The 254704-nt window shown below is 39.6% G+C and overlaps 4 protein-coding genes and 1 pseudogene across 19 annotated transcripts; all 5 read left to right on the top strand.

Annotated features, from left to right (window-relative positions):
• The first annotated feature begins 14243 nt into the window (after positions 1–14243).
• Positions 14244–108053, top strand: LOC102920438 (calcium-activated chloride channel regulator 1-like). The gene is given in 19 exon segments (XM_076575337.1): positions 14244–14420; positions 19589–19756; positions 29552–29614; positions 93502–94022; positions 96282–96422; positions 97028–97175; positions 97515–97623; positions 99197–99374; positions 100934–100957; positions 100959–101162; positions 102296–102529; positions 102838–103015; positions 104031–104127; positions 104514–104745; positions 105465–105735; positions 106270–106441; positions 106975–107119; positions 107555–107669; positions 107854–108053. Coding segments are annotated over 16 exon segments (2562 nt in total). The 5' UTR covers positions 14244–14420; positions 19589–19756; positions 29552–29614; positions 93502–93863; the 3' UTR covers positions 108009–108053.
• Positions 30027–45896, top strand: LOC102921052 (calcium-activated chloride channel regulator 3A-1-like). Of its 3 annotated transcripts, XM_076575097.1 has the most exons (15): positions 30027–30935; positions 31200–31307; positions 33250–33390; positions 33578–33725; positions 34068–34176; positions 35680–35857; positions 37410–37637; positions 39419–39652; positions 39961–40138; positions 41157–41257; positions 41644–41871; positions 42232–42502; positions 43035–43202; positions 43715–43948; positions 45427–45896. In XM_076575097.1, exons 2-15 carry the CDS (start codon positions 31215–31217, stop codon positions 45738–45740), a joined length of 2625 nt encoding a protein of 874 aa, XP_076431212.1. In that variant the 5' UTR covers positions 30027–30935; positions 31200–31214; the 3' UTR covers positions 45741–45896. The 3 variants fall into 3 exon arrangements, with proteins under 3 accessions (XP_076431212.1, XP_015858811.1, XP_076431213.1); XM_016003325.3 differs by lacking the exon at positions 30027–30935 and having other exon boundaries at positions 30961–31307; XM_076575098.1 differs by lacking the exons at positions 30027–30935; positions 31200–31307 and adding an exon at positions 31402–32869.
• Positions 108054–122608: 14555 nt separating the features above from the next.
• On the top strand, positions 122609–154546 carry LOC102927349 (calcium-activated chloride channel regulator 3A-1-like). The gene is made up of 14 exons (XM_076575099.1): positions 122609–122794; positions 124054–124194; positions 125971–126118; positions 126456–126564; positions 128823–129000; positions 133718–133945; positions 135319–135543; positions 137774–137951; positions 138820–138920; positions 140340–140564; positions 141082–141352; positions 152131–152298; positions 152786–153022; positions 154175–154546. Exons 1-14 carry the CDS (start codon positions 122636–122638, stop codon positions 154513–154515), a joined length of 2709 nt encoding a protein of 902 aa, XP_076431214.1. The 5' UTR covers positions 122609–122635; the 3' UTR covers positions 154516–154546.
• Positions 154547–168883: 14337 nt separating this feature from the next.
• Positions 168884–250273, top strand: Sh3glb1 (SH3 domain containing GRB2 like, endophilin B1). Of its 14 annotated transcripts, none has more exons than XR_013052405.1 (15): positions 168886–169148; positions 176666–176807; positions 179106–179234; positions 182056–182189; positions 183745–183837; positions 187015–187101; positions 189000–189023; positions 194182–194271; positions 194712–194812; positions 199708–199936; positions 200310–200379; positions 218003–218171; positions 219173–219312; positions 226881–226966; positions 250015–250273. XR_013052405.1 is itself a non-coding variant. In XM_076575092.1 (13 exons), the coding sequence occupies exons 1-12, from the start codon at positions 169077–169079 to the stop codon at positions 218125–218127; spliced, it is 1296 nt and encodes a 431-aa protein (XP_076431207.1). In that variant the 5' UTR covers positions 168886–169076; the 3' UTR covers positions 218128–218171; positions 250015–250273. The 14 variants fall into 14 exon arrangements, 4 of the variants coding, with proteins under 4 accessions (XP_076431209.1, XP_076431207.1, XP_076431210.1 ...); XR_013052406.1 differs by lacking the exon at positions 226881–226966 and adding an exon at positions 222084–222337; XR_013052409.1 differs by lacking the exon at positions 200310–200379 and having other exon boundaries at positions 168884–169148.
• Positions 250274–251189: 916 nt separating this feature from the next.
• Positions 251190–252581, top strand: LOC102928151 (small ribosomal subunit protein eS26 pseudogene; annotated as a pseudogene).
• Positions 252582–254704: the final 2123 nt, after the last annotated feature.

Genomic DNA, 254704 nt, shown 5'->3' with positions numbered 1-254704 from the left:
TTACATTGGTGGATGATCTTTTACTTCTCCTCATCAAGGGGTTTTTCCTTTTTCAATCGAATTTTTATTAATTTGTTGGTATCCATAGCTTTTCTTCTCCTGCAGAAACAAAGGCAAAACCCCTTCCCCAACATAAAACATATCCAGGTTTTCATTCTGAGGTCAGCACATCCTTGAAATAAACTGGTTGGTTTAGCTCAGGAGTTTTGTCTGTCATCCAATGTCTCTCAGCAGCTGTTGTTCCTTTCTCATCAGCATTGAGAAAATTCAAGGTTAATAAAGCACTATGCAATCTATTTCTAGGAGTCATTGTTACCTGTTGCTGTTTATTTAGCATATCCTTTAAAGTTCAATTGGATCTTTCTATGATTGCTTGGCCTGTAGGATTGTGTGGTATACCTGTAACATGCTTTATATTGTAATAAGCAAAAAATTGTCTCATTTTATTGGAGACATATGCTGGGGCATTGTCTGTCTTAATTTGTACAGGTATTCCCATGATGGCCATAACTTCTAAGAGGTGTGAAATCACAGAATCAGCCTTTTCAGAACTCATAGGAGTTGCCCATTGAAATCCTGAATAAGTGTCAATGGTATGATGTACATACTTTAATTTTCCAAATTCTGCAAAATGAAACACATCCATCTGCCAAATTTCATTTCTTTGTATACATTTTGGATTGCTCCCTGCAGGTAATGGCATTTGGTTATAGATGGAACAAGTAGGACATTTTTTCACAATATCCTTAGCTTGTTGCCAAGTGATAGAGAAATCCTTCTTCAAACCTTTGCTATTTACATGGTATTTCTTATGAAATTCTGAGGCTTCTAGCACATTACCTATTAGTAACTGATCAATCTCATCATTACCTTGTGCTAGAGGTCCTGGCAAACCTGTATGGGATCTGATATGTTATATATATATATATGTATATGTATGATGTTCCCTTTTTCTGATGATTTCCTGCAATTGTATGAATAATGAAGTTAATTCTGTATTATCAGGAATAAATTCAACAGTTTCAATATGTAAAACAGCTCTCTCTGCATATTAAGAGTCAGTGACTATATTGAGGGGTTCTGTGAAGTCCATCAGTACCATAAGAATGGCATGCAGTTCTGTCTTTTGTACAGAGCTGTATGGACTTTGTATCACTTTACTTAAGTCTCCTCATTTATAACCCGCTTTCCCTGATTTATTTGCACATAGAATGTGAGGACTACAGGAACCTCCCCAAAATTAGTCTTGAGGAAAGGTTTTTGTTTTTGTCTTTTAGGAGAATGAAAGCTAAGGAATCTGAAGAACACTGGACAAATGAAACAACTGAAGAAAAAGGACAAATCATCTGTCCCAGGAAAAAGTGTAAAATGGCCCATCATCTACAAAATTTTATAAGTCTTCCTAAATGCTTGTTTCTGCTTTTCTCTAAAGAAATTTAACACTATTGGTCTTCTTGTAGTCCCAGTTCAATTAAAATTTAAAGCTGACTTTGGAATTGGAGAATGGCTCTCTCCTTCTTTAAACTCAAGCATGTTGTTAAAAGGAAAATGCAAACTCCCTGTATCATGCCAGAAGAGCGAGCCATCTTCTGATATGGAACAGGAGAAAAACCAAATTAATTAAGGGACTATTCTATTACTAATCTCAATTCTTTGATTCTATTCTGATTCTTTAAACTTTTCTTAAAGTATGAATTTTATATCAAAATTTACAAGATTTATATATATATATATGTATATATGCATATATATATTTTAAACTTTGCTAAGATATGAATGGTCATATAGAGTACTAACTAATTCTAAAAAAAAGGCTTCAATTACCTGCCTATACATCTTTTTGTGTTTGAGACTCTTATCTGTTTTCTGCAAGAAATCATGGCCAGGCCTAACATCAACTGAAGTCTCCAGGAAGAAGATGGGGTCCCACAACAACAATAATTCCACATGGACAATAATAATACTACTAAGCTGACAAACATCATCTGCATATCAGCTTTGGACTATAAACTGCTCAGAGCAATTTTGAGATGGCTACATGAGATGATCGAGTTTCAAAGACTACTTGAATAAGAACTTGTGATAAACCCTGAACTTTGGCATTATGCTCAAACTGGACAATGAAGGATATAGCTACCTTTCTTAGAATTTGACAATTAACCCAAAATTTTTCTTTTCAGAATAAAGATACCTTCATCCATATCCCAGTTGGAAGAAATTTTAAATATACGACACCCACATTCCCAAAGAGGTGGTGTGGGGCAGGTGGTTCTTGGGTCTTTTAATGGGTTTGGGGTCTGGGATAATTTTTGTTGTTTAGGAAGGTTGGTTACAAGTTGTTGTTATGGGTTAGGAAAAGGTCTAAGCAAAGGAGATTAGAATTAAGGTTCTTGCTTATAAAAAAAGACAATTACTAGTTTAAATACTTTACATTGGATTGGATTTTTTATATTGTATACAAATTATATATATATTGATATTGTTAGAAAATGCCATAAATATATTTCTCATCTTGTTCATAATATTGTACTTATATCATTCATTTAACAATGTAATGCAATTTGTTGATCCTTGAATGTTATTATTAACAACTATTAGGATAAAAAGAAATGAAAGTTAGTAGTTAGACATTACAATAAAACCTGTAGTCATATTAGGTGTGTTTTCAAGATCAAACAGATATATTTTAGATAGACAGGTCATCTTCAAATCCTTCAGAGATCTACAGAATATGGCATTTAAAATGTTTTAATAACTTAGAAATTTTTTTTCTTTTTTGTTATGACTATGAGACATGTCAGCTCCTGGCAGTACCAATCTACTTCAGAGAAAATATGGGCATTGAAGAAACTGCATATGGAGTTAACTTTCATTGTGGCAAAAGTTAGCCACAGGACAACAAATTATCCTCGAATCAACTGCTGACAAACAGGACAAACGGCATGAAACAAAGGACTACTGATTCTTGCCCAAACAAGTGTGGTTGTGGCTTTAACAAAATACATCCTCTGAGGCCAGGACAAAATGGCACCATCCCTGAAGTGGCCTTTGCAATCTGGAAAAGGTACAGTGCCCTTTTCTTTGTAGGCAGCTGAACAGGCAGTGGGCCAATGGAACAGCAGCTGAAACAGTTATTCTTGAAGAGTAACTAAGCTCACACCTCCCAATAATATACTGGCATTTAATAGAGGGATGTGGAGAAGAACAGGATGCCGAGATGAAGCAACACACACAGCCAAGAAGAATGGACAGTTGAATTTAAAAAAAAAAAAAATCAACAATTTCAAGAATTTAAAATCCTGAATCATGACAGGACACTAGTGGAATTCAGGTGTTTCTGGTACGTGGACTGCTCTCACCAAATGTGAGGTCGAACTGTTGACCTTGTGTACATCCTACTTCACAAATGAGTCTGTCAGATACACTAAGTCTATAGGCTGAAGATGATGCCCCAACAATTCAGAGAAACCTCGGTGACTGTCCAGGCATCTGGCTGTTTCTGTCAACTCACATTTTTTTTGGAAGCTGCTTGCATGCACTTACTGTTTTTATTTTTTTTAGGTAATATTATTTCCTTCTTGGGTCTCTGAGGGAGTTGAAGATTAGTTAGTTATAGCTGAAGATTAGATAATTATAGTTATAGTTTTCATTGTTTAGAATTTCAGAAAAGAAACTCACTCAAGAGGTGCAAGTGTATAAATTTGAAAGACATTATAAGATAGTTCTCTTAGTAATGTAAGTTAGGATAGAAAGTGAATCATGTACATTTTGGACTTACCAAAATAGGATAGACAATGGAATTATTTTCTCTGAGTTTGACAAATGCAAATGGACTAGACATTGTTTAGGTATTTATTGCTTATATATATTGTATATAGTTATTGTACTTATTGTATATAGTTTTTCTTATATTAGTTTACAACTTTTTTCCTTTTTTCTTTTTATTAAAATAGAAAAAGGGAAATATGGTAATATTTTATTTGTACTGAAATGTGATTTTATTTGTATGTTAATAAATAAACTTGCCTGGGGGTCAGAGCTAATAGCAAGGCATAGCAGAAGCTGGGCAGTAGTTTCCACACACCTTTAATCCTGATCACATGACAGGCAGATCTCTGTGTGTTCAAGGACACAGCCAGCATGGACAAACACCTTTAATTTCAATACCAACCATAGAAGACCTGGAGGTCTGTACAGACAGGCAGTGACAAGAGGACATGTGGTTGGGTTTACAACCAATGAGAAGGCAGGACAGAAAGTCAGTAAAAAGACAGACACACAGGAAGTCGTCTCTTTCTGAGGGGAAGGAAAACAGCTGCAGCAAAGGGTAAGAAAGGTTTGCTGTTGCTTTTGTTTGTTTGTTTGTTTGTTTGTTTGTTTGTTTGTTTGTTTGTTTTAGTATCATCTCTTAGTTACTGCTCTGACCTCTTGGGCTTTTAACTCTTTTTTGGCTGTGTGTTTCTTATTTAATAAGACTGTTACATCTACAAAACTAGACGAAGAAGAGAAATGATGGTTCTAGAATTTTTTGACAGTATGATCTTTATTATTGTCCATTTTGATTTCAGATGCAGTTGAAATGGCATAGGAAGATTTTTCTGCCTTACATTTATCAAAAACAAGTAACTAGGTACTGAAAGAATCCTACTTGGACTTAAGTTTTTAAGTCAAACTTGCCTATGAAGACCCCACCCTACAACCTAACAGTTAAACAGAATACAAATTATTTTTGCTTTGTACAAAGTCTATCATAGCATTCCACACTCTTGATTCTCCTACTGATAACTACTGTTTATAACACAAAGAAATAAACACTCAAAATAATTTTATGATGAGTTCCTTCCCAGTCATCCTTTTGAAAAACAGCATATGTTTGTTTGTTTTGTTTCAAAATTAAAGCCCTGTGGTGGTAATCTAATTGTACTGAATTATTATTTTGATTGTATGTTAATAAATAAAGTTGTCTGGGAGTCAGAGCTATTAGAGCCATAGCAAGAGTGTGGCGGTGGTGGCACACGCCTTTAATCCCATAAGATCTCTGTGTGTTCAGGGATACAGTCAGCATTGGAGACATATGCCTTTAAGACCTAAGGGGCTGTACATTCAGACAGTGACGAGGCAGTCATGTGTTTGGGTTTACAACCAATGAGAAGGCAGAACAACATACTATAAAAAAACGAACCGACAGGAAGTGGGTCTCTTTTCGCGAAGCTGGGACAGCAGGAGGAAGGGTGAGATTTTAGCTCTGAGCTCTGACTTCTCGGCTCTCTCTTTTACATTGTTTCTGTGTTTCTTATTTAATAAGACAGTTGGTTACATCTACATCTGGCGCCCAACGTGACAAGAATCCATTAAAAACTGCTTGGCTTGGCGGCAGGTCCGCTTTCCCGCAAGGGCGGCAGGCGGCCCGCGGCGGGGGCGGCGGCGGCACGCGGCGGCCGGCAGCGATCGACTTCTTAGTCCGAGCAGTGGCTTCTTAGCCTGGGTCTAGTTCTGCTTGACCTCAGGCTGGACTATCGGTGAGCTGCTTGCTTAAATCCTGCTTGCTTAAAGCCGGTGCTACAAACAACTCAGACCTGCCCTGCCGAACAGGGCCCTGCCTGTAAAGCCAACGCACGTGGTCGGAGCTTAGGGAAGTCAGACCCAAGCCTTGACTCGGCACAAGAGGGAACACATGGCTGCATTTAAACTTTAGCCAGCTACGCTTTCTTGTTCTCTCTCTCTCTCTCTCTCTCTCTCTCTCTCTCTCTCTCTCTCTCTTTCTCTTTGGATTTACACCTGGGACACTAGGTGGCTGCTTTGAAAATCCCCTCGAATTTCTACTGTTCTACGCAGATTTGGTAAGTCATAATATATCAGATATTTTAAAGGAAACTATCTAAAAGAGAATTTTTTTCCACATTAAAAAACAAATGGGTTTTATGTGTACATTGGAAGAAAATTGGTTTTTGTTCGAAATTTTAGGCAGTCTGGCAATGGAACAACTATATAATATTAGTATTGGTGGAATTATGCACCTTATCACTATAATAATCCACATTTTAATATTTAAAAAGATAGTCAATTTAAGTGCCAGGATAACAGCTTTAGAAGAACTTGTTAAACCTGTAAAAATTCAGACAGAAGAAATTAACAGTGAAGTTGTTTCAAGTCGGGATCATAAGGTTGCAGAAAGAAAGCCTGTTTTCACACAGTCACCCTTAATTTATCCTGTAACCGTACAGCAGATGCCTGATCAAATGGCTACACAAAATACTTGGGCTCCAATTGAAATGTTGGATTTAAAAAGGTTTAAGGAGGCAATAGTATCTTATGGCATGCATTCCCCATATGTAAAGCAAATGTTAAACACTTGGTCAACATATAATAGGATAGTACCACAGGACTGGCGGGACCTTGCACAAGGTGTTCTGGAACCCAGCCAGAGACTTCAATTTCTGACTTGGTTTAAGGAGGAGGCTAAAAACATAGAAAAACAATGGAGGGATAAAGGAATACAAGTTTGCCAGGATCAGCTTATGGGCGAAGGCCAATATGCTTCAGCACAAACACAATGTTTATATGATGTCCAAACCCTAATTTTATGTCGAACAGCAGCCTTGAATGCATGGGACAGAGTTGAGGAACCAGGAAAAAAATCTGAGTCATTTACAAAGGTGATGCAAGGCCCAAAAGAGTCTTTTACAGATTTTTTACAAAGACTGGCTTCAGCAGTAAAGAGAATGGTCTCGGATTCAGAAGCTAGTAAGGCAATAATTGAATCTTTGGCCTTTGAGAATGCGAATGCAGCATGCAAAAGAATAATCAGGCCATTAATGGCAAGATCTGCACCTATGGAAGATTGGATTAGAGAAACAATTAATGTTGAAGCTGATGAGCATGATGATACATGGGTAGGAGAAGTAATTTCAAAAGGTTTGAGGAGTGTTAGATGTTTTGGATGTGGAAAGCAAGGACATTTGAAAAGGGACTGTAGACAGGTCATTCCCAGAAACAATGTTTCTTCAAGGAACAATGGCAACAGAATGCCCCTTCCTTCTGGAGTATGCAGAAGGTGTGGTAAGGGAAAACACTGGACCAACGAATGTAGATCAACAAAGGACAGACAGGGTAATCCTTTGCCTCAGTCTTCGGGAAACTCCCAGAGGGGCCTCAGGCAGGCCCCCAGTGCAAATCCAGTTCAAACCTTTCCTGCAGCCATAGAGGAAATGCCTGCTCTGGAGAGCGATTAAATAACCAAATGCCTATTGGAATAAATCATGCTGGTCAGGATGATGAAACAGAGAGAATAGAAAATTCAGGAGAAAACATAAAGAAAATTTTTTGGCAAACTTCTATTAATGAACAAAGACCAAAATTAACAATAAAAATAAATGGTGTTTTGTTGTCTGGTCTGGTAGACACAGGTGTGGACGTTACCATAATTGCACCAGAATTTTGGCATCCAACTTGGCCTCTTCAGGAGGTAAACGTTCAACTGTTAGGAATTGGGACATTATCTCAGGTGAAACAGAGTGCAAGATGGCTCGAATGTATAGGTCCAGAAGGACAGAGAGGAAAATTAAAACCATATGTGGCTAACATAACGATGAACCTGTGGGGTCGAGACTTGTTGCAACAATGGAATACTCAGATTAACATCCCTCCAATCTCAGAAACAAATCATAAACTAGCACATGTTACTGAGAGAAATATTAGAAGATATTGTTCTAATGAGTGGTCACCAGCCATCCATATTATACAAGAACAGGGCACAATAACTGATGATCTTCCAAAGACACCAACAGCTCTACCTTTAAAATGGTTAACAGACAAGCCTGTATGGGTCCAGCAATGGCCTTTAACAACAGAGAAACTCCAGGCTTTAGAAGAGCTGGTAGAAGAACAGTTAAATGCTCAGCATATTGAAGAATCAACCAGCCCTTGGAATTCTCCTGTATTTGTTATTAAAAAGAAATCTGGTAAATGGAGAATGGTAACAGACCTTAGGGCAATTAACAAAGTAATTCAGCCAATGGGTTCTCTACAATCTGGGATGCCTTTGCCTACTCTGTTACCAAAAGGATGGCCTCTCATAGTTATTGATTTAAAAGACTGTTTCTTTTCAATACCCTTACAAGAAAAAGACAGAGAAAGATTTGCTTTTACAGTGCCTACTTATAATAATTCTCAACCGGTTAAAAGATTTCAATGGAGGGTCCTCCCACAGGGAATGTTGAATAGCCCAACTCTGTGCCAATATTTTGTACAGCAACCATTGGAAGTGATACGTAAAAAATTTCCTAAATCTATAATTTATCATTATATGGATGATATTTTACTAGCTGACTCAAATGCAGATACTTTAGAAATAATATTTGAAGAAGTAAAGAAAATTTTGCCTTGCTGGGGATTACAAATTGCTCCTGAAAAGATACAAAGAGGAGATTCTATTAATTATTTAGGATATAAAATAGAGCTACAAAAAATTAGACCCCAAAAGGTGCAAATTCGGAGAGATAGACTACAGACTCTTAATGACTTTCAAAGATTATTTGGAGATATTTCTCATCTACGAACTATTGTTGGGGTAAAAAATGATGAACTGACTAATTTGTTCAAAACCTTAGAAGGTGACAAGGACTTAAATAGTCCAAGAGAATTATCACCTGAAGCTGAGAAAGAATTAGCCTTGGTAGAAAAGAAAGTGCATGAAGGACACGTGAATCGTATTGATCCAAAGCTGCATTGCATTTTGGTTATTTTACCTTCTAGGCGTTCTCCTACTGGAATATTAATGCAGAGGGAAGATATTATATTGGAATGGATATTTTTACCAAATAAACCAAATAAAAAATTAAAAACTTATGTGGAAAAAATCTCTGACTTGATTTACAAAGGAAAACTGAGACTTCGTCAATTAGCAGGCATAGACCCAGCAGAAATTGTCGTACCATTAACTAAGGAGGACATTGAAAAATTATGGACAGAAAGTGAACCTTGGCAAAGAGCTTGCAGTAATTTTTGGGAGAAATTAACAGAAAATATCCCAAAAGCAATAGAATTGATCTTATAAAGAGAGCTGATTGGATCTTGCCTCGAATTGTATGGCAAAAACCCATATCTGGAGTTCGTACATTTTATACAGATGCCAACAAAGAAGGAAAGGCAGGTTACAAATCAGAAAATTTAAGTAAAGTGGTTCAAAGTCCGTATAATTCAGTTCAAAAATCAGAATTGTATGCTATTCTGTTGGTATTAATGGATTTTTCAGAACCTCTCAACATAGTAACTGACTCTCAGTATGCTGAAAGAGTGGTGTTACATATTGAGACTGCAGAATTTATCCCTGATGCTTCAGAATTAACTTCACTATTTATTCAATTACAAGATACAATCAGGAAAAGGAATCATCCTTTATATATAACTCACATTCGATCCCATACTGGTCTGCCAGGCCCTCTAGCACAAGGCAATGATGAGATTGATAAATTATTGATAGGAAATGTGCTGGAGGCCTCAGAATTTCATAAAAAACATCACGTCAATAGTAAAGGTTTAAAAAAGGATTTTTCCATAACCTGGCAACAAGCCAAAGAAATAGTAAAGAAATGTCCTACTTGTTCCTTCTACAATCAGACGCCATTACCAGCAGGATGTAACCCAAAGGGTACTCAGAGAAATGAGATCTGGCAGATGGACGTGTTTCACTTTGCAGAATTTGGAAAATTGAAATATGTACACCACACTATCGATACTTATTCAGGATTTCAATGGGCAACTGCTTTGAGTTCTGAAAAAGCTGATTCTATAATCACTCATTTGCTAGAAGTTATGGCCATCATGGGTATACCTGCACAAATCAAAACTGACAATGCTCCATCATATGTCTCTGTTAAAATGAAACAGTTTTTTGCTTATTACAATATAAAGCATATTACAGGCATACCACATAATCCTACAGGTCAAGCAGTTATAGAAAGATCAAACAGAACTCTAAAGGATATGCTAAATAAACAGAAATGGGTAACAAAAACCCCCAGAAATAGACTGCATAATGCTCTTCTAACTTTGAATTTTCTGAATGCCAATGAGAAAGGAACAACAGCTGCAGAGAGACATTGGATAATAGAAAAAACTACAGAATTAAATCAGCCTATATACTTTAAGGATGTGCTGACCTCAGAATGGAAACCAGGGTATGTATTACATTGGGGACGAGGTTTTGCTTTTGTTTCTACAGGAGAAGATAAGCTGTGGGTACCGTCAAAATTGATAAAGGTTCGATTTGAACAAGAGAGACCTCTTAATTGAGGAGGTGATAGTTCAATAACCAGCATGAACATCCAATTTAAACTAACTTGTATCAATAACACATGCCTTTTCATTTAATCAGATAATAACTTGTCAAAAGGAAACATCCCCAAAATTAGTCTTGGGGAAAGGTTTTTGTTTTTGTCTTTTAAGAGAATGAAGGTTAAGGAATCTGAAGAACACTGGACAAATGAGACAACTGAAGAAAAGGGACAAATCATCTATCCCAAGAAACAGAGTGAAACGGTGTATGGGTATATATTATCTAAAAAATTTTATGTCTTCCTAAATGTTTGTTTCTGCTTTTCTCTAAAGATTTAACACTATTGGTTTTCTAATAGTCCCAGTTCAATTAAAATTTAAAGCTGACTTTGGAGTTGGAGAATGGCTCTCTCCTTCTTTAAACTCAAGCATGTTGTTAAAAGGAAAATGCAAACTCCCTGTATCATGCCAGAATAAGAGCCATCTTCTGCTATGGTACAGGACAAAAGCAAAATTAATTAAGGGACTATTCTATTACTAATCTCAACTCTTTGATTCTATTCTGATTCTTTAAACTTTTCTCAAAGTATAAATTTTATATCAAAATTTACAAGATTAATATATATATACATTTTAAACTTTGTTAAGATATGTATGGTCACATAGAGTACTAACTAATTCTAGAAAAAAGGCTAGCTGCATATATATGTTTTTGTGTTCGAGTCTCTTATCAGTTTTCTGCAGGAAATCATGGCCAGGCCTAACATCAACTGAAGTCTCCAGAAAGAAGATGGGGCCCCACAACAACAACAATTCCACTTGGACAATAATAATATCATTAAGCTGACAAACATCATCCATAGATCAGCTTTGAACTACAAGGTGCTCAGAGCAATTTTGAGATGACTAGCTGAGATGATCCAGTCTCAAAGACTACTTGAATAAGGACTTGAGATAAACCCTGAACTTTGGCATTATACACAGACTGGATAATGAAGGATATAGTTACCTCTCCTAGAATTTGACAATTAACCTAAAATTTTTCTTTCAGGATAAAGAAAACTTCGCCCATACCCAGCAGGAAGCAATTTTAAGAATACGACGCCCACATTCCCAAAGAGGTGGTGTGGGGCGGGTGGTTTTTTGGTCTTTTTAATGGGTTTTGGGTCTGGGATAATTTTCAGTGTTTAGGGGGGTTGGTTACAAGTTATTGTCAAGGGTTAGGAAAAAGGCTAAGCAAAGGAGATTAGATTTAAGGTTCTTGTTTAAAAAAAAAAGAAAAAGAAAAAGAAAAAGAAAGAAAGAAAAGAAAAAGACAATTACTAATTTTAAATACTTTACATTGGATTGGATTGTTTTATATTGTATACAAATTTGAAATTGATATTGTTAGAAAATGCTATATGTATATTTCTAATTGTATTTATACCATTCATTTAACAATGTAATGCAAATTTCTGATCCTTAAATGTTATTATTATCAACTATTAGGATATAAAGAAATGAAAGTTAGTAGTTAGACATTACAATAGAACTTGTAGTCATATTAGATATGTTTTAAAAATTGAGCAGAGATGTTTTAGACAGGTCATCTTCAAACCCTTCAGAGATCTACAGAATATGGCATTTACAATGTTTTAATAACTTAGAAAATTTTTCTTTTTTGAGACATGTCGGCTCCTGGCAGTACCAATCTACTTTAGAGAAAATATGGGCATTGAAGAAACTGCATATGGAGTCAACTTTCATTCTGGCAAAAGTTAGCCACTGGACAACAAAGTATCCTCGAATCAACAGGACAAAATGGACAGACAGATCACGAAACAAGGGACTACTGATTCTTGCCAAAACAAGTGTGGTTATGGCTTTATCAAAAGGCATCTTCTGAGGCCAGGACAATATGGCCCCATCCCTGAAGTGGCCTTCGCATCCAGAAAAGGTACGGTACCCTTTTCTTCGAAGGCAGCTTAACAGGCAGAGGGCCGATGGATTCTGTTGTACAATGGAACAGCAGCTGAAAGCTCATGCCTCTCAAAAGTAGACTGGCATTTAATAGAGGGATGTGGAGAAGAAGGGGATGCTGAGATGAAGCCATATATACACAGCCAAGAAGAATGGACAGCTGAATTTAAAAACTGTCAACAATTTCCAGAATTTAAAATCCTGAATCATGACAGGACACTAGTGGAATTCAGGTGTTTCTGGTACGTGGACTGCTCTCACCCAATGTGAGGTTGAACTGTTGACCTTGTGTACATCCTACTTCACAAATGAGTCTGTCAGATACACTAAGCCTATAGGCTGAAGATGATGCCCCAACACTGCGGAGAAACCTCAGGTGACTGCCCAGGCAGCTGGCTGTTTCTGTCAACTCACAAAAATTTTTTGGAAGTTGCTTGCATGCACTTCCTGTTTTTATTTTTGTTAGCTAATATTATTCCCTTCTTGGGTCTCTGAGGGAGTTGAAGATTAGTTAGTTATGGTTGAAGATTAGTTAGTTATAGTTGAAAATTAATTAGGATAGAAAGTGCATTAGATACATCTTGGATTTACCAAAATAGGATAGATAATGGAATTATTTTCTCTGATTTGTCAAATACCTGTTTAGGTATTTATTACTTGTATATATTGTATATAGTTATTGTACTTTTGTATATAGTTTTTCTTTTGTTAGTTATAACCTTTTGCTTTTTTTCTTTTTATTAAAATAGAAAAGGGGAAATGTGGTGGTAATCTAATTGTACTGAATTATTATTTTGATTGTATGTTAATAAATAAAGTTGTCTGGGAGTCAGAGCTATTAGAGCCATAGCAAGAGTGTGGCGGTGGTGGCACACGCCTTTAATCCCATAAGATCTCTGTGTGTTCAGGGATACAGTCAGCATTGGAGACATATGCCTTTAAGACCTAAGGGGCTGTACATTCAGACAGTGACGAGGCAGTCATGTGTTTGGGTTTACAACCAATGAGAAGGCAGAACAACATACTATAAAAAAACGAACCGACAGGAAGTGGGTCTCTTTTCGCGAAGCTGGGACAGCAGGAGGAAGGGTGAGATTTTAGCTCTGAGCTCTGACTTCTCGGCTCTCTCTTTTACATTGTTTCTGTGTTTCTTATTTAATAAGACGGTTGGTTACATCTACAAAGCCCAAAGTTGTCCTTTTCTGAAAATGTAACCTAGGGTGACTTAGCTTCTCCCGGCTTCCATTTTGTAAAAATGACCCACTGGAAGTGCTTTTGTGATTCCTCTCATCAAGTGGCACACCAACTCCAGTAGATTCTGTGTGACAAGTTCCACAGATTGAGGTGAGAACTTCAAAAGGAGGCCTCCTGGAACCAGTTGTGGACCTTTTGGTTGGAGCAAACTATTAAGTGGTAGTTCTCATGGCAATCTATCTGTTTTATCTCTTTCTGTTTTCTTTCCATATTTACATATTTACAAGATGTTCCTGATATCTTAGGCTGAGATTTTAAGCAAGAAATATTAATAAGAAACCATCCTATGACGTGAAATCACTAGCCATGACTCTATGTCCAAAAAGATCAGTGCTTTACTTCATAAATTATTTACAAAATTATAAAATAGTACAACGATTAAAAAAACCTTTCCCATCAATAAAATTTTATATGACTCTACATGTGTCATCAAAAGTGGGCTTAGATATATAATAAAAAAGCCTTAAGCCAAAAAATTAATAATCTAAATTTACACCTTGAAGATTTAAAAATAAACTAGGTACTAGTTATTAAACAATAACTAACAATAAAAATTTATTAACCTGTTCCTGGAAATGTGCCATCTGCCTTGGATGATTTTATGCACTAACTTGTTCTTGAAAACATACTTTTGGCCTTGGATTATTTCATGCTTTACTCTGCCAAATGACAATGATGTTATCTGTCCTATCCATGATTGCTTCACTAAACACATCTTTTAAGAATTTTAATACTTGTTTCACTATGTATAAAAATCCTTGCTTGAAGACTGCATAATTCACTCAGATTCAAACTGCCTCTGTGTTTGTTTCTGTTTTCACTGCCAAAGCCTTACCCACCTAGCCTTTGAGGACCTTCATCCCAGGGACCGCCACATCTGACCAGGGTGGTCTGTGGCAGTTGGTGCCCAGAGTGGGGCTCAAAGGCAGGTAAGATTTTTTTCTCCTTTTCTCTTTTTTTCCTAAAAAACACTTTTTTGGGTAAGGATGTGATCTCATGAGCATGCTACAGACTCTTTGATAGAAAGGCATTGAGTTAAGATGACAAAAAGGTAAAAAACATGGGACATTCACAGTCCAAAAACAGGCTTATTTCTGGCAGTATTAAGTCATATGCAAGAGGTGTTAAAACCTCAAAGAAGAGTTTGGCAACATTTTATGATTTTGTATTGAATGTCAGACCATGGTTCGCAGAGGAAGGAAGCCTGTCTTTAAAAAATTGGAAAAAGATGGGAAAAGAGATGAGGAGATTTTATGAAAACTATGGCCCTAAACAGGTCCCAGTTCAGGTATTTTCCTTATTGGTACAAAATAGACACCTCCTTTCAAAAAACCAGAAATTGATTTTTTTGCTGAGGAAGCACCCTCAGAGGATGAAGTGATTGATCTGATGACAGAGACTAAATTATATGATATTTCCTCATCTACTATTAATCTCCTCAAGGCACAGCCAGGGGATGATTGGTTGAATGATGAGGAACAACAAGAATAATATGATAAAGCAAAAAAATATGATTTTGATAAGGGAAGAGATTATTTTCATGATAAGAGTCCTCATAAGGCAGAAATAGATGATATTTTTACCACAGCTATAGCCCCTCCTACTTTTAAAACAAAATCAGTCAAGCTTTAAAAAATGCCAACTAATAGGGGATTTCTGGGGACCATTAAAAAAAGCCAGACAAAAAGGAGATTTGGAGTTTTGTTTCCCAGGAATCATTTTTCAAGGAAAGACATCCCAATGGGAACCTCTTTCCTTAAAAACTCTGAAAGAGCTACAGTATTCTGTTAAGAACCTTGGGCCAAGCGCTCCATATACCTTACAAATTGTGGAAATGTTGGGTAACATGTGGTTAATTCCTTATGATTGGCATCAGACTACAAAGTTGACTCTTAACCCAGGAGAGTTTATAGTATGGAGGACAGAATATGAGGACAGAGCAAGGGAAGTGATTCAAAATTCAGCTTCCAAGAAAAAGGCAGATAAACCTATTATGTCAATGCTCTTAGGTAGAGGAGGCTCTGCCTCCCCCCAGGAACAAGTTGATTTAAAATGAAAAATACTAAAAAAAGTTTCCAAGATAGCAGTAGCTGCTTGGGAAAGGCTCCCTCCTGTTGATGGTAAGACAACTGTATTAGCAAAAATCAAATAAAAACAAGATGCACCATATAATGATTTTATTGCTAGATTGGAAGAAGCATTGGGCAGGATGCCTCCTCCCTCTGAGTCCTTGGACATGTTATTAAAACAACTTGCATGGGGAAATTCCAATACTCTCTGCCAGGAACTAATTACACCAATAATGAAAATGGGGTGTTCAAGACTACATCAGAGCATGTGTAGATGCCTCACCAGCAATGGTCCAGGGTATGGCCTGTGCCACAGCAATGCAAGAGCGACATTTTCACCCCTATGTTCAAATTTAAAAGGAACAAGAAACCAAAAAATTTCATGCTTTTCTTGCCGACAGCAAGGACATATGAGCCGTGACTGTAAAAAAAGAAGAGCAGACTTCAAAAAGTAAAAATAAGAAAAACCAAACTCCAAGGCTATGTCCTCAATATAGGAAGATAAAACATTGGAAAAATGAATGTAAATCAAAATTTCATAAGGATGGAACCACTCTAAAAATTGAAGAGACAAAAAATGGGCAGAGGGGCATGCCCTCTGGCCCAAAATTTTTTTTTAAGGGCAAAAAAAAGGCAAACCAAGGAAGGTAAAACTGAACTTAATCCTCTGGCCCCTGAGTTTAACATCTTAAGTTTACCTAGAGCTACCAGAAAGTACAGGATTAGATCTTGCAGTAGACAAAGATTATTTACTCTCTCTTTATGGGGGAGTCTAAGTGATAGATACAAGATTTAAAGGGTCATTATCGTTGGCACCTTTGGTCTTATATTAGGGAAAAGTTAAAATTATAAGAAAAATTTTGAAGTACTTCCTGGAGTAATTGATTCAAACTTACAGGGAGAAGTAAAAATTATGAATAGGCCATTAAAAGAAACAATAAACTACATAAAAACCAACAGGTAGCTCAAATAATACTACTCCATTATATACAGCCTCTCAATCTGATATTAAAACAGACTAGAGGAGAAAAAGGATTTGGTTCCACCGAAGTGGTAGCCTGGACTCAAAAAATTACTAAGCAGAGAACCTTGAAAGCTATAAAAGTAAAAAGAAAAATATTCAGGGCTTATTAGACACAGGAGCAGATAGGTCTTGCATTGCCAGGAAAGACTGGCCTGGGACATGGCCTGTAGTTCCCACCACCTCTACTGTTAGGGGGTTGGGGTTAGCGTCTAATGGAGCTCAAAGTTCAAAATCCTGACATGGGAATGTGAGGACAAAGAGGGTACATTTCAACCCTACATTATTTCCTCTTTGCCATTCTCTTTATGGGGAAGAGAGATCCTTGGAAAAATGAAAGTAAAATTGACCACAGATGAAAAATGGAATGATCAGCATTTTTTATAGGGGCTGCTGATGAATTATATACAGACAAAATATGGATTAATGATGAGCCTATCTGGGTGAATCAGTGGCCCCTAACTCAGAAAAAGATACAGGCCTTAAAACACCTAGTAAACGAACAAACTACAATTCAGACATTAAAAATCCAATAGTCCATGGAATACTCCTGTATTTGTTATTAAGAAACAAAATGGAGACTTTTTCAAGATCTTAGGGCTGTCGATAGAACAATATGTGACATGGGAGCTCTACAGCCAGGACTTCCTTCCCCAGCAGCTGTCCCAGAGAATTATTACGTTATAGTTATTGATTTAAAGAATTGTTTTCTCACCATAAAACTACAACCCAAAGACACACAAAGATTTGCCTTCAGCATTCCCTCTATTAAATTTCAAAGGCCATTTCAAAGGTACCAATGGAAGGTCCTCCCCCAAAAACATTAAAAAATAGTCCTACTTTGTGTCAAAAATTTGTAGATCAAGCCTTAAGATCCATTAGGACTAAATATAAAAGGCTTGTCATATTATATTATATGGATGACATTCTTATAACAAAAACAAAACAAAAGGTTTAACTAAATTGATTTTAAAAAATCTAATTAAGGTATTAACCCAGTATGGATTAATCATAACTCCTGACAAAATTCAACATAACAAGCCAATAATTTTTTAATTCATAATAAATATATTATATCTCAAAAATTACAACTTAGAACTGATAAATTAAAGACACTTAATGATTTTCAAAAACTATTTGGAAATATTAATTGCATTAAATTTTATTTAAAAATTACCAGAGGATAATTACAACATTTATTTGATATTCTTAAAGGACTTCCTGTTCCCAAATATAAAAGACAACTTAAAAAAGAGGCCTTAAAACAATTAAAATTGATAAAACCAAAGATGCAAGATACAAAAATAAAACAAATAAATTATCTAAAATCATGGTCCCTTATTATACTTAAAACATCATACACCCCTACTACATGTCTGTGGCAAAAAGGTAAACTAAAATGGATATATCTCCCTCATACTCAAGTAAAAATGATATCTTCTTATCCTTTCCTGTGAGGTCAATTAATTCTTAAAGGGAGGATAAGATCCAAAAAATTATTGACAAAGAATACAAAAAATTATCATTCTCTACAATAAGGAACAATTGGAGTATTTACTCCAAACTAAAGATGATTGGGGAATTACATTAGCTTATTGCATGGGACAAATAAAATATCATGTATCTCAACACCCTTTATTAAAGTTTGTGGAAGAAACAAGGATAATCTTTAATTGTATAGTAACATTGGAACCCATTTCCGATGCCCTCTTGGTATTTACAGATGGGTCATCCAATTTAAAGTCAGCCGTTTATATGAAAAGTTAGACCCATAATTATTAAAAAGACAAAACAAATTTCTGCACAACAGGTAGAAATTATCAAAGTTATTGCTGTCCTTAAATGTATACCTAAAAAGTTTAACATTTATACAGATTCAAAATATGTACTTCATTTATTTCCTGATATAGAGACAGCTCTTATATCTGGATATTCAAAAATAATGTCACTTTTGTTTCAATTGCAAAATACAATTCAATCAAAAAAAATTTATAGGACATATTAGAGGACATACTGGCATGCCAGGTCCATTGGCTTTAGGAAATACTATGACAAATTTATTAACAAAGGAATATTTGATTGCTACTGTAATTAAACAAGCATTAAAAAGTCATGCTTTACATCATCAGAATGCATTGGCTTTGAGAAGGATGTTCAATTTGATGTGAGAACAGGCTAGACAAATTGTAAAGGATCGTAAACATTGTCCTGATGTATATCATCCATTAAAAATGAAAGTTAATCCAAAAGGACTTAAGGCTCAAGTTTGTGACAGATGGACATAACTCATATCCCAGAATTTGAAAAATTGACCTGTGTGCTTGTTACTGTAGATAATAACTACTCTCATGCAGTCATAGTCACTACATGAACCAGTGAAGCTGTAAAAGATGTCATACAACAACTTATTATATGCTTCTCCTTGTTAGAAATACCAAAAAGAACTAAAACTGATAATGCTCCAACTTATACTTCTCAAGCTTTTGCAAAGTTTTGCATTCAATGAAGTATAAAACATCCAACAGAGATTCCATATAACCCCCAAGGTCAAGCTATCATAAAAGGACTCATCAAAATCTTAAGGTACAACTTCAAAGATTAAAATCTAGAGGTCACTACTATTCACCTCATCAGTTGTTAAGTCCTGCTTTACTTAGCATTAATCACCTTAACACAGATGATAAAGGTTTTACTCCTATGCAAAAACATTGGGCTCCATTACAACAGACTATAACCCCTCCAGTGATGTGGAAGGATCTTTTAACAGGCACCTGAAGAGGGCCAGATGTGTTAATCACCTTGGAAAGAGGACAAACATGTGTTTTTCCACAGAATACAGAAAACCCAATCTGGATCCCAGACAGACTTGTTTGACCCTTCCACCAAAAAAACCCCATCTAGACACACACACACACACACACACACACACACACACACACACACACACACACACACAATCAAAAAATAAATAACAAAAAATGAAGACATTGATCTCTCTCCTCCACAGGCCTCTTCGCCTCCCCCTGTGCTGTCACCTACCACAAGGACGGATCCACCCTCTTGGGGACAACTAGAAAAACTCACTCAAAAAACACAACAAAAGGTCTCTAACACCGGGAAAGCACCATCAACAGAAAATATGTTCCTCACTGTGCTTGCAGTGGTTGCTCTGCAGGTATATTATGCCTTTCCAACCTCGTTTGGGGCCTCTGTTCCCCATCCTCCACTTCTTCATCCCATGGGTTGGGGAGATAAGATATATATCAAAATCATAAATAATATACCAAAATGTTAGGAGGACATCCTGCTTTTTCCTTTCATATGACCTCCTCTATAATTAAATATATGTCAGATACAGCCCCAATATTTGTTACTTCAAAGGAAATACTGCCCATGGGTTGCCTTCCCATTAGTTATAAAACTTTTCTTTCCAATGCTCCAGATAGAACAGTTACAAATAAACTGCCTACCCATCATAGAAGGTTGATATGGGAGCTTTCAATAATGATTTGGGGATATTATAATTATAATAAAACTTTTATATGGACAAAAACATCATGCCTCTAGAAGATTATATACAAGAATATGGGGACAAAGATGAAGTATGAGATACTTTGCTTAATGATGTTAATCCAAAATGGCTTAAATGTGGATTTGGTTATCGGGCTTCAGTACATTATCCATAAAAAACACTCAAAAAAATTATGACTACTCTATAGCCACACCATTTCATAATTATAGAAAGTTTTTTTTAATTTATTTATTAAATTTAATTTTACATATCAGCCACAGATTCCCTTGTTCTCCCCTCTCCTACCCCACTCCACCCCCACCCCCACTCCCCACCTTCCCCCCAGACCAACTCCCATCCCCATCTCCTCCAGGGCAAAGACTCCCCCGAGGATTGAGTTCAACCTGGTAGATTCCGTCCAGGCAGGTCCAGTCCCCTCCTCCCAGGCTGACCCAAGTGTCCCTGTATAAGCCCCAGGTTCCAAACTGCCAGTTCATGCACCGAGGACAGGACCCGTTCCCACTGTCTGGATGCCTCCTTGATTAGCAGATCAAGCTAATCAACTGTCTTATTTATCCAGAGGGCCTGATCCTGTTGGGTGCTCCTCAGCTATTGGTTCATAGTTCGTGTGCTTCCTTTCGTTTGTATATTTGTCCCTGTGCATTTTCCAACCTTGGTCTCAACAATTCTCGCTCATACAAACCCTCCTCTTTCTCACCAATTGGACTCCTGAAGCTCCACCTGGGGCCTGACCGTGGATCTCTGCATCCGGTTCCCTCAGTCATTGGATGGGGTTTCTAGCATGACAATTAGGATGTCTGGCCATGTGGCCTTCGAATACTTCAGAGATCTATTCAGAGGGCCTGATCCAGTTGGGAGCCCCTCAGCCTTTGGTTCATAGTTCATGTGTTTCCATTCATTTGGCTGTTTGTCCCTGTGCTTTATCCAACCTTGGTTTCAACAATTCTCACTCATATAAACCCTCCTCTTTCTTGCTAATTGAACTCTGGGAGCTCCACCCGGGGCCTAGCCGTGGACCTCTGCATCCAGATTCCTCAGTCCTTAGATGGGGTTTCTGGCATGACTATTAGGGTGTTTGGCCATCCCATCACCAGAGTAGGTCAGTTCCAGCTGTCTCTCAACCATTGCCAGCCATCAATTTGGGGGTATCTTTGTGGATTTCTGTGGGCCTCTCTAGTACTTTGTTTCTTCCTTTTCTCATGTGGTCTTCATTTACCATGGTCTCCTATTCCTTTTTCTCCCTCTCTGTTCTTGATCCAGCTGGGATATCCCACTCCAACAGGCTCTCTTTCCCTCGACCCTCGCCCTTCATTACTCCCACTCATGTCCAGGTTATTCATGTAGATCTCAGCCATTTCTCCGTCATTGGGCGATCCTTGTGTCTTTCTTGGGGTCCTGTTCTTCAGGTAGCCTCCCTGGTGATGTGAGTAGCAGTCCAGTCATCCTTGTTCCACCTCTAGTATTCTCCTATGAGTGAGTACATACCACATTTGTCTTTCTGAGTCTGGGTTACCTCACTCAGGATGATATTTTTCTAAATCCATCCATTTGCCTGCAAACCTCATGATGTCATTGTTTTTCTCTGCTGAGTAGTATGCCATTGTGTATATGTGCCATAATTTATTTATCCATTCTTCAGTTGAAGGGCATCTAGGTTGTTTCCAGGTTTTGGCTATTACAAACAATGCTGATATGAACATAGCTGAGCAAGTGTCTTTGTGGTATGATTGAGCATTTCTTGGGTACATGCCCAAGAGTGGTATAGCTGGATCTTGGGGGAGATTGATTCCCAATTTTCTAAGAAAGCGCCATATTGATTTTCAAAGTGGTTGTACAAGCTTGCATTCCCACGAGCAGTAGAGGAGAGTTCCCCTAGTTACACATCCTCTCCATCATAAAGTATCTTCAGTGTTTTTTATCTCAGCCATTCTGACAGGCATAAGGTGGTATCTCAGAGTTGTTTTGATTTGCATTTCCCTGATGATTAGGGATGTTGAGCAATTCCCTTAAATGTCTTTCAGCCATTTTGGGTTTCCTCTGTTGAGAATTCTCTGTTTAGTTCTATAGCCCATTTCTCAATTGGACTGTTGGTCGTTTTGATGTCTAATTTCTTGAGTTCCTTATATATTCTGGATATCAGTCCTCTGTCAGATGTGGGGTTGGTGAAGATATTTTCCCATTCTGTAGGCTGTCGCTTTGCCTTGTTGACCATATCCTTTGCTCTACAAAAGCGTCTCAGTTTCTAGAGGTCCCATTGATTGATTGTTTGTCTCAGTGTCTGTGCTACTGGTGTTATATTTAGGAAGTGATCTCCTATGCCAATGCGTTCAAGACTACTTCCTACTTTCTCTTCTAGCAGGTTCAGAGTAGCTGGATTTATGTTGAGGTCTTTGATCCACTTGGACTTAAGTTTTGTGCACGGTGACAGATATGAATCTATTTGCAGCCTTCTACACGTTGATATCCAGTTATGCCAGCACCATTTGTTGAAGATGCTTTCTTTTTTCCATTGTACACTTTTGGCTTCTTTGTCAAAAACTATATGTCTATAGGTGTGTGGGTTAATGTCAGGGTCTTCAATTCGATTCCATTGGTCCACATGTCGGTTTTTATGCCAATACCAACCTGTTCTTATTACTGTAGCTCTATAGTAGAGCTTGAAGTCAGGGATTGTGATGCCTCCAGAAGTTGTTTTATTGTACAGGTTCTTTTAGCTATCCTGGGTTTTTTGTTTTTCCATATAAAGTTGAGTATTATTCTTTCCAGGTCTGTGAAGAATTGTGTTGGTATTTTGATGGGGATTGCATTGAATCTGTAAATTGCTTTTGGTAAGATTGCCATTTTTACTATGTTAACCCTGCCTATCCATGAACATGGGAGATCTTTGCATTTTCTGACACCTTCTTCAATTTCTTTTTTCAGGGACTTAAAGTTCTTGTCATATAGGTCCTTCACTTGCTTGGTTAGTGTTACCCCAAGGTATTTTATGTCATTTGTGGCTATTGTAAAGGGTGATGTATCTCTAATTGCCTTCTTAGCTTCTTTGTCCATTGTATATAGGAGGGCTACTGATTTTTTTGAGTTGATCTTGTATCCTGCTATGTTGCTTAAGGTGTTTATAAGATTTATCAATTCCTGGGTGGAATCTTTGGGGTCACTCAAGTATACTATCATGTCATCTGCAAATGGGGAAAGCTTGACTTCTTCCTTTCCAATTTGTATCCCCTTAATCTCCTTATGTTGTCTTATTGCTCTGGCTAGAACTTCAAGTACTATATTGAATAAGTATGGGGAGAGCGGACAGCCTTGCCTCATTCCTGATTTTAGTGGAATTGCTTTGAGTTTCTCTCCATTTAATTTGGTGTTGGCTGTTGGCTTGCTGTAAATTGCCTTTATTATGTTTAGGTATGTTCCCTGTATTCCTGATTACTCCAAGATTTTTATCATGAAGGGGTGTTGGATTTTGTCAAATGCCTTTTCTGCATCTAGTGAGATGATCATGTGGTTTTTTTCTATGAGTTTGTTTATATGGTGTATTACATTGACGGACTTTTATATGTTGAACCACCCTTGCATCCCTGGGATGAAGCCTACTTAATCATGGTGGATAATTGTTTTGATGTGTTCTTGGAGTCGGTTTGCCAGTATTTTATTAAGTATTTTTGCATCAATGTTCATGAGGGAGATCTGTCTGTAGTTCTCTTTCTTTTTTGTATCCTCGTTTGGTTTAGGAATCAGGGTAATTGTAGCCTCATAGAAGGAGTTTGGTAATGTTCCTTCTGTTTCTATTGTGTGGAACAATTTAGAGAGTATTGGTATTAACTCTTCTTTGAAGATCTGGTAGAGTTCTGTGCTGAAACCATCTGGTCCTGGGTTTTTTGTTTGTTTGATTGTTTTTTGTTTTATTTATTTTTTGTTTGTTTGGGTTTTTTGTTTATTGTTTTTTTTTTTTGGTTGGGAGACTTTTAATGATTGTTTCTATTTCCTTAGGTGTTATTGGACTATTTAAATAGTTTATCTGGTCTTGATTTAAATTAGATATGTGGTACCTATCCAAAAAATTACCCATTTCTTTTAGATTTTCCAGTTTTGTCTAGTAGAGGTTTTTGAAGTATAACCTGATGATTCTCTGGATTTCCTGAATGTCTGTTGTTATGTCCCCCTTTTCATTTCTGATTTTGTTGATTTGGATTCTCTCTCTGTGTCTTTTGGTTAGTTTGGATAAGGGCTTGTCTATCTTGTTGATTTTCTCAAAGAACCAACTCTTTGTTTCATTAATTTTTTTGTATTGTTCTCTTTGTTTCTATTTTATTAATTTCACCTCTCACTTTGATAATTTCCTGGCATCTATTCTTCCTGGGAGACTTTGCTTCTTCTTGTTCTAGAGCTTTCAGGTGTGCTGTTAAGTCACTAGTGTGAATTTTCTCCAACTTCTTTATGTGGGCATCTAGTGCTATGAATTTCCCTCTTAGCACTGCTTTCATAGTTTCCCATAAGTTTGGGTATGTGGTGTCTTCATTTTCATTGATCTCTAGGAAGTCTTTAATTTCTTTATTTCTTCCTTAACCCATTGGTGATTCAGTTGAGCATTATTCAGTTTCCATGAGATTGTAGGTTTTCTGTAGTTTTTGTTGTTGTTGAAATCTAACTTTAAACCATGGTGGTCTGATAGAGCACAGGAGGTTATTACAATTGTTTTGTATCTGCTGAGATTTGCTTTGTGGCCAAGTATGTGGTCAATTTTAGAGAAAGTTCCATGGGGTGCTGAGAAGAAGGTATATTCTTTTTTGTTAGGATCGAATGTTCTGTAGATATCTATTAGGTCCATTTGGGTCATGACATCAGTTAAGTCCTTTATTTCTCTGTTAAGTTTCGATTTGGGAGATCTGTCCAGTGGTGAAAGTGGGGTGTTGAGATCTCCCACTATTAATGTGTGGGGTTTTATATGTGGTTTAAGCTTTAGTAATGGTTCTTTTACATATGTGGGTACCCTTGTGTTTGGGGCATAAATGTTTAGAATTGAAACTTGATCTTGGTGGATCTTTCCTGTAATGAGTATGTAATACCCTTCTTGATCTCTTTTGATTGATTTTAGTTTGAAGTCTATTTTGCTGGATATCAGGATGGCTATACCCGCTTGTTTCTTAAGACTGTCTGATTGGAAAGTCTTTTCCCAGCCTTTTATTCTTAGGTAGTGTCTGTCTTTGAATTTGAGATGTGTTTCTTGTATGCAGCAGAAAGATGGGTCCTGCTTTCGTATCCATTCTGTTAGCCTGTGTCTTTTTATAGGTAAATTAAGTCCATTGATATTAAGGGATATTAATGACCATTGATTGTTCATCCCTGTTATTTTTTGGTGGTAGTATGTGTGTACTTCTCTTCTTTGGGGTTTACTGCTATGGCTTTATCTATTGCCTGTGTTTTAGAGGGTCTATCTGACTTCCTTAGGTTGGAATTTTCCTTCTAGTGCTTTCTGTAGGGCTGGGTCTGTGGATAAGTATTGTTTAAATCTGGCTTTGTCTTGGAAAGTCATGTTCATTCCGTCTATGATGATTGAAAGTTTTGCTGGGTATATTAGGCTGGGCTGAAATCCATGGTCTCTTAGTGTCTGCATTACATCTGTGCAGGTCCTTCTGGCTTTCAAAGTCTCCATTGAGAAATTGGGTGTTATCCTGATGGGTTTGCCTTTATAAGTCACTTGGCCTTTTTCCTTTGCTGCTCTTAATATTTTTTCTTTATTCAGTATGTTTAGTTGTTTGATTATTATGTGTCAAGGGGACTTTTATGGGGGGTCTAGTCTGTTTGGTGTTCTATAGGCTTCTTGTATCTTCATAGGCATTTCCTTCTTTAAGTTGGGAAAGTTTTCTTCTATGGTTTTGTTGAATATATTTTCTGTGCCTTTGAGTTGGTATTCTTCTCCTTCTTCTATCCCTATTATTCGTAGCTTTGGTCTTTTCATGGTGTCCCAAATTTCTTGGACATTTTGGTTCATGGCTTTGTTGGCTTTAGTGTTTTCTTTGACTGGTGAATCTATTTCTTCTACTGTATCTTGAACACCAGAGATCCTCTCTTCCATCTCTTGCATTCAGTTGGTTATACTTGCATCTGAAGTTCCCGATCGTTCACTCAGATTTTCTATTTCCAGCATTCCCTCTGTTTGTGTCTTCTTCATTTTTTCTATTTCCCTTTTCAGGTCTTGGACTGTTTCTTTTATTTGTTTCATTGCTTTTTCATTATTTTCTTTCAGTGCTTTATTGTTTTCTTCCAGAACTTTATTGTTTTCTTCCAGGACTTTATTGTTTTCTTCTAATATGTGTGCACTTTCCTCTAGTAGTTATAGTGTTCTTCCCATTTTTTTGTCTTTTCCTCTACACAAGCATCTACCTTCTTCATGATGTTACTCATAAGGCTGTTTTCTTCTGCTTTTTCCAATTTTTGATGTTCAGGTCTAGATGTTAGATGCGGGCTAGGTTCTGGTGATGCTGTATTGCTCTTCATTTTGTTGTATGTACTTCTGCCTTGATGTCTGTCCATCTCCTTGTGGTTCGTTCTTGGTCTTATCAGAGCACTTTGTTCAGACAGAGCTGACAGATTCAGGAAGTTTCACTCTCTTGTCCAGATGGGAGCTCACTTGTCCAAATGGGAACTTGGGGGCAGGATGGGCCCTCTTGTCCAGAAGGGAAGACCGGGGCAGGATGGGAGCTCTCTCTGGTTCAGAAGGGAAGTCCGGGGCCGGATGGGACCTCTCTCTCTCTCTCTGGTCCAGAAGGGAAGTTCGGGGCAGGATGGGAGCTCTTGTCCAGAAGTGAAGTCCGGGGCAGGATGGGAGCCCTCTCTGGTCCAGAAGAGAAGTCCATGGCAGGATGGGAGCTGGTGGCCGGGCTCTAAGTCTCAGGAACTAAACAGTTACTACAATATTGTGGATATAAGCCTGATACATTTACAAATGAGCCTATTAATAGATGATTCACTCCAGGATGGGTAGAACCTATTTATGTTAGTCATTCTCCTTCATATACTTCTAATGTTTTTTCCAGGATTATTTAAACTTTTGTTGCAACTAACATTGTTTTTTGAAAAAGCCTAGGAAATCTAAAAGTACTCCTTTGACAATTAGATCTTCTTTAGGCTACCCTTATGATATACTTGCTGGACAGCCTTCAGATTTAAAAATTGCTAAAATAAAACAATCTTATCAGGTCAATTGTTCTAAATGTATTTTAACTAACTGTGTTGATCCTATGTTAATTAACAACTATTCGGTTATTTTACTACTACAAAGACATTCTTATGTTATGCTTCCTGTAAATCTAAAAGTTGATGCCTGATTTGACAGTACAGCCTTACAAATCCTAAAAAGAGTTAATAAATTAATTAAACCAAAGTGCTTTGTTACAGCTTTAGTTTTAGGCATTAATGTTTTTAATAGACCCCCTTACTTCACTTACAGTCTCAACAGTCACCTTGGTTTCAAACATCAAAACTACACATTTTGTTAATGATTTAAATAAAAATGTCTTTAATACTTTCAAGACAACAAATAATAAATAAAAAACTAAAATTAAAACTTGATGCTTTAAAGGATGTAGTTTTAACACTAGGACAAGAGGTAAAATTATTAAAATTTAACTTTCTACCAAATGCCATGCCAGCTTTTGTTACATATATGTAATGCCATCACCTTATAATGAGAAAAAATAATTAAAATCTTACTAAAAATCATTTAGTAAAAATTAAAAAAACAATATTACTCATGATATGGCTCAGTTACAAAACCAAATTTCCCCTATGAGTAAAACACATGTTAAATCTACTAATTTCAAGAATTTGGCTCAGTCTGTTACTCTGGTTTACAGTCATTAAACCCACTTAAATGGTTACATTAGATTATTGTTGTTGTATTAGTATCAGGAATAATTCTTCTTCTTCTTCTTCTTCTTCTTCTTCTTCTTCTTCTTCTTCTTCTTCTTCTTCTTCTTCTTTTTCTTCTTCTTCTTCTTCTTCTTCTTCTTCTTCTTCTTCTTCTTCTTCTTCTTCTTCTTCTTCTTCCTCTTCTTCTTTTCCTTATTTTCCAGTCATAGTCCAAAGAGTCTTTTCTTCCATCTCTACAGCCAAAACAGATATCTATGAACTTCAATTAAAAAATTAAAAAAACAAAATGAGATGCCACACCAACTCCAGTAGAGTCTGTGTTCACAAGTTCCACAGATTGAGGTGAGAACTTTAAAAGAAGGAGGCCTCCTGGAACCGGTTGTAGAACTCTTGGCTGGAACAAACTATTAAGCAGTAGTTCTCATGGCAATCTATCTGTTTTATCTCTATTTTCTTTTCATATTTACAAGATGGTTCCTGATAGCCTAGGCTGAGATTTCAGGCAAAAAATATGGATAAGAAACCATCCTTTGAGGTGAAGACAGTAGCCATGACCTTATGTCCAAAGAGATCAGTGCTTTACCTCATAAATCATTTACAAAATCATAAAATAGTACAATGATTAAAAAAACCTTTCCCATCAATAAAATTTCATATGACTCTACATATGTCATCAAAAAATGGGCTTAGATATACAATAAAAAGCCTTTAACCAAAAAATTAATAATCTAAATTAACACTTTGAAGATTTAAAAAAATAGGTACTAGTTATTAAACAATAACTAACAATAAAAATTTATTAACCTGTTCCTGGAAATGTGCCATCTGCCTTGGATGATATTATGCACTAACTTGTTCTTGAAAACATACTTTTGGCCATGGATTATTTCATGCTTTACTCTGCCAAATGACAATGATGTTATCTGTCCTAACCATGATTGCTTCACTAAACACATCTTTTAAAAATTTTAATATTTGTTTCACTATGTATAAAAATCCATAATTAAAAACTATATAATACACTCAGATTAAAATTGCCTCTGTGTTAGTGTCTGTCATTGCCAAATCCTTACCCACCTAGCTTTTGAGGACCTTCGTCCCAGGGACTATCATATCCAACTGGGGTGTTCTGTGACAATCATGAGAAGCCATTCCAAACTGGCTTCTTCGAGTTAAGTGGCATCTTTCATTCTGTCTTGTGTTTGAATCCTCTATTAGTCCAAATAATCCATTTACCAGACTTTGAGTTATCAAAGGCAATGCCGGAGTTTTCGCATGTCTATACTTGAAGACAGAGCACTGAGTAAGGAACATGAAGCACGAATTTCTTCCCATGAACTTAGAAGAATAAGGAAAATCAAGGAATAAACAATAATTTATTGAAGTCTATTATGCACCAGAATAGTATGACACAGTCTTTTCTTTATTATTTTATTTGTTTGCTTGCTTGCAACAGGGTCTTACTGTATAAGGCAGAAGTGCCAGCCACTAAATCAAGCTTCACACGTTGTTTCATTCAACCCGTACAACTTTCCCTTCACAGGTATCACTGTTCTTATTTTACAGGTCTCAAAATTGAGGCTGAGAAGCTAAAACAAATGTCTTACCTCCAAGCTAATTTATAATCAAGTAAGGAAAAATATTATGTATGTCAAAATAGCAAAAGCAAGGCCAGTAGTACACAATAATAACAGTTCAAGCAAGTTCAAAGAAAAGAAAATGATTTCTTTAGGAGGATTTTGTAGATGGTACTATAAAATCTTGGTTGGACTAGCAATGATAAGATAATGCTAATCATTAAAGATAAATACACTCCAAGGAGCTACAGGGTTTTTGTTTGTTTGTTTGTTTGTTTGGTTTTGGTTTTGGGGGGGGGGTTGTTTTTGTTTTTGTTTTTGTTTTTTTGGTTTTTCGAGACAGGGTTTCTCTGTAGCTTTGGAGCCTGTCCTGTACTAGCTCTGTAGACCAGGCTGGCCTCAAACTCACAGAGATCCCCTTGCCTCTGCCTCCCAAGTGCTGGGATTAAAGGCATGTGCCACCACACCACGGCCCGGCAGAACTACAGTTTTTACTCTGGCACCCACAGTTCTTTCTCTAGTCTTAGGACAGCTTCTTCATTCCCCATCCCATTTAAACCCTACAAGACAATATTCACACTTTTACAAAATTTACTCATAAATACAGAGAAGCTGATTAGCAAAATAGCCTATAATGTGTAATGTATGCTATTTATTGAGGCTTCTTAGGATTCAGGACACATGCATGAAAATTTTCTATAGCTTAATATATTTAGCATTTCCAACATCTCATAATAATTCAGATATTTCAGAAAAGACAAAGCTTTTCTTTTTTTCAAAAAGAGTCATGCAACCCTAACATAGAAATATGTGACTATTAAGTGACCAGAACAAGGAGTCAGGCTCACATTGATCTGACTCTGGAACCAACTCATAATGACATTGTACAATTAATCAGGCTACGAGGCTCTTTATTCAATCAAATAAAAAGAAAGAAAGAATTCTTAGGTGAAGCATATTAAGTTCTCAAGTTACAAACGGATGTGGAACATTCAATACCATTTGAAAGCTGAAACAAACAGGTAGCTATCATGGAGGTAATAAAAGAAAACCTCCATTTGATCCACAGCCATTTTTGAAGCATTGTGCTTACAGCATTCCCATCTCAAGGACGAATATAAAGTCATAAATCTCTGCCACTCCCACTTAAGTCCTCTTGTTGTTTGCTTTCTAATACAAGCCTTTCCATCTGCTCTTTCCTGGTGCTTTCTTCTCAGTTGCTGGCCTCTCCCTGTAAACACACCGAAGTCTACAGACTTAGACCTCAGGTGCTGCCTGACAATGGTGCTGGTGATGGTGATGCTCATGGCAATGATGAATACCCACAACCATGAGGATAACTACACAAACAACCCAAAAGATGGCTCACTTCAGTAAATACCTGTTGCCTTATCTGTCTTAGAAAGTATAATGAATGTGTTTACCATAATTCCCACTGACATTGAGCAGCTAAATCTGTAGAATGAATGCAATAAGGAAGGTCATCAAGAAATATGAGTATTTCACTATACAGGATCCAAATTCCTGAGTGAAGCAGACACATAAAAACCCTCCTTTCGTAGCTTCCTTACTTAGCATGTCCAAACATGGTGCCAGGTCTGAAGGTCTTTCTGTTCCTCAGCCTGAATCTCTTGCAGGAGGTGAAAAGCTCCATGGTTTCTCTGAGCAACAATGGATATGAGGGTGTGGTCATTGCAATTAACCCCAGTGTGCCAGAAGATGAAAGACTCATCCAAAGCATAAAGGTAAGAAAGGATTTATTATCAGCGTATTTGCATGTCAATAATTCTTTTTACCTAGGCATTTAAACAAACACACAACACACACACACACACACACACACACACACACACACACACACACAAGGTTATACCCTTCCAAAAATCTCTTTGACTGTATTCATCATGACTGCAGTATTATTACAGTCAAGATGAGTATCTGCTTAGTTTTCTATTTTTATTATATATTAACATCAGTGTCCAAGCTCTTAATAAATTATTAGCTAGCTAAGGTAATAGACTTTAGAGCAAGGGGAGAAATGTTCTTATATTTTATCTTAATGGTGTTGCTTTTACAAAATCTATACAGCAAATGTACACTTAAACTCTAGCAGTTTATTGTCTGACACTTTTCTCCAGTTGCTCCCACATGCACATCTTCAGAAAACCTAAATTCCTTACCTATCTTGCCTTAAAGAAAACAAACCTGACACATTTTTGAAGTTGATTTGATTCTAATTTTACTTATAATAAAAGGTTTTTAGAACACAGCACATGTGCTCTATTCTTAGATCCTCTCAGTATTACTAAGATGTGGTCCAGGCGATTCTAACACTTATGTAAATGAGAAATTAAGTGATTTATAGTCATAAAATAAATGACAGAACTGAAACCAGCCAGCCTTTCATAGTTGTAATATTACCACTTGGTAAAACTTTGTCTTTTATTATACTTGATGATAAGGAGAAATTTTTACTATACTTATTTTTTGTTATCTCTTCTCTATGTATAGTGTGTTCATTAATGACAAAGTCAACATCAAGTATAACAATATGCCAAACTATAAATTCTCTAAAATTTATTCTGTAAAATATTCTGTAAAAAAAAAATCTGTAAAATATAAGATTCAGACTGAAAAATCTTATCCGTGCAAGACATTCTGTGCACAATACATTAATTCCCAGGACATTAGGGATAAAACATATAAAGAATAAATCCAAACACTCAACTTTCCACCATTCTCTTGAGTACTAACCCAGGCCACCTTTGGCCATTTGCCCGGGTGTCTTCTCTTCCTTCTTCTCTGGTATGCACTTGCTCCTTGGGTGGCCAGCCACCTTGCTTCTTCTACTCTCTCCTCATCTCAGGCTAAGTGTAGAGAAGTATGACCCTCAGCCTCTTTGGCATTTGTGGTAGCTTTCTAGTGCAGAAAAGCAAAAACCGTCTTCAGTTGCTCTCTGCTGCTGCTGATGCATTGGATTCATTGCTGGTCCTTATAACAGTATTTACCATCTGCATCTGGATCAGCCCCACCTTCTAATAACAGGACAGAGATCTCAGCTTGTTTGTCAAAGCTGCACAGAAGAGGGAGTGCAGCCATTATTGATTGACAGCATTCACTTTTTCACCTTTTTCCAGAACTTTTATAATCTGATCCAGGCTAACAGGAGCAGCAATATGAGGAGAACAACCAGCTTTCTATTCTCATTCCGATTCTCATTCACTGACACTCCAAGTTGAAGCAAGAATTCAGCCATTTCTGCATGTGCAGCTGAGAATGCCCAGTGCACTGCAGATCTGCTGTCCTAGTCAGCTCTAGGATATTGACCATGATCCTCTTTTCCAGCCCCTCCCTTCTGCTGTAGGCTGGGTTCTGACTGATAAGTTAGATGCTTAACCCTCCTTAATTTTCCAAGCATCTCCCACAGACTTCCAATCCTAATTACTTTTATAACTGATCCAGCATCTTTGCTCCTATTGCCAACCTTTACTGCTGACCTCAAGAGGTTACAGGTAAAAGCACACATGAATTTGGGCACGTGTAAAGAAACTTACACATTTAGAAGACTTTGTAAAATTATACTGTTTGAGGGAAGGGGACTTTGATTCAATTCTATTTTGTGTACATACTTTAATGCTAATTTTGTTGTGTGACATTTTTACCACAATGCACTTTAAATTTCATCAGGAAATGGTAACTCAAGCCTCTACTTACCTGTTTGAAGCCACCAAAAGAAGATTTTATTTCAGGAATGTAAGCATTTTAGTCCCAATGACCTGGAAGTCAAAATCTGAGTACTTAACACCAAAACGAGAATCATATGACAAAGTAGGTGTCACATCCCTTTCTTAAATCTTCCTGTGCCTTTTACAGATGAATACATACATTTTGGTAAATGCTAATTGTGCTGGGAGTAAAACTAGTAATACAGCTTTTATGGGTGTAAAAGAGATGATCCTTGTTTGTAAAATCTCACTTCTTGTAATCTGACTGGGTTTGTTCTTCTGCATTTTAGGCAGAAGTCATAGTTGCTGATCCTTATCTGAAATATGGAAATAATCCCTACACACTTAAATATGGACAATGTGGAGACAGAGGACAGTACATACATTTTACTCCAAACTTCCTACTGACTGATAATTTACGAATGTATGAACCCCGAGGTACAAATATATATATATTGTACTTCTTATATCCACTGAGGAAAAGGCAAATGACAACTATTAATGTGGATTTCTAAAATGTAGAGAAAAGTAAATATTAAGTAATACCTTCATTTAGAAATATGTTGATTATAATCAACCTGTTGTATATATAAAGTTGATAATTAAATGAGCCATTTGTTGATTTCATTTCCATTTTATCTTTTTTGGGCTAATGAAAAATATTGATTTCTAGAGGTCTCCAGCTCAGGTTAGCAGATGAGCAAGAAATTCAAAGTAGAAGGAAAATCATCCTTAAATTATTTCAACTACAGCTTTATAGATGACAATCTTCTCTCTCAGGCAGAGTCTTTGTCCATGAGTGGGCCCATCTCTGGTGGGGAGTATTTGATGAGTATAACAGAGACCGGCCCTTCTACATGTCTGAAAAGAACACTATTGAAGCAACAAGGTATCACAGTGTGACCTAATCTGACTCTAAAACTTCCTCTTTACGGCTCTTCAGCATTTTCTATTTGGTAGTACGAGTACAATTCTAGGGTTAGATTTACTCAAACCCTATGTATGAACTGGTAAGATGTTTAACTTGACTTTTAAATTAAAAGTAGCAAACACTTAGAATATTGAGGAAGTCTTGAGAACAATAGGAACCAGTGTCTGGAGAAAATAATTCTATGAGAGAATATCAGTTAGATCAGGGAGGATGCTAGAGAACCCTCTACTCCCATCCCCTTGTGATGTGTGGTGTGTCAAGCTGCCTTGAGTCTTGCACACAGGTGCTGTTTTGGGCTCCTCTCAGCAAGGCCTCCTATCCCAACTATCAACCCCACAAAACTATCCCTTGCCTAGACAATGCCTATTCAACCTTTATCTATTTCTCCTCTTGGTCTCTCTGTTCCTCCCATTGGAGTTTAGATGCCCTGAAGAGTTTCCAGAGAGCATGTGTGTGCCTCCTCAGACTTCTGCTAACCAGGCTTAGCCATCCAGGAGATTTGTTTTCTCCTAATAGAGTTGAAGATCCTAGAGACTATGGGTTTTGTTTTGTTTTGTTTTTGTATTTCTCTAACAAGATCAAAACTAAGCAAAGGATTATCAAATGATAAGTATTTAAAACATTAAACAAATGAATGCATTTCCCTATCATCAGTTATGAAAAGATATATATTAGTGAAAACAATGTCCCTGCACTATTCCCAGAAACTTTGAGTCTCATCATGTATAAAATAACCTTCTTGGACAACCCTAGAGCCATCTTTCTTGAAAGACATCACAACCACTATTATCCTTGCAACACAAACAAACTGTGACATGAACTAATGTCATGAAGTATGAATAGGAAGAAATTATACACATAAAGAAGGTTTTAGAATCCTTTTCATATTCTCTGACAGGGATCTGGCAACTATCTTTGTCGTGAAGCCCAACAGTTTGATGCCTGTGTCCTTTCAGTTCTTCCATTAGCAGCTTAATGGCTATAAAAATGTAAACTACAAATTACTATACCGAATTTAAAACCATATAATTTATACATAGAAATTTAAGATTTTAAACATATTTTGACTTCCTCTCCTAACTGAAAAAAAATCCTCTGTAACTCTTAGCTAATTTAATCTTTATAATATCCATATAAGTTTGAAATTACTATCTTATCCCACAACCACAGAGGAAATATTTTTATTGATTATATTACTAAAACCAAGGGTGTGGACAGGTAATCACTGCGCCTACTTTTGTCAAAATGAAATGCTTGTGCATGACCAGAGTTGTCACTGAGAAAAAGACTTCAGAACATTGGTCTTTATTGCTGACTTGCCTAGGTTCAATTTAAAAACAGAATGTGTGGCTTCAAAACAGGGGCTGATGGTGTACCTTTGTGGTAGAGGGCTTGCCTAGCATGTACAGGCCATGGGTTCAAGAGCTTGCACCACAAAATAATCCAATTCTTTTATCATAGATGTTCCACTCATGTTTCTGGCAGAATCATGGTCATGGAATGTCAGGGAAGCAGCTGCAAATCAAGGAAATGCTGGCGAGATTCAAAGACAGGACTGTATGAGCCCAAATGTACATTTATCCCAAACAAAGCCCAAGCTGCCAGGGACTCCATAATGTTCATGCAAAGTCTTGATTCTGTAAGTATTTTCCATTTACTCAAGAAAGAATCCTTGCAAAGTATTAAGTGATGAAGCTATAAGTCTATGATAGTAAGCATCCCCACAACGAGAAAGAAAAGCACTCATTCAGCCCATGTCAAGGGTGTCTGGATAGTATCCTACCCCTTCTTATTAAGCTGTTCATTATCTTCAAATGTAGCTCTGTACCCTTCTTAGTGAGTCACATAACTTCTTAAATCCTTCTCTCACTGATGTCTATTGGACCTGTGTGCAGAATAACAACCTTACTTTAATGTTTCTCCCAAGTGTTTATTCATATCACTCCCAAAGTAATCTACAATGGAGTTTTCAGCTGACATGTAGATTTTCCACTTTCTGCTCACTAAAGCTTAACAAACCATTATAAAATGATAATATTTGGGATATATACATGGCCCTGCCTCCATAAAATAGAGAGATATAAGAACAAAAGTTCACAGAGATAATGGTTTAAATACATAGTTTGATGGGTATCAACAAATGTATTAGTCAATAAACTTGACATAGAAACCCACCCTGTCCTTCTTAAGATGTAGCTGAGAGAACACTACTAAATATCACACTTAGTTCCCTTATTTTAAAAATGAAATTTAAATATTTGTTTCCCATTGTTATTGTTATGTTTATAAAGTCTAATATAAATAAGTTTAAGCTCAGTGCTTGATTCAAGGTAGGTACAAAACAAGCCTTAAATTTTTATCTTAAAATGGATATTTTCAAAATATCTAGTCATCTCTTTCCCTAGGTAAGTCCAATCTTTTTAATTTTTAATTTTTACTTGACAGATAATAAATTTATGGGATACAACGTGATATTTCAATAGACCGACAGAATGTCAAATGATGAAATAGGACTAAATAGCATATTCATTACCTTAAAGATTTATGCTCTTTCTTGTGGTAATAACATTCAAAATCCTCTCCGGCAGAGGATTTTCGGGGTTTATAGTAATAAAAACATCTACTGGAAGAATTATTAAATGCCATTCATCGCTACAAGAAATGTCTACATCTCTTATACTTTTATTATTTTTCAAGGGTATTGCTTATATGTGTCATTCTTCAGCACTAATAACAAGCTCCATGGCTAGAAGAACTGTCCTCAAGTTTCTGGGCCAACAATGGAGATATGGAGCATTGACAATAAAGGACTGCCATCTCTCCTATTCCACTTTTAGGGGACAGAAATTACCAGAAGCCATAACACTCTTCCTGTAAATATAATTCAGAATGGGAGATCCTCAAAAGTTTAGATGAGGAAACAAGAAGGTGACTTAATCACATGACCAACCTCCATTCTTCATTGATGATCTAACTTTAAAATCTCCAAAAAGTGTTAGCTGTGTGTATTGATAGTATGACTCACTTGCACTAGAGGTATGTAAAAATGTATGTCCAAACACCTGATTATAAAGTTATTCTCATCAGGAGACAAATCCTGTTCAGGATGCACAAGGTAGCTAACTTTATATTTGGAAAAGAAGGTGATCCCTTACAAGTTTTTACAATATTGTGTTTGAATTTTTTTTCAGGTGAATGAATTTTGCACAGAAAAAACCCACAATAGAGAAGCCCCAAACCTACAAAACAAAATGTGCAATTACAGAAGCACATGGGATGTAATCAAGAAGTCTGCTGATTTTCAGAATTCCTCTCCCATGATAGGAACAGAAGCCCTGCCCAGACCTGCATTTTCACTGCTGAAGTTCAAACAGCGGATAGTCTGCTTGGTGCTAGATAAATCTGGAAGCATGAAATTTGTAAGACACTTTTTGCTGACACTCTCAAGTTAAGTATTAAAGTTAAATACAGAAATATAACTTAATTTTATCTTAGTTGTAATAAACTAACACACATATGTTTATGCCAATGAAACAAGATAAAAAAGGATGGTTAGAAGGAGGTTATAAGATTATGGATAACTTTATCTCATAACTTTTAATTCTAACTAAAAAAAGTTTAATTGCACACACACAGAAAAATAAAGTCAGGTGAAATTGCAACCTACCAAGATCTCTTCTCAAAAAAGAGTAAGGAAAGGAAAAAATGGAAACTATCCATGATTCCACCATTGAACATATCACTTCATACATTCCTTATTCTCAATGTCTACATTTTTCTTCAAAAATGCAATTATATTTTGTGTGTATTATAATCTGATCTTTTACATAATATGCCTTAAAAACTCCCCATGTGAAAAAGGATTCTGTGAAAGATTTTCATAATTATGTCATGTTTACTGAAGCAGTAAGTTCAGGGCTTACATGGGTCTACACCAGGTCCTCTGCATATATAGTATAGTTATTCACTTAGTATTTTTATGGGACTCCTGACTGTGAGAATAAGTGGGTCTCTGACTCTTATGCATGCTCTTGGGACTCTTTCCCATATGTTGGGTTGTCCTGTCCAATAACAATATGACAGTTTTGCTTCATCCTGTTATATTTTATTTTGTCATGTTTGTTGTCTTTTAGAAGCCTTTCTTTTCTAATGAGAGACAAAAAGGGAGTAGATCCAGAGATAAGGAGGAACTGGGAGGAGTAGAGGGAGGAAACACTATATCAGTATATATTGTATGGGGAAATAATTTATTTTCAATAAGAAAATGGAATAAAAGAATTATGTCATATTTAATAATTATGTTATATGATCATGCCCCTGTAGTTGACAATCTTTGATGATTTTCTACTTGGTATTTATTAAAATATATATTTTAAAAAATATTTCAATCAGGTAAATTATTTAATAGATTGTTACATAAAAAGGTAAGAGTTTTACAAATATAATATCTAGTGGTTTTAAGGTTTATTTATTTATTTTTATTTATTTATTTATTTATTTATTTTTTTTTGGTTTTTCGAGACAGGGTTTCTCTGTGTAGCTTTGCGCCTTTCCTGGAACTCACTTGGTAGCCCAGGCTGGCCTCGAACTCACAGAGATCCGCCTACCTCTGTCTCCCGAGTGCTGGGATTAAAGGCATGCGCCACCACTGCCTGGCTTAAGGTTTATTTTTATGTGTATAAGTGTATTGTCTGTATGTGTGTATGTGAACCACTTGTGTCTCGTGCCTGAAAAGCCAAAAGAGGCCATCAGATCCTCTGAAAGTGGAGGTACAGTGTGAGCCATATCTGGGTTCTGACAACTGAACCCAGATTCTCTGCAAGAGCAGAAAGAACTCTTTTTTGTTTTTTGTTTCACTTTTGTTTTTGTTCAGTTATTCTTTTGTTTTTACATCCCAACCAAAGTTTCTCCTCCACCCTCGCCTACCCCCTCCCCAATCCATTCTTCCTCCTCTGTTTCTCTTCAGATAGAGGTGGGAAGTCTTAACCCCTGAGCTAATTATCAAACCTCCAAACTGATTTTATTTCATAGATTTCATTTTTTAATGACATGAAGAAGCTAAAGTTTAAAATACAGCAAAGAATTATTACCAAGATCTATGGTCTTTGGTGATTCTTGTCTTTTACCAATCTCACAAGGTTTCAAGAGACTCCTGGGTTCTTCATATGTCTATATATACTATATACACATTTCTTTACAGGGAAACCCTATCTCTCGTCTCACCCGAATGAACCAAGCAGCAGAGCTGTTCTTAATTCAAATTATTGAAAAGGGATCCTTGGTTGGCCTGGTCACATTTGATAGCACTGCTACAATCCGAAACCTTCTAGCAAGAATGACCAGTGAGAAGTCCTACCTAGAGATCAGTGCAAACCTGCCTCGACAAGTCGGGAATGGAACTTCAATTTGCAATGGACTCAGAAGCGGATTCCAGGTTAAAAAAGAAAATTAATTACTGTCACTTGCCATTGACCACTTTTAACTTTTAGCGAGGGTGGTGAGCTCCTGAGCTCCTCATATATGATATTCTAACCTGATAAAAACAAGTCATCTGCAAGAAGAGAAAAGTAGCCTTCCTGCTCTCTGCAGCCCCTCTGTGTCCTGCTAGAAGACTAGGCAAATCCAGACTCCGGCTCGGGCAGAAGCCCAAGGTCTCCTCCAACTGAAAGACAGTTTATTCTTGCTTTTCATTTATTCAGAAATCATTTTTCTGTGATTAGTAACGTGGCTTTTCCCATTCAGGCAATTACCTCCAGTAACCAGAGGACTTCCGGCTCTGAGATCATATTGCTGACAGATGGGGAAGATGACCAGATAAGTTCATGCTTTGAGGAAGTCAAAAGCAGTGGTGCCGTCATCCACACCATCGCTCTGGGGCCTTCCGCTGCTAGAGAACTGGAGACCTTGTCCGACATGACAGGTACAACTTCGGAAGTGTTTGGACAATCGTCTGTAGTCTGTCCTGCCGCACATGTTCTTCTCCATATGCTGAAAACTGCTCAAAAATTCCCTGTCTCGAAATTCATCTTCTCTTGTTCCCACTCGGGTTCTTTTCTCCCCGCCCCTCACTCCTCTGTATGTGAACTTCTCAGGTTCTTCCTTATTGATTGTCACCGTTCATTCTGCTCCCCATTTCAACCAATACCGCTAATCAGAACCTTGTTTCTCTATGGTTTCTCAACTGCGTCCAAAACTATTTCTCAGTTTAAAGACACATTCAATCCCACAGAAAATGTTTGGACATCCCAATTTTATGGAAGGGCAAATGGACACCTAGAGGCTGTAAATGCTTTGCCTGAAAGGCCTGACTACCCGTTCAGGGCTCATTCCATCTTGGAGTGTTTCTGTCAGGTCCCAGTGCATCCTAAGCCTTGTGTGGCTACTGCAGTTATCACCCAGATGGACTTCCTGACACTTACTAGTTCCATAAGTATTAATGAACACCATATTTTAAGCAATCATTTCTCCTCTGTAACCTATTCTTTCTCAGCTTCTTACATGTAAGTAATCTCCCTCTTCCTTTGTTTCCATTGTCTATTTTCATCAATCTTTACTTTGTCCTAAACGGTCAATATTTAATTATCATTGATGTGGTTTTGATCCAACTAGAAAATAAGCCATTAGCTTCTAAGAACTGGTTTAAATTTCATTTCTGTAGTATTGTATTGCATTCAGGCTTTGCTAAGATAGCATGCACTTCTATTTAGTGGCTGATTATCAATCAAAAACAATTTTAATTCCTTAATTTCCCTTTGTTCTTATCACACTTCCTTTGAGCAAGGTTTTAGTAATTGTAGAATTCTGCGTGGGACACTACAACACTGAGGATCTTGCAAAGTAATGTTTTGTGGAGTGTAACTAAACATCTGAAATAGAGGGTTAAATAGATCAATGACAGCACAAGTAACTAGGCTTTCCCATTGAAAACTCCCCTTCAGGAGGGCTTCGCTTTTATGCCAATCACGATGTGAATGGCCTCATGGATGCTTTCAGCGGGATTTCATCTAGAAGTGGCAGCATCTCTCAGCAGGCTGTGCAGGTCAGCAAAAACCTTTGTCTTCTCACTGTTGTAATAAACTCCTATTATCCTAATTACTAACTAGTCTTCTCTAACAAATAACTCTTCCTTAAAAAACGGTTCTGTTGTATAGAGGAAGCACTTCCTTACTGAATTGGTTCCCATGGCTTACACATGCCTCATCTCCTCCAGTCCTTTATTCTTTATAATATTATTTTTACTCTTTATAATTTTTGTAAATTTAATTTTAATAATTTAATTTTTTCCTTACCTATTATTTTACTGAAAAAAATTTTAGCTATTTTAACTGAAATATTTTTTAAATCCAAAATCGAACTGCTAAATCTTAAAATTCAATAATAATAACATAGGGGGTTTTGTATGTTTGTTTTTTATTTCTGTAACAGTTGGAGAGCAAAGCCTTGAATATTAAAGGGAAGGAATTGATATACGGTACAGTACTGGTGGATAGTACCATTGGCAATGACACATTCTTTGTTATCACCTGGACAATACAAAAGCCAGAAATTATTCTTCAAGATCCAAAAGGAAAAAAATACACAACTTCAGATTTCCGAGGTGATGATAAGCTAAATATTTTCTCTGTTCGACTTCGAATACCAGGCATCGCAGAGGTAATCTATTCTTTGGTTTTCATTAATTATCAGTTTGTATTAGAAAATAAAGCCCCTTCTGTGTTCTCAATGCTAAAACAGTAACAGATAAGTCATCTTAAAAATAATCTTAATAGAACACATAGGGATTCATACCCATGTTATTAGTTTATGAAATCAGATATTAAAATCATTACTTAGGCTGAGGCAGTGTCTGAGTGGTGTACTAGCTTAACTTGCATGAGGCCCTGGCTGCGTCATCATCATCAAACTAGTAATCATTATTCTTCTTTTTACATTTCTAGGTAATTATATATCCTAAGCACAGAATAAGAAAACACTATCAAAGCAACTAATATATGTTTGTTTGTTTGTTTTCAGACAGGAACTTGGACCTACAGCCTCTTTAATAAGGCTGGCAAATCTCAGTTGCTAACAGTGACGGTGACCACTCGAGCAAGAAGTCCTACCACTCCCCCAGTAATTGTAACTGCTCACATGAGTCAAAACACAGCACAGTACACTAAACCAATGATTGTGTATGCACGAGTCAGCCAAGGGTTTCTGCCTGTTCTGGGAGCCAATGTCACAGCCACTATAGAAGCTGAAGATGGACATCAAGTCACACTGGAGCTCTGGGACAACAGGGCAGGTAATGGGAACCCGCGTTGACACCACAGCATTTAAATTCTCTCTCTGGACTCTATCTCAATGCTTCCTCTGTAGGCTTAAAAACTGTATTTCAAAGTGAATGGAATCTAGTTGTAATGTGTCAAACCTCTGCACAGATGTAAACACCATCATCATCTTCAGAGCTGGTGAGCAGTTTTACTTGAACCATGGAAGGAAGTTGAGTACAGTTCTTCTCCATCTCCATTGTCAGTTTTAATGTACTTCATTTTCTCTATATTCTCTTATCTTGGTAAGTTTCTTATACGAAATAAGAACAGCTATTACTAAACAAATGTGCACCACAAAAGGAGTGAACACCTACTGTGAATTACTCCAACACTACAGGGTCATCATGTGACCAAGACAAGCTTTGAAGCAAAACGTGTGACTCTAGGATTCATGTACTTGAAACTGTGCTATCTTATCTATGAAATCACTCACATCACCTGCGCTCACAGTCACAACTGTCATTTTTCTAACTAGATGACTAATTCTTACATTCCATTGCCAAGGTGCTGATACACTCAAAAATGATGGCGTCTACTCAAGATACTTTGCAGAGTACCATGGAAATGGGAGATACAGCTTAAAAGTCAGGGTCAAGGCAAGAAAAACCGCCACTAAAGTAAATTTAAAACAACCAAACAAGGCTCTATATGTACCTGGCTATGTTGAAAATGGTAAGTAACATCCAAACAGAAATATGTGTGGTTTTAGGTCTAATGAATACAACAAACATCAAAAACCATAATAGACTACTGAAAATCCAGGCATGTAATTCCTTTTAATCATCTGAATGTTTCAAAGTCAAACTCAGGTCAGTGGATTTGTAGACCATATTTCTGCATATTTTGTTAATACCCCTTCAAGTCATCATTCCATTTACATCGATAAAGCTCACTCAGCATCTTTATGATGCAGGCTCTGTGCTTGGTGCTAGAGCTGCAAATATGGAAGAAACAACTTGTGTCCCCAAAAAAATTTACAGGTGAATGTTAGATATAGTTTAACTAAAATTTAACATCCCCTTTTTCATTTCAAAATGATGTTAAAGAAGATTTTTTTTCACTAAACGTTGTACTTTTCAATATCTGCTGCTAATCAACATTAGCACTGAGTAGCTTCAGGATCAACCTACAAGAACAGACATGAAAACATAGAAAGTTACTTTTTTTTTTTTGCGGGGGTGTAGATGAAATTATATGGAATCCACCTGAACCTGAGTATCCAGACAACACAGACACTAGTGTGGCAGGCAGAGTAAACACTGGAGGGTCCTTCACTGTGTCTGGAACACATCCTGGTGGTGACGATACTCCTCCTGGGTTCCCACCCAGTAAAGTGACAGATCTGGAAGCCCAGTTTGAGGGAGATCATCTTCACCTTACGTGGACTGCCCCTGGCAACGTCATTGACAAAGGAAAAGGTAATTTGGATGTTGGGTTTTAAAATGTTCTAAAAGAAAGCCCATTATCTTCATTTGCTAAAACTTCTCCAAAGTCTTCTTTATGGGTAATATTTATGAAGTGGCTATAATAGCCCATTATTCACCTACTTTCAAATATAAAAACTTAAACCCAAAAAGATACAAGTTGAATCAAATTATCCATGTTTTAATAATTTAAAATTCTAATGCAGTTTTTTCAGATTTTTATCAAATTGTTGCTTTCAGTTTGAACTATTTTTAAATTACATGAGAAGAAGTAACACCATTCTGTTGGGTTCTATTAGTGTAAACAAGGGCAATTTTCTAAGCATTTCTGTCTTTGCTCAATTTTGTTCAATTATTGTTCAGTTTTGAACATTATAAGGTTCTCTGGAACAAGGTCTACTCTTAGAAATCAATTAAGTACGAAATACACATAGGTAAAGAGATAACTCGGGATAGATGATAGATGATAGATAGATACATCAACCTAAATAAAAAACAATGTTTGTGTGAAGAATGGTTGAATGGATAAGACTTATCAGTGGAGAAACTAAATGTTAAACATAATTAAGGGATAAAAAAATCAAAGTTACTTACCACATATTTTAAGCATATCCTACAATATCTAAAAACATAAAAAAGTATTTATGCCAAATAAGAGCTACAAATAATTTATTCTCACAATTCAGAAGCTAGTTTATGTCACTTTCTCTGTTAGACTTCCAAAGTCAGTGTGAAATTCAGTACTCATGTAGGCATCTGCCTTTCCTTTCCAGCAGCTAACATTCCAGTCACATGTTCATTAAATACTTACTAAATTGTTCTAAACACTTTTCATTCGTTATCATTTACAAATCTCTCTTCAGAATATCAGCAGTCAAAAACTTTCTGTTGAATTAATCAAATGACTAAGTCTCTGTTTTACACTTTTAAAAATGGAGGCGAGAAGGATGACAGGTGTAAACTCAAGATGCGGTCGAGGCCGCACTAGGTCCCGAGCACATTAGTGTAATTAGTGCTCATCCGGCTTCTGTGCCTTTGACTCAGCCTCATCTCTTCTCTGGTCTCTCACTGAGTGCCCCATCCCCACCCCATTACTCCTTCTTTCAACTTCATAAAAAGTCACAGAAGATACTCACGGTCTTTACTGCACATGAACATTATGTGTTCCTTGTTTTAACTTAAAACTGAGTTCAGCTCTTTCTACGTCCTTCTAAAAAGAAACCTGGACTCTGGGTGGCGGGCTGGTATTACCGATACTGAATTATCTTTTCTGTGATTTTTGTAACTGGACATTTTTGAAATAACTGTTCATATACTTGTCTTTAAAATCGGTGAGATGAGATAACCAGATACAAAGTGTACCTGGGCTCTCCATCACTAAAGCTCAGCATGCAAGTCTGGTAACTCCTACACAGGCGCAGTGCAGTGCAGAGAACCGTCCTCATAACTCTTTACGCCTGTCTCTTTTCCAGTGCATAGATACGTCATCAGAATGAGTAAGCATTCTTTGGATATAGAAGAAGATTTTAACAAGGCTACTTTAGTGAATACTCATTTTCTGATTCCTAAAGAGGCTGGCTCAAGAGAAAATTTTAAATTCAAACCAGAAAATATTGAAAATGGTGCCAAACTCTACATTGGGATTCAGGCCTTCAATGAAGCCAACCTCAGATCAGAGGTCTCCAACATTGCCGAGGCTATCAAGTCTATTCCTGGTTTGGGTACCAAAATCCCCACACCCAGTTTGACAATTTTTCTATTTGTTGCAACTTTATTCAGATTTTAAACTGGAAATTGTAGCAGAACTAAAATTCTATCATATTTAGAATTAATTTACTATCCTATTGTCTACTAAACAATCTCTGTAACATAAAAGTGAATGTTCAGTGTTGTAAATTTTGTATTTGAGTCGATTAAAACCAACTAAGTTGCTCTATATAAATCAGAGTATTTTCTTAAAATCTAACTTTGAAGAGTACGAGTTAAATTGAATAACTTATTTTCCAAATGTTAATATAGCAAAAGCTATTAAACTAAATATAACATGGAATTTTATAGAAATACATGCACAAAGAAACAATGTAAAACTCAGAAAGAGAAAATGATGTCTGTTTGAAACATATCCTGTGTCATATATCATTTTCAGATAGACTGAAGGCTCAGGTATAATGACATAAGCCTTTAATGCCACCCTTCTGGAAGCTGAGGCAGGCAGGTCTCTGCTGAGTTCCAGAACAGTCAAGACTACTTAGTGAGACCCTGCCTTGAAGAAGAAAATTAAACCAAAGCTGAATGGCCTGACATAAAACTCAAGACTGCCCTGTGAGCAGCTGTAACCTACCATATGACATACTCTCTCCCTTAGGCTTCAGTTTTCACCCCAAAGCCTTCTTCCTGGCTTTCTTCCCCTTGAGAAATTGCTCTATGACTCTGGGTTTCCTGGTGCTATGCTACAACTCTCTACAGAACTTTTATCACTCTACTTTGTATTTTGAATATTATTTTATTCCAATTTTACCCATGAAATATGGTGATATTTTATTTGTACTAAAATGTGATTTGTATGTTAATAAATAAAGTTGCCCAGGGTTAGAGATATTAGCAAAGCATAGCAGAAACTGGGCAGTTGGTGGTGCATGCCTTTAATCCCAGCACTTGGTAGGCAGAGCTAGGTAGATCTCTGTGTGTTCAAGGATACATCTAGCATTGGAGACACACGCCTTTAATCTCAATACCAACCATAGAAGACCTAGAGGTCTGTACAGACAGGCAGTGACTAGGAGGTCATGTGGTTGGGTTTACAACCAATGAGAAGGCAGAACAGAAACACTATAAAAAGACAGACACACAGGAAGTAGGTCTCTTTCGGAGAGGTAGGACCACCAGGACAGTGAAGGGTAAAGTTTTTAGCTCTTAGCTATTGCTCTGATCTCTTGGCTTTCATCTCTGTATTGGCTCTGTGTTACTTATTTAATAAGATGGTTGGTTACATCTACAAATGGTGCCCAACGTGGAGAGAATCCATTAAAAACCGCTTGGCTTGGCTTGGCTTGGCATCAGGTCCGGTATCCCGTGTGGGTGGCCCAGCTCCCTAGTTCAGGGCCAGTTTGGCTTGATCTCAGGCAGGACTGACTGTAGCCCCAAGTGGTTAGCTGCAGCTGGAATACTTGCTTAAAGCCGGTGCTACAAACAACTCAGGCCTGCCCTGCCGAACAGGGCCCCTGCCTGTAAAGCCAATACACGTGGTCGGAGCTTAATGAAGTCGGAGCCCAGGCTTGACTTGGCTTAAGCAGGAACATGTGGCTGGATTTAACCTTTTAGCCAAACCTTGTGGCTACTCTTTCTTTCTTTCTTTTTTTCTTTCTTTCTCTCTCTCTCTCTCTCTCTCTCTCTCTCTCTCTCTCTCTCTCTCTCTCTCTCCCTCTCTCTCCCCCCCCTCTGGATTCACACCTTGGACACTAGGTGGCTGTTTTGAAATTCCCTCAGATTTCTACTGATCTACAGAGACTTGGAAAGTCAATTAAAATATCAGATATTTTTAAAGGAAACTATTTAAAAGAGAATTTTATTCCACATTAAAAAAATGGGTTTTATGTATATATTGGAACATAATTGGGCTTTGTTTGAAATTTTAGCCAGTCTGACAATGGAACAACTATATGAGAAGATTAATATTGATCGAATTATGCACTTTATTACTTTTCTTATCCTCATTTTACTATTTAAAAAGATAGTGAATTTAAGTGCCAGGATAAAAGTTTTAGAAAAACCTGTTAAAATGTATTATAGAGAAATTCAAATTCATACAGAAGAAATTTAACAGTGAAATTGTTTCAAGATTGGATCATAAGGTTAGAGAAAAAAAGCCTGTTTTCACACAGTCACCCTTAACTTATGCAGTAACTGTACAACAGTTACCTGATCAAGTGAACACACAAAATATTTGGGCTCCAATTGAAATGTTAGATTTACAAAGATTTAAGGAGGCAATAGTATCTTATGGCATGCATTCCCCATATGCAAAGCAAATGTTAAACACTGTTCAACTTATAATAGGATTATACCACAGGACTGATGGGAGCTGGCACAGGCTGTTCTGGAAACCAAAGGCTCCAGTGGCAAATGTGGTTCAAGGAGGAGGCTAAAAACATAGAAAAACAATGGAGGGATAAAGGAATACAAGTCTTCTAGGATCAGCTTGTTGGAGAAGGCCGATATGCTGCAGTACAAACACAATGTTTATATGATATCCAAACCTTAATTCTATGTCAAATGGCAGCCTTGAATGCATGGGACAGAGTTCAGGAACCAGGAAAGAAAACTGAATCACTTACAAAGGGTATACAGGGCCCAAAAGAATCTTTCACAGATTTTTTTACAAAGACTGGCTTCAGCAGTAAAGAGCATGGTTATGACTATGAGATACGTTGGCTCCTGGCAGTACCAGTCTACTTCAGAGAAAACATGGGCATTGAGGAAACTGCATATGGAGTTAACTTTCCTTGTGGCAAAAGTTAGCCACTGGACAACAAAGTATCCTCGAATCAACAGGACAAAATGGACAGACAGAACACAAAACAAAGGACTACTGATTCTTGCCAAAACAAGTATGGATATGGCTTTATCAAAAGGCATCGTCTGAGGCCAGGACAATATGGCACCATCCCTGAAGTGGCCTTCGCAATCTGGAAAAGGTACAGTGCCCTTTTCTTTGAAGGCAGCTGAACAGGCAGTGGGCCAATGGCTTCTGATGTGCAGTGGAACAGCAACTGAAACAGTTATTCTTGAAGTAACTAAGCTCACACCTCTTAATAATAGAGTGGCATTTAGTAGAAGGATATGGAGAACAGGATGCTGAGATGAAGCCACACACACACATAGCCAAGAAGAATGGACAGCTGAATTTAAAAAAAAATCAACAATTTCCAGAATTTAAAATCCTGAATCATGACAGAACACTAGTGAAATTCAGGTGTTTCTGGTACATGGACTGCTCTCACCCAATGTGAGGTTGAACTGTTGACCTTCTGTACATCCTACTTCACAAATGAGTCTGTCAGATATGCTAAGCCTATAGGCTGAAGATGATGCCCCAACACTGCAGAGAAACCTCGGTGACTATCCAAGCAGCTGGCTGTTTCTTTCAACTCACAATTTTTTGGAAGTTGCTTGCATGTACTTCCTGTGTTTGTTTTTGTTAGGTAATATTATTTCCTTCTTGGGTCTCTGAGGGAGTTGAAGATTAGTTAGTTATAGTTGAAGATTAGTTAGGATGGAAAATGAATTAGGTACATTTTGGACTTACAAAAATAGGATAGATAATGGAATTATTTTCTTTGAATTTGTCAAATACAAATAGACTAGACATTTTTTAGGTATTTATTACTTGTATATATGGTATATAGTTATTGTACTTTTGTATATAGTTTTTCTTATATCAGTTACAACATTTTTCCTTTTTTCTTTTTATTAAAATAGAAAAGGGGAAATATGGTGATATTTTATTTGTACTAAAATGTGATTTGTATGTTAATAAATAAAGTTGCCCAGGGTTAGAGATATTAGCAAACCATAGCAGAAACTGGTGCACGCATCTAATCCTAGCACTTGGTAGGCAGAGCTAGGTAGATCTCTGTGTGTTCAAGGATACATCCAGCATTGGAGACACATGCCTTTAATCTCAATACCAACCATAGAAGACCTGGAGGTCTGTACAGACAGGCAGTGACTAGGAGGTCATGTGGTTAGGTTTACAACCAATGAGAAGGCAGAACAGAAACACTATAAAAAGACAGACACACAGGAAGTACGTCTCTTTCAGAGAGATAGGACCACAGCGACAGTGAAGGGTAGGGTTTTTAGCTCTTAGCTATTGCTCTGATCTCTTGGCTTTCATCTCTGTATTGGCTCTGTGTTACTTATTTAATAAGACGGTTGGTTACATCTACAAATGGTGCCCAACGTGGAGAGAATCCATTAAAAACCGCTTGGCTTGGCTTGGCTTGGCATCAGGTCCGGTATCCCGTGTGGGTGGCCCAGCTCCCTAGTTCAGGGCCAGTTTGGCTTGATCTCAGGCAGGACTGACTGTAGCCCCAAGTGGTTAGCTGCAGCTGGAATACTTGCTTAAAGCCGGTGCTACAAACAACTCAGGCCTGCCCTGCCGAACAGGGCCCCTGCCTGTAAAGCCAATACACGTGGTCGGAGCTTAATGAAGTCGGAGCCCAGGCTTGACTTGGCTTAAGCAGGAACATGTGGCTGGATTTAACCTTTTAGCCAAACCTTGTGGCTACTCTTTCTTTCTTTCTTTTTTTCTTTCTCTCTCTCTCTCTCTCTCTCTCTCTCTCTCTCTCTCTCTCTCTCTCTCTCCCCCCCCCTCTGGATTCACACCTTGGACACTAGGTGGCTGTTTTGAAATTCCCTCAGATTTCTACTGATCTACAGAGACTTGGAAAGTCAATTAAAATATCAGATATTTTTAAAGGAAACTATTTAAAAGAGAATTTTATTCCACATTAAAAAAATGGGTTTTATGTATATATTGGAACATAATTGGGCTTTGTTTGAAATTTTAGCCAGTCTGACAATGGAACAACTATATGAGAAGATTAATATTGATCGAATTATGCACTTTATTACTTTTCTTATCCTCATTTTACTATTTAAAAAGATAGTGAATTTAAGTGCCAGGATAAAAGTTTTAGAAAAACCTGTTAAAATGTATTATAGAGAAATTCAAATTCATACAGAAGAAATTTAACAGTGAAATTGTTTCAAGATTGGATCATAAGGTTAGAGAAAAAAAGCCTGTTTTCACACAGTCACCCTTAACTTATGCAGTAACTGTACAACAGTTACCTGATCAAGTGAACACACAAAATATTTGGGCTCCAATTGAAATGTTAGATTTACAAAGATTTAAGGAGGCAATAGTATCTTATGGCATGCATTCCCCATATGCAAAGCAAATGTTAAACACTGTTCAACTTATAATAGGATTATACCACAGGACTGATGGGAGCTGGCACAGGCTGTTCTGGAAACCAAAGGCTCCAGTGGCAAATGTGGTTCAAGGAGGAGGCTAAAAACATAGAAAAACAATGGAGGGATAAAGGAATACAAGTCTTCTAGGATCAGCTTGTTGGAGAAGGCCGATATGCTGCAGTACAAACACAATGTTTATATGATATCCAAACCTTAATTCTATGTCAAATGGCAGCCTTGAATGCATGGGACAGAGTTCAGGAACCAGGAAAGAAAACTGAATCACTTACAAAGGGTATACAGGGCCCAAAAGAATCTTTCACAGATTTTTTTACAAAGACTGGCTTCAGCAGTAAAGAGCATGGTTATGACTATGAGATACGTTGGCTCCTGGCAGTACCAGTCTACTTCAGAGAAAACATGGGCATTGAGGAAACTGCATATGGAGTTAACTTTCCTTGTGGCAAAAGTTAGCCACTGGACAACAAAGTATCCTCGAATCAACAGGACAAAATGGACAGACAGAACACAAAACAAAGGACTACTGATTCTTGCCAAAACAAGTATGGATATGGCTTTATCAAAAGGCATCGTCTGAGGCCAGGACAATATGGCACCATCCCTGAAGTGGCCTTCGCAATCTGGAAAAGGTACAGTGCCCTTTTCTTTGAAGGCAGCTGAACAGGCAGTGGGCCAATGGCTTCTGATGTGCAGTGGAACAGCAACTGAAACAGTTATTCTTGAAGTAACTAAGCTCACACCTCTTAATAATAGAGTGGCATTTAGTAGAAGGATATGGAGAACAGGATGCTGAGATGAAGCCACACACACACATAGCCAAGAAGAATGGACAGCTGAATTTAAAAAAAAAATCAACAATTTCCAGAATTTAAAATCCTGAATCATGACAGAACACTAGTGAAATTCAGGTGTTTCTGGTACATGGACTGCTCTCACCCAATGTGAGGTTGAACTGTTGACCTTCTGTACATCCTACTTCACAAATGAGTCTGTCAGATATGCTAAGCCTATAGGCTGAAGATGATGCCCCAACACTGCAGAGAAACCTCGGTGACTATCCAAGCAGCTGGCTGTTTCTTTCAACTCACAATTTTTTGGAAGTTGCTTGCATGTACTTCCTGTGTTTGTTTTTGTTAGGTAATATTATTTCCTTCTTGGGTCTCTGAGGGAGTTGAAGATTAGTTAGTTATAGTTGAAGATTAGTTAGGATGGAAAATGAATTAGGTACATTTTGGACTTACAAAAATAGGATAGATAATGGAATTATTTTCTTTGAATTTGTCAAATACAAATAGACTAGACATTTTTTAGGTATTTATTACTTGTATATATGGTATATAGTTATTGTACTTTTGTATATAGTTTTTCTTATATCAGTTACAACATTTTTCCTTTTTTCTTTTTATTAAAATAGAAAAGGGGAAATATGGTGATATTTTATTTGTACTAAAATGTGATTTGTATGTTAATAAATAAAGTTGCCCAGGGTTAGAGATATTAGCAAACCATAGCAGAAACTGGTGCACGCATCTAATCCTAGCACTTGGTAGGCAGAGCTAGGTAGATCTCTGTGTGTTCAAGGATACATCCAGCATTGGAGACACATGCCTTTAATCTCAATACCAACCATAGAAGACCTGGAGGTCTGTACAGACAGGCAGTGACTAGGAGGTCATGTGGTTAGGTTTACAACCAATGAGAAGGCAGAACAGAAACACTATAAAAAGACAGACACACAGGAAGTAGGTCTCTTTCAGAGAGATAGGACCACAGCGACAGTGAAGGGTAGGGTTTTTAGCTCTTAGCTATTGCTCTGACCTCTTGGCTTTCATCTCTGTATTGGCTCTGTGTTTCTTATTTAATAAGACAGTTGGTTACATATACAATGAAACAAGTCTTCATGTGCTATAGAGGCAATGTCCACATTGACTGTTCTCTACTCGTACAGAGCATTGGGAAGGGGCACAGAATGCAGAGAAGCAAGCTCATCTTCTTCTGTGTAGGTAAAAAGAACCAAGATTTACTGGTGTTTAAGGGACACATACTGTCACACATGCTCTTTGTATTTCTTTTTCTTTTCATTCATTCATTTAGCTATTAATTTTTATGTTGGTTTTAGCTTTTTTAAGATGATCTCACTACACACATAACCCCTCAATGCAGGCCACCAAATGCTTCATGCATTTTTTATTTAACTTTTGCAACATTCCTTTTAGAAAGATAGTGTTCTCCTCATTTTACAGCTAAAGAAATAGAGAATGCAAAAGGTTAAAGATGTGGGCGCAGGGAAGGGGACTTTCTTGCCAGTAATAGCGTGTGTGAGCTATTCAGGTGATATGTTTGTCCAAATCAGCCCAAGACAAACAGGTGAGGTACAACAGTGCCTCAACTAGACTGCAAGAGAAACCACTCCTAATGAAGATGTTATGGGAAGATCTTACAGATGAGGCTTCACCAAGCCCGGACTGGCAAGCGTGGGCCACTCCCAATGACTGAAGATAGGAACATGCAGAAAAGCTGTGGTTTCGATGCAGTAGCTGGTTCTTCCCATATTCTCAGGCAGGCTCAGGGACTTTCCACTCCCTGAGTAAATATTGGAAGACTCAATTTACAGTTTTACAAAATAAAGCCATGAAAACAAGTTTTAATTAGCAAATGTTTTGTGCCAACATTCATACTTAACAATAGCATATGATATTTAATAATAATGTATAATGCTTCCTAAGGTTTTTTAAGTGTCAAAGTCCTGCTTGAAGTGTTTTTCCTAGGTTATCTGATTTAGTACTTCCATTATTCCACAACAATTCTTTCACAGAGAAAATGAGTGTCTCCATTCGAGCCGAAATGGGTTGCACTATCTCTGCATTTTTAAATTTTCTTTTTATTAATTTTAATTATATGCATGTGTTTATGTCTGTGTGGGGTGTGTGCATATAAGTCTGGTGCCAAAGGAGGCCAGAGGCATTGGATTCCCTGGAGCTAGGGTTACAAATGGATAGAAGTGTCTGACATGTATGCTGGGATCTGAACCCAGGTCCTTAGCAAGAGCAGTATGTGCTCTTAACTGCTGAGCCATCACTCTAGTCTATTTTCCCTGCATTTGTGTTCTTCATGGGTTCTCAAGACATTTGATGGGGGAAGATAATCTTCACTCAGTTCTACTGATGGAAATGCTAACCTCTTCCAGAGGCAGCCTCACATACATCCCCAAGAACAGCATTCCAACAGTTACCTGGGCATCCCTTAGCCCAGGTTAAATGTCACTTAAAATTACCTGTTACAAAAGAAGGCTTCAATTAAACAAACAAAAAAAAACAGCAAGCAGGCTTCACAAAGAACCAAAAAGGGACCCAAAAAATTTTAGTACAAAAGGTATTCATTAAAATGAGACTAAATTCTCAATGAGTGGATTTGATTATGGGCTGGAAAATTCTTATAATTCATTTTCACTTGGCCCTTTGGAAGATGGACCTGCTGGGCATAGTGGTGCTCACCAGTAATCCAGCACTTGGGAAATGGAGGAGGGAAGATCAGGAGTTCAAAGATATCCCAAGCTACATAGCAAGTTAGAGGTCAACCTGGGCTACAGGAAAGATTGCCTCAAAAACCGATTTTATATATGAGTTTCTTTTTCTTTATATATAAATATATTTTTAATTAAATGTACTCCTTGCTCCCTCTCAACATCATAGCTTTTTTCCTTTGTTATTAATGTATATATACAAAAACCTAGATATATAATATAATCTGCTTGACCATTAGGTGTTACTTATATGTATATGATTTCAGGGATGACCACTTGATAGTGGGTGGATAGCCCTAGGAAACTCATCTTTTTTCTTTCTGTTGTTCCTGGCTCTAAGATACAGGGTTTACCCCATCTGTAACCCAACAGTATATGGCACCAAACCCAGCTTCACATGCTATTCCATTTAATCTTCACAGCATTCTTTTGAGAAGACCTCCGTGTTCTTGTTCTAAGTAGAGAAACTGAGTCTGGGGGAGAAGTTAAACAATCTCTTGCTAACAAGAGAATCGAAAATCTAATAAGAAAATACATTATGTTCGTGGTGACGCTGAGTCAATCAACAGAGACAGAATACAATAGCAAGCTCTTCTTTCCTCTACCATCGTGTTCCCTACACTTCACTCGGTTTCTTGCCATGTCTGCTCACAAGACTTTCAGACAAAGCAATTCCCAGCCAAGAAACAAAAGCAAAATCGTTCTATTCCTCAATGGATTCAGATGAAAACTGGTAACAAAATCAGGTATGACTCCAAGAGAAGACACTGGAAAATGAAGCTGGGTCTGTAAGAATTCACACAATGGCAATACTGAGGGTTTATACCGGATCATGGTCATTAATCAATCCTCCCTGATGGAGGTGACCATTTTTAGCCTGGAGACTTGGTCATATTTCAACTGGTGGTGTGGTTTTTCCAATAATGAAATGCAGAACCTTTCAAAAAAATTACAAAGACTTAGGGAAGCTGAAAAAACACTAAAATGCTCCAGATAACATGGAAGTTTTTACAGGAAAGGCTGTAGCAAGCCTGGGCTGGCAAAGTGGGATATTGTCAATAGTTGGAGATAGGAACATGCCAAAAAGCCATGGCTTCCCTCCCAGTACTAGTTTTTCTAGTAGTCTTTGGCAGGTTCAGGGACTCATCATCCCCACTTAAGCACTGGGAGACTTACAGTTGTACTAAATACACTCATGCAAACAGAACTTAACTCACAAAATTATGTAGCAGCTCCACACTGTCTATTGTTTTAGAAACTACAATAAATGTATTCACCACAATACCCATGTCACTTAACAACTAAGTCTTTAGATTGGATAAGGAAGGTCACCAAGAGATATCACCATTTCTCTCTACCAAATACATGCAAATATTCTGGTCTTGATCCCAATCCCTGAGTGAGGCAGACACATAAAAACCCTCCTTTCGTAGCTTCCCCACTTAGCAAACATGGTACCAGGTCTGAAGGTCCTTCTGTTCCTCAGCCTGCATCACTTGCAGGAGGTGAAAAGCTCAAAGGTCCATCTGAACAACAATGGATATGAGGGTGTGGTCATTGCAATTAACTCGAGTGTGCAAGAAGATGAAAGACTCATCCAAAGCATAAAGGTAAAAAGGGTTTTGTTATCTGCATATCTACATGTCAATAATTCTTTTTACCTAGGTATTTAAACACAGAGAGAGAGTTATATGCTCCCAAATTGGTTTGATTGCATATATCATGTCTGCAGTATTATCTACAAGTGAAGATGAGTATATGCTTAGCTTTATATTTTTATTATACATTAAAACTACTGTTCAAGCTATAATAAATTATTAACTAGCTAAGGTAATGGACTTTAGAGCAAGTGAAGAAATGTTCTCATATTTTATCTTAATGATATTGCTTTTACAAAATCTATACAGCAAATGTACACTTAAACTCTAGCAGTTTATTGTCTGACATATTTCACCAGTTGTTCGCACATGCTCAACTTTGGAAAATCTAAAATTCTTATCTTACCTTAAAGAAAACCTTAGACATGTTTGAAGTTGATTTATTTCTAATTGCATTTGTATAATAAAACCATTTATGTAGTATGTACTTTGTTCTTAGATCCTCTCAAAATCTCCATATGGTTAGGATCACAGGGTTTTATTCCTCTATAAATGGATTGGTTTTCAGATCATAGCAAGTAGCAAACTGAAAAAAAAAATCAGTCTTATTTGTCTTTATTATTAGCACTTGGGCAATGCTAGAATGACTCAGTAAGAGATGTGTGTGTGTGTGTGTGTGTGTGTGTGTGTGTGTATGTGTGTGTGTGTGTGTGTGTGTGTGTGTGTGTGTGTGTGTGTGTGTGTGGAAATGTATACATATATGTAACAATGACATTTAAAGATGAGATCATGAATTTGATAAGGCAAGTGGAGGTTACTGGAGGAGTTGGAGGAGGTATTAAGGAGGGGAGTTATGTAGATTCATATTTGTATATGAAGCTTTCAAAAACTATGTTTTTATAGTCTGGTCTTTTATGTATACCTCTACTTAGTGATTACTGCAAATGAAACAAAAACAATTCTAATTAACATCAAATACGAAGGTTACCAGACCTTAATCTCCCAGTTTGTTTAAACAACCCAATTAAAAGAAAACTGCTTAAATAAACTTGTCTTCAGACTTCTGATCATAATCACTTTCATACTTCACCCAGAGACTTCATACCCATCACCACCGTAACTGCCAACTGGAGGGGTGGGCAAGTGGCAATCAGAGTTTACTTTGGGCATATGGAAGTGAGTTGATAGATTGGAGAGATTCAGTAAATGTATCCCATTTCTTCAGTTACCCTGTGCAAACACGTTTGAGGGAGAGGAGCCCTCGTTTTGTTCCTTCTGGTTTGGGTACTGATGTTCATGCTCATTTTGTTTGGAATTTCATACAACAATGCACTTTTCATTTCATCAGGAAATGGTAACTGAAGCCTCTACTTACTGTTTGAAGCCAGCAAAGGAAGATTTTATTTCAGGGAAGTAAGCTTTTTAGTCCCGATGACCTGGAAGTCAAAATCTGAGTACTTAACACCAAAACGAGAATCATATGACAAAGTAAGTATCACATCCAGCCCCTAAATTGTTTCTTGTGCCTTTTCCAAGTTAAAAATTGATAATTATTAATTGAGTAATAAGCAATATAACTTTTCTTTTGCTGTTTGTGTATGTGTGCATACATGTGTGTGAACTATGTTTGTGTATATGTATATATACACCTCTGTGTGTGTGTGTGTAGTGTGTATGATGTTTGTGTGCATATGTGTGTGTAGGTGTAGTGCGTGTGTGTAGTGTGTGTGTGTGTGTGTGTGTGTGTGTGTGTGTGTGTGTGTGTTGTGGTGATATATTGTGTACCCTAATCAACTTGCCTGAGGATCAGAGAACAGAGCCAGCCACTAGATTAGACATAGAGGTCAGGCAGTGGTGGCACACACCCTTAATCCCAGTACTGGGAAGCACACATGCCTTAAATCCCAGGAAGTGACATGGATGGGCAGAGAAAGGTAGGTAAGGCATGAGGAGATAAGAAAAAGGCAGTTCAGCTGAGATTCAGTGAGGACTCAGAGGCTTTCAGTCTGAGAAAACAAGATTGGCTGAAGGTTGGCAAGGTGAGTTTGGCTGTGGCTTGAATTGTTTCTCTGATCTCTCAGCTTTCACCCTGATATCTGGCACTGGGTTTTTTATTACAAGACCATCTAAAATTCTAACCATGGTACGGAGGGTATGTGTGTATGTGTACATGTTCAGGTAGGAGTCAGCGGTCAATATTTGGTGTCTTCCTCTATTTGCTTTGATCTTTAATTTTTTGGAGATAGGGTGTGTTACTGAATCTGAAAGTCATCAATTTTGCTAGACTGACTGGAGAACAATCTCTAGTGGTCTGCCTATCTCTACCACCTCACTACTGAGGTTACAGACATGGGTTACCATACCCAGCTTTTTTTTAAATTTTATAATTTAATTTAATTTTACATATCACCGACAGATTCCCCTGTCCTCCCTCCTCTTGCCCCTCTCCCTGCCGCCCTCCCCCACAGATTCCCCATTCCCATCTCCTCAAGGGCAAGGACTCCCCTGGAGTTTCAGCTCAGCCTGGTAGATTCAGCTGAGTCAGGTCCAGTCCCCTCCTCCCTTCACCCAGGCTGAGCAAAGTGTCCTAGCACAGGCCCCAGGCTCCAAAAAGCCAGCTCATGCACTAAGGACAGGTCCCAGTCCCACTGCCTGGGGGCCTCCAAACTGACCTACTCTGGTGATCGGATGGCCAAACACCCTAACTGTCATGGTAGAACTCTCATCCAATGACTGATGGAAGCAGATGCAGAGATCCATGGCCAGGCCCCAGGTGGAGCTCCGGGAGTCCAATTGGAGAGAAAGAGGGATTGTATGAGTGAGAGATGTTGAGAGCATGATTGGAAAAAGCACGGGGACAAATAGCCAAACTAGTGGAAACACATGAACTATGAACATACCCAGCTTTTAAGTGGGTGTTGGGACTGAACTCTGTTCCTTGTTCATAAACAGAAAGCACTTTAACCCACTGATGTAGCTGAAGTTTTGCTGTATCCCCACCTGCAGTAAGGACAAAACGTTCCCACTAATGTGCCCCAAGTAAACACACAGAGGCTTCTATTAATTAAAACTGCTCAGCCATTAGCTCAGGCTAACTATTGACTAGCTCTTTCACTTAAACTCAGCCTGTCTCTGTTCATCTATATGTCACCACGTGTTACTTGGCTTTACCTGTGTGCCATTACATGCTGCTCCTGGATGGTGGGCTGGCGTCTCCTGACTCAACCTTCCTCTTCCCAGAATTCTCTCTGCTTATTCCACCTATACTTCCTGCCTGGCTACTGGCCAATCACCATTTTATTTATCAACCAATCAGAGCAACACATATTCACAGCATACACAACATCCTATGGCTCAGTTGGTAGAGCATGAGACTCTTAATCTCAGGGTTGTGGGTTCAAGTCCCATGTTGGGTGATAATTGTAGATGAATTTTTAAACGGTCTTATAAAATAAAAAACACACAGCCAAATATAGGTGTAAAAGCCTTAGAGATCAAGGCAATAGTGATAGCCATCAACCTTCCTCTTCCCAGCTCTGCATCTTCCAAAAAAGTGAGCTACTTTCTGTCTACTCATGCCTTTATTGCCTTGCAGTTCTGCCCTCTCATTGGCTCTGGGCCCAGCTACCTCACTTCCTTGTCACTGCCTGTCTGTACAGACCTCCAGGTCTCTATGGTTGGTACTGGGATTAAAGGTGTATGTCACCATGCTTGGCTGTTCCCTAGTGTATCCTTGAACACCAGAGACCCTGCCTACCAAGTGATCAGATCAAGGGAATGTGCTATCCCTGCCTGACTTGTGTTAATGGCTTGCTATTTCCTCTGATCTCCAGGAAAACTCTATTTATTAACATTAAAATAAAATATCACCACACACTGAGCCCTCTACTCAGCCCCAACTTTTATCAGTTTAGATGAAACAGTTCTTTTTTGTAAAATCTCTTGTATCTAATGCCCTTGTAATCTGATTGGGTTTGTTCTTCTGCATTTTAGGCAGATGTCATAGTTGCTGATCCTGATCTGAAATATGGAGATGATCCCTACACACTTCAATATAGACAATGTGGAGACAGAGGACAGTACATACATTTTACTCCAAGCTTCCTACTGACTGAAAATTTGCCGATTTATGGACTCTATGGTAATAATATGTATTTTATAATTCTTATTTCCAATGGAGAAAAGCAAACCATCACTATTAATGTGGATTTCTAAGAGTTTAAGAAAAGTAAACATTAAGTAATACTTTTGTTTAATAATAAGGTAGTTAGATTCCACATATTTGTGCATCCAAACTTATAAGTAATGGGCCACTTGTTGTAACTAGCATATTTGAATTTTTTGAGCTACTAAAAAGTATAAATTTCTAGAATTTGTAACAATTTCAATTTTGCAAATGGAAAAAATGACAGAAAATAAAAGGAAACTGTGTTCAAATATTGTAACTACATCTTTATAGATGACAATTTTCTTTCAGGCAGAGTCTTTGTTCATGAGTGGGCCCATCTCCGGTGGGGAGTATTTGATGAGTATAACACAGATCGGCGTTTCTACATGTCTGGAAAGAACACTCTCGAAACAACAAGGTATCACAGTGTGAACTAAACGGATTCCACATCTTCTTGCCTATGGCTTCAGCTCTCTGTACTGGGCAGCCCAAGTGGGCAGGTGTTCAGACAGCTCACCACAATATTCAGGTGCACGATTATGTGTTAATACAAATCCAACTAATCCTTGTGTGCCCATCTTGGGATGGAGATAGACAGGTACTGGGACCTATTTCAATACTCACTGGAATTTTAAAAACATTATTTATTGGTAGCAGAAAAATGTACTAGGTAAACCCACAGACATCAACAAATCGCCACTCAAGCCTATATACATTTCAGTATCATTTTATGCTTTCATTTCTTCACATGTGTTTTACATTAATTCTGCATAGAGAGAAGACATGTGACATCTGTTTCTTCCTCTTCCTCTGCCTTCTCTTATGGCCCACATCTATCTCCACTCTATGCATCCTTTGAGTTTCAAAAATACTAGGGTCCAACTGCTTGAGTTTCAAACTTTTGGGGGGCCACCTGCTTCATTGAAACCAATTAAGGTGCTATAAGCGCTTTGTGACATATATATATATATATATATATATATATATATATATATATATATATATTACTTCTAAATTAGTGAAAACTCATATTTCTCATGGGGATGAGTAAGTTGATTTTTTTTTTTAAGAAATGGAATTCTGGGGTAAACGTAACCAAACTCTATGTATAAACTTGTAAAGTGTTTAAGCCTTTAAACTGAAAGTAACAAACAGAATGTTGAAAAAGTACTGAGAAAAATGGAAACGGATGTCAGGAGGCAGTCAGTCTTTGGAAGAACGTGTGTCAGATGAAGTGGCGTTCTAGAAGACACTTCCTCCTCTCCTCTTGGTGGTGTGAGGTCTGTGGAGCTGCCTGGAGCCAGCACACAGGCTGGGCTGGTCTCAGTGCTCTCTCTGACTCCCACGTTCCCAACACAAAACTATCTCAGGATCTTTCTGCTCCTCTCATTGGAGGTTTGATGGAGAATGCTGGGAAAAGCTCCCAGGCAGCATGTGTGGGCCTCTCTCACACTTCTACCAGCCAGCCCTGATTGTGCAGGAGAAGTTTTTCTCTCAATAGACTTTAAGATCCTTGAGGACTGTGTCCTTTTTTCAGTCTCCTAGTACTGAGCCTGGTACAAAGTCAAAACTAAACAAAGAATTGTCAAGTAATAAATGCTTTATAAACTAAGGAATAATCAGTGAGTCTCCTTATAACCAATCATGAAAAGGGGTGTGTTACTGAGATCCTATAGCATACCAGAAACCCAATGCCACCTTATGTAAGTTCAGCCTTCGGGCTAGCCCTAAAGCTAACTCTCCTGGATGATATTATTTGCCATTGCCATTATCCTTGAAATAAAACTAATCTATGGAAGTGAACTAATACCACAAAGTTTAAAATGGGAAGAAATTCTTCCTATAAATGGAAGCTCTCTAGAATCCCTTTGTCCTGTTCTGCTGCCTCTTGCCACACCCTGCTAGGGACTTGACAATTACCTTTCTCATGGAGTCCAAATGGTTTGAACTCATTACTTGTGCTTCCTCCTTCAGTGCAGCTCAAGATGTAAAGTGAAGAATACAATAAAATCAGAGTTTTAACCATAAATTTGACTCACCTCACTCCACCAACAAACAGTTCTTCTGTAAATCTTAGTTCATTTAATCTTCACAGTATCTCTTTTTTAACTCGATGTAACCAAGACAATAGATTTATTGATCATATTCGTAAGCAATGACTGCTTAAGGAATGTGAACCAAAAGTGCCACTCTCAGCAGGGAATCTGGCTCAGATTAGGAAGCACTTGCTTTACAAGCATGAGAAACTAAGAATGACCCCAGAACTCACACAAAAATGCTGGCATGGTGATGCATGTCTATAATCCCAGCACTGGGGAGGGAGAAAAAGGAAGATCCTGGGGCTTGCTGGCCAGTCAATCTAGCCTGACTGGTGAATTCCAGGCCAAGGAGAAACTCTGTCTCAAAGGAGGTGAATGGAATGACTGAGAATACACAAACATTAAAAAATAACAATAAAGGCTGAAAAATGCTGACTCCATTGAAATCCATGGTAAGGATGGGTTAAGCCCTATATCTACTCTTGTCAAAATGGAGTTGGTGGTATGTGATGTCCAATAACAGTTGCCACTGACAGATTTTAGGGTGTTGATTTGACCAGGTTTGACCTTTAGGACTGAAATTGGAGGCATTAAAAAAAGGTGGGGGCTGAGGCATTAGCGATGTGGCAGAGGGCTGGGCTGGCATGTACAAGTCCCGAGTGCAACACAGAGAACCACCACAGTGATCTAATCCTTCTGTCCTAGATGCTCCACCGGCATTGATGGCATAAATGTGGTCAGTGTCACAGAGGGGCAGCTGCGTGACAAGGCGATGCCGATGTGACTCAAGGACAGGGCTGTATGAACTCAAGTGTGCATTAATCCTAAACAAACGTCAGACTGCCCTGGACTCCATAATGTTCATGCAAAATCTCAATTCTGTAAGTGCTTCCTATTTATTTTCTGGGCAGGGGGTGGGAGGTGGGGGGGGTGAGGAAGAATCCTTGGAGGGAAATTAACTATGGAAACTGGATTTCTCTTGATGGTATGTGTATAAACAGAGTGAAAGGAAATTACTCTTAGGTTTGATTCAAGGCCATTTTCTCCAGGCCATGTCATGATGTGTCTGTGAATTTTCCTGCTCTTTCTACTAACCTGTGTCTGGGGTTCATATGTAACAGGGTGCCCTTCACAATGGAACCACATGATACAATCATAGAGTACCTCTTCATTTGTCTGTTGATCTTGAGTCTAGAGTAACAACCGTGTTTTTACTTCTTCCCTGGATGTTATTCATGTTACTCTTCTAATCTAAAATGGAGCTTTCCATTGTTTGTAATAGCCAAAACCTGGAAACAACCTAGATGCCCTTCAACTGAAGAATGGATAAATAAATTGTGGCACATATACACAATGGAATACTACTCAGCAGAGAAAAACAATGACATCATGAGGTTTGCAGGCAAATGGATGGATCTAGAAAAAAAATCATCCTGAGTGAGGTAACCCAGACTCAGAAGGACAAATATGGTATGTACTCACTCATAGGAGGATGCTAGATGTGGAACAAGGATGACTGGACTGCTACTCACATCACCAGTGAGGCTACCTGGAAAACAGGACCCCAAGAAAGACACGGAGAAATGGATGAGATCTACATGAACAGCCTGGACATGAGTGGGAGCAATGAAGGGCGAGGGTCAAGGGAAAGAGAGCAGGAGATCCCAGCTGGATCAAGAAAAGAGAGGGAGAACAAGGAATAGGAGACTATGGTAAATGAAGACCACATGAGAAAAGGAAGAAACAAAGAGCTAAAGAGGCCCACAGAAATCCACAAAGATACCCCCACAAAAGACTGCTGGCAATGGTCGAGAGACAGCTGGAACTGACCTACTCTGGTGATAAGATGGACAAACACCCTAATAGTTGTGCCAGAAACCCCATCCAAGGACTGAGAAATCTGGATGCAGACATCCAAGGCTAGGCCCCTGGTGGAGCACTGTGAGTCTAATTAGTGAGAAAGAGGAGGGTTTATATGAGCGAGAATTGTTGAAACCAAGGTTGGATAAAGCACAGGGACAAATAACCAAATGAATGGAAACACATGAACTATGAACCAAAGGCTGAGGGGCCCCCAACTGGATCAGGTCCTCTGAATAGGTGAGACAGTCGATTGGCTTGATCTGTTTGGGAGGCATCTAGGCAGTGGTACCAGGTCCTGGGCTCATTGCATGAGTTGGCTGTTTGAAACCTGGGACTTATGCAGGGACGCTTGGCTCAATCTGGGAGGAGAGGACTGGACCTGCCTGGACTGAGTCTATCAGGTCGATCCCAGTCCTGGTGGAGACCTTGATCTAGAGGAGGTAAGAATGGGTGTGGGCTGGGGGAAAGGAAAGGGGGCAGGAAGGGAGAGAACAAGGGAATCTGTGGCTATTATGTAGAACTGAATAGTATTGTAAAATAAAATAAAATAAAATTTTAAAAATAAATAAATAAATAAAATGGAGCTTTCTACATTCTAAGATTTCCATTTTCTTCTCACTAAAGCTTGCCAAACAATTATAAAACATTGATATTATAAAATATGTACAGTATTGTCTCCACAGAATAGATATAATAACAAAAAGTTCACTGAGCTACTGTTTGACCAAAAATATCTTTAAACATATACACTGATGAGTAATAGGAGGTGTTTGAGAGTTAGATGGTCTCAGTACAGAAACCCATTCTTCATTTTCAAGCTGTAATTAAGGGAAAATTGATAAATCAGAAATTTATTTCGCTCATGTATGTGGCTAAATTTTTCTGGTTCTGTTCAACTCCTGCCACTTTGGTCCAAATAAACACACAGACACTTATATTATTTAAACAGTTTGGCCTAGTGGCACAGGCTTCTTACTATCTAGATCTTACACTTAAATTAACCCATAATTCTTATTTATGTTTTGCCATATGGCTTGGTAACTTTTCCCAGTTCTGCTTTCACATCTTGTTTCTCATGGTGTAGGCAGCTGGCAGTGTCTTCTTACTGAGCCTTCCACTTCCCAGAATTCTCTTCTCTGCTTGTCCCACCTATCCTATACTTCCTGTCTGGCTACTGGCCAATCAGCGCTTTATTTATCAATCAATCAGAGCGGCACATCCACAGCATCCCTAGTACTTCCCATTTCTTTTTTTCAAAAGGGAAGTTTTTAACTTTAACATAGTAAATTACATATAACAAAACAATTAGCAAGCAAGAATTACAGTTAAGATATCTAGTCTATTTATAATATCTAGTTTATTTGTATTTGGCAAAATTAAAGATGATATCCTATCTATTATATATTTGTGAGTCTAAGGTTTTATATATATCTTATCTTTTATCATAACTAAGGAAATTATAACTATCTAGTCTTCAACTACATCAAAGACCTCAGAAGGATATAATATTACCTGAAAAACAGGAGAAGAATGGAAGCAACTTTCAGGAGTCTTTCAAGAATAGACAGACAGCTGGCAGTCCAGACAGTAACCCAAGTTCCTCTGTAAAGTTGGGGCATGTATCTTCAGCCCACAGGCCTAGAGTCTCTCAGCCACTTTTCTCTGTGTCCTGTAGAATGTCTGGCAGTTTCCTCTGCAAAGCAGGAGCCTGAAGGACCATTTCGCCTTGCAAAGTTCAGTGGTCACATTCCTATGGGTCCTACATGTCCAGTCCATCAAGCAGTCCAGGCAAGAACAGTTTCTTGCCCAAATGGCTTTTTTGCCCAGAAGAAGATAAACTCCATATAGAGTGTCTTCGATGCCCATCCTCCTCTCTGAAGTAAACTGCTGCTGCCAGGAGCAGACATGTCTCACTGTCCAGAAAGTCTAAATTTTTAAAACATTTTAAATGCCATATTCTGTAGGTCTTTGAAGTGTTTTTAAGATTACCACCTAATATACATTTATCTAGGTATACATAAATGTAACATGACTATGAGTTTGACTATCTATAGAAGACTAATTATTAATCTGTATTCTTTAATTATCCATTACAATCTAAATGGGTTACATAAACATAATACCTCAAATGAGAGTAGAACTATATATACAGTATAACAAAATTAAATTTAAACTTGTGTCAATAAACTAAAATCTATAGTAATGTAAAACATTTCTAAACAAGTTGTTGCTCTTTAAACATAGGTTTATTAATCTACCCTTTTAGCCTATCATTATCTATAATATCCCCTTTTCTTCTTTAGAAAGAGATTGCAATTATAATCAACCTGCCTTAAATAAAAATATTGGTTTTTCTCTGTCCCATACCAGAGGGCTCTTTTGATATGGAACATGTAGCTAGAGTTTTCCTGCCTTGCCCACAGTCAGGACAAATCTTTGTCACCCGCCAGTCTCACAGCTGCTCAGACCCAACCAAGTAAACACAGAGACTTATTTTGCTTACAAACTGTATGGCCGTGGCAGGCTTCTTACTAACTGTTCTTATAGCTTAAATTAATCTATTTCCACAAATCTATACCCTGCCACGCGGTTCGTGGCTTACCGGTACTTTACATCTTCCTTGTCCTGGCGGCGGCTCCAGGCAGTCACTCCTTCTGCTTTCCTGTTCTTTTATTTCTCCTCTATGTTAGTCCTACCTATACTTCCTGCCTAGACACGGCCAACCAGGTTTTATTTATTGACCAATCAGAGCAACTTGACATGCAGACCATCCCCCAGCACAGCCAAATGAAGATCATCTCAGACACCTGCACTCAGGCCCTTGGTCATAATCATCCTCTATGTGGACCTGCTGGGTAAAGCCATGAGGAACCCAAGAACAGAATCCCACAGGACATACAGAACATCCCATAGCAGGGACAGAAGAATCTCTCAACCTTTTATTTTAGCAGTATGCTTGGGTTTAGAGAAGGAGTGAGCCAATTCCATTTCCAAAGCCAGCTTGGTATATTTGCAAATTTGGGCATAGCTTCTCATACTACTTCCTGCTGGGTGAGGGTGCTGTATTCTTATAGGGACATAAAGAAAATTTTAGGATTTTGGAGTAGTCCATGAGGTTGTATTGTCTGAGTCAGTTGCCTTGAAAGCATTCTGGATGTTAGATCACCTGGGCCATGGTGTCATCGGAGATCTTTCAGGAGGTCTTAGCTGGTCAAACCTGATGTATCTTAATATGGAACAAATCCATAGCCTCTGGCTTTCTGTGGAAACAAAAGCAGAACCTCCTTTCCAAAGCAACATATCCTTAGATCCAAATTCTGAAGTTAAGATATCTTTAAAATATACATATTGGTTTAACTCATCTGCCTTTACAATCATATGTCTCTCTGCAGTTAAAAATATCAAAGACAACACAATCCAGATTCTCCGTGTAATATCCATCTTTATGTGGCTTATTTCTTATATTACTTTTACTTTTTTTAAAGACTTCATATTTTTAAAACTATCTATTTCTTTATATAATTGCATATAACTGTATATATTTCTTTTTCTCTCTCTTCCAACCCTACATACATTTTTACGCACGTTGTAAACCATTTAGGTTTATCCCATCTGAATCTGTCTTATTGTGAATCTATTGCTTTAAACTGTAGCATTAATGTGGCTTCTGGCTCCACCCACTTCAACTTCCCAACATGGTAGAACTATGTTTACCTGCCAGCTCTGGGTTGGGAGCCATGTGTACCATCAACTCTCAGAAGCAGTGGTCCATGCTTCTATCAAAGCAGTGTATAGTCCAGAAACCATATATATACTAGTAAAAGCTAAATCTGTCACACAGTGCTCTATGCGGCTTGGAGATGCCTCATTCCTGATGTGGCGCAGGTCAAGGGTACAAGCCAGGAACTTGCCATCAAGTAGCTCAAGCCCACAGGCTGCGGCTAACTTGAGAGAGACACCTAGGAAGCTGTTTTTAGCTCTGTTTTAGAATCTTTTTTCTCAGGTTTTAGGTGGAAAATCTTGCCCCACATTCTGGCATCATTTCTAGCTAAAGTTTTACTGGTTCTGTTCAGCTCCTGCGGCCCTGCGGCTGGCTGCTTGGACTCAAATAAACACAGAGATGCTTATATTATTTAATGGTTTGGCTTAATGGTCTTCTTGCTATCTTTATCTTACACTTAAATTAACTCATAATTCTTATTTATGTTTATCCACATGGCTTGGTACCTTTTCCCAGTTCTGCCTCCACATCTTACTTCTCATGGTGACGGCGCCTGGCAGCAGGTTCCTACTCAGCCTTCCACATCCCAGAATTCTCTTCTCTGCTTGTCCTGCATATCCTATACTTTCTGCCTGGCTACTGGACAATCAGCTTTTTATTTATCAATCAATCAGAGCAACACATTCACAACATCCCCAGCACATGTATTTTTAAGATATATTTTTAATTGTATCTGTGTGTGTGTGTGTGTGTGTGTGTGTGTGTGTGTGTGTGTGTATGTGTGTGTGTGGTGTCTCTGTGTGTATGTTCACATGGTGTGTGTGATTGCTGGAGCTTACAGAGGCCATGGTCATCCAGTGGCCTGGTACTGGAGTTACAGATGGCTAGTTGTGAGCCACCACAAGGGTGCTGAGAACTGAACCCAAGTCCTCTGCAAGCACAGTACGTGCTCTATATGCTGAGCTATCTCTTCAGCCCCTTGTTCTCTCATCTTTAATTGGAAACTAAAATATACAATCTGCATTGCTATTGTTGTTGGTTTATAAGGGCTAATATAGACAACACACTAACAGTGCTTGACACAAAGTAGACACAAAATAAACAGATTTTAAAATATAAAATGTATAATATAGTTGGAAAATAACTACATAGCTCTTTCTCAGGATTAGCCCATCTTTCTCTTTCCTAGTTTTTAACTGATAAAAAAATAACTCATTTCAATAGACATATAATAAATGTTTAGGATAAAGTATGACATCTCAATAGATGTATACAGTGTGTAATAATCATCTAGAACTAATTGTCACATTTATCACCTCAAACATAGACGTTTGGGATGCAAATGTTCAATATCCTCACATCTATTTTTTTTTGAAACTCAGAATTATACTAACTGCAATCACCCACTGTGTACACTGTCACCCTTAGAACACTAGAACTCATTCCTGTTCTCTAAGTGAAATTTCATACCTATTAACCAACCACTTTCATCTCCCTTTCCACCCCACTGCACAGCGGCAGTGAACTCATGTTGGATTCTATTTCTATTAGATCAATGTAGTAGAATATTTTAAGGTGTATGTATGTATTTGTTTACATTGCATTTGTTTAACTCTGTGACTCTGAGTTACTGTGCCTGTGTAAAACACCTGATGGTCTAATAAAGATCTGGCCAATGTGAGGCATGAGAAAAGATAGATGGGGCTGGCAGGCAGAAAAAATATACAGAAAGAGAAAAATCTGGGAGTAGAGGAATGGAGATTGAGCAGCCAGAGAGAAGGAGGAGGATTCCAGGGCCAGCCACCCAGCTACACAGCAAGCCACGGAATAAGACTAAGATTTACAGAATTTAGAGAAAAGGAAAATCCCCGAGGTAAAAGGTGGTTGGAATAATTTAAGTTAAGGAAAGCTGGCTAGAAACTAAGCCAAGCTAAGGCTGGGCATTCATAATTAAGAATAAGCCTCCACGTGTGATTTACTTGGGAGCTGGGTGTTGGGCTGCCCCCAAAAAGGAGTAAAAAACAACCAACAACAGGTCAACTTTTCTTAGACTCAACCTATGAGTAAAATATTTGACTTCCTATGCCTAGCTTATGTCAATCAACACAATGCTCCCAAAGATCATGAATGGTGGGACAAATAATAGTACTTCATTTTATGATATAATATTCTATTGTAGATATATATTATATATAACATTTTATTATTCTAGTCATCCATTGATGGACACTTATATTGACTATATTTCTATATTTTGATTAGCACAGCCAACATACACATATAACTACATAGGAGTAACACACTGATTTCCTTAAACTGATTCCTATATGTATCCAGTTGTGAGATTTCTGAGTCTTCTAGTATTTCTATTTTACTGTTTGGAGGAACTTCTATAGTTTGCCCTAGAACTGGCTGAATTGATTCATATGCCTCACCAGCAATGCAAGCAGATCTTTCCACTACTCTCTTCCACAATTATTTTTTTGTCTCTTTTATTATAACCATCTAACAAAAAGGGAGATGGTATCTCACTGTGGCAATAATTTTTACTTCTTGAAAATAGTGTTGAAATTTTTTCACATATCTATCATTCATTTGTATATCTTCTCTTCAGAATGTCTATTCATATCATCTGCTGGCTTTCAGCCAGATTATTTGTGGACTTTGCTGCTCAGCTATTCCCTCAGATAACATAAATTCTGCATATTAATCTCTTGTTAGATGGCTAGTTCACATATGTTTTCTACTACCAGGAAGACCATGTATTTACTGTTATTTATTTGCTGTTAAAAGTTTCTCTATGAGTAAAAACACATTTTAAAACATGAAACTTATGAAAGTATACAAAACAACTAATAAAAATATTTTATCTCCAAATTGCATGATCAGTTAATTAAAAGAAGCAAATTACTAGCAACAAAATATTTATAAGGCAAAGATTTATAAAGATCTATAGGTTCTAGTGAAATTGAAAATTCTTATGGAGCTTAGAAAATGATGAAAATCCAAGTAGATACATACAGACTTGAAATGGTCCCAGATGAGGAAACAGTGGGGTCCAGAGTTGCTTCTTGCCAACACCTTGCCAAAAGCTGCACTCAAGGGTGGCCTGTCACAATGCTAGTCACTAGCACCATTTTGGGAATGGGTAATGGCTAAGGTAATGGGTAAGGGCTGGGTAATGGCTAAGCTTCTCTAGCTTGGCCCCTTTCCCAAGAGGATACTGGAAGGGGAAGTAGCGTGATGGGTGAGAACAAGGCAGACTGGAATCTAATGGCCTTTCAGCTCTCAAAAGGTTGGGCTTAGCTCAAATGTCAACAAAGTGGAAACCAAATGCAGAGTCTGCCAACTACCACAGAGATAATGAGAGACTGGGAAGCAAGACTCCATCAAAAGATTGAAGGAACTGGAGTGATTTATCCTGAGGAAGGGAAGGTTAAATAGTACACATTGGGAAGTTATGACTCAGAGGGAAGATGTAATTCTGCTGCTTGCTAAGCACTTACACATGAGCCCAGCTCTTCACACACTCAATTGCCTTCTTATCTTAACAGTAACCCTATGAAGAGACAGTTTGCCATGAGGAAACCAAGCTTCTCAAAATCCAACCATTTCTCCAAACCAAATGGTCAGTGTAGATGGAGCTGGCAGTCTCTTCAATGTCGGTCTGATTTCCTTGGTCCCTCCTCAGCAGTAGCTACTCTGGAAGGAGACCTGCTTATGAATCTGGTCTGAGCTGAAAGTTTGGATGTTGAGAAGATGTGAGTGTGATACACACATCTCAGGGCCCTTGTTACCTTGTGTCTGCTGATGACCATACGCATTTCAATTTATCTCAGCCTTTCTCCCTATCACATGCCACAGTGTTGACAGCCCACAGAAGAACTCTCAACTCAAACCTTTGAGTGACTTCAAGGCAAAATGTGAGTTCACACACATCACACACACACACACACACACACACACACACACACACACACACACTTACTTCCTTGGAGCTTTTGGGCTGAGGTCATATATTTCAACAAAACAACCAATGTTTTCCAGTAAACCTGTGCAAGAATCTGACTTGGCCAATATCTACTGGAGAGTTAGACAAGAAAAGGGAAGTAAAGAAAAGAAAATCAAAAAGCCACAACTGTAAAGATGATCCAGGCACAGAACATTACTTGTAACTCAGTGCACTGACTTTGGGCTGTTGGTGGCACCATTACAGGATGGTGTTCGTTTATATCTGACATTCTTTTAAACATTTTTAAAGGTATCATTTATTTTATGTGTGTGGGTGTTTTGCCTGTATGTATGTATGTCTACCATGTGTTTACCTGTGGAGGTCAAAAGATGTCATCATTGTGGGTCACCATGCAGGTGCTGATATCTGGCTCAGAACTTCTGCAAGAGCAGCAAGTATTCTTGATCATTGAGCCATCTCTCCGGCCCCAGGTCTGACATTCATAAAAACAGAGAAGGCAGAGTAGGATCTGGGGTCAGATGGCCTAGCTCCTACCTCACTTTTGAAGATTTTGCTACCAAATCATCTTAGTTCAGATAATGCTCCAACTAAGTTCCATATTTCCTGACTACCACAAGCCTGTCCCACCTGACTCCATAGTGTTAGAGTTCACATTTTGTGGAAAATGTTAAGGATCACTCCCACTTTCTCCAGGCCAAGCACACAAGCTCTGCTTTCAATGCCCAGTGACACTTTTCCACCTCCATGCTTTACCTTTTCTTTACTGTCTGGCCTCCAGGGCACTTTTCCTTGGACATGTCTGTGATTCTGGAGATGCAGGGAATCAGGAAGACTCTGGAAACAGGACTGTCACTCAGGGTTTGTTCTGGGTTCAAGGCTATGACTTTCTGTCTAGATTATTCCCTCTAGTCCTCGGGCTCAGAAAAGTGGCAGCAGTTGAATACAGAAACCATTTCCAGAAACGAACTCTGTGTTTGTTCAAGCAGAGCTTGCATGAGGGGAACACTTAAATCCTTGCCACATAACCACATTGCACTTCGGAAATACTTACTCCATTGGCTTGAGCTGAAGAAAGGTTTCTGGCAGCAGAGCACACTTGAGTCCTTCCTAAAGCTGGTGTATGTATATCCTGAAGGTTCCTCCATGCTTGTCCTTCCCAGTTCTTGGTGGGCAGCCATACGGAAAGGGATGGAGCTATCAGGAGCCATGGCTTCTGGGACCTTGATTAATTCTTCCAACCATCTAGATGTGCAGCCAGCTTCTGGGGAATGATGAACGTGAAATGCAGAAGATTAAGAAAGATGTGTGAAACTGCTTTTCAGGCATTGCCTGGGAAAGGCAGACTGGCAAAAGCTGCTCAGGAACTCTAGCTGGAAAGTCCTGCAGTGGACACAAGAGGGAGGAGGGAATCAGGAGACTGGAGACCAGGAAGGAGGTGAGACAAGAAAAGGTGACCAAGAGCCGAGCAAACATCCGGGCTGGCTTTCCTTGTATTTTCCCAGGTTCTGCCCTGCTCACCAGTCTCTGCTCCTAGGCTGCTGGTCAGTAGTCAGAGAATGGGACATATCATTTAGGAAAGCCTGAATGAGCTACTGTCCCACAAGAGGCCATCATGTTCTTCCTGAAACATCCTTACTGTGAGTTAGAACTGCCTGGGACCACAGCTGTTGGCTGGACCTCAATTCACAAAGACCAGAAGCAGTTTGCTCACTCCAGGTCACATTGAAACCCTACTGCCCTAAGAGGTTTATATAAGATTTTCTTTCTATAAATCACATTTTCAGGGTAATATTGTTTCTCTCAACTCACAAACATCTTTCTATAGATCATAATCACCATCTTCCCCTTGGTAAACCACTTCATCCAAGGATGCAATAATGAATATGTTTAGTTGGTTGCATCTGTGGGTTTTACAATAGACTTGGGAATGTGTTATCATATTAACATGTGTCTAATTTGGCAACCTGGGTTCAAATCTTGGTCAGGCTCATTCTTATGCATGGCTTCTGAGGCTCACTGTTATATAAAATCTTTGTGGGTTTGTTGTTGTTGTTTGTTTAGGGTTTTTGTGAAGATTAAGTGTGTAGTACACAAAAAACAGCAGTGTCCGTGTTAATTCTTTTTTTTTTTTTTTAGGATTTATTTATTATGTACACAGTGTTCTGCCTGCATGCCAGAAGAGGGTGTCAGATCTCATTACAGATGGTTGTGAGCTACCATGTGGTTGCTGGGAATTGAACTCAGCAACTCTGCAAGTACAGCCAGTGCTCTTAACCTCTGTGCCATCTCTCCAGGCCCACCGGTGTTAATTCTTACAAATACAAATGTTAATATGGATGTGCCTTTTTATTTGCTCTGCTTAAGATCTTCACATTTTATTTCTTTAGCACGAAGAACTAGATTCCCATCCACTTGACTAAGTGTTAGCCTGGTTTGCTTTGGACATGCCATTCATTTGGTGAACAATAAGTCATGGGAGACTATGGTGTGCCTAGAGTTGTTCCAAGTAAAAAGATGGTACCATAAAAGCTCTGTGCTCTAGAATATTCCTCCAGACAACTGTGCCCACTTGGGTGGCTCTCTGACCACTCTACCCAATAGCATTTTCTTCTAATGAAAAGATACTTTGCATACTCCATACTTAGGTCACACTACACAAAAGCTTTTAGACACTGCACTATCCAAGGTATTGAAGAGAGCAGCTTTAAGAAAACTAAGCTTTAGATAACTAAGAAAACTAAAGTAGTTTAAACAAAACAGAAGCCCATCATCACTCTTTCTAGTGGAAGACTATGGGCCTATGTTCTACAAGATACCAGAACTACTAGTCATATGGGTCTCTTTTCAAGCTATTCTCTAGATTTTTCTGATCGATATAATAATGTAACAAATAGTACAGGACATAGTTTGGATCCTTTTCTTGATGGAAGAGTATTACACACAAAGCTTTTACTGTTCTAGTATTACTCATTGTAAGTCGCTTGCTTGTAGGATACTCATGAAAAAAATGACAATTAGATTTATCTACAATGCCTCAAATCAAAACCCCTCTGGATACCCTGCTATTAAAAAATAAAAAGGGGGAGTTGTCGGACCAGGGTCTAAGAATGGAACAGTGTGAGGAGAATCCTGAGTCTTGTAAAGAAACTCCAAAAACCCAGATGAGAATCTTGTGACCTCACTTTCTTCAAAACATGAAATTGTTCTTGGAATGTGTTTTCACACCCTCCCAAGTGTAGTGGATAGAAGTGACTTACTTTGGATTGTTCATTATAACCAGCTGTTGTTATTTGTTCATACGCCTCTATGGAAAAACATGTTTTGCCATGTGGGATTTGTCTGCCACATGCAGCTTGTTCTTGTGATTGGACACCTCATTCATGTGACTCCTCTTCACCCTCAGAGTAGAAATTGCCTAATGCTCTGAATACAGTTGGCTACCGTGTGAGACTTTAGTCTGCCCCATTTATTGCCTTCATTTGTGTAGGTCCCATTGCCTCCAGAGCAGTAGCAGAAGTCCAAGCTATTGAGTAGTTTGAAGCTGTAGTGAGATCATGACATCCAGTTACATGGTCTAGAGACCAAGGGTCTTTCCATTTTCTTGCTTCCTATCTGTAGACTCTAGCCTTCATCTACTGGTTTAAACTGACTTTCACAGGTGCATCCACTCGCAAAGGCAGCAAAGGGCAAGAAACATCGTTTTAAGGACATAACTTGAGAATTGCCCACATGTGCCTTCCATCCCCATACCACAAACTGAAACTTAGTCATGTGGCTGTTTTCAGCTGAAAGGGAAGCTGAGAAATACAGCCACACGACCAGCTGAGAATCCTCTGGAAGAGCACTGTACACTCTTAACTGCTGAGCAGTCTCTCCAGCCTCCAATTTTACTCTGGACCCAGAGACCAAAAGTTTAACAAGACATTAGCAAACAGAATCTAAAGGTCTGATAAATGAATGATATGCCTAATCAACAAGTTCATAGACCTGTAAGAATGGTTTACTACTCAAAAATGTATGCAAACAGTACAAGACTTGAGAAACCTCCTTTTAAGTGGTTGGCAGTGTATTGCTGTTGCCCTTGGTGCCTCTCAAATGTTTAATGTGGTCCCTATTGCTGAAGACACCATACACTTAGGACATAGGACCGAGAGGATCTGAGCTGGATCTGACCTGAAAACTCCCTTGCTGTGCTCTAGCTTTTATAGTTCCAGAAAGTACTATGCAAGCTTCTGGGAAGAGGGACAATAGTTCTACCCATCCGTGACACCTATGAACCACAACGATGACTGCCATGACAAGATGGCCATAAGGTACAATAAGTGCTGTTCATGTGCTGGTGATCTTAGGAGAGAATCTACTACTGTCACTTTACTAGACAAGCATAATTCCTACATCCCTGTTCTTATCCTTATACCTCATATACAATCGTAACTACCACCTTACATCAAAGATGTTCCCCTTTAAAGCAAAATGGGACAATAATAACAATGACAACATACTCACCCACACACAGAGAGCTGGACACAATGCAGAGATCAATAGACTGTAGGGACCGTAGCCCCAATGAACACAGCTGAAGCATAGCTCTTGCATCTACGGCTCAGGGAATATCATGAAATAGGGGGCAGAAATACAGTTGGATCCCGAATAGCAGAAAGTTTGTTGTGATAATGTCTTTCCTGGAAACAACTGCACAAACAAGACCTGAACAGTGACAATATTAATACACATGCTAACTAGGAAGACAGCAAATTTCAAAGGGTCCCACCTTTAGATGAAGAATTGAGGGCAACTAATGACTGATGAAAGAAGAAAAATTAACCTCTCCCCAGGATAAACCACTGTCTAAGTGGTTACTCAATACAAAAATAGTCATTCCTGAACCATATATACACAAACAAAAGAGGACTCAGTATGTATGTATGTATGTATGTATGTATGTATTTATGTATGTATGTATGTATAAAATTATAGATTAAATTCAAAAGAGTCTTATTAAATAAGAAACAAAAAGCCAAATACAAAGGTAATAGCCAAAGAGAACAGAACAGCCACTAGATATAGAGGCCAGAAAATGGTGGCACACACACCTTTAATCCTAGCATTCTAAAAGCTGAGATACATCCGATCTCTGTGAGTTCAAAGCCACACTGGAAACAGCCAGGCATAGTGACACATGCCTTTAATCCCAGGAAGTGATGGCAGGAAGCAGAAAGATATATAAGACATAAGGACCAGGAACTAGAGCCTGGTTAAGCTTTTAGGCTTTTGAGCAGTACTTCAGCTGAGATCCATTCAGGTGAGGACTCAGAAGCTTCCAGTTCGAGGATACAGGATCAGCTGAGAAGTTGATGAGGTGAGGTCAACTGTGGCTTGTGTTCTGTCTCTCTGATCTTCCAGCATTCATCCCAATACCTGGCCCTGGGTTTGTTTTTATTAATAAGACCTTTTCAGATTCATGTTACATAAAATTTATTTCTATAACAATATATATAAAACAATAACAGAAAAGTCAAAGAAAAAGAGACTATCAATTTGAGAGTAGGCAGAGGTCACGGGAGGAGTTTGTGGGAAAGGATGACAAGGGAGCTGGAGGGAACAAAAAGAAAAGAGGAAGTGATGTAATTCTATTTTATTTAAATACATATGTATGCAATTCATCACAGAATAGATTAAAAGTCAAAAACTTATTATCATCTCTACAATATGTATAAGAACTTTTGATAAAACATATCATTCATTCATTATAAATAATTACAGTAGAAGGGAAATTTCTTACTTTGTAAGAGGGTATTTATAAGAAAACCCACTGTGAACATCACACTTATAAAGGAAAAGCTAAAAGTGTGTCTGCTAAGGCTGACAAGTGTATGCATACCCACTGCTACCACTACTACACAGTAATAGAAAAGTGTTAGATAAGGTTATATCAGTGGATGGAAAACTGTTTCAACAGTCATTGCCTGTCCTTCTCCAAAGTGGACCTATGAAATGGTACTAATGCCCTCACACTAAGATGCCCGTGCTTTTTTTTTTTTTTCTTTTTAGGACTTTAATCCCCAAACCTGCTGTGTCTGTTATAATAAGTCAGACCTCTGAGATGACACCCCACGTTTAATTCTGAATGCTATTGACCATCTCCTACCATTGCTTCAGCCATTCTGTGAAGGGCCAAGTCTCATTCATAGGCGCAGACATTAAACTTTCTTCCATAGGAATTTCCTGGTGGTTCCAGTGCCAGAGATGGCTTTGGGATTTGCCTCACTGTAATTGACTGTTTTTACTTAAGAATTCAGAAAATTGGAACGGTGTCAATTTCTATATGTATATATTTTGGCTTTCAGCTCTCTCACAGGAGACTGGAAAAGGAGGGTCAACTGGAAACGTCAGAAGCAGGAAGTGTGACTTTTGAACAGTTCAGTCAGGCAAGTCTAACCGAAACCAAAGTAATACATGTACCAGGTTACAAAAAAAGATGCATGTGCCATCACACAATAGCAGATGCAGAATAAGGCATAAGCGAAGTGACTGCATATTGTAACATGATTAGAGTTCACTGTACAGGGTGTTGTTTCACACACGTAACTTCTGTGTATGAAAAAATACATTTGGGAATTTCTTCAAATCATTGATATGAAAAGGAAATGGCCAAATAGATGTGTTTTATTTCCTGCAGATAAATTTTAGCTTAATTAAAATTGTACAACCTCAACCATGATTAATGCATACCAGTGACAAGAAGTTTCAACACTTGATAAAAGTTGTGCATTTCTACAAATAATTGTGAGCTAAATTTACAAGTGGCCAGATATTGTAGTACATAATAAAAATGCAGCTGTTTGAATGAAGAGAGAAAGAAGAAAGGAAAAACAAGTAGGGTCAGGGAGCTGATTGACTGAGTTCCAAATACACTAGTAGTTTCATCCAATTTAATCTAGAGAATTGTAAATGCAGGAGAAATTGAAGGGAACCCACCCAGACCTGAGACAACCGAGGCTACTCATCCAGTCCTGGAGAATTTCAGAAGGACAACATCTGGAGATACATTTGTGGTATCCAATATTCCATCTTATCCATTGCCTGACCAGTACCCACCAAGTCAAATCACAGACCTTCATGCCACACTTGACGGGGAAGACATCAGTCTAACATGGACAGCACCGGGAGAAGATTTAGATGTGGGAAAAGGTAAGAACAAAGAATCGTGTGGGTTTGACTTAAATGAGAGATGTCCAATGTGAGTCAATAGTGATGGCTCAGTCAGAAGAGGGTGATTTTTAACTGAGAACTCAGCCCAGTAGGAATGTTACGATCTGATATTTTATAATTTATCAAAAAGGTCTTGCTTTGCATGCAAAGAGAGTAACATTTGGCAGTGTTTAAAAGTCAGAACTCAATTTTTATTGAAAAATGAATAAAACTTTTGATATGAGCATACTTTGCATGTTAAACATTTTTGAGGATAACTAGAAAGAAATTTAATACGGTATGTTGCAGCAACTAACCCACACATAACATATTTCTTAGTTCAACAGTATATCATAAGAATAAGTGAAAATATCATTGACCTAAGAGACAATTTTGATGGGGCTCATCAAGTTAATACAACTAACCTGTTACCAAATGAAGCCAACTCCAAGGAAACCTTTGCCTTTAAACCAGAAAACATCTCAGAAGAAAATGCAACCCACATCTTCATTGCCATTCAAAGTGTCAACAAAAGCAATTTGACATCGAAACTGTCCAACATCGCACAAGTAGCATTATTCTCGCCTCAAGCAGAGCCTGATGACAGTCCTGGTAGTCCTGAGGGTCCTGGCAGTCCTGGTGGAAGTCCACATTCTGGCATTAGCATTTCCACTATTGTGCTGTCTGTGGTGGGCTCTATTGTACTTGTTTGTATTATTTTAAGTGCCACTATTTGTATCTTAAAGGACAGAAGAAGGTTCACATCAAGAGCTGTGACAACATTTTGAAAAGCAACATAAATAAAAGAATATTTCTGAGTTTTTAAGTACATCCCATGTGATCATGAACTCAAAAATAATTTCGAGGGTTTAAAAGAATGCTTTAAGAATACCCATTCATGAAAACTACCAATATTAATGTTTATAATTAAATTCATAACATAAATAGTAATAAAAAGTATTTTTATATTGATCTAGTTCTGTATTCTTTCCTGATGCCAAAGTTTTCTGAAATGATACTTCAAATATCCTCATGAAACTAAAAGTGTCTATTTAAGTAGCCAAGATACAGCATAAAAGAACCAATCAACAGAAATGAATTTATTTAGAGAAAAGAAATGAATGTGGTCTCAGTGTTATCAATATAAGTTAAAGGCATTATAGTAATTCAAAATCTCCAACTGTACACTATCATAGTGAAGGTCATACTTACTGTAATTCATGGATATGGAAGAAGCTATTTTAATATTTTACTTTTATTTATTTTGTGTGTGCATTATGTATGTATGCATGTGTGTGTATGTGTGCATGTATGCATGTATTATGTTAGGGCACTAAGTGTGCCACTGTGTGCACGTGGATATCAGGGGACAATTTATGGGCATGGTTTCTCTCCTTCTGTTGTGTGAGTCCTAGTCATCAAACTCACGTAGTCATACTTGGCAGCATGTGTCTTTACTCTCAGCAATCTCACTGGGTCTATGATGATATTATTTTTTTAAATCAGATTCACCTGTTTATATTTCAATTTAATGTAAGCACCTCTTTTCTCTGAAAGCCCACCTACCTAGGCACTTTTTCCTTCATCTTAAGAAAGAATGGTGGAAACTATAGTCTCCTGAATTTTTTCCAGAAAAAAGAAAACAAAATGTGTTAAAGGCTTGTTTTAATCTGTCACTCAGAGGCACAGCCTAGGAGGCTCAAGCACATTGATGACTAAGATCAGTTAAGGAGATAAAGAAAGTAGGTTGAGAAGAGTAGATCACATTGCAGGGAGTATTTACAATCCTCTGATGAGACCAAGTTAATACAAATTCAGTTTACTTCACATAACAACAAATGCTGGTGAGGCTGTAAAGAAAGAAGATCCTTAGCAGTGCTAAGAGGAAAATTCATAGCTCTAAATGCACACATAAAGAAGATGGAGCAATCCCATACCAATTAATTAACAGCACAACTGAAAGCTCTAGAACAAAAAGAAACAAACTCACCCAGGAGAAATAGACGCCAGGAAATACTCAAATTGAGGGCTGAAATCAATGAAATAGATAACAAGAGAACAATACAAAAAAAATCAATGAAACAAAGAGTTGGTTCTTTGAAAAAATCAACAAGATAGACAAACCCATAGCCAAATTAACCAAAAGGCAAAGAGAGAGCACCCAAATTAACAAAATAAGAAATGAAAAGGGAGACAGAACAACAGACAACAAGGAAATCCAGAGAATCATCAGATAATACTTCAAAAACCTGTACTCCACAAAAATGGAAAACCAGGAAGAAATGGACAATTTTCTGGATAAATACCACATACCAAAATTAAATCAAGACCAGATAAACCATTTAAATAGACCAATAACCCCTAAAGAAATAGAAACAGTCATCAAAAGTCTCCCAACCAAAAAAAGCCCAGGACCAGATGGTTTCAGTGCGGAATTCTACCAGACTTTCAAAAAAGAACTAATACCAATACTCTTCAAAGTGTTCCACACAATTAAAACAGAAGGAACACTACCAAACTCTTATTATGAGGCTACAATTACCCTGATACCCAAACCACACAAAGATGCAACAAAGAAAGAGAACTACAGACCAATCTCCCTCATGAACATTGATGCAAAAATACTCAACTAAATATTGGCAAACCGAATCCAAGAATACATCAAAACAATCATCCATCACGACCAAGTAGGATTCATCCCAGGGATGCAAGGATGGTTCAAGATATGAAAATCAGTCAATGTAATACACCATATAAAGAAACTGAAAGAAAGAAAACCACATGATCATCTCCTTAGATGCTGAAAAAGCCTTTGACAAAATCCAACACCCCTTCATGATAAAGGTCTTAGAAAGATCAGGAATACAAGGAACATTTCTAAACACAATAAAGGCAATTTATAGCAAGCCAACAGCAAACATCAAATTAAATGGAGAGAAACTCAAAGCGATACCACTAAATTCAGGAACAAGACAAGGCTGTCCACTCTCCCCATATTTATTCAATATAGTACTAGAAGTTCTAGCTAGAGCAATAAAACAACAAAAGGAGATCAAAGGGATACAAATTGGCAAGGAAGAAGTCAAACTTTCACTATTTGCAGATGATATGATAGTATACATAAGTGACCCCAAACACTCTACCAGGCAACTCCTACAGCTGATCAACTCCTTCAGTAAAGTGGCAGGATACAAGATCAACTCAAAAAAAATCAGTAGCCCTCCTATACACAAATGATAAAAGGACTGAGAAAGAAGTCAGAGAAACATCACCCTTTACAATAGCCACAAATAATATAAAATACCTTGGGATAACACTAACTGAACAAGTGAAGGACCTTTTTGATAAGAACTTTAAATCTCTAAAGAAAGAAATTGAAGAAGAAATCAGAAAATGGAAGGATCTGCCATGCTCATGGATAGGTAGGATTAACATAGTAAAAATGGTAATCTTACCAAAAGCAATCTACAGATTCAATGCAATCCCCATCAAAATACCAACACAATTCTTCAAAGACTTGGAAAGAAAAATACTCAACTTCATATGGAAAAACAAAAGACCCAGGATAGCTAAAAGAATCCTATATGATAAAGCAAACTTTGGAGGCATCACCATCCCTGACCTCAAACTCTATGATAGAGTTATAGTAATAAAAACAGCCTGGTACTGGTATAAAAACCGACATACAGACCAATGGAATCGAATTGAAGACCCTGACATTAATCCATGCACATATGAACACCTGGTTTTTGACAAAGGAGCCAAAACTATACAATGGAAAAAAGAAAGTATCTTCAACAAATGGTGCTGGATGTCAATATGTAAAAGATTAAAAATAGATCCATATCTGTCACCATACACAAAACTCAAGTCCAAGTGGATCAAAGACCTGAACATAAATCCAGTTACACTAAACTTAATAGAAAAGAAAGTAGGAAGCACTCTTGAACGCATTGGCACCAGAGACCATTTCCTAAATAAAACACCAACAGCACAGACCCTGAGTACAATTAATAAATGGGACCTCTCGAAATTGAGAGGCTTTTGCAGGGCAAAAGACACAGTCAATAAGACAAAAAGACAGTCAACAGAATGGGAAAAGATCTTCACCAACCCCACATCTGACAGAGGATTGATCTCCACAGTATATAAAGAACTCAAGAAACTAGACATCAAAATACTGAACAGTCCAATTAAAAAATGGGCTAAAGAGCTAAACAGAGAATTCACAAAACAAGAATCACAAATGGCTGAAAGACATTTAAAGAAATGCTCAACATCCTTAATCATCAGAGAAATGCAAATCAAAATGACTCTGAGATACCACCTTACACCTGTTAGAATGGCTATGATCAAAAACACCAATGACAGTCAATGTTGGAGAGCTTGTGGAGCAAAGGGAACACTCCTCCACGGTTGGTGGGAATGTAAACTTGTACAACCACTGTGGAAATCAGTATGGCGGTTTCTCAGAAAATTAGGAATCGGACTACCTCAAGACCCAGCCATCCCACTCTTGGGCATATACCCAAGGAATGCTGATTCATACCATAAAGATACATGCTCAGCTATGTTCATAGCAGCACTATTTGTAATAGCCAGAACCTGGAAACAACCTAGATGCCCGTCAACGGAAGAATGGATAAAAAAAAAACGAGGTACATATACACAATGGAGTACTACTCAGCAAAGAAAAACAATGAAAGCATGAAATTTGCAGGCAAATGGATGGAACTAGAAAAAATCATCCTGAGTGAGGTAACCCAAACCCAGAAAACAGTCATGGTATGTACTCACTCATAAGTGGATACTAGATATAAAATAAAGAACAATCAGACCACAACCCATAGAAACATGGAGGCTACATATATATAGCATGGAGGTCCCTAGGACGACTGTGGCTTATAATAAATTTTGGTTTTACTTAATTATTGAAAAAAAAGCCAAATGAATAGAAACACATGAACTATGAACCAAAGGCTGAGGGGCCCCCAGCTGGATCAGGCCCTCTGAATAGGTGAGATAGTTGATTGGCTTGATCTGTTTGGGAGGCAACTAGGCAGTGGGACCAAGTCCTGTGCTCATTGCATAAGTTGGCTGTTTGAAACCTGGAGCTTATGCAGGGACACTTGGCTCAATCTGGGAGGAGGGGACTGGACCTGCCTGGACTGAGTCTACCAGGTTGATCACAGTCCTTGGGGGAGGTTTTGCCCTGGAGGAGGTGGGAATGGGGGGTGGGCTGGGAGGAAGGGGACAGGGTGGGAGGGGGGAGAACAGGGGAACCCGTGGCTGATATGTAGAACTGAATGGTATTGTAACATAAACGAAAGGAAAAAAAGAAATAATAATAATAAAGAATACACATTAAAAAAAAAAACTTGCATGGGAAATGCCAATACTCTCTGCCAGGAACTAATTACACCAATAAGGAAAACAGGGGTTGTGCCAGACTACATCAAAGCATGTGTAGATGCCTCACCAGCAGTGGTCCAGTGTATAGCCTGTGCCACAGCAATGCAAGGGTGACATTTTCACCCCTATGTTCAAATTTAAAAGGAACAAGAAACCAAAAATTTCCATGCATTTCTTGCAGACAGCAAGGACATATGAGCCGTGACTGTAAAAAAAAAGAAGAGCAGACTTCAAAAAGTAAAAATAAGAAAAACCAACCTCCAAGGCTATGTCCTCAATATAGGAAGGGAAAACATTGGAAAAATGAACGTAAATCAAAATTTCATAAGAATGGAAGCCCTCTAAAAAATGAAGAGACAAAAAATGGGCAGAGGGGCATGCCCTCTGCCCCAAAATTTTAAAAAGGGGCAAAAGGGGCAAACAGAGGAAGGTAAAAGTAAACTTAATCCTCTGGCCCCTGAGTTTAACATCTTAAGTTTACCTAGAGCTACCCAGAAAGTATAGGATTAGTTACTGCAGTAGACAAAGATTATTTACTCTCTCTTTATGGGGGAGTCCAAGTGATAGATACAAGATTTAAAGGGCCATTATTGTCTGGCACCTTTGGTCTTAAAATGGGGAAAAGTTCAAATTATAAGAAAAAATTTGAAGAACTTCCTAGAGTAATTGATTCAAACTTCCAGAGAGAAGTAAAAATTATAATTAAGCCATTAAAAGAAACAACAAACTACATAGAAACCAACAGGTAGCTCAAATAATACTACTCCATTACATACAGCCTCTCAATCTGATATTAAAACAGACTAGAGGAGATAAAGGGTTTGGTTCCACAGAAGTGGTAGCCTGGACTCAAAAAATTCCTAAACAGAGAACCTTGAAAGCTATAAAAGTAAAAAGAAAAATATTCAGGGCTTATTAGACACAGGAGCAGATAGGTCTTGCATTGCTGGGAAAGACTGGCCTGGGGCATGGCCTTTAGTTCCCACCACCTCTACTGTTAGGGGATTGGGGTTAGCGTCTAATGGAGCTCAAAGTTCAAAATCCTGACATGGGAATGTGAGGACAAAGAGGGTACATTTCAACCTTACATTATTTCCTCTTTGCCATTCTCTTTATGGGGAAGAGAGATCCTTGGAAAAATGAAAGTAAAATTGACCACAGATGAAAAATGGAATGATCAGCATTTTTTTATACACAGATAAAAAATCATGGGTTAACGATGAGCCTGTTTAGGTGAATCAGTGGCCCCCTAACTCAGAAAAAGATGCAGGCCTTAAAACAACTAGTAAAAGAACAACTACAATACAGACATATTTAAAAATTCAGTAGTTCATGGAATACTCCTGTATTTGTTGTTAAGAAAAAAAATGGAGACTTTGACAAGATCTTAGGGCTGTCAACAGAACAATGTGTGACATGGGAGCTCTACAGCCAGGACTTCCTTCCCCAGCAGCTGTCCCAGAGAATTATTACGTTATAGTTATTGATTTAAAGGATTGTTTTCTCACCATAAAACTACAACCCAAAGACACACAAAGATTTGCCTTCAGCATTCCCTCTGTGAATTTTCAAAGGCCATTTCAAAGGTACCAATGGAAAGTCCTCCCCCCAAAACATTAAAAAATAGTCCTACATTGTGTCAAAAATTTGTGGATCAAGCCTTAAGATCCATTAGGGCTAAATATGAAAGGGCTGTCATATTATATTATATGGATGACATTCTTATAACAAAAACAAAACAAAAGACTAAGTAAATTAATTTTTAAAAATATGATTAAGGTATTAAGCCAGTATGGATTAATTATCACTCCTGACAAAATTGAACATAACAAACCAATAAATTATTTTAAAGAAACAATTCACAATAAATATATTGTATCTCAAAAATTATAACTTAGAAGTGATAAATTAAAGACACTTAATGATTTTCAAAAACTATTTAGTAAATATTAATTGGATTAGACTTTATTTAAAAATTACCAGAGGACAATTACATCATTTATTTTAAATTCTTAAAGAAGATCTGATCCCAAATCTAAAAGACAACTTTAAAAGAGCCCTTAAAACAATTAAAATTGATAAAATCAAGATGCAAAACACAAAAATAAAACAAATAAATTATCTAAAATCATGGTCCCTTATTATACTTAAAACATCATACACCCCTACTACATGTTTGTAGCAAAAAGGTATACTAAAATGGATATATCTCCCTCATAGTCAAGTAAAGATGATATCTTCATATCCTTTCACGTGTAGTCAATTAATTCTTAAAGGGAGGATAAGATCCAAAAAATGATTGACAAAAAATACAAAAGCATTATCATTCTCTACAATAAGGAACAATTGGAGTATTTACTCCAAACTACAGATGATTGGGAAATTACATTACCTTATTGCATGGGACAAATAAAATATCATGTACCTCAATACCCTATATTAAAGTTTGTGGAAGGAACAGGGATAATCTTTCCTTCTATAGTAACATTGGAACCCATTTCCGATGCCCTCTTGGTATTTACAGATGGTTCATCCAATGGAACTTCAGCTGTTTATATAAAAGATAGACCCAAAATTATTAAAAAGACAAAAGAAATTTCTGCACAACAGGTAGAAATTATCACAGTTATTGCTGCCCTTAACATATACCTAAAGAGTTTAACCTTTATACAGATTCAAAATATGTACTTTGTTTATTTCCTGATATAGAGACAGATATTATATGTGGATATTCAAAAATAATGTCACTTTTGTTGTAAAATTACAAAATATAATTCAATCAAAAAATTTTATAGGACATATTAGAGGACATACTGGCTTGCCAAGTCCATTGGCTTCAGGAAATACTATGACAAATTTTTTAACATAGGAATATTAGATTGCTACTGTGATTAAACAAGCATTAGAAAGTCATGCTTTACATCATCAGAATGCATTGGCATTGAGAAGGATGGTCAATTTGATGTGAGAACAGGCTAGACAAATTGTAAAGGATTGTAAACATTGTCCTGATGCATATCATCCATCAAAAATGGGAGTTAATTCAAAAGGACTTAAGGCTCAAGTTTTGTGACAGATAGATGTAGCTAGAGTTTTCCCGCCTGGCCCATAGTCAGGACAAATATCTCTCACCCACCAGTCCCACAGCCTCTCAGACCCAACCAAGTAAACACAGAGACTTATATTGCTTACAAACTGTATGGCCATGGCAGGCTTCTTGCTAACTGTTCTTATATCTTAAATTAACCCATTTCTATAAATCTATACCTTGTCACGTGGCTCGTGGCTTACTGGCATCTTCACATGTGGCTTGTCATGTTGGCAGCTGGCAGTGTCTCTGAGTCAGCCTTCCACTTCCCAGAATTCTTCTCCTCCTTGTCCCGCCTATACTTCCTCCTGTCTGACTACTGGCAAATCAGTGTTTTATTTACTAACTAATCAGAGCAACACATTTGCCATACAGAACATCCCACAGCAGATGGACGTAACTCATATCCCAGAATTTGAAAAATTGACCTGTGTGCATGTTTCTGTAGATAACTACCCTCATGCAGTCATAGCCACTACATGAACCAGTAAAAGATGTCATACAACATCTTATTATATGCTTCTCCTCGTTAGAACCACCAAAAAGAACTAAAACTGATAATGCTCCAAGGTATACTTCTCAAGCTTTTGCAAAGTTTTGCATTTAATGAAGTATAAAACATACAACAGAGATTCCATATAACCTCCAAAGTCAAACTATCATAAAAGAACTCATCAAAATCTTAAGGTACAACTTCAAAGATTAAAATCTAGAGGTCACTACTATTAGTCTCATCGGTTGTTAAGTTCTGCTTTACTTAGCATTAATCACCTTAACACAGATGATAAAGGTTTTACTCCTATGCAAAAACATTGGGCTCCATTACAACAGACTATAACCCCTCCAGTGATGTGGAAGGATCTTTTAACAGGCACCTGGAGAGGGCCAAATGTGTTAATCACCTCGGAAAGAGGATATACATGTGTTTTTCCATAGAATACAGAAAACCCAATCTGGATCCCAGACAGACTTGTTTGAACCTTCCACCAAAAAAATGCTATCGAGAGCCCACACACAAAAATGATAATAATAATAATAATAATAATAATAATAATAATAATAAACAAAAAATGAAGACATTGATCTCTCTCCTCCACAGGCCTCTTTGCCTCCCCCTGTGCTGTCACCTACCACAAGGACAGATCCACCCTCTTGGAGACAACTAGAAAAACTCATTCAAAAAGCACAACAAAAGGTCTCTAAAACCAGGAAAACATCATCAACAGAAAATATGTTCCTCACTGTGCTTATGGTGGTTGCTCTGCATAATATTATATTATGCCTTTACAACCTCGTTTGGGGCCTCTGTTCCCCATCCTCCACTTCTTCATCCCATGGGTTGGGGAGATAAGTTATATACCAAAATCATAAATAATATACCAAATTGTTAGGAGGACATCCTGCTTTTTCCTTTCATATGACCTCCTCTGTAATTAAATAAAAGGAAATGTCAGATTCAGCTCCAATATTTGTTACTTTAATGGAAATACCACCCATGGGTTGTCTTCCCACTTGTTATAAAACTTTTCTTTCCAATGCTCCAGATAGAACAGTTACAAATAAACTGCCTATCCATCATAGAAGGTTAATATGGGAGTTTCAATAATGATTTGGGGATATAATAATATAATGAAACTTTTATATGGACAAAAACATCATGCCTCTAGAAGATTATACACAAGAATATGGGGACAAAGATGAAGTGTGGGATCCTTTGCTTAATGATGTTAATCCAAGATGTCTTAAATGTAGATTTGGTTATAGGGCTTCAGTACATTATCCATTTAAAAACGTGAAAAAAATTATGACTACTCTATAGCCACATCATTTCATAATTATAAAGTTTTTAACTAATCAGTTACTACAATATTATGGATATAAGCCTGATACATTTACAAATGAGCCTATTAATAGATGATTCACTCCAGGATGGGTAGAACCTATTTATGTTAGTCATTCTCCTTCATATACTTCTAATGTTTTTCCAGGATTATTTAAACTTTTTGCTGCAACTAACACGGTTTTTCTAAAGAGCCTAGGAAATCTAAAAGTACTCCTTTGACAATTAGATCTTGTTTAGGCTATCCTTATGACACACTTACTGGACATTCTTCAGATTTAAAAATTACTAAAATAAAATAATCTTATCAGGTCAATTGTTCTAAATGTATTTTAACTAACTGTATTGATCCTATGTTAATTAAAAATTATTCAGTTATTTTATGACTACAAAGACCTTTTCATGTTATGCTTCCTGTAAATCTAAAACCTGATGCCTGATTTGACAATACAGCCTTAGAAGTCCTAAAAAGAGTTAATAAATTAATTGAACCAAAGTGCTTTGTTACAGCTTTAGTTTTAGGCATTAGTGTTTTTAATAGACATCCTTACTTCACTTACAGTCTCAACAGTTGCCTTAGTTTCAGACATAAAAACTACACATTTTGTTAATGATTTAAATAAAAATGTCTCTTTAATACTTACAAGACAACAAATAATAAAAAAACTAAAATTAAAACTTGATGCTTTAAAGGATGTAGTTTTAACACTAGGAGAAGAGTTAAAATTTATTAAAATACAACTTTCTACTAAATTCCATGCCAGCTTTCATTAACATATATGTAACACCATGGCCTTATAATGAGAGTCATAATGAAAATCTTACTAAAAATCATTTGGTAAAAATTTAAAAAAACAATGATATTACCCGTGATATGGCTAAATTACAATACCAAATTTCTGCTATGGGTAAAACACATGTCAAACCTACCAATTTAAAGAATTTGGCTCAGTCTATTAGCTCTGCTTTACAGTCATTAAACTCAATTAAAAGGTTACATTAGATTTTTGTTGTTGTAGTATCAGGAATTCTTCTTCCTCTTCTTCTTCTTCTTCTTCTTCTTCTTCTTCTTCTTCTTCTTCTTCTTCTTCTTCTTCTTCTTCTTCTTCTTCTTCTTCTTCTCATTTTTCCAGTCATCTTCCGACTAGTCTCTTCTTCCATCTCTACAGCCAAAACAGATATATATGAACTTCAATTAAAAAATTTTAAAAAACAAAATGAGATGCCACACCAACTCCAGTAGAATCTGTGTGACAAGTTCCACAGATTGAGGTGAGAACTTCAAAAGAAGGAGGCCACCTGGAACTGGTTGTAAAATTCTAAAACTCTTGGCTGGAGCAAACTATTAAGCGGTAGTTCTCATAGCAATCTATCTGTTTTATCTCTATTTCTTTCCATATTTACAAGGCAGTTTCTGATAGTCTAGGATAAGATTTCAGGTGAAAAATATGGATAAGAAACCATCCTTTGAGGTAGTGTCACCAGCCATGACCTTATGACCAAAAAGACCAAAGCTTTACTTCATAAATCATTTACAAAATTATAAAATAGTACAATGATTAGATAAAATTTTCCATCAATAAAATGTCATATGACTCTACATATGTCTGTAGATGTAACCAACCGTCTTATTAAAATAAGAAACACAGAACCAATGTAAAAGAGAAAACCGAGAGGTCAGAGCTCAGAGCTAAAATCTTACCTCCTGCGGTGCTCCTACCTCCCCGAAAGAGAGCTACTTCCTATGTGTATATCTTTAAATAGTCTTTCTGTTCTGCCTTCTCATTGGTTGTAAACCCAAACACATGACTGCCTCGTCACTGCCTGTAAGTACAGCCCTCCACGTCTTAAAGGCGTGTGTCTCCAATGCTGGCTATATCCCTGAACACATAGAGATCTACCTAGCTCTTCTACCAAGTGCTGGGATTAAAGGCTTGCACTGCCGCCACCACCACCACCACCACCACCAACAACAACAACAACAACAACACGCTCTTGCTATGGCTCTAATAGCTCTGACCCCTAGGCAACTTTATTTATTAACCTACAATGAAAATCAGATTTCAGTACAAATAAAATACCACCATATATGTCTTTTAAAATGGGCTTAGATATATAATAAAAGCCTTAAACCAAAAAATTAATAATCTAAATTTATACCTTGAAGATTTAAAGAAAAAAAAACTAGGTACTAGTTGTAAACAATAACTAACAATAAAAATGTATTAACCTGTTCCTAAGAATGTGCCATCTGCCTTGGATGATTTTATGCACTAACTTGTTCTTGAAAACCTTTGCCTTGGATGATTTCAAGCTTTACTCTGCCAAATGACAATGATGTTACATGTCCTATCTGTGATTGTTTCACTAAACACATCTTTTAAGAATTTTAATACTTCTTTCACTATATATAAAAATCCATACTTAAAAACTACATGATACACTGATTCAAACTGCCTCTGTGTTTGTTTCTGTTTGCCATCACCGAATACTTACCCACCTAGCCTTTGAGGACCTTCGTCCCAGGGACACCCATATCTGACTGGGGTGGTCCCTGAAAATCATGAGAAGCCATTCCAAATTGGCTTCTTCGAGTTAAGTGGCATCTTTCATCCTGTCTTGTGTTTGAGTCCTCTATGAGTCCATTCTAATCTATTTACCAGGCTTTGAGCTCTTTGGAGGCAATGCTGGAGTTTTTGCATGTCTGTACTTGAAGACAGAGGACTGGGTAAGGCACAGGAAGCTCTAATTTCTTCCCATGAACTTAGAAGAATAAGGAAAATTAAGGAACACACATTATATTATTGAAGTCTATTATGCACCAGAATAGTATGACACAGTCTTTTCTTTATTGCTTTATTTGTTTGCTTGCTTGCAACAGGGTCTTACTGTATAAGGCAAAAGTGCCAGCCACTAAATCCAGCTCCACACGTTGTTTCATTCAACCCTTACAACATTCCTTTCACAGGTATCACTGTTCTCATTTTACAGGTCTCAAAATTGAGGCTGAGAAGCTAAAACAAATGTCTTACCTCCAAGCTAATTTACAATCTAGTAAGGGAAAATATTATGTATGTCAAAATAGCAAAAGCAAGGCCAGTAGTACACAATAAGAACAGTTCAAGCAACTTCAAAGAAAAGAAAATGATTTCTTTAGGAGGATTTTGTAGATGGTACTATAAAATCTTGGTTGGACTAGCAAGGATAAGATAATGCTAATCGTTAAAGATAAATGCACTCCAAGGAGCTACAGTTTTTACTCTGGCACCCACAGTTCTTTCTCTAGTCTTAGGACAGCTTCTTCACTCCCCACCCCACTTAAACACTACAAGACAATAATCACAGTTGTACAAAATTTAACCATGAAAAAAGAGACACTGATTAGCAAAATAGCCTATATGTGTAACGTATGCTATTTATTGAGGCTTCTTAGGAGTCGGAACACGTGCATGAGTTTTTTCTATAAATTAATTCATTTAGCGTTTCCAACATCTCATAATAATTCAGATATTTCAGAAAAGACAAGCATAAAAAAGAGTCATGCAACCCTAACATAGAAATATGTGACTATTAAGTGACTAGGACAAGGAGTCAGGCTCACATTGATCTGACTCCTGAGCCAACTCATAATGACGCTGTGCAACTAATCAAGCTGTAAAGCTCTTTATTTAATCAAGAGAAAAAAAGAAAGAAAGAAAGAAAGAAAGAAAGAAAGAAAGAAAGAAAGAAAGAAAGAAAGAAAGAAAGAAAGAAAAGAAGAAGGAAGGAAGGAAGGAAGGAAGGAAGGAAGGAAGGAAGGAAGGAAGGAAGGAAGGAAGGAAGCAAGGAAGGAAGGAAGGAAGGAAGGAAGGAAATTTAGGTGAAATATATTAAGTTCTCAAGTTACAAACGGTTGTGGAACATTCAATACCATTTGAAAGCTGAAACAAACAGGTAGCTATCATGGAGGATAATAAAAGAAAGTCTCCATTTGATCCACAGCCATTTTTGAAGTATTGTACTTACAGCATTCACATCTCAAGGATGAATATAAAGTCATAAATCTCTGCCACTCCCACTTAAGTCCTCTTGTTGTTTGCTTTCTAATACAAGCCTTTCCATCTGCTCTTTCCTGGTGCTTTCTTCTCAGTTACTGGTCTCTCCCTATAAACACGCCGAAGACTTAGACCTCAGGTGCTGTCTGACAATGGTGCTGGTGATGGTGATGCTCATGGCAATGAAGAGTACCCACAACCATGAGGATAACTACACAAACAACCCAAAAGATGGCTCACTTCAGTAAATACCTGTTGCCTTATCTGTCTTAGAAAGTATAATGAATGTGTTTACCATAATCCCCACTGACATTGAGCAGCTAAATCTGTAGAATGAATGCAATAAGGAAGGTCATCAAGAAATAGGAGTATTTCACTATACAGGATCCAAATCCCTGAGTGAGGCAGACACATAAAGACCCTCCTTTCGTAGCTTCCTCACTTAGCATGTCCAAACATGGTGCCAGGTCTGAAGGTCCTTCTGTTCCTCAGCCTGCATCTCTTGCAGGAGGTGAAAAGCACCATAGTCCATCTGAACAACAATGGATATGAGGGTGTGGTCATTGCAATTAACCCCAGTGTGCCAGAAGATGAAAGACTCATCCAAAGCATAAAGGTAAGGAGGGTTTTATTATCTGCATATTTGCATGTCAATAATTCTTTTTACCTAGGCATTTAAACACACACACACACACACACACACACACACACACACACACTCTTTGACTGTATTCATCATGTCTGCAGTATTATTACAGTCAAGATGAGTATCTGCTTAGTTTTCTATTTTTATTATATATTAACATCAGTTGCTCCCACATGCACATCTTCAGAAAACCTAAATTCCTTACCTATCTTGCCTTAAAGAAAACAAGCCTGACACATTTTATATCAATTTGTTTCTAATTTTACTTGTAATAAAAGGTTTTTAGCACATAGCACATGTGCTCTATTCTTAGATCCTCTCAGTATCACTAAGATGTGGTCCAGAGGATTCTAACACTTATGTAAATGAGAAATTGACTTATAGTCATAAAATAAATGACAGAAATGAAACTATCCAACCTTTCATAGTTTTATTATTACCACTTGGTAAAACTTTGCCTTTTATTGTACTTGATGTTAAGGAGAAATTTTTACTATAATTATTTTTAGCTATCTCTTCTCTATGTATAGTGTGCTCATTAATGACAAAGTCAACATCAAGTATAACAATATGCCAAACTATAAATTCTCAAGTTGTATAAAATATAAGATTTGGACTGAGAAAACTTATCATCCATGCAAGACATTCTGTGCACAATACATTAATTCCCAGGACATTAGGGACAAAACATATAAAGAATAAATCTGACCACTCAACTTTCCACCATTCTCTTGAGTACTAACACAGGCCACCTTTGGCCATTTGCCCGGGTGTCTTCTCTTCCTTCTTCTCTGGTATGCACTTGCTCCTTGGGTGGCCAGCCACCTTGCTTCTTCCACTCTATCCTCATCACAGGAAAATGTAGAGAAGTATGACCCTCAGCCTCTTAGGTGTTTGTGGTAGCTTTCTAGTGCAGAAATGCAAAACCGTCTTCAGTTGCTCTCTGCTGCTGATGGTGCATTGGATTCATTGCTGGTCCTTATAATGGTGTTTAGCATCTGTGTATGGATCAGCCCCACCTTCTTATAACAGGACAGAGATCTCAGCTTGTTTGTCAAAGCTGCACAGAAAAGGGAGTGCAGCCATTTTGATTGACAGCATTCACTTTTTCACCTTTTTCCAGAAGAACTTTTATAATCTGATCCAGGCTAACAGGAGCAGCAATATGAGGAGAACAACCAGCTTCCTGTTTCTCATTCACTGGCACTCCAAGGTGAAGCAAGAATTCAACCATTTCTGCATGTCCAGCTGAGAATGCCCAGTGCACTGCAGATCTGCTGTCCTAGTCAGCTCTAGGATATTGACCATGGTCCTCTTTTCCAGCCCCTCCCTTCTGCTGTAGACTGGGTTCTGACTGCTAAGTTAGATGCTTAACCCTTCCTTAATTTTCCAAGCATCTCCCACAGACTTCCAATCCTAATTACTTTTATAACTGATCCAGCATCTTTGCTCCTAATGCCAACCTTCACTGCTGGCCTCAAGAGGTTATAGGTAAAGGCACACATGAATTTGGGCACGTAAAAAGAAACTTACGATTTAAGAGACTTTGTAAAATTATCCTGTTTGAGGTAAAGAGGCTTTGATTCGATTCTAGTTTATGTACATACTTTAATGCTAATTTCATTGTGTGACATTGTTACTGTTGGACCCCAAAGTTTAGGGTCTCAAGTGGGTGCCCCAAGAACCCAGACTCCAGTCCAGTTGATGCAACAGCACGAGGATTTTATTGAAGCTTCTGTACAGAAGGCCTCCTCTGCTCCCAAGAGCAAGAATCACAACCTACTGCAGCCCCGTGAGTGCTTTTTAAAGGAAAAATCCACAAAACCCACAAGATTACAATTTTCATATAATGTCATTTCGATTGATTTATGTCTAGAGGCTAATTTCCTAAGATCATGGTCTAGTTACAGAGTGATCACAGAGGGGTACAGTTATATCAACAGGTACATTCTTCCTGAAACCTCAAGGGGGGTATCAAGGCAGGAGTGGAGTTTACATACAGGTCATGGTGGTCCTTCCTGGAACACTTGCAACTATCCCAGTCACAGTTGAGCACATTTCTTAACAGAAATCTTTTTACATTGTTACATTGTCACAGGTTGAATAATGGCTGAGTCAGGTGGCCCTTCGAACTAGTTTTTTTAGTTTCTCATTTCCTGGGGCTTGGGGAGTGCAAGCCTGAAGGGTTAGGGTCTTTCAGTTACCACAATGCACTTTTAATTTTATCAGGAAATGATAACTCAAGCCTCTACTTACCTGTTTGAAGCCACCAAAAGAAGATTTTATTTCAGGAATGAAAGCATTTTGGTCCCAATGACCTGGAAGTCAAAATCTGAGTACTTAACACCAAAACGAGAATCATATGACCAAGTAGGTGTCATATCCCTCTCTTAAACTTTTTCCTGTGCCTTTTACAAATGAATATGTACATTTTGGTAAATGCTAATTGTGTTGGGAATAAAACTAGTAATACAGCTTTTATGGGTGTAAAAGAAATTATCCTTGTTTGTAAAATGTCATTTCTTTTTATTTTATTTTATTTTATTTTACAATACCATTCAGTTCTACATATCAGCCACGGGTTCCCCTATTCTCCCCCCTCCCACCTCCTCCCCTTACCCCCAGCCTACCCCCCATTCCCACTTCCTCCAGGGCAAATCCTCCCCCAAGGACTGCGATCAACCTGGTAGACGCAGTCCAGGCAGGTCCAGTCCCTTCCTCCCAGACTGAGCCAAGTGTCCCAGCATAAGTTCCAGGATTCAAACAGCCAACTTATGCAATGAGCACAGGACTTGGTCCCACTGCCTAGTTGCCTCCCAAACTGATCAAGCCAATCAACTATCTCACCTATTCAGAGGGCCTGATTCAGCTGGGGGCCCCTCAGCCTTTGGTTCATAGTTCATGTGTTTCCATTCAGAAAAATGTCATTTCTAAAACCCTTGTAATCTGACTGGGTTTGTTCTTCTGCATTTTAGGCAGACGTCATAGTTGCTGATCCTAATCTGAAATATGGAGATGATCCCTACACACTTCAATATGGACAATGTGGAGACAGAGGACAGTACATACATTTTACTCCAAACTTCCAACTGACTGAAAATTTGCCTATGTATGGACCCCGAGGTAGAAATATATATTTTATACTTCATATTTCCACTGGGAAAGAGCAAACCACCACTATTAATGTGGATTTCTAAAATGTAAAGTAAAGTAAACATTAAGTAATACCTTCATTTAGAAATATGCTGATTATAATCATCCTGTTGTATATATAAAGTTGATAATTAAATGAGTCATTTGTTGGTTTCATTCCATTTTATCTTTTTTGGGCTAATGAAAAATATTGATTTCTAGAGGTCTCCAGCTCAGGTTAGCAGATGAGCAAGAAATTCAAAGTAGAAGGAAAAATCATCCTTAAATTATTTCAACTACAGCTTTATAGATGACAATCTTCTCTCTCAGGCAGAGTCTTTGTCCATGAGTGGGCCCATCTCCGGTGGGGAGTATTTGATGAGTATAACAGAGACCGGCCCTTCTACATGTCTGAAAAGAACACTATTGAAGCAACAAGGTATCACAGTGTGACCTAATCTGACGCTAAAACTTCCAATTTACAGCTGGCTCTTCAGCATTCTCTATTAGGTAGTTCAAGTACAGTTCTAGGGTTAGATTTACAAAAGCCCTATGCATGAACTGGTAAGATGTTTAATTTGACTTTTAAATTCAAAGTAGCAAACACTTAGAATATTGAGGAAGTTTTGAGAACAATAGGAACCAGTGTTTGGAGAAAATAATTCTATGAGAGAATATCAGTTAGATCAGGGAGGATGCTAGAGAACCCTCTACTCCCATCCCCTTGTGATGTGTGGTGTGTCAAGCTGCCTTGAGTCTTGCACACAGGTAGGGCTGCTCTCAGCATGGCCGCCTACCCCAACTTCCACCCCACAAAACTATCCCTTGCCTAGACAATACCTATTCAACCTTTACCTGTTTCTCCTCTTAGTCTCTCTGCTCCTCCCATTGGAGGTTAGATACCCTGAAGAGAGTTTCCAGAGAGCAAGTGTGTGCCTCTCTCAGACTTCTACTAATCAGCCTTAGCCATCCAGGAGATTTGTTTTCTCCCAATAGGGCTGAAGATCCTTGAGACTATGGGTTTTGTTTTGTTTTTGTAGTTTTCTAACAAAGTCAAAACTAAGCAAAGGATTATCAAATGATAAGTATTTAAAACATTAAACAAATGAATGCATTTTGCTATCATCAGTTATAAAAAGATATATACTAGTGTAAACAAGGCTCTAAACCCACATTTACAGTGTCCCTGCACTGTTCCCAGAAACTTTGAGTCTCATCATGTATAAGATAACCTTCTCAGACAACCCTAGAGCCATCTCTCTTGAAATACATTACAACTACTATTATCCTTGCAATACAAACTGTAATATGAACTAATATCATGAAGTATGAATAGGAAGAAATTATACACATAAAGAAGGTTTTAGAATCCTTTTAATATTCTCTGACAGGGATCTGACAACTATCTTTGTCGTGAAGCCCAACGGTTTGACACCTGTGTCCTTCCAGTTCTTCCATTAGCAGCTTACTGGTTATAAAAATGTAAACTACAAATTACTGTACCAAATTGAAAACCATATAATTTAAACATAGAAATTTAAGAAGATTTTAAGCACATTTTGACTTCCTGTCCTCACTAAAAAAAAATAATTCCTCTGTAACTCTTACCTAATTTAATCTTTATAATATCCATGTAAGTTTGAAATTACTATCTTATGCCAAAACCACAGGGAAAATATATTTATTGATCATATCAAGAAGCCAATGCCTGCTTAAGAGTGTACATAGAAAATACAGCTTTTACTAAAACCAAGGGTGTGGACAGGCAATCACTGTGCCTACTTTTGTCAAAATGAAATGCTTGTGCATGACCAAACAGAGTTGTCACTGAGAAAAAGACTTCGTAACATTGGTCTTTATTGCTGACTTGCCTAAGTTCAATTTAAAAACAGAATGTGTGGCTTCAAAACTGGGGCTGATGGTGTACCTTTGTGGTAGAGGGCTTACCTAACATGCACAGGCCATGGGTTCAAGAGCTTGCACCACAAAAGTAATTCAATTCATTATCATAGATGTTCCACTCACATTTCTGGCAGAATCATGGTGAAAGAATGTCAGGGAGGCATCTGCATATCAAGGCAATGCCATCGAGATTCAAAGACAGGACTGTATGAGCCCAAATGTACATTTATCCCAAACAAAGCCCAAGCAGCCAGGGACTCCATAATGTTCATGCAAAGTCTTGATTCTGTAAGTACTTTCCATTTACTCAAGAAAGAATCCTTGCAAAGTATCAAGTGATGAAGATATAAGTCTATGATAGTAAGCATCCCCACAAAGAGAAGGAAAAGCACTCATTCAGCCCATGTCAAGGGTGTCTGGATAGTATCCTACCCCTTCTTATTAACCTGTTCGTTATCTTCAAATGTAGCTCTGTACCCTTCTTAGTGAGTCACATAACTTCTTAAATCCTTCTCTTACTGATGTCTATTGTGCCTGGGTGCAGAATAACAACCTTACTTTAATGTTTCTCGCAAGTGTTTATTCCTATCACTCCCAAAGTAATCTACAATGGAGTTTTCAGCTGACATCTAGATTTTCCACTTTCTTCTCACTAAAGTTTACCAAACCATTATAAAATTATAATATTTGGGAAATATACATGGCCCTGCCTCCATAAAATAGAGAGATATAAGAACAAAAGTTCACAGAGATAATGGTTTAAATACATAGTTTGATGGGTTTCAACAAATGTCAATGGACTTGACATAGAAACCCACCCTGTCATTCTCAAGATGTCGCTGAGAGACCATTACTAACTATGATACTTAGTCCGCTTATTTTAAAAATGAAATTGAAATATTTGTTTCTCATTGTTATTGTTATGTTTATAAAGTCTAATATAAATAAGTTTAAGCTCAGTGCTTGATTCAAGGTAGGTACAAAACAAGCCTTAAATTTTTATCTTAAAATGGATAATGTATTTTCAAAATATCTACTCATCTCTTTCCCTAGATAAACCCAATCCTTTTTAATTTTTGTTTTTACTTGACATATAATAAATTTATGGGATACAGTGTGACATTTCAATAGACAGAATGTCAAATGATGAAATAGGACTAAATAGCATACTCATTATTTTAAAGATTTATGCTCTTTTTTGTGGTAAGAACATTCAAAATCCTCTCCAGCAGAGGATTTTCAGGGTTTAGAGTAATAAAAACATCTACTGACAGAATTATTAGATGCAATTCATCACTAGGAGAAATGTGTACATCTCTTATACTTTTATTATCTTTCAAGGGTATTGTTAATATGTGTCATTCATCGACACTAATAACAAGCTAAATGGCTAGAGTAACTGTCCTCAAGTTTCTGGGCCAACTACGGAGATGTGGAGCATTGACAATAAAGGACTGCCATCTCTCCTATTCCACTTTTAGGGGACAGAAATTACCAGAAGCCATAACACTCTTTCTGTAAATATAATTCCAAATGGGAGATCCTCAAATGTTTAGATGAGGAAACAGGAAGGTGACTTAATCACATGACCAGCCTCCATTCTTCATTGATGGTCTAACTTTAAAATATCCAAAAAGCATTAGCTGTGTGTGTGTGTTGATAGTATGACTCACTTGCACTAGAGGCATGTAAAATGTATGTCCAAACACCTGATTATAAAGTTATTCTCATCAGGAGACAAATCCTGTTCAGGATGCACAAGGTAGCTAACTTCATATTTGGAAAAGAAGGTGATCCCTTACAAGTTTTTACAATATCATGTTTGAATTTTTTTTTCTTTTTTTCAGGTGGTTAAATTTTGCACAGAAAAATACCCACAATAGAGAAGCCCCAAACCTACAAAACAAAATGTGCAATGGCAGAAGCACATGGAACATAATCAAGAAGTCTGCTGATTTTCAGAATTCCTCTCCAATGATAGGAAAAGTAGCCCTGCCCAGACCTGCATTTTCACTGCTGAAGTCCAAACAGCGGGTAGTCTGCTTGGTCCTAGATAAATCAGCAAGCATGAAATCAGTAAGACACTTTTTGTTGACACTCTCAAATTAAGTATTTAAGTTAAATACAGAAATATAACTTAATGTTATCTTAGTTGTAATAAACTAACACACATATGTTTATGTCAATGAAAAATGAGATTAAAAAATGATGGTTAGAAGGAGGTTATAAGATTATGGATAATTTTTATCTCATAATTTTTAGTTCTAACTAAAAAAAAGTTTAATTGCACACACACAGAAAAATAAAGTCAGGTGAGATTGTGCTTGCCTAATCTTAGCTACTCAGGAGGCTGAGACAGGAAGACCACTTGTGTCTATCAGCTTTAGGCCCATGTGGGCAACCTACCAAGATCTCATCTCAAAAAAGAATAAGGAGAGGAAAAAATGGAAACTATCCATGATTCCACCATTGAACATATCACTTCATGCTTTTCTTATTCTTAATGTCTACCTTTTTCTTCAAAAATGTAATTACATTTTGTATGAATTGTAATCTGATCTTTTACATAATATGCCTTAAAAACTCCCCATGTGAAAAAGGATTCTGTGAAAGATTTTAATAATTATGCCATATTTACTGAAGCAGTAAGTTCAGGGCTTATATGGGTCTACACCAGATCCTCTGTATATATAAGTATAGTTACTCACTTAATATTTTCATGAGACTTCTCGTGCCTAAAAAGCCAAAAGAGGCCATCAGATGCTCTGGCATTGAGGGTACAGTGTGAGCCATATCTGGGTTCTGACAACTGAACCCAGATTCTCTGCAAGAGCAGAAAGAACTCTTTTTTGTTTTTTGTTTCATTTTTGTTTTTGTTCAGTTATTCTTTTGTTTTTACATCCCAACCAAAGTTTCCCCTCCACCCTCACCTACCCCCTCCCCAATCCATTCTTCCTCCTCTGTTTCTTCTTAGATAGAGGTGGGAAGTCTTAACCGCTGAGCTAACTATCAAACTGCCAAACTGATTTTTTTCCATAGGTTTAATTTTTAATGACATAAAGAAGTTAAACTTTAAAATACACCAAAGAATTATTGCCAAGATCTATGGTCTTTGGTGATTCTTGTCTTTTACCAGTCTCACAAGGTTTCAAGAGACTCCTGGGTTCTTCATATGTCTATATATACTATATACACATTTTTTTTTACAGGGAAACCCTATCACTCATCTCACCCGAATGAACCAAGCAGCAGAGCTGTTCTTAATTCAAATTATTGAAAAGGGATCCTTGGTTGGCCTGGTCACATTTGATAGCACTGCTACAATCCGAAACCTTCTAGCAAGAATGACCAGTGAGAACTCCTACCTAGAGATCAGTGCAAACCTGCCTCGACAAGTCGGGAATGGAACTTCAATTTGCAATGGACTCAGAAGCGGATTCCAGGTTAAAAAAGAAAATTAATTACTGTCACTTGCCATTGACCACTTTTAACTTTTAGCGAGGGTGGTGAGCTCCTGAGCTCCTCATATATGATATTCTAACCCGATAAAAACAAGTCATCTGCAAGAAGAGAAAAGTAGCCTTCCTGCTCTCTGCAGCCCCTCTGTGTCCTGCTAGAAGACTAGGCAAATCCAGACTCCGGCTCGGGCAGAAGCCCAAGGACTCCTCCAACTGAAAGACAGTTTATTCTTGCTTTTCATTTATTCAGAAATCATTTTTCTGTGATTAGTAACGTGGCTTTTCCCATTCAGGCAATTACCTCCAGTGACCAGAGGACTTCCGGTTCTGAGATCATATTGCTGACAGATGGGGAAGATGGCCAGATAAGTTCATGCTTTGAGGAAGTCAAAAGCAGTGGTGCCGTCATCCACACCATCGCTCTGGGGCCTTCCGCTGCTAGAGAACTGGAGACCTTGTCCGACATGACAGGTACAACTTCGGAAGTGTTTGGACAATCGTCTGTAGTCTGTCCTGCCACACATGTTCTTCTCCATAGGCTGAAAACTGCTCAAAAATTCCCTGTCTAGAAATTCATCTTCGCTTGGTCCCACTCGGGTTCTTTTCTCCCCGCCCCTCACTCCTCCGTATGTGAACTTCTCAGGTTCTTCCTTATTGATTGTCACCGTTCATTCTGCTCCCCATTTCAACCAATACCGCTAATCAGAACCTTGTTTCTCTATGGTTTCTCAACTGCGTCCAAAACTATTTCTCAGTTTAAAAACACATTCAATCCCACAGAAAATGTTTGGACATCCCAATTTTATGGAAGGGCAAATGGACACCAGAGGCTGTAAATGCTTTGCCTGAAAGGCCTGACTACCCGTTCAGGGCTCATTCCATCTTGGAGTGTTTCTGTCAGGTCCCAGTGCATCCTAAGCCTTGTGTGGCTACTGCAGTTATCACCCAGATGGACTTCCTGACACTTACTAGTTCCATAAGTATTAATGAACACCATATTTTAAGCAATCATTTCTCCTCTGTAACCTATTCTTTCTCAGCTTCTTACATGTAAGTAATCTCCCTCTTCCTTTGTCTCCATTGTCTATTTTCATCAATCTTTACTTTGTTCTAAACGGTCAATATTTAATTATCATTGATGTGGTTTTGATCCAACTAGAAAATAAGCCATTAGCTTCTAAGAACTGGTTTAAATTTCATTTCTGTAGTATTGTATTGCATTCAGGCTTTGCTAAGAAAGCATGCACTTCTATTTAGTGGCTAATTATCAATCAAACAATTTTAATTCCTTAATTTCCCTTTGTTCTTATCACACTTACTTTAAGCAAGGTTTTAGTAATTGTAGAATTCTGCGTGGGACACTACAACACTGAGGATCTTGAGACGTAATGTTTTGTGGAGTGTAACTAAACATCTGAAATAGAGGGTTAAATAGATCAATGACAGCACAAGTAACTAGGCTTTCCCATTGAAAACTCCCCTTCAGGAGGGCTTCGCTTTTATGCCAATCACGATGTGAATGGCCTCATGGATGCTTTCAGCGGGATTTCATCTAGAAGTGGCAGCATCTCTGAGCAGGCTCTGCAGGTCAGCAAAACCCTTTGTCTTCTCACTGTTGTAATAAACTCCTATTATCCTAATTACTAACTAGTCTTCTCTAACAAATAACTCTTCCTTAAAAAACAGTTCTGTTGTATACAGGAAGCACTTCCTTATTGAATTGGTTCTCATGGCTTACACATGCCTCATCTCCTCCAGTCCTTCATTCCTTATAATATTATTTTTACTCTTTATAGTTTTTTTAAATTTAATTTTAATAATTTAATTTTTTACTTACCTATTATTTTACTGAAAAAATATTTAAAAATTCTAACTGAAATATTTTTTAAATCCAAAATTGAACTGCTAAACTTTAAAATTCCATAGTAATAACATAGGGGGTTTTATATGTTTGTTTTTTATTTCTCTAACAATTGGAGAGCAAAGCCTTGAATATTAAAGGGAAGGAATTGATAAACGGTACAGTACTGGTGGATAGTACCATTGGCAATGACACATTCTTTGTTATCACCTGGACAATTCAAAAGCCAGAAATTATTCTTCAAGATCCAAAAGGAAAAAAATACACAACCTCAGATTTCCGAGGTGATGATAAGCTAAATATTTTCTCTGTCCGACTTCGAATACCAGGCATCGCAGAGGTAATCTATTCTTTGGTTTTCATTAATTATCAATTTATATTAGAAAATAAAGGCTGTCAGGGACAAGGACAGAATCTCTAGTTAGTGGAAAAATACAGAACCCCCGATAAGACAGGGAACTAGATCATCTTACAGTCAGGTTACCTAGCAACAGGACATTGAGTCAGAGCCCTTGACCCTCTCACCCTGTAAACATCCTATACAAACATCCTGTTAGCTTGCCCCACCTTATACAGATGACAGCTTCTTGCTCCCCTCACTCTGCAGGAACTATATAAACCATTCTGGAAGAAAATGAAGTTGCACCTTGATCAGAATCTAGACTTGGTGTGTTTTCCTTTGTATCTCCTGTCCCTACATTCCCTCCTTAGGGTGGTCGAGAACCTGTTGTAGCCCTGCAGGTGGGGCAAAAGTGCTCTTCTGTGTTCTCAATGCTAAAACAGTAACAGATAAGTCATCTTAAAAATAATCTTAATGGAACACATAGCAACTCATACCCATGTTATTAGTTTATGAAATCAGATATTAAAATCATTACTTAGGCTGAGGCAGTGTCTGAGTGGTGTACTAGCTTAGCTTGCATGAGGCCCTGGCTCCCTCCTCATCATCAAACAAGAAATGATTATTCTTTTTACATTTCTAGGTAATTATATATCGTAAGCACAGAATAAGAAAACACTATCAAAGCAATTAATATATGTTTGTTTGTTTTTTTTCAGACAGGAACTTGGACCTACAGCCTCTTTAATAAGGCTGGCAAATCTCAGTCACTAACAGTGACGGTGACCACTAGAGCAAGAAGTCCTACCACACCCCCAGTAATTGTAACTGCTCACGTGAGTCAAAACACAGCATGGTACACTAGCCCAATGATTGTGTATGCACGAGTCAGCCAAGGATGTCTGCCTGTTCTGGGAGCCAGTGTCACAGCCACTATAGAAGCTGAAGATGGACATCAAGTCACACTGGAGCTCTGGGACAACGGGGCAGGTAATGGGAACCCGAGTTGACACCACAGAATGTAAAATTCTCTCTCTGGACTCTATCTCAATGCTTCCTCTGTAGGCTTAAAAACTGTATTTCAAAGTGAATGGAATCTAGTTGTAATGTGTCAAACCTCTGCACAGACGTAAACACCATCGTCATCTTCAGAGCTGGTGAGCAGTTTTACTTGAACCATGGAAGGAAGTTGAGTACAGTTCTTCTCCATCTCCATTGTCAGTTTTAATGTACTTCATTTTCTCTATATTTTCTTATCTTGGTAAGTTTCTTATATGAAATAAGAACAGCTATTACTAATCAAATGTGCACCACAAAAGGACTGAACACCTACTGTGAATTACTCCAACACTACAGAGTCATCATGTGACCAAAACAAGCTTTGAAGCAAAACGATGTGACTCTAGGATTCATGTACTTGAAACTGTGCTATCTTATCTGTGAAATCACTGACATCACCTGTGCTCACAGTCACAACTGTCATTTTTCTAACTAGATAACTAATTCTTACATTCCATTGCCAAGGTGCTGATACACTCAAAAATGATGGCGTCTACTCAAGATATTTTGCAGAGTACCATGGAAATGGGAGATACAGCTTAAAAGTCAGGGTCACGGCAAGAAAAACCATCACTAAAGTAAATTTAAAACAACCAAACAAGGCTCTATATGTACCTGGCTATGTTGAAAATGGTAAGTAACATCCAAACAGAAATATGTGTGGTTTTAGGTCTAATGAATACAACAAACATCAAAAATCATAATGGACTACTGAAAATCCAGGCATGTAATTCCTTTTAATCATCTGAATGTTTCAAAGTCAAACTCAGGTCAGTGGATTCATAGACCATATCTCTGCATATTTTGTTAATACCCCTTCAAGTCATCATTCCATTTACATCAATAAAGCTCACTCAGCATCTTTATGATGCAGGCTCTGTGCTAGGTGCTGGAGCTGCAAATACAGATAATACAACTTGTGTCCTAAAAGAATTTACAGGCAAGTGTTAGATATAGTTTAACTAAAATGTAATGTTCCCTCATCCATTTCAAAATTCTGTTAAAACAAGCTTTTCTTTCAATAAACGTTGTACGTTTCAATATCTGCTGTTAATCAACATTAGCACTGAGTAGCTTCAAGATCAACCTACAAAAACAGACATGAAAACATAGAAAATTACTTTTTTTTTTTTGCGGGTGTGTAGATACAATTATATGGAATCCACCAAGATCTGAGTATTCGGTAGTAGTCACAGACACTGTTATGGTAAACACAGAAATCCCTAGAGGGTCCTTCACTGTGTCTGGAACTTCGTTCACTGTGTCTGGAGCACCTCATGGTGGGGGCCACACTCCTGTGTTCCCACCCAGTAAAGTGACAGATCTGGAAACCCAGTTTAAAGGAGATAATCTTCACCTTATGTGACAAGAAGGATGACAAGAAGGAAATCAAGATGCTGGTCGAGGCCGCACTAGGTCCCGAGTACATTAGTGTAATTAGTGCTCATCCGGCTTCTGTGCCTTTGACTCAGCCTCATCTCTTCTCTGGTCTCTCACTGAGTGCCCCACCCCCACCCCATTACTCCTTCTTTCAACTTAATAAAAAGTCACAGAAGATACTCACGGTCTTTACTGCACATGAACATTATGCGTTCCTTGTTCTAACTTAAAACTGAGTGAAGCTCTTTCTACGTCCTTCTAAAAAGAAACCTGGACACTGGGTGGCAGGCTGGTATTACCGATACTGAATTCTGTGATTTTTGTAACTGGACATTTTTTGAAATAACTGTTCATATACTTGTCTTTAAAGTCAGTGAGACGAGATAGCCAGATACAAAGTGTACCTGGGCTCTCCATCACTAAAGCTTGGCATGCAAGTCTGGTAACTCCTACACAGGTGCAGTGCAGTACAGAGAACCGTCCTGGTAACTCTTAACACCTGTCTCTTTTCCAGCGCATAGATACGTCATCAGAATGAGTAAGCGTTCTTGGCATATAGAAGATTTTAACAAGGCTACTATAGTGAATACTCATTTTGTTACTCCTAAAGAGGCTGGCTCAAAGGAAAAATTTAAATTCAAACCAGAAAATATTGAAAATGGTACCAAGCTTACATTGGGATTCAGGGCATCAATGAAGCCATCCTCAGATCAGAGGTCTCCAACATTGCCGAGGCTGTCAAGTTTATTCCTGGTTTGGGTACCAAAATGCCTGCACCCAGTTTGACAATTTTTCTATTTGTTGCAACTTTATTCATATTTTAAACTGAAAATTGTAGCAGAACTAAAATTCCATCTTATTTAGAATGAATTTACCATTCTCATTGTCTGCTACACAATCTTTATAAAATAAAAGTGAATGTTCAATGTTGTAAATTTTGTATCTGAGTCAATTAAAATCAACTAAGTTGCTCTATATAAATCAGAGTATTTCCTTGATCTAACTTTGAAGAGGATGAGTTAAAATGAACAACTCATTTTCCAAATATTAATATAGCAAAAGCTATTGCACTAAATATAATATGTAATTTTATAGAAATAAATGTACAAAGAAACAATATAAACCTCAGAAAGAGAAAATGATGTCTGTTTGCAGTGTAAATCAACCAAAAAGAAAGAAAGGAAGAAAGAAAGAAAGGAAGGAAGGAAGGAAGGAAGGAAGGAAGGAAGGAAGGAGGAAGGAAGGAAGGAAGGAAGGAAGAAAGAAAGAAAGAAAGAAAGAAAGAAAGAAAGAAAGAAAGAAAGAAAGAAAGAAAGAAAGAAAGAAAGAAAGAAAGAAAGAAAGACTAATTTTCATGGAGCATTGGGAAACTAATTCAATGCACAGACAAGAAAAAAGTAGTGGAAAAAAGTATCAATAGAGTGGATTCAAGATGGCGGAGACAAGCAGACGCAGGTAGGCCTGTGGTGGCGGCCCGCGGAGGTGGACGGGCCCGGCGGCGGCGGCCGAAGGGGACATTCAGGCCCGGCGGCGGCCCACAGAGGTGGACAGGCCCTGCGGCAGAGATAAGCAGACGGAGGTGGACAGGCCCGGCGGTGGCAGCCGACAGAGACATTCAGGCCCGGCGGCAGCCCACAGAGTTGGACAGGCCACGCAGCGGAGACAGGCAGACGCAGGTCGGCGACCTGCGGAGGTGGACGGGCCCAGTGGCAGCAGCCGACAGGGACATACAGGCCCAGCGGCAACCGGCAGAGACATACAGGCCCGGTGGCAGCCGGCAGAGACATACAGGCCCGGTGGCAGCCGGCAGAGACATACAGGCCCGGTGGCGGCCCGCAGAGGTGGATGGGCCCTGCAGCAGTGACAAGCAGAGGTAGGTGGGCCCGCGGTGGCAGCTGGCAGAGATATACAGGCCTGTTGGCGGCCCGCAGAGGCAGACAGACCCAGTGGCAGCTGACAGGGACATACAGGCCTGGCGGTTGAGACAAGTGGACGCAGGTGGGCCTGTGGCGGAGGGCCACAGGAGTGGACAGGCCCGGGGACTGAGAGGGGCGGACGCAGCTTGGAGCGGGGACGCCCCTGGCCCCAACACCTGGGGAAGAGGCTATCTCCGTGGGTCGGAACCAGGGCGAGTCTGGGCACTCTGTCTGGGGACAACCCAGGGCCCAGCTGTTCATCCTGTGAAACCCAACAACTTGGAGGTATTGGTGAGACTACCCTGCTCAGCTGAAACCCATCTGGGAGAGGATTCAGATACCTACAGTTTGAAGTCTGAAGAAACAAGATCAGCTGAGGAGTTGACAAATGAACAAAACGTGACCTGGGAACACAGAAGAAGGCACTACCCAGCCACTAAACCAGATCACCAGAATCATAAGTATATAATTCACCGACTGAAATCAGCTGTCCCTGAAGAAACAGCCCAATAGCACCAATTTAACCAAGAACCCCTACTAAACAAAGACTAAAAATTAGAACAAGAGAGGCACTCTCAGACACAGACACCACCTGCACCGCACAGAGGAAAAGATGAGTAGACGCCAGCGCAAAAATACAGGCAATAACATAAAGACCTATATGGCAACATCAGAACCTAGTGATTCTACACCTGCAAGACCTAAACATACCATGACAGAAGAAACAGAAGAAATCAACCCTAAAAATGACTTTAAGAAGATGATAGAAGCCCTTAAAGAAGAAATAAAACATTCCCTCAATGAGGAAATAAAAACTTTCCTTAAAGAGGAAATGAAAAACTACCTTAAAGAGGAAATAAAAACTTTCCTTAAGGAGGAAATGAAAAACTCCATTAAAGAGGAAATAAAAAACTCCCTTAAAGAAATGGAAGAAAAAATGAACAAAAAATGGGAAGAAATCAAATCAAGCCAAGAAAAAGCAATTAAACAGATGAAAGAAACATTCCAAGATCTGAAAAAGGAATTTGAGATAATAAAGAAAACACATGCTGAGGGAATGCTGGAAATAGAAATCCTGACAAAACGAACAGGAACTACAGAAACAAGCATAACCAACCGATTGCAAGAAATGGAACAGAGAATCTCTGATACTGAAGACATGATGAGAAAATAGATTCGTCAGTCAAAGAAAACACTAAAGACAAAAAAGTCGTAACACAAAACGTCCAGGAAATTTGGGACACCATGAAAAGACCAAACCTAAGAATAATAGGGATAGAAGAAGGAGAAGAATACCAACTCAAAGGCACAGAAAATATATTCAACAAAATCATAGAAGAAAACTTTCCTAACCTAAAGAAAGAAATACCTATGAAGATACAAGAAGCTTACAGAACACCGAATAGGCTGGATCCAAAAAAAAAGTCCCCTCGCCACATAATAATCAAAACACTAAACACACAGAACAAAGAAAAAATATTAAGAGTCGCAAAGGAAAAAGACCAAGTAACATATAAAGGTAAATCCATCAGAATAACACCAGACTACTCAATAGAGACTATGAAAGCTAGAAGATCATGGACAGATCTCATGCAGACACTAAGAGACCACGGATGCCAACCCAGACTATTATACCCAGCAAAACTCTTAATCACCATAGGCGGAGTAAACAAAATATTCCAGGATAAAACCAGATTTAATCAATACCTGTCTACAAACCCAGCCCTACAGAAAGCACTAGAAGGGAAAATTCAACCCAAAGAAGCTAAACACATCCATGAAAAATCAAGCAATAGATAATCCCACACCAACATACACCACAGAAGGACAACACAACACAACCACAAAAAATAACAGGAATTAACAATCACTGGTCATTAATATCCATCAATATCAATAGTCTCAACTCACCTATAAAAAGACATAGGCTAACAGAATGGATAAGAAAACAGAACCCATCCATCTGCTGCATACAAGAAACACACCTTAACTTCAAAGACAGACACTACCTCCGAGTAAAGGGCTGGGAAAAGGCTTTCTAAGCAAATGGACCTAAGAAACAAGCTGGTGTAGCTATCCTAATATCTAGAGAAAAAGGATGTTTCAAAAGAGAAGAAGTCTTGTGGCAATGCCTCAGTGGTCCAGGTAACTACCAGAACTCGGAAATCCGCAACGGAGACTAAGGCAGCAGAGATCTAGAGTGGAGTGCTGAGTTCTGGCAAACAGCTGCATCTTTCTTCCAGTAAGTACCTGAACAGGGCTGATGTGAATTATGTACAGTCCAGATTTTAAGAATCATACTCTCTCAGGGATCTCCACAAACTAGTGGGTGTCCTCCCTCACTGCCCCTGTGAGACAGTCTCTGTACAGGAGAGGCCTCACGTGACTTTGTCTCTGGTGTTCCTCTGGGGACATCTGTGTGAGAAACTGTATGCTCCAGAACCAGCTCTCGTGTCCTTTGGCCAATGCCGGAGTGTGAAATAGTCCAACGTGGGAAACAAAAGATGATCCCGATCGGGAATCGTGACATTTTTTTCTTTTTTTTTGGATGATGGTCATGTTCTGTTTTGAAATAACCTCTGTGTATTTCATTTATTTTCTTTTACCTGGCGATCTCTGAGCAGGCTTCAGATTTTGACAGTTGATGAAAGATACGACAAGCATTAATGTGTGGGTGAAAAGCTTGGTGAAATTCTGAGTGAAGTTTTAGTTAAAGTTGGTTGAATTTGGGATTGACTGGGAGGCCAAAGATTTAAAAAGCAGAAGATTCTCTCAAGACACAAGTTGTGTGATAATAGTGTGTTTTGTGTGTGTGAATGAGAATTTGTAAATGTTGAATTCTAGGCTTCGACAATCATTGTCAGTGCAGATCAAGCTGCAAGTATTTTTTCAAATGTCTTGTTATATTTTCTTTTTCAGAGCTGCTTCTTATTTGGGGCTACTTTTTTTTTAATTGAGGCATAATTCATAAAAGGGTATATTGTTTTGATGAGACTTTTTACAACTGTGGCTGGATGTCTTTCTTTAGTCTTCCAAGAAGGGCCATTTTACTTTTTTAGAGTTACTTTTTAAAGTCATGAGGTCAACAACTTGGACTACTATGCATGTAAGTGCTAATGCAAATTAAAACCCAAGTTGACCTCCAGCAGCAGTTCATTCTATGTTGACAGTGAGAGAACACTTTGCCTGTTAGGACACTGTTACTCGTGGACTGAAATGCTGAAGAAACCCCTCCCCCTATTTTGTTTTTTGCAAAAATCAAGGTATATTCTAGGGTTTCCTGGTTGACCTCAACAGATAAACTGAGATGATAGTCTTAGTTCAGAAATGATCTGAATGTAGATTTACAGTCTACGTGTACAGCTGGCTAAGTGAGATCGCTTTCACAGTTCTGCATGTATCCCATCGGCTCCCCATTAGTCACTGAACTCTTAAAACTGGTATTGTAACATTATCACAATGTTTTGTGCCAATTTTATAAACTTTACAGTGCAATATGTGTTCCTTTTCTGAGGCAAACCAAAGGTATATTTCTCAAGGTTCTGCTGCTAACAGCAGCGTTGATGGAGGATTTTTTATACATTTGTAATAGATAGAAATAAACCAGAAAGAAAGAAGAAAAAAAAGTGGTGGAGGAAAAGGTGAACACTGCAAGAATACTCAAAAGGGCTGAGAGTTGCAAACGCCAAGAATGGCTTTGCATAGTAAATGGAATAGAACAGCTCTGAACTATAGCTTACTTTTCCTGGTTTGGTCTGACAGAATGATTGAATGCTTTTGTACAAAAATCAGAGCCTTAAAAACAAGGATTTGGTGAGATTGTAAAATGGTGTGCCACTTTGGCAAAACAGTTCGGTGGTTGGTCAAAATGCAAAACATTGTTACTCTGTTACTCAACAATTCTACCCTTAGGAATAAATCCTCAAACTACTGAAAATGTGCACCTATGAAACATGTACATGAAAGTTTACAGCAGTGTGTTGCTAATAGTAAAAAAGTTAAAACAACTCAAATAGCTATCAAATACTGGAGAGTAATAAAATGTGGCTTATTCATACAATAGAATATTATTAAGACATAAAATGAATGAGAAACTGACAGATTAGATGACTTTGGTGAACCTTCATAATTTCGATCTTTCCATTTCTAATTTATAAATACATTTGGGGTTATAAATTATAAATGTACTGCCTCCTGTCAACATTGTATACTTCTATTTGATGATTTCTGTGTCAAACATTATATGGAAATGTTTCCAAGTATTTTCTGTATTAACTGTGAATGAATAGAACAAAATAAATTGCCTGTGATGGAAAAAATAAATAAATAAAATAAAAAAAAGAAAAAAGTAGTATTCTATAGGCAATGTACACATGCGTGAATTCAAATTAGGAAAATCCTCCAACTTAAAAGGTAAATTTTAAAACTAATCTTTAAAATGAAAGAAATATCTAGACAGCCTTGGGATTACAAAAATCTTTTAAGAAAAACCTGGCTAGGCCAGGTGGCGTTGGTGCATGCCTTTAATCCCAGCACACGGGAGGCAGAACCAGGTGGATCTCTATGAGTTTGAGGCCTGCCTGGTCTGCAGAGCGAGCAAGATCCAGGACAGGCACCAAAACTACACAGAGAAACCCTGTCTTGAAAAAATGAAAGTAAAAAAGAAAAAGAAAAACCTAGCTAGATATGGTTGTACATGTCTGTGATTTCAGCAGTTAGGTATCAAGTTAGAAGGGTCATAAGCTAGCCTAAGCTACAGAGCCCAGTTTTGGACTAGCCTAAGCTACACTGCAAGATCCTGTCTCCAAAAAGTAAACTTTTTAAATCTGATAAGGCATTATTATATGTTCTCTGCACTTTTTTTTATTAGAAAGTAAAATAAAAAACAGGCAAAATGCATAAGTAGGCAGATGACTTTGTTGTATTGATCTCTTTTCTGTGACCCAGAACACTGGTGAACGGGTAAAGTATAAAGGGAAGTGGTTTGGGAGGCAGCCTCTGGCAAGGGCCCCATGAAGCTTCTACTCCTGATGCAGATCAAGAACAAGCCTGAGCCTGTGGGAGATGCAGAAGATGAGAACCACACTCATTTTGTGATAGTCTGCCCTCACAGTACTAATCCATTCCCATAAGAAGGACTCCAGGCAAAGGCTCTCTAATCACAGCACAATCCCTTCTCTGTCCGCAGTCCCACAATCCACTTATAAAATAATCACTCAGACGCTTATATCACTTATAAACTGTATGACCGTGGCAGGCTTCTTGCTAACTGTTCTTTTATCTTAAATTAACCCATTTCTATGAATCTATACCTTGCCACGTGGCTGGTGGCTTACCAGAGTCTCTACATGCTGCTTGTCCTGGCAGTGGCTGCAGTGTCTCTCCCTCCTTCTTCCTGTTTCCCCAATTCTCCTCTCTCTTTGTCCCGCCTATACTTCCTGCCTGGTCACTGGCCATCAGTGTTTTATTTATATAGAGTGATATCCACAGCACTTCCCCTTTTCTTTTTTTTTTTAAAAGGAAGATCTTAATTTTAACATAGTAAAATTACATATAACAAAACAATTATCGAGCAAGAATTACAGTTACAATATTAAAGAAGATGTCCTATCTATCTTATATTTGTGAGTTTAAGGTTTTGATATCTAACTTATCTTTTATCATAACTGAGGAAATTACAACTATCTAGTTTTCAACCACATCAAAGACCTGAGAAGGAACATAATGGTACCTGAGAAATGGTAGATGGATGCAAGCAACTTTCGGGAATCTTGCAAGAGTAGACCAAGACAGCTGGCAGCCTGGACAGTCACCTAATGTTTCTCAGCATTGTTGGTGCATTCAAATTGGTTACAGGCCTAGAGTATTTGACAGACCATTTTCAGAAGCAGGAATTCTGAAAGACCATCTTACCCTGTCTTGGCAGAGTACAGTGGTCGCTTTCCTTGTGTCCCGCTTGTCCAGGAAGGACAGCATTGCATTCGTACTGTCAGCCATCAAGGCAAGGGCAGTTCTTTGCCCAGTAGGCCATTTTGTGCCAAAAGACAAACTTCCAAATGGAAATGTCTTAGAAGCCCAACATTCTCTCGGGATCAATTGGTGCAGCCAGGAGCAATTGTGTCTCACGTCAACAGAATTTTAAGTTATTTAAATGCCATATTCTCTAGGTCTATGAAGTGTTTGAAGATTACCTATCTATCTGAAATATCTCTATGTATACCTAGAAGACTTAACTAACATGGCTACAAATATGATTATCATAGATGACTAATTATTAATCTATTTTAATTATCCATTATAATTTTAAATGAGTTACATAAACAATACCTCAAACAAGAATAGAAATATATATATACAGTATAACAAAATTAACTTCAAGTTTGTATCAATAAACTAAAATTTATACCAATGTAAAACATTTTAAACATAAACTAAAATCTATACCAATGTAAAACATTTTAAACATAAACTAAAATCTATACCAATGTAAAACATTTTAAACAAGTTGTTCTTTAAAAGTAGGTTCATTAATCTACCCTTTTATCTTATCATCTCTATATCCTCCTATATATCTAATCATATCCCCTTTTTCTTTTTTAGAAAGAGATCACATTTATAATCAACCTGTTTTAAATAAAAATATTGGTTTTCTCTGTCCTACACCAGAGGGCTCTTTTGATTTGGGACACAAGAATCTCTTAACCTTTTTTTTTTAAAGCAATATGTCTGGGTTTAGAGGGGGAGTGAGCCAATTCCACCTCTAAAGCCAGCTTGGTATATTTGGGAATTTGGGCGTAGCATCTCTTACTACTTCCTGCTGGAGGGGGGCGCTGTATCTTATGGGGACGCAAAGGAAATTTTAAGCCTATGGGGTAGTCCTTGAGGCTGTATTGTGTGAACCAGTTGCCTTGAAACTGCTCTGGATGTTGGATCATCTGGGCCATGGTGTCACCGGAGGCCTTTCAGGGGGTCTTGGCTGGTGAAACCTGATGTATCTTAATCTGGAACAAATCCACAGCCTCTGGCTTTCTGTGAAAACAAAAGTAGAACTTCTTTTCCAAAGCAACATATCCTTAAATCCAAATTTTGAAGTCAAGTTACCTTTAAAATATACATATTGGTTTAATTCAACATCTTTTTTGATCAAATGTTTTTTTGCAGTTAAAAATCCCAAAGACAACACAATCCAGATTGTCTGTGTAATATTCATCTTTACGTGGCTTTTTACATTAATTTTTTTGTCTCTTTCAAGCCTACGTATATTTTACACACATAGTAAACGATGTTATCTGAATCAGTCTTTTTGTGAGCCTATTGCTTTAAACTGCATCCTTCTAAGCCTGAAACAGCGCTGTGGCTGCTGGCTCCGCCCACTTCAGCTTCCCAACATGGCAATGGTACGTTTTCCGCCAGCTCTGGGAGTCATCAAGTCTCAGAAATAGTGGGTCTAAGCTTTTATCAAAGCAGCATGTAGCCCAGAAACCTTTTTTTTTTTTTAAATACTAGTAAAGACTAAATCTACTATACAGCATAATGTGCCTCTGGAGTCTTAGACCCCTCATTCCCGCCATACTGCCGGTCAAACGCACACACCAGGAACCCGCCAGTGTTCAAACCCCCGTTTTGCGGCGTCTAGCTGCTCATATGAGACAAGAAGCAGGAACCTGGTTTTGGCTCTGTTTAGAATTGGTTATTAAATATTCTCAGGTTTAAGGTGGAAACTCGAGCCGTTGGGCGCCATATGTTGCTGGAGGGTTTCTCTCCAGGTCCCCCAAGCCCCGCAGTCCCACAACCCACTTATAAAATAATCACTCAGACGCTTATATCACTTATAAACTGTATGACCGTGGCAGGCTTCTTGCTAACTGTTCTTTTATCTTAAATTAACCCATTTCTATGAATCTATACCTTGCCACGTGGCTGGTGGCTTACCAGAGTCTCTACATGCTGCTTGTCCTGGCAGTGGCTGCAGTGTCTCTCCCTCCTTCTTCCTGTTTCCCCAATTCTCCTCTCTCTTTGTCCCGCCTATACTTCCTGCCTGGTCACTGGCCATCAGTGTTTTATTTATATAGAGTGATATCCACAGCACTTCTCAGCATAATTTCAAGATGGGTTTTAGAGAAAATAAGCCATATTCAAACCACGCCAAAAGCCTAGTGGCAGATGAGTATTGCCTAATATTTAATAAGACAGAGAGTCTTTTTCTCATACAAAATCTATCAAAGCAGTCCACATTCTCTTGAATCTTTGACTGAGAACTACTGTTTAAATGAAAACCAAGGGAAATACTCGAAAGTGATTTCCAAGGTCAATCTCCATTTGTCCTTTTGAAACATATCCTGTGTCTAGACTGAAGGCTCAGGTATAAAGACACAAGCCTTTAAAGCCAGCCCTCTGGAGGCTGAGGCAGGCAGGTCTCTGCTGAGTTCCAGAACAGTCAGGACTACTTAGTGAGACCCTGCCTTGAAGAAGAAAATTAAACCAAAGTTGAATGGCCTGAGAAGAAACTCAAGACTGCCCAGTCAGCAGCTGTAACCTATCATATGACATATTCCTTCCCTTGGGCTTCAGTTTCACTCCCAAAGTCTTCTTCCTGGCTTTCTTCCCCTTGAGAAATGGCTCTCTGACTCTGGGTTCCCTGGTGCTATGCTATAATTCTCTACAGAACTTTTCTCACTCTACTTTGTATTTTGAATGTTATTTTACTCCAATTTAACCCATAAAACAAGTCTTCATGTGCTATAGAGGCAATGTCCACATTGACTCCATTCTGTACTGGTACAGAGCATTGGGAAGGGGCACAGAATGCAGAGAAGCAAGCTCATCTTCTTTTGTGTGGGTGAAAAGCACCAAGATTTACTGGTGTTTGAGGGACACATGCTATCATCACACATGCTCTTTGTATTTCCTTTTCTTTTCATTCATTCATTTAGCTATTAATTTTTTATGTTGGTTTTGGCTTTTTTGAGATGGTCTCACAACACACATAACCCAGCAATGCAGGCCACCAAATGCTTCATGCATTTTTTATTTAACTTTTGCAACATTCCTTTTAGAAAGATATTGTTCTTCTCATCTTACAGCTAAAGAAATAGAGAATGAGAGAGGTTAAAGATGTGGGTGCAGGGGAGGGGACTTTCTTGCCAGTAATAGCGTGTGTGAGCTATTCAGGTGATATGTTTGTCCAAATCAGCCCAAGACAAACAGGTGAGGTACAACAGTACCTCAACTAGACCGCAAGAGAAACCGCTCCTAATGAAGATGTTGTGGGAAGATCTTACAGATGAGGCTTCACCAAGCCCGGACTGGCAAGCGTGGGCCACTCCCAATGGCTGAAGATAGGAACATGCAGAAAAGCTGTGGTTTCGATGCAGTAGCTGGTTCTTCCCATATTCTCAGGCAGGCTCAGGGACTTTCCACTCCCTGAGTAAACCCTGGAAGACTCGATTTACAGTTTTACAAAATAAAGCCATGAAAACAAGTTTTAATTAGCAAATGTTTTGTGCCAACAATCATACTTAACAATAGCATATGATATTTAATAATAATTTATAATGTTTCTTAAGGTTTTTTTAAGTGTCAAAGTCCTGCTTGAGGTGTTTTTCCTAGGTTATCTATTTTAGTACTTCCATTATTCCACAACAGTTCTTTCACAGAGAAAATGAGTGTCTCCATTCCAGCCAGAATGGATTGCCCTATCTCTGCATTTTTTAAATTTTCTTTTTATTAATTTTTTTAAAGATTTATTTATTTATTATGTATTCAAAAGAGGGTACCAGATCTCATTACAGATGGTTATGAGCCACCATGTGGGTGCTGGGAATTAAACTCAGGACCTCTGGAAGAACAGTCAGTGCTCTTAACTTATGAGCCATCTCTTCAGCCCCTATTAATTTTAATTATATGCATGTGTTTATGTCTGTGTGTGGGGGGGGTGTGCATATAAGTCAGGTGCCCAAGGAATCCAGAGGCATTGGATTCCCTGGAGCTAGGGTTACAAATGGATAGAAGTGTCTGACATGTATGCTGGGAACTGAACCCAGGTCCTTAGCAAGAGCAGTATGTGCTCTTAACTGCTGAGCCATCACTGTACTCCATTTTCCCTGCATTTGTGTTCTTCATGGGTTCTCAAGACATTTGATGGGGGAAGATAATCTTCACTCAGTTCTACTGATGGAAATGCTAACCTCTTCCAGAGGCAGCCTCACATACATCCCCAAGAACAGCATTCCAACAGTTACCTGGGCATCCCTTAGCCCAGGTTAACTGTCACTTAAAATTATCTGTTACAACAGGAGGCTTCAATTTAAAAAAAAAAACAAAACTGCAAGCAGGCTTCACAAAGAACAAAAAAGGGGACACCCCCACCGCAAAAAAAAAAAATGAGTACAAAAGGTATTCATTAAAATGAGACTAAATTCTCAATAAGTGGATTTGATTACGAACTGGAAAATTCTTATAATTCATTTTCACTTGGCCCTTTGGAAGATGGACCTGCTGGGCATAGTGGTGCTCGCCAGTAATCCAGCACTTGGGAAATGGAGGAGGGAAGATCAGGAGTTCAAAGATATCCTGAGCTACATAGCAAGTTAGAGGTCAACCGGGGCCTCAAAAGGAAAGATTGCCTCAAAAACCAAAAGAAAAAAAAACAAGAAAGAAAAAGGAAGGAGAGAGGGAGACAGAGGCTGGGGGAGGAAAGGAGGTACAGACCTGATGTGTTATCACCTCTCTACTCGAACCCTCAATGTCATGTCTCTCCACGAAGGACAGGACATTTCAGAAATAAGCATGCAGGAGAGAATGTGAAGTCACAAACAGTGACAGAGATCTCACTTCCAGAAAGCTGTAACAAGGTCTTTCATTTTGTTGTCCACTTTTGAGTTCAGATTCAGCTGAAGAATGACATTGAAAGGTTTCTGCCATCAAATTGCCAAAATTAATAGTTCAGTCCTGAAAGATTTATACAAGTGAAATTTTTAAGGAAAGCCTGCCTAAGAAAGTCCATTATTTGGCCCAATATTTAAACAAAACTGTGAGTCTTTTTTTCCCCCTCAGGAAAAATAGGTTCTACTGATCTATATTCTCTGAATCTTTGTTTAAATGGAAGCAAACAAACAACAAAATGATTTTCAAGATGAAGTCCTCTGATCTAACTTCTGAAAAGCAGGATATGTCACATGTATTTTAAATATGCAGACCCTATGGTGGAACTGCCTGAGATCAAATACCAAATTTCCCCACTTCTGTGTTGCAGGAATCGTAAAAGTTCTTATTAATAAAATCAAACTTGGGGCCAGTTACTGGGGTGAACTCTGGAAGGTCAGAGAGCCAGAACAAGCCACAGTTACCTCACCTCACCAGATCCTCCGCTGGTCTTGTTTCCTCAGATTGGAAGCCTCTGAGTCCTCATCCAGAATGGGTCTCAGCTGAACTGCTGCTCAAAAGCCTGAATGCTTAACCAGCCAAATGCTTAACTAGGCCAAAATACTTCCAGTTCCTGGTCCTCACACCTTATATACCTTTCTGCTTTCTACCATCACTCCCTGGGATTAAAGGCTTGCTTTCTGGGATTAAAGGCGTGAGTCACAACCCTTGGCAGTATCCTTGAACTCATGGATTTCTGCCTCTGGAATGCTAGGATTAAAGGCATGTGCTACCACTGCCTATCCTCTTTGTTTAATATTGTGGCTGCTCTGTCTCTGACCCCAGATAAGTTTATTAGCATGCACAATATTTGGGGAAATACAATACCACACTTCTGAGACTTCCTTGGGGCAAATAAACTTCTCCACGCTTCTGTTTTCTAAAGAATGGCCTCCTCCAAAGGCTTTCTGATTCCCTTCATCCTGAAAACTTTTCCACTCCTGGGCTCCCAAGTGATGTAACATAATACCTTTATTGAAGTTTGCTTGCTCCATTTTTCATTTCTTATTGTATTCCAATCCAACCCACATAACAAGTCTTCAAGTTCTTTGGAGCCAATGCCTACATTACTCAGTTCTGTATTGCTGAAGAGCAGATCACTGGCATGGGGCACAGGACACAAAGAAACACTCATCCTTTTTCACAATAATAAAGAGGAATGAGTAAAAACAACCAATAAATATTTATTGCTGTGATCAGGACTTTGTTTGCACAAAACTTACAAAAGCTGATTTTATATACATGTTTCTTTTTCTTTATATATAAATATATTTTTAATTAAATGTACTCCTTGCTCCCTCTCAACATCATGGCTTTTTTCTTTGTTATTAATGTGTATATACACATACCTAAATATATAATATAATCTACTTGGTCCATTAGGTGTTACTTATATGATTTCAGGGATGACCACTTGATAGTGGATAGATAGCCCTGGGATACTCATCTTTTTTTCTTCCTGTTGTTCCTGGCTTTAAGATACAGGGTTTACTCCACCTGTAACCCAACAGTGTATGGCACCAAACCCAGCTTCACATGCTATTCCATTTAATCGTCACAGCATTCTTTTTAGAAGACCACCGTGTTCTTGTTCTAAGTAGGGAAACTGAGCCTGGGGGAGAAGTTAAACTCAGAGAAACAATCTCTTGCTTAACAAGAGAATCGAAAATCTAATAAGAAGATACATTATGTTGGTGGTGACGCTGAGTCAATCAACAGAGACAGAATACAATAGCAAGCTCTTCTTTCCTCCACCATCGAGTGCCCTATACTTCACTCGATTTCTTGCCATGTCTGCTCACAAGACTTTCAGACTCAAGCCAGCCAAGAAACAAAAGCAAAATCGTTCTATTCCTCAATGGATTCAGATGAAAACTGGTATCAAAATCAGGTATGACTCCAAGAGAAGACACTGGAAAATGAAGCTGGGTCTGTAAGAATTCACACAATGGCAATACTGAGGGTTTACACCGGATCATGGTCATTAATCAATCCTCCCTGATGGAGGTGACCATTTTTAACCTGGAGACTTGGTCATGTTTCAATTGGTGGTGTGGTTTTTCCAATAATAAAATGTAGAACCTTTCAAAAACAAAAAAAAAATTACAATGACTCAGGGAAGCTGAAAAAACATTAAAATGCTCCAGATAACATGGGAAGTATTTACAGGAAAGGCTGCAGCAAGCCTGGGCTGGCAAAGTGGGATATTGTCAACAGTTGGAGATAGGAACATGGCAAAAAGCCATGGCTTCCCTCCCAGTACCGGTTTTTCTAGTAGTCTTTGGCAGGTTCAGGGACTCATCATCCCCACTTAAGCACTGGAAGACTTACAGTTGTACTAAATACACTCATGCAAGCAGAACTTAACTCACAAAATTATGTAGCAGCTCCACACTGTCTATTGTCTTAGAAACTACAACAAATGTATTCACCACAATACCCATGTCACTTAACAACTAAGTCTTTAGACTGGATAAGGAAAGTCACCAAGAGATATCAGCATTTCTCTCTACCAAATACATGTAAATATTCTGGTCTTGATCCAAATCCCTGAGTGAGGCAGACACATAAAAACCCTCCTTTCGTAGCTTCCTCACTTAGCATGTCCAAACATGGTGCCAGGTCTGAAGGTCCTTCTCTTCCTCAGCCTGCATCTCTTGCAGGAGGTGAAAAGCTCCATAGTCCATCTGAACAACAATGGATATGAGGGTGTGGTCATTGCAATTAACCCCAGTGTGCCAGAAGATGAAAGACTCATCCAAAGAATAATGGTAAGAAGGGTTTCATTATCTGTGTATTAGCATGTCAGTAATTCTTTTTACCTAGGTATTTAAACACAGAAAGAGAGAGAGTTATACTCTCCCAAAACTGCTTTGACTGCATTTATCATGTCTGCAGTATAATCTACAAGTCAAGATGCTTAGCTTTGTATTTTTATTATACATTACAACTACTGTTCAAGTTCTTATTAAGTTATTAACTAAACTTAAGATAATAGACTTTAGATCAAGTGGAGAAATGTTCTCATATTTTATCTTAATGATGTTGCTTTTACAAAATCTATACAGCAAATGTATACTTCAACTCTAGCAGTTTATTGTCTGACATATTTCTCCAGTTGCTCCCACATGCTCAACTTTGGAAAACCTAAAATTCTTCTCTATCTTACCTTAAAGAAAACCTTAGACATGTTTGAAGTTGATTTATTTCTAATTGCATTTGTATAATAAAACCATTTGTGTAATATGTTCTTAGATCCTCTCAAAATCTCCATATGGTTAGGATCACAGGGTTTTATTCCTCTATAAATGGATTGGTTTGTCAGATCATAGCAAGTAGCAAGCTGAAAAAAAATCAGTCTTATTTATCTTTATTATTAGCACTTGGGCAATGCTAGAATGACTCAGTAGGCTATATATACAGATGTATATGTAGAAATGTATACATACATGTAACAATGATAAAGATGAGTTCATGAATTTGATAAGGAGAATGGAGGTTACGGGAGGAGATGGGGTATTAAGGAGGGGAGTTATGTGGATTCATATTTGTATATGAAGCTTTCAAAAACTATGTTTTTATAGTCTGGTCTTTTATGTATACACTCTACTTAGGTGATTACTGCAAATAAAACAAAAACAATTCTAATTATCATCAAATACAAATGTTACCAGACCTTAATCTCCCAGTTTGTTTAAACAACACAATTTTAAGAAAACTGCTTAAATAAACTTGTCTTCAGACTTCTGATCATAATCACTTTCATACTTCACCCAGAGACTTCATACCCATCACCACCGTAACTGCCAACTGGAGGGGTGGGCAAGTGACAATCAGAGTTTACTTTGGGCATATGGAAGTGAGTTGATAGATTGGAGAGATTGAGTAAACGTATCCCATTTCTTCAGTTACCCTGTGCAAACATGTTTGAGGAAGAGGAGCCCTCGTTTGTTTCTTCTGGTTTGTTTACAGATACTCAGGCCCATTTTATTTTGAATTTCTTACCACAATACACTTTTCATTTCATCAGGAAATGGTAACTGAAGCCTCTACTTACCTGTTTGAAGCCAGCAAAAGAAGATTTTATTTCAGGGAAGTAAGCATTTTAGTCCCAATGACCTGGAAGTCAAAATCTGAGTACTTAACACCAAAACGAGAATCATATGACAAAGTAAGTGTCACATCCAGCCCCTAAATTGTTTCTTGTGCCTTTTCCAAATGAATATTTAAAAAGTTTGATAATGATTAATCATTAAGTGAGTAATTAGTAATATAATTTTCTTTTGTTGTTTGTATATGTGTGTATACATGTGTGTGAACTATGTTTGTATACATGTCCACAACTTTGTGCATATGTATGTGTGGATATACACCTGCCTCTGTGTGTGTTTGTGTGTGTGTGTGTGTGTGTGTATAGTGTGCATGCTATGTATGTGCATATGTGTGTGTATGTGTTATGTGTATATATATATATGTATATTTATATATATACATATACAGTGTGTGTGTGTGTGTGTGTGTGTGTGTGTGTGTGTGTGTTGTGGTGATATATTGTGTACCCTACTCAACTGGCCTGAGAATCAGAGAACAGAGCCAGCCACTAGATTAGACATAGAGGTCAGGCAGTGGTGGCACACACCCTTAATCCCAGTACTGGGAAGCACTCGTGCCTTAAATCCCAGGAAGTGACATGGACGGGCAGAGAAAGGTAGGTAAGGCATGAGGAGATAAGAAAAAGGCAGTTCAGCTGAGATTCAGTGAGGACTCAGAGGCTTTCAGTCTGAGAAAACAAGATCAGCTGAAGGTTGGCAAAGTGAGGTTTGCTGTGGCTTGAATTGTTTCTCTGATCTCTCAGCTTTCACCCTGATATCTGGCTCTGGGTTTTTTTATTACAAGACCAACTAAGATTCAAACCACAGTACATAGAGTGTGTGTGTATGTGTACATGCTCACGTAGAAGTAGAGGTTAATATTGGTGTCTTCCTCTATTTGCTTTTGACCTTTAATTTTTTGGAGACAGGGTGTGTTACTGAATCTGAAAGTCATCAATTTTGCTAGACTGACTGGAGAACAATCTCTAGTGGTCTGCCTGTCTCTACCACCTCACTACTGGGGTCACAGACATGGGTTACCATACCCAGCTTTTAAGTGGGTGTTGGGACTGAACTCTGGTTCTTGTTCATAAACAGAAAGCACTTAACCCACTGATGTAGCTGAAGTTTTGCTGTGTCCTGCCTGCAGTCAGGATGCAACTTTCCTACTTGCCTCCCCCAAGTAAACACACAGAGGCTTCTAGTAATTAAAACTGCTCAGTCATTAGCTCAGGCTAACTACTGACTGGCTCTTTCACTTAAACTCAGCCTATCTCTGTTCATCTATATGTCACCACATGTTCCTTGGCTTTACCTGTGTGCCATTACATGCTGCTCCTGGATGGTGGGCTGGCATCTCCTGACTCAACTTTCCACTTCCCATCTCTGCATCTTCCAAAAAAGTGAGCTACTTCCTGTCTACCCATGCCTTTATTGCCTTGCAGTTCTGCCCTCTCATTGGCTCTTAGCCCAGCTACTTCAATTCCTTGTCACTGCCTGCCAGGTCTCTATGGTTGGTACTGGGATTAAAGGTGTGTGTCACCATGCTTGGCTGTTCCCTAGTGTATCCTTGAACACCAGAGACCCAACCTGCCAAGTGATCAGATTAAGGGCATGTGCTACCCCTGCCTGACTTGTGTTAATGGCTTGCTATTTCCTTTGATCTCCAGGCAAACTTTATTTATTAACATACAAATAAAATATCACCACATTTCAGCACAAATAAAATATCACCACAAACTGAGCCCTCTACTCGGCCCCAACTTTTATCAGTTTAGATGAAACAGTTCTTTTTTGCAAAATCTCTTGTTTCTAATGCCCTGTAATCTGACTGGGTTTGTTCTTCTGCATTTTAGGCAGACGTCATAGTTGCTGATCCTAATCTGAAATATGGAGATGATCCCTACACACTTCAATATGGACAATGTGGAGACAGAGGACAGTACATACATTTTACTCCAAACTTCCTACTGACTGATAATTTGCCTATGTATGGACCCCGAGGTAGAAATATATATTTTATACTTCTTATTTCCAATGGGGAAAAGCAAACCATCATTATTAATGTGGATTTCTAAGACCTTAAGAAAAGTAAACATTAAGTAATACCTTTGTTTGATAATAAGGTAGTTACATTCCACATATTTGTGCATTCAAACTTATAAGTAATGGGTCACTTGTTGTAACTAGCATATTGGATTTTTTGAGCTATTAAAAAGTATAAATTTCTAAAGTTTGTAACAATTTCAATTTTGCAAATGAACAAAATGACTGAAAATAAAGGGAAACTGTGTTCAAATATTGTAACTACAGCTTTATAGATGACAATCTTCTCTTTCAGGCAGAGTCTTTGTTCATGAGTGGGCCCATCTCCGGTGGGGAGTATTTGATGAGTATAACACAGATCGGCCCTTCTACATGTCCAGAAAGAACACTCTCGAAGCAACAAGGTATCACAGTGTGAACCAAACTGATTCTACATCTTCTTGCCTATGGCTTCAGCTCTCTGTACTGGGCAGCCCAAGTGGGGTTCAGACAGCTCACCACAATATTCAGGTGTACCATCATGTGTTAATACAAATCCAACTAATTCTTGTGTGCCCATCTTGGGATGGAGATAGACAGGTACTGGGACCTATTTCAATACTTACTGGAATTTTAAAAACATTATTTATTGGTAGCAGAAAAATGAACTAGGAAAACCCACAGACATCAACAAATCGCCACTCAAGCCTATATACATCTTCAGTATTGTTTTACACCTTCATTTCTTCACATGTGTTTTACACTAATTCTGCATAGAGAGAAGACATGTGACATCTGTTTCTTCCTCTTCCTCTGCCTTCTCTTATGGCCCACTTCTATCTCCACTCTATGCATCACTTAGTCTTGAGTTTCAAAACTTTTTAGGGTCCATCTGCTTCACTGAAACCAATTAAGTTGCTATAGGGCTTTGTGATTACTATATTTTACTTCTAAATTACGGAAAATTCATATTTCTCATGGGGATGAGTGAGTAAGTTGATTTTTTTAAGAAATGGAATTCTGGGGTAAATGTAACCAAACTCTATGTATAAACTTGTAAAGTGTTTAAGCCTTCAAACTGAAAGTAACAAACAGAATGTTGAAAAAGTACTGAGAAAAACGGAAACGGATGTCAGGAGGCAGTCAGTCTTTGGAAGAACGTGTGTCAGATGAAGTGGCGTTCTAGAAGACACTTTCTCCTCTCCTCTTGGTGGTGTGCGGTCTGTGGAGCTGCCTGGAGCCAGCACACAGGCTGGGCTGGTCTCAGTGCTCTCTCCGACTCCCACATTCCCAACACAAAACTATCTCAGGATCTGTCTGCTCCTCTCATTGGAGGTTTGATGGGAATGCTGGGAAAAGCTCCCAGGCAGCATGTGTGGGCCTCTCTCACACTTCTACCAGCCAGCCCTGATTGTGCAGGAGAAGGTTTTCTCTCAATAGACTTTAAGATCCTTGAGGACTGTGTCCTTTTTTCAGTCTCCTAGTACTGAGCCTGGCACAAAGTCAAAACCAAACAAAGAATTATCAAGTAATAAATGCTTTATAAGCTAAGGAATAATCAGTGAGTCTCTTTATAACCAATCATGAAAAGGGGTGTGTTACTGAGCTCCTATAGCATACCAGAAACCGAGTGCCATCTTATGTAGGTTCAGCCTTCGGGCTAGCCCTAAAGCTAACTCTCCTGGATGATATTATCTGCCATTGCCATTATCCTTGAAATAAAACTAATCTATGGAAGTGAACTAATATCACAAAGTTTAAAATGGGAAGAAATTCTTCCTATAAATGGAAGCTCTCTAGAATCCTTTTGTCCTGTTCTGCTGCCTCTTGCCACACCCTGCCAGGGACTTGACAATTACCTTTCTCATGGAGTCCAAATGGTTTGAACTCATTACTTGTGCTTCCTCCTTCAGTGCAGCTCAAGATGTAAAGTGAAGAATACAATAAAATCAAAGAGTTTTAACCATAAATTGACTCACCTCACTCCACCAACAAACAGTTCTTCTGTAAATCTGAGTTCATTTAATCCTCACAGTATCTCTTTTTTAACTCGACGTAACCAAGACAATAGATTTATTGATCACATTAGTAAGCAATAAATGCTTAAGGAATGTGAACCAAAAGTGCCGCTCTCAGCAGGGAATCTGGCTCAGACTAGGAAGCACTTGCTTTACAAGCATGAGAAACTAAGAATGACCCCAGAACTCACACAAGAATGCTGGCATGGTGATGCATGTCTATAATCCCAGCACTGGGGATGGAGAGAAAGAAAGATCCTGGGGCTTGCTGGTCAGTCAATCTAGCCTGACTGGTGAATTCCAGGCCAAGGAGAGACTCTGTCTCAAAGGAGGTGAATGGAATGACTGAGAATACACAAACATTAAAAAATAACAATAAAGGCTGAAAAATGCTGACTCCATTGAAATCCATGGTAAGGATGGGTTAAGCCCTGTATCTACTCTTGTCAAAATGGAGTTGGTGGTATGTGATGTCCAATAACAGTTGCCACTGACAGATTTTAGGGTGTTGATTTGACCAGGTTTGACCTTTAGGACTGAAATTGGAGGCATTAAAAAAGGTGGGGGCTGAGGCATTAGCGATGTGGTAGAAGGCTGGGCTGGCATGCACAAGCCCCGAGTGCAACACAGAGAACCACCACAGTGATCTAATCCTTCTGTCCTAGATGTTCCACTGGGATTGATGGCACAAATGTGGTCAAGGAATGTCAGAGGGGCAGCTGCGTGACAAGACGATGCCGACGTGACTCAAGGACAGGGCTGTATGAAGCCAAGTGTGCATTTATCCCAAACAAACGTCAGACTGCCAGGGACTCCATAATGTTCATGCAAAATCTCAATTCTGTAAGTGCTTCCTATTTATTTTCTGGGGGGAAAAAAAAAGAATCCTTGGAGGGAAATTAACTATAGAAACTGGCTTTCTCCTGATGGTATGTGTACATACAGAGTGAAAGGAAATTACTCTTAGGTTTGATTCAAGGCCATTTTCTCCAGGCCATGTCATGATGTGTCTGTGAATTTTCCTGCTCTTTCTTACTAACCTGTGTCTCGGGTTCATATGTAGCAGGGTGCCCTTCCCAATGGAACCACATGATACCATCATAGAGTACCTCTTCAATTGTCTGTTGATCTTGTGTCTAGAGTAACAACCGTGTTTTTACTTCTTCCCTGGATGTTATTCATGTTACTCTTCTAATCTAAAATGGAGCTTTCCACATTCTAAGATTTCCATTTTCTTCTCACTAAAGCTTACCAAACAATTATAAAACATTTATAATATGTTTATAAACATATTATAAAATATGTACAGTATATCTTTTCTTCAGAATGTCTATTCATGTCATCTGCTGGTTTTCAGCCAGATTATTTGTGGACTTTGCTGCTCAGCTATTCCCTCAGATAACATAAATTCTGCGTATTAATCTCTTGTTAGAAGGCTAGTTCACATATGTTTTCTACTACCAGGAAGACCGTGTATTTACTGTCATTTATTTGCTGTTAAAAGTTTCTCTATGGGTAAAAACACATTTTAAAACATGAAACTTATGAAAGTATTCAAAACAACTAATAAAAATAATATATCTCCAAAGTGCAAGTTCAGTTAATTAAAAGAAGCAAATTACTAGCAACAAAATATTTACAAGGCAAGGGTTTATAACGATCTATAGGTTCTAATGAAATTGAAAATTCTTATGGAGCCTAGGGAATGAAGAAAATCCAAGCAGAAATACTGATTGGAAATTTTCTTTTAAAATTCATTCTATGTGAACAGGTGTTTTGCCCAAATGTATCTCCGTATCATGCTTGTGCCTGATGCCCACAGATGCAAGAAGAGGCCTTGGACCTGTAGTTACAGAGAGTTGTGAATTATCATGTGGGTGCTGGGAACTGAACCCAGGTCCTCTGCAACAGCAGCCAATTTTTTTTAACTACCAAGCCATCTCTCCTGGCTCCTCTTACTTCTCCATACACTTCCCAAATTTAAGTGGATGTGCTTCATGACTGAGGAACTTCTCAGCTGAAACTGGAACAACAAAATTATTCAATATCCAAACAGATGAGAAATCATGTGACTCATGGGGATGTTCAGAACATGCACTTCCTGTTCCTCATCATACACCACCAAGGCACTTGACTATCAGGAGGTGTGGTAGCTTGAATGTAATTGCCCCCATAAGCGCATAGAGAGTAGCACTATTAGGAGGTGTGGCTTTGTTGAAGTAGATATGGCCTAGCTGGAGTAGGTTGGAGGAAGTGTGTCACCATGGAGGTGGGCTCTGAGGTCTCATATATGCTTAAGCCTTGCCCAGTGTGCCAGATCACTTCCTGTTGCCTTCAGATCAAGATTGTAGAACCCTCAGCTCCTTTTCCAGCACCATGTCTGCCTGCATGCCACCACATCCCACCATGATGATAATGGACTAAACCTCTACGGAGAAATGGATGAGATCTACATGAACAGCCTGGACATGAGTGGGGGTAATGAAGGGCGAGGGTCGAGGGAAAGAGAGCTTGGGGGAGCAGGAGATCCCAGCTGGATCAAGAACAGAGAGGGAGAAAAAGGAACAGGAGACCATGGTAAATGAAGACCACATGAGAATAGGAAGAAGCAAAGTACTAGAGAGGTCCACAGAAATCCACAAAGATGACCCCATAATAGACTGCTGGCAATGGTCGAGAGACAGCTGGAACTGACCTACTCTGGTGATGGGATGGCCAAACACCCTAATTGTCGTGCTAGAAACCCCATCCAATGACTGAGGGATCTGGATGCAGAGATCCAAGGGAAATTTTTAATACGAAGTAGGAAGAGATATAGAGCTAACGCCAGTGTTTCTGAAAGCCAGACAGTGGCTTCTGTCTGTGGCCATACCACCCTGAAAGTAGCCAGTCTCCTAAGATTGGGGAAGCAAAGCATGGATGGGCCTGCTTAGTACTTGCTTGGAAGCAAGGACTTCCCAAGGGATTTTGTTTTGTTTTGTTTTGTTGTTGATTTGTTTGTTTTTTACATTTTCTTTTTTTTCATTTTTTAAATTTATTTATTAAATTTAATTTTACATATCAGCCACGGATTCCCTTGTTCTCCCCCCTCCCATCCCCAAAACCCCCCAACCCCCAACCCCACCCCACCCCCCACCACCACCACCACACACACAAACACTCCCACCCCCTCATCCCCACCCCCCACCCCCCCACCCCCCGCCTTCCCCCCTGCCTACTCCCCATTCCCATCTCCTCCAGGGCAAAGACTCCCCCGAGGATTGAGTTCAACCTGGTAGATTCAGTCCAGGCAGGTCCAGTCCCCTCCTCCCAGGCTGAGCCAAGTGTCCCTGTATAAGCCCCAGGTTCCAAACTGCCAGTTCATGCACTGAGTACAGGACCCAGTCCCACTGCCTGGATGCCTCCCAAGCAGATCAAGCTAATCCACTGTCTCACTTATCCAGAGGGCCTGATCCAGTTGGGGGCTCCTCAGCTATTGGTTCATAGTTCATGTGTTTCCTTTCATTTGTATATTTGTCCCTGTGGTTTTTCCAACCTTGGTCTCAACAATTCTCTCTCATACAAACCCTCCTCTTTCTCACCAATTGGACTCCTGAAGCTCCACCTGGGGCCTGACTGTGGATCTCTTCATCCAGATTCCTCAGTCATTGGATGGGGTTTCTAGCATGACAATTAGGATGTTTGGCCCACAATAGACGGCTGGCAATGGTCGAGAGACAGCCAGAACTGACCTACTCTGGTGATGGGATGGCCAAACACCCTAATAGTCATGCCAGAAACCCCATCCAAGACTGAGGAATCTGGATGCAGAGATCCACGGCTAGGCCCCCGGGGGGGGGGGGAGCTCCGGAAGTCTAATTAGTGAGAAAGAGGAGGGTTTATATGAGCGAGAATTGTTGAAACCAAGGTTGGATAAAGCACAGGGACAAATAGCCAAATGAATGGAAACACATGAACTATGAACCAAAGGCTGAGGGGCCCCCAACTGGATCAGGCCCTCTGAATAGATCCAAGGGATGTTTTTTAAAGTAGGGTTTGAAGAGGTAAGTATAAACTACCACAGCAGGAAGATGAAAAGAATTATATGCAAAAAACCAAACCTGACAAAAATCAGTGTATGTGCAGCACAGGTACCACGTGGCTGCCCAAGCTGAGCACTGTCCATAGTCAGCAAAGGCTTTACTGTTCACCAGAACATCTCAGGCAGACAGCGCCAGGAAAGTAAAAGGAGGAATTTGTCTTCTCTTATTTTCTAAATACCACTCGGGTGAATGGACACTCCAGGGAAATTTCTGCCATTCTAGGGACAAGAAGTTCTGTGATAGAAGTGAAGGATCCATGCTGAACACAAGGGGGATGGGGTGAGAAAAGAGACAGGTACCCACGAAGCTTGACTCAGTGGCAATGGGAGCGGTAGGAGGAGGCGGCGCCTGGTGTGACAAGCATCTCCTCCCACCTGGAAGTGGTGTGAAGCACTGTTTGTTTGCATCCATATTTTCCTCCTATCCAATATTACCCCATTTGGGAGATTTGAATCCAAGCCATGTCAGAAACAAAGCACACTCTTACAATGTAAATGTGAGATAGTTAAATGTAACAAGCTCGTTCTGACTCTGCGCTTCGATCCGCAGACATGGTGTTGGATGGGGGACTAAAATAACGAAATAACTGTTAAAAACCACTTCCGAGATTATTGTACAATGTTCCCTTCCTGGACACTGTGCTAATTTATGATGACACTTGTCCTTCTTTCTCCAGGTTTTCAAAATCTGGAAGCTTTCAAAGTTCATAGTAATGAAAACATCCACTGGCAGAGTGATTAGATTCAATACTCAGAGAAAGAAGTATGTTTCCTAATTTTCTCCCTGAACTTTTATTAATTATTCTGGTATACTGTTTTATGTGTCAGAATTCATAAGCACTGATAATGAGAGAGGTTGTTAGTAGCTGTCCTCGAGTTTCTGGGCCCACTATGGAGAGATGGAGTGTGGACAAAAAGAGACATACATTTCTCCTGTACCATTTTTGGGGACCGTTAGAAATTAGCACGAGCCTTACATAACCCTTTCTTCTTAAACTTAATTCAAGATGTGAGATCCTCAAAACTCTAGAAGAGAAAGCTGGAAGCTAATTCAAGGAGCTGTGTGAGCCGCCATCATGCTTCACCTACGCAATTCGACTGTGCCTAAAGAACCTCCCAGGAGCATGCGCTGTCCATCAGCTTCCCCTCACTCCCACTCGGGGCTTGTAAAATGGATGGCAAAACACTATTACAAAGTGACTCTTTTCGAGACAGGGTTTCTCTGTGTAGTTTTGGTGCCTGTCCTGAATCTTGCTCTGTAGACAAGGCTGGCCTCGAACTCACAGAGATCTGCCTGACTTTGCCTCCCAAGTGCTGGGATTAAAGGCATGCACCACCACCACCCAGCCACAAAGTGACTCTTGTCATGAGACACATCATGTTCAGGATGCACATGGTAGCTAACTTCATGTTTGGAAAAGAAGGTGATCCCTTACAAGTTTTTACAATATTGTGTTTGAATTGATTTTTTTTTTTCAGGTGGTTGAATTTTGCACAGAAAAAACCCACAATAAAGAAGCTCCAAACCTACAAAACAAAATGTGCAATTACAGAAGCACGTGGGACGTAATCAAGAAGTCTGCTGATTTTCAGAATTCCTCTCCCATGATAGGAAGAGAAGCCCCGCCCAGACCTGCATTTTCACTGCTGAAGTCCAAACAGCGGGTAGTCTGCTTGGTGCTAGATAAATCTGGAAGCATGGAAAAGGTAAGACACTTTTTGCTGACTTTTTCAAATTAAGTATTTAAGTTAAATATAGAACTATAATTTATTCTTGGATTTAGTTCTAGTAAACCAACATAAATATTCATATTCAAATATATAAAGATTAATGTTCAAATAAATATCTGCCCAATGATTTTATCTAAATAAGTATCTAGACTAAGATTTAAAAAAAGTTATTGTTTTATTGTTCATTAGATTATTGGTCATTTTTACTCCTTAACTGTCAGTTCATCCTAGAAAAAATACAACAAAAGGAAACATCTACAATCTCATCATTCCATGTCATTCCAGTTTTACTTTTACTACTCTATTTGCCTTTCCTCTACAAAACTGTTACACTTTAGATATGAAAAAAATTGTGTGGGGTGTGTGTGTGTGTGTGTGTGTGTGTGTGTGTGTGTGTGTGTGTGTGTGTGTGTGTTGCTGAGAATTGAACCCAGGGCCTTTTACATGCGAGGCAAGCATTGGGACACTAAATAATTTGGGTTTTTTGTTTCTTTGTTTTTGAGACACAGTCATGCTGGGAGCCATAGGTGGCCTGCTGTTAGCTTTGTCACTGGGACGGGTCTCAATCTTGTGTCATTCATTCTGTCTCGAGCTTCCAGGTGCTTGGACTGCAAGCATGTAGGCCCATTCCCATGACGCAAATTGTAAAATATTTTTGTCATGATTTCATAATGTATGTAATATATTTTGAACATATTCACCCCACCACCCTGTCTTGTCCCTTCTCTCTCCATCTCGACAAATATCCCTACCACTTTGATGGGTGTTATAGTAATAACTCACTGAATATAGAAAATATAGGCAATTTATCAGTGGCTACCTGTGAAGAGATATGAACCCCCTTCCCCAACAGCCCTCATAGCTTCTCATGAGCCCTCCCCCACCCATACTGCAATGCTGATGGACCTGACCTTGTCAGGTCACCACAGCCGCTGTGAGCTGATGAGTGCAATGGACACGTCAAATCCAGAGGACAGTGATTCATGGCTCCAGCTCTTACTTTCTTCCCACCTCCTCTCCTGCCATATTTCCTGGACTTGGGGGAAGGCAGAATATAGAGGTCCCATGAGCACATTCCAATGAGCACCTTCTTATCATTTTAAAAATCATTTCCTCAGCTGAAACTTCCAAATTGATAACTGTTGCATAAAATGGCATAGACTTTGAAGGCTTTCACAGCCATAACAACTGATGTTTAAACATTTTAAACTTTTTAAAAATATGAGAATTAAAAATTTTTTTAAGTCCATTAACTATTACCATGTTCTATGGCCCACGGACAACTTTGTCTTTCATTAACTGTCAAGATTTAGAGACTCTGCAGTTGTTCATCCATCCTTTTCTTACAGGAAGACCGTCTTATTCGAATGAATCAAGCTGCAGAACTTTATTTAACTCAAATTGTTGAAAAGAAATCTTTGGTTGGATTAGTCACATTTGACAAACATGCCAAAATCCAAAATTATTTAATGGAAATAACTAACAGCAGTGACTACCCAAAGATCACTGCAAATCTCCCACAACAAGCTTTGGGTGGAACTTCAATTTGCAGTGGAATTAAAGCAGGATTTCAGGTAATCTTTTAAATTTAATACAACTTGCCATTTACTTACTGCTTTCCATCCTATTCATTTAGGTTTGAACACGGGTCATTAACTCAGAGTTCCAGCATTTAATAACATTCTGATCTGGATGAGACAAAGCATTACTGGAAGAAAATAAAAAGTAGCTTCACCAACTATTAATTATAGCCATAGCCTCTCAGCATCAGTTGTTCCACTGATAAAATCTTGAGAGGTTGAGTGGCACTGGGGAGTGGATGAGTGAAATCTCCTTGGGCAAACGATCATCAAAACCTCACTGAGGAGCTACACATTTCTCTGGACTCTCACACTTGAGTTTCTATGTATGGAAGATAATGTCATGGGCAGAGAGAAGTCAGTGACAACTTTATAGTATGGGTAAAAGTCATTAACACATTAATTTAAATTACATTTAAAAATCCAGAGAGAGGTAGCTCTACATGCAATATGAAATGAACATAGGTGGATATAAAATAAATCATGATTGTAACTTAAAAATGTTGAGTTCTGAGGCTGGAAAGATGGCTCAGAGGTTAAGAGCACTGGCTGCTCTTCTAGAGGTCCTGAGTTCAATTCCCAGCAACCACATGGTGGCTCACAACCATTCATAATGAGATCTAGTGCCCTCTTCTGACCTGCAGGTGTATATGCAGACAGAACACTGTATACATAATAAATAAATAAATCTAAAAATAAAAAAAAAAAATGCGGAATTCCTTTTGACCAGCATGCTCAGAGGTTGTGATGTTTGCCTAGTCTTCTTCCTGTCAGGCTCCACGCTAGTGTATTGATGCTCGTGTCTGGAGTCACTGAAACAGAAGGCTGTTTCCTCCACTTGGAAAGTCCTCACTGCTGCTCTGTGCAGACCATTAGCTCATGTCTCTCTTAACTTCCTTTGTGGCTCCCATTTGTCAAAAAAGAGATTGGCTTTAAAAACCTGAGATACTCACTCTACTGTGAATTATCTAAAAGATCTTGGGAACGTAACTCAATAATGAAAATCTGTTTCCTGAACCCAAATGATACGGGTATTAATGCTGTTTAGCTCATTTAAATGTGGCACATATGTAAGATAAGTAAGTGTTTATGGAAGGGTTGCTATTATGAAAATAATTATGTCTATTCAGTTCTAAAATATGAGTACTATATATTAGAAACATACTTAAATGATTGTATAAATTGGTGTATGTGTTTTTCTTAGTAAATTTTATTATATCTTATATATTGGTCACAAAGTTTATTGCTGGACAGATGATGGCAAATTACATTTAGTATTATAAACATCTTTTACTTAATGAAATCTTATAAATACGTTAAGTGTATCACTTTCAGAATCATTAAAAAGTAGCTGTTGTTGACTGTATACTACATTATTGTCTGTACTAAATGCTTTAGATGCATGATCTTATATCCTTATCATTTTAGGAGTTGGGTAATATTGCTATGACCATTCTGCACAAAAAGAACCTGAACTTTAGAATAACAAAATCTACCTCAAGATCATAAAACAATTGCCAAGTCTAGGATTCAAAACCTGATTTCTGGAGTCTATAAACTTGATCATTACACTAACAATCTGTAAAGTGTGATGTGTGTGTGGTGTTTGGGCAAGTCTCAGGAAAGACTAATACAATAATTCATGTTTAAAAAATAGAATTTATTCTCAAGGTACCTAAAACCAAGGTATCTAACACCACCTAGACTCTTAACTAATACACTTGGTGGAAGTCAGAAAATTATGAAAACCAATTATAATGGAAAATTTATCAACTTCTTCCTTCATGATAAGCCAAAGTTGTTTAGTTTTGTCTTTGGAAAGTCATGAATTTTTTAATTGTAACTAAATAAAATACATTAAAAAGTCACATAACAAATAATTCAATCTTGCTCACCCAACTTTGATCATGATCTTGCAAATGCCATTCAGTCTGAAGCCTTCTACAACTGTCTGGGAGTCTCGTGTCTTCATCAAGTATTCAGTGGAGTGAGAACAACAGACTATATTTATTTATTAAGTAGCTACTATATGCCAGCAACTGTCATAGATTTGTTCTACCTCAACTAAGTAGCCAAAATGTGTATATCTAGAGGATTAAAAGTACTGAGAAATCTAATGTTCTACTCATTTCCATATATCAACTCAGAAAGAGAATGTAAAAAATGTGTGTTCTTAAATTTATTCTGAAATAACACTCTGTAATTAACACACTGCTTTTCACAGGCAATTACTTTGAGTGACCAGAGGACTTCCGGTTCTGAGATCATATTGCTGACAGATGGGGAAGATGGCCAGATAAGTTCATGCTTTGAGGAGGTCAAAAGCAGTGGTGCCGTCATCCACACCATCGCTCTGGGGCCTTCCGCTGACCGAGAACTGGAGAGCCTGTCAACCATGACAGGTACAACTTTGGAGCAGGGTTTGGACAGATGTTCCTAAACTGGAAAGCTGTTTTCCTGTCACACCCTACCCCAGAACTCATAATTCCCTGCCTGGGTTACTTTGAAAACCTCCCAGTTGGCCTTTGTGGCATTTATTAGTTTAGTTACTATGCACGGATTGGTGTATTTCTGGTGTATTCTTGCCCTTGGGATCTATTCTTTCCTAACTCTTCATACCCAAGAAATCTCTCTTTCACTCACATCAATTATTTTCTGCATTTTGCCTATGTTTACTCTATTACAAACTGTCATCCTCTAATTGTCTAGGTGTATTTTGACCCAACTAAGAAATAAGCATCTGGTTCTCAGGAGCAACCATAAGACTCACCTTTAATAAAACCATTGGGTACTTAGGCCAATTTGACTAATGCACTTATATTTGACAATTAGCTCACATAAAAGAATGAAATTTGCCTTATTCTTACATTTTCCATTTATCTTTATCTTACCTTTTTGAATACAGTTTTGGTTAATATAAATTTACAGTAACTTCAGAGAGGCGCTCAACATCCATGAGATTCTTAGAAACTCATGTTTTGTAGCGTGTTAGTTCATACAGGCCAATGAGACAGCTCAGGGAGTAAAGGTGTTCACCTCCAAACTCGGAGTTCAACCCCTGGAGCAACAGCGTGGAGGGAGAGAAGTAACTCCAACAAGCCGTCCTCGAACTTCCACGCATGCACGCGAAAATGCAGACACGATGCACACTCACACACACACTAAAACAAATGTAATTTTTAATTTAATAATAAAAAGGAAATGTCAAGTGGATTTTAAAATATATCACTGAAAGGACATTTGATTTTCTCATTTAAAACTCCCCTGTAGGAGGGCTTCGCTTTTATGCCAACAAAGACATAACTGGCCTCATGGATGCTTTCAGTGGGATTTCATCTACAAGTGGCAGCATCTCTGAGCAGGCTCTGCAGGTCAGTACTTTGTAAAAATACTTTCATTGCAATAAATTCCTATTATATTACTATTACATGTTGTCTCTCTAATAAATCAATTTTTGCCATAAAAAATATTTCCATTGTAAAATATACCATTAGTGAATTTTCTTTTTTATGACATAAACCTTTTCTCTTGCATTCTTCTATTTTTAGGGGTGTGTGTGTGTGTGTGAAGTGGAAAGCTGTTAACAATTCCCCATCTTAAAGTTAATTTTTGTCTCTTTCTTGACCTTCAGTTAAGTTCTTTCCTCTTTCTCCACTTCTTAACTCATTCAGTACCTGCTGTTTTCATTCATTCTTTATCCACTTTCTATTCATCTCACCAACGAGAAACTTCTCTATGGTTACTCAAATACAAGTCCAAAATATTTGCTCAATTCTGAAATACCATTCAGTCCCACAGTAAAGATTTAGACATGACACCTTTCAGGTAAGGAGTACGTGAGTACGTACCTATGTACATACATGCGTGCGTGCGTGCGTGCGTGCGTGCGTGCATGCGTGCGTGCGTGCGTGCATGCGTGTGCGTGTGCGTGTGCGTGTGCGTGTGTGTGTGTGTGCATGTGCATTTGTGCTTCAGAATCTGTGAAGAAAGACACTCACTATATCTGGATATGATAGTGGATGCTTGTAATCCCAGTACCCAAGAGGCCGAGGAAGGAGGATCACAAGATCATGACCAGTGTGGGCTACATAGAGTGTGTGTGTGTGTGTGTGTGTGTGTGTGTGTGTGTGTGTGTGTAATATTTGTTTAAGCTGCAAAGATGTGTTACATTTCTTTATGCTGCATTTGTTAACTATATAAAGATACATTGCATTTGTGCTAATTACATAAAATTAAACTGGGCTCAGTGAGGTGGGGTTAGCAACTGGTTGACAGGAAATGGGGTTTTTTAGTTGGGGTGTTGTGGAAGGGAATGACTTCCAGGATGCCAGCAAAGAGAGAAGGTTAGCCAGTTGCTATTCTAATTCTCTGAGCTCACAGGTCTTCACCCCAGCCTTTGAATCTAGAGTTTTATTAGAATGATAGATTTAGTTAGAATTACCTTTAGAGGCAGAAACAGAGCCATTGTCTGGGGAACAGAATTCCCCCAAAGCTACAGCATTAGCAGCCAGACCACTAATATGTTTAAAGCACAGCCACTGTGAGGAAGATAAAACAATGTGTGTGTGTGTGTGTGTGTGTGTGTGTGTGAGAGAGAGAGAGAGAGAGAGAGAGAGAGAGAGAGAGAGAGAGAGAGAGAGAGAGAGAGAGAGATTTGGAAAATATTCTTTGTCATTGTAATTGAACCTTAAATATGAATTTTAAATTACCATGAACTACCTAAATATTAAACTTCCATTACTTAAAATAACAAGTGGGCTTTATGTGTTTGCTTTTTATTTCTGTCACAGTTGGAGAGCAAAACCTTGAATATTGCAGGGAGGAAACAGGTAACTGGTACAGTGCCTGTGGACAGTACCATTGGAAATGACACTTTCTTTGTTGTCACCTGGACAATACAAAAGCCAGAAATTACTCTTCAAGATCCAAAAGGAAACAAATACACAACCTCAGATTTCAAAGATGATCAATTAAATATGCAGTCTGCTCGACTTCTAATACCAGGCACCGCAGAAGTAAGTCTTTTCACTGTGTTTCATTAATCCATCCTGTGTTAAGAGACAAAGACCTGCTACATTGTGGGCACTAATACAATGACAGTGTGTTTCATTAAAAATTCAGTAAAAGCCGGGCGGTGGTGTCGCACGCCTTTAATCCCAGCACACGGGAGGCAGAGCCAGGTGGATCTCTGTGAGTTCGAGGCCAGCCTGGGCTACCAAGTGAGCTCTAAGAAAGGTGTAAAGCTACACAGAGAAACCCTGTCTCGAAAATCAAAAAAAAAAAAAAATTAAGTAGAATATCTAACCATCCAAATCTCTATTACCCATTCTCTTTTGACAGTCATATTTAGTCATTAATTAGGTTAAGAATGTAAGTCTTTACTTTTAGTAGGACACTTGCTTAGCATTCACGAAGTCTGGGTTGCATCACCAGTACCCCCCAAGTGGTTTTATTTTGTTTACATTTCCAAATAATCGTACATCCCAAGTAGCAGGAAAATATTAACAAAGCTCTTAAAGAAAACTTTTTCAGACAGGGACTTGGACCTACAGCCTCTCCAATAAGGATGCTGGACCTCAGTTGCTAACAGTGACGGTGACCACTCGAGCAAGAAGTCCTACCACACCGCCAGTAATTGTAACTGCTCACATGAGCCAAAACACAGCACGGTACACTAGCCCAATGATTGTGTATGCACGAGTCAGCCAAGGATTTCTGCCTGTTCTGGGAGCCAGTGTCACAGCCACTATAGAAGCTGAACATGGACATCAAGTCACACTGGAGCTCTGGGACAACGGGGCAGGTAATGGGAACCCGAGTTGACACCACAGAATGTAAATTCTCCTATAGGATTTTATAACTATAACTTACAAGTCAGTACTTTTTAAATACATTTACAAATCTGTTTGAGTAATGATGTCTTTAAAACATTTTGCTTGATTATCTTGACAAAACAAGCCTAGACATTTATTTTGGTTAAAGTCTAATAACAATTTCATGCTTCCCATGGAAATTAAAGTACAGTTTTTCCATTTTCACTAATGTTAGTGCTTTGCATATGCTTTTTCCATCTAGTTATAGTCTTTGTTTGGGTAAGCTTCCTTCTTAATATCGTACATACTTATAGTCTTTCCACACAAACATATTCCATACTTTAACTATATTCATCCTTCTCTAACTTCTCTCTCTCTCTCTCTCTCTCTCTCTCTCTCTCTCTCTCTCTCTCTCTCTCTCTCTCTCTCTCCACACACACACACACACACACACACACACACACACTTTCCCTCCATTATCCTGGTCTCACATCTACTTTCAGATATAGCATATAATTTTATTTATCTGTATAAAATCCAGTATCTACAAATTAGAGAAAATACGCAGTCTTGTCTGCATCATCTCATTTCTGGTACTCAATGTGGCAATCTCAACTTTGTATCCATTTTCCTGCAGATGACATTTCATTCTTCTCTCTGATGTATAGCACTCTGTTGTGTATGTGTACCACATTTTCCTCATCCATTCAACTTTGGACAGCCACCTGGGCTTGGCTATTATGAACAGTGCTGCAGTAAACAGACATTCAAGTGATGTTCTCTGGATGGATCATATAGTCATTCAATTTTCAGTTTTTTGAGGAACCTTCATACTGATTTCCATAGGAACTCAACTAATTTACAACTCCAAATGTGTTGTATAAGAGTTTTCTCTGCTCCCTACAGTCACACACACACAAACACACACACACACACACACACACACGCACGCACGCACGCACACACACACGCACATGCGTGTGTGTATGCATGTTTTGCCAACATTTTTATCATGTTTTCTTAATAGTAAACATCCTGATTGGGATGAAATGAGAAAGGAAAAATGGAGCTGGGCAGTGGTGGCACATGCCTTTAATCCCAGCACTCGGGAGGCAGAGGCAGGCAGATCTCTATGAGTTCGAAGCCAGCCTTGTCTATAGAGTAAGTTCCAGGAAAGGCGCAAAGCTATACAGATAAACCCTGTCTCAAGAGAGAGAGAGACGGGGGGAAGGGGGGGAATGGAATCTCAAAGTATTTTTAATTTACATTTTCCTTCTGACTAAGGATCCTAGACACTCTTCATATGGTCAATGATCTTTCTCCATGAATGTTGGTACTTCTTCTTTGAAAACTGTTCATTTCATCAGCCCATTTGTTAAGTTGTCTATTATTGGAGAAATTATTTTGGCCACTCCACGTAGTTAAAAGGATATTTATTTAATGCTGTAACTCACAAATTAAGTAATGGGTAGGTCGCAGGGTCTGGGGAAGGTGTATTGCAATCCAGCGGTGTTCTCCGGAGCTCTGCACAATCCACCTTTCACCGTCCTGCGTCCCGGCACCGAGAGAATGCACAGAGAGAGCGCTGGCCCATCCAGCTCTCGGGTCCCCAGGCGCCTCCCCTCGCCCCGCCTCGTAGGCGTGACAGTTGCCAGAGTCTCAATGGGGGTTGGAACTTCCAGATCCAAGCTGGAATGGCTACCCACTACATCTCCCCCTTTTTGTCTAAATAAGAAGGTTCTAAACTAATACAAGACTATATACAAAGGAATGGTTATCAAATATTGTCCAGAAATAATGAGGGATAATGACCTAGATAAGATGTAACTACAACCAATGCAAACAATATCAAGCAAGAAACACATACTAAAATCCAGAGAAGTATAGAGCATAGGTAAACGGCATGTTATAAAGATCATTCAAAGGTGTCCTATCCTAAAGAACCTGAATCTAATACTTAATATGTTCTATCTAAGATATTATATATACTAAGTTGTAACTATAACTGCTAGTCTTCAATCCCATCAAAGACCTGAGAAAGAACATAATGGTACCTGAGAAATGGTAGATGGATGCAAGCAACTTTCGGGAATCTTGCAAGAGTAGACCAAGACAGCTGGCAGCCTGGACAGTCACCTAATGTTTCTCAGCATTGTTGGTGCATTCAAATTGGGTACGGGCCTAGAGTATCTGACAGACCATTTTCAGAAGCAGGATTTCTGAAAGACCATCTTACCCTGTCTTGGCAGAGTACAGTGGTCGCTTTCCTTGTGTCCCACTTGTCCAGAAAGGACAGCATTGCATTTGTACTGTCAGCCATCAAGGCAAGGGCAGTTCTTTGCCCAGTAGGCCATTTTGTGCCAAAAAGACAAACTTCCAAATGGAAATGTCTTAGAAGCCCAACATTCTCTCGGGATCAATTGGTGCAGCCAGGAGCAATTGTGTCTCACGTCAACAGAATTCTAAGTTATTTAAATACCATATTCTCTAGGTCTATGAAGTGTTTGAAGATTACCTGCCCATCTGACCTATGTATCTGTAAATCTGGATAACCTAACTAACGTAACTATAGAGATGACAGGCATAGGGGACTATAAATCTATAAATCTTATCTACCAAAATAACCTAAGGACTAAGGCTTCACGTAAATAAGGTAAACAGTCTATAAGCAAATGTATGGTGAAGAACGATGACTTCAAAATTGTGACAATACACAAGATATTTATAACAGAGGTAGGAATATATAGTGCGATATGCAATATGACAATAATCTTAAATATATATCAATATGCCGAATATCCTAAACAGAAGTAGAACATATATAAAGTATGACAGATATAAATTTACATTTGTATCAATATAAAAATGTTTCAAATAAGAGTAGAAATATATGTACATTATAACAAATATAGTTCTGTATTTGTATCAATATACAAATTATCTTAAACAGGAGTATAAAAATAGTTTACATTTGTATCAACATATAAGAATCTATAACAGTGCAAATTATCTAAGGCTGCTATTTTACTAAGTTGGTTTACTAGTATATACAATGATTTACCATCATATCTTATACCTATCCGTTCCATTTCTTCTCCCCCCCCTTTTTTTTCTTTACAATACTGAGTTAATATTTTCTTCCACCCCCAACCCTATAACCATCATCCATAACCCTGAGAATTATGAAACCTAAGGGAGAAGGGGTGTCGTTTTCTTAGAATTGCTTCCTGCCGTTTAGGGGGTGATGTTATCTCTGTTGGGTACTGTGAGAAAGCTCAGATAGTTAAATCTCAGTTAGACTAACTGTAGGTTCTGCAGCAAGTTTTAGAGTAATAGGTAAGATTGTTTGAAATTCTGGCAAGAAGTGTAGTATGATGATGATTACCATGGCATCATTCTGGATTGGGTAGAGTTGTTGTTGTTGGGGCCCCATCTTCCTTCTGGAGACTTCTGAGATTGCTATTGGAAAAACTTATTTGTTATCAAAAATGGGAGGTTTGGATTTAAAGAGGACATAGCATGTAAGAAAGGATTCTGAGAAATCAAGAGTAAGCATGGAGAGAATTAGAATTTAGAAGACAATGGTCCCTTTTTATTGGTTTCCTTCTGTCTCACACCAGAGGGCTCTTCTGATACGGGACTGAAGAATCTCTCAAACTTTTCTTTTAGCAATATGCTTGGGTTTAGAGAAAGAGTGAGCCAATTCCATCTCCAAAGCCAGCTTGGCTATAATTGAATTGGAACCACAACTTTTCTAGATTGATAGAGAGAAAGATGTTAGACAGTGAGATTTTACCATGTGTAGATTGGTGCCAATAGATTCTTCCTTTCTGCTGTAAACATCCGGATATCCAAGGCCTTATGAGTTTTGGAAGATGGGTATTTCCATTATCCTGGAAAGACAAAAACAGAGCCCTACCTCACCCTTTGATTGTTAAATTTTTCTTACAACTTGTAGAGATGTCACATTGGTGGATGATCTTTTACTTCTCTTCATCAAGGGGTTTTTCCTGTTCGAATCGAATTTTTATTAATTTTGTTGGTATCCATAGCTTTTCTTCTCCTGCAGAAACAAAGGCAAAACCCCTTCCCCAACGTAGAACATATCCAGGTTTCCATTCTGAGGTCAGCACATCCTTGAAATAAACTGGTTGGTTTAGCTCAGGAGTTTTGTCTGTCGTCCAATGTCTCTCCGCAGCTGTTGTTCCTTTCTCATTAGCATTGAGAAAATTCAAGGTTAATAAAGCACTATGCAGTCTATTTCTAGGAGTCATTGTTACCTGTTGCTGTTTATTTAGCATATCCTTTAAAGATCGATTGGATCTCTCTATGACTGCTTGGCCTGTGGGATTGTGTGGTATACCTGTAACATGCTTTATATAAGCAAAGAACTGTCTCATTTTATTGGAGACATATGCTGGGGCATTGTCTGTCTTAATTTGTACAGGTATTCCCATGATGGCCATAACTTCTAATAGGTGTGTAATCACAGAATCAGCCTTTTCAGAACTCATAGGAGTTGCCCATTGAAATCCTGAATAGGTGTCAATGGTATGTGTACATACTTTAATCTTCCAAATTCTGCAAAATGAAACACATCCATTTGCCAAATTTCATTTCTTTGTATACCTTTCAGATTACTCCCTGCAGGTAATGGAGTTTGGTTATAGATGGAACAAGTAGGACATTTTTTCACAATATCCTTAGCCTGTTGCCAAGTGATGGAGAAATCCTTCTTCAAACCTTTGCTATTTATATGGTGTTTCTTATGACATTCTGAAGCTTCTAGCACATTACCTATTAGTAACTGATCAATCTCATCATTACCTTGTGCTAAAGGTCCTGGCAGACCTGTATGGGATCTGATATGTGTTATATATATAGGATGTTCCCTTTTTCTGATGATTTCCTGCAATTGTATGAATAATGAAGTTAATTCTGTATTATCAGGAATAAATTCAGCAGTTTCAATATGTAAAACAACTCTCTCTGTATATTGAGAGTCAGTGACTATATTGAAGGGTTCTGTGAAGTCCATCAGTACCATAAGAATGGCATACAGTTCTGCCTTTTGTACAGAGCTATATGGACTTTGCACCACTTTACTTAAGTCTCCTGATTTATATCCTGCTTTTCCTGATTTATTTGCATCAGTATAGAATGTGAGGACTCCAGAAATTGACTTTTGTCGTGCAATGTGAGGAAGGACCCATTCAGTCTTCTTTATGAATTCTATTCTCTTGCTTTTGGGATAGTGGTTGTTAACCTCTCCCAAAAAGTTACTGCAGGCTCTCTGCCAGTATTCATTATCTTTCCATAGTGATGAAATTTCCTCATTAGTTAATGGTACTACAATTTCTGCTGGGTCCATTCCTGTCAACTGGCGAAGTCTTAATTTACCCTTTTGAATCAAATCAGAGATCTTTTCTATATAAGTCTTTAATTTCTTATTTGGTTTACGTGGTAGGAATATCCATTCCAATATAATATCTTCCCTCTGCATCAAAATACCTGTTGGGGAATGTCTGGAGGGGAATATGACAAGAATGCATTTAAGTTCTGGATCCACACGATCCACATGTGCTTCTCGAATTGTCTGTTCTACTAGAGCTAATTCCTTCTCAGCTTCGGCTGATAATTCTCTTGGACTATTTAATTCTTTGTCCCCTTCTAGAGTATTAGCCAAATTTTGTAGTCCATCTTTGGGTATTCCCATGATACCCAGTAAGTTGGAAATGCTTCCTAATAACTTTTGAAAATCATTAAGAGTCTTCAATCTATCTCTTCTTAGTTGTACCTTTTGGGGTCTAATTTTTTGTAGCTCTATCTTATATCCTAAGTAATTAATAGAATCTCCTCTTTGTATTTTTTCAGGAGCAATTTGCAGTCCCCAGTGAGGCAAAACGTTTTTTACTTCTTCAAACATGCTTTCTAATGTATCTAACTTTGGATCAGCTAATAGGATATCATCCATATAGTGATAAATTATGGATTGTGGAAACTTTACACGAATTATCTCTAATGGTTTCTGCACAAAGTATTGACACAAAGTAGGGCTGTTTAACATTCCCTGTGGGAGGACCTTCCATTGATATCTCTTGACTGGCTGAGAATTATTATAATTAGGTACTGTGAAGGCAAATTTTTCTCTATCATTTTCCTGTAAGGGTATGGTAAAGAAACAGTCTTTTAAGTCAATAACTATTATAGGCCATTCTTTTGGTAGCATAGAGGGCAAGGGGATCCCAGTCTGTAGGGAGCCCATTGGCTGAATTACTTTATTAATAGCTCTCAGATCTGTCAGCATTCTCCAATTACCAGATTTTTTTTAATAACAAATACAGGAGAATTCCAAGGGCTGGTAGATTCTTCAATGTGTTGAGCATTTAACTGCTCTTGAACCAGCTGTTCTAAAGCTTGTAGCTTCTCTTTTGTCAAAGGCCATTGTCCAACCCAGACAGGTTTATTAGTTAGCCATTTTAAAGGTAAGGCAGTTGGTACTTCTGAGAGTTCAACAACAGTCGTGCTCTGTTTGTGAACAGCCTGAATGGTTGGTGACTGATTTTTATAGCATGTTATGATATTATTCCTAGAAACATGCATTGGTCTGTATTCCTTTTCTGAAAGTGTAGGAATTTTAATCTGGGTATTCCACTGTTGTAACAGATCTCGGCCCCAAAGATTTACTGCTACATTTGCTACATATGGCTTCAGCCTTCCTCTCTGTCCTTCTGGCCCTATGCATTCAACCCATCTCAAACTCTGTTTTATCTGAGATAGGGTGCCAATCCCTAACAGTTGGACATCTACCTCTTGAAGAGGCCAATTCGGATGCCATGATTTTGGTGTAATTATAGTCACATCTGCACCTATGTCTACCAGGCCCTCCAGAACCAGGCCATTAATTCGAATTTTAAGCTTTGGTCTTTGTTCATTTATGGAAGTCTGCCAAAATATTTGTTTTATAGTGTTCTTTGTAAACTGTGATCCATCTATCAAAGCTGTTTTATCATCCATTGCAGTATCGGTTTTTACATTAGGCATTGGTTTATTCAGTTGTCCTGGAGAGGAATTTCTTCCACAGTGGCTGGGAATGTTCATACTACGTTTGGTTTGGGGGCCTGCAAGAGGCCCCCTGAGGCGTTTCCCACCAGTAAAGGGTTGCCTTGTATATCTATTTTTGATCTGCACTCACTGGTCCAATGTCGGCCTTTGCCACATCTTCTACATAATCCAGGAGGTGGTTGGGGTCTCCTGTTTAGGCTATTCCTAGAAGGAGTATTGCTTCTAGGAGTACCCCATGTACAGTTTTTACTTATATGACCTGGTGCACCACAATTAAAACATTTGGTAACACGGGGCCTTCTTTCACCTCTGGGATTTGTCTCTCCTATCCAAGCCTCATTACTGTAGTTAAGAGACTGAACACCATTAGTATATTGAATCCATTCTTCCAAAGGAGCTGATCTGATCTTTAATGGTGTAAGTATTCTTCTGCATTCTGCATTAGCATTGTCGAATGCCAAGGACTCAGTTAATACTTTTCTTAATTCTTTGTCTGACACAGCTCTTGTTATAGCTGTGTTCAGTCTTTGTAAAAAATCAGTGAAGGGTTCGTGCGGTCCCTGAAATATCTTTGTGTATACCTCAGTTGGTTTTTCAGGTTCTGGAATTTTTTCCCAAGCATTTAGAGCTGCTGTATGGCATAGGGATATTGTATGCTCATCATAAGTGGCTTGTACATTCCTGTCAGCAAAACATCCCTCACCAAGTATTTGATCTTGGGAGATCACAAAACCTCTGATTTTACCTTGTTGTTCTAATTTTTTTGCCTCTTCTCTCAACCAGCTTTTCCAGTGTAACTGCTGGCTATATTCTAGAACAGCTGAAATTAACTGATGCCAGTCATCTGGAATGATTCTATGTGAGGTAGACCACGAATTTAACATCTGTCTTACATATGTGGAATGTATCCCATACGTAACTACTGCTTCCTTTATATTTTTAAAGTCCCTTGTTGAAATTGGTTGTAATGTATATGTCATATATGGCTCGGGGTGTGTGTCATCTGCTGGCTTCTCATGGACGATAACAGGATAAGCCATTGTATGAGAGCCATTTGGAGATGTTACAACCTCTATGGTCTTGACCTTCTGCTTATTAGTTCCCTTGTCATGTTTACTGAGAGTTTCTTCTAGGGCTTGCAAACGAGCACCTAGGGTCTGTTCTAGGGAGTGAACCTCCTCTCTTGCAAGGGACTCCATATTTCTCATGGAATCATAGAAGTTTTTATGTTCCTCAGAAACACATGATTCCATGGACCTTATCCTATCAATTAATGATAATCTTTCTTCCTTATATACTGTCTGAGTAGCCACAACTTCACTCTGGAGAGTTAGTGTTCTATCCATTAAATATTTACATTTATTATCAATAAAATCAATTTTGGGTACAAGCCTGTTTTGTAAATCCTGATTAGCAGATTCTAGAGAAAGAATCTTTTTCTGTAAGCCTTCATTGCTATCTTTTAAAGCCTGTATCAGTCCCAATAATGACTCTTCTTTGTTCTTAAACCAGTGTTTGAAAACTGTGTGAATTATTATGATGAATGCCAAAATGGTATAGCCCAGATATGCCTTAGGAATGTCGTATATTTCCAGGAAGATGTCATTCATCATACAGGCAAAAAGGTTTTTAAATTCTTGTGAGGTAATGTTGTCGGCCATATTACATGAATTACTCAAAATTTGTTAGTCAATTTTAAGGTGTAAAATTATCAAGTACCTTTACTTGAAACAATATGCTTACCTTTCGTGGGTTTGGGGGCATGTAGTAGCACTTTTCAGCCAGCAGGTGGCGTTGGTACAGCTCCAAACCAGGGCCTGCTGGCGATCTTGGCTGGAGTCAGAGGGAGATGGTGGAAATGGCGGAGATGGTGGAAATGGGAGCTAGCACTCCCCTGCCTCTTTCACTGGTCTGGGGCTAAGGTCGGGAATTGAGATCGGACTAGCTGCTCCCTTTTTCGGGAATGGAACCGTGTAGGTGTTCCCTGGTTATATGGAACTTTGCAGGTGGGTTTAGGTACCCGCCAGCTAGGGAGGAGAGGGCGAGAGCCACTCAGGCCTTTGGAGTTTGCCCCACGTGAGCGCCAGATATTGGAGAAATTATTTTGGCCACTCCACGTAGTTAAAAGGATATTTATTTAATGGCGTAACTCACAAATTAAGTAATGGGTAGGTCGCAGGGTCTGGGGAAGGTGTATTGCAATCCAGCGGTGTTCTCCGGAGCTCTGCACAATCCACCTTTCACTGTTCAGCGTCCCGGCACTGAGAGAGCACACAGAGAGAGCGCTGGCCCCGCCTCGTAGGCGTGACAGTTGCCAGAGTCTCAATGGGGGTTGGAACTTCCAGATCCAAGCTGGAATGGCTACCCACTACAGTCTATTTTGGTAGTTTGTTTTTGTTTTGTTTTTTTTTTTAGTTATTTATACATTCTAGATCTTTATCCTGTCAGATCTATAGCTACCAAAGATTTTCTCCCATATGGCAGGCTTCATTTGGTTATTTACTATACAGAATTTTTAAAATTTCATGTGCCATTTGTCAATTCTTGGTTTTATTACCAAGTTATTGGTTTCCTTCACAGAAAGTCCTTTTGCCTATGCCTATATCCTGAAGTGTTCTCCTCCATCAGGTTTAGAGTTTCAGATCTTACACTAAGGTGTTTGATCTACTCAGAATTGATTTCATACAAGATGAAAGCTAAAGTTCCAATTTCATTCTTCTACATGTATCTGTCCAATTTCCCGGTACTCTTTGTTGAAGAGGCTATCTTTCTTCAATGTATGTTTGGCATCGTCAAAATCACAGGGTTTCAGTGTGTGGGTTTAATGCTCGGTCCTCTATTCTATTCCATTGGTCCACACGTATGTTCTTATGGCAGTCCTGTGCTGCTTTTTTACTGTGGTCCTGCAGCATGACTCACCAGACATGGTGATATCACCAGCCTTGTTCATTGTATTTTGGATTGATGTGGCTATTCTTGATCTTCTGTGTTTCCATGTGGATTGCATAATTGCTTTTTTTTCTACTATTGTAAAGAATGTCAATGGACTTTTTATTGTAATTGCATTAATCTGCAGATTGCTTTTGGCTATGTGGCCATTTTCAAAGTATTAATTCTGCTAATGTGTAAGTATGGAAGGTCTTTCCAACTTGTAGTGTCTTTTTTCAATTTCCTTCTTCAGTGTTTTAAATTTTTCATCAAAGAAGTCTTTCACTTCCCTGATTAAAGTTATTCCTGAGTATTTTTAAAGGTATTATAAATAGTATTGTTTTCCCAGTTTCTTTCTCCACATATTCACTACTGGTGTATGGGGAAGCTACTGGCTTTTCAGTCAGCAATAATTGCACTTCAGACAAGCCTCATTGGTCACAATACTGTCATTGCACAAAAGTTGGAAACTGATTTTTATATTGGTTTTATATCCTCCTACTTGCTAAATGTCTTTGTCAGTTTTAAGATTTTTTTGGACAATTTTCTATTGTGAAATAAAAGTTAAGTGCTAATGTTAATTGAATGCCTACTATAAATTATACTTTCTAAAACAGAGTTAGTACATAGTCAAGCCAAGCTTTGAACCAAAATACTAAGATCTATGGTTTAAACTGTCCTATACTCTCTGATAAACTCATATCACCAATGCTTGTTAAATATCAATTTTCATTTTAACTTACTGCATGACTAAGTATTGTGTTTCATTATCAAGGTGCTGATACTGTTAAAAATGATGGCGTCTACACAAGATATTTTACAGATTATCATGGAAATGGTAGATACAGCTTAAAAGTGCATGTCCAGGCAAGAAAAAACACAGCAAGACTAAGTTTAAGACAACAGAGCAAGTCTTTATATATACCTGGTTATATTGAAGATGGTGAGTAGCATTAAAAAGAAATGTATTAGCTACTTCAGTAAATTATATAAAACAAATGCTGAAAGGGATGATATATGTGGGAAACCCAAGCATATAATTATGCAATCATCTTTGGAATTCAAAATCATATTCGTGTCAGTGGACACAGCATAGACCACGCTTCCACATATTTTGTTAACGTTTCCCTCAGTTTGTTTCATTTACAAAATACATTTCCCGAGGTCATGGAACAAGCCCTGTGCTAAATGCTAGAGCTAGGGAGTTGAATGATTCCTTGTCATCAAAGAACTCATGCAATAGCAGTAGGTTAAGATAGGTTAAAAGTTAGTTTTAACATAGCATATTGCAAAATGATATATAAATAAGCTTTTCTCTCACTTTTCAACGTCTGTAGTCAACCTGCATGAGCCATGAACAGCTTTAAGATCAGCATGAGATAAAGAACAGACAATATGAGAGATGCAATATCTGTGGCTGTTTTTTATAGGTAAAATTATACTGAACCCACCTCGACCTGAAATGCAAGAAGCAGAAGCTCCTGTGGAAGACTTCAGCAGGCTAACCTCTGGAGGGTCCTTTACTGTGTCTGGAGCGCCTCCTGGTGGTGAGCACGCTCCTCCTGTGTTCCCACCCAGTAGAGTCACAGATCTGGAAGCCGAATTTAACGGAGATCATCTTCACCTTACCTGGACCGCCCCTGGCAAGGTCCTCGACAAAGGAAGAGGTAAGCTAGAGGCCGAGTTTTAAAGTATTCAGAATGAGTCATGTGTAAGAAATTAAGTTATTACATTTTTGTATAGACACTTAAAACACTTGTTGCCAGGAAATGATCCCAGGAATTATTTGTTCAACTGATTCTGTAAGGGGACATACTTACACAACAGATAAGTGTTATATGCATAAATGTTATTTTTTTAATAATTAAAAATAAGGTATTCTAAATGAAATCACATTCGCATTCTTTCCCGAAAATTTTCCAATGTCTCATTTATAAATAATATTTATGGAGTGTCTACTATAGGCCATTATTCATTTATTTTTAATGTAAAAACTGAACTTCAAGAAAGTTAGAATTAGCCAAAGTTATTCCTGAATTTTTATCTTAAGATTTTAAAATCAATCTTTAAATTTATGTTGCCCCCCCGCCCAATCTCCTTTAGAGATGGCTCAGCAGACAAGAACATGATTGTTTATCCAGGGGACTCAGATCCAATTCCCAGCACCCACAAGGCAGGTCCCAACCATCTGTTACTTCAGCCCCAGGGGACTCTCTTCTGTCCTCCTTCACAACAGATACGCACACAGACATAAATGCATGCAAAACACCCATACACATAATAAAACACTAAAAATAAATTGTTAAAAAAAGGATAGTGAAGAGGAGTAAACTCCCGAGCACATTAGTGTAATTAGTGCTCATCCGGCTTCTGTGCCTTTGACTCAGCCTCATCTCTTCTCTGGTCTCTCACTGAGTGCCCCATTCCCACCCCATTACTCCTTCTTTCAACTTCATAAAAAGTCACAGAAGATACTCACGGTCTTTACTGCACATGAACATTATGCGTTCCTTGTTCTAACTTAAAACTGAGTTCAGCTCTTTCTACGTCCTTCTAAAAAGAAACCTGGACTCTGGGTGGAGGGCAGATATTACCGATACTGAATTATCTTTTCTGTGATTTTTGTAACTGGACATTTTTTAAGATAATTGTTCATATACTTGTCTTTAAAGTCAGTGAGACGAGATAGCCAGATACAAACTGTACCTGGGCTTTCTATCTCTAAAGCTCAGCATGCAAGTCTGGCAACTCCTGCGCAGGCGCAGTGCAGTGCAGAGACCCGTCCTCGCAACTCTAATGAACACGTCTCTTTTTTCCAGCGCAAAGATACGACATCAGAATAAGTCAGCGTTCTCAGGATCTCCAAAATTTTAACAACGCTACTTTAGTGAATACCTCTGGTCTGATACCTAAAGAGGCTGGCGCAAAAGAAAATTTTGAATTCAAACCAGAAACTTTGAAACTAGGAGATAGCACCATGTTCTACATTGTAATTCAGGCCATCAGTGATGCCGGTCTCACTTCAGCAACCTCCAACATTGCACAGGCTGTCAAGTTTATTCCTCCAGAACACGATATTTCTGCACTGGGCCCTAATATTTCTATAATCTGTCTGATAATTTGGGGGTTAACTGTGATTTCTAACTATATTTTAAACTAGAAAATGTACTAGAACTAAAATCCAATCTTGCATATACTTGCTAAGAGCTTCTTTAGAATGAGTTTAGTAGGCCCTCTGCATAGCGAGACAATTGTGTAGCTGGATCTGCTTGGGGGCCCCCTGGCGGTAGAATCAGAATCCATCCCTGGTGCATGACCAGGCTTTTTGGAGCCCACTACCTATGGTGGGACACCTGGCACAGCCTTGAGGCAGGGGGAAGGGCTTGGACATGCTGCCATGGGAGGCCTTGCCTTCCTGTGGGGGGAGTGGGGAGTGGGTTGGGAAAGGGAGGCTGGGGGGGGGGGGCGGGAGGAGGGAAGAGGGGGATCTTTGATGTGTAAAATAAATGAAAAATTTTCTTAATTAAAAAAAAGAATGAGTTTACTAAACCCACTGTCTGCTAGTCAACAATTGTAATATAGAAATTCATATTTGAAGTTGAAAAATTCCTTGAGTTAACTCACACTAATTCTTTTGCTATATATAAATCAAGATTAGCATGGCCTCAATCGTTAATTGTTCCATTGAGTCCAGAAACAAGATATGCATTCTGTTTTCATGGTGTGATTCAAATTCACTTTGTATATTAACAAAATGAAAATTCATACAACCCACTTGAAAGGATTTGTGCATAGATAAAAGCAAACAATTTCACAGTTGAACTGTATGTAACATGACTGATGAAGAGTACTTCCTGTTTACACAACTGAAGTCAAGGGGACTAAGGAAGAGAGCAGTTTGTAAAGAAAAATGGTCAAAAGTGGTCAGAAAGTCACATGTCTGTTGTCGCTGACTGAAGGTGTTTTATCAGTCCTCGGCAAGAACTGGCTAGCAAGAGTGCTTCTGCCCACAAATTGTGGGGATCACAGTGAAGTTCTGTTTCTGTCCTGGGACCATCATTTCATCTAAAGAGTAGTACCAAGATGTGTAATTAGAACAGGGATTTTTTTTCACTGCTATAACCTTTGCATCTAGAGCAGAATTAGATACAGAGGTGATATCCAATAAATATTTGTTTAAAAAGTTAATTTTTATACTCTCAAAGAAAAACAAATATAGCCCAATCACATCAACAATACCTATATAATAGCATGTGTGTGTGATAATGTGAGAAGTTAAATAAAAATGATATACTTTATAACATTAATCTTAAGTAAAGTATAAAGTTTCAAAAAAGTATATATATATATATATATATATATATATATATATATATATATATCCTCAATAGAATGTATAAGCTAAATCAAGCTGGCAGTGCTGCTATGGTATGATCTTCCTAAGAAAGAAATTTTTTTTCTTTTTATTAAGAGATTTTCTATTCATTTTACATACCAACCACGGATTCCCCTGTCCTCCCTCCTCCCACCCCCAGCCTTTCCCCCTCAACCCACTCCCCATTCCCACCTCCTCCAAGGCAAGGTCTCCCCTGGGGAGTTAGCAGAGCCTGGTACATTCAGTTGAGGCAGGTCCAATCCCCTCCTCCCTGTACCAAGGCTGAGCAAAGTATCTCAGAAAGAATTTTATTAGAGGAAAGCCCTTTCTTTATAGGCAAGATGTGGTGCTATATTGTCTACCCCAATAAAACTCACCTGGGGATCAGAGGACAGAGCCAGCCACTAAATTAGACATAGAGGTCAGGCAGTGGTATCATACACCTTTAATCCTATCACTCGAGAGGCAGGGATCCATCTGGATCTCTGTGAGTTCAAGGCCACACTGGGCTACATGAGAGAAACAACACCAGGCAATGGTGACACATACCTTTAATCCCAAGAAGTAATATGGCAGGACACAGAAAGGTATACAAGGCATGAGGAAACAGGAACTTGCTCTCTTGAAGCTGAGGATTTCATAGAGGTAAGCTAGTGGCTGGCTGTTCTGCTTCTCTGACCTTTCAGCTTTCACTCCAATATCTGGCTCTGGGTTTTTTATTATAAGACCTTTTTGTGTTACAGCAAGATTTCAAAAAACTTTTTAAACACCTAAAAGGAAGAAACATCATGAAATCATGAAACATCCACAAACCAAATTCAAAAGAACATATGAAAAACAGTATTACCTAGTTGGCTTCATACCACTAGTCCAAAGATGATTCACTATAAAAATAACATCTGTGAATGACCACATCAATCACTGAAAACATATTTGTCAAGTTTTGATGAAAAGAGAAGGAATAGGAACTTCTTGATGGAGGGAGTTTGGTTGTATTTGGTATAAAGACATGCACACTACTTACAGGGGTGTGTGTGTGTGTGTGTGTGTGTGTGTGTGTGTGTGTGTGTATTTGTACTCCAGAATCTGTGAAGAAAGATACTCACTAGATCTAGATATGATGGTGGATACTTGTAATCCCAATACTCAAGAGGCTGAGGAAGGAGGATCACAAGATCATAACCAGTGTGGGCTACATAGCAAGACATCATCTCAAAATATCAACAAACAAACAAACAAACTGTAGATTGGATTTTAAGAATTAAAACCAGAAGGCTGGAGAGGTGGCTCTGTAGTTAAGAGCACTGGCTGCTCTTCTAGAGGACGAAGGTTCAATTTTCAGCACCCTCATGGAGGCTCATAGCCATCTGTAACTCCATGTCTAGGGAATACAACACCCCCTTGGTGGGCACTTGCTGGACAAACATTCACATAGGCAAAATATCAATAAACATGAAATTTTAAAATTAAGAATTAAAACTAAAAAAAAAGAACTCTAAACATTGAGGAATTCAACACGTAAGGTGTGAAGTATTCGTGCGATCAACTCTTACACTGACTTAGTTACTTTCTATTGTGAAAATGCAACACTGACTAACCTACTTATGGGGAGGAACGGCTTATTTGGCTTACATGTCCCAAAGTCTGTCACTGAAAGAATCCAGGGTAGGAACCATGGAGAAAAGCTACTTACTGGCTTGCTCATCCTGACATGTTCAGATATATAGCCTAGAATCACCTGCCCATGAATGACACCATCCACAGTGGACTGGGCCCTCCCATAGCTATCATTAACCAAGAAAATGCCCTCACAGACAGGCTCACAGGCCCATCTGATGGAGGCAATTCTTCAACTGAGGTCCCCTCTTCCTAGGGGACTCTAGTTTGTATCAAGTTAACAAAAAAACTTGCCAGTGTATACAAAACTGAAGGAAATACATTAAACATATTTCAAATGTATAATACTGAGTAATAAAAGCCACAGAAGGACAGGTAAGGTGTTATAACTTACAATGTATAATGTACACAGATTAAAATATAAGTGGTTCTGTATTTGCTTGTAGATATAAGTGGGCAAGAAGCACACCAAACTCCCTATGTAGATACTTTGGATGGAGACAGGAAGGTAATTTAAGCTAATGATATTGGGAGTTTTTAAATACTTTATTTTAAATTATGTGTAGGGGGAGTGGCCTATGTGCACCAGAGTGCAGATGTCAACAAGGACCAGAAGAAGGTGTCTAATCCCTTGGAGCTGGAGTTTCAGGAGGTTGTAAATCACCTGATATGGTAGCTGGGATCCAAACTCTGATCCTCTGTGAGAGCAGCAAATGCTCTTAACTGCTGAGCTATCTCTCCAACCCATGATGGTATTTATGGTGGTATTTTATTTGTATTGAAATGTGATTTTCATTGTATGTTAATAAATAAAGTTGCCCGGAGGTCAGAGCTATTAGAGCCATAGCAAGAGCGTGGTGGTGGTGGTGCACGCCTTTAATCCCAGCACTTGGTAGAAGAGCTTGGTAGATCTCTGTGTGTTCAGGGATACAGCCAGCATTGGAGACATACGCCTTTAAGACCTGGAGGGCTGTACTTACAGGCAGTGATGAGGCAGTCATGTGTTTGGGTTTACAACCAATGAGAAGGCAGAACAGAAAGACTATTTAAAGACAGACACACAGGAAGTAGCTCTCTTTCAGGAAGCTAGGAGCACTGCAGGAGGTAAGATTTTAGCTCTGAGCTCTGACCTTTCGGCTTTCTCTTTTACACTGGTTCTGTGTTTCTTATTTTAATAAGACAGTTGGTTACATCTACAGGTTTTTGTTTTTGTTTTTGTTTTTGTAATAGGATTGTATTTGCTTTCCTTAAACAGTAATGTTTTAACTCTAGATACATTAAGCTATAATAAGAAAAATTACTATCATGAGGGTAACAGTGCTTATTATGCCATTTTTACATTTTCTCAATTTTTAGTTTAAGTATGAAATACCTTTTCACTGTAGACCCATTAAATAAATTTGCAAAAAAACTCAAATTATAAACTTGAGTTAGAAACACTGGTGTTGTACTCACTATCTTAACCTACCTCTGCGTACATACAGAGCCATACTACATGGGAAAACTTGGCAAGTGTCTCCGGTGTGATGAGTCAAAGTCGTGATGTGTTCACTGTGCTGGTGACCTGCAGGTGCTAAGCAAGCTGTGTGAGCTGTGCCTTCAGAATACTCATCTTCAAAATAGAAAGAAACCTGTGCAAAGGAGTCAAAAACGGAGTGATAATTTGGTAGTTATTGGAGTTCAGCAAGAAGTATTAGGGCTGGGAGACAGCTCTGTGGTTAAGAGCACTGGCTGCTCTTGCAGAGGACCCAGGTTCAGTCCCTAGCACCTAACATGGCCGCTCACAACCACTTATAACTCTAGATCCAAGGAATTCTACAGCCTCTCTGGTCTCTGCACACATCTAGCACATCTAATCTAGCACACATCAAGCACATATCTAATGCACATATACACATCAGGTACACATGCAAAAATGCACACACACACACACACACCAGGCATACATGTAATGTACACACACACACCAGGCACACATGTAATACACATAGACACACCAGGCACACATGTAATATAATGCATTTATCTAATTATTCTTTAGTAATAAAAGCTCAGGAGTCAGATATCAAGGTAAGAACCCAAATGATCACAGAAGCAGTGAAGAAGCAACCAGTGACCTCCCATCTCTTTGGTTCCTCCATCCACAAAACCAAGACTTTCTCTAAGCCCCACCCTTCTACTTCCTGTCTATCTGTTCTCAGTCCTCCAAAACTCTGTGGTTAATTTTGGTTAGCTGGTAGCTAGCTCCGCCCTCTGATTCAAAACAAATTTTATTGTCATTTTGGGAGTGTCAGAATGCAATCAAAATATGACAAAACAGTAATGCACACACACACATCAGGTACATATGTAATGCACACACACACACACACACTAAGCACACATGTAGTACACACACACATTCAGGCAAAACATGCACACTTACCAAATAAAAATAAATAAATCTAAAAAATTAAACAAGTACTAGAACTTAGTAATAAGTGATAAGTAGTAATAAGCATGGCATGAAGAGAATGAAATTCAATTCTCCACTTCCTCCACTTTCATTTCCAAGCAACAGAGGTACTTAAAATGTTGGTGGAGTGCAAAATAAGTTGTGATTCTTAACTTTTCAATGGAAGCATAGTTGCTAATTTTTTAAATCCAATACTAATCTTTATATGCAAAATGTCTACTGATACATTCAGACATACATGAGCACCAATATTGGGTCATCTACCATGATTCAAATAGGAGGGGTTTTAACCTATATTAATTTTGCTTTGCTCTCAGATTCACAAAATAATATAAAGGTTTATTAACTATGACTGGCCACTGCAGGAGATGGCATACATTTTCTTCTTTAGCCTTCATCTCATCATTGTGGGGAGACAGTAGGCTGTATTTCCACTTTATTGATGAGAGAACTGTTGCAGGATATTTGATCACACTGTGAACCCTGAGATTACATTATTTACTGGAAAAACTTCTTCCTAGTTATGGTGTGGCTCAGCCCTGGCACACACATTTAATCTAAGAGCTTTCTGTTCATTGTAAACAGGATTAAATAAAGTCAATCATAGGTCAAGAGACAAGCAAGCAACCAGTAGACAGGGTAAAACCATAGAGTAAGAGGGAGTCAGGAGGATGGAGAGAGACTCATGGAAGTAGAAGGGAGGGACATTGAGTTGGAGGAGTTTTGTTTGAGAAAGGTTTCTCTTACAGGGGCATGGGCAGAGGAGGAAGGTCAGCTGGGTGCTTTCTCTGCCTCTCTGAGATAGCAGGCTTTCACCCCAGCATCTGGCTCCCAAGTCTTCATTGGTTAAAAAAAAAAAAAAAAGTTTTATTTTAAAAAAAAAAAACAGAGAACTAAAAGTCAGAGATATGAAATGACTTGCTCAAGATCAGACTAATTATTTTTAAAAAACAACAGAACTAAAGGTCAGAGATATGAAATGACTTGCTCAAGATCAGACTAATGCTACAAATCCTGTTGTTGATAATCAGGTGTGTCTAATAAAAACCTTACACTCATTCCACACATCAGCATCATTATCTACCTGTGGGTGTTAACAGCTCTCATGATTAAAACATCTCTAGTGTTTAGAATACCTATTTATTCTTAAAAACAATCATGAATAGTTAATAGGCTAGAATTTTTAAGGTTATTTAATTTCTTTAAAATCTAGTTTTCAAAATAGATATCTCACTCAAGAATGTTTTATTTAGATTTACTGTGTGTGTGTGTGTGTGTGTGCTTATGTGTGTGTGCATGATTGCTTGCAAGTGAATATAAAGGTTAAAAGACATCTTACACAATTTTTTTTATTTTCTCTCACCCATGTGCGTCTTAGGGATCAAAGTCAGGTCATTAGGTCTGGCAGCAAATGCCTTTACCCCTGAACTGTCTTGTCAATCTTTGAGATGCTTTTAATTACTGCTATAATTTGAGGATAAATATGATACAACATTAAAATATTAGGAAAGTATCAGACTTGCATTTGTTACTCAATAAAATATTAATAGCTTTAATGCCATTGATATTTTACAGTTCCTAGAGTTCAAGGCTTAATGAAAAACCAAAAATTTCTATAACACAAGAAAATTCTAACTTTCATGTTCAATATACAGCCACAGTACATCTACAGCCTCAGTTTCAAAGGTATCAACAAAAGCATTCTCTCTCCTCATTAAACTAACATAGAAACATACAATAGCTTAACTGCAGTTTTACTCAATACTTTTAATGTACAGCAATTGCTTTTTAGGCTACTCTGACATCTAGTGGAATGATTATAGCCATTCAAAATATATAAAATACACACTTTACTTTTTACTTTTAAAAAAACGAATAGCATTGTAACTGAAGTTTTCCTGTGTCCTGGCCGGCTGGCAGTCAGGACAAATCTCTCTCACCTGCCAGTCCTGCAGCCACTCAGACCCAAGTAAACACATAGAAGCTTATATTAATTAAAACTACTCGGCCATTAGCTCAGGCTTTCCACTGACTAGCTCTTACATTTAAACTCAGCCCATTTCTGTTAATCTATATGTTGCCATGATTTCCATGGTTTTACCTGTGTACCATTACATGTTGCTTCCTGGAGAGCTGGCATTTCCTGACTCAGCCTTCCTCTTCCTAGAATTCTCCTCATCTACTTGGTCCGCCTACACTTCCTGCCTGGCTACTGGCCAATCAGCATTTTATTAAACCAGTGTACAAAAGCATTATTCCACAGAATTTCCCATTTTCTATTAAACAAAAAGGAAGGTTTTAACTTTAACATAGTAAAATTATATATAATAGAACAGTTATCAAGCAAGAATTACAGTTACAATATCTAGTCTATTTGTATTTGGCAAAATTAAAGAAAATATTCTATCTATCTTATATTGGTGAGTCTAAAGCTTCATATCTAATTTATCTTTTATCATAACCAAGGAAAATTATAATTTTAACTATCTAGTCTTCCACTACATCAAAAACCTCCGAAGGATACAATATTATCTAAGTAAACAGGAAGAGCATTGTAAGCAACTTCTAAAATCTAGGAAGACAGAGACAGCTGGCTACCTGGACTATGTTGGGTGCCAAATGTAGACAAATTTCTAAGCATTCTTAATAAATAAAAAACACAGAGCCAAATATAGGGGTGAAAGCCTTAGAGATCAGCAAAAGAGTGATAGCCACCAACCAACCTTCCCTCTCCAGCTCTGCCGCTCCCAAAAGTGAGCCACTCCTGTCTACACGTGCCTTTATTGCCTTGTTGTTCTGCCCCCTCATTGGCTCTTAGCCCAGCTACCTCACTTCCTTTTCACTGCCTGTCTGTACAGACCTCCAGGTCTCTATAGTAGGTACTGGGATTAAAGGTGTGTATAACCACACTTGGCTGTTCCCTAGTGTGTCTTTGAACACACAGAGACCCTGCCTACCACATGATCGGATTAAGGGCGTGTGTTACCACTGCCTGACTTTTGTGTTAATGGTTTGCTATTTCCTCTGATCTTCAGGCAAACTTTATTTTTTAACATACAAATAAAATATCACATTTCATCACAAAGAAAATATCACCACATAGCTTTCTAAGTAACAGACTAATCACGTAATCACTAATGGTTTTCCGGTTAGCTTGGTTGGTTGGTTGCTGCTGCTATCATTGTTGTTTGAGACAGGGTCTCACTAAGTATGTCACCCTGGCTGGCCTGGAACTCTCTATGTAGACCAGGCTGGCCTTAAACTCACAAAGGCCCACCTACCTTTGCCTCCCAAGAGCGGGGATTAAAGGTGTGCACCACCACACCTGGCCCCAGCAGATTTTTAATATTATAGATTGTAACACAAATTCCTAAATTGTCTTATAATAAAAACCTGGAACCAGACATTGGGGTAAATGCTGAAATATCAGAGAGAGAAAGGAACAAGCCACTAGAGAAACATCTCACCTTGCCAACTCCATGAATCCTTGTAATATGAATCTTAAATGGTCTTATTAATAAAATCAAACCTGAGGCCAGTTATTGGAGTGAATGCTGGAAAATCAGAGAAGCAGAACATGCCACAGCCACCTCATCTCGCCAGTTCCTCAGCTGATCCTTTTTCCTAAGACTGGAAGCCTCTGAGTCCTCATCCAGAATGAATCTCAGCTGAACTGTTGCTCAGAAGCCTGAATGCTTAACCAGCCAAAAGCTCCTAGTTTCTGGTCTTCACACCTTATATACCTTTCTGCTTTTTGCTATCACTCCTTGGGATTAAAGGCTTACTTTCTGGGATTAAAGGTGTGAGTCACCATGCTTGGCTGCATCCTTGAACACAGAGATCCAGGTAGATCTCTGCCTCTGGAATGCTAGGATTAAAGGCGTGTGTTACCACTGCCTATCCTCTATGTTTAATATAGTGGCCGTCCTGTTCTCTGTCCTCAGATAAGTTTATTAGCATGCACAATATTTCAGGGAACACAATACCACCACAAATCCTCTGACTGAAAGCCTCTAAATCCTCAGCCAAAAGGGCTTCCTGAGTCCTCAGTCAGAAAGGTTCCAGCCGAAAGGTCTCTAGTTCCTGTCTCCTCACACCTTATACACCTTTCTCCACCCAGTCATGTCACTTCCTTCCTAGTGCTGGGATTAGTGGCGTGTGTGCTTCCCAAATACTCGTGGCAAAGGCATGAGAGCTCAAGTGCTGGGATTAAAGGCCATGACTCTTAAGTACTGGGATTAATGGTGTGTGCCACCACTGACTGGCATCTATGTTTAATCTAATGTCTTGTTCTGTTCTCTGATCTTCAGGCAAATTTTATTAGGATACAAAATGTATTACCACAGTATATTGTATATCAACTCAAGAAAGTCAATATGAAATATCACTTAAGATTTCTATTTTCCACCTTGGCAGTAGTGGCTCATGCCTCTGAGTTAGAGGCCAGTGAGATCTACAGAGTGAGTTCCAGAACAGCCAGGAATAGAGAAACCCTGTCTCAAAAACCAAACCAAACAAAAAAAGTTTCTATATTCCATTCCACTGATTTGGGTGACTGGCTAAGCCATTATTAATAAAATGTGCATGGCCTTCAGGCAGGTAACAGATTTTGTTCTTTATCCTAAGACTAATGAAAAGACATTAATGGGTTGAAAGCAAAAGATTAACTTGATGAAAACATCAATTGTTTAAATTTGGAAGGATTTTATAATTATGAGTGCAGGGCGTTTACCCACCAACCCCAGAGTTCCCCAGAGTTTTCTTGAGTGAGAGCAGTAGGAAATATTAGATAGAAGAATTTAGACTGTGGAGATAAACAGATAGAAAATACAGGATAGCCTCAAGAGGGCCTGGAACCTGTTCCAATGAGCCCTGACTGTCTCTGCCCTAGGGTATTTACAGAAATGCCAAGGGGTGGAGCAAAAGACCTCCCCCCAGCACAGCCAAGTGCAGACCATTTCAGACACCTGCACTCTGGCCGTGGTCCAATCATCCTCTCTATGTAGACCTGCTGGGTAAAGCCACCAGGAACCTGAAAACGGGCTCCCACATATGAGATAATTAGAAAATTGCCTTTTGATGGGCCATTTGCTAATATTGAGGAAATGTTAACTTTTCTTGATGCATATTGATGGTATTACAGTAATAGTTGACAGGAAAGTTCATACCTTTTAGAGATTTAATGGACAAGACGAAATAAATTTTATGACATCTGTGTATCAGCAGATACTTGAATGGAGGCAACAGTTAACAGAAAGGAAAGAAACAGCAAGTGAGACCTTGAGAAATCTCCAGGAAAGTCCAGAAAACTAAGGATGTAGGAGAAAAACATGAGAGGTACAAGGACTATCCGAGGAGGGTTATATCATGCAGGCAAAGCAACAGAGGATTCTAGAGGAAACACACACCAAGTTAGCAAGTCAAGGCTGTATTTGGCACATGGATAAATTCTCAATACATACTGTTCTTACGATGGCTAAGATGAAAAGTGTAGAAAAATCGCTGCTAAAAAAAATAGTTCTAGAAAATAATGTAGAAAGAGCCACATTAAAGTGATCAGGAAATTAACAGACATTGAGGCAGTAATTTCTAATCATTCTTTCAAAAGTTTGGACCACTATGGGAAGGAAGGAGCTAAGAAGTGGGCCAGGGTCCTGATGGGGAACAGAGGCAGTATTTGTGAGTATGACAAGGGAGGGAGACGGGGTGGTTTAAATGCTGGTAAGGATCCTGTGAAAAAGGAAAAGCTGGGAAGATGGATAAATATGCAAGTTCTGCGGTAGGAGAGGGAGAACACAGGCCACTCCAGGAAGGACTGACCTCTGAGGGATGACAGCAGGATGGGAAGGTGTTTACACACTCCCTCGCTGGGAAGAAACAGAAAGGTGGCTTAAGCCAGGAAGCCAGTGAGAACACTTGCTGCACAAGTCCTGAGTCCTCATCCCTAGAACGCATGCCAAAGCTAGGCCTGGTCACCTGCACCGTAACCCAGCACTGGGTGCTGGGACAGGAGGACCCCTGGGGCTCATGGAATCTTCCACTTTGTCATGCATGCATGTGGGCACGTGTACCTACACATGAACACACACACACAAAGTTAACTAGTTAAATAAAAAAGAGTGCTTGTTTATATCTTCCAATAACATTGGACACTGTTGACTCAGTTTTACTCTCCATCAATAATGAAAATAATTTTAAAAAGCAATACAAGTTGGCAGAGAGAGGACAAAGGAAAGGAATAAATACTTGAGTTCCCATTAATCTCATCTTCAATATAGTATCTCAGTGGACATGTCTATGATTAAAACAAGTAGTTTGGAAAAGAGAAGAAAGGAGATAGCAATAGGTTTAGAGAAACACACACCTGAATCCCAGCACTCAGGAGCCTAAGCAGGGAGATTCCAAGTTCAAGGCCAGCCTAGGCTAGAGACCATGTCTAAAAAGAATAGGAAAGAAAGGAAAAGAAAAACCTCATACAGAACTCTGTGTCTTCTCCTCCCCACCTCATCCCCCCATTCCATTCCTCCATTGCTCTCATTCTCATGCTCGGGCCTGTGTCATCCACGCTTCATGTATATTTACAGAGAAAGACAAAAACCGAGCGTCGACGCTGGCTGATTCTGAGTATTGGAGTTACCAGTTGCTTTCATCATTGTTCATTTCTAAATGCTGTCTGAATACTTTAATGGCCTTACGTTATATTCATTAAATCACTAAAACATTTATTTTAAAATCCAAAAATAAATAATAAAAGCAAGATATGTTATGCGAGTGTAGACATGTACACACACATGCACATCTAAGTGAATACCTATGCACAGACAGAAACTGAAAATACAAGCATTGTAGAAAGATACAATTGCAGAGTCAAAGCCGCCTACCCTTGTACTCTTCAGTATTCCCATGCTGGCTTCCCAGAAGGAACCACAGCACATAGACAGTTTCGTTTCTTTTCTTTTTTTTAGTTAAAGAAAGCTGGAGAGTTGCTCAAGATCAGAATTCATTTCTCAGTCCTCCAGTGTAGGTCACTGTCTGTAACTCAGGAGTTTTCTCTTCTGGCTTCTGAATGCACCGGCACACAGGTGGTTCATGGACATACATACAGGTAAAACCCTCATATACATGTTTCTTTTTAAGTCATTCCATACCATAACTTACAGATACACTTGTCTGCTATTGTTCATTAATAATATATAGCAAAATTCACACAAATAATTTAACTTTTTAGTTTTTGTTTAAAATGGCATTAAATAGCAAATTTTAGAAATACTATCACGAGTCAAAAGATAGACAACAGAAGAAATTACAGTTTGTTAGGACTTTTTAACAGAACCTCCCCCCCAACACACACCTTCTTTTTTTCCTGTAAGTTTTTTTTCTTTCAGTTGGGAATGGAACCCATGGCCTTACATGTACTCTTGGAAAATTCTACCCACTGGGCTACATCCTCAGAATTTTCTCCTGATTCTTTCCAATTATATAACTGGCCTAGAACCTGAAGAGAAGTTCTGGGGAGCGTAAGACTCCATAATTCTTGTACAACACCAGCAGAGCAAATGTTAAAAGTTGCCTGTCCTATATTCTCTCCTTCGCTAACACAAGCTTTATTTTGTCCAAGATGACAATTCATACTGTTAAAAATAAGAGCTACTATTCTCTTACAAACGCTCTTAGTTTTTTAACAGGGCACATTACATTGATTGGACTGAATTGCCATTGTGAGGAACTAAATGCCCCCATTCTGGCTAGTGATGTGAAATCAAAGTTTACTAGCGGGGGATATGGAAATGCTTGATTTCAGAGAGAGAAGGAACACTACGCTGATGTGTGCTTTTGTCTGCTTTTCGAGCTGAGACTGTATGTAGCACCTAGAGGCTCTGAAGCATCTCGACACATCAAGGTGAAAGTTACATGAAAAGAATCGCAAAACAGAACCTAGCAGATACAGTGGTTTGGTCCCTGGCATAAGGGAAGGAGAAAGAAGGAAAGGGAGGGAAGAACAAGAATTAAAAAAAAAAAAAAACAGAGACAGAGGCAGGAGGAAGATGAGTTCAAAGCCATCCTCGGGTACCTGAATCCAGCCTGGGTTACAAGAGGCCCTGTCTCAGAAAACAGAAACCAAGTTAGCCAAGTGTGGGGGCTCATGTCTATCCCAGCACCAGGAACTGGAAGGCTGAGGCCCTGCCAGACAGTAGGAACGCGAGCGTGAATGAATGCATCATCTTTCTTCCTCTATTGTCTCTCTGAAGTGCCCTCACAGGCCCTTCCAGAGCTGTTTCCTAGATGATTCTAAACACGCCTCGGACAATCACAGGCCATCACAGGGACTGATCTGTTCAGCACTTCCTCAGTGCCCGACAGTGAGTAAAGCTGTAACAGGGTAGGGGGCAATAAAGACAATCTCGGTCAGCACAGGGTGGCTGGGTGGGTGTCCACCCACGCCGTCAGCAGCCCTTGACACCGGACCGCATACAGGAAATGCTGGCCAAAGATTCTGCAGTGTCGGTTCTGTATTTCCTCTTAAAGAACTTCTGTCCATGCTTTTCTCTCAGAGATACTCACTGAGGCTCCCCGGGAGAACCAGGGTGGGGTGCAGGGCAGCCCAGAAGGCTCCGTGTAAGGACTTCTGCGGATGCTCTGACCCTGGGATTAGTCCCTAGTGACCTCCAGGGGTCGCTGTTCCGAGGGCGTCAGCCAGGAGCTCCACCCGACAAGGGACTTCAGCCGCCCTGCAGGGGTCGCTGTTCCCGCGAAGCCCTCTACAGCGACTCCGCCCGGTGGTGGGTCCTCGGCCGCCCTGCAGGGGTCGCTGTTCCCGCGAGTCCCTCTACAGCGACTCCGCCCGGTGGTGGGTCCTCGGCCGCCCTGCAGGGGTCGCTGTTCCCGCGAGGCCCGCCGGCCGGCTGAGGCCACGCCCCCCCGGGGCCGGCCGGTTTCCGCCGCTGAGGAGCCCGCTCCACCGCTGCGGGGCCGCGGGGTCGCGGTGGGTGTCTCCCGGCGCGGCCCGCATCCCGGCGGCGGCGGCGGCGGCGGCTGGGCGACGCGACAGGCCGGCCCGGGGCGCGCGCGCGCGCGCTCGGGGACGCGGGCTCTCCGGCCCGGCCACACCCTCCGCCTCCTCCCGCCCCTCAGGAAACGACAGCTGCGCGGGGCTGGCGCCGCCTCCCGCCGCCTCCCACGTCCGCCCCGCCGTCGCCCGGCGCCCCAGCCCCGCCGCGGCGCCCCCCGCCTCCCCGCGAGCCCCGCCGGCGGCCCTGGCCCGCTGCCGCCCGGCATGAACATCATGGATTTCAACGTGAAGAAGCTGGCGGCCGACGCGGGCACCTTCCTCAGCCGGGCCGTGCAGGTACGGCGGCGGCGGCGGTTGAGGATGGGGCGGTGGCGCCGGCGAGGGCGGCGGGGACGGCGGCGGGGACGGCGGCGCCGAGGACCCGGCCTGCCTGCCTGCCGATGGGCGCGGCCTGGCGCCCCTGGCCCCGCCGGCCGTTGCCGCCCCGCTCTGCCCAACCGCCGCTGGGCGCCGAGCGAGGCGAGTCCCGACGCGGCCCGGAGCGTCCTCCGGCCGGGACACCTTGGGTTCCTCCCACCCCACCCCCGGGCCGGAGGCCTCGGTGCCCCCAGCCGAGCACCTCGGCGCCACCCCCACCCCTTCTTCCCCTGGGTGGCTCTCGCCCTCCCGGCTGTGTCCAAGAAGGGAGTTTCCTTTTCCTGCCCCTGCGCCGGCTCGGGTCCCACCAGCCCGCTCCGGCCCTGGAAGGATTGTGCCAGAGCTTAGCAGTCCGTGGGGGGAACGGAGATCGCCTGTCCCTGTGGGTGTCCAAACTTCACCGAGGGCGCAGGAAACCTGGGCTTGGGAATGTTCTGGCCCCGTTCTCCAAGTGGGCTGTAGAGCAAGGGGAGAGAGGAGGGCAGGGTGCGTGTTGCTGTGTCCGTGGTCACATTTGGTACGCTTCAGGCACACTTGGAGGGGAAAAGTTCACGGCGTCTCCTTATTCTGTAATCAAGGAAGGGAACTTGGGCAATAGGGAACTTGGGCGGATTTTTGCAGTCAACACCACGTTATGCAAACGCAGTTAAATCTATGAAACAGATGTAAATTTCACAACATGGGTTATAAACAATCTGGTATTTAAGTTAGTGACATAGGGTAGCAACAGCATTCTCTTCTGTAAGAAGACGAAAATAATGTCCCATGTGTCAGAATTACAGCAAACTATATCTCTCTTCTGTTACTTCGTTTCTTGTACCCTTTACCCTAATTTTATTGGCACCGTTGTCCTTGGCAAAAGGATTGGAGAGTTCCCCCAAGGTAATGACTGCCTAGCTTATGAAAAATAGTGTGATGAACAGTTTGCTGGACATTTAACATATTAGCTGCAGCCCTCTCTGTCACCTTGCTAGAGAGACATTGTGAACCCTCCTCTGTATAAAAGGAAGCAGCCTCAGAGATGTAAATAACTTGCTTGACTTTGTGTGGCTAGTGTGGAACTAGTTGGCCTCTGGCGTACCACTGTACTAGAAGCTGATTTTTCTCAGAATGAGCATTGCAGGCTTAGGATGTGTAGAATAGCAATATGATGTGGCCTTAGAAGAACTTAGAGATCATTTGGTAAAATCTGAACATTTTATTATCAACAGCGAATAACTCTTAGAGATGGGAAATTCCAATTCCATCTAGCTTTTGATTTCCTGGACCGATGTGATGAGTGACAAGCTAGCTGCCATACTTAACCCTGTTATCCTCCTTCCTTCTCTGAAAAGTATGGTTAAATAAATGGGAGGTGAAATAAAAAAAAATTTTTAGACTTAGCGTTGACTTCAGTAGAGGACCAGAGCTTGTGGTATTTTTTGTTTAGTGCTGGTTACCTGTTAAGTAAAGATTTGACACTACATAATGCTATAATTAACTGTGTTTCAGACACATAATGCATTCTGCCTCAACAGGGCACATTTACGAAATTCAATCCAAATTATTGAAAGACTCAATTTTAAAAAGTAAATCTAGAAAAACTCTTTAAGAGCTGAACTTCCCAAATGAATTTTAATTGCTTATTGTTTCAAGTGCTTTTGAAAGAAGGCTTTTAAGTTGTATCCTAATATGTGAGCTGGTAAATAATTTTCAGTCTTACTCAAGCATATGTTCCATGTTTAGCTTCCGTATTAGGAACACCACTGATGAGCAGCTAATAAAATGAACGAAGTATCGCCCTCATGAAACCCAGAGTCTAGTGGAATGCAGCCTGTGACTGTACCGGGGGTTGGTAGCCAGTGGGGTGACAGTGGACATGTTGCAGCAAAGGAGAGCTAGGCTTGCCATTCTAATAGGCTGGCCTTAGTGGAGCAATGAGACACAAGGAGATGTAGTTCTGGGTGTGTGTTTGGCTTTTATTTTGGAAGAAAGGCATTCTAGACAAAAGAAGCTGGGGCTCTAGGGATACTGGGGAGACTGGGTGGGAGAAAGCTGTGGCCACAGGGTAGGCTAAGGGTATTAGTGACTTAGTTGACAGTGTTGGCTGTCACATTAGCCCTGGAGCATGAAAAAGATGTGTGAAAAATGACTCCTCAGATTTTGGCCTCAACCATTTATTAAGAAGGAGAAATTTAAAATGGAGAAAATCTCCTTTTGTATTTAGTGTCCTTTTATATTGTCTACAACTGTTAATGTCACATGCTGAAATATTCTGGTTAAACCTACAGTTTGAGGTTTGCTGCACAGTTTTTCAGAAGAAGAGGCCAGGTAGTTGAGAGTAGATTAACAGAACGGTGGTAGTTGTTGAAGCTGAATTGTGGGTACGGGCTTCTGAAGTTCATTATATCGTTGGGTTTTTTTTTTTTTTTTTTGTCTGTATGTTTGACATGCTCCATAGTGTTTTTTTAATAAAGTTTTTAAGGAAAAGAGAGTATTTCTAAAATAAAACATGAAAGCTAGAATGCTGGCATAGTAGTTTACAACACAGCACTGTTTTCTTATTCCAGCATGTAGGCAGTTTCCTAGTTACTGCTCTGAGCTATGGTGATATGAGTACAGTGCCAAAGTGCCGGGTTTCATGCTAAGAATAGTTTAAGAGCTGTGCCAGTGAAGAATGGTAGACAGAACTAGGCCCTCTCATTTCCAAATAATCTCCTTTCAAATCAAATTGCACTTTTTTTGGTTTTTCAAAACAAGGTTTCTCTGTGGAGCTTTGCACCTGTCCTGGATCTCACTCTGTAACCCAGGCTGGCCTCGAACTCACAGGGATCCACCTGACTCTGCCTCCCAAGTGCTGGGATTAAAGGCATGCGCCACCACTGCCCGGCTTAAATTGCACTTTAAAAAAAAAAAAAAAAAAAAAAAAAAAAAGGAGGTCATTCCCTGGTCAACTACTATAGGTACTTTCATTTTACCTAGACATTTTCATTAGAAATTAAATTTCTTGTTTTAAAAAGAAATGTGAGTTCAAAACTGTTCAACTGTATAATAGGTAGATAAGTCTTGGTACTTTTATAAATGTTAGGGTAGAATGTATAAGTGACTAAATGTTACTAACTCATCCAATGTCTAGTATAATGCTCCCAACTCCGACGGCCGCTTCCTTAAATTTGTTTAGAGAGAATATATAATGAATTAAACTTTCTATCATGTTGTTTTACTGTGCTACAGATGAAATTAGTATGAAAAACTGTGTATCAGATTATACTTTTTTTTGAGAAGTTGGGCCCCCAAATGTAAGATCATGGGAAATTTCTATTTTTCTAAGTTTACATTTTGATAAAGAAATAGAAATATAACATTAGCAGTGTTACTCTGTATCTGCCCTAGCCCCCTCCCATTTTTTTATTTTTTTTTAATTCAAGATAGCATTTAAGCCATCTTTAATTGGGTAATTAACTGAATATCCTACAAGAAGCAAAGACAGACATGCAGTGCTGTAAACAAATACACAGCACAAGGAAGCACAGAGTGGGGTGTATTTGGATTATGGCAGTAAAATAAAAATTACTACCTTCTTGTGGTCAGCATAGTAATTATTCACTCCCAAAACTGTCACCCTAGACAGAATGTTGAATCACTCCAATCCTCAACATATTCCTCACTAGAATTATTGTTCTTACCCTGTAGGTTTTTTTAAAATCTGATATAAACAAGATGCATATACCTTAGTATATGGATTTTTAAACACAAAGTAAGCCCTTATATTAAGAAATTCAGAATCATGACAAAGATGCATTATCTTCTTGGGGAAAAAAAAGAAAACATTATAGAAATAAGCTAGGCATGGTTGCACATACAGTGCCTGAACTCAGCAAGGTAAGGCAAGAAAATCAAGTTGAAGACCAGCTTGGGCGTACATACCACAGCTATCTGCCTTTCAATAATAACAGTAATGGTAAATTTGTTAAATTTTTTGAAAAAGAACAAACCTGTGTTTACTGAATCTGAAGCATAAATGTGAGTATAGTGAAAACAGAAAAATGAATGTGGATGTGGAACGTTTTGCTGGTCCTCAAATACCTTGCTCGCTTGGGCCTTCCTCCAGAACTGTTTTCTAAACAGGTTTTCACATTCAGACTCGTGGGGAAACTTACCTTTTATTCTAGAGGAGTTTGCTGTTACTTTTTTTGAGGGTTGGTTTTGTTCATTGTCTTCTATACTAAAAAGCAAAACCTCATTTTTGTAAATTCTTACTGTGTAAGTCACTGTTCTAGTTTGCTTTCTGTTGCTCTAATAAACACATAATCAAAACCAACTTGGGAAAGAAAGGGTTTATTAATCTTACAGTTCACAGTCCACCAGCAAGGGAAGCCAAGGCAGGACCCCACAGCAGGCGCTTGCTGCAGAAACCTAGAGGAACATTGTTATTCCTAGGCCCATACACTGCTACCTTTTCTTAGAGAGACCAGGTCCACCTGACTACAGATGGTTCTGCCCATAGTGGCCTGGGCCTCCCTACCTCAATTTACAAGAAAATGCCCCCAGACATGCTTACAGGCCAATCTGATGGAAGCACTTCCTCCTTTGGTTTTCCTGTTACTGGGTATATGAAGTTGACAACCATGATTAGACGTCACTCTTAAGTGTTTATTTATAAGTTATATAAGGTTTGCTTTTTCTTGTTTCTTTGAAGACTCAAACTCCATAGCAAATACATGGCTTGTTGTAAATATCATCTTTGCTCTCTTACATTCTCACTATATTTTTCAAGACCAAAATATAAAAAAAATTAAATGATAAGCCAACAAGCCTGCTAACCTGAGATTATGAAGTATTTTTCCCAAATAACTAACTTTCTAATCATTAGCTCTCTGAAAATACTGTCACAAAACTTGCCTGAATCCATTTTGTCTTGATAAATTCAGTAACTATTTCTTGAGTCACTATAATAAACACGTTTTAATAGTTTCTAATCTGTACTTTAAGTCTAGTATTTCTAAAATGTTAGATAAAATTGACATTTTGCATACTGGAAAGGGCCCTGTATTTTCCTAATCCTTGGATAATGTGTTTCAGTTAGTTCTGCCTATTAACAGAGGCCAAACTTGTTACTAGAAGAGTACCTCACACAAAGACTGGCCTAGTAAATAATGATTTTTATAATGATGTTGACCTCTTACTAATCTATTCTTTGGAAATCTAGTCTTCATTATAACAGAGATTTCTAGAAGGAAATTAATGTTGGATATGCATACAAGTGGCAGATGAGCTGCTCCTTCCTCACAAATGGCATCTCTCTAAACTCTTCACAGGCTGGTCCCTGCTTTTCTTTTCTTTTTCTTTTTTTCTTTTGGTTTTTTGAGACAGGGTTTCTCTGTGTAACAGTCCTGGCTCTCCTGAACTCGCTCTGTAGACCAGGCTGGCCTCAAACTCACTGAGATCCACCTGCCTCTGCCTCCTGAGTTGTTTTTTAACTTATTTATTTATGTATATTTTTATGTATGACTGCTTTGTCTGCATGTATGCCTTCATGCCAGAAGAACGCACCAGATCCCACTATGGATGGTTGTGAACAATCATGTGGTTGCTGGGAATTGAACTCAGGACCTTTAGGAGAGCAGCCAGTGCCCTTAACCTCTGAGCCATCTCTCCAGCCCTGGTCCTTCCTTCTTCCAGGCTCATTTCTTCCCCAGTGAAAATGTCCCCTATTCTCCTAATTCCTCCTCTTCCAAATAGTTATTCTTCTCCACTTAGATTTAATATGTCACTCAGAAAAAGAATCGCCTATGTTGGTCTTATGTTGAACATCTTTAAACCCTTGCATGCTTCTTCTCTGATTATTTAGGTTTTGTTTCTTCTTAACAAAAATGTTAGATTCTGAAGAATAGAAACTTTGCCTGTTTTGTTGGAAACATAAATGCTTGCCCTAGTTAGTACTAAAACACACACACACACACACACACACACACACACATATACACACGCGTTCTTAATATTTATTGAGGACCAAGGAGGAGATGGCTCAGCAGGTAAAATCATTTGTCAACAAGTGTGATGATCTGAATTCTACCCCCAGGACCCATATGATAGGAGAGAAACCTCCTTCTACAAGTTGTCCTCTGCCTGCCACATGTGTGCATATGCATACACACACACACACACACACACACACACACACACACACACGATAAAATGTAACTGAATCTGTAAAGGAAGGCTATTTGTTGATAAAGGCTAAGAGAAGTTGTTCTTCCTGGTCCCCCTTAGTGATGTTCACTAGGTATTTCCTTTCTCTCTGTGCTTTCTGAGTTTGACCTTGCCATTGGAGGTGAAGTTGTACATGTACAATTCGAGTGTATTCCTCTCCAAAAGGTCTGCTGCTTAGAACCCTTGAGAATAAGTAAAGAATACTCTGTAAAGGCTCTGTCCCAAGAATGAGATTCCAGTTTACATGACTGACCTTGGAATCGGGTTTGCCATAATACTCTTGCAGACAGAGGTTCTAAGTTCAGTTCCCAGCACCCATGTCTGGTGGCTGACAACGCCCTGTAACTCTGAACTTCAGAGATCCATTGTCCTCTTCTAGATTCTGTGGGCACCTACACTCATATTCTCTCTCTCTCTCTCTCTCTCTCTCTCTCTCTCTCTCTCACTCACTCAACACACACACACACACACACACACATATTTGAATTCTTTTTTTAAAAAATCTTATAAAAATACTTCTCCTGTATGAATAATGTAGCAAAAAGCCTATAAACACATTGTTAGAGCATACCCTGAAGAAACGACCTCAGTGATGCTCACTCAGAAAGTTCCATAAATGTGTAACTGGGGTATGATTAAATTTATAAGTAATATATAAGTCATAAAAATTAAGATATTTCAGATTTTAATAACAATGACCAGGCTTTAAGCTGATATTTATTTCTACAATCTTACTTAATCCTCAAAATACTTACTGTTTGGGAACCCGAGTCAGGAAAAGAGTCAAAACTATTCTGAGCTACACAGTAAAACCATATCTCAACAAGATACAAAAGGAAAAAAAAACACTGAAAAGTTTGCCAGTGTCAGTCAGCATGCATACAGTCAGGATCTGAACTCAGATTCAGCCAACTCTAACCCCAGTTTTTATGTTAGGAATGTTTATGTACCATGAAATATAGAACTCACATCAAGCATTTTAGCAGAAAACATAAGATAGTCACCATAGTGCTGTAGTAGGATGTAGGAGGGTGATGAATTACCATAGACGCACATGGGCGTGCACACACACACACACACACACGTAAAACATTCATAAGCAATGGCTTACAAATAGGCCTGGAGCGTAATATTTACATGTTTAGGATTATTTGGATTTGAATTTGATTTTCACTATTGACAATTTCCTAACATGTGCTTGAGGTGTGTTTATGTATTTATATACTTATTTTAAATAATCACAGTTTACAGAAGAAAAGCTCGGACAAGCAGAGAAGACAGAATTGGATGCTCACTTGGAAAACCTCCTTAGCAAAGCCGAATGTACCAAAATATGGACAGAAAAAATAATGAAACAGACTGAAGTGCTGTTGCAGCCAAATCCAAGTAAGACACTTCACTTCTCCTCTGCCTGCGTATTGCCTGTCAGTGTTTTTAAGGTTGAAAGCAGAGGCTGTGTCTTCCAGGTCTTGGGCTGTTTTATTACGTGTGATGTGGGTTAGGAAGAGATGGTGCAAGTTTCTGTATACCTCCTAACAAGTTTACAGAAACACTTATTAGAGGTCTCATGTTTTCCTATAGGTTATTACACTTGATTTTCAGACAACCAGAGGGTTTAGGATCACAAAAGTCAAAAGCCTTGCAAATGAGGTGTGCACTAGTACTTACAAAATGGAACTGCTAAGTAAGCCTTTTATGCAAAATAGCCAGCTAACTAAGTGGAGCTTCAACTAGGACCCAATGTATAGACATCTAGTCTTTTTAAGTGACACCTTACATACCAAAACTAAAGGGAAAAGGCAGCAATGCCTGTTTTCCTTCCCCAGTGCTATTGTGAACACACTGCAAAATTCCATAGTCTTAAAGTCCAGCATTATAAAAATACTAATAATTCTATGCCAGCATAGTAAACTGTAGTAACTTTTAAAAAGAAGTATGTAAGCCTTGAGTGAGGCTTCGTATCTTTAGGCACCATGAACACAGTATGATGTTTCTTGCTCATTAAAGAACATTTAAGTTATACACAGCTATACTTTAAAACTACTTCTTGTTTTTTTCTGCCCAGAGGTCCCACCCACATATGTAGAACAGTCTGTATACACTGTTTTTCGGAATGGCAAGTAAGCTCCGTGACTGGCAAGTAGAAAAATATAAAACAGTCCCCACAGTATCCTCCTCTCCATTGTTTTCCAAGAAGTAAATCAGGTTGATTGTTTTGTGCTCTGATTGTAAAATTGTATGGACTTAAAGGAATCTTTTATTTTCCCTGAAAGTCCTAAAAGTTTGATATTTTTAAAGAATATTCATAAATACATAATGTTATAGCAGATTTGCCTGCATATTTTAAGATCTGGTGAATGACTTAATGAAATGAAGCAGTGTTTACTAATATACTACATACTTTACTTACTGAATCAAAATCATTTTAGAATTCACCATTTGACTTTTGACCATATAGGTCAAAGCAATTATAATTGAAAATCACAATCAGAAACTTGAAACCTGATCAGCTCTCATGGGTGGTTCTTTCAAAATGATTCATTTTTGTTGTCAGTAAAGGTTTTGGATTTTTGTATTTTGTTTTTGTTTCGAGGCAGGGTCTCACTGTATAGCTCTGACTGGCTTGGAACTGACTAAGTAGATCAGGCTGGCTTCAAACTCACAGATATTCTCCTGCCTCGGCCTCCCGAGTTCTGAGACTAAAGGCATGAGCCACTACACCTGACTAATTAAAGGTTTTTAAGTTCTGCTTTAAAATACTTGTGGTTTTGCCGCAGACGCTGCCAAGAAAAGCAAAAATTATTTTGACATTGTCTAATTCATATATTTTGTGTATTACAAACTAGCCCTCTTATGTATTATAAATAACATTATTTTAGCCAACTTATAAAGTATTTCCATTACTATTTCAGGACCTTTAAAAAAAAAAAAGAACCCTTTACTATAATTTAGGAAGATAGCAAACCGTAGTCTGTGACTGCCACACGTACCTGCGTGTGTGCATGTGAGCGCAAGTTTTAGGTGTCCTACTATTGATGGATCTGAAAGCTGGTCCAAGGTAGGACGGTTGTGTCCCTTAAGAGAGAATTAATACATTTTCATGCTAAAATGTGTCAGATGTGGCTCTTGGATCTTAGATACTTTGTGTCTGTATTTCTGTGGCTGAATATTTCTAGTTTTAAAAGGATGGACATACCTTTCAAGTAGATTAAAGGCAGCTTCACTGGATAGTAAGTTTATAATTCCTCTTTTGAAACTTAAGATCTCAAAGAATAACTAAATACCAAGTTTAACTTTAGAATGTGTCTGTACCAAGATACAGTACCAGGTTTCTGAACTATAAACCTTTAAAGATTATATAATAATCAACATATAATTATATATGATTAGACTTAAAGATACATACTTGAATAAATGCTAATTTTATATTTTTAAGAGGTAGTAAGTGGCTGGAAGGGGAACAAACTCTTAAATAATATTTCTCTTTTGTAAGAATTGCTAATGTATTTTAAATTCTTTTCATTTGTTTTGGTTTGGGGGGAAAAGGTCTTCATTGTGTAGTCAAGACTGGCTGCAGACTAGAGTATTAACCCCTCCGTTTACCCAGTGCTGGAGTTCCAGTATATCCACCATGCCTGGCTTTTTCACTTGTTGAAACACTGGTATTTCTAACCTTTCTCCTAGATGCCAGGATAGAAGAATTTGTTTATGAGAAACTGGACAGAAAAGCACCAAGTCGTATAAACAACCCAGAACTTTTGGGACAATATATGATTGATGCCGGGACTGAGTTTGGCCCAGGGACAGCTTATGGTAAGTGACAGTGAAAGGTTCTGAAAGGAAGATTTTTACATTGAGATTTTTACTATTTAAAGATATCAGCATATGGTAGAATCAGTTTTAACATTGTTTATTATGTTAAAATTTTGATGGAAAAAATACATATTTAGAACATTCACAGCTTTCTTAGATCTAAAAATTAAATGAATTCATGTTCTTATTGGTCTTCATTACCTCTGTTATAAGAATATACTGTAAATATTTCAGTGTTACATACATATTCAGTTGACTGGTGGCATTAAATAATATTTAGGTTTATTTCCTTCTGACACAAAGAGAATATTCGCATAGAAACTTGAAGTAGTCCTATGCCATAAGAAAATTAGGTCTGGTAATAGAAACATGAACTTTGAGGTCCGTGTAGGGCCAGAGATGGCTTAACAGGTAAAGAAAGGTGTTTGCTGCCAAGCCTGACAGACTGAGCTCGATCTCTGGGACTTGTAATTGTTATAATGACTTACATTAAAATTTTCAGTGCTTATTTGTTTTATATTAAAAGTACTTCGCCCACAGTAAATGTTCGGCCATATTCCTTTTTTAACTTATGCAGGGTCAGCACCCAGAGTATGTTAGTAGTCATCTTCTCCAGATACATAGACTGCATTGCATTTCTAGTTCATGTGTCTAGCATGTGTTTACAGGTGGCCCAGCTTTGATAGCTCCTGTACTAACTTACATTACAGTTTGATTGCTCTGTGTACTTGTGTGAATGTGGGTATCTCTATGGATGTGTGTGGACATGCCACAGTGCTTATGCAGAGGTCAGAGGACAACATGCAGGAGTTGGCTCTCTTCTATCATGTGGGTCCCAGAGATCGAGCTCAGTCTGTCAGGCTTGGCAGCAAACCCCTTTCTTTACCTGTTAAGCCATCTCTGGTCCTACACGGACCTCAAAGTTCATGTTTCTATTACCAGACCTAATTTTCTTATGGCATAGGACTACTTCAAGTTTCTATGCGAATATTCTCTTTGTGTCAGAAGGAAATAAACCTAAATATTATTTAATGCCACCAGTCAACTGAATATGTATGTAACACTGAAATATTTACAGTATATTCTTTGTAATTTTAAATCTTTGAGAAATCGGAAATGATTAAGTTTGAAATTAAATTGTAACTGCTAATTTTCGAGAAACTTCATGTTTTATTGCTTGCTTGTTCTGAGCTCATAAAGACCCAGCTCCTTTCTTTACCTAGTAGAGATCTTCTAGTAGAACATGACTGTTAAAATATTGTAGATTTTCTCTTTTTCTTAATCTATTTGCACTTCTAGTAATTCTGGTGAATGTATCCTGGTACTTGAAATTAGACTTTGAGAATCTATTACCAGAAAACAATGGCTAAAAATGATTGTCCTAGGCATAAGTCTAAGCACATAATAATATATTTATTTGTTATCTTGGTATATCCTCACTTTTTTTCCTATCTTTTGGAGTTTTGAGACAGGATCTTGCTATGTAACATTGTTAATAGTATAAATTCTATCATGCCCATTTTAAAAACAAGGGAATTTAATCTGTGAGCACACTGCTAACAATTCAAATGCAAATGTCTGTATTCAGAGCCAGGAGTTCTTAACTCCTTCCCAATCTGGATCTAATCTCATTTTAACATAAAAGGATTAAGATCTACAGAACCCAAGTTTATAGGAAGTAGAACTGGAAATAGAATCCTGTTCACGTGGTTCTCTTTCTGTGTGCTCTGATCTAAGTCTGTTTAAATATCAGGGCTTAACTATTGTGAGACATGAGCCTGCCTGGACTTCTTCCTCCCTCTCTCCCTCCCTCCTTCCCTCCCTCCCTCCCTTTTCTTGAAGTAGAAAGGGTTTCTTTTGGCCCACACTTGCAGATTACAGCGGGGTCATGGCAGGGAAGTCACAGCAGTCACCTAAGAGAGATGGTTCATGCATCTGTGTTAGAAGCTGAGGTGAATACTAGTTAATGCTCAGTTCCTCCTCTGTTTCAGAGTCTGCAGTCCCTTGGAGGGAAGAATTCCACCCACAGTGAAGATGTCTTCCTACCTTAGTTAACACCCTAACCACAGGCATGCCCAGAGGCCATCTCCCAGGCAGTTCTAGATTCTGTCATGTTGACAATTAACACTAACCATCACACCTAGCATATGATATCAAAAATGAATGAATTTCACATAAAGCTTTTTAAATGTCTTCAAGCATTCTCAATTTGATGTATAGAGTTTCCTGTAAGCCATATGATAGTTTAGTGAGTTCAAAAAGGTAGAGCCCCTTGTTATGGGGGGAAGAAAGCTCAGAGGTCCATGGGTGCTAATTGCCAATGGACAACATGCCTAGTAAATGGGGCTCCTGGGAGTTATAGCGGTATCCCCATTTTCCAGTACCCCCACACTACCCCCTAGTGCCTCAACATGAGCTGCTTTTAAGATGTAAACTCTTATTTGTGGATATCTCAGGTGTGTATGGATACAGAAACACGAGAGATTGTAACTTGGTCTACTTGTTAAATACTTGGTTTTATTGGGCTCTATCCCCAGGCCAAGTTTGTGTCTCCCGTGTATCTGTCCTCTTTAATCTCACTGTTAGAAATTATAGTTATGATGTGATAGGCAGGTAATTCATCTTTGTCATTTTCATTTAGATATTTACTGTAAATTTACTTTTAAATAAGTACACCTTTCAAATAATGTTTGATTCTGAAGTAAACAAGCTGACGACTAACTTTTGAGCAGATCAAATAGGTAAGTTATAGGATTAATTTTCTGAAATTACTAGACATAGTTTTAAAGAAACTAACAAATGATTTTTTGTTCATTTGCAGGCAATGCCCTTATTAAATGTGGAGAAACACAGAAGCGAATTGGAACAGCTGACAGAGAGCTGATTCAAACATCAGCCTTAAATTTCCTCACTCCTTTAAGAAACTTCATAGAAGGGGATTACAAAACAATCGCAGTGAGTTGGAAAATAACTCCATTTGTCACATAATTCAGATTTATGCTTAGTTTTTAATGGATAATCTACCCTCTTAGTGATGGTAAATGTTGCAGATTAAAACACTTAAATATTCTGAACAGACACAGAACACAAACTAACCCTCAAGCAAAGGCTGTTAGTAACCTGACCCCCATATTTTAGTCCCACATTGTTGATGTGTATGCCTGTACATTGGTTTTCATGCATTACCAACACTCAAATCTGTGGAGAAATTTCTGTAATGATGATGAAAACAAAACATCATTATATATACTTGCATGTTAATTTAAACCAGAACTAGAAACCTGCTAATTATTTCTGTTCCTATACTTTATCTGTGTATTCCAAGAAGTGTATTACTTTTAAATGCCATTTATTGCATAAGCATTAAGTTGTCACTTTCTTTCAAAACATAATCTGTTAGTCCATAAAGCTTGTCTTATTGCTGACAGAGAAGGAAGCTCTCAATGGATATCGTTCCATAAAACTTTCTCAGTGCTACTCATTGTTGTACATACAACCTCAAACTTTAATTAGCATATTCTATACTACAGAATGTCCTAGGAAGTATCAGTATGCTTAACCATAGCTCTGCTCTGGATATATAAGTAGTTTGGGCTTGACCTAAATTGATATAACTGAAAAAGATACTAGCTTAAGCCAAGACTATGGCTCAGTAGTAAAGTGCTTACCTAGCATGATGAAGGCTGGGGTTCAGTCCCTTCCATTAAAAAAATAATAACATGTCAGTAGGATGAAATCTGATATATGGAATATAAAAGTTAAGAAAATAGACTCTTATTATAGTTAGTATGAAGTATTATACAGTAACTTGAGTTATGTTTATGTATTATTCAGTCTGTAAATTTGAAATTCTGTTTTGGAGTAGTTGAGTTCATTTGATGCTACAACATATTAAAAACAGCCTGCCCAGTCTGTAAGGGAGATCACATAGGGCTTCATAGAGCCATGTCCTAGGCCTTTCTAACAGTCTGAAACAACTTCTCAGCCTGGCCACCTCCGACACTGTAGGCCAGATGGCTCCTGGTTGTGGGAGCTGGACTGCATGTAGGATGGTTAGCAGCTTCCCTGGCTTCTGCCCAGTAAATGCTATTAACACCCCCAGCTGTGACAACCAAAGATAGTGCCAAATATTCTCCAGAGGGAAGCCTGGTGGGAGGATATAAACATACGGCAAGATACTAATACACCTTCGTTTCTGGGGTTCAGAATCTAGGATGTTTTAAAGTAGTATTAAAAGCGTGGGGAAGGGGAATGTCAGGTAGAATATGCCTGTAATTATAGCATTCAGAAACCAGAGTCAGGAGGATTGTCACAGTTCAGGGCCAGCCCAGTCTGGTCTACATAGTGGATATCCTATCTCAAACAAGCAAAAAGGAAAGACACCTGTGGGGTCACTGTACCGCTTTATGATCTGGTGCACATACTTCATACAGGGTGATTCCTTAAGTGTGGATGGTCTTATGGGTTTTAGCATCCTTAGCTTTACTTTGTTCTTTTTGATTATTTATAGAAAGAAAGGAAACTATTACAGAATAAGAGACTGGATTTGGATGCTGCAAAAACAAGACTTAAAAAGGCAAAGGCTGCAGAAACTAAAAGTTCAGTAAGTAGTGTATGTTTATCTGTTTCTAGTAGAAAAACATTTCAGCTTAATAACTTCAAAGAGGGTGAAGTATTTTACTAGTGCACCGTGACAGATACAGATTACAGAGTAATATATGGCGTTGGGGTGTATTTTTGTTTTGAAACAGATTGATCAGAACTAAATATAGCCGAGTCAGTACAAAATAGTCATCATCAAGAGGCATTAACACCAACACTGAGGTAGCTCCTACAGCTGCTTTGTACTTCATTCTTAGTGTGCATGGCTAATACGCTTTTCTAAAGACATTATTATAGTGAGAAATGGGGAAAGATCTTAAGACAAAAATGAATCAAGTTTGAGAATCATTGCCTATGGCTTCAAAGTAAATAATTTTCTTTCCATATCTAACTCAAAATAAATAACGAAATTGTCACCAATAGTTCCAAAAGATTGAATAGTTAACATGGTTTGCCAGATAGCTTTTTTGAAGAGGAAAATCCATATGGATAAATAAGTTCTGGTATATTTTTTAGAAAATCAGCCTTAATATAGGTTTTTTTTTAATTGTTTATGTATTAATTGTCTATGATAGTTCAGTGCTTTTATGTATAACTATTATTAAAAGGTTTTAGTTTTAGTTTTAAACTTCAGTTAATCTAATAGATTAACTGTCTATTTTCATTCTGTTGTGTACAGTACTTAAATTAGATTTAAATTGTAACAGTTTGAAAAACAAGTGTAAGTTTGTCAGAAGAAGCTAACATTTTAATTTGAGCATAGAAATGTGTTTTATTAAGAAGCATAATATCTGGACTCTCCACCACAACCACAATCATTTCATAATAAGCTTATACCTACAATGCTAGTGATGCCGTATAGTTTTCTTTGATGAAAGAAAGGTTGAAAATCAGTGTATAGTGAAATGGATCCTTTGTTTTTGTTACTGCTGGGGAAGGGCTCTCTTTGATAAGATAGTAACTGTAAATTCACTTCTCAGTTTAGCATGACATCCTCACCACAGTGTGATTTCTATTAAACTATCTGTAAAATTAAAACTTATAAAGGAATGCTATGGATGACAAAAGACCCTAAATTAATTTACTAGTTTCTAGTTCTTAAGATAAATGAGTTAATAGGAATTTACTTTTAAGATACTAATTTTATAATCAGGAAAATCTTAATAAGGATCATTGGGAAAAAAATTATCTGGAGTAGAAAAAAATCTTTGATGATTATAGAATAAGAATCATATTGCTAGGTTCCATTACAAACATTTATTTAACAACTATTATGATGATAGTCTGTCTTTCAACCTAGAAAAGTGCCAGGAAGCACACAGATGTGACTGTAACTGCCCTTTGATTATACTAACATACTGTAGCCCACTATGAGGATACATAGGAACTACATATAGTCACCTTCTGGAAACTGATTCTTCTTGATACATGGGAAAGTTGTTGGCAGTTGATACAACCCAGAAAATTCATGTTCAGAATTAAAAGATGATACAGGTGGGATAGCCCAGCAATTTATGTAAAGTTTTTTAGAATTGCTACATTGTACAAACAAAATTATCTGTAGCCAAATAATAAAAATATTAATCCTTTTCCTTATATGACTCATTCTTTTTCAGACATTATTGCCATAAGTCTGAATTACTTTTTGTTCTGTCTTTCAAGTAAATGAAAATGATAGAGACCACTGGAAGTTTAGTTTTGCTTTTTTCTCCTCACCCCCCCCCCCCCCCGCTTTCTGATATATTTCTTGGTTTTGAGTTGGCACGTAAAGAGGGTATTTCTTACCCCAGATATTGTTGAACTTCACTGTTGTGTTTTGTTGTTTAATGTGAATTATGTTGTGACTGCCCATTACTGTCCTAGTAAGGGTTGGAACAAGGTTTATCTCTGCTTTCTAATAGAGTTCTTACTGTTTGCCTGTTCTCACTCTTGAAATTCTCTTTGTATTGAATGCTTGGAAGTTCATTAACATTGCAAAATTTCTGCTACCCTCAATTCACAAATTATTAGATTAAACTTTTTGATGATTTAGCCCTATCAGTGGAAAAAAAAAAAAAGGAGTTTTTTTACCTACCTATATATCTATCTACCTGTATCCAGTATTGACTAATTTCTTTTTACTGGCTACTGTATTGAAGAAAGGTAAAACAACATCAAAGACAGGTCTCAAAATACACCAGCTTAGTGAAAAAGAAAAAAGCTACTTGGCTTCACAGTGAGTAAGAAAAAAAAATTAATAGCTTGTTGATACAATAAGACTTCTGCTGAGAATGTGGCTCAGCCATAGAATACTTGCCCTGATTCTGTTCCCTGAATCACAAAATTAATAATAATAATAATAATAAACAGACATAGATACACCAGTAATCCCAATACTTGGGAGTTAGAGTTCTCTCCAACAATGAGGTCAGCATGGAGTGAATGAGAAACTGTCCAAAAAAATCCACAGCAAACAATTATATCAGAGAAGCAAGGAAAAACTTGAATTAGTGCATTTAAAGTATGTTTGGTAACTTAATCATAATATTGGCTTTTCAAATTTTTTTAAGGAGAAAAGAAGTAGTTTATAGTGTTTTCTAGCATTTAAAGGAATCTGAAAGAAAATGGTCCTTCAGATAATTCACATAGCATATGCTCTATCTGTAGACTTTAGTATTGCCACAGTAACCTATAATCCCAGTAGGTTAGAGCGTTGTTCTGTATCCTTAACATTACCTGTACACATTTGCATTTTCAGTTTGTTATAAATACAGACTGCATGCCTTTCGTAAGTATGAGGAAGATCTGTCTGAGAACTGAAACAGAAAATGGTTAGAGGTGCCAAAAAGTCAAAAAATAGAAAGGCGCTTTAAATAGAAAGTTTGTTGGTATGAAGTAGGCTTTCATAGATGAAAATATAATTTTGTTAATTTGTAATTTTTAAAGAGGTATGCTTCCCCTAAAAAATGTCTGATTTGAAATTAAATATTAACTGATTTTTGTTTTGACAATTCTGTATCTTTGGGTAGGCACCATTACATGAAATATGTAGAAAAACAGATAGTTGGTTGTTGTTTTCAATAGAAAGAACATCAGCTCTCTTAATGCCTGTTGAGCTTGTGCTTTATTGTGCAGAAGTAATTTGTTCGGTGTGTTCATGGGTATAATGTGTTCTTTGTCTCTCATCTATGCACTTAAGCAACTAAACTCCGCCCGCCTTGAAGGAGATAACATTATGGTAAATTTCTCTTACATGCTCAACTTCCTGCATGTAAAATGGCTGAAGGTTTGTTGGCCTACTGTGTTTTCTACATCTTCAATAAAATGCCTTCTCTTGCTATTAGCTGCATGGAGAAATCGAAGTAGCTGAAGTTAAGCATTGATTATGTCTGGGCAAAAAGTGCCAGTTGAAGTGATACTGAAACTTGAAGAACCACCAATTCATTGGTCATGCCAAAACAGATTTTAAAACCATGTAGGTGTGTACAAAACAGATTTTAAAACCATAGGTGTGTAACGCTGTTTGACATCTGGTAAAAGATGGTAATTTAGTGTTAGTTTAGGCTGAAGTTTCAGTGTTACTCTTAGTAATGAAAATTAACAAGACTTACCTTACTTGGAAAACAGTAAAAGATTACAAATTGACTTCATTTTTTTTTGTTCTTTTCTTTTGTTTAATAACTTTATTATTTACCATATTGTTATTGGAATTCAGTATAGCATCATTTTTTTTTTCTGCCATTCCAGGATTAGACAAATTCCAGTGGCCAGGCCTATTCCATATCCAGTGCTAACTCACTTAGAATTTCAGAATAGTGATAGCCTGGAATAAGAGAATGAAAATTGTTTATAATAGCTAATGTACATATTGAGCTCAAATTTAAGAAAGTTTTGAGATGTTAGGTTTGTTTTTGTTTTTTGCTTTAACGAAATAAAATTATATGAATCTAGAAAAGCAGTTAATTCCTGTTAGTCTCTAGCAAATGATAGTCCTTGGGGCTAGTTACATGGTTCATTCAGTCAGTATCGTGCTAGCCATGCAAGCATGAGGAACTGAGTTTGGATACCCCAGCACCCACATAAAAAAATCCATGTATTGCCGTGCTAATCTACAACCCCAGCACTGGAGGTTCAGTAAGGGACCCTGGTCAAAAAATAAGGTGGAAAGTGATCAAGGAAGACACCTAAAGTCAGTCTCTGCCCTCTGCATATAAGCACCACTGCCACCCCTTTATACACACACACACACACACACACACACACGCACGCACGCACGCACGCACGCACGCACGCACGCGCAGATAAATAATTCTTGGAATTATAGTCTAAATAAATTGCCGCCATTTAAAGTAGTGAGAAATCAGTAGTCTACTTAATAATTAATGGGTCATCGATTGATTGCTTTTATTCTATCAGCATTGAGCTAAAAGCAGAAAAAATAAACCTGATGTTTTGGTATTTGCCTTTGTTTCCAACTATTAGTTTTTGAAGCCCTGGCTGAATTACAGCTTTCATTATATAGCAAGAGAATGTGTTTACTTATTTCCATTGTCCTATCTATAGGTAATTGCAAAGGGTGAGACTATTTCAGTCATTTTTAATTTTGTATAAATCATAGATTTCCTTTTGTCCATGGTAAAAATAGCCTAAGCAATTAGCAAGACTTTGCTTGATTTATTAAAAGCATTTTGTTTTACAGCTATTTTTCATCTACTTACAATAAGATATTTAACTGGCAATCTTAAATTTATTAATTTCAAACTGATTATTTCTCCCAAAAAATAGCTGTATCAATAACATTCAGTGTCTATATATCTTTGTTTTGTTTTTATTTACTAAAATTTTAGAATTTATACCTCAAAGAGAGGTTAGAAATCATGTAGTTCAAACCTGATTTGACATGAGAAACTCTGTAGGTTCTCTATGAAAGGTCAGGTATTCTCAATTTGGGAAAGCTGTTACTCTTATTTGTAGAGTTATCATAAGATTTTGAAGTTGGTAGTGTTGATACATATAAAAGGCAGATTTCATAATATATTCAGCTATGCTGATTTATATTACTGCTGTGTTCACTTTGTAAGGGGGAGAGTATGCCATTTAAATTAAATACATTTTTCTATACTAAGTTGTAGAAAATGTTAAATTCATGCTTTATATTTCTCTCTGATTTTTAATGCTGGCTAGATTTGGGCAGAGGAAGTGACAAAAGTAAGTAAAATTTTAAACTACAGAATTGTGAAACAAGAATTTAATTGACATTCATTCAATAAACATTAAGAGGGTACCAGCCTTGGAGCCACTCACAATTATGGTCTATGTTGCAAGTCTATTAAAATCTGAAAACTAAGGAAATTATCAAGTTTGTTTACTAATAGCAGTTCCATACGGCAGTAGAATGGTGTCCCAAAGATGCTGTATACACCATGAGGAATCCTAGACAACAGTTGAGCAAGTGGTACTCAAACAGTGCCTTGCTAGAAGACAGGTGAAATACTTGATTTATTCATTGACAGTAATTTTTTTCAATGATATTTTAAATGTAAAGAACACTGAATGTTGTGACCTCTATCTTCAGAGAACTGGGTTTTAGGGAAGTAAGATGGGTCTCCTGAACACCAAATGAAATTTTCTGTCACTTTAGTAGAAAATACCTATAAAATGTATAGTTTATAGCTGCATAAAACACAGCATAGCAAATATTTCATTTACAGTCCACATCATAATTACAATTTCATCATTGTACAGTGTGGCAGTTGGATCTTTGGACTTGTCTTCTCCCTTAGTGTCATAGTGCTCCTTGTGAAAGCTGTCAGTCTGCCTGTTGTCAGCTGTCCCTCTTCCCCTTTGCCATCTCTCACTTTGTCTTGGCTAGGAAATCAAGTTTTAACTCAAGAAATTAAAGAAGAAAATTGTGATTTTAGTGTAGATTCATATCAAATGTTACTTTAGGTCTTCAGTCATTTGTCATTTACTCCCCAGTCTCAGACTTACCAAAGTCTGCATTCCAAATGAGGATAATGTTGGTAATTGAGGGCAGGTACTGACTGTGACCTCAGATATTTAAATAGCTTGGAAGCCTTAACTTTTATTTTATCAGTTATAAAATTGCTGATTTGTTGCTAGAGTTTTCCGCCTTGCCCACAGTCAGGACAAATCTTTGTCACCCGCCAGTCCCACAGCCGCTCAGACCCAACCAAGCAAACACAGAGACTTATATTGCTTACAAACTGTATGGCCGTGGCAGGCTTCTTGCTAACTGTGCTTATAGCTTAAATTAGTCCATTTCCATAAATCTATACCTTGCCACGTGGCTGGTGGCTTACCGGCATCTTCACATGCTGCTGGTCATGGCGGCGGCTGCAGCCAGTCCTTCTGCCTTCCTGTCCTTTTATTTCTCCTCTCTGTTGTCCCGCCTATCCTTCCTGCCTAGCCACAGCCGATCAGGTTTTATTTATTGATCAATCAGAACAACTTGACATACAGACCATCCCCCAGCACAGCCAAGTGCAGACCATCTCAGACACCTGCACTCAGGCCCATGGTCCTAATCATCCTCTATGCGGACCTGCTGGGTAACGCCACAAAGAACCCAAGAAGGGCTCCCACAGGACATACAGAACATCCCACAGCACTGATTCCTCTGTGTGTTTCATGCATAGTGTGTTGAGCTGCTGATCGTGTGGTTTGGCAGTGCAAGTGAAATGCTTGACTTAAGGTCTCCTCTTCCTGTGTGGAATCTTAGTCAACCTAGTGTGGTCCCATCCTGGCTTCTGAGTTCTTTTGAACCTCCAGCTTGAAAAGAGGGCAGAACAGCATGTGAGAAAATAGAAGCTGAGCCATGAAATCAGGATGTACTGATAAAAATATCATGACCAAAAGCAACCTAAGGTAGAAAGTTTAATTTGGCTTATTGTTCCAGAGGGAGAGAATATCATGGCAGGGAAGGCATTACATGGCAAGAGGAGCAGGAAGCTGGCTGATCGCTTTTTTATCTGATCATAGGAAACAAGGAGAAAACAGGAAGTAGGGCAAGGCTATAGACTCACAAAGCCCACCCACAGAGTTGTACCTCCTCCAGCAAGGTGCACCTTCTAAACATTCCATAGCCTCCTGTCTGTGAGGGCCCACAAAGGTTTCCTCATGAGATCTGAGCTTGTTTTACCCAGCAGAGCTGCATTAGAGGATTGCTTGACCATGTGCATGGTTTCTAGGTGATTGGAAGGGTCTGCACTTAGCTATACTAGGGGGAGGTCTTTTGTTCCACTCCTTGGCATTCCTATAAATAGCTATTTAGAAGAGACAGAAGGGGCTGGTGGATAACTCTCCGGGCCCTCCTGAGGCGATCCTATGTTTCTGTCTGTTTCTCTCCCCTTTATCCTTCTATCTAAATCTCTTACCCTCACTCCTCAAGAGTACCCTGGGGTGAAAACGTGGGAGCTGGCCTCCCAGCTGGCCTCCCACACCTGTCTTAGGGTTCTCTTCCTGTGAAGAGACACCATGACCACAGCAACTCTTACAAAAGGAAACATTCAGTTGGGGTGGCGTAGTTTCAGAAGTTTAGTCCATTGTCTTCATAGCAGAAGCATGGCAGCATGCCGACAGACATAGTGCTAGAGAAGCAGCTTGGGAGTTCTGTATCCTGATGTGAAGGCAGCAGGAAGAGCAAGACACTGGGCCTGGCTTGAGCATTTGAAACCCAAAGCTCACTCCCAGTGACACACTTCCTCCAACAGGGACCACACCTACTCCAACATGATCACACTTCCAATAATGCCACTCCCTACGAGCCTGTCGGGGCCATTTTCATTCAGACCACCACACCTCCCAAAATAGCATCACCAACTGTGGACCAAGTGTTCCATACATGAGCCTATGAAGGACATTTTCCATTCAAACCACCACTTGGGGCATCTTTCCTTAATACAAGCTCATAAAAGATTTCTGTTTATAAGACTTGAAAAGTAGTTGGTGTAGTAAATTGGGGAAATTTATATTTTAAAAGTTTCTGTTATATAAGGGTATATGAAAACACGGGAAATTTGTCTAAATGGATTTGAGTTCTTTTTGTATACTTTGGCTTCTATCATTTCATAATTTAAAAAATGTACAGAATTCAAAACTTTATGTTCCTAAAGATCTAACCTAAGCCCATATAAGTAAGTAGGTAGTATCAACCAAGGTTGTTACAGCAAACACCTTAGAAGTATGATGAGCATCTCTAACATATAGGTACTGAGTTGTGATACCACCACCCAATAGCTTGCCCGTTTTCCAATTTACATCTTCAAGGAGCTCTTAGTATACACCAACCCAGGTTAAAGTGTCATAGTAAATAGGTAGCTTGCTAGCAGTAATTCTTAGATGATCTCCCCTAGAAATGTGTACCTTAATTGTAAGTGAAGTCAGAAAGAAAAGATACTCTAGAAAATCAATGATTACTACTAAACTTCATTGTCTCTAAGCCTCTCTCGTGCCATTCTTCCTCAGTAAACTGATGATGCTTATTCTCTATTGTCAGGTAGCTAGAGAGATGGGAACGTTTGACTATAGCAAACTTGAAATTACACTGAAATTCGTTGATGAGATGAGGTTCATTCCTACTGTTCACTCTCAGAATCTCAAGTCTAGATAGTGCAGTGTGACTTTCTAAGCTTCATAGGATGGTGCTGTTCAGCTGAAGTTAAGCATTAAATTTTATTCAAACCTAGAAGACTAATGTCATGGCTTTAATGAGATCAGTTAATATTGTCTTTGTTTCCTTTTCTTGCCATTAAAGCATTATCACCATTTCAGTCTCGTGCATCTTGATCACTTGCATCTGACACCTAAGTTGTCATTTCTTTACATTTGTACAGAAGGAGCCGTATTATTAGATTGTTCTTTCACAAACACCTTTGTAGAACCAGCCCAGTTTACCTTTGAAACTCATTTGCTTTGATTTGCCGGAGGTTTTTCCACTAAGAAAAGCCATTTTGTAGTCCATCAAGCAGAATAGTAAATAGTATAAGTGTAACCTGAAGTGATTGGGATTTCTATGCCTTCTAGAAAAAGAACACTGATTCTTTTCATGAACTTTTTCTGCTTGCCACTGCCTTCCGGATAAAATTGACTTTAGGCCTTCTAAAGTATTTGCGTTTTGCTTGAAGTTAATGTATTAACTCTAGTTATTGTGTAATATAACTTAACATGTTTTCATAAATCTAGTCTAGTGGTCAGTGGTTACTTTGTCCCCTTCCCCAAGTCTGTTACCAGTGGGATATTAGAGCGACTGACCAACCATGCACTTCTTAGTTAGCTCGCTCCTGGAGGTCACTTTTGTCACCAAAGGATAAAAGAGATAAAGAAGGCTACGAAAGGAAAGTGTTTGACCTTGCTTTATTACAGCTAAGCAGTGATGTCAATCGTCTGCATATGGGTAACTATGCCAGAGAGTCTGTCACTGGCGATGATTTCCAGTAGTGGAGTTAAGCTCATTATTTCAAAGAAGCTGCAAAGTTTTAACTTTTCTTCCTTATTTTCCTGCCAACTACTTCTGATCAAAGTTCTGAGATATCTAATGCCAGTATTTAGTATATTTAGATTTTGTTAATTTTCCAGTGAACTGTTTTGTTCCAGTACTAAACAGAAGCCAGTAGTGCTACCTACTTCTCGTTTCCAAAGTCAGTGACTTCATCTTGGTAACTTGAAGAGTATTTATATCATGCAAATCAGGATGTTAGAGCACTTCCTTTTTCCTTTCAAGTCAGTGTACTAGCACAACACTGAAGACCAGCCATAACTGGTAGAAAAACTTTTAAACCGTAATCATAATAAATGATGTTAGTGACTACAGCCTGTTATACATACTTAGAAATTGTGAAAGAAACAAAGTTAAGTTGTAGGACAACTAAGAGGTGTCTTAGCAACAGCAACAGTGTTTAGTAACTAAATATAAGAGGTGGAAATCCTATGGCTTTAAAATTGAAGATTGATGTTAACTTCAAGTACAAAAAAAAAGCACACAATAATAATTTGGAATTTTTAACATAATGTTGTTTTATACTTATAAAAGTATGGTACTCAGGATTTTGTAAAATACTCAGCAAAATACTAGAAAAGGTATACTGATATCTTGACTGTCCTAATATGTCTTTAGACAATCAAGCTTTGGCAGGAGTCGAGTGTTGGTGAGGAATCATTCTGTTCATAGTGTTTGGTGGCACAGCTAGTTCTAGACACTAAAAACCAGTTCAGGCCGCACACACACAGAACTGGGGAATCACCAGACTCTTTGGGGGTATATTGGGGGATTTGCAGGCAGCAGGGCTATCTGTGTAAAGTGAACTAAATCTTCTAATGAGATCCTTAAAGTCTGTTCTAATTTAAGTCTGAACAGGAATTACGAATAACTCAAAGTGAATTTGATCGTCAAGCAGAGATTACCCGCCTTCTGCTAGAGGGAATCAGCAGTACACATGTGAGTATTACGTCATTCTGAACAAAAGACGCTGAGACAGCACTTAGGCAGCTAAGGAGCAGTTTGTGAAGTTCAAGGCACCCTGGCTACATAACAGACACTGCCTTTGAAGGGATCTTTCTTGTGTAGTTAACTATCAGGAGAGTTTCAAGTGTGAGATTTTAGAAGCGAGCTGAAGAAATATGTCAATTTTCTCTTACATCACTCATTTTTCCCATTTCATAAATCCTCATGTTGGCTCTTCTTGGCTAAACAAAATGTGTCAATATATTATTCACCAGTAATTAGTCTTAATAAGCCTGATCAGAATATGAGCATTAATAAGCTTTGTAATAGGATACTTCAGGTTCCCTCCCTCATGACAGTGTTATCCTTTATTCTCCCTTGGCTTGTGCCACTTGAAGAACTTGTGAGAACTGACTGGAACTTTTCCATTGCAGGCCCATCATCTCCGCTGTCTGAATGACTTTGTAGAAGCCCAGATGACTTACTATGCACAGTGTTACCAGTACATGTTAGACCTGCAGAAACAGCTGGGAAGGTAGCAATTTCCTTGTCATATATGAAAGTCAGGATGGGGAGAGTGGAGAGTTAGACTGGAGAGAAGGCTCAGTGGGTAAGCACTTGGCACACAAGCCTGAGGAAGGACAGAACAAATGAGACACAGCAGCATGCATCTGTAATCCCAGCACCATGACAGCAAGATGGTAGGCAGAGACAAGAGAAGTCCTACTTCCTGGACCAGGGAACACGAGGCTGCCAAGGGGGGGAGGGGGGAGCATTAGAGAAGAGAAGTGAATGAAAACAAAGCATGGCACCTATGTATGAAAATGCTGCGATAAAGCTCATTGCCCTGCACAGTAACATCACCACCAACACAGAGACATAATTGTTTTAAGTCCTGATGGAAGAAGTCCAGCTTTCTTATGTGTGTGGCTGGTGACATGGCTCAGTGGGTAAAAGCTCCTGCTGCCAGGCCTGATGACCTGAGTTCAAGTCCCAGGACCCACATGATAGAAGGAGAGAACTGGTACCTGAAAAGTGTCCTCTGACCTCCACATGCCCACCATGGTACCTAATAAAAAAAATTTAAGATTTCTATATATAATCCAATAGCCGGGAGGAGAATTAAGAGTTAAGGATTTTGTTAGCTTGTATACAAAAATTCCTTTTGTAATTATCAAAACTTAGGAGGTATTTTTTTTTTTAGCTTTCCTAGCACAAATCAATGTTACCAGAGATGAGAAGATAATTAGGGGAATAGTTTTTTAGTGCCATATAAAGAAAATGATAGATATATTTGAGGCTTAACTTTTCGGTTACTACTGAATGTTTTTTGCTGTTGGTTGAAGAAGATAGATTTGGCTACATGAATGCTTTGTTATCCTAAAGGTAAGCTAATTCGTATTTGTTAATTGTGGAATGGTCCAAAGACCTCAAGTCCCTTACATAATTATTTCGAGTATGCTAATATACTTTAAAGCAAAATAGTGTGTCAAGTCCATAATTGAATCATTTAATTGTCAAATATCTATATAATACCTGTCGTAGGCCCCAAATACATTCTGGAGTTACATCAGCAAACAGCAAGCTAGGGTACTTGCCTTGATGGAGCTTACATTGTAAGGTGACATTGGAAATAATATGCCTTCTAAGTAGAGGACTAGCCATGGGTAGATCAGCCATGTAGAATGTAGACAGAGCAGGGTGTTATGAGGACATCTAATTATGGCCCCGCTGTGTCTAGCTGAGTTTCCCAGGTGGAGTTATTTTAGTGGGAGTCATCTAGATGAAGAACAAGGCAAGGGGGATATTACAGGCAAACCAGGACACAGAAGAGAGTAGCAAGTTTGGGTAATTGGCAATAGTTCATTCAAGTGAGAGCATAGCCTTTCAGTGGAGAAAGGAATTATTTGTAAGGCTGGAGGTGTTGACGGGGTTGCACCATGAATGGCCTTAAAAGGAAACCATAAAAAGGAGTTTGGAATTTATATGACCATTAAGAGGAGTGATAGGTAACATGTGAAGGAAAAACATGAAAATATGTTTGAAGAAATAGAGTTTAAAGGGTCACTGCAGTGTTCATTATTTAAACCTATCCTTCAGATCTAGGCATAGACCAAAGTTAGGTGACATCACAAAGCTAATTTCAGATCTTCAGAACAACTGTAGCCTGTTATTTTTAGATCTGGTAGTTCTGCCTGCTTTACACTTGTACATTCTTAGTATTTTGCTAGTAGTATTCATGTCTAAAGGCAGAACAGTTTAATCCTGGGAAACCATAACACTTCCCACTGTGCCCTTACACTCTGGAAGTCCAGCAGGTGAGTCGTGTTTGTTAACCATTCACACTTAGTTCTCTTAAAGCTATTCAAAGCTTCATCGCTGGTACTTTGTACCTTACAAAGTAAAACCAGCTCTGTTCTAATGAAGACTGCCCATCCTGCCTCTCTGCCTCCCAAGAATTGTATGACTGCTAAGGACCAGCAACAGGAGTAGGAGAAATATGAACCCTTTCATTTATTTCAAGATCCATTTTCAAGACAGGGTCGGTTGTCATGGCACATGACAAATCCCAGCACTCAAAGACTAAGGCAGGACGCTAGCCTGGTCTACATAGTAAAATACTTTATCTTTTTCTGGTTTTTTAAAGTTTTTGTATGCAGACCTTAGCATTAACAAATAACAGAGCATCCATATCACACTAACCAACCCAAAAGCTGTTTCTGGAGATAGAGCCATGTTGTGGCAGCATTGTTGCTTGTAATAGCTGGATAGCATCTGTCACCTCTGTGGGGCTTAAGTTGTACCCAAACATTTTCATACACCTCGTATGTGTTATTCATAGACTTTGTAGTCCTTACAACCACACAAAATGGACATGGTTAGTTCATAATATTCACAGAAGGAAACAAGTACCAGGCACCAAGTTAGCCATTTTTTAATTTTTATTTTTTTAGTAATTGGAAAGCTTTAACATACTAAACTACAGTGAATTGGTATTATTAATTATTAATTTCTACAGATCTGCTTGTAAATGTTAAAGTTCTTAAAGTGGTTATGACCTTTCAGAGCTTTCTTTTAATAAAGATATATGTCAGGGCTTTGTGCTGAGGTGCTGAGTTAGGACTAGTAGAGTCCTAATCATATCACAGATTGTTAAATCAGTGAGGGCAGCTGGTTGAACAGTGGGTGAAAGAGGATTGTGACAGCAAGTTGAGGTCACTTTCCAAGTAGTTGTTGTGTAAAGAACAGAAAGTAAGGCAGCAGCCAGAGGAGGAAGGAGGGGCTGTCGTTTCTTTAAATTCAGAAATAACGGTGGAGTGGGTTTGCAGGAAGATGCAGATGATAAAGCAGATTGAGGACATGTGGTAGTGCTGGATGGAAGGGAAGGATTACTAGAGATTACTAATATACAGACCTTCAAGATGCAGTTCTGTACACTACCTCTGAAGGGATTACCCTCAAAATACAGACAGGCATCAGTAGTAAGAGAATAGGTGCCACTTTCCTCATTTTTTCCTCTTCATTCAAAAGAAGCAAGTCCATCAGCTGAATGTAAGGCTTTAGGGAGAACCGCTGGCATTTGGAAGGTAAATGAGAGGCTATCAAATGGTCACCAAGAGAACAGAAGTGAATTGCCTAGACCTAATATATAATCTCCAGGCAGCGGTGTGGACCCTTCTGAGGGGTTCTGTTCATAAATGTAAGACAAAACAACAAAGGTTTCTCTTTTTCTCCTGACACACTAGATACGTTAGTGCTAACACTGGGAGTTAGGGAGATTTTACTAAATGAATATAGTGACATGAGGAATATGCAAGCACAGTGTGGTTGCTGTAATTGATAGAGGCATGAAGAAACTAGTACCAGAGATATTGGCAGGCTACTGTAGGTGGAATTACTAGAGGGAAAAGTGATCAGAGAATAGTCTGGAAACTGCTTATTCAGCTTACAGTTAGTGAAATTAATAAGGTCTAGATGTGAATACGAGGATGGATAGGATAGCTACTGGGATCTGGTGTAAAATTAACAGAGAAGTTCATGGATGTAAGAAACTAAAGTTTTGGAAGAATTATGTATATGGCTATTAGAATCACTAAGGAGAGAGAGTTGCTTAGAGAGGTGGGAATGAGGAGCATAGGATCCCTACACAGTTTGCCCCTAGATTCAACCATAAGAGCAGTACAGGAGAGAAACATGACTCAAGGAAATAAAAGTATTACAGGGAATGTTGCTGGTGGCTGACTGATTTCTAGATGGCACAGTGGTCATAAAGAGAATTTTATCAGGGTAAAGAGATGGCAGTGGTTAAGAGAACGTGCTCTTGAGAGGACCCAGGTTCAATTCCCACCACCCATATGGTGGCTTACAAGCATCTGTAATCCCAGTTTGGGGGATCCCACAGGAATGTGTAGGGCACATGCATGCATGCAGGTAAAGCATTCATACATATAATGCTAAAAACATACTTTTAAGAATAAATGTTATTTTCCCAGAGGCATGAATTTCATATGGTTTACCAGATGAAAGGCCTTGTATATTTTAATGAATAGATTGACTAAAGTATAAATATGGGGCACGGTGTATAACTTGGTAGGAGAGCATGTCTTAACATGCACAGGCCTACTGTTTCAGTACAGTATTGCTGGACAAGCAGTCATAAAATGCATTGGAAGCTCCATTGCATCACTTGTTCACAGTAGGACTTTTATAATTCCTTTTAAAATAATAGAAAAATTTGCCATATCCTCCTATTGAGTCTTACATTTCATCATAATTATCAATCATAATAAATTAACTTGAATATTTTAATCTCTCAGTCTGTATCCCCTTAAAGTAATTATGGCATCAGTTCATCTCATGTCTTGAGCTTAAAGTAGCAGTGCTGAGCATATTAGATGGTACATACTTGTTACTTGGTTGATAGGAAAATGTGATGATATATTGGTTTCATGACAGAGCTTAGGCAAACAGTTATTTCCAAAAAATTAAGGAAACTTCATTTTTACAATACTACCTACTATTTACTTTTCTTTGTTTTTATTTGTTGTTTCCTCATAGAGAGGAAAAGAGGTTAATATTACATACATACATACATACATACATACACATGTGGCATACATATTGGCAGCATTTAAGACTAAATATCCACACACATACACCCCAAGAAGGAATGTTAGCCAAAATGTTCTTTAAGTCAATAGAGAGAAACAGCTTTGAAGCAACCGTTAAAGGATTTTATATTTGAGTGCTTCCCAAGAGGGAAGGGGAGGCGGACCCACACTTGCTCACTGAAATATTAGTGTCTCTGAATCTCTCCAGTGAGGAAGTTGGCAAACGGTGCCATCAAGTGGTAAGAATGAGGAACTTCAATCACTTTAAAATAGATTATTGAGTTTGGTTTTTTTCTGTTTTTTGTTTGTTTTCCAACAGTTTTCCATCCAATTATCTTTCTAACAACAATCAGACTTCTGGGACACCTGTGCCATCTGCTTTATCAAATGTGATTGGTCCTTCTGCTATGGCTTCAACAGGTAGCCTAGTAATCACCTCTCCTTCCAACCTCAATGACCTTAAAGAATCAAGTGGCAGCAGGAAGGCCAGGGTTCTCTATGATTATGACGCTGCAAACAGTTCTGAACTGTCACTTCTGGCAGATGAGGTGAGTGTATCACAGACAAACATACCTAGTCTGATATTAGAACAAAATGTAGATTTCTCATTATTGACTTGGAAATAATTTATTATGAATGTTTCATGAATTTCAGTTGTTAATATTGACACTTAAAAATTTATTTCATTTAGTAATCAATGGAAATAATATTTTAAATGTTTATACATATAAGTTTTACCTATGTATAAAACTGCCACTGATAAACTACATAACTTTAAAGCTAAATGTAAATTTTCAGCTAAATGGATGTTTAAAACCCTTAAATAGTGAATAACTTAAACATATTTAATACAAATCTGATTTGTTTGCTATATGCTTATTTTCAATATAGTTAATAATTGGAAATATTATTATTTTGTAGGTAATCACTGTGTTCAGTGTCGTTGGAATGGATTCAGACTGGCTAATGGGGGAGAGAGGAAATCAGAAAGGCAAGGTGCCAATTACCTACTTAGAACTCCTCAATTAAATAGGGAGACCATGAAAGACTACCCATCATGACACCATATTTATAGACAGTAACTCTAAAGCAAGTTTAAGTGTCTTTCATGTTAATGACATATAAGGGACTGAAAAAAGTTGCAAGCCATCAGAAACGGGCCATCCTGCCAATAGAATTGCATGGTTAATAATTCATTACAGAAATTCTGTTAGAGATTTCATAACAAGAATGTTTTCTTACACAATTCTCTTTCTACTGAGGGTTCACTAACAAGCAGCTTCTACTTTTGAGCCCCAATTTATAAGCAAAAGAATTGTTTTCTACTGAATTTTTCATTAACGGCAAGCTTTTTCTTTTATGCAAAATAAATTTATGTGCATGATTCTAGTGACTCATTTTTTAGGTATAATAGCCAAAGAATAAAGACTCATTTTTACCTTGCTGCCCAATAGGAATCAGATGACTTAAATACTGTGCTTTAGTGGGGTCTTTTGGCTTTGGAGTTTTGTTTTTATTTGGTTTGGTTTGGGTTTGTTTATTTCTAAAACACTACTGGATAATTTCTTTTAAACCTAAGTCCTTGAAAAGTATTATTTTATTTCATAATGTTGTTAAGGTTGCAGAACACTGGGGACAGGTTCATCCATGAAGAAAATCATAAGGTTTTTCAGTTGGCATGATTTGATACATAACCAGAATTGCATCCATTAAGAACATACTATGCTACAGTAAAGATTTGTTATTGAACAAATTATGCAAAAATAAGGATTAGTGCAATAGCATTCATTATAGGGTAAATCATATGCAATGAATGTAGTTTATCTTCATCTGGGTCTCTGGTTAAGAAGTACACACTTTGGAAATTACTAATGACACATTTGGAGCCAGAGACTTGCTATGAGGACTATGCTGTACATCAGCAATAGTGGCTGTAAATTGCCAATTGAGAAATTTGTTGTTAGGTCTTCAATTCTCATTCACTCATTCATTCATCCATCCATCCATGCAAAAAATATTTGTTGAGGACCAGGTATTTTGTTGATCAACCAAGTGTCCTATGAACAAGATGCTTCTAAATACAAAAAACAAAAAACAAAAACAAAAACCTAAAACAGGACTAATATTATGATGGAAGAAATAGAAAGTAAGTACTGTGTAAGGCATCACCTAATTCAGATCTAAGAAGTCAGAAGTAAACCCAGGTAGAAAGAGAAAGCTGTACTGGGCCTGGACCCAAGAGAACATAAGTTTGTTCAGATTTGCTTAACAATAAAGTTCAAAAGTGTAGTTGATTTATGCAGAGGTTCTTGAATTGTAAACTTTTCAACTCTGAGAAGGTGGATATTTAAATGGACTTTTTAAGCATCCATTTGTGTTAAGAGTGCCTAAGAGCTTGTATACGTGGAAAATCAAGTTCTTGGTCCAGCTTCAAGAGCCCCTTTATCTCTCTGTGGTAAGATACATTCTTCTGCAGCTGTATAGTTGTGTAAGGTTCTGACTCCCACTTGAGTTATGTACTTAAAGAACTCCAAAACTGCTCAAGATGACAAGTGTTCTATGGAATCAAGTGATAAAGCTTTTTTAGTGCCATCTGTTACATTTGTCCAAATTTAGGTTTTGAGGGACTACAAAACGTTGGGTGAGTTTAAACAGTAGCTTTAGTTCAGCAAATTAAGGTTTCAGGAAATAGAAGAGTACAGGAGAAAATGTAAATATGGTGTGAGTTGATCCTGGGTTCATATCTAGCCTTCCTCACATATTGGGCTCCTTGGGTTTCAACTCAGATTTATAACTGCCGTTTTTGTTTTGTTTTTAAGGTAAAATGGGGGTAGTAAGTATGCCACCTAATAGGAGACAAGTGTTACTTTGTGTCTTTTGCTCTTAAGCAAAGACCTGGCGCATAGTAAACATTTTATAAACACAGATGCCCCTCTCCTGTCCCTGTAGCTTCTAGACACCATACCGTGTGGGCTTTGCAACAGTGGACTAGAGGGACATCTTTCACACCTGTGCTGTGCTTATTCCCTGTCAGGTCCGTTCTCTACTGCTTTGAATCCAGCTAGATCCAGCTATGCCCACCTCACCCAGTGTGAGTAGGTAGCAGGGCCTTGTGCTTTCCATCAGGAGTGTTGGTTCCTGGGGCTGCACTGAGCCACCAGAGGATTCATATGGTAGTGTGGAAGTATCAAAGGCTCCTTGTCCCCTTGTACCACAAATCCACCATATTCTTGAGGCATGTTCCTTTACTTTTATTGTTGTTGTTTTAATGAGGTTTTATTGTTTGGGTGTTTTGTTTAATTTTGGTTTTGGTTTAAAATTACAAGTTTAATTATTACTCAGGTAAAGGCCCAAGGAGATTGTTAGCATAGAAGAATACTCTTGGGAAGCCTATTAATTCATGGTGCAATTCAGAGTTATTTAAAGAAACCCTTGGTCCCTGAGCATAATTCAGTAGCACAGTAATAAGTGAAGGGTGCATAGATTCATGAAATATAAATAAGGAAGTGTTTATAGGCTTTCCACAAACTGAAAAGGAAATGGATTTTTTCCACCTTTGTCCTTAAAGTAATCTAACCCACAAGATTATAGTTAAAACATTTCATGGTGCTAATAAAAAAAAACTTCATTGTAAATGAGGTTCCTTAAATGAGAATGGACCTCTCTGTGGGGAACACAGAAATTAAACCTAGGGCCAGAATCCCCAGTATGATACAGCCCGTCCTCCCAGTCTGCTCTTCACCATCAGATAGCAGAAACCAAGGGAATCTAGTGTAGGAAGGATGCTTCCGAGGTCAAGTGTAGCAGGGAGAAGATGAGAGGGTGGACAGAACTTGTTTGCGCAGTCTTCACAGAATGCCACGCTGCTGACACACAGTCCCTGACAGTCCACTTCCTTATCTCCCCAATCCCTGACATTTGAAATGAGTTGCCTAGTTGCACAAGCCAGAGTGAAATGCCTGACAGGCAGCTTTGCTCCAGGCCCTCTCCTTCCCTGCATGGCACTCGTCTCCTCGTGAGACTATGAGGTTAAGGAAAGTGCCATGCTTGCCCTCTCCTACTGTGTCCTATTAGAGTACCAAACCTCAAACCAGCAGTATCTGCATTGCCTGGAAACTTGTTAAAATGCTAATTGCTGTTTTCAAATATTCTACCTTATTTATACTTTTGTCTACATGGGCCTGTGGAATTAGTAATGTTAATCTTCCATGTGACAGCTTTTTAAATATTTTAAGACGAAAAAGGAATTTCACTTTCTTTTATTATATTCTGTTAATTGTAATTATGTTGTTTTTATAATTTATTTATTTAGCGTGTACCTGTCACTCTAGAATGTAGCCTAAGATAGAGACTTTAATTGTTAATCATAAACTACTCTTAGCACATATATGCTCAATAAATATGTGTTGTGTAAAAGGAAAAAGAAACTCCTAATACCTGTGTCTTACCTTCTAAGACCTACTGAGCCAAATTCTGGAAGCAGGGCCCCCCAGTTGTACAGTAAGCCATTTTGTGTGATCCTGCTGCAGTCCTGTTGAGAAACACTGCAGAGCTAACAGCTGGCCTTCCACCCTCAGACGCCTGCAATTTGAGATCTCTGGAAAATTTCCTCTTGCCTTCTAATGGGTTGAGATACTGTCAGATCACTTTTACAAGTGGGTATGAGGTGGAAGGATGCATTTAGTGTCAGTAAGGAAAGTATTGCTTAGAATGCCAGGACCTGGATGCCGTGTAAGATCTCTAGGAATGTGGACCCATCTGTCAAAACCAGTGGTTCTCAACCTGGGAGTTGCAGCCCCTTCAAGGGTCAAACGACCCTTTCACAGTGGTCGCCTAGGACCATCTACATATCAGATATTTACATTACAATTCATAACAGTAGCAAAATTACAGTTATGAAGTAGCAATGAAATGGTTTTGTGGTTGGGGTCACCACAACATGAGAAACTGTATTAAAGGGTGGCAGCATTAGGAAGGTTGAGAACCACTGGTTTAAAGAAAGATGAGCTCTAACCACCATATTTCCACACAGTGCCTTTGAACTGGTGTTTAGCATCAAAACACCTAGACAAACCAGTGAAGTAGTATAGACTAACATATCTACATCTCTGTACCTCAGGTTGCTAAGCTGTACTCTTATTCCTACATCAAAGTAGACTTTTTAAGAATTGTTAATGCTTTTTTATTAATACAAGTCATAATATGCTGACAAAGAGAAAAATAGGAAAATGGCCTCCGATTCCACCATCTGAGGAGAAGTGCTGTGACAGGTGTGTGGCCTCCAGACTCTCTGCACACTTAGAGATTTTTAATGGGATCAAATTGTACATGCTGTTTTGTAATTTTTCCACTCCACAGTACCATGATGATCTTGCTGTGTCATGTATATATTTCTACATCCTTTTTAATGGCTGCATGATATTTCTCCATATGTGCCACATTTTATTAAACTACTGTTGAATTTTTAGGTTTCCAGTTTTTCACTAATAAACTGCTTTGAAGAACACTGTGCTGCTAACCCTTGTGTTCCTAATTATTTCCTTGAATGCTAATGATGGGGTTGCTGGTAGAAAAAGTATACCAGTTTGTAAACACTTCTGCCACTGCCACCTTGTCCTTTAGAAGACAAATATTTAGCACTTTGTGCTCTTTATCAGTAGTGTATGAGGAAATGCTGTAGATAGAAATGGGGTATTATAGAGGGGAGGGGCTTCCAACTGAATGTCTTAGTGTCTTTGTTTTGAAAACGACAATTGAAAGTCAACAGTAATGGGTCTTCCTTTCTCTCGTCTGGCATGGTCTTTGTGATACTTTGGAAATATTTATATTGCTTACCTACCTGTAGCTTCTACTCAGCCTCCTGGAAGTTACCACCTTTTTTTTCTTTTTGCTGAGGTAATAGGAAGACGCAGTCTTAGTAGTTTTTTGAGAGAGAAAGGTGTTTTAAAGAACATCAAGTGTGCTTGGAAAGGTAGACGAGTGTTGGCTTTTCCCTTTGGTTATCTGATGTTAGTCATTCAATCTCTTAGAGCCCACTGCATCTCTAGAATGAAAGTAATGTAAACTACCTGGCAGAATTGAAGACTGGCTACATTATAAACAGTGCAGGTGATACCAATATGTAATAAATAACTAGCAGATTTCCAAGTAAGTATATCAGAACAATTGCTATTGTCAAGTGTCAATCATTGCAAATAAAGTCTTCCTTGAAAATTGTTGCAATGACTGAACTTTGTCTTGTATGTTCTGCTGTACCTACAAAGTCTGTTTATTATTCCTGGCTCATTTTGCCAGTCAAATCAATGTTCAGAATAGTCTCAAGGAAGTGTCTAGTGGGCCATCCAGCTTTACCACACTTTTGCAGCAGTGGGTTAGAGTAGCAGTGGTCTTTTTAAGGGGAAGGGGTACATCAGCCTACTAAAACTTCTGGCTGCAGCTGCCCTACTTTTGTGCTTTGGAAGACTGGGCGTCTGAAGACTCCATTCAGTGAAGGTAATTTAGTTCACTAATTGCAGGAGCATCTCTACAGATTAGAACACAGAGCTGATTAGTCTGTACATGGAGTACTACTGAGAGAAGTGGATGACTTTAGCTTGCTGGCAGTATTTCCAGAAAGATACCTGTTCTAGGGTTAGAGCTGCAGTCCACACAAAGCCCAGAGAAGCAACTCATTTTAACAGTTGGGTAAATCCCAATACATTTCAATTAGCTTTCTGGTTTATTGGTTATGAGCCAAACTGCTCAGCCAATGAGGAGTAATAAGAAAACTCTTACAGGGCTTGGAAAGAAGAGAAGCTGTATGGGAGGCTTGAGGTTTATGAGGACAAGACAAATGACTGGTCAGGGACTGGACTGATGGTTCTAAGATGACTTTTAATTAGAGTGTGCCACACAGCATTTTAGGGCTACTGAGTCTTCCTCATCCTATTTCCTAATGACATTTTCCTGACTGAGCTGTACCAGGTAGTTTGCAACAGCTTGTACTTTGATGCCTGTTGCCTTTTGTGTGTAATCTTTTCTAGCAGTCTCCACTTGAAAGCCACATTTGTCAAGAATAAGCTCAACACTTTATAAAGATATTCTGGATTCCCTCTGGCAAAATTATATGTGCACACACACATACACACACCATTATGGCACATACTGCCTTAAGTTACTTGCAAACAGCTGAACCTCAAGGACAAGGACTTGGTATCCCCAAGTAGTTAGTATACCCATAAATCCTTACAGTATTCCAATTTACATAAAAGATCTACTGATTCTGTTTAAGTACTATTATGTCTATGGCTTAAGAAACTGGCTTTTTTGAGTATATATAGTCAAGGCATACTTTTTAAAGAGTAAACCCCACTATCCACATTCCCAGTGACTCACTTATTTTACATGCTCCTCGTTAACTTGCACATTGCAAACAATAATTTATAGAATGAATTTTTCTGGTTAAATTTGAATTTCAAATTTAGGATCAGCCACCTCAGTTTTTGGGCTGGGCTATTTCTGTTGATAAGCTATTCTATGTAAAATTACCTAAATCTTTCCTTTTTCCTCTGCACCTCTTTCCACTCTCCTTTCTTACCATCTCTGCAAAGTGTTAGGTGGGACAGTGTGATCAAACTTCAGATTGACCATTGGCATGCCTGCTGTTGCTCAGGAAACAGCCCCTCAGAAGCACGTGTAGAGCATGTGGACATTAAGTACGTTGGGGCAGAATTCAGACACTAGAGTGCCTTTGCTCAAGGAATCCAGTTTCCATGACTACACATTGAGGTTTTCACCAAACTGGGACTACAGATAAATGATTTCCATTTACACCCTGAACCACAATGACTGAGCCTGCACTTGTCAGATGTTTGGAAGAGTTCCTTTAAATTTGCTCAAGTCCCAAAAAAAAAAAAAAAGAAAAAGAAAAAGAAAAACATTTAAAAAAAAAAAAGCCGGGCGGTGGTGGTGCACGCCTTTAATCCCAGCACTCGGGAGGCAGAGGCAGGCGGATCTCTGTGAGTTCGAGGCCAGCCTGGGCTACCAAGTGAGTTCCAGGAAAAGCGCAAAGCTACACAAGAGAAACCCTGTCTCGAAAAACCAAAAAAAAAAAAAAAAAATTTGCTCAAGTCCACAAGCCAGTCCTCCCTTCTACTTGCTAGTGGGGAGGGACACTCCATCCATCTCACACTCCTGCCCTGAGTACCTCAAAATGTCCTGTGGCCACTGGCAGTGAAGCCGGGGAGTGCGCTGAACGTTGGTAAAATTGAACACCACTAGCCTCATGACGTTCTATGGAAGTGAGTGTAGAAGGTGATCTTACTGAATGTTGTTGGAGGAAATCAAGTTGCTGGTCAACATTCATAATCTTTCCTCAGTTACCTAGTAGCGTTTTTTTTTTTTCTTGCTGATAAACAAGTAATGGGGTGGGGCTGATGAAATGTCTGTGCAAGCGTGAGGAACCAGGTTTAAATCCCCAGAATCACTCAGAGCCAAATGTGGTAGCAGTCATCTGCAATCCCAGTGTTTGTATGGTGAGGTGGTAGGTGAAGACAAGAGACTCCCCATGAACTCAGGCTTGCTAGCCTACCATATGTAGCAGCCAACAACAAAACAAGAGAACTTGTCCAAAGGTGAAAGGTAAAGTCCTCTGAGCTTCACACAGTCATTGTGACACACCTCTCTTCACACCTCCCATACAAGAACACATAGACACATGTGCATATATGTAGTTGGTATTTTTCTTTTTTTTTTTTTTACTCTTTTGGAGACCCACCACCCAGCTCCCAAATCACACAGAGTCTTATAATTACTTATAAATGTCCAGCCTTAGCTTGGCTTGTTTCTAGCCAGCTTTTCTTAAATTACCATGTGTATCTTTTGCCTCCAGGCTTTTATCTTTCTCTATTTTATATACCTTTCTTTCTTACTCTATTGCTGGGTCTGTAGCTGGGTGGCTGGCCCCCGATATCATTGTCGTCGTCGTCTTCCTCCTCTTCTTGCTCCTCAATCTTCCTCCAAGATTTCTCCTCCCATTCATTCTTTCTGCCTACCAGCCCTGCCTATCCTTTCTCCTGCCTTTCTATTGGCCATTCAGCTCTCTGTTAGACCAATCAGGTGTTTTGGACAGGCAAAGTAACACAGCTTAACACAGTTAAACAAATGCAACAAAAAAGAATGCAACACATCTTTGCGTCATTAAACAAATATTCCACAGCAGAAACAAATGTAACACATCTTTAAATAATATTCTACAACACATACACACACACACACACACACACTCTAATGGGAACCGTCTGCCATAGCAATCTCATAGTGACAGAGACCTTGCCCACACATAGCTTCTTACAGACCCCCTAACCCAACCCCTCGCTCACTGCTGCAAACCACCCCCAGTGCTTGTTCATTACTGCCTCAGATTTGTGGAAGTCAGAGCATCAAGGCATGAGAACCACATTTTTCCCTTCCTATGCTCAACAAAGGGCTCTCACTACTCAAGTACAAAAGCTCTTAGATTTTACACACACAAAGCCAATTCTCCCAGCAGAGCACCTTCACCAGGATGCCTAGTAAAGATAAAGGCCATAATACATCTACAGAACACTCCCACACTGAAGACTCAAGGTAACATTGAAGAAGTGAAGACAGGAAGATTCTAAGAGACAGAGGATCAGGGAGTTTGCTCTGAGTCTGTGTCTCCTAGTAACATCAAAAACAATATCTGTAATGTCTTGCCAAGATGACTTCCCTAACATGAGCTGAACAAGGACACCAACAAACATGCTGGTTGGGGGAAAGCCTATGAGGCCTCAACCCTATACAAAGAACTACAAGCAACTGAGTAAAGCTGGGAGAGGGAGAGGGGGACCACCACAGTGAAGAGCATGCCGGTACTAAATGGTCAGCCCTGAAAACATACATGCAAGTAACATGTTATATTTAAGAATGTGTATGTACAAATACATAGCTGCATGTAATACAATTTTTAAAAGGCTAGGAATTTGAAGAAGAGCAGGGAGAAATCTGGGAAAATTTGGAGGAAGGGAAGGGAAGGGAAATAAAACAATTTCAAAAGTAAACAAGATAAATGTCATAAATGGACACTGTAAATGGAAGCAGAGCCTTTTTGTCCTGATTGCCCAATCCCAAATAAACACACAGCAACTTATATTAATTATAAAAGTTTGGCCAATGGCTTAGGCTTATTATTAGCTAGCTCTTACATTTAATCTATTTCTAATTATTTATTGCCACGTGGTCTGTGGCTCACCAGTTCTCTGGTATCTTATTCCTTGGTGGCTGGCTGACGTCTCCCCAGCTCCCCCTTCTTCATATTCATCTTCAGTTTGATTGTACCACCTAAGCTTATTCTGCTTCACCATTGGCCAAACAGCTTTATTTATCAACCAATGAGAGCAACACACATTCACAGCATGCAGAAAGACCATCCCACAGCAGGACGCTGTAGGCATTGCATCAGGACTTACTTTTGTCCATTGTCCATTTCTATCTGTATAAGGAAGTTTCTCTTGGGAGTATATTATTCCACCCTACACTTTGGCTTTGATTAGGACTTTATCACAACATCCACATTTTAATATATTTGGAACATAATATTGGGAGTCATAGAGACCTGCCTGCCTTATTACTAGGATACCTAGTTGCTAATAGCATCCCAATTGTTATTGCTATGAAATAGCACCACTGCCATTCTGTCTAGAAAGAAAAGGTTGGTGCTCAAAGCACTTGGCACAGAAATTAAGACTATAGACTTTAAAATACAATATATAGACTATTGAATCAAAGAAGCAATTTTTCAAACACCACCTCTTATCATCACCTATGTCCTAAACAACTTTTATGACCTCAATTCCTGTGTTTTCATATGTAATTCATGGAATGACAAGCTCTGCCTCCCTGAAACAGCTCCTAGGCCAGCAGCTCATCACTTGGGAATATATTAGAAAAGGAAATCTCAGGCCCCTACTGAATCAGAAACTCCAGTGATAGAGTACAGCAAGCTGTGTCTTAACAAACTCTCAGAACATGATGTATGTGGAACTTGGTGAACCACAGTTGTGCAAATTAAAAAAATTCATGCAACTTGCATATCATAAATAGTTAATTTCTAGGTAACACTTAGAATGTTAATGAAATGGACTATTCACACTTTTCAAGAAAAATTCTTTATGTCTCTCTCATAACAATGCTTTTCATAAGAATTTGGCAGCCAAAAGTCTGAGATTAAGATTTCTGATGAACATATGAAATACATATCCCTGTACTTTCACCATGTAGATAATGGCATTTTTTAGAAAAAAAAAAATAAGTGATTGAGATTGTCTTAGTCAGTGTACTATTGCTGTGAAGAGACACCATGACCACAGTAACTCTTATAAAGGAAAATATTTAATTGGGACCTGCTTACATTCAGAGGTTTAGTCCATTGTCATCATAGTGGGGAGCAGGCAGCACACAGGTAGGCATGGTTGTGGAGAGGTAGCTGAGAGTTCTACATCTGGATTAGCAAGCAACAGGAAGAGAGAGAATGTAGATGTAATTCTGAACAGTTTTATTAAATAAGAAACAGGCGGCCGGGCGGTGGTGGCGCACGCCTTTAATCCCAGCACTCGGGAGGCAGAGGCAGGCGGATCTTTGTGAGTTCGAGGCCAGCCTGAGCTACCAAGTGAGTTCCAGGAAAGGCGCAAAGCTACACAGAGAAACCCTGTCTCGAAAAACCAAAAAAAAAAAAAATAAGAAACAGGCAAATGCAGAGTTAAAAGCCCCAGAGGTCAGAGAGCAGTAGCTAAGAGCTGAGACCAAGACTGCCTTCTTACCCCTTGCTGCCGCTGCTGTCCTTCCCCTAAGAAAGAGACCTACTTCCTGTGTGTCTGTCTTCTTATTGACTTTCTGTCCTGCCTTCTCATTGGTTGTAAACCCAACCACATGACCTCCTCATCACTGCCTGTCTATACAGACTTCCAGGTCTCTATGGTTGATATTGAGATTAAAGGCATGTATCTCTATGCTGGTGGTGTCATTGAACACACAGAGATCTGGATTAAGGGCGTGTGCTACCACTGCCAGACTTCTGCTAAATGGCTTGCTATTAGCTCTGACCCCCAGGCACTTTTATTTATTAACATACAAAAAAAATCACATTTCAGCACAAATAAAATACCACCTTAAGAGAAACACTGGGGCTGGCTTGAGCATTTGAAACCCCAAAGCCCACCCACTTCTTCCAGCAAGGCCACACCTTTTAATCCTTTTCAAGTAGCACCACTCTGTAAATGAGCAAGCATTCAAATATATGAACCTATAAGGGCTATTCCTATTCAAATCACCACAGAGATCTATATAGAAAATCCCACATCCTTAAAAGGGAAGTATTAGAGGAGGGTTGGGATTTTTCTCAGAAAACAGTCCAGAATCTGCTTCTACACAATTAGGGGGTGGGCGTGAAATAAGAACAGTTTGAGCCAAATCATAGATTGCAAACAATCAGGTTGCCAGCCTAGATGCTTTAGGAATGCCTTAGCTTTAAAATGGGAAGTCAAAAAAATGTATTGCTTGGGGGAAAATGTATGCTTTTGTTTCCACAGGAAATGAAAGGCTGTGGATTCATTCAAGGTTAATAGTGATCGGGTTTGATCAGGAAAGACCCCCTGAAAGTCCTGGCTACACATATAAAGAAATAAACCTAAAGAAACTAAAAGACAGGTGACATATATTTTACCCGCTGAAACATAAAACAAAAAATCATCTTTGACTGGCTTGTGTACAACGTCAGCCCACACTTAAGTTAATGCAAATATGTATGTTACCTTTGAAAGTTTATGTTTTCAGAGCAAAGGGACCAGACACCAATGAAAACGGGTGGCCCAGGTGATCCTGCCTCTCAGAGTGCCACTGTTGCAGTTTCCTCAGAGTTCTACATCCAGAACAGCTTCAAGGCTGAGATGGTCTAGCCTCACCGATTATTCTAGTCAGGACTGCAGATAAGCCTTGTACTTTCTCATTGCACAGAGACTGAAAAACAAATGTTATAGCTAGTTTTCCCAGGACTTGACCATTATCTCAATTTTCTCAGGTTCCCTAAAAAGATGCCTTCACCCACAGACAACAGGAAGCAGTTTAGAGAACACAACACCCAAGAGGTGGGGTGGGTGGTTTTTGGTCATTCTGTGGGTTATAGATATTTGTCATCATTTAGGGGGAATATAAGATGAAAAGACAGCTATAACCCCAAATATTTTACATTTGTATGCATTTTGGTATAATGATACAAATTTAAAGTTAGTTTTGTTGTACTGTATATGTGTTTCTACTCTAGATTAGGGTATTGTACCTATGCAGCTCATTTAAAAATGTAATGTATAATTAAGAAATACAGGTTAATACTTAGTCATCTATAATAATCAAACTTGTAGTCATATTAGGTATGTTTTCAAGGTTAAACAGATATATTTAGATAGATGGTCTTCAAACACTTCAAAGACCTACAGAATATGGCATTTAAGGTGTTTAATAACCTCAGGCTTTGTATGACAGTGAGACACATCTGCTCCTGGCAGCACCAATTTACTTCCGAGAAGATAATGGGCATCAAGAAACTCCATGTGGAGTTTGCTTTCATTGTGGCAAAGAAACTGTTCTTGCTTTGACTACTGACAGTATGCTGGACAAGCTGGACAAGCAGGACACAAAGGAAACATTAACTGCCGAACTTTGCCAAGATAAGGCGGGACATCCTTCAAAATTCCTTCTTTATAGAAAAGTCTGCCAGACATTCTAGGTCTGTAGGCTGAAGATGGATGCCCCAACATTGCAGAGGAACCATGGGTGACTGTCCAAGCAGCCAGGTGTCTATCATTTCTATAGTTTTGGAAGTGACTTGCACTGCACTTGCTGTTTACTCAGGTAATATTATGTCCTTCTGGAGTCTTTGGTGAAGTTGAAGACTAGATAGTTATAGTTTCCCTTAGTTATGATAGAAGGTAAATTAGGTACAAAACTTTGAACTCATCAAGATAGAATAAATAATGGAGTGTTTTTCCTGAATTTGCCAAATACAAATGGACTGGATATTGTAAATGTAATTTCTTACTTGATTTTTATTATATATAGTCTTGCTGTGTTAAAGTTAAACCTTTCTTTTTATTTAAACAAAAAGGGGGAAGTGTCATGGAATATTATTTTAACTAGGCAAAGATGTGTTATATATGTTTGTGTTGCATTTGTTTAGTTATGTAGAGATGTGTTGCATTTGTTTTACCTTGCTGCCTAAGGCACCTGTAAGTCTAATAAAAAGCTAAACAACCAGTAGCTTGGGAGAAGAGGTACAGGCAAGGCTGGCGGGCAGAGAAAATAAATAAGAGGAGAAATCTAGGCTAAAAACGAAGAAGAAAGAATGAGGGTCACACCCAGGTCAAGAATCCAGGCAGCAGCCAGCCAACTGGATTTGAGAAGCAGGGAAAGTAAGCTATACAGAAGGAAGAAAGGTAAAAAGCCCCACAGCAAAAGGGAGATGAAGAGAAACAGGTTACATTAAGTCAAAAGAGGTAGCTAGAAATGACCCTGAGCTGGCTGAGCATTCATAACTAATATTAGGTCTCTGTCATGACTTGGGAGCTAGTTGGTGAGCTAAAAGAAAAGGCCTGGTACAGAGGGGATGCTGAGACTCAGAGATGCATGGGGACTAAGGGACAAAAGTGTCCCTGGAAGGGAAAGGAAGCAAAGCAACAATGTAGAAGAATGACTTGATAAGATGTGGGAAAGAGCTCAATAGCAATACTGACCATGGCAGAGAACACCTAGCAAAGATGACAGTGGAAGGTATGATCAGTCAAGAGGAAAATTTAGCAAACTGTGGTCAGATTTGCAAATAGCTTATCATTTCTGCTTCACTGTCCTAAACAACAATTAGCATACAATTCATTAGATTATTAAATTTGAGTTGGATTGACCTTGGGATTTGGATTATTTTTTACAGTTTTATCTCCATTTTTATCATTGGTATGTATGTGTGAATGGGGACATGTACATGCCACAGGTGCATGAGTTTCACGATGCACCTCTAGTGGCCAGAGGACAACTTTCAGGAGTTGATTCTCATCCTTCCCAGGTAATTAAGCTCCGATCATGAGTCCCGATGGCCAGCGCTTTTGCCCACTGAGCCGCCGTCACACCGGCCCCACATTGGTTTACTCCCTTCCAATAGTGACTTCCTTACTATCCAGTGCTTCACTGCAGAGTCTGCTGAACTCACAGCAGTCATGTGCTCACGACCTCCAAGTGGGAAAGCCCACTCGTGATGTCTGGATCAGAGGACATCTACCCGCACATGATTCATACCTTCTAATGCAAAAGCTTTTCATTTTATTGATGTATTTGGAGTGTGTGTGGGGGGGGGGAGTGTTGTGTGTGTGTCTGTGTGTGTCTGTGCGTATGGGCACATGTGTGCAGGTGTGTAGAGACCAGAAGGAGACCTCTAGTGCTCTACTCTATCATACTCTGCCTTATTCCATTGTGACAAGGTCTCTCACTGAACATGGACTAACTAATGGCCATTGAGACCCAGAATCCTCCTGTATCTGCTCTCCCACAGTGCTGGAGTTACAGACATGTTACCATACCCAGCTTATAATGTAGGCTCTGGGGATTTGAACTTAGGTCCTCCTACTTGCACAGCATGAGTTCTTTACCCACTGAGCCATCTCCCTAACTCCCAAAGAGGTTCAAAGTTTCCTTTTTTTTTTTTTTTTTTTTTTTTTTTTTTTTTTTTTTTTTTTTGTGGTACTAAGGATCAAACCCAGGGTCTTGAATGTGATGGGCAAAGGCACCCTACTACTAAGTTATATCCCTAGTCCTAGAAGCTTTTAAAAACACTTTAGCGGGCGGTGGTGGCAGACGCCTTTAATCCCAGCACTCGGGAGGCAGAGGCAGGCGGATCTCTGTGAGTTCAAGGCCAGCCTGGTCTACAGAGTGAGTTCCAGGAAAGGCGCAAAGCTACACAGAGAAACCCTGTCTTGAAAAACAAAAAACAAACAAATAAAAACACTTTAGTGTTGTAGTGAACAAATAGTACTGATCCAGGAACTTAACCAAGCTCCTAACAGACCTGTGTTCACATTAGAAAGCCAGCAAGCTGGGACTGAGAGCTTCTTCCATTTGTAGTCATTCGCTTTATTTGATCCCAGAACCCACAGGAAGTCATAGTGTGTGGGCAGGACTTCCTCTTCCTATCTTCCCTACTCCTTCCCCAAAGGTCTCATCAGCAGAAACATTGAAAGTTTGGAGAAATGGAGTAACAGCTACAGTGATTTAAGCAGTAACTGCGGAGTGGAAACTGTGCTAAAGGTGATTTACACCCATCTCATTTGTACCTCGGAGGGAGGTCGTCGTCTTCTCTGTGCTCTAGAAAAGGAGAAATGAAGGCTCTTACCTCACACAGCCTGGGAGAGAGACAGAATCTGGGCCCTGACTGCAATCTCCCCATTTCCAGTGCCTTGCTCTCACGGGCTCCCCAGTGGACTATTAGACCAGTTAGCAACAGACAACTCAAGCAGAGTCCATCATCTGCCATCCGGGAGCACTACTCCGGGAAGCCAGTTCCCTTTCCTCCTTCCTCACCTTGTGTTTGTTCCCCCTGGAACCTGAGACCATTGAGTGGGGCCTTTCCTAACCGCATCTTCAGTTTAGGAATGGAGTAACGCTCCTCTCCTCTGGTGTGCCCAGCTCAGCTTAGTCTCTTGAGAGTCAGTTACATAAAACACAGGGCACATTCATAAACTACGGATGCTGATGAGGCTCCCAGGGGAGTGCACCAAAATCTTTTAAATCTATAATTGACCTGAAAATTGATAGTGCAGCCAAATCAGAACAGTGTAGAGTTCTGGAGGACCCCTCGGCTCCTCTGGACCCTTTCACACTCCTCAAATCTATGAAATGACAGTAATGTAGAAGGAAATGAGAGCGTTTTGTGATTTTTATTCAACCTGTTCCTTTTAGACATTTTCACCCAAGCACATAGCTTATTGTGATGACTGTCACCCTACCTTCTATTATCTGTCTCCCTTCTGTCCCTATTCCTCCTGACAAATCCCTCTCTCACATTCACGTCTTTTTGAGCTGTTTTGTGACCCAGTGGGTTTAACCAGAGCCATCTGTGCAAACATGGATTTGGAGCTCTCCGTGAGAGCCCAGTGGATTCGGACTGATGGTATTTAATGAACGCTTACCGAACACTTGAAGCACTCCGCATGCACTGTCGCGTTTAAACTTCCCAGCTGCTCTAGGCAGCTAATATAACATGAGGCTCAAGCAACTGAGGCAAGGGCAAGGAGCTAGAGATACAGCTCCGCTGGGAAAGTGCTTGCCTTGCAAGCATCAAGGCCTGAGCGCAATTCCCTAATGTCACATGGAAAGAAAAACAAACAAACAGGGATGATGCATACCTGTAAGCCCTGAGTGGGGAGGCAGAGGCAAGGGAGTCCGTGTGACTAACATGCGGCAAACCTACTTATTTGGTAAGGGCCAGTACACTGAAAGAGCCCATATCAAAAAAGCAGGCAGCTCCTAAGGAACGATGACATCCAGGCTGTCCTCTGGCCCCCAAGTGCACTTGCACACACATACACACACACACACACACACACACACACAGAGAGAGAGAGAGAGAGAGAGAGAGAGAGAGAGAGAGAGAGAGAAGTAAAGTGCCCTTTTGTTTTATTTTTAGAGACAGAATTTCTCTGTGTAAGGTGGCTGTCCTGGAACTTACTCTGTAGACCAGGCTGGCCTCAAACTCACTGAGATCTGCCTGCCGCTGTCTCCCAAGTGCTGGGATTAAAGCATGTGCCACCACTGCCTGGCTAGTTAAGTGCCTTTTCATCCTCCCAGACATAATAAGTGACAGCGATAGGATCAGTGCAGGCATTTTGTGCCCCGAGCCGGTGTGATGACCAGTCACACTGTGGGGCTTTACTCACTAGGAGAGTTGGGAAGACCTGAGTCGGTGGTGGCTCTGCTGGGTAGTCACCCCTCATCATGCACAGCTGGGTATCTCTCAAGCAAGCAGTGTATAGGGGGCTGGATGGGAGCTCCATAAAGACTGAGTGAGGTCAAAGACCCCACATCGTGAAGGAAGGAGGGTCATGGCACCCCAGGAGGTTGCAAAGAATGTGAGTAGACAGATAAGACGCCCTTGTTCACCAGCACACAGGCTGCTGGGCAGGCAGATGCTGACAGGCACCCAGGCACACACAAACCAGCATGAATGGACTGCACACGGGTGGGCACAGGCACACGTGCAGACTGGCACCCATGCAGAGATGAGCACACACAGCCCTACATAGACTAGCAAAGGCAAACAGTGAAGTGAAGGCATACCCTTCTGCCCTCTAAGCCACGTTTATACAGAATCACACAAAAGGAGCACTTTCCCAGCAATGGATAAATAACAGGTTGCATCACTGCTTACTTTTGGGTCCCCCAGACACATGATGGCAGTCATTTCGCACTGACAGTGCCAGGGTGTCTCGTGTCTGCCACCTTGGCCCGCTCCAGACATTCATATCAATGCCATGTTGTCTAAACATGAACTGGCTTGAACATCCCTCTGTTCCATCTAGATGCCGAAGAGAGTGAGGCTCTCTACAAGGCCTTCTGTGCCTTCAGGAGAGGACGTGGTCAGCGCACAGGAAGGGTCCGTGGGATCGCTCCAAGGGTTGAGGGGGCTCCTTTCACTAGAGAGTAAGCCTCCTCCATGAAGCCTCTCCTGCTCCCCTCAAAGGATTGAAGGTAAGTTACATAACATCTGAATAAACAGGGCTCATACAAATCCCCACCTGCAGACTACTTGCGGCAATGAAAGGACACATCTGAAGTACTTTGCTCTGTCTGGCACCTCCCCCTGGGCATGTCCTCCTGTAACTGTTATCATTCTAACTGTGCCATATCCTTTGCCTCAAAAAAAAAAAAAAAATGCCAAAAGCCCTGGGAGAGTTGTTCTCAGCTGACATCTCTGTAGCAAGTTGGGAGGGAAGAAGCTTAGGTAGAAGTTCCTTTGCCTCCACTGATGGCTGCCGGTTCACCAGTATCACCAATGAGACACATAACAGCCCTTTCTGCTTTGGTAGACTCAGAAGTGAAGGCTAAGACGTTGAGAAATGGCAGGAAGCAGTTGGTCGAAGGGCGAGGACTGCCAACCCAAGCAGGCCCTGTGTAATTAGCTGCAGGCCAGAACTTACTGTGAGATGGTCTCTAATTGGGATGGGAGGTGGGGGCTAGGACAAAAAAAAAATAAAAAATAAAAAGCCAAACAAACAAAACAGAGGAGCTAGAACAGATGACCTTCGAAGGTTCTCATCCAAAACTCTAATGCGCCGCACTCTGGGGCTGCAGCAGTGTCTTACAAACTAAAGTGCGATTCCTTCGGAGCCTAGCTCCAGAGGCGGAGCTCAGTCTTTCCCAGCCCGCAGCTAGAGAAGCACTGCTGTCTTTGCCAGCGCCATGTTATTCTTTGGTTGGCTTTTTAGAAAATAGATCCAGGATAGATGACCCTAGGCTTGACATTTGGTTTCACCCTCCCCTGGTGTCCAGAAGCTGCAGGGGCTTCAGGCAGACATGGCAGAGATTATATGTAAATCAATAACAAGTTTTCTCTTGTGCTCAGACCATGAACACTGACTAGCTTGTTTTCATGACATCCCAATAAGATAAGCGAGTTTTATGTCCCTGTTCCAATTTAATTATGCATCAGTGTTTTAATTAGCCTAAATGAGTTTACTTTTTCTCTGTAGAATGAACTTTTGCCAGATCCCTACATTGTCATCACACTGTCTTGTCACAGCTGAGCACAGACAACAGAGACAGCTAAGAGCTGTGGAGGGAGACAGACAAAATGGAGACCCGGGCAAGGAGAGCAGGCATGGTCGGAAGGGTAGGTGAGGGGACCCAATGCAGGTGGCGGTGTGGGGGAACAGTTGGTGGGTACAATATAGAAAGGCAGTAGACATATACAAAACATGGGCACCTGGGTAACAGTTATGGTAGCTGAGGATGCACTGCACTCAACAGACACACTGGATTCTCCCAAAGGGAATATATCTATCACCTTCCCCATCTCCATCGGAAGACTGTCCTCTACCTGTTGAGTAGAGAGGCTTGTCCACGTGACTTTCTTTGTACAATGAAATATTAAGTGCATTAGTTTGCTTTGTGTTGCTTTAATAGAATACCCGAAACTGGTCAGCAGCATTGATCTTTTCCAGAGATCATTCATAACCCAATCATGTAGTCAATCCCACGTCTTAAATGTACCGTCATCTCTCATTACCATAATATTGGAGATCAAACTTACAGCACATGGACAATATCTGGTTTTGTTTCTCCATTTTTTAATGTATTGGCTTAAAAAAAAGTTACACAATGTATTTGATCATATTTCCCCACGTCCTTCCCCTGATCCTTCCCATCTCCTACCCACCAACATCATGTTCTTTCTCTCTCTCTCAAAAAAAAAATGAAAAAGAAAAAGACAAAAACACCAAAACAAAAAGCGCACATAAAACATGGAGTCTATTTGGTGTCGTCATCTACTCTTAAGCATGGGACCTGCCCTGGAGTGTGGTTGGAGTACCTGATGTCACTCCATTGGAGAAAACTGATTTTCCATCCCACAGTCCCACAGCAGATATCAATTGCAATAGTTTCTTGCTTAGGGGAGGGATTTTGCATCCATTTCCCCTTCTTGTGCTGGGATTCATCCACCACCTCTTTCTCTTACAATCTGCCTCCTCGTCTACCTAGACCCCTGAGCCCTGAGGGACTAAGTGCTGGCTGCATGACCAATACCTGAAGCATGACAACTGTGAGAAGCAGCGTCATCTGGTGTATTAGGCTAGGCCTTTGAGGCTTCCAGCAGCACCTCGGGAAGAGCTGGCCCTCATAGCTGTAGTTCAAACAGGATGGAAAAGCAGGCAATACCGCCCTAGATCACATCTACTGCTCAGAGCAAAGCTGAACGAGATTCCACCCAGACCGTTCTTTCTAGCTTCAAGGCTGCACTCAAGCGGCTTCCTTTGCCACATCCTTCCCAAAGCCCATGCTTTTCTAGTCTCCAAGTCTAAACCTACATGTCGCTTCCTCAGCATACCCTAGCCTTACTCTCCTCCCGTCAAATTTATGCCTGCCCTTCTGTTCATTTTTTCCTAAATGCACCCAGCTCTTTCATCGCAATGTGATTATATGTCTCATGTTTGTCTCTCCCATCATGTGGGTAGAATGTCAGCTTCACTTAGTTCTAACATAGTCCTTAGTGTACAGCAGGCATTTAACAAACACTTGCAGAATGAAAAATAACAAGCACTCTCCTGGGGTATGAACTTGTTAGGACCACCCTGATGGCCGGGGCTCTTCACAGGAGGAGGTGTGCATCTACAGTAGTAGACTTCCAGCTACTACCCAGTGTCTATGGTTAGGATTGACTTGAGAGACAGGCGTAGAATCTATAAAGCAAATTAAGTCAAAGTTTAGCATCTAAAAAGAACAATTCACTCGCAAAATGTCTGTGCATTAAGAGCTTGGCTGGTCATTTCTGACTTGGATACCTGTTATGAGGCTGGAGACAGGGGGTGACTGGAGAAGCTGGGCCGAGCAGCCAGGTGTGTCTCGGTACCTGTATCATCTCTGGGTCACTGCATGTGGGATTGCTGCACAAATCTGGGTATATCAAGTGATGGAAATGTACCTCAGTATCTTGATTCATCACAAGAGAAGGCTCAGACTCACCTGGGTTTCTCACAGGCTTGACTCAGGTCCTTGTTGTCCTGTGTCCTCTTCTCCCATCCACAGCTGCAACCATGAAGGAGTCTCAAGTGTGCCCTCCCTTGCTCTTTTATCTCTTGACTTTCTGTAGACCCGCAGTCAGTCTACACACAGCTTCATTCAGGAAATGGGAGTGGCCAAAATCTCCAGGGATAATTCTAAATCTAAGATAAATGGGAGCCACTGAACAAATGCCCTATGGATAGACTACTCTGGAAACCATCATGGAAGACTCAATGGTACCCATAGAGCCTAAAGCCCTGTTAGTCCAAAGTGGAGACCCCATAATTTACATTGACTAGCTTCTCCCTTCTTTCTCCCTGTTCCTTCATACCTGCTCCAAACTACCTTACAAATAATGGCATCCCTCTGTACATCCTTGAATGTCTTGAATGCTGCTTTTGGAGAAACTTAAACTAAGAGATTAATGCATTGGTGAGATAACAAAATTCTGAACATGTCTTAGTCATGCAGAAATTATCACTAGGTGTTAAGTACAGAAGGCAGGATTAACCATGATACAAATAAATCATGCCTAGCTAAATGCCCAACCACCATAGATGCCTACTCAGTTACCATACTTTGTTCATGCTAAGACACACCTTGTCTTTATGTTTTAACTTTTCTGGAAACAAGAAAAAGTGCCACCAAATAGAATTAGATCCCTAATTTAATGAACACTAGTGGACTTGTACTCTCGTTTGTCCTGGGGCCTCATAAAGAGGACATTGTGTCTTCTGGGGGAAGGGATTCCCACAACACGCATCATGAACCTGAAAATGACCCCAGCCATGAAAGAAAAGAGACTGGGAGAACCAGGTTTTCTGGACAGGTGCTGGGACAGCCAGTTCATAAACACAGAGACTGTTTCTCATGTGTCTGTAGCATCAAGATAGAGCTTGGTCGAAGTTATTCACCTGGTAAGTGAGATGGGAAGGTGGACTGTCCTACCTGTCCTGGAAGCACACAGAGGAAGTGAAACAGCTCCAGCAAAGACAGATAGGGCAGAAAGTGAGCATCTTTAGAATTTCAAGAACATGGGCATGCTTTAGCAACTACGGAGACCGAGTGAGCCCTTCAGTACAGTTCCTCACACTTGATTTTGAACACACTGCCAGCTTCAGACCATGAGGAAACAGGTAACCTAGTGACTGCTGTATTGCCCTTCTCTTTCCTCCACTTTCCAGGACTGTGCTTGGTGCCTTCTTCTTTCTTCTCCAGAATGCAGCCTTTTCCCCTCACAGGTTTCCCCTACTCCTGGCACATTTTAAAACCTACCCCTCACCTCATTTTCCTCCCAAAGTTAATCTCCCTCCTCTCCATCTCTTCAGGCTTAGCCCACTCTCCAGCAAACCAGATGGATGCATCTGGTATTCAGGGCTGATGATGAGTTATCTCTGTTAAGGACCATTTGTATTGTAATAGCACTTTCTATGCCTCAAGCCCACGAGGATGAGCACATGCCATGCATTGGATAGTGAACTCACAGGGGTACTGTGGAGTATTTTTTAAATTCCAAGGGAAACACAGAGGCATCTGTCAGGCTGGGTACAAATTACTACTATTAAGTTATTTGGATTCACCTACTTAATAAACACAACTGTTAGACATTTCTTTTGGCTTAGAAGAGCTGTGGGGGTGGAAGTCAATGATCTGTGAATAGAAAGTTTGGAAACTTAAGCAGTGGGTAGGAGTGGTATGTGAGGTGACTCAGATGCTCTCAGGAAAGAGTCTGCAGAACAAAGGACCCCTTCAGGTACCCCAGATCACAGCCTGTAGGTGAGTCCATCCTTCCAATAGGTCGAGATCCCTATCACCAAATTCCTAGTATCTTCCTAGGTAATGACTTCAAGACTACCTATTCCGAAGCACTCCCTGACCATGGCCCCAGGAGATAGAGAGCCATACTTAAGGTGTGAGATTCCATGGCAGAACTGAGAACAATCTGAATTTTTAGGCTTTCCTCCCAAATCAAGTTAGCTTCCCCTTCTGTTAGGCTTGTCCCATCTTTTCCTCAGTATTCATGGATAGAGCATACATTAGTATATATATATATATATATATATATATATATATATATATATATATATACACATATATATACATATATATATACACACACACACATATATATATATATATATATAGTGGATTCTACATTAGAATGTAAGTTCCATTAAAGCATGGCTTCACATGCACATTACAGTATAACCAATACCTGCCAGAGTCCCTGTTATATAATAGTCACTCAATAAATGTATTGAATAAATTAGCTAGAGTTCCATGGAAGAACCAAGCCCTAACACCCTATCATCTACCATATGGATTACCTTCTTTCCTATGCAACAAGAATGGTGCTGTCTATGCGCCTTGGAGGAAGAGAGAACATAGTCACTCAAAGTAATGTCTGTGCGCTTTGATTCAGGAACTCCTATGGGAAAGGCTGAGTTCCCGAGCAAACAAATGGCTGGAGAAGCCTGTTCCTCTAAGTAGCCTACTTTGGCTACCCAATCCACTCTTCCTGCCTCTACTAAATACTCCTGGGTTGGCAATGGTTAGGAGGCAAAGCCTCTGCTTCTACTGGGGAGCACTTTGGAGAGATGCTCAGCCATCCCTGGAAGGTGGCTGTGGGACCCCACAGCTAATGGCTCTGTAAGCAGCTCCAGCCTTTGAAAGGTCTCACAAAAGAGGACGTGCACAATTGAGGCTGCAGCCTAAGTACTGTCTGGTCCTGATAAAGCTGCCTGGGAACGCCCTGTCCTATCCCTTCCCCAAACCAAAGGCTCTTTGAGAGTCGGCCAAGCATGTGAGAGCAGCCAAGCAGTACTAAGTGCATTATCTTGTCTAAGCAAAGCATGAGAAGTAAATTAAGATCCTCGCTGACCTCACTGACTAAACATTAAAAAAGCCTCTGCTTTTACCTAATGCATGACCATTGCCCTGAAGAGAATCCCCTCCCTTCCCTTAAAATTGCATTTAGCCTTAAAAAAAAAAAAATGGCCGTGTCTGCCATCTCATTCTGTAAAGAGCTTTCTAGTTCATCTTTCTCTGGTCATTTCTAAAACAATCAAATGAAAGAGGAATGGGATTGCCATAATTAACTTAGACCCATAAGATCTATCCTAACACTAGAAGCGAAGGGTGCAGATCCCTAGGTTTCTGGGGGGAAAGTAGATAACAGAAAAAGAAAATTGAGGTTCTATAAGCTAAGAAACCAAGAAGAGGCACTGGTATGCAGGCAGCAGTGTGCATGGTGAAGTACTCCACAGCCAGCACAGCCGTGTACAGAGACAACAACTGTACTAAATGTTCCTATGGAGTGACGTCTCAAATGCCCTTCGGCAGCTGCAATGGTCACATGGTTCAAGGAAAATAAAAAGACACCACACAACTATCTGTTCCCTGAAAGTGCTGCTTTGCCATTTCAGCATGCCATTTATGTATGAGTCACACAGATGCGACATGCTGGAAATCACCTAAGGATAGGGTGGGAATCCGTGCAACTAAGAGCCAGGCTAAAATGCAAAGATGTGAGTGAAGCCCAAGAGGCTGGCTAGAGGAGAAACAGTTTTCCTGCAGCTGGGGGGACTTAGGGACTCCTCTAAGTGAGATGGGGCTGAGCTTTGAAAAGAGGCACATCAGCAGGACTGAAAGCACTCGGACTGAGAGGGTGAAAGAAACGACACAAGGAAGACACAGTGAGGGCTGTGATGAGGAGCCAGCCGGGCAGTGTGCTGCTTTCTCTCCTGCTCTGCACAGTCACCATAAACTTGGTTCCTTAACAAAATAGAAAAGGTCTGGTAGCTTGGTAGGTCAGAAGTCTGCCCCGAGTCTTGCTGGGCTAAAGCCAAGGCCTAGCAGAGCTGTGTCCATTGCTGAAAGTTCTAAAGGAGAAATGATTGCCTCTTTTCATGGGTTTATGCTGGCATCATTGGCATCCTCTCTTCCTTCATCAAAATCAGCAAGAGTGTGTTGAATCCTTTTCATGCTGCCATCTCTGGTTCCATTTCAAAAGACGCATGTAGTTAGACTGGACCCTGAACAATCTGGTATGATTTTCCCATCTCAAATTCTTAGCCATAATATCTGAAAAATGCCTCTGCAATGGAAAGACATCCTATTCTCAGGGTAGATTAGACATGGACGTGGGGACGGGTAATGCTACCTAACACAGAAAGACAGCAAATGGCTTATAGTGCCCCAGCTGATAGACCAGGACAGGAGAAGAGGTGAGGGTGAATCCCTATATTTGTGACAATTCTACGTCTAGTGTTATTGAATGATGGATTTTTTTTCTGGGTTCTTAATTCATAGTCACTTCTTATAATAGATCTTGCTCAGTAGCCAACAGCTTCCTCAGAAACGAAATGAGAGAACAGAATATTCTACTTGGTGAGAATACTACCATCTCTTAGCTAGGCTAGGAGACGTTTTGCTCTGATGAACAGTAGTCTCCAACTCTCAGGTCCTTAAGACATTTTCTTTCTCGCTCATCCTTCATTGTTCTCCAGAGGTTGGCCAAAGAGCCCTGCTGCAAATCCCCTCACTCCAGGGCTTAGACTCACAGAAAAATAGTACTTTAAACCTTTCCAGATTCCACACAGAAGGAGTGGTCATTTTAAAAGGTCTCACACAAAGCATTACATGTTCCAGCCTAGAAGATACACATTCTATCCATAGTTTATTGGTCCAAGAGCTTCACATAACCCCACTTGCACAGAAGATCCAGGCAGATAAGCCTGCCCAGTGACCCTGGCAAACAGATGGAAATGTGTGAGCAGGCTGGCAACCTGCTACTTCAGTTTTTGTAAGAGTTGTACTTGTATGTTTCAGCGTCTTCTGTTCTAAGCCATGGAGATCTTTTGACGTTAGCCAATCAGCTGTCAAGTCCCTCTTCCTCTTGCTTCAAACTGTCCTGCTCCTATCCATTGATCTTTCCTGCCATGCCATCATCTCCATTACTATCAGACAACAAAGTGCCCTCAGTGTTTCTAAAACTGTTTTCACTGTGACCCACAGTTAGAAATCCATGATTCATTCAAACAAATAAAATACACACCTATACATGTGCGTGCACACAGGCGACTGAAAACAAGTTAATGTCATTTCCTCTTCCACTCTCTTCTCACAGCAGTGATTATAACCCAACAAATTGTTTTTATGAACTCCTCAGTTTGATGACCAAGAGTCCCTGGTGCCTAGGAAGATGCAAAACTGCTGAGCTCTTTTCTTCTGGCAGCCCTTATCATTTTCCCTTTGGATTTCTTTATCATTAATCAAAACTTTATTATGACCTTGTCACTAGAGGGAAGATGTCCTAGGGACTGGAATTACAAAGATGGACAAGACTGTGTTCTTGAGGGCTTTATAGATTAGACGAGACTAATGTATAAACAAATAGTTGCCATGGCATGGGAGACATCCCATAGTTAAAGAATGGAAACCACTTTGTAGAAATGCAGGGTAAGAGCAGCATATTCTCCTTAGAAACACTGGGAGAGGTTGGTTAGATCCAGATTACGTCCTGGGGTTTCAAAAGCCTTCTTTAAGCTTTCTCAGTACCCACCCAGCTGTCCAATTTCCCCTGCCTCGGCTTCCGAACAAACAGAATGTTAACTCTTGCCTGGCTTAGATAGGTGACGAAGGTAATGTCCTTGACATTCTCTCTCTTCTTGTCCCCAGATGAGGCTGGGAATCACATTGTCAATGACAATGGACACTCTGGTATAGCCTGAAAGTTCTCACACATGCTGATGACACTGGACCAGGTAGCCTTTCCTTGATTTTTTACAATTAACCAATCCTATCGTTCTTTAATACCAAGCTCAATCTTACCTCTTCAAGAACCATCCTCAGGTTGTTTCAGTCTATCCTATGCCTTACAAAACCCTAGAACAGTTTTCTTCAAATTGTTTTTGCACACTCTTGTTTTATTTTTAAAACTAAGCTATGTGCACTGTACAGAATTTTTAATGTACATCTAAAATGTTCACTCTAAGTCTAATTTTCAACATATTTCATAGTTTCTATTGGCTCAGAATGTTTTTAAATATATGATTAGATATTCAGTTTATACAGGATATCAACTATAAACTTGGCAAATTCATTTCTCATTGTGAACCAATCATCAAAACCAGACCTATCTTCTGTCAGAAAGTCTGACTTCATTTTTCAATTCAGATAAGTGTGTGAATGTCCATCCTGAAGACAATGATCTCACTTTTAAATTTGAATTCAAAGATGGGTGGATGGGTGGGTGGAGAGATAAGTCCTCACTCAGCCTTGCCAAGAGTTTATCTTTGGGATGACAAAGGGGAGGCTCCTGTCTGTGTTTCCTGCTGGCACTGGTCCTGCCTTGGCATCCTATAACTGTCCCTATGTTTAGTGCCCTGGAGCAATTCACATTAATACACTTTTAAGGTGGGAGAGAGAGCTTTGTTCTTCACCAAAGGGAATTTAAAAGACCAAGTGGGAAGAATCAGGCAACCACACACTTGATACTTCAATTTTAGAAAAGGGCACAGTCAGAATTGAGGATCTAAAATTTATGCCCTTAAAATTAACTAGGGGCTTCATAGAAAGCCATTTGTTTCCTTCCGAAGGGCCAGCATTCCATTTGGGTTGAAGACCCCACCTGGAGGCCCTTGGGAAACCGGAAGTCTACCTCCACATGTAGAGGGTGTTGAAACAGTGGAGCTTAGCAGCCCTCCAGTCATTTCAATTTTAAGAGACTCCCATGAGATCGTAAACTCAGTTCCTCTCAGTTCCACAAGCAGGAGGACCTGAGTTTGATCCTGAGAATTCACATGAAAAGCTGGACATTGGTAGCACATGCTTGTAATTCTAGCACTGGGGCTGTGGGGACAAGGAGGATCTGTGTGGCTCGCTGGCCAAGGTGCCTAGTCTAATATGTAAGGCACAGGTCCTGTAAAGAGTGAGAGATCCTGTCTCAAAACACATAGAGGTTGGCTGTCATGAGTAATGAAACCCAAGGTTGATCTCCAGCCTCCACATATACGCACACATCACACATGCACACATTCAAACTCTCTCTCTCTCTCTCTCTCTCTCTCTCTCTCTCTCTCTCTCTCTCACACACACACACACACACACACACACACACACACGCACACACTGTAAAGAAAAGAATGAATAGACCATTTTCTATTTGAATCCAAATACATGTTTTTAAAAGTACTATGATCATAGTGTAGAGGTGAACACATCAGCCTTTATGACCATAAATATCACATTTGTACCCAGAAGGTCTGACATCGATGACTCAGGACTTTGGCTTTTCTTTTCTTGTGGTGATTTTGTTTAACTTTTGATAGGCATCTCAAAATAAATCTTAGCTGATTCAAAAAAAAAAAAAAAAACCCACACATGCAACCTAGCAAAGATATCAGTCTTCCACCAAATTCAGTCTAAAGACAGAAGTGGGGCTTTGCCTATTCTTTGAAAATAACTGTGAATCTAGGGGAAAACTTGACAACACTTTCTTAGCCGGCCCAGAGGACTGAGAAAGAGCCAGGTGTAAAATCTATTTCTCCCCTCTTCCACTGGCAGCCTTTTCCAGTGCCTGCCTGACCGGCACCTCTCCCTTTCCATCCCCATTAGAAAGAAACAAAAAGTTGCTCTGACTGATGGCTAGCATGAGGGCAGATGTGTGATCTTTATACATTTTAGATGTAGACCAGATTGGCTTCCCAACTGTTCTCCCTTTGAAGCCACACTCATACCCCAGTGCCCACCACCTGCTCCTTCCTTTCCCCTTCTGAGACCACACTAACGGAAACCCCTGCTGTCAGGACTGTGGGAGGACTCAAGTGTGCCCCCTCCCTGGGATCCCTAGCTGGGGATTCATGCCTGGCTTCCTGCAGCAGAAATTGATGCCCAGCAGCTTCTGCAGGAGCAGCTGCGGAGCTCGGTGCCCTCCCTCACCAGGTCACATTCTGTTGCACATTCCTGGGCAATGTTTCAAAAGCTTACACATCCTGCCACTCACTTCCCCCACCCCTGCTCCCAAACAAGACATTAGGAAGGAAACATGAGAGATTGTATTTTAGCCTAATTGAACAATAGCCCTTATTTCATCTTGAGTAAGATAAATGGGCTGTCCGACTTCACTTCTCACTTTATCTGTAACGAGGTTTCTCTCTCAACTGTTTACTAAAGTATTAAAAAGCACTTTGCAGTGCCTGCTGGTATATTCCATCAAAGAGTCAATAAAACAGATGAAGACATATGAGAAAGCCAGGGAGATAAGGAGCCTTTTATGAAAGTTCAGATTCTAAACCCATTAGAAAGAACAACCTCCCCTTGATGAATTCAGAGGGAAAACACAGACGTTTTCTCTCTGGCAGCAAATGGACTGTTTTGTAGGGCAGGACACCACCTGACAGGTCTTCCCAGGGTCAGACCAAGGTGGGTAACTAATTGCAATCATTAACAAGGAAAGAAGCTGCCAAAGTTGTGGGGTCCTGATAGGCCATTAGTGTCTCCAGGGTGCGGGTACTTCTCTGGACCATTAGCATCTCTGCAGTGGAGTAGTTCTATGGACTCTCTCACACACAGTGATGCAATGTGTGTCTGTTCTTGCTCAGGCTCTGTCTGTAACTGTTCTTGGGCCACAGTCAGATCTTGAATGCTACAAAAGTGAGCACAGAGAACAGCCCCTTGCTGGGGGGAGGGTTAACACTGGATGTGTTGAACTTACATGTCACTCACCTTTACTACAGCCCAATGCGTCCTCTTCAAAGTGGGAAGCAAATATTTAACACTGGTAATTACCACAGTATGGAGAATGATCAACCATCTGTTTGATAGATTGAGCTTCTCTGTGTGAATTAAGCATGAATTCTTTTGCATTGTGTTGTATAATAGTTTCTTCCAAGATTGAAACATTCCATCCTGCAGGAAAGCTCCTTAAGTAGGAAAGTAAACAACTCAAAATAGCTTCAGGAAGTCCCTGAAACTCACCAAATTCACTAGGTTCTGCCCTGCCAGAGTAAGTACCAGAAGCTGAAAGTCCCTCTGAGACTAGAACAGAGTGGCCAAGAAGACTCTCAGACCAGACCAGCTGCCTGGAAGCAGCAAGTGGTTTAGACCCACGGAGGCACCTGCAAAGGACACTCTCCAACCTGTTGAGCTGCCAGCAGGCTGTGCAGTGTGCTCCAGGTTCCCGGCTGTGCGAGCTGTCACCCGTGCTGGGGTGGGCTTTGGTGATGCAGCTGTCTTGGAGTCATTTCTGCTCCTGTAAGTAACCTCTCACCTATAGTCCTGTCAGTAACCCCAATAAAATATATTGGTTCACCAAGTTGGACTTGGAGGTATCTGTACTTTGGTCTGTTGTGGGCTCCCTAGCTGTGGTGAGTAGACGTGTGTTGTGTCTCCCCAGGAAAAGTTTTGTCACACAATACATTGTAGTAGACACTTAGAAACTGCTGTGGCTAGAAAGCTTTGAATGCTCTCTTGGGCTCCCAAGGTAACTGGAAAGCAAGATATAAGCTTGGAATTTCTGTTTCCATCTCGAGTGTCTCCCTTACTTCTATTATGGTATCTCTGCTGCCTGACTCAGCCTAGGCATGTTATTCACCCCAACAGCGTGAATAAGTGAATAAGACCGAAGGCACAAAAGAGATAAGCCACTGCCCTGTGGGCAGCCATGTAGGATTCCAGCAAGAGCACAGCCAGGCAGGGCAGACCTTTTCCTTAGCAAGAGCATGCCCCCCCACCCCACCCCACCCCCTCAGGGCAGACTGCCTCCTCAGATGAGGTTAATTATTCATGATGGCGAAGTTGCCCTGTGGAGCAAAGGTAGGCAGCTCTGGAGAAGCAGACCATCTCTTCAAGCAATAAGGACTACTGCAGACCCCCTTGCAAAACCAGAAGTGAGACCATAACCAGGATGACAGCTTGACCAGGATGGTTTCATCACGCGCACACTGCTTGCCCCTTGCCCGAGTGCTTCTTCCTCTCTCTAAACCCAAAGCTCATGCCAGCATTCCAAAGGCAGAGTTGAGGTCACGGTGCCCCTTTATCTCTCCTTCTCAGTGTGGCCAATGATTAAGCACTCTAGCTTGATTTTTCACCATTTCTTGTCTCTGTAATGGATGTGATAAGGTGGGTGTGCTACCTAGCCTGTTGGGGCTGCCGGAGTCCAGGCTTTGGTCACTGTTCTGTTCAAAGCTTTCATTGAGCAATCTGCAGGCCCTCTGTGTCCATTCATACCTGTAAGACATGAAGTGAAATGAAAGGTGTGGCCCCATTAGATAGAAAAGCCAAATGTCTACTGTTTTTTAAGAAGATTTATTTATTTATTTATGTACAAATGTTCTGTCTGTGTGTTCATCTGAATGCCGGAAGAGGGCATTGGACCCCATTTTAAATGATTGTGAGCTACCATGTGGATGCTGGTTATTGAACTCAGCACCTCTGGAAAAGCAACCAGTGCTCTTAACCACTGAGCCATCTCTCCAGCCCCAAATGTCTACTCTTTAGTCAGGACCACACTGAGTATTTCTTCCTGCCTGTTTCCACAGAATCATACACAAACCATTCATTCTGTGGCAGATTAAAGCAATTGCTACCATGTCCTGTCACCTCTTTCCTGTCTTGCACGGTTAGTGTCTAAAATATGGGACTGAATTCTGTTCATTTCTTTGTGCTCTTTCCCTAGAACGGCTCCTGAGATATAGTTGATGATATAATGCAACATTGTATGTGTGAATAAATAAATACAAAATATATACAATAAGCTGGAAAATGGATGTTGTGATGAGAACCCTATAACAGGAGTCATAGTACCAAGGTCCAAATATCTAACCTATCATTCTTGTAAAAGCCTCACTTTTAGGTGGGCATGGTGGCGCATGCCTTTAAACCCAGCACTCAGGAAACAGAGGCAGGAGGATCTCTATGAGTTAGAGGTCAGCCTGCTCTACAGAGTTAGTTCTAGGACAGCTGGGGCTGTTATCCAGAGAAACCCTGTCTCGAAAAACCGAAAACAAAAAAACAAAACAAAACAAAACAAAAAGACACAGCGTAAACCCAAAGGACAAGTTACTGGGGTTAGAGGGCGAGAAGTCTGTGAGCATCTGGGTAAGTAAGGAGTTGAGGAAAAGGAGATCGAAGAGCGGGAAAGTCATACCTCTAATAAAGTAAAAGTAAAAAGACTCACTGTAGAGAGACAAGCCGGGCACCCTGGAAAACAGAACAAACCAGGTACCCCAAGTCTTTTTTTTTTCCTTGTACTTTTTTTTTTTTTTTTTTGGTTTTTCGAGACAGGGTTTTTCTGCATAGCTTTGCGCCTTTCCTGGAGCTCACTTGGTAGCCCAGGCTGGCCTCGAACTCACAGAGATCCGCCTGGCTCTGCCTCCCGAGTGCTGGGATTAAAGGCGTGCGCCGCCACCACTGCCCGGCTACTTTTTTTATTAACAATAGCACAAAATGGTCCTCCTCAGAGAATGACCTAGGCCTTAAACACAAAAGCAGTACTCCACCCTTTTGGTCAACAAAGGAGGAAGTGTTTAACTTTAATATCATTTAGTTTACCCTTGTAGTGTCTGAGAGCTACTCTGGGTAGCCTAGAACACAGGAAACACCTGCAGTAGGAAGGACTGGTACAAAATTGCATTGATTATGTCTGTCTGTCCTTCACTTTGTTAGCTGAAGAACAGACCTTGTTAGCCAAGGAACAGACCTTGTTAGCCAAGGAACAGACCTTGTTAACCTGCCTTATACCTTGTTAGCCAAGGAACAGACCTTGTTAGCCTGCCTTACACCTTGTTAGCCAAGGAATAGACCTTGTTAGCCAAGGAACAGACCTTGTTAACCTGCCTTATACCTTATTAGCCAAGGAACAGAGCTTGTTAGCCAAGGAACAGACCTTGTTAGCCAAGGAACAGACCTTGTTAGCCAAGGAACAGACCTTGTTAACCTGCCTTATACCGTGTTAGCCAAGGAACAGAGCTTGTTAGCCATTGTGTTTCTGTCATCTGTGTACCCTATAGTTCAGTGGCCAGTTTAAAGCCTCTGTCACTCATTCATCTTGAATTTGATTTCAGTTACCAGCAGATCATGTGTCAATATTAATTACTGAAAGGCCATGAGTGGCTGATTTTAATCTAATACTGGAAGCCATATGCCTGACAACTAGTTAGAAACAGCCTTCGCGGTTTCCATGTGAGTACTTGAAACCTGCCTCACACCTAGTCTATCTCCCCCAGCAGGTGTGCAGGCAGCTGCCTGTAGGGGTCAGGCTTGGCGTGTCTATGAAATGTATGTGCCATTAGGTTGTAGCTCCCAATGTCTCCTTGGCCATGTTTTCCCCCCTTTTATCTTTAATCTGGCCATTAGGTTGTAAATTAGGTTTTCTCTTTAATATAGAAAAGGCTCACCTCAAAGGCAGCCCCCCTCACCTGATCCAGACATGGAAGACACTTACTATCCAGATCTCTGCTATTGTAAAGAGAGCTACTGACCACCAAGTATGCCATTTGGCTCAGTAGAAAACAACAAACTGATATTCATATGCCTAAAATGGTGCCTGGGAAGCTGATGGCTGCAGAGGACCACTTCGTTCCCTATCAGTCCCACATACTCTATTTTTACCTTGAGAATAAATCTCAGTAATAGCCCACTAAATCAGGAGCTCCCTGAGGACAAGAACCGTGCTTATGTATCTTCGTCTTGATTCTTCAGTGAGGGCCTGGCAGAAGGCTGTATCCATATCACATTTCTCTTGCCATGTTCTTTGGGAGTCATTTTCCAGTTCTCTAAAGGTTACCAACCAGGCTGCAATTGATCATGGACTCTGGTTTTTATAATCAATCTTTTTAGGGAAGAATCATTTATTCCTACCATAGTCCTTTTCTCTCTGGAAATATCACTTTTTCCTTTTTTTCCCCTCAATTTTCATAGAATATCTGCTAATAACCACTCCAGAAAGCTGCTATTGAGTGACTTTTCCTGAAAAATCTTGATCAATCATCTCACCTCAGATACGGCACCAATGACAGACCACAGTAATGATTGCACCCAAGTCTACCTTGGCAAATCCATGAATGTAATTGGGGTTAGTTATAGGTTCATGGGTAAGAGGTTATTTTCAAGGGCACGAGAAACTTACAGACAACTACACCTCCAAAGAGCGTCTTCTCCAAACCCAACAATTATTAAGGGCTATACATCATAGGGACTGAGAGTGGTCTCATGAATTGCTTCACACACTGCCTTGTACACTGCTAGTAAGCCCCTACCCCACCTTCACAAGGGAATGTTAGTGGACATGAACCTGTGCGGGTACCATATATTTATGTGGATAATCACAGCTGTCCTGAGTTCAAGATGACAACGGAGACGTCATTTTCCTGAAGGAACAATGACTCTCAACTTCTTCCAGCCCTTCCCTTCTTTCCAGCCTCTCTTCCATGGTGTTCTCAGAGTCTTAGAGGGAACAGCACTGATGTGTAATTGTTTTCTCCCATTCTCAGCATTTTGACAGCCTATGTTGCCACAGTAACTTCAGTCCCACTCCAAAAGAAGCCTCCCTGACCAAGGCAAATGCAGCAATAATATATGAGCATAAGCATAAATTTTTAAACCCTTCTTGTAGATACATTGTATCCATTTAACCAAACAACAGCAGTAGCATGAGCTTCCCAGCTACAAGGATTTGTCTTACAGTAACAAACATGGACTCCTGGGCTGCCGGCCTTAAATTTGATCAGCAGTCAGTTGGTTGCACCCCTAACAATACTGTTACTATTGCGCTGGTAAACACAGTTACCGGGCATGTTGATAGTGTAGTGTGCAGGATCTACAACTGTGCAGGACCTTTGGTGACAACTCCTTTCCAACAGACTACATAGAACCTTCCAGCACTATTAAAGCTTGTTACTAGGGAGGGAGCTTCCGGCTCAGTCCCAGCTTGATTTCTCCATATCCTGCAATTAAAGAGTATAATGTCTTTGGCAGTGCACCTTAACCAGATAACTCTAATTTGTATACAATAATAGCAATAGCCTTTATGGTTTGTTGGACTTCAGGGGCCTTCTTGGTCAACAACTTTCCAGTTGGTAGGGAAGTAACTCACCCCTGGCACTGGGATTTTATTTAATAACCTATGGCTTTTGTGCATGCCTTTTCCTACATATAAAATGTCCCGTCTTTGTCTAAACTCCTTGTCTTAATTAGGGTTACTTTTGCTATGATGAAATACCATGACTCAAAGCAAGTTGAGGAGGAAAGGATTTGTTTGGCTTACATTTATATTGCTGTTCATCATCGAAGGAAGTCAGGACAGGAACTCAAACAGGGCAAGAACCTGGAGGCAGGAGCTAATGCAGAGACCGTGGAAGGGTGCTGCTTACTGGCTTGCTTCCCATGGCTTGCTCAGCCTGCTTTCTTATAGAATCCAGAACCTACCAGCCCAGGGATAGCACTACCCCTAATGGGTTGGGCCCTCCCCCATCAATCACTAATTAATGCCTTATGGAGGCATTATCTTAATTGAGGTTCCCTCCTTTCAGATAGCTCTAGTCTGTGTCTGAAGTGGACATAAGACTAGCTAACACACTCCTTAACTGGTGTTTTTACATTTATAGGCATAGGCTCTTGTAAGACTTTTATCTTGTTAGGTATTGTCTGTGCCTTCCTCAAGCATAGAACTCCCAGAATTCACAGCTGTGGCTGGCTCCGCACTCTGTTCAGACTCATTTCCCATCCACATTCCTTTAGGTGTGCTTTCACATATCTCAGATGCCTTTCTCAATATGTAAGACACTCAAAGTTTAATATATCACCTATGCAATGAAATTTTTTATGGAGGATAGGCAGGATCTATAAAGACCTACCACCAAGCATTCCAAGAAAATGCTAATTGGCTAAGGATTTGGCTAAAGGAATACTAAGGGCAAGTGCAGTTTCTAGTACATCATGAAACTATCCCATCCCAACTATCCCAACTATCCATTTGGTGCCTGAAAATAACAATGTTGGCTCAGTCATGTAGATAGGAAGCACACATTATTTAACTCTTTGTCCCACAAGTCATTCTCTGTGAACTGTTGCACCCATCCTGGAACACTGTTGTGACACTCCCACACACATCACACACACACACACACACACACACACACACACACACACACACACACACACAGTAGCAGTGTTGGCTCCTGCTCCTTTGTCAGTTAAGAGGGGGTGTGGTTTCCATAAACAGCATCTCTGCCTACCACACGCCTCTGGCTTCCTGAGTTAGACAGGCTCTGAAACAATGTCTACCCCCATAGGAGAAATGTGACTAGTACATTCTGGGGGTGGGTAATAACTGCTCACTCCTAAGACATGCTTAATGCTTTTCTTATGCTGTAATATCTCTGTGTTCATCTGCTGGTCATTGCTCCTGCTGTTCCTAGAGGCTGTCAGGGGCCAAGCACACCAGGTTCCAATATCAACCCAAGCCCAGCTAATATAGGAGCAAGAAAAATATATTTTAGCATGTGGCTTCTGGTGGTTCTACATGGTCCTCAATTGCAGGCAGCCTTGGCCATCCCTTTAGAGAAGTAGCTGGCGTGTGGTTCCCACTCCAAAAATCTTTCTCCACAGTAGATGGCACAATCATCTACACCTTTGATGAGCAGCTTTTCATTCTTCAAAGCCTTCCAGAGACCTACAAGCCCAACATTTGGCTTTCTGTCAGCTTTTTTCATAGGAACTCTAATTCATACAAATCTTGCCACATTTCCTTTTGGGTAACCCAGTTAGGTAAATTTATTTCTTCTTTCCTTCCTTCCTTCCTTCCTTCCTTCCTTCCTTCCTTCCTTCCTTCCTTTCTTTTTTTGCCCATGCTTCATTGCTTTAACAACCTATAAACCCAATTTCCAGTTTTCATTGTAGTAAAAAATTCATAAACTCATTAGAACCTTTCCTACCTCATAAAGCTCATGACCCAACATTGAGGATCAGCCTCTGACTCTCCATACTGATCCTGAGGTCTCTGCTAAAAGATGTTTTTTTTTTTTTTAACCTTCTAGTGAACACCATCTTGGGCATCACACCCCACTTCTCCCATGAACTGTTCCCTCACTGTCTACCACATTTTCTTACTCCTTGCTGTTCAGTTCTACTCATGGATTCCAATTTTTTGGCATCCAAGAAGACATATTTTAGCATTGATCTAATTTGTAGTTTGATCCTTATACGGCTCCAGCTGTAAGAAACATCAAGCTCCATCCTTTATCTAATTTACCTGCCAAATCAGAGGTTAACAGGTGGAGAAGGGAGGGGGAGGGAGGAAAAGGCCTAAGCAAAGCTGGAAATAGCGACACAATACCAAGGTCCTGGCAGGTGGAAGTAGAAAAGATTGAGAGTTTAAGGTTACCTTTAGCTATATAGTGAGTTCAAAGCCATCCTTGGTAATATAAGACCTTGTCTCAAAATAACAACAGCATTCAAAATAAATAAATACAAGGAAAAAGTCCAAACAACTTCTGCAATTTCATTGAGTGCACTGATATATGCATTGCAGGAGCCCCAAAAGTAGAATAGAAAGGAACAGGGAGTATTTGAAGAAATAACCTCAATCCTTCCAAATCTTAGGAAGAAGATAGGTTTGTACATTTAAGAAGCTCAGAAGCTCAAAGTCCTTCAGTTACAGTGAATGCAAACAAACTTACATTGACACTTACATCACAAGACTATTAGAGCCGGGATGATGGTTTCTGAAGAGAAAAGCCCTCCCCAAAGAACCACAACATTTATGTCATCTTGAAGACCTCTTAGGGTTTTTCTGTACACACACACACACACACACACACACACACACACACACACACACACACGCACCCACCCACTCACCCACGCACACCATGGCAAGCTCCAGATATGAAGGAATAAAGTTACTTGCTGAGAGGCATTTGAAGCTTTCACTTTGAGAAGAATGCACTGCTAGGACACACTTTTGACCATCTAATAAGCTGCCTCCCTTACTTAGCCATCCAGGGACTCAGTGGTCACTGCATGGATGGCCCAGTGAAGGCTAGCTACTGTTTCTGCTAGCCACAGACCTCATCTGGCTTTTGAAGGCTTGCTGAATGCAAAAACTATAGGGTCAGGAGGTTTGCCCACAGATGTCGGCAGAAAGTCTTGGAGGACAGGCAACATGTATCAGAATGAGGTTTCCTACAGACAGCTCTTGGAGAGGGTAAAGTTTATAGCTCTGTGAAACCAAAGATATAATAGAGACTCCAGAAAACTGGTGATTTCAGAAGCATGGAGTATCTGCCAGCCGAAGTAAGAGACACGGAGGACTGAAACCAGCAAGTCATTGAGGCAATTGTCTAAGTCTTTGGAGAACCCGTCTTACTACATGCCCTGGATGTCAGACATGAAGTTCTAGGATTTCATGTTTTCCCTGCCTGGCTTCAGTCTTGCCTTGATCCCCCCATCCCTCATTTCTGGTCCTTTATTGTTCCCTTCTGAGTGAGAATATTTGCTCTGTGTCATTCAAAGTATGCATCTTGGTCTTAATTCTAAGGGGCTTGTGGATAAATGTTTGCCTTTAGACTCAGAAGAGATTTTTTTTTTTAACTTGGACCTTTAAATAGTGTTGGAATTGTTACGACTATGGGACCTCTTAGAGACAGCCAGAATGCATTATGAGTGGGCCCTCAGCCTTTCAGAGCCAGGGCTGAATGCTACAGCTTGAGGAAATATACTTCGGTGTCAAGATGACAGGGGTGGACTTATAAATGACCATTGTCAATGCCCTTGCTCTCCTCCCAGACCTTGAAGGTAAGGACTTAGTGCTGAAGACACACTTGGGACACAGGACTTGGAAGAATCAAGCTGGAACGGACCTGGAAGCCTCCTCCCTGAAGACTGGTTCTCATAGTATCTGAAAGTGCTATGCAAGCTGCCAAGAAAGAAAAGCAATCAACAGTGCTCCCCAGCTGTAAAGATTATGAACCACAATAATCATCATGTGGCAAGATATTCCCAAAGGTGCAGTAGAGGCACTTGAGTCTTGGGGGCAATCAACAGCTGTCTAAAATGACTTGGTGCATGATCAACAGGAGGGGATTTATGCCTATTGTTATAAACATGGTCAAATAGCCATGGTTGTGAAGTCACCCAAGGTTGTGAGCCTACTACTGCCACTTTCCTAAACTAGTATTGTTAGGGTTTCTGCAGAAGAGGACCTTGGCCGATCAGGTCCAAGGAATGCCACAAAGATCACACTATGCAACAGATCTCATGCAAGAGATTTATGGGGGGGGGCGGCAGCAAAAGGCTGCCTCTGAGAGGGCACAAGAGGAAGAGAAAGACAGAGAGATGAGACAGAGAGAGACGGGGGCTGTGATGGCTGGGACTTTTTAAAGTGCATGTCGCATTTGGTGGTTGATGATGACGTGGTTGCTGGCACTGAGTCACTGACGGCAGGCTGGGGAGCACCTAGATCGTAACAAGTAGAATTCCCAACTTCATTCTAAATACCCATCTGTATAGGCAATAAGTATAGCTGTCGCCCCTCATCAGATAGAGAGCATCACAGAAACCCACAACTGGTCAAAATACATAGAACAATGGCTACTTCTACAATACAACCTCCACACCTCAGACTCGGGAAATGCTTGGAAGAGGGGGTCAGAAGATTACTGAATTACACAGTAATTTAAAACTCACTTAGTGGACTAATATTTAAGTCTACACCTTAACATTTCACCATGCCTGCCACCTCTAGTCATTTGGATTAACTGGGGGAACAAATGGCATTTAGAAATCAATTGTCAAAATTAACCAAAGCTTTATCACTAGTTATTATAAATTTAAGATCTGTCCTTTCTGTAAAGCATCACACTTCCTTTGAAATAATTGCTAGATTCTATAAAAATAGAGAAAGGACTGTATGAGACATCTCTTGCTAAAAGGAGACCATTTTCACTAACACAAAGGATTTTTCAAATAACGGAAAACAAAATTGGCTACAGAGCTTTTCGACAGTGAGCGCCCGAGAGCTGAAGAACAAAGTGAACGAGAGAAAACCAGGTGATTTCATCAACTTCAACAGACACCACACCAAAGGGACCCTGTGGGGCACTTCTAACCACCTCCTCTGCTATGCCGCTTCAGAAGATAGACTCTTGGATTTGTGCTTCTTATCTCAAACCTGTGCCACCTTCTTCAGAAAACATATCCATGCAGACTTCAGAAAAGGCAGAAGGTCCTCCTTGTCACCTACATCAGCGCCGAGTGACCCGAGTCACTGAACTCAAAATCCCTCTGACATTTAAACTCTCTCACTCTTTTATACTTCTTAAATCCTTTTATATCCTGATCTTTTGAGATTGTCTAAAATATTGTGATTCACTTTGGTATATTTTTCAAATTGGTAAGAACTAATGCTGATCTTGGCTTCAGTGAGTCTGACACTGTGTCCTCTCCTCTACCCACTTTCCTTGACTCCTTCTGCCTCCTACGCTATTTAATCCCAGTCTTCACACTTCAGAAGATTCAAATTTCTCGTGACCCTCATTAAAAAACAAACAACAAAAACAAAAAACAAATTTTTCTTATTCAATAGAATTTGGATAAAGGAAAATTCCAGACTATAGACTATCAGAACTCTATTTAAATCTTCCTTTTAAAAAGATTTAATATTTAGGGTTTTTTGTTTTGTTTTGGTTTTGGTTTTTGTTTTGTTTTATTTTTGTGTGTATGTGTGTGTGTGTGTGTGGTTGAATTTAAGTACAGTATCCATGGAGGTCAGAAGAAGGTATTGGGTCCCCTGGAACTGGAGTTACAGGCTGTCCTATGTAGGTGCTAGGAATGGAATTCAGCACCTCTGCAAGGACAATTTACACTCTTAACTCTGAACCATCTTTCCAGCCCCTAAATTCTTCTTGTGGGAAAAGGGGTATTTCATTTCAGGTGCAAACTCCTGGAGCCAAAAATAACACATCTTCTTCCTCTTGAGAAAAAGTCAAGAACAACAACTCTATCTAACCCGTTGGGTTATTTTATTACTGCTGATAATATAATTGTTAAGATGTACATACTCGCACAGGCCTAAAAGGCACTGGGAAGCCCTGTGGTGTCTTCAAACCTCTGCCTGCTCTGCAGCAGCTTTGACTTCGCTGACTCTGACTCTTGTTAGGGATACCCAAATGTTGGGGATTGGCTTCTTTAATCCAAACTGTATGAAAACTGTCTCCAGTGACAATAACATTCCTAGTAGGTTTTGTCATTGTTGTTGTTTTGCTTTATTTTGGTATTTGGTTGTTTTAAAATCAAACTTGGTGAAGTGGGGCTGGTGAGATGGCTTAGGGGGTATAGAGACTTGCCAGCAAGCTGACAACCTGGTCGGGTCCCTGGGACCCACATGGTGGAAGAAGAGAACTACCTCCTGCAGGTTGTCCTCTGACCCCATGTATGTCCCATGGCATACGCGTGCTCCATTATACAAAATAAATTAACTAACAATGTAATTTAAAATGTCGGGTAATTGGCCATGGGCAAGGGCCAAAAGAGACCTCTCTGGTAGTACAGATATAGATTAGGAATTTTAACACAGACTGCATTTGTTAAAAATAATTTTAAGGCCTATCTTAATTTGAAAAGGCTTCATGTTCAAAAACAGGCCATGCAGAAATAGTGTTACTCCAAAAAGATGGAAATCGCAAGCTAAGAGACTACAACTCAAAAGTCCATGTTTACTGACTAAATGAGTCTTTAAGGCATCCCAAAGTACAGTTATCTTGAATTTAAAAAAATACTAAACACTGCATTTTGCCAATAAGAAATAAGTGGGGAATATTACTAAATAGCTGTGACTTTTAAAGTCCTGTTTCCTTTCTGATTATGAAAATTAAAATTTTGCTTTTGTACACACACACACACACACACACACACACACACATACCTCTGGAATCTAGGGCCTGGAGAGACATCTCAATCTATAATTCATTTGTTCATTTGTTGGGTAAGTGTAAGGACCCGAGCTTGAACCCCTAGAACCCATGTAAAAGTCAGGAGCAGAAATGTGCGTCTCCAGCCCTCGTGTTCCTGTGGTAAGACAGGAAGTGGAGGCAGGAGAGTCCCCAAAAGCTTGAGAGCTGGCTGGCCTGGCCCTGTGTAGTGTGATAAACAACAGAGGAACCCTGCCTCAAACAAGGTGGAAGGTGAGGATCAGCACACTCAAGGCTGTCCCCTGACCTCCACACCAGCATGGTGGCATAGATGTAGCCACCCCCATGCTCCATCTGTGGACTTGATTTCTCATAAGTCTGACATTTTGTGACCATCTCAGCCATGAATAACATTCAGTATATGGGAAGAAGACAGTTTTGTTAGGAAAGAAGTTAAAATGATGCTGTATTAATACTGGATTTCTTCCATAATGCGACTTTCCAATTTCTTCCATAATGTGACTTAGTTTCTCCAAACCGAAATCTGATTTGATACCAATACTATAGGCCAAATGAAATTAATGGTCACAAGTAAGAGTTAAAATAGCTTAGCTATTAAAAACTAATCTATCTTAAAATTAGAGAGCCAGTCCCTCCATATGAGGTGATAGCTATGGAGCAAACTGGCCAAAAGAAAAGGTCAAATGAAAACAATAAATGATTTCCAATACTCCAAACACCAAGTGATATATTTCACAGAGTACAAAGACGGTGGACACCAGAAGAAACATATAGTCAGTCTGGCCAAGAAGCGTGCTATCACACACCGAATTTCTTGGTTGGTTAGGGAACCCACTTTCCTCGTCTTTTGCCCTTACTTTCTTAGGTTGTACTATGTTCTTGATAATTGTAAGTGTAATACTCCTACTATATAGCATGCATTACTGCTTCTGTTACAGGGTAGGAACAGAGAAACAATTAGACCTGTGTAGAAGACTTTCTTCTGGCCACCAACCAGCTCCCAAACCATGACTTATTATTAGTTATGAATGCTCGGCCTTAGTTAATGCTTTTCCCACTAGCTCTTATATCCTATTTTAATCTCTTTCTCTTCATCTATGTTTTTGCCTCAGGGCTTTTTACCTTTCTTTTGTTCTGTATGTCCTCCTCCATGTCTGTTTGTCTGGAGGCTGCCTGCCTGGCTGGCCCTGGGCATCTCCCTCTCTTTCTCCCTCATTGTCTCTTCCTTAGTCCCTCTATTTTTCTCTCTCAAGCCTAGATTTCTCCTCCTACTTATTCTATCTACCCACCAGCCCCACCTATCCCTCTCCTGCATAGCTATTGGCTGTTCAGCTTTTTTACTAGACCAATCAGGTGCAGGGCAGACAAGGTGAAACAGCAACACATCATTACATAATTAATCAAATGCAACATAAACAAAAGCAACACACCTTTACACAGTTAAAGTAACATTCCATAACAGACATGATCAAGGTGGCTGATGATGCTCACATGACCCAGGGACTTCTCCCTTGATGGTTTGAATATCCATTTCTCACTCCTAAGGACTCCTCTTCTGATTGGTCTGCTCAGTCTCCATCAGATCCTTGAAATGAGCCTCTGTGGTATCATGGGGTAAAGCATTTGGACTCTGCCTGCACACATATAAGACTTAGACATGAGGAATTATAAACTAAATTTCCTGGGGAAAGGCAATGCCTGTGTTGAAGATTCTCCAAGTCTGAATGGTGGATTAAGACTTCATGATCGGCCAGCCAGTGGTGGTACACACCTTTAATTCCAGCATTATGACTCATGAGCATGTATCACACATCATTCTGGTGACGAGGCAGAGGCAGGTGAATCTTTGTGAGTTCGAGGCCAGCCTGATCTACAAAGTGAGTTCCAGGACAGGCTCCAAAAGCTACATAGAGAAACCCTGTCTCAAAAAACCAAAGAGAGAGAGGCGGGGGGGAAGAGAGAGGAGACTTCATGATCCTCAAGAACTACTTGCACACGGCCGGCAAAATGGCTCAGTGGGTAAAGGTGCCTGCCCTCAAGCCTGAAGACCTGAGTTCAATCCTTGGAATCCACATGGTGAAAAAAGAGAACCAACCCCTACAAGTTGTTTTCTGACCTCCACACATGCACCCACATATGTTCCCACACAAATGCACATGCACAAGATTTTTAAAAAATGAAATTTAAAATTGGTTACTTGCAGATCCAAAACCAAGTTACCCTAGGTGATTCTAGTCCCCTTCATTGGCATTAACTGCCTTCCCATGTCCAACCTAACATCCTTCAGCTATCAGGTATAAGACCTGAAATGCATTCATGTGGGGCTAGGGAGATGGCTCAGTGATTAAGAGCATTTGCTGCTCTCACGGAGGAACCCAGTTCAGTTTCCATCACCCAAGTATGGTTCATAACCACCTGTAATTCCAGTTCCGGGCTTATTCAGTGCCCCATTCTGGCCTCCATGGGCACCAGGCATGTAGGTGGTACACATAAATACATGTATACAAATGTGCATGCAGGCAAATACTCAAGCACATAAAAATAGACAAATATTGCCGGGCGGTGGTGGCGCACGCCTTTAATCCCAGCACTCGGGAGGCAGAGCCAGGCGGATCTCTGTGAGTTCGAGGCCAGCCTGGGCTACCAAGTGAGTTCCAGGAAAGGCACAAAGCTACACAGAGAAACCCTGTCTCGAAAAACCAAAAAAAAAAAAAAAAAAATAGACAAATATTTACAAAAAAATAAAATGTATTCTTAGCAGACATTAACTCCTACCAATCCACATGCTACACATGCCTCAGACAGCATCTAAAACCTTCTACAGCATATTCCCTGTTTCAGTGCAATCTGCCTGCCTGTGATCATCAGCAACATACTTGTTAAATTCCTTGATTAATGACTTTCTGTATTTTGTAACTAATAAAATATCATGTGACTGCTTCCACAGTGGGACACATCTTTTGTGGCAACCCAAATCTGTGTTTCCAGGCCATGGAATTCATGTTTGGCTCAAGAAAAATGTCACTTCTTCTCTTTAGGATGAGCAGTGCTCTGCATTCACGGCATCACCTGGGATGGGGAGAGGTTTGTGTTCAACACTGGCCACGCGCTTACACTGGGGATTACAAAGCATCAAAAGGAACCTTCGGGAGCAGTAATCCTGACTGAGTCAACACCACATTTTTATTAGCCCTTAAGAAAAAAAAAAAAAAAAAACAGGCTTTATATTTAGGACAGTTTTGGGTTCCCATAAAAATCAAGACGGTCCAGAGATATCCATATGCACATGCATGGCTCCCCCGTTAGCCATCGCCCCCTCTAGAGGGGCACATTTGTTATGACTCATGAGCATGTATCACACATCATTCTGGGGAGGGATTCTTCACAAATGTATGTATCAGAACTTCTCACACTGTACTCTTTAACCATATGCAGCTCACCGGATGCCAGGCACAAAGATGCTTTTTTAAAAAGGAAAATCATCAGGGAGATTACACCCTTTGTAAAGGAGACTGGAAGCCACTTTCTTTTCTTCAACACCCCATCTTCTGCCTGAAATCTCACTTACTCTGCACCCCGGGTTGACATCAGCCCCCCCACTCCCCCCACCCCATCCCCACCCCGGTGCTAGTTCCTGGTATTGACCTCTGTGGCTAGTAACCAGTATTCAAGACATCTGTTTCTACCCCCAGGATACAGCTCAACAGCTGCTAGTGGGTGGAGCCCTTCCAGACCCACCAGCAACTGTTCCAACAGCTGAGGGACGCTGGAGGGGTGGGCAGGAGTCTGTGAGAGCTGTGGGCTGGAAGAGTGGCGTACACCTGCCACAGGAAACCTGGCTGAAACTCAGCCCTCATTTGGGGCCAGAGAAGGATAGCTTAAACACCATATTAATGTCTGGTCACGGGGTCTCTGCTCCTCTCCCAGCTATGAAACCTTTGGGAACTGTACTGTCTGTCTGTCATTACCTTACATTATACTTACAGACATGGGTCCTTTAGCAAGCCTGTGCCTTTGTTCCTAAGAGCCAAGAGAATCTTTGACCCCGGCTTCTGAGCACAGTAAACAAAGGCTCCCTCAGCTGCCAGCAAGCTCAAAGTGCTCATTAAGCAAGAAGGTTTCTGGCCAGGGGCTGGAATGACATCATGCTTCCTCCTGGAATCCAACTAGAGATAAAAATCAGGTCATTCCATTTACAAGGAGACAATGCTGCCTTCCACTGCCTGCTTTTGGGGCTTGCTGGTCTTCCGAAGAGAGCAGGGAGGAAGGAGTTATTTGAACTTGTGCTTTGAGACCATCTCTTAAACCGCCTGTCGTAATTCCCGATGATCTGCAGTATCATCTCGCTCTGAATGGCTGTTAGAGAGCCGGGGTGCTCCTCACTTACCAGCCCTGACTTTTCAAATTGTGCGCTTAACAAGACATGGCAGCAGCAGATAGGCCTTATTAGTTAATAACGAGACAGCCCTTCACGCTCATTAACTCAGCACAAGAGGAAGGAAGGAATGCTCCTTTCCATCCCTTAACACCATTGATCGCAATTTGATGAGAGGGAGAAAGATACTAGAGTCTTAAAGAGGTCCACTCAGATTTCTGAGGATGAGACCCAGAGCGAACAGTTTTCAGAGACCACTGATCTAAAGTCTGTGTTGTTTTTTTTCTTTTCCTCTTCTTCCTAAAGTTCTCTTCAGTGTTTAACATTATTTGACCTATGACTACTAATTATCAGAGGCCCACATCTTTTCTGAGTCTATAAAATTTGAGTTGATGTGATGGTTTTTGTTCCTGTAAGTGATGATATAATAAAAACTGTTTGTGTTTGTCCGTTTTCCATTACTGTAACAAACAACCTGAGATGATCGGCTTTTAAAAGAGTAAAGTTCTGTAGGTTTCTATCTATGATTAGATGGTCCTTCACATTGGGGACTGTAGAGGGAGCACATCTCATCTTCTGCTATGGCTAGGAAGCAGAGGGAAGAAGAGGCAAGGGGGGTCCCACTACCCCACTTTAGGGCACCCTCCCAGTGACAAAGATCTCTCTGATGGTTAATCTAGTCAGCTTCTATGAATCTGGAATGAACCAAGAAAAGCATCTCTGTGGGGGAGGGGCTGTTTTCACAAAGGGGTAACCAAGTAGAGACGTCTTACCCTCAATTTGGGCAGTTCCGTCATCCTATGGGCTGCCATCCCAGACCGAACAACAACAACAAAGAACCGAGGTGGAGGTCAGAGTTCATTTCTCTCTTCTTCCTGATGGTAGACACATGTGATCAGCTGCCTCATATTCCTACCACCATGAGCTGCCCACCAGGATGGACCATATCCCCTCAAACCGTGAGCCAGATAAAACCATCCTTCCCTTAAGGTGCTTCCGATCAAGTGTTTGGCCAAAGTACTGAGAAAAGTACCCAGTGCAGCCTCCCACTCCAGCCATCACTTCCCAACAGCACCTGGAGCAGAAACCAAGCCTTCCAAGCACCTCTGGGGTACATTCAGATCCAAACCACAGCAATTGGAGATTATTAACCAGTTTTTCTTTACCCACCAGCTGTATACATTGGCTCAGCTTTGTCATTTACTAATTGTCTCATAATGATTTGAATTTGATGTGTGCCATCTGTTTACCTAAGAATTATCTTCTCAATAGTTTGAACATTGTGCTTTGACACTCTCCAGCTTTTAACCAAACTTGAAATAGCAGATGATCCCCATCTTGACCATCTTGAACAAATGGACCAATATCAGTTTGGCTTCCATGGAAGCAAATTCTAAGACAAGAATTTAAGAATACTAACTTATTTTTGAGGTCCAGAGACTCCTGGAAAATATATAAGAACGTGACACAGGAATGGCAGGCAGCTAACAAAAGCCTATTGCCATTGTAGGTGACTATGGAATTCAGTCCCACAGCTAAACTGCAAATGTAAAACATACAGGCAACTGGAATACTTACGTACTGGAAAAAGTGGGGAGTCTCAGCACAAGATGTATAAAGTGAAATTTATCCACCAGATGTATAAAATGTATACCACTCCAAAAGTATGGTTAAAGAGAAGGTCTTTATTGTCGATATGAGGGACAGTACAGCCAGAGGCACCTGGAAGGATCCAGAGCAGGGAGAGAAAGCAGTGGACTAAATATGTCCAGGAGACTGAACCAGGTCATGAGAGGAGAGAGAGAGCAGCAGAGTGGGGGTGAAGGAAGGAGAGTGTGGACAAGGGAGACCAAGAGAGAGGGGCCAGAGGGGGGACAAGAGCCAAGAAGGGGGGGGCAAAGAAAGAGGGAGCAAAGAGGACCGAGAGAGCGTTGGCCAAAATGGCAGAGTTTTCTAGGAAAGAAGCTGGGGAAAGGGAAGTCCGTGAGCCAGAGAAGTTTAGGGTAGGGATGGGGTGAAAAGAGGAAGACCCAGGACACCAGCCTAGGATCTGTAGCATGTGCTTGCATGCTGAGAGAGCCTGGAGACCAGCACATGCTTTGGTATGCTAAAAGGCACCTCAGGTGGCCATTTGTCCCGAGTTTCTTTTGGACCTAAAACACACCAATTGTGTGGTCACTTAAAGGACTCCTGGGTAGTTCAAATCTTCCAGGTAAATGCCAGCTCTTCCCAGGCCCAAGAGTGCCTTCTAGAACACCCAAGACACAGGCAACTGCAAATCCTGAAGATTACTGAGGGTCCGAGTGGGGTGGGCATGGTGCTGAAGGTCTACTGAAAAAATCAAATAAAACAAGGTGTCCCCATTTGTTAGGAACAATGTCATCCTTAAGGTAGCAGAACACAGCTCGCATGGACTGACTTCCACATAGAACAGAGGAACTCCTTTTCCTTGCAGCAAAAGATGTAGATGCCAATCTTTCCACCAAAGAATATTTCTTCTGAAGTAGTCACAAATGCAGGGGTACTCAAAGTACAATAAAGTCAGCTTTCTAAAAGAAACGTCTATCTCTGACTTTGGGAGGTTCTTATATGGTACATTTGCCAACAGAAATATGTTTATTGACTACAGAAGATGGTAAATGGCCTTCTGCAACATGAGTAGAAATTTATGGTCAAATATTTCAACATCAGGTTTTTCTCATGTCTCAATCTACGACTGAGTAGTGTCTTTTAACAAAGTTACAGATCTTCCTAAATTACTACAAGACCACACAATCTATCAAATTTATTAAAAAGAAAACTTAAATTTCCTGGTTTTTACAAAACACCACTGTATCCAGATCTTCCGTGGTGCTCTGAGGCATTTGGGGCCATTGCAGGCCACATAGGTATGGGGATATGATGTCATGTGGACCTAGAGAATGAGCACAAATATCTCTACTCCAGTGCCATGGGACAGAGAAATGTTTGTTTAATGCCTTCTCTTTTGTTCTCTTGACACAAGATTACTCTAACAACCAGGCCTTCACCCTGTAACTAAAATGTGGGTGTTAGGAGTGTTATTTACAAGTGTCCAAAGTGCAAGGGCACAAATTTTTATGAGTTTTTATCCAACACCTGCTCATGCACACACACACACACACACACACACACACACACACACACACTCACACAGGAATTCAGCATTTCCCCATAAATCTCTTTCTTCTGCCTCCAAGTATTTCTAAAACGTGATAATCACCAACAGGCCCATGAAACACTACCGGCTACAGGCACCCACAGCAGCTACCATGACCTTCCCTTCCCATTTGGCTCCCACCCACACCTTCTCCTATGAACAGCTGTCAGCTGGCCTTCACCTCTTGTCCAAGTCTCATAGAGACGCCCTAGAAAATAACTCCTTAGATTCCTTTTCAGTAGGGGGCCAACTAGGAAGGAAATCTGTACTACCCATCACTCCTCCTTCCTTCCAAGTTCTCTCTGTCATAACGCTTCTCTTCTTTTTCAGCTACCAAGTGAGTGTTCCCTGACGCATCAAGAGACGCAAACAGCTGCAAGCAGGCACGGAAGAAAATGCCTCCAACATTTGTTTCATTGGCACTGACCCACAGCTGGAATTTCCCAGTCTGCCCTCTGTACTCACACCACTGACCACGAGAGCAGCAAGAAACACATCGGCTAGAGACTGGCCTGGATACTAGTTTATCTGGCTTCTGTGCTACCATTCAACAAGGCATCCGAAATAAATCAGGCCCTGTGCAAAGACAGATGTCCTAGACAACTTTCTTCTCACTTCTCCGATTCTTCCTCACTTCTGGCCGCCATCATTGCACCTAAGAGACCCCAGCAGTCCAGTGTTCCCAGCCCCAGGAATTCTCCATATTATTGATAGGATAAAATTACCAGTACACTTCATCCTGCCCTCATTTCTCTTTAAAAATCTTTACTACACAGGGCTGGAGCCATCGCTCAGTGTTTGCTTTCCAAGCACAAGGACTTGAGATTGAGCCCAGAGCCTGTATAAATATAAAAAGCCAGGTGCAGCGCTGTGCGCAGGTGCTGGAGACGGGGAGACGGGTCTCCGGGCTCACTGCCAGCCAGACTAGACTAATTGTTGTGTCCCAGGCTGGCGAGAGAAACCCTGCCCAAAGTAGAGAGGAAAGAAGAAGGAAGGAAGGAAGGAAGGAAGGAAGGAGGGAGGGAGGGAGGGAGGGAGGGAGGGAGGGAGGGAGGGAGGGAGGGAGGGAATGGGCACCTAGGAAACAAGGTTTCCTCTGGCTTTCACATTCACATTCATACTGGTACATGTGCAATGTGTGTGTATATACACGTGCGTGTGCTCGTGTGCACTCACACACAGAGAGAAAGTTTTAATACTTTCCCTCAGAACTCAAAGTGAAAACCAAACCCAGTGAAGCTTACAAGACTCTGATAATGTACTATCTGCTCGATTTGTCCAGGCTCATCTGTCGGGGGCTTCCCTAACATCTCCCAAAATGCCACACTCTGTCCCTATTACTAGAGGACTCTCTTCCCATTCATCCTTTCTACCTGTTCATTATGATTCGTCCTCAAAATCTCAAGTAGACATTATGTCCTTTGACTTCTGCTGGGCAAGTGGTTTGTTTGTTTGTTTTGTTTGTTTGTTTTGTTTTGTTTTGTTTTGTTTTTTGCTTGGCTCCAAGATGACCAAAAAAAGAGGAAACAATTGTCGTGCCAAAATTGGCCGCAGCCATGTGCAGCCAATTTGCTGCACAAACTGTGCCCAGCACATGCCCAAGGACAAGGCCATTAAGAGGTTGGTCATTCGGAACATTGTAGAGGCCACTGCTGTCAGGAACATATCTGAAGCAAATGTCTTCGACGTTTATGTGCTTCCCAAACTCTATGTGAAGCTGCATTACTGTGGTATTCATAGCAAGGAAGTCAGGAATCAATCCTGTGAAGCCTGGAAGGACAGAACACCCCCACCATGATTGAGACCTGCTGGTGCTGCACCATGACTTGAACTAAAGCCCATGTAAAGAGGTGGCTTCATAAAGACAGAAGAAAAAAAAAAACACCTTTGAAAAACAAAATGGGACTCAAAAAAAAAAAATCTAAAGTTAACATTTCCCTTTTGAGGTTCTCTAGTCAGCACACGAGTTACACTGTTTTGGGGGACTGAGTCTCATTTGCCCTCTCTCAAGGTTCAGTCACACCCCACCAGAAGCCACATTTCCACCATAATCAGGCCATCCTGAGCAGGAATGTGCCAAGGAGCTAGCTCATCACCCAAGGAGGCTCATTAGCTTCCCTTAACCCAGAGGTCTGGCGAAAGAGGTTAAAGACAGCCTCTTGCTCAGGGAACGAACTGGGGAGCTGTGGGGTGGCCATATTCCCTTTGGGGTGAGTGGGGGCTAGTTCACAGAAAGCGAAAGCAAGAAGCAAAGAGAGGACTGCGGAGGCGCTCGGGAGCGTTCTATTTCCTGCTTGCAGTCCCATCCTGACGTGTCTACATCCTTCTTTTTCCAAATCCCTTTTCTTCAGAGCTCAATTATCTTTTGTTTCTAATACCCAAAGGCCAGAGGAGGACACTGGGGGCCTGCTCTATCACTCTCCACTGCGTTCCTTTGAGACGGGGCCCCTCACTGCACCTGGAGAAGGCTGGTGCCCAGGGTGCTGGTGATCCACCTCTCCGCTCAGGACCAGGTGACAGGTGCACGCACAGCCACGCACAGCTTTTGTTTTACGTGGCTGCTACAGTTTGAACTCAGGCCCTCACACTTGTGCTGTTGTGTTCTCTCCCAGGGAGCCATCCATCTCCCCAACCCAGAAAGTTACCAGTTCCTATGCTGGAAAGTCCAGAGGGTTCGGGTTCAGACTTGATTCACAGCTCAACAATGCCACCAAAGTCCCCGCTTCTTTCCTTTTCTCATCTCTGCCTTTCTCCTAAAGATGGCTTTTGCAGAAGACGACCCTAGGTATGTGCCAACAGCAACCCAGACTCTTCGTCCTAAGTGACATCTAGCAGGAATGAGAGTGCATTTCTGTTTTAAAAGCCTTAGCCAATTCCTATGACTCATCCTGAAATATCATGCCAAATACACACCAAGTCCATTGCTATGGCTGTGTGCGTGTGTGGTGTGTGTCTATGTGTGATGGGAGTGTTAGGTTTCTTGTTGGGTCCCAGGGAACACACTCCTAAAATCACATGAGGTGTCCAAACCTAAACGGGCGCTGTTGACAAGAGAGTCTGAGAACCTTAGGATTGGGAGAGACTTTGGAAACTGACCTCCCTTAGGATGCTTCTACTTCCTCGCCTTCCTGTTGTTATAGGACACTGACTGAGGGGAGGGAGAGGGTTTGCGTGGCCTGAAGTCTACAGTCTCTTGTCAAGAGAAACCAAGGCAGGGACTCCATAGACCCTGGCAGCAGGAACACGGAGGAATGCTGCTCACTGGCTTGCTCCCACACTCACTTTCAACCACCTTTCTTATGTAGCCCAGACTCACCTGCCCGGGATGATTCTGCTCACAGTGATGTGGGCCCACTTACATCAATTAGCAGTCAAGAAAACTTCCTACAGATGTGCCCACAGGCACTCTGATGGAACCAGTTCTAAAACTCTTCCCAGGTGTGTTAAATGGACACAGGCAACCAAGTTCACTCCTACACAAGACGTTTCTTCAGGCAACCCAGCCTTTTAGAATATCACCATCCAAATGTCCATCTCAGCCCTGGTGGGAATGTCCAACTCCTGGTCCAAGTTTGCTGAACCAGCATTTTCTCTCCTCCTTAAAAACCACTGTCCTGCTGTCCCTTAGTGGCTCTGAACAGCATTATGGTTTGAAATTAAAATGTCCCCTATAGGCTCATGATTTGAACACCTGCACCCTAGCTGCCAGTGCTATTTTGGGTGACTGTGGAGGTGCAGCCTTGCTGACCAAAGTATGGCACAAGGACTTGCCTGTGAAGATTATAGCCTGGCCCCTGATTCCTGACATGCTAGGCTTCCTGGTCTGTACAAGGTAAGGTGTCTCTGCCAGACTCCTACTGCCCTGAACTGAACTCAGCTGGAAATGTGAGCCAAAGTAGATTTTCCCGCTGTCTGTGGCTTCCGGCAGGTGCTTTGGTTACTGTGATGCATAAGTGACCAACTCACATCTTGTGGGCCTTTGACACCTGGCTCCTCAGAAGTCCCCAGGAAGGCTAAATGTTGGGGCTCCTCAGAGCTCCCCCCCACCCAATGGGCTTCTTCAATGCTCCTGGTCTAATCCCACTGCTCCAGGCAGAATGTGATCTGCACCTTGACCATTTAACAGGAACTGGGCTGTGGTGACATTGCAGCTTGCTTTAGAATTCATAGAACTCATTTCTTTAGGAAGTGTGTTCTTCAGAAAGTTGTGCCTAAGTCCAAGAAGAAAGTCGTGTAGGTTTCAGGTTTATGACTTCCCCTTAGCGCAGCCTCACTCTGTCTCCACCAAGCACCTCCACTCACTGTTCTAGGGACTTCTCCACTTCTGTCCTAGCACCTTTAGCATTTGAGCGGCTGGGCTATCCATTTATCATTACTTCTCGCACAAAGCCACCTTCTTCAAGGGTGATAATATTTCCAGGACACTCTCTGTGGACTAGGCATAGCTGTGGGCTTCCACTTTCATATCTGTAAGGGACTTTGTGAGAGTCTGGCTCCCATGTTTTGAAGGGTTCTAAGGTGGAGCAGAGAGGAATTAAGAAATGATAGAGAGACCTGGACAATGGGATGAAAGACAGAAACACAGGAGAGTTTTGGGAGGGCCTGGGTCAATACCCAACAGCCTCATCCTTTATTGAAAAGGGCTTTTTATAATATGCCAAAGGGAGAAGCAAAAGACCTCCTCCTTGTAAGATCAAAGCACACCATACAGCCAAGTGTAGACCCTTCCAAACACCTGGTAAACACACCCATGGCCAAATCATTCCATTATGCAGCCCTGCTGGGTAAAGCAAGCCTAGATTCTCTGACCCTGAGTAGTTCTTACTAGGAAGCCTCTGTGAGCGCCCATGGACTTAGTCTCATCCCAGATGAAGAAAGTTTACATGGTCATCCAGAATCTCAAAGAGAGTGGACACAGGTTTCCCCTCAGCTTCTAGGTCCCCATGCCTGCTACAGCAGCAGACTTCAGCTCATGCTTGTCTACCCTACTCAGCATAAGTGAGGTGTCTTGAAACAGTTA

This window comes from Peromyscus maniculatus, chromosome 6 (genome assembly GCF_049852395.1).
Source record: "Peromyscus maniculatus bairdii isolate BWxNUB_F1_BW_parent chromosome 6, HU_Pman_BW_mat_3.1, whole genome shotgun sequence".
Taxonomy (NCBI): Eukaryota; Metazoa; Chordata; class Mammalia; order Rodentia; family Cricetidae; genus Peromyscus; species Peromyscus maniculatus.
Note: the sequence above shows the minus strand (reverse complement) of the source record. Positions and strands in the feature narration are given on the sequence as shown.

Excerpts from the sequence above, each read along its gene's own strand:
- LOC102921052 (XM_016003325.3), top strand. The coding sequence starts at position 31,149 with ATGGTGCCAGGTCTGAAGGTCTTTCTGTTCCTCAGCCTGAATCTCTTG. Across the intron at positions 34,177-35,679 it reads AACACTATTGAAGCAACAAG|ATGTTCCACTCATGTTTCTG; the intron begins GTATCACAGTGT and ends CTTTTATCATAG. Across the intron at positions 43,203-43,714 it reads ACCTGGCTATGTTGAAAATG|ATGAAATTATATGGAATCCA; the intron begins GTAAGTAACATC and ends GCGGGGGTGTAG.
- LOC102927349 (XM_076575099.1), top strand. The coding sequence starts at position 122,636 with ATGGTGCCAGGTCTGAAGGTCCTTCTCTTCCTCAGCCTGCATCTCTTG. Across the intron at positions 135,544-137,773 it reads GAATTAAAGCAGGATTTCAG|GCAATTACTTTGAGTGACCA; the intron begins GTAATCTTTTAA and ends TGCTTTTCACAG. Across the intron at positions 141,353-152,130 it reads GCTCTGGGACAACGGGGCAG|GTGCTGATACTGTTAAAAAT; the intron begins GTAATGGGAACC and ends TTCATTATCAAG.
- Sh3glb1 (XM_076575092.1), top strand. The coding sequence starts at position 169,077 with ATGAACATCATGGATTTCAACGTGAAGAAGCTGGCGGCCGACGCGGGC. Across the intron at positions 182,190-183,744 it reads GGGATTACAAAACAATCGCA|AAAGAAAGGAAACTATTACA; the intron begins GTGAGTTGGAAA and ends GATTATTTATAG. Across the intron at positions 189,024-194,181 it reads GGGCAGAGGAAGTGACAAAA|TCTGAACAGGAATTACGAAT; the intron begins GTAAGTAAAATT and ends TTCTAATTTAAG.